The following is a 288358-nucleotide window of genomic DNA, read 5'->3' on the forward strand; positions in this document are numbered from 1 at the left end:
GGTTCTGTTGAAGAGTCATACGGACTCGAAACGTTAACTGTGTTCCTCTCCGCAGATGCTGCCAGACCTGCTGAGTTTTTCCAGGTATTTTTATTTTTGTATGGGATTCCTTGTCTGTGCTTTTTGGCTTGGTGACTGACTTTTCCATTGCACTTTGTTTTTCTGCATTTTCAAATAAAAGATCAAGTGACTGTAGTTTTCTGAGGCAAGTGCTCATTTGACCAGATAAGTCAAAATGCTTCTGTCCATTTGCTGAGTCCTGCTCCATTTTATATGTAGTCTCTTTGAGCATGCCGTTCACCTTGGTGGAGTGTGGGCTTGTGTGTGCCAATTGCTGCTGTTCTCTTTCACCCTGTGAGCTGATTTCACTCACTGGGGGACAATGGACAGATATTGAGTATTGCTGAAAAAAGATATTTTGTCAAAGCTTTTTGTCTTGCGCTCATTAAAACAATCACAAGAATACCAATGTCAGGGGAAGCAACAGCTTTGATATTGGTATTCATGCGATTGTCCTGATAGGTGCAAGGCAAAAAGCTTTGACAAAATGTATTTTTTCAGCAATTCTCAAGTTCTGTACTATTTGGACTGATATTGAATTAAATCTCATCCTTTGTTAGATAGAATCAGGTCTTTTTTTGCCTGAGGGGTGTAATTTCTTATAAATTAACTGAGATAAATAAATGATGCCTCTTACATCTCAAAAAAAAATCACAAACTGCAATCCCATAGAAATAAAAGTAAATTAACTCAAAGTTTTTTAAAATCCTGTGGTAAAACTAACCATAGGAGGCTGTTGGCTGTTAGCTACTTAGCTTGTATAAAATAATGTACAATTATATTAATATGATTTAAATGGATTCTTTGCTCCTAATTAATTCAATTAAACTGATAACAAAAACAGAGTTATGAAGCTTTTATGAGGTAAAATGTAAAAATGTGGATTTTTTGCTCATCATAATTCAACATTAATTGCTTTTAAATTAATTTGGAACTGTATTTGATATTAATAAAATGGTTAATATCTTTTCTCTAGCAAAATTGATCATTTTGGCAATAGAGCAACTAACTATTCTTTTCAAAAATATACTTTATTCATAAAATTTATATAAGTGCAGTACATGATCATTCAAAGTTGACATTAAATAAAGTGCAAAACAAATCAGCTTCATCCAGTGTTATATGTTACTCACTACATTTACAATGGCAGTCAATATTTACAATATTCGTTACATGGAAAACATATAGCCCGAGGGGCTTTTCACAGTTTCCAGCCTCTATATGTAAAATGGATGAAAAACCTTTCCCCATTGCACCTTTGTGGCAGCTGCCCCGAACTTTAGTGCGTTCCTCAGTATGTAGTCCTGAACCCTGGAATGTGCCCGCCTGCAACATTCGGTTGTGGGCAACTCCTTACACTGGAAGACCAAAAGGCTTCACGTAGCCCAAAGAGAGTCTTTCACCGAGTTGCTGGCTCTCCAGCTGCCGCTGATCTTTATCTCAGTCCATGGAAACAGCCTGTAGAGCTCAGAGTTCTATGTCATGGAGCTGCTCGGGTTGAACCCCGACAAGAATCATTGCATCTTTTTTCAGATCTGCTTTGCAAAGGCAAATTCCACATGGAGGACGATAACAGTCTCTTCCCCACCAGAACCACCTCGAGAACAAGGTGCGGAGAGACTAAGACTCTTGGTGTGCGGGAAGGATCTGATGGGGAGGGCCCTTCTCACCACCAGTCAAGCTACGTCTTGGTGCTTGTTTGAAAGTTCTGATGATTAGGCATTCTGGCAAATGACTTTGACAGTCTGTTCAGGAAACCATCTAACAGCACTATGGGTGTACCTACACTACATGGACTGCAGTGGTTCAAGAAGACAGCTCACCACCACCTTCCATCCATCTATCCATTTTCACATCGCTTCTCCTGGTGAGGGTCGCGATTGCAGTAAGCTGAGCAGGGCTGATCAGGCTTCCCTTTCCTCAGCCACAGATTCCAGCTCCTCCTGGGGGATTCCCAGGCCATCTGAGAGATGTGTCCGGCATGTCCTGGGTGGGCCTTGAGGTCTCCGCCTGGTGGGCTCTGCCCGGTACAGCTCCAGCGGGAGCCTACCAGGGGGCATCCTTATCAGATGCCCGTGCCACCTCAACTGGCTTCCCTCGATCTGGAGGAGCAGCATCTCTACTCCAAGGCTCTCCCGGATTGCCGAACTCCTCACCCTGTTCCGGAGAGTATGCCCAGCAACCCTGTGGAGAAACCTCATTTCCACCACTTGTGCCCGCAATCTTATCCTTTAGGTCATTACACACAGTTCATGACCATAGGTGAGGATGGGGACGTAGATCAGCCAGTAAACCAAGAGCTTCATCCTAAAACTCAGTTCCCACTTCACCACCATGGAGCAGTAGGCCGCCTGCAGAACTGCAGCTGCCGCACCGATTCGCTGGTCAATCTCGTGTTCCCCCTCTGCTCTCACTTGTGAACAAGATCTTGAGATATTTGAGCTCCTCCACTAAGGGAAGCTATTAATCCTTCACCTGGAGAGATCAACCCACTCTTTTCCGGGAGAGAACCATGACCTCAGATTTAGACGTGCTGATCCACATCCTCGCTGTTTCACAGTCGGCAGCAAAAAGTTTGAGTGCGCGCTGGAGATCACAGTCGGATGAGGCAAGAAGCACAACATCATCTGCAAACAGCAGAGATGCCGCCCTCAAGCCCCCAGCTTGGATACTCTCTGTACCTCGGCTGTGCCTTGATATCCTGTCCATGAAAATAACAAACCACCTTCCCAAGAGCAATTAGGGATGGTCAATAAATATTGGCCTAGCCAGCTACACCCACGTCCCATGAATGAATTGTAAAAACTCCACCATCTTCTTTTCCCACAGGTCCTCGAGGATATTACATGTGTCTAGAGATTTATACATCATGTCCCTGTGAACATTTTCAATCTCCAGACAAATTTTGATCAGCTGAATTCATTGAGTGAAATACATTTTCAAGGAAAATGAATGGTGCTAAATTGCTTTGGGAACACTAAAGTTATTGCTTGTCTTATAAAAGATGTTTTTCCTCAGGTGTAATTCCTTCAGTAACTTCACTAATTTGTTAACAGTTTAATGTTTGATCATCAGCGATCGGGAATGAAATACCTTATTATTTCTCAATCTGCCCATTTTCTTTACTAAACATGGCTGGGTTAATTAAAGCAGCAATGTGGTGTTAAGTTCTCCTATTGTCAAGCAACATAATGTTACTTCAACCTCAAAAAAGCATTTCCATTATGTCAGTGTGACATTCCCTTTCATCTCACAGCTGCTATCCCTGTGGTCTCCTGACAATGCTTATCAATAGTGATGTGGAGAGTTTGTGCTGTGGATCTTCCCACTCCTAGATATTGGCTCTACAATGTTCAAAACGGATTTCAATTAGGATCCATGCAGAGAAGGAAAACATTCTTAAGCTGCCTGGGCAGAAGTCAAGCCCAGTTTCCAGAGTGGTGGAATCACAATACACTGCCTTGCTCTGCCACCCAATCTTCCACAATTGTGCTCTTTTTGGTTGCCAATAATAATTTCTTTCAATATGAAATGAAAGAATTTGCCTTTACATTGCATCTTTGACATCCTCATGACATCCCAAAGCCTTTTATACAGAATGAGTTACTTTGAAGAGTAGTCACTGTTTGTAGGCAAGTAGGTAACAGGTGCTCTGATCTGTGGACTGTTGAAACAATAGTGGGAATGAACCACTAACAACAACGTGACGGTTCATGCTTGGATCAGGAGCTAACTGGAGCAAAACCCTTTTTCCATCATATTACAGCATATGTGGCAGCGCATTTAAATGGATTATTTACCAGTTGATATTAATGCAGTGTTCAATTCACTTGTTCGGAAAATAAGCATATGGAAATTTTAGTGTTCAACACTATTATCATTTTCATTGTTGTTGCTCAAATGTCTTTCACATTACTGAAGTTTAATGTGATTTAAGATATTATAACTCAGTGCTGCCACCTCACACTTCTTGAAAGCAGCTGCTAGGCTCAAACTGGTGCCTGCATTATAACAACACCATAATGAGCTTCAGAACGATGATTTGGTGTGTGGGAGTTGCTGCACACTGTTTCTGAGCTGCTGTTATTCCAAAGCTCGAAGAAACCATTAATGAATATCCTCTGCTGAACATGAACATTCATTTTGCTAGATGTGCTCAAAGAGAATTACATTTAAGTAAGTTAATGGGTAACACACACACTATATGAGTGATTTCATTTAGGATTTTCTATCTGAGGCAGACTTATCTTTAAAAATAATGCAATTGAATCTAAGATAAGCCTGTTAGAAAATATTGCAGATGAATTTGATGAAACTTTCGTACCCTTTCTTTCTCATGCACCCTCCACCTGCAACCCCCACTCCCTGCCCTGCCACAGAAAAGAATACTTCCTGGCTGTGAATGTGGCAAGAGCTCTCACTGTCAAAAACAATAGTGAGCCCTTAAACACCAAATTCCATAATACAGAGATGAACTTTACTTTTCTCTTGTTCAGGTTATGCTGGCAATATGTGAGGGGCTCAGCAACACCATAATGGAGTTACCAGTAAACAAATACATTTTTTTTTAAAGGAATAAAGCCTCAAGTCAGTTTTAATCAATGTTGAATTTCCATGTAATGGTTGATCAGGATTCAAAGGGAGCAGGAGCCTGGCAAGCTCTAACAGGCCTCTCCATTCCCTGCTCCCACACATTAGTATTGGCAATATGTCCCAGCCATTTGTTAGTGCTCGAACGTGAGAGAGCTTATAATTTCCCTTTGACTGCTCTCAGTTGTATTACAAGGTCTCTGGAGATCTGAAATGAGCAATTTGATTGGTTAACTGCTCCACAATGATTTATAATGTTCACTGGCTTCCTTTTATATAACATTGAAAATCTCAAAAGTCTTATTTAAGCTCGACTCTAAGGTCTTGTCACTCCTCCCATTCACAAAGCGAAAGCATTTACATTGATAATGTCACAATCTTGGTGTGTGATATGAAAAGGCACAGCTTTTTGTTTCTGCATCTAAAGTCTGCATTGAAATATTTTGTTTATAAATCTGAGATGAAAGGCTTTAAATTGCTTGCTGGTTGAAAGTCAGGTCAAGTATCGAGAGCAAATATCTGTCAAATCTGTTTCATTTCCTGATATTATTGCAAAGTTTATTTAGAAATCTAGAGAAGAATTTGGGGAGACTCAGAAAGTGAATGCAATTTTTTATATATATATATTATCTATCTACCTATCTATCTAGCTAGATATCTAGCTAGCTATCTATATCTATCTGTCGATAAACATTTATTTATATATATATTAAATGTGTGCATGTGTGTGGCTGTATATGATGTATGTGTGTATATATAACCAATCTTTTGTGGTTTTGAGGAGTCCTTGTTCCAAGATTATGTAGGTTGTGCAAAGTTGCAGCCCCTTTTTCATTATTTGAAGAGGCTGCTCCTCATTTTTTGGATGCACCTCAGCTCCGCGCTCCTGATCTTTGACCACCCAGTGCGGAGGAGTCGGGGGGCTGGGGGTGGGGCCCATGGGCAGGTCGGAGGATCTCCTTGTTAATCTGCTCCTGGGCCTGGCCAAGGTGGCTATTAACAGGTCCAGGTGGCGAGCGTTTGAAGGGGTCATTTGACCTGATTGCCTGCCCCTCTTCTGTGGTTATGTCTGCGCCTGGGTGTCCACTGGTAGGTTTGAGGCCTTCCACCGCTGTTGGGCACCACAGGGGTTGGAGTGCACCATCAGCCCCCAAAATGACATTTTAATTTCATTTGATAAGTTTCTCTTAACATTTTTGTTTTTAGTTGCAGTGCCCCTTTAAGGGATTGCTATTTAGTTAATTGCCTATTTGTTTTAGTTGGCTCAAAAAGGCATAACCAATCTCTCCATCTAATGAAGAATTTAGGTGCACTATATATGGTTGTAGCCTACCCAAAGTACAGATTGGAGTTTTCTTCCTTTGAATTCTGATCAACCATTACAGTCAAATTGAGTATTGGTTACAACTCACTCAAGTTTATGGTTATTAATCATATTTTACTGACCTGAAGCACCAGCACATTTCATTTCTGCATTTTAAATCCCATAATCATATCTTTCTCATAGGCTTTTAATGCAAACTTCATGCACAATTTATTTTGTTTCCACCTGTCTGGTGCAGCGTGATCAGGATGTAGAAAGCTGGGGGTAAGCCAGTGTGGATGTGTACCTGTTCCACGTAGCTCACATATAAATCCCCAAATTGCAGCAATTCAGCAATACTATTCACTGATGCTGGGAGACTATCGGATTGCACACTTCCTGCTCAGTTTCTGCTTGAGATGAGAATGTTGTGTAAGTTTTAAGAGTGTTACATGTTATGGGTGTCAAACCATGTATTAGGCTTGGAGATTCGTGGATGACTTGAATTTAAGGGGCTCGCCCTCCAAATTTTAGGCTTCCTGCAATGCACTTGCATTGTATTCTTCCTGACCATAGGATATGGGTTTTGTAGTTGAGTCTGGTTTCCCCTTGTCAAGATTCTGAAAGAAACTTAACAGTCTCTGAGTTTCTGACAACAGAAAATTCCCTATGGTGAGGATTGCTTTCATTGCTCTTCCAGTTTAATTAAGGAGGATAAATGTTAGCAGAGAAGCATTGCTGAAGCTGTAATAAAAGCGGAAAGTGCTGGAAAAAAACTCAGCATCAATGGAGAGAAAAACAGATTTGACATTTCAAGCCCAATATGACTCTTCTTCGGCACCAAAGCTGTACTGTCCAGGCTCATCATTATGCCACCCATTTCATCTACAAGCCCAACTACCTGGCACTGACAGAACAGCAATCCTTCCAGACACTGTAGGTTTAGAGGAAAATGGTTATAAGGTTAACTTCTCAGCTTCAAGGCAGCTGGCAGGCAGCTTTGCACATGGTGGGGTGGGGGCGGCATCACCACCTGCTGTAAAGCTAACCATCACCTCAATTTTTATGCTTTCTTACCCTCAAAGGCTAGCCTTAAGGATGTTAACAGAATTGGCCATGACCCTATCCACACATTCATTGAATAAGTGGCTGATGCTTTATTCAGGAAACCCGACAACTTTATCTCCTTTCCCGCTGACTAGCACGAGCAACATGATAGGGGTCTCCAATAAACTGGAGTGTGCTGGTTTTCCTAAAGTATTGACATGTGCAAACAGAAGGGGATTCAGCTCCATCAGTGCAAAGCTGGTCAGTGGCCACCAGCACCATTACGTAAGGCTAACGACCACTTCCCATGCCCTTTCTGTGGTGCTGTCATTTTAAAGCAATCAGCTGTGTCAGAATAGTTCCCGAGGGACCAGATGCCCTTTGCAATGAAACCCTTGCTGCAGCCACTCATCGAAGCAGAGCATAGATATAAAGTCCATGCAACCAGCAAGCTCAGTAATGAGCCTATATTTGCATCTTCATACAGCACTCTGGATGTCCAGATAGATTAATGGATTGAGTACAACATAACTTCCCTTAAAGTCGTTGTTGTCAACTGCTGAATAACATTTTTATGCCAAGAGGCTAAACAGCTGCTGCTGCAGATGTTCAGACCTGCTTAGACTCTGGCATAGCTACAGTCATTTATACAAGGATGCAAGATGGTTTGGATGTTGCATTGTCTTGAAAGAAAGCAGCCTCAGCATTCTTACTCCAACCATGCCATTACTTCTGGCCATTCCCAGATGTCCGTTGAGCTGCTAGCAGCAGCCCTCCTAACAGGAATGCCTGATTCTCTGCCTTACTCCAGTCACCCAACATTTTGAAGTGGCACAGAAAAGTCTCTTGTAATTTTGATCCCAAAAGCAGCAGTGAAGTGAGATATGTTCCAACTTGTGCTTAAAACCCAGGAAACCAAAGGATCCACTGCAAATGCCCTTTGAGTTTCCACTAGCAATGCAGACAGCCATTTATTCATAAATAAAAGTGAAATACTGCTGATGCTGGAAATATGAAATAAAAATGGGAAGTGCTGGAAATATTAAGCAGGATTAGAGTATCTCTGGAGAGAGATACAGAGGTAACATTTTGGGTCAAATATGACTCTTCTTCAGAACACGGTTCTGAATACAGTTCTGAAGAAGAGTCATATTTGACTTGAAATGTTAACTCTGTTTCCCTCTCCACAGATGCTGCCAGACATGCTGATTTTTTCCAGTCTTTTATTCATGACTGGCCCAACTGGAGATTTCCTACACTCCTCATCAGACCCCCACACAGTTCTTTGAAAGAGCTCAAGTGATTCCTGTGGGTGGTCAGCTCACTCTGTAATCTCCTTCTGGGTAGCAAATTCATGCTCATCATCTGCCAGCACCACTTGCTTCTTCTCACCTAAACACCATGTGTTGTCTTTTCATGCTCACCATTTACATCCTCCAGTGCAGTTCAGTGGGCAGTGTCTAGCTGTGCGGATGCTTGGCAAAGGTGGATAGAGACAGAGAGAGACAGAGTGCTGGCTTGTTCAGGGACTCCGGCTGTGGCATCAATCTGTTCTTTCCAACCTGTTAAAAAGAGAAAATTAACCTCTGTCAAAATGCTAGTTTCAAGAATCCATTCAACTGGCCTTTTTAATATGCAATTTCTGGTGTTTTTGAGAATCTGTGTGTCAAAGCATTAATAAGAACCCAATAGTATTTGTCATGAGCATTCCAGAGTCCTCCAACTTCATCTTACCCTATTTTATTGTCATTATGTTTGTTATGATCCCAGCTGAGATGATCCCTGGACAAACCTGATCCCAGGGTGGAAAACAGCCTGATAGATCCTAACTTTTATTTGTTTGTTTAAATACATGGAAAGTAGCTACTGAACAGATTCACAGGAGTCAGCTGATGAACTTTTTACAAAAGAATAAAACATTTATTCAACAAGAAAAGATGAACTATAGTACAATACTCCTTCACCCACAACTATACCTTTACAGATATATGCAGTTTTTGTAAACTTAACACAAGTTTACAAAAGCAATCTTATACTTTAATGTGCACAGTAAGTACCCAGTCCATGTAAATCTATGGCACCCTGTGGTCAGACACACCACACTCTGACCTCAAGTGACAGATGCCACCTCAACCAGGTGCTAAGGATCTCTTCCCAACTCCCCCCAGATGCTTGTCACACCATGAGCCAACCAGCCTCACTGAGTTCCATCTTTCACACGAGGGTTTCCAATCTCCACTCTCCAAGACCCCACCTTGGAATCTTCCCCCAAACCAACGCTTCCTCTCGGACACTATTTCAGAAGTGTTCACCTCCAGGGCTTTGAACTCTCCTTTTGATGTTCCTCTTCCCTGGGTCACCACATGCATTCAAGCTGTCTTCCATGCACTCTCTCTCACCAAGTCAGCTATTAACAGTACACCATTGGTTCACATGCCCATTGCAAAGAATTACAGATCTTCAGTTGTCTCTTTGAACCTTCTTGCTTCTTGTAAGCTATTCTCGTTTTAAATCTGAAGCTTGGAGCCTTTCTCTCTGCCACTCACTCTTAACTTCTCTTAACAGGACCTTTTCCCAGGTTCCTGTCCTTCCTTTGACTACAAGGCCTCTTTTGGACTTCCTCTCTTCCACTCTCCTGGATTTTTGGGGTTTTTCTTTGCTTGGGGCCTTTTTGTTCTTTTGGGAAATTTGCAGTTCCCTCTCCCAGCGTCCAGTCTCTCTGAGGTCCTGGCTTCAACTGAACTTAAAACTGCTGTTTCTTTAATTCTGTGTGTGTGTCTGTGGGAGGAACCTGTCTATCTGGCCCACTGTTGCTAGGCAACAGCCAGTTTTCTACTCGTGTGTTCACTTTTACTTTATAGGGGTCATAAATGTCTCATTTGGCATGCAAGCAACCTTTTAAAGTGGAACTAAAACTCCATTTGACCGCTCTTAACACACAGATACAGAAATACAAATCAAACTTAAACTTTAAAGCTAAAACTCATTCCTAACACCCACAAATACAAATGTAACTTACTTAAACTATCTCTATTTCCTAATAATGTTATTTAGGGTGGTCTGCTCAGATAAGGAGTCCTGGGCGAGCTTGAGTTCTGTTTTGCTCTGTTTTATTACAAACCATCCTTTTCTGAAAGTAGGGAAATAGCCATGGGGTTTAGCTATCAGAGACAGTGATATACGAACACCCACCCTGTCTGATACTAAATGAACATCTAAGAGGCCATTTTAACTTTGGACAATAGTGTAAAACGGTGAAATTGAATTATCACCAACTATAAACCATGCCCGATTTTCCGTCAAGTTGAAGTCAATGGAGCAGAAAATCGATGTTAGAGGTATAAAAGGTGTCTTATTCTACAGTGCAGCACTCACTCAGTATTGCACATTGGTGATGATACCACATGATTTACTCCAATACTGTACGATTAATGAGGGGGAGAAACTCCCCAAAACTTTCAAGAGGCCAGGGTTAAACCTTGAATAGTGCACTAACAACAATTTCTACACCAAGATATTCAAGCTGTTTATTATGCCTAAGGTAAGGCTATTTGTTACTGGCATTAAGTGCATTATTATTTCAGTATTAATTTTAAAAAAAACTGATGATGGTTGGCAACAATATAGGTTTTTGTTGGGTAAGGGTATGAAGAAATATGGAGCAAAGGCGGGTCAATGGAGATGTTACAGATCAGCCATCATCTAATTACATAGAGCAGCAGACTCGAGAGTCTGAATGGTCCACTCTTGCTCTTGCCTAAGGCATTAAAAGGTGCAGTGCCAACCACTACCAAGTTCTGAGAAATGTTAAATCTTGTAAGGTTCAGTGGATCCAGCATCCACAGGAGAGAGGATTCCAGATTTCTACCTTCCTACATTATTGATTTCCTGCAGCCTAGGCTTCTTGAGATGGCTTGCAGTCTGCTCTGCCTGGCAGTATGGACAGCGCACGAAATGGGTGGGCAAAGGGCCTGTTGCAGAGACAAATAGGGGGGAAAAAAAATAAAATAATTGAGGAAGAAATTGAAAACCAGCATGGAGAAAATTTTTTTTTAAATGAGAAATATAAGTGAAGGAGAAAAACAGGAAACATTACAAAATAAAAGTGGTTTGGTTAACCCGAAACATATCTATGATTGTTCATGATTTTAATGGCGTTTGACATTTTCACCATCATCAGTATATCACATTTCCCTAAAAGTTTAACATGATAATGTGACTGTAGGTAAAGAACTAATTCAAAATTTGCTTAGGTATAAAGTTCCAGGGATAGATAGACAAAGGCCCATAGTTAACCGTGTCCTATTGGAATATCATATGTCTTCCGGATTTTTTAAAAATGATTGGTTGACATCCTTTCTCCCTCACAAAATTAATTATGTGGGATATTTACTTGAAACTTATTGTTGGCACCAGCTGGAAAGCACATGCTATGGGGAAGGTTACCAAGCAGTAAGTGTAGTGAAGTGCATGGCTCACACTTGTCTCTCGCATGTTGCCAAATTGCTGCTTAGGGGAAAGAGCTATTAAACTGAAGATGTGCTTTAGGGTAGTTAAGCTGATTATTGCCAGTATAATGGGTAGTTAAATGAAACGTGCAATATATTACAAAGCTCATGCATTGCACATGCTAGCTTTCATAGGAAACTGCCATAGTTTCAGAAGCAGTAGTCTGGTGAACACTTATGTCCTATATCCCCTCCGGCATGCTCCATTCCTCCGACTCTGGCTTTCTGGCCTCTTCCTCCCCTTCCCTCACCTGGTCATTGGTAATTTAGCTCCAGTTACCTCAGCTCTCTAGAACTTTCCATGGTTAAGAGCTTCTCAAAAACCACAACTTTGACAAACTTTAGGTCACCCTCTTAATCTTACCACATCCTGCCTTGGCACTAATTTCCTTGTGTCTCTTCTGAAATGTTTTGGGACATATATTTGCATTTTAAAAGCACTATATAGTTGTAAGTTGCAGTTGATGTTGAATCTGGTGATAGTGATGTAAAATTAATGTTTGGGACATTAGCTGTAGTTTGAAATTTTCTCTTTCACTCTTATGGAAATGGAAGATAACAAAATGCTGCATCTAATACTATCTACATGACATGATTGTTTTTTGAGAAGCAAATTGTGTATTCCTATATGACAGTTACTCAGTAGCACAGCATATGTCATGAGCATTATGGTGTGAGCAATACGGTCATTGAGAACCTCTGACATTTCCATTCTCCGCACTCTCGTCATTCTCCAGGCCAACCTCATTGACTCAATGTTTTAGTTCACCACCTACACTGGACGCATCTGGCAATTTAAAGACCACTTTGTCCTGCAAACCAAAGAGGGCACAGAGATAATGAAAGGACATAGTGCAGATACAATGTCAAAAAGTTTCAGTGCCAGACTGTGTGCAAAAATTGAACATGTAGATGCATGTCAACTATTCGTACCCCTTGACGCTGGCTGGCATGCTAGCCTCAGGCTTCACAAGTCAGTATTTTTGTGTTCACTGACCTATATTGGCTTGCGGTCCAGCAACACCTGGATTTTAAGATTCTTATCCTTGTTTTCAAACCTTACCATGCCCTCCACCCCTTCAAGAACTCTGCACTCCTCCAATTCTGACCTCTTGTGCATCCACGATTTCCTTTGCACCACTACTGGCAGATGTGCCTTTATTTACTTAGATGCTAAACCCTGGAAATCCACCCCTAAACCATTCCACTGCTCTATTCTTTTTGAGGTGTTCCTTAAAACCTACTTCTTTGATCAAACTATTAATCATCTGTCCCAATATCTCATTTTGTTGCTTTGTTTTATTTTAATTCTTTCATGGAATGTGGGCATTGCTGGTTAGGCCAGCATTTATTGTGCATCCCTAATTCCCTGAGAAGATGGTGGTGAGCTGCCATCTTGAACCCACTGCAGTCCATGTGGTGTAGCTACATCCATGTGCTGTTAGGGAGAGAGTTCCAAGATTTTGACCCAGCGACAGTGAAGGAATGGCGATATAGTTTCAAGTCAGGATATTGTGTAGCTTCCAGGTGGTGGTGTTCCCATGCATATGTTGCCCTTGTCCTTCTAGATGGTAGAGGTTGCGGGTTTGGAAGGTGCTGTCGAAGGAGCCTTGGTGAGTTGTGTCAAGTTTTGACTGGGTATACTCTTGTGGAACACCTTCTCGGCGTTTTGCTGTATGAATTTGCTGTATAAAAGCAAGCTGTTGTTGTTTATCTCCTAAAATGTTTGTAATTCAAATTACGCTGGTGTGACTTGGCAAAATTTCACAACTAGGAGGTCTGGGAACATATGGCTCCTAAACTAATCTGATGGCAAACTGAGATAGAGGCTTAACTCAGTTACTTCTTTAGCTGCTACAAGTTTCACTGAGGACTCACGTCTCCCTTCAATGATCATATCAAAAGACAGAAACAAGGATGGCAAGGTTGAATGTGGTTCCCAAGCTATGATGGTGCCTTTTGACAAAGAGTCCATTAAAACTGAACTCTGAGCTTAAGAAAGTAGCAAATATTGTGAGAGAGGATATTGATTCATTGATTATAACCCAGAAGGCATCCAACCATCTAACTCTACTGAAACTAATTTTACTGTGCTTCAGTGTTTACAATCACTGGAAAAAAATGGAATTCCTGTACCTGATGTCAACTGGATGTTCAGTAAAAATTGCATAGTTTTCAAAGCACCATAATTGGGCAACTGTTCAGATTTAGGAAATATTTGGGAAATGATTTTGCTGTAAGATTGAAGAAGCAGTATTTTTCAACAAAAAAATACACATCCTCTGATGACTTTATAGAATAGCAATTATCTCTGTTTCATTTGGATTAATCCACCACCTCTGAGACTGAATTATTTCAAGCCCTTATGCTAATTTTAGAGAAGCAGTGTATTTCCACATCCGTTGTTTTTCCTTCAAGTGTTTTAGAATAAGAAACTTGGTTAGAAAATCCTCTACTAAGTGTTCTGAACCATGAGCTCTTTTGTGATGGAATGTTTCAGGTTTTAGTATGAGATGTTTCTTTAATTATGGCCTTTCACCTTTTATGTTAGAGAAATGTTCTGGAAACTGTATGTAATTGCAACATTTCAGTCTGCTGACAGTTTAGCCATCCAATTACATAGAATTTGAAATTAATATAGTTTATGAATTTAACAATCAGACTAATTATTCAGTGAACATGGGCTAGATTTTATGCTCCAGTGCCCCAGCCAGTTTGAAGGTGGGCTGTGGGGGCGGTGGGGGGGCGGTGGGGGGGGAGGTGGAGGTGGGATACAGGGAGGAGGGGGCACATAAAATCCAGTGGGTGGCTTTCCTGCCATCTACCCACCCATCTCCCCACCTGTCTGAAATTTTATGGGGTGATGCTTTGGGTGGCCCACCTGCCCTTTGTTGTAAGATGTTGTTTTGTAAGCCTGAAGAAAAGGTTCTATGTCTTGTATAGTTTAACAGTAAGTGTTTATTAACTACTTGTAACTATATACATATATACAGTATAAGCTAGGAGCTGTCTCCATTCTTGTCTCTATGCACATCTCTGTCCAGTACAAGACTGGCCTCTAGACTCAGGCCATGTGTTCCTTTACATCACAGTGTTGGCAGTATTGTACCCAAACCCACGTTAAGCCTTTTTATGCCAAACCCTTATACTACATCTCCCTCAAGTCTTTTTATCCAACATATGATGCATTCCTGTATACCCAACATATTTACATTACTTCTACTACCCCTATTTTACACCCTCAAGTTTCTGTGTTTACAGGTTCAGGCAGTCTGGAAGTTCTTAATTCTTCCAGATCTTGCCTTTACAACAATTGGAGGAGTGGTAGACTCTGTTGCACTGGGTAAGCCTTGATAAATAGGAGGTTGTTTTGGATATGGTCATTCTGGTGGTTAGTTGGTTGATCTTAATTCTCTTTCTTCGTTCTTTGAAGTTGAACTGCTCCCTCTCAGCTCCCCATTTGGTGTTATTGATGGCAATTGATTTATCCCGTTCCTTACGGGGGGGAAAAATCTCGCAACTCATCTGCAGTGTTCATTCTGGCTTTTTTCCTATGTGCAGTTTGCTGTGATGTACATTGGGATGGAAGCTGTCTCTTCCTCTTTTGTGGGTGTGGGACTTATCAATGGGTGCACATTGCCATTTAGCCTTCTGTGCAATGACGTTTTCATTGGTTTGCCTCCTTGCTTCACTGAGCTGTGCCGCAGTCAGTTGAAGGCTGTTTCTCTCTTCCAACATCGACTGGCTAACAATTGTACTGGCCGGAGGTTACAGCATCAGTGTCGTGGTGTCTTAAGGCATCTTACCAACAGATGTCAGAGTGATAGGTTAAGGCTGTTCTTGACACCTGAGGTGTCATGGTAATCATCTGAGTCTAACCAATGAGAAGCTACTGGCACCTACAAAAAAAAATGGACAAACCAGTGCTGCAAAGAGTGAAGAGAATTCAGAGTGTAGGGGAGACGGTGACTTAGGCTAGTGATCCAGATACCCAGGGTAATGTTCTGTGGACCCGGGTTCAAATACTAGCCGTGGCAGATGGTGAAATTTGAATCTTATAAAAATCTGGAATTAAAAGTCTAATGATGTTGATTGTTGTTAAAACCCACCTGGTTCACTCATGCCATTTAGGGAAGGAAATCTGCATGTGACTCCAATGTGGTTGGCTCTTAAATAGCCTAGCAAGCCACTCAGTTATATTAAACCACTAGAAAGTCTAAAATGAGACTGGATGGACCACCTGGCATTGACCTAGGCAGCAGAAATGAAAATGGCAAACTCAGCCCTGTCAACCCTGCAAAGTCCTCCTTACTAACATCTGGGGGTTAATGCCAAAATTGAGAGAGCTGCCTAGTCTAGCTATACTGATGGAATCATATCTTGCAGACAATGTTCCACATACCACCATCCCTGGGTATGTCCTGTCCCACCGGCAGGACAGACCCAGCAGAGGTGGCAGCACAGTGGTGTACAGTTGGGAGGGAGTTGCCCTGGGAGTCCTCAACATTCACTCTAGACCCCATGAAGTCTCATAGCATCAGGTCAAACATGGGCAAGGAAACCTCTTGCTGATTACAACATAGCATCCCCTACAGCTGATGAATCAGTACTCCTCCAAGTTGAACACCATTTGGAGGAAGCACTAAGGGTGGCAAGGGCACAGAATGTACCAAGAGTGACTTGGTAACACCACTACTGACTCAGCTGGCTGAGTCCTAAAGGACATAGCCGCTAGATGGCGTCTTGCACAGGTGGTGAGGGAATCAACAAGAGGGGAAAATCATATTTGACCTCATCCTCACCAACTTTCCTGCTGCAGATGCATCTGTCCATGACAGTATCGGTAGGAGTGACCACTGCACAGTTGTCGTGGAGCCAAAGTCCCATCTTCATATTGAAGATATCCTCCATCGTGTTGTGTGGCACTACCATCGTGCTAAGTGGGATAAATTTTGAACAGATCTAGCAACTCAAGGCTGGGCAACCATGAGGCGCTGTGGACCATCAGCAGCAGCAGAAATATACTCAACCACAACCTGTAACCTTATGGCCCAGCATACTCCCCCACTCTACCAGTACCATTACCACCAAGCCAGGGATCAACCCTAGTTCAATGAAGAGTGCAGGAGGGCATACCAGGAGCAGCACCAGGCAAACCTAACAATGAGGTGTCAACCTGGTGAAGTTGCAACACAGGACTGCTTGCATGCCAAACAATATAAGCAGAAACACAGAGCTAAGTGATTCCACAGTCAAATGGATCAGGTCTAAGGTCTGTGGTTTTGCCATGTCCAGTCGTGAGTGGTAGTGGACAATTAAACAACTCACTGGAGACGGAGCCTCAACAAATATCCCCATTATCAATGATGGGGGAGCCCAGCACATCAGTGCAAAAGATAAGGCTGAAGCAATGAACTTCAGCCAGAAGTGCTGAGTGGATGATCCATCTCAGCCTCCTCCAGAGGGCCCCAGCATCACAGATGCCAGTCTTCAGCCAATTCGATTCACTCCACATGATATCAAGAAATTGCTGAAGGCACTAGATACTGCACTGGCTGTGGGCCCTGACAATATGCAAACAATAGTAGACTTGTGCTCCAGAACTTGCCACACCCCTAGCCAAGCTGTTCCAGTATAGCTACAACACTGGCATCTACCCAGCAATGTGGAAAATTGCCCAGCTATGTGCTGTATACAAAAAGCAGGACAAATCCAACCTGGCCAATTACCACCCCATCATTTCTGCTCTCGATCATCAGTAAAGTGATGAAGGGGTCATTAACAGTGTTATCAAGTGGCACTTGCTTAGCAATAACCTGTACATTGATGTTCAGTTTGGGTTCTACCAGTATCACTCACTTCCTGACCGTATTACAGCCTTTGTTCAAACATGGACAAAAGAGCTGAACTCCCGAGGTGAAGTGAGAGTGATTGCCCTTGACATCAAGGCAGCATTTGACTGAGTGTGGCATCAAGGAACCCTAGCAAAACTGAAGTCAGTTCTCCATTGGTTGGAGTCATACCTAGCACAAAGGGAGATGGTTGTGGTTGTTGGAGGTCCATCATTTCAGTTTCAGGACATCACTGCTGGAGTTCCTCAGGTAGTGTCCTCAGTCCAACCATTTCAGCTGCTTCATCAATGACCTTCCTTCCATCATAAGGTCAGAAGAGGGGATGTTCACTGATGATTGCACAACGTTCAGCACCATTCACGACTCCTCAGATACTGACGCAGTCCATGTCCAAATGCAGCAAGAACTGGCCAATATCCAGGCTTGGGCTAACAAGTGGCAAGTACAATTTGCGCCTCACAAGTGCCAGGCAAAGACCATCTCCACCAAGAGAGAATCTAACCATCATCTTTTGACGTTCAATAGCATTACCATCACTGAATCCCCTACCATCAACATCCTGGGGGGTTACCATTGACCAGAAACTGAACTGGACTAGCCATACAAATATTGTGGCTATAGGAGCAGGTCAGAGGCTAGGAATCCTGTAGCACCCCATTCACAAACATTCACTCCCTCCACCACCAACACACAGTGGCAGCAGTGTGTACCATCTACAAGATGCACTGCAGGAACTCACCAAGGCTCCTTAGACAGCACCTTCCAAACCCACGATCACTACTATCAAGAAGGACAAGGGCAGCAGACACATGGGAACACCACCACTTACAAGTTCCTCTCCAAGCCACTCACCATCCTGACTTGGAAATATTTCACTGTTCCTTCACTGTCACAGGGTCAGAATCCTGGAACTCCCTTCCTAACAGCACTGTGGTTGCACCTACAGCATATGGACTGCAGCGGTTCAAGAAGGCAGTTCACCACCACTTTCTCAAGGGCAATAAAAAAAAAGCTGAAGTCCTAGTCGAGAGGATCCTTTCTTCAGTATGGCTGAGAAAAGATACATGTTGAAGCTTTTCATCTTGCACTCATCAGGACATTCGCAAGAATACCAAATGTAATGGGAACAGCAATGTATACTTCTTAAGAAGAGAATGCTGATTGGTTGGCAAGTGGACTCTGATTTGTAGCGGCGTTGTCACAGAGAATGCACCAGTTTCAATTGATAATAATTGCGACATCCATTCTCTGGTTCATTCCCAGGGTAATGTCTTGACCAATCAGAATCAACCTGCCTAGTTTGAATTTAAACAAACTTGGCAGTTAACTGTCAGTCATCAGTTAATGGTGCATTCTCCATGGCAACACCTCTAACATTCAGTTTTGATATCTGCTGTTGTTTTAAGGTTTAGTGCAACACAGGCATCTCTGCTCAGAAGAGAAACATACTGGTTACAGATGATGTACATGACGTCAAAGATTTGTTTGCTGCTATACCTTAATTGTTCCAGAATTGTGCTTATAACTAAACGTCAGATTCCTCCAGGCCCATAGAGTGGTGAATCTGTTGATTGCAGCCAGAGGTATCACATCCATGGCTCCTTGTCCAAGAGGGCCATAAGACTTGCTCCTGTGACCAATTTAAAATTTGTGAGATTACCATTAGCTGGGGTGTCCATGTTCCAGAATGAAAATCCCCGATCTTTGACCTCACACAAGAAGCATGGCTGTGTTTCCTCTTGGTGTGGCACCTCAACCTCATGAATCATCTTAGGATCATCTGTGCTGCTGATTGTGTTAACTTTGCATAGCTTTCTGAAGTGCCCTATGCAGTTGCAATTAACACACTGTGCTGAGACTGCCGAACTTTGATCACACTTGTGGGATCACTTGGCTCCAAAGCGCTGGCATGGTCAGACACCCTTTAGTGATTGGTGAGGGTAACGGTTCCCTTGGCCTGGAGTGTCCCTGATCCACTGCTATTTTGCTCGCTGGACAGTGGAGGTTGCACTGAACCATGGCTTGTTTTTGCCCCTTAAGATAGAACTGGGCCTTTTCAAGGGTTAAAATTTCCTTAGCTGGAACCATGTCTGATGTGCATTGTCTGCTGCTCCAACAACAATACTGTTCCTGATTAGCTCTGATTTCAGGTGACCATAGTCATAGGCTGGACTTTTCTGGCCCCATTGGCATCAGGCAACATGGTGGGTGGGGTGGGGGAAACAATTCAGCAGGAGGGGTAGAAATTAGCTATGCCAGCGTGAAAGCATAGTGGGATCATCTGATGGTGTCTGCCATGGCGAAACTCGAATTCCACTGGAGGCTGGAGTGAACCTGTTTTGCACCCCTCTAATAATGGATGCAAAGTAAGGCCCGACCAGAATCGTCCCCCCACGCCAGATTTTCCATTATGCCAGTGGGAAAACATGGCATGTCTGGAGAAGTATGACGCGCAGGAGTCGGAACTGACTGTTAGGACTTTGTTCAGATCACAGACATCTGAGAAGAAGATGCTGGAGCCCTACAGTTACCAGACCCTGAAGGAACATGTGCATCGCATGCTCGGTGGATTCCCATGGACATGGCTTCACCGCAAAGCAGCTCACAAAGGTGGGAGGTCTCTGTTGATGCTTCAGGTCTGCTTGGAATATCATGGTCTTGGCCATGGGCTGCTACAGATTATTGGCCAGGGAAGCGGGGAGATGAAGGTCCAGTTGTGAGTGAAAGAGGAAGGTGTACCGGGTTGGGGGGAGGTGGTGGGAGAAGAAGGTCTACGTTTGACTGGGAAAGGAAGTTGGGAGCAGGGACAAAGGTGTCGGGAGGTATGGGTTGGGAGGGAGAGCTAAGGTTTCGCGAGGGTGTTGTTGGTGTGGAAGGAGGGGTACATGGGGAAGAGGTTGTAATGGGGAAGTATGCGGCAAATGGGGAGGTGGGTGTAAGGGGGAAGGGAGATTTAAGGAAGGAAGTTCGGAGGGGAGAAGGTGTCGGGGGGATGGGGGATGGGGGGGAAGGAGGGAGTTCGGAGAGGGGAAGGTGTCAGGGGAGAGGAGGGAGTAAGGTTGGAGGAGGAAGTGTGGGGAGGGAATGTCCAGGTGAACATGCAAGCGAGGTGTCTGTGGAGTCAATGACTGACTCCTGAGGGTGGGTGTGGTAGGAGAAATGATGAGTATGAGAGGGGGCAGAGGGAGCCGGTAGGGAGGATGCATCAGTAGCAGTAGAAGGGGAGGCGAGGGTGGTTCGTGCGGACTCGGCGGCAGGCACATACCCTGGGTGGGAAGGAGGAGGTCGGAGAGGTCAGTGTGATTGGGAGTGGAAAAGTAGGAAACTTACACATTCACCTGGACATCCTGGAAAGACAAGGATTTGGGTTGGTAGATGGTGGTGGAAGGTGATGCCAGGGGGGTCGACAACGATGGGGAAAAGGACGGGGGTGACTGGGGGCAGGGGGAGCTGATGATATTGTTATGACCAATGCAGTTGGTACAGCTGAGTTATTTAAAAATCCCAGAGGGAAAGTTTAAACAATTGTCATAACCTATAATTTTAAGCGTTATGCTTGAGATGCGATTCTAAATTCAGGAATCAGGCCACTAGTTCTCGAGACTTTACATTAAACTAAATGAAACATTTTATTAATTTATACAGGTTAAAATATATATATATATACACATGGCTTCAAATTATTACTATCATAACTTTAAACAAATTCCCAAACTAATCTCCATTAAGGCAACAGCAACCCCATAGACTTAACCAAACACCAGGTGGAGTATTTTCACTTTACGAATTCAAATGAGGTTCTTTTCACTTTGGTTCCTGTGGAGCCAGTTGGAGGCTTGCAGCTGCCTTTTGATCTTACATTGCCTCTGCTCTGCACACACAAAAACTGCTAAAGTTACACCTGCCGCCACTGATTGAATGTAAATTCTCATTGTATCACCAGCCTCTTTGAACTCCACCTTTTAACAATGAAACCCCTTTCATAGTACCAATTTTATTAGTAATATAAACATATTGCTTGGTAGCTGCTAGATAAGTATCATTTTCACCCCACTTCTTGAATACTCTATTCAAAAAATACCAATGCACTCTACCTCTCTGTTTACATCTCAAAACTAGTACATGTCAAAGCACCCAGACCAGCTGGCTTTAATCCAGTTAAGACAAACCCACAGACTAAACCTCCATTTTAAAATAAAAATATTTTTCCAATAATGTTATATGGATTAATAACTTCATGACAGATATGGTGAACCAAAAGTGAGTGGAGTCTCATGCTGGATGGGCACAGGTGCTGCTTGGGAGTGCGATCAGTGTGTGGGTGGAGATGCAGGTCAGCTCAGATGAACAACTGAAAGAGAACCCCAGCAGGCAGCACAGGACAGTAAGAAGAGTGTGATGGATGAAGGCTCCGCATGTGTGGGAGAGTGCTTGCACAAGGCTTTGAAAGGCCCTACCACATGCACAGACATCTCCCTCCAGAATCACTCATGGTCCGGCTGCATGCAGCTGAACTATAAGTCGGAGGTAGGGAATGCAATGGAAGTGCTCACGAAGCCTGTCAATGAAGCCGATAGACACATTGTTCAATGAAAAATTACGAAGTGACAAAATGTGTTCATCCATGCAACTACTTGTGATCAGAATTTCTTAATTTTTTTAGACATACCACTTCTTCTAGGTGCTACCCTGACATCCACAGCAGGTGTGGAGACAGCCTGTGAAATGGTTGGCCCTGTTGCCTCTGATGATTTCAGTATGCACCCTCTGGAGAACTGAGGCCTTGAGGGCTCCAGCATGCTTTGGCTCTCCTCCTGTGGGCCAGCTGCTCCCTCTGCAGTGACAGAGGACAAGATTGAGGGGGTCACAGGCAAAGGGGACTCAAAGGGACCGGACAGCCTCTGAGATCCCTGAGTGGTTCCCAGGGCATCCAACTACCGCTCCCCCTCCCTTCGGGTGCCCGAGGGCCTCGACCTGACTCTTTGAGTGGAAGCAGCAGCTGGAGGGACGTTGAGGTGTCCCATTACCCCCTTGGGGGCATTGCCACTGCAGGAACCCACCCATGGCTTATGCAATGGAGTGCATGTCTGCACGCATCTCTGTGTTCTGCGGAACCAAGGTCTACATGGCGTCCACCATTCTTCCCATGGAGACCTCCATGCGCAAACATGTGGTCACCACTTCATCAGAGAGCAGGAGGATACACCCCTCTGACTCATGTGCCACTCTGTTGAGGGCTTCCAACAGCTCTGCATGATGTTCCCCTGCCTTCTGCTGACTCTCCATGATGAGTTGGAAGGCTGAATCCAGAGGCTCATCAACAGATTCTGACGCCACAGATGCCTCTTCCACAGTGGTCCTTCGAGTGCCAGGGAGCTTGGCTGAACCTGCCTCCTCCTGCTGCAGACACGTGTCCATGTGGTGACACAGATTGTGAACCCGAGCCTAATCTAGATCTAGGTGCCACTGAGGTGTGTGTCTCTGCACTGGTGGAGGGTGTGGATAAGCTCTGTGACGGGTCTTCCAGTCTGCTAATTTCCAGCTCTTCAATGAAGGAGGTGTCTTCTTGGCTGGAGCTGACGTAGATGGAGCTGAGGGACTGTCTGGCTGAGTGCTTTGGTCACTTGGCAGAGCTCCCTGTGAACCAAAGTAGAGATAATTAGCGCATGGCAGCAGAGTCAAAAGCAGGAGAGAGAGAACTCACAGTTGCATTGAGAGAGGGATGATGTGGTGCAGGATCCTCATGTGGGTGTTCACTGCTGAACTCACCGTCGCTGCAGGCGTGGTCCATGTCCTCACCAGTCAGTGCGATGGCATGCTTCTCAAATGGGCCTAATGTGGGTCACTCGACCCCCAGTCTGGGACCTCTCCCTGCTGATGCGAGCAGGCTTCTCCTGCATGAAAACAGATGGAGAGAGTGTGAGCAGGATGCATGGCACTGCTTGGAATGTTTGTGTGGTGAGTGGAGCCGTGGATGGGATGAGGATGCGAGTTCCAGAGGATATGAGCCTGATGGAGATGTGAGGGTGTGTGTGAGAGTTTGGTGTGTTATCCCTTGAGGTGTAAGATCCCTGTGGATGTGTGATGGGTTTGTGAGTGTGTGTGTTGAGTGTGATCAAGTGGTTGACTTACCCTGGTAGAACATATGAGAGTATTCACCCTCTTCCTGCACTGGCTGGCTGACCTCCTATTTGCTCCAGTGTTGCTAACTGCCGCTACCACTGCCTCCCAGGCTGGATTGGTGACTGATGGACCTCCTGCAGCCAGAGTTGGGGTAGAGAACATCGCGGCAGCCTTCCACGGCATCCAGCAGCTGCCCCAGAGAAGCTTCACTAAATTTGGGGGCTGCTGTCTACTTCGCTTTTGGGGCCATCTGTCACCTGGACATGAAATATGCTGCACCCTGGTGCACGTTAAATATGGTGCCCAGAGCGAGGAAGCGCTGAGATCATGGCGTGGCGGGCAAATCAGATCTCGCCCACCAGTGATCCTGAGTCTTTCCCATGAATGCATTATTAATGAGGTGGGACACACCAGGAATGGGATGATACAGAGCGAAAACCCGTCATTGTGGCCAGCAGATAAAATGCCTTTTTTCATGCTTACAACCACACTTAGTGCAAATCTGGGACAATTCCACCCATAGCCTTCAGCCATTCTGTACAGCTCATTCATGAAAAGTCAGCAGGTTCTCCTGGCTGTCGGATAGTTTGTTAAACTTTGCTTTTGCAAGGATCGTGCTACTGCTCAAATTAAAATATGTGTCAAATGATTTTCAAACAGCATCAAATTTTGCTGAGGATTCATTGATTCTTTGTCTAGTGATTATATCATTGGGCCTATAGAATAAAGTAGTGTGTTAACCTGTTCAGCTTCTGTCTTTTTGTCTCGACCCGAAGCAATCATGTATCTAAGGAATCGCTTTCTCCAATGTCCCCAATTTTGTGTCTTTTTCTCACTATGGTTGCGTCCAAACTTGTCTGGTAAGGTAGATAGTTGATCCATGGTCATTTTAAAAAGCATGTATAGCTTTAAATACTGTTAGGAAGCCGGAGGTGCCTCTGAATTCCGTGCCTTGGCAATGAGCTTTCCCACACTTGTCAGTTTCAACGGGCTTCCACAGTAATGGCGTATGCAATTTCTGTGTTTTAAAATTTTCAGCAGCGTCTCGCTGGATTGACCTTTTTTCAAGTCGTTAAGGCGTCGATTCCTGACTTCTGGGCCTGAATTTTTAGCTTCGGCAGGTGGGCCCAGAATCAGCCAGGAAATGGACTGTGATCGGCCCCCGACTGCGATTTCACGCTGGCTGGCCAATTAACAGCCAACCAGCGTGAAACGCGCGCTGAAATGCTCAGTGTTGCTGAGGTGGGGGTGGGAAGAGGGAGGGCGATGACATCTGCGCGGGTGCGGGCAAGTGTTGAGAGTAAGCTCCCTGAAGGCAGAAAGCTGCCTCAGGGAGCTGCAGACCTGAAAACAATCAATTAAAGTTTCAAAAAGCCAGAAAAAAATATCCAAGCATCAGAATCAGGCATCTGAAAATATAGATGATAAAAATGCTGCCCACACATTTTTATTTTTATTTTATTTAATAACGGAAACCTTATCCCACCCTTGGATGAGGCTTCATGAAAAATGTAAAGGCCGCCTGGTCAATTCGCCCATTGACCAACCATAAGGTTGGACGAACCACGAAAAATCGGAGTCAATTGCTCCATTAATGGGCTTAATTGCCCTCTTAATTGTCGGCGGGCGCGCTTCTGACTTTTGCGCGTTCCCACCGATCAAAATATCGCACGAGCGCGGGATGATGTTGGGACGCTCGCCTGACTTCATGTCATGTAATTTCACCTCCGATTGGGTCAGGTGTGGGCCTGCCCGATCAGCGTAAAATACTGCCCATGCTTTTTTTTCAACCAGCTGATAATTTGTTCAATTATATATATATTTTCAGTCGAGCAAGCTTGGCCACCATGTGCTCAGGCACTGGCTCTGGACTGGGGCTGTTTGTGGTGCAGTCTAAAATGACAGTTCTAACTACTGCTGAATTAAAAGCTCACTAAAACTCGTTCTAGCCAGAAATGTAAGGTTTTTTTTAGCTCGCCGCTGCTCAGTCTTCTGACTCTGCACTCTTTGGGTATTGAAGCTGGACTTCCACAAGACTCAATGGTGTCTTCTGCTGCGGTGTGGAGTTTTATTTCTGCCTTCTGCTTCCAATCCTGCTTTTCCCTTGTGATCTCCTTCTGATCTTTTTGCCGCTGGTGCTTTTTGTCAGGTCAGGATGCTGATTTTTCAATCTGCCAGGTTTTAAATTTCTTCTCCAGCTTCTGTGAGGTTCTGGGTTATTCTGATAGCTGTCACCATGTCGTTAGATGTTGTTTGTCGTCTGGTAGGTCTCACAAAAAGGTTCTGATTCTTGTATAGTTTAACAGTAAGTGTTTATTAACTACTCATAACAATATACATGTATATAGTATAAGGTCTAACGTAGGAGCTGTCTCCATGCTTGTCTTTACACACTTCTCTGTCCAGTACAAGACAGTCCCTTAGACCCGGGTCACGTTTTCCTTTACATCACAATGTGGCCAGTGCTGTACCCCGTCCCACATTGACCCTTTCTATACCAGACACTTGGGTATGTTGAGGCCCTTAAGTGGTCATTATTCATAAATGGTCAATTAATGACACCTTAAGGGCCTCATCCCACCCCTGGCAGCATTTTACCCATGGTGGGGGAAGGCCCATGCCATGCAGGAAGCCCAGCATGCACGATTTGGTGTTGGGCAAGATGGGGGCCTCCATTGTGGATCCTCTGGTCCCAATGGAGGCATGTTCCCAAGGTCATTTCTCCCACTTGAACTTTCCCCCAGCCCTGTTAAACCTGGCCTCCCCACCACCCCATCCCACCCTGCACCACACCCCACCCCCCCACCCCGCCCGCCCCCACCCCATCCCTGAGATCCTCAACCCAGACTAACCCAGGCTCCTAATTGGCATGGTGGGAATGCCTATCGCCCCAGCAGTGGCCACCACTCCTGGCTGGCACTGCTGGGAATACACAGCTGTTGGCCATCCGATTGACTGGCTGCTCTCCAAGGCAGGACTTCCTCCTGAGAAAGGGGTGGAAGGCAATCAGCGCTGTTCCAAGGATCATGGGTCATTTCTCCCCTAACTTTTTAGCTGGGGGTGGGGAGCATTGGGGGTGCAGGGATTGCAGTGCCCCATATAATCCAGCCTCATGAGTTTAACTCCCACAATGGGGAAATCTGCAAATTTGAATTTAATTTTAAAACAATTAAGAAACATCAAGCTGATAGCAATAAAAGTGACCATGGAGCTGCCAGATTGGTATAAAAACCCAACTGGTTAACTTTTGTCCTTTAAGAAAATAAACTTCCTGTCTTTAATTGGTCTGGCCCATGAGAGCCTCCCATCTTATGCCAATGTGGTTGATTCTTAACAGCCCTCTGAAATGGCCTAGCAAGCCACTCAGTTGTATCAAACTATGAGGAAGGGTCAAAGGAAGAAAATAGACTGCAGGAGATCAAGAAGAAGGCCCACCACCACCATTTCATGGGCACCTAGGGATGGGTAATAAATGCCAGTCTTGCTAGCGATGACCACATCTTGGAAGGAATTTGTAAAAATGCCTTTACCATCTTATAAACAAGTTATGAAATGGTGTCTGCCCAGCAGAAATGCTGGGGTTTACTTATTCTTGTTTCCTGGCATTGTATTGAATGGGACAGTGCTGTTAATTTTTATATTAAGTATTAAGTGTGGAAGATGAGTTAAAGTTGAACCTCTTCAAAGGGGGGAGTCTTGTTGAGGCATCGGGGGTCCTTCCTGCCGGTGGAGAGCTGGCCAGTGACCCACGCTGTCTCTTTTCAGGAAGGCCTACCAATTAGGAAAACCACTCAGGCAGTGGCGAGGCCAGCAGCAGGCCTTCTCCTGGAAGTGCAGGGATGCAGAAGTCTCACCTACCGAGAGCCGCCAGCCAATCAGAGACCAACTGCTTGTGTGCTCAACAACATCACTTGGAGGCCGTGGTTGCTGCTGGAAGGACAGGCACCAGAATCCCAGGATTGCAGAGACCCAGGTCACAGGTAAGTAATTTGGGGGGGGTTTCACGGGGGTCAGGGTCACAAGGAGAGGAGTGCAGGGAGTTGGCAGCAAGAGCGGAGGGGGGCACTCTCAGTGCCCCCGCCAACACGTCCTTCCCAATGTCCAGCCCCTCAATCAGGCACTGACTGCCTTTGTTGGAGGACCACCCACCCCTCCAGGAGTTGACAAGCTGGCCGCACGGTTTTAACTGTCCTGCATGTCACATGTTGACAGGCACACCAGCCCCGACTTGGTTAATGTCAGCAGTGGCGTGCTGAGGCCCTTAAGTGATCATTAATTGGCCACTTAAGGGCCTCACTAGACAGCTGGGTGGGACAACCATGGGCCTTGCCGCCCAGAACTTAATTCTGGTGAAGGGGGGGAGGCGGTGAGTTCCAATACGCCACCATCCCTCCTAAGTACATGTCCTTCCCACTTCCAAGCTCGCCACTAGCGAGTGCACAAGAATCCACCCAAAGTGTATTCTGTGGCTCATCTAGTAATTCTTAGACTAAGGCTACATCATAGTACATTTGAAAATGCTGAAAAATGTACCAAATGAAGGTCTCCTGTGGGCATGCACCTCAACCAAGAAAATAATCTATCAGGCCGGAATTCCTTGGATGGTGGTTATGACAGGATAATGCCTGTCAGTGTCCTTGAGTATTGAACCCACTGGTGATTGTTGGGCCTGTGAAAGGGTGCCTCTTTTGCACGGGTCCAGTGTATCTTGGGCACCCTCCTGCCCAATATAACTGGTGCCCACCAGACATTTTGGGATGAGGGTTGCCCAGATTCCCTCCATCCCACCCCCAAACCCATGCCACATCTTCCTCATACCTGAGTAAGGGGGTATGATTTTCTGTGGCCATTTCTTCATGGACCCCAACCTTTCTTCATTGGCATAGCTGCCACTGTTGGGACCCATTTTTGCCAATCTGCAAAGATGACATATATGGATGTCTACTTTGTGTGAAGCTCCTTTCAGATTTGCTATGCACACAGGTCACCTTCCACATTGGAATCCTTCGTCTCCGCATCTGTGAATGGAATTCCTACCCATGTTCCGATTCTGTCAATACTGCATCTGAGGAACACCTGTTCATGTGTAGCATCTTCCAGTGTGAAATAACTAAAATGTTATTAAAGCAGTGATGGCTTTCTTGTGTGTCTGCTGTCATGCCAGACAGTGTCGTTGGCTAAGCTTAACAGATCTCCTAAGATCTGACATTCTTAGTCATAATATCCCACTGGGTTCTGGACACAGCATTGCCTTTTCCTGCAGCATTCTCCGATTCCTGCTCCAACACCAGATGCATTTGGAAAAGGGCATGTGTGTGAGTTAATCCATTATGATCAGTTCCTTCTCCACTGCACTGTTTCCAGCACCTGGTTGGTGAATCTTGCTTTCTTCTCTCTAGAAGATACAACAGTTAGGAAAATGGCTGCTAAAACACCAGTCCTCTCAGCTCCCCTATGCCATTTCAGGAAATGTTAAATGTCTATTTGACCTGTTTAAATGCGAGTCAGTATTAATGATTCTACTGTCTCATTTAGATGCATGTTTGGCCAGTAAAACAATTTTTAGCCCACTGCCTCAAATCTGCAAGACCATGGGTCACTGAGGAAAAAGTTTAATCTGTGCTCAATTAACCCTTGTTTAGTGCAACAGCAGTAATCTCTGGGCTATTATTTTCCTTTGACTTGAAGTTGCAATTAAAGAAAATAATTAGTTTTTAATGCTACGCTTATGATTGCCAGGGAACATTTGGCACAACTAATTTAGAAGGGAAACTACAATAAAATTCACATTTCTACTTTACAACTGTTGTTTTCAGTGATAGAGAAGATGGGATCAGGAACCATGGGATACAATTTATATCTCCCCAGTAGGTTGACCTAGTGAGTAACGAATGGATTATAATCAGTGCCACAAGCCCAAGTATCCTCATTGTGGATTTCATTATACCTCATGTTGAGTAAGTAAATTACAGGTTAGACACATTTAAAATGCAAGCTATATTGATGAACAGATAGACATTGCCTCTGGCGTTGTCACCGTAAACCCACTCCCTCACATTGCTTTAATTTACTCTGAGTTGTGACATCATCTTTATCAAATATGAGAAAGAACATGATATATGCAATAAATGTATATGGTTTAGAGAAAGCTAAACACTGCATAAAGGCTCCTATATACATTGGACATTACAGTGCTAATGTAGAATGCTCTATACGTTAAACCAGTTTGTATCGTGAAAGTCTTTAAACTTTTGGTTAGCACATTGCTTCAAGGGACGAATTATCTATTAATTATCAAACATATCTATCAGTTCATAACATGTCAGTGTTAGATAAAACCTTTTGTGAAGAAACAATGTACATACTGTGTGATTACGACTTAATGGTTCATCTTCTCTGTTATCATTGTCATTGTGAACCCGCCTTAATCCTAGCCTCAAGGCTCGAGCTCCAAATGCAACATTACGCACTCTGCATGGAAATATTTTCTTTCTCTCTACTAAGTGGTATAACAATTACTTGTGGCCAGAAGCAATATAATTACAGACACAAAAAAACACCCACCTTTACTTACAGTCAAGGGGAGGAGAAGAAAAAATACCGGGAGTGAAGGTATGACAGCAGAGCACTACATTGGTTCAATACATGATTCACTAATGCTTTTCACCAAACGATGATTAATTCTACATTTAAACATCTGCATTCAGGTATCTTGAGTGATACTGTCTGCAGAGGTCCACAAGAAAAACCATTGTATGAAGTTTTATTTCTAGGTTTGGCAGCTCTGGTTGGATGTAGGCTTCATGTCATGACCTCCTGCCTCCAACCAACTCCTCTTCTCCTCCAAGTTCCACCTTGATCAGTACCAGCCCGCCCGATTTCCAATCATTTTTTTTAAAGCCCCTATGGTGTTTCTCCTGGGTTGCTTGCAGCGGCGTTTGGAGATGAATCTTTACTACTTACAGCCTCAGGACAATCCAGGAAGGCTGGCAATCAAATTCACTCCTGGTATTCCAATCAAACATTTTGGATTGATGCAAAAGTTTAGGGGCAGTATTAGTTGTCTTCCTGATGCCAACATGAAGGCTTGACTTAAGGATTTGAAATTTTGCTGCTCTGGGTTATGATCTTTCAGATAATTTACAGCTTAGCTACATCCCTATGATATTTCAGAGAATTGACTTTGCATAACTGTATCCAGGATCATCCAATGAAGTGGTCTGAATGGATGTGGATTGAACCCAAAAAGGAAAGTGGGATTTTCTCTACAGCCAAGATGTACGGCTGAATTTTCCAGGCCCAATTGGAATGGACTGAGGGGTGCGAGGTCTGACATAATGGTGGGGGAAAATACGGGAGAGGAGCCTGATGTCTTCCCATCGCTATGCTATATTGCCAGGGGTGGGCAGGTTAGCGGCTTGGCAGCCTGTTACAAGACCAACAGCTAAGGGCTCCTTCACCTCAACCTCTGCAGGCATTTTGTCCATGTCAGGGGGGCCTGCTGGTCTGTGGGGAGACTGCCAGCTGAAAGCTGGTAACCTCACAGTGAGTTCCAGGGAGGTGGCCGCCTTTTTAGGAACTCCATGGCCCACATAGGGGTCCCCCTGGTCACAATGGCTGCTCTCACGGCAACAGTGTCACCGGTGCTTGACAAGCCCAACCTCCCCTGTCTGCCTACCTGACACTGGAGACCTAACCCTACTCACCCATCTTCAAGGACATCTCGTCATTGAGGCATCCTCTCCCTGAGCTGCAGCCTGAGTGGCAACTCTTGGAGGCGGGCCATCATCCTTGTAAGGGGTCTCTAGCAGTGGCCACTTATTGCCCACCACTGGCAACATATCCGTCTTGGTCCTGTTGCTGCCCAAAATGGGGTCGGCATTACCAAAAAACTCAGCCATAATGTTTTGGAGAAGATTGCCACTCTTGACTGGGACAAGTAGGACTGGTCTATTTGAAAAATGTTACATGCCTACAAGATTTTTCAGCCAGCCGCTTTGAAACAAACCTCAGATTGGATAGGCAATAGTTACACTGGCGTAACCTGGACCTGACTACCAAGCTAAGGAGCTAGATATTCATAATTTAAAGAGAAAATAGTACCACTGGGAGTGAGTGGTTGGTGGATTACAGAAGAATCGTACTTTTAAAAAATATTTGTTTGACATGTACAAGCATAGCGATAACCAAATAGTAGGTAGCCCCCTGCTGGGATTAAGCACATTGTATCAATAACACTTCAATATCTTCTCTTGTATAACTTTGTTATTCTTCAGCAGAAGATTTCAGAGGGTCTAGAAATAAGAGCAACTAGTTACCACAGCAGATTCAGAAATTTATTGACATGATAATTTTAGTGCTGAAAATAGCGTAATTTGCTATCCACTGTTGAATTCTGTACCCATCTGCTAAAGTGATTTCAGCCACAGTCTAATTGTTTTGATGGTAGTTGTGCAAAGTGCAGTGTCATCAACAAAAATAACAATAATATTTTTGATGACCTCTAGTAGACTTTTGGTGAAGAGCAGGAAATGGATAGAGTGAATCAGTCATTTTTGCAGACCCACTTACAGATCTTTCAATAAGGCGATTAATGCTTCATAGCCAATAAAGTATTTGTGAAATATAATCCTTGTTGTAATGTGAGGAGCGAGCTTGCACATAAGGTCCTGTAAGCAGCAATGTGTTAAATGACCAGACAATCTGCATTTTGGTTGATGTTTGTTGAATGATAAATTCTATTTAGTGGAGAACTCCTCCACTCTTTGAAATATGCCATTGGGACTTTCATCTGCATGAGTGGGCAGACAAGGGATTGTTTTAATGCACAGCATTATTTGACAAAGATCGGGGGAGTTTTTCTTGTATCCTGAGCAATTTCACCCCAGAAGGAACACTTAAAATTTAGTCGCTTGTTGTAAAGCCTCGCTGTACAGAAATAGCTATATTACAGTGACTGCATTTCAGAAACAAGTTCTGCATTGTTTGTCAATTGTTTTGAGATGTCCTGAGGCTGTGAAAGGTGCTATATAAATGCAAGTTTTTCTCTTCATTCCCCTTTTCCTTCTTTCTTTCACAGAGAAAGAGAGAGCAGAACTGAAAGGTGAGAATGAGGAACAGAAGTGAAGAAAGATAGACAGACAGGCAGAAGTAATGAAGATAGATAAACAATAGTGAAGGAAACAAATGAGAGAGGTGCACATGGGTGAGCTGATAATTGGCATGATATAAGAATTTCAGGAAATGCAAACTGAATTGGATGTCATGCTTAATCAGCATTCTGCCCAGTTGAAAGCTATTTATTAAGTGTTGGCCCAATTCATTGACCTGTTGCTATGTAAGGATGTAGAAGATATTGATCCAAGGCAGGTGAATGGAGTTAAGATATTGGACAGCCATGATCTCATTGAATGGCTGAATAGGCCTGAGGGGTTGAAAGGCCTTTTCTTGTCTCTATGTTCAAATTTGATAGGTTCAATTACTTTCCACATTGCATTTTTAAAAAAAAGTACTTGGGTTAATGAAGCAAATAGATAAGATGCATGTGTATTAGAGAATACTATTTTATAAATAAATGACACATTACAGGTGTAAAATATTAGGCCATCAGGTTCCTTATTTGCCAGCTTCATAAAACAGAACTTGGTATTGTTTCCTGTTATAGAACACTGTATAACCTTGAGCTGACCCAGGCATTTTAATATGTTACCTCAGAACATTTTATGCGAACTGAATTTCTGCAAAAAACTGGGAAGTCACCAAGGTCTTGAACATGGTCACATCACATTAGAAATGAATATCTTTGAGGGATGGACCACATTGCCCTGCAGTAATTCTTCCTCCACTTGGCTTTGTACAGATCAACATTGGCACAGTAAACTGTGCCTCCTTGTCCTACCAGTCTACTCCATGACAATGTTAATCTGCATCTTGCCAAGGTGAAGGTATAATGACTGCAGGACAATACAGTCTGACTCTGACAATTTCTCCTCTCTCAAAAAGGATGTTCATTCCTGATGGTCGTTTCAAGGGGAGAGTAGTGTACGGTAATATAGCTTCTAGCTTCAGCACAGAGAAAGTATGTTCTCCAATTTATCAAGTCATCCAGTAAACCTACCTGTCCTTAACTGTCATGGTTATACAAGTAGCAGGATCAGGGATTCAGCAGAATTACTAAGGTTTCTGTAATCTGTTCATTTGGCCTTTCAACTGCAAGAAAATTGTAGTAACAGAAGGGGAAAAAAGCTTAATAAAAGGTTTGGAATAATCATGGTATTTCTCCTGCGATAGTTTGATTTTTGGTGATTCCATCAGTACTCTGGAGTTTGGTTTCAAACAACCACGTACAAACCAGCTATTCATGGACAAGCCCCTAAATATGCGAGTCACGTACAACCCTTTCAGATGTGGTAGAAAAAATAAAGCAAACATTAAATTGCCTTGCAAAGAAATAAAACAAAAATGTGAAGTATTTAGGGGAACTCCTTAATTAAATTATTCTCTAATCTTTATTGATTTCCAGATTGAATAAATTGGCTACTTGAAGCTTCATTCTATAAAACTGCATAAAGACATACTGCCATAAAACATAATCAGCCCAGGCCATGCACTGCTTATGAAAAAAAAGCTGCTTTAAAGTTAACAATGTACTTTAAAAAAATCTTCCAAATGTCTCCCTGCCAGAACCTTTAAATAAATTGATCTATTGTCTGGTGCTTATAGACATCACCAATGCACAGTTTATATAAAGATCTCCAGTTAAAGCTATTAGGAGAATAAATACATTAAATACATTAAAAGCAGTCCAACTCTGCGTTGAGTGAGAGAAGGACGGACATAATTGTTGGCTTCAGCTTTAGCAACTGACAGTTAAGAGTCCAACTCTCATGGAACAAACAGTGTACAACACCATAGCTGTCATTAATGTTTGTCAGTCAATAATGTTTGCCAGTCAACATCCACGTAAGCCAATTGCCTCCTTTCAATGAACTGCCAACATTCACAAATCACTTCAGCCACACTGAATACTCGACAGGTGTGCAAGGAATCTAAATGAATTTTTATATTTATTATACAAGAAGCTGAGCCCATTCACTACACACACAAAAGGCTTACAGACCCCAAACTGCACTAAGTCTGAGTAACCCTTATCCAGCTGTGAGCTTTCAGACACAATCCACACACTGAAGGGATTTGCCATATCTCGCATCTTTTACATTAACAATTTAAGAGCTGCTTGCTTCTAATTAGTTAGCACCCAGATCCTTTTGTCTCCCAACACTTTTCTACCTGCATAGAAGTTAAAGGTATTCTGAAATAAATTTAATTATTTATCTGTAGGTACAAATTTTGTAGTGTCACAAAGCACAATGGGGAAAGAGCTAACAGTGCAAGCATAGGTTTGCATATTAAGATTGCCAACAGCTTTGCATGGGCAGACTGATTGATTTCTTGCATGTGGACGTAAGGATTATCAGGCTGTCTGCTTTGGACACCAGGTGGTTTGGAACTGGCTATCCAGGCACATCACATCTCAACATGTGCTCCATGCCTTCATAAGAGGAATAGGCCTCATTCTTTGGAATACCTTGCCAGGTAGCTCGGGTTGTGATCTTTCTTGTGCTTGGTTATTAAACATTTTGTCTGAGCGCATTGTCATCCTGAGGTTTCCAGGGCATTTTAGTTGTTCTGGGAACTGTGCTTCCATCCAGAGAAGACAGATGCGGATGCAGGCCTCCCTGTGTCTTTTTGGCTATAAGGGTCTATGTGAAATGAGCTAGGGGAGTCTCAGCCCAGTTCCTGGTCCATATATGCCCAGCATGGGCAGTACAACAATTAATCCTAAATTAGCACTCCCTCTCAGGAATATCACAGAATAGTTGATATTGTAAGTATGACATGAGTAAGTACGTGAGGTAATGGGACATCAGAGTAGGGAGGATGAGGTCAGATGATTAAATGAGCATACTAATCACAGAGGACCCAGATTTGATCCTTGAATGGTGCAGTTATTCAATTTCAGCCAGAACAGTGGTAAGGTTACTACAATTAGCCTCAACATTAATACATTAGGAAGGGGAAAACTGATCACAGTTACTGTTCCTGATTAATCTACTATCCACTGCTGGAAGAGTGAGTATGTGGATGCTAGCTGAACTCAGATCAAGCTTAACTGTGTTTCCCCAATGCTCAAATAAGAATCACGCTGGACTTAATTTTGTCATTCACATGTGAAATCTTGCTCTCTGCACACTGTTTTAAACCCTGCTCTACTCTCCCTCATACTTATATGCCACCTTTCCTTCTGATTAAATGCCCTCCCTGCCAACAAACACACCATGAAAGAGGTAATAAATTTCCTTGTGTCCTCTTCACAATTTGCTTTCCTACCTACCTTTGCATCATCAGCCAATCTGGGTACGACACAGTCTGTCCCTTCATCCAAGTCATTAATATAGATTGTGAAGTGTTGAGGCCCAGCACTGATCCTTGTGGCACTGCACTAGTTAGGTTGCCAACCTGAAAATGAACCATTTATCCTGACTCTCGGGGCAGGATTTTCTGCACCCACCTACCGCCGCGATCTTCCAGTCCCGCCACAAGTTAATGGACTTCTGGCTGGGGCACCACCTCACCCACAGCAGGTCCTGCCCATGACAGTGCTGGAAAATCCTGGCCTCTGTTTCCTGTCAGTTAGCCAATCCGTTCTCCATGCTAATATATTATACTCTAGATAGGAGTCAACGCTCTCAATTCCGAAACCTGGAGCTCAAGCTGCTTCAACTGATGACACTTCTTGCACAATTGGTCATCCAGGACATGGGAAGCATTCTGGAGAGCCCACATAACACAGGACCTGCAGTCTAGAGGTTGGAGCAGAAATGCCTTTCATCTATCTTTTAGTTAGGAACCTTGCTACTGCTAATAAACACTTTACCAATATTAATAAACATTACTAATCTTAATAAATATTACCACTCTTAATAAACATTACTATTACTAATAAATCTTACTAATACTGATAAACATTAATAATACTTAATACATCTTAATAGTAGCAGTAAACCTTAATTTAAAAAGAAAGAAAGATAAGACTCATCAATTTATTCGCTACATACATAGGAAATAGTAACCAGCCAATCACCTACCTGCTTCCCTGTGATGGTACACCTCGATTTTTCTTTCTGAATGCAGTCTCTGAACCCACAGACTGGCTCTGGCTCTTGGTGGTGGTGGATAGCTTTGCTGTGTTCTTGTTGTGTGGCGTCATTCGCCATGTGAAGTCTTGCTCTCTGCACACTGTTTTAAGGCCTACTTCATTCTCGCTGTCTTGCGCCAATCACCAAGTCTAGCTTCAGAGGAATGAAAATCGGCAGCAATACTCATCAGTCAACCAACTTACAGCTTTCCAGTGATGTCACAGATTGATTATGTACCTCTCTCACTACAGTGATGCTGACCTACTTCACACTGCTCCCTGTCACTTCACAGTGACGCTAACCTGCTTCACACTGCTCCCTGTCACTTCACAGTGATGCTGACTTGCTTCACACTCCTCCCGGTCTCTATACAGTGACGCTGACCTGCTTCACACTGCTCCCTGCCTCTTGACAGTGATGCTGACCTGCTTCACATTCCTCCCGGTCACTTCACAGTGACGCTGACCTGCTTCACACTCCTCCCGGTCTCTACACAGTGATGCTGCCCTGCTTCACACTGCTCCCAGCCTCTTCACAGTTATGCTGACCTGCTTCACACTGCTCCTGGTCTCTACACATCGACACTGGCCTGCTTCACACTCCTCCCGGTCTCTACACAGTGATGCTGCCCTGCTTCACACTGCTCCCAGCCTCTTCACAGTTATGCTGACCTGCTTCACACTCCTCCCAGTCACTTCACAGTGACACTGACCTGCTTCACACTCCTCCCGGTCTATACACAGTGACGCTGACCTGCTTCACACTCCTCCCGGTCTCTACACAGTGATGCTGACCTGCTTCACACTCCTCCCGGTCTCTACACAGTGATGCTGACCCATCTCACACACCTCCCAGCCTGTGCACAGTGATGCTGACCTGTCTCACACTCCTCCCGGTCTCTTCACAGTGAAGCTGACCTGCTTCACATTGCTCCCAGCCTCTTCACAGTGATGCTGACCTGTCTCACACTCCTCCCGGTCTCTACACAGTGACACTGACCTGCTTCACACTGCTCCCAGTCTGTGCACAGTGATGCTGACATGCTTCACTCCCGTCCCTGCCAGGATGAGTGACCCCATTTGGAATAAGCAGAGGTACCATTTGAAAGGAGCTGCTCAGGTACAATGGAAAAGAATGGTCCACAGCAATGCCTACCAATTCCACTACACCCCACATGACAACACAGTGGTGCAGGAAGTTTGTAAACCACACAATGTCAGCAAACATTGGCCACTCATATCTTCCAAGGATGTGCAGCTCCTAGCAGGTTTGCCATTTACAACCACATTTCTTTCACCATATTGCAGTGCTTTAATAGTTTACCATCAATGTTCATATGAAGATACATGTGAACATATGAATTAGCAGCAGGAGTGTGTCACTTGACCCTTTGAGCCTGCTCCGCCATTCAATAAGATCATGGCTGATCTGACTGTAACCTCCCACCTACCTCCGATATTCTTTCACCACCTTGTTTATTAATAATCTCTCCACCTTTGCCTTAAAAATATTCAAAGACTCTGCTTCCAGTGCCTTTTGAGGAAGAAAATTCCAAAGACTCACTACCCTCTGAGTGGAAAAATTTCTATTCACTTCTGTCTTAAATGGGCGACCCCTTAATTTAAACATGACCCCTAGTTCTAGATTCTTCCACAGGAGGAAACATCGTCTCCACATCCACCAAGTTAAGACCCCTCGGTCTCTTATATGTTTCAATCAAGTCACCTCTTACTCTTCTAATCTCCAGTGGATACAAGCCTAGCCTGACCAATTCTTTCCTCATAAAACAACTCACCCATTCCTGGTATTAATTTAGTAAACCTTCTCTGAGCTGCTTCTAATGCTTTTACATCCTTCCTTAAATAAGAAGACCAATACTGTACATGGTACTCCAGATGTAGTCTCACCAGTGTCCTGTACAACTGAAGCATTACCTCCCTATTTTTTTAATCAATTCCCCTCACAATAAATGATAACGTTCTATTAGCTTTCCTAATTGCTTGCTGCACCTGCATACTAACCTTTTGTGATTCATGCACAAGGACACCCAGATTCCTCTGAATTTCAGAGTTTGCAATAACTCACCATTTAGATAATAAGTTTCTTTTTTTAATCTTCCTGCCCAAATGGACAATTTCACATTTTCCTACATTATACTGCATTTGCAAGATCTTTGCCCACTCACTCAAGCTATCTATGTCCCCTAGTAGCCTCTTTATGTCCTCTTCACAACTTACTTTCCTACCTATCTTTGTGTCATCAGCAAATTTAGCTACCATACCTTCAGTCCCTTCACCAAGTCATTTATATAAATTGTGAAAAGTTGAGACCACAGCACTGATCCCTATGACACACCACTCATTACATCTTGCCAACCAGAAAAAGACCCATTTATGGCTACCTCTGTTGCCTGTTAGCTCGCCAATCTTCTATCCATTTCGCGCATTGCACATACCTTCACATCCACCTGAAGGTTTCCTTCCTCAAAAGCTTAAATGAATAGACTTGAGAGTGAAAACCTCACAGAATATGTATTTAAAGGTTATATTTTGACCTCGTTTTTGCAGTCAGTGGTAAAGGAACTGTGCATCTTGTTCCTTAGTTTGCTGCTGCTCCCAGAGTTCCGCGTGCTCCTGAGCATGGATTTTCTGGCTGGAATTTTTTGCGGAGCCAAAGGTCCTACACCCGTGGCTGAATGTTTGGGGGTGAGCTTACCTCCACCAGGGTGGGAAGCCTTGACTGCATTTTATGGTTCTCAGGCCTGACGCCATGGTTTCTGCCACCTTCAGGGAAGATGTTCCCTTCCAAAGCTTCTGGCCAATCAGAGGACTGGCAGCACTCCAGTCCTGGCAATGCCACCAGGAGTGGTGGCCACTGCAGGGGCTGCAGCCAGTCTCCCTCAAGGAACACAAAGGTGGATGGATCCCAAGATAAATCAGGGTAGCTTCACTAGGCCATGGTCTGGAGCCCAGGCGGGTGGGGGTGGAGTGGGAGAGGGGGGGATAGGGTTGGGGAATAAGCGAGGGCCACAATTGCTATTGTGGGGGACCTATGTTGGGCAGACGGAGCCTGAATAGTAGGCCCCCCTCTGGCCACATCTGGGCCACTAGGGTTTACCTACTGACCTTGTCGTGAGGCATGGCCATCCCCTATTACTGGTAAAATATCAGCAACTGTATGAGGAAATCCTTAAGTGGCCATTAATTGACCACTTAAGTGTTTCAATTGCCCTAAGGTCAGGCAGGTTGCTCAAAACCTACCCTGCTGCAGGTAAAATACTAACAGAAGCCAGAAATTATCTGGCATGTACCCCACCACCCCCTCATCTCACCTGATTTTACACCACTAAAATCTGGGCCGATATGTAAATATGTATTATATCTAAATGTATTTTTATGTCTGATACATTTATTCTGGTCCATCTGTAGACAATGGGGCTGCTGTCATGGTAACCAAAATAGATTAATTATCTACATCCTTTGAAAGTTGAAGAGAACCCATAACCACAGAAACATTGATCACAGCCGGTGATCTCCCCATACTCCAGGTTCTGACGCATTTGAGGGACAATTATGGGAGCTGTAAGAGAGGGATGGTGTTTGGAAGTCAGAAATGCAGGTGTCTGCTGCATATTTATCATAATATCCTGCTCTAACTCCTGCTCAAACTACTGCAGCACACATAATCTATCAGCAAACTACAGCATGAATTCCTTGTGTCACTGCTTCTGCTGGAAGTCACATGTGAACTTTAATTCTCAATAATCTCTATTCAGATGCACCATACGCACAAGATAGAGAGCAGAAAGGTATTCTAGCCCCTTTGCTCGAAGCTCTGCCAACACCGCATAACATACCAAGCGCCAGGCCAGAGACAACCAACTGAGTGAGCTGGGATGAGTTGCACACAGGGCCTTAAAGGGAAGTGCTATGATGGAAAACGAGGATGCAGATGGCCTTGGTTGTACATTAGGAGATGTGTATCCTGGGCTCAGAAGCCTCAGAATTCACATTTCAGAAGTGTCAACTTTCAAAGAATTGCCTGAAGAGCATTATAATTATGCGCAGACAGCAGAGAAAGCCTCGAGGAATGTACAGCAGGTGACTGCTAAGGTGGAGGAGTTCACATATGTGGCAGTTACCATGATGGATGGATTTGCATCACTGCAGTCCATACTGACGTGTATAACACCTGAAGGCCCATCCAGGCACCTAAACTACACTTTCACAATATTACACAATAATATTGTGACTCCAGAAAAGCACAGATATCATCAGCTGTGATTGTACGGGATAGCCTTGATGTACCAGGATCTACTTAGGCATTGGTCTTTCTTCTTGAAATAGTAGCTGTATGATGGACTGGCTTAAAATTTAGACTTTGTGGCAATTTCTAAGAAAGTAAGATTTCCATGTTTAATGCAAAGAAAGTGGGCATGGGGTGAATGGCATCCGGTGCTGTCAGAGCAGATAGGATTGATGAAGGGGGTATTTATGCCCACATGAGTACAATCTGTGGCTTCTTGTACTGATAGAAAATCCTGCCACTCTGTAAAATTCAAGCACCCTGTTTTACTGGCAGAAGGTGTCTATGAGAAAGCTGACAAACTAGCCAACTCCAGCAAACAATGCATTTGTGATGTGCTTAACATGTCTGCACACAGGTGACTGAGAAATGTTGCTAATGTGTCCACAGACAGGCTTTGGAGTATAAACATACTAGGAATTGATGACGTTCAAAGCAAGTCAGCACCTGTGAAGGGGCACAGTTTCTACAAGCAGTGTTCTTGGGCCAAGAGGACTTCCGTCTGTAAATGTTGGAGTGGGGCCCTGATGATGAATGCTGGATGCTGGAGGTCAGATGTTCCTGGTGCTGTCGGAGCAGCCTGACACCTCATGCATTTTTTTTCCTACTCATTCCCCGCTTGTTTCTCCTAGATAAACAGTTAGGGATATCAAAGTGGAAATCCTAACGTGGCATCTTTAGAATGGCTGGAGGGAAAAATAGCAGCAAAAGCAAAAAGGTAAATGGTGAAACAATTGTTTGACAGTGGGAAAAACAATAGTCACAAGTCTGCTTAGAAATAAGGAAAGAAAGAAACCTGCAATTCAATGGGGGCCTTTCACACTTGCGGGACATCCTAAAGTGCTTCACAGACAAGGAGGTATTTTTTACGTGCAGTTACCATTGTGATGTGGACAAATATGGCAGCTACTTTGTGCATCCACAAATAACAGTGATGGCAATCAGAAAATCTGTTTCAGTGGTTGGGGATAAATCTGGAGCTATATCGCCGTTCCTTCACTGTCGCTTCCTAGCAGCATGGTGGGTGTACCTACAGCACATGGACTGCAGCGGTTCAAGAAGACAGCTCACCACCACCAAGGGCAATTAAGGATGGGTAATAAATGCTGGCTCAGCCAGTGAAGCCCACATCCTGTGAATGAATAAAAAAAATATTGTCCAGGGCACTCAGTTACTCTTCAAATACTATCATGGAACTTTTCATATGAACCAGAGAGGGCAGCTGATGCCTCGGTTTAATATCTCATCTAAAAACCAGTGCCTCAGCCAGTGCAGCACTCCCTCAGTACTACATTTAAGGACCATCCCAGATTATGAGCTCAAGTCTCTAGATAGGGGCTGAAATCTTTAAAAGAAATGTTTTCTACTATTGTAGCTGTGTCTACAATCAATAGTTTGGAATGCTGCCCGACCTGTGTTTGTTACTAGAGTACAGATCAATTACTTGATTCTGGAACATTCCTTGTTTTTATTCCCTTATGCTTTGATAGGTTTTGATACTTTTCATGGATTTCTTCTCTTCTTCAGTATTCTGTTTGACTTTCTTTCATCCCTCCTCTCCAGAAAATGTTGACTCTTGGTACAACAAAGTCCCATGAGATCTGGCCACTCTTCATGTCAGAGCTGGACAGCTAATGTAAGTACCAAGTGGACACCACCTGGCTGGATTTGAGGAAAGGTTGGCCTGAATCATGGCGAGAAGCAGGTCCTGAACCGGCTAGTGGGATTGGCTCAGCAACATTACCACAGGCGGCCTCCTAATAGGCCAACAGCAGACTTGCGAAAGGCCAGAGGGCACGGTCCTGGTGCTACAAGCCCTATCAAACAACTGGGACAAGTGGTTGCTGCTTAGGCAGGCAGGAGTCATTGGGTCTCCCGCAGGTAAGTTTGAAAACAAATTCAGGGGCCAAGGGTCAGAGGGGAAACCCCTTTAGGAGATCCTTGGGGCTGCAGAGGCTGCTTTCTCTGCCTGTGGCACACTGTTTGTGTCTTGCAGCCTCTGGCTCTGATGGGAACCTGGGCTGGCGCCATAAGACCATCTCCATAAAGCTGGCAGCTTCCTCATGCACTGAGGGCTACTCCACCATCGTCAAATTGCCGGCAGCACTGTAAAATAGCCCTAAATAGGACCTTTAATTATGCTATTCAGCTGCCCATCTCCTTGGAGAAGGCTACTGCTCTGTACCCAATTCTACCACTGGTAAAATGCCCTGTTGGAACCATCCCATCATGGCTCCCTGCTTTTTTATCAGCTTCCCCCAAGCCCTGTCACTGCCAGCCAGCCACCTGGTGGAGCCTGATCACCCCCACATCCATTTTTCAGATCAGTACACTTCCAAATAAGAAGCTGGCAAGTAATACCTCAAGCATCTCACTGTTTGAAGGACGCTGAGGCCAAATGCAGTGGTCCAGGTAATGAGCATCTGCAACAAGAGATAATGTAAGGGTGGAATTGCCCCAGATTTGCTCAGAGTGCGGTAGAGTTGTGCCTCATTAAAATTGCATTCATGGAAAACACGCCAGATCGCTGGTGGATGGGCTCAGATTTGCCCGCCATGCCCTGACTTCAGTGCTTCCTCACTCCGGGTGCCATGTTTAAAGCTCACCAAAGCACATGTATACAGGCCAAGACTGCCTCCAGGCGACAGATGGTCCCGAAAGCAAAGAGAACAGCAGCCCCAAAATTGAGTGACGCCTCTCTCAGGCAACTGCTGAATGCAGTGAAAGGTCGCCACGATGTCCTATGCCCCTGCTCTGGCCGCAGGAGGTCCACCAGAGTCACCAATCCAGCCTGGGAGGTAGTGGCAGCGGTGGTCACTGCCAATGGAGCACAGAGGAGGTCAGCCATCCAGTGCAGGAAGAGGATGAATGCTCTCACCCATTCCGCCAGGGCAAGCCAACCACCTCATCACTTTCAGCTTACTCAAAAACCCATCACACATCCACAGGGATCTCACACCTCAAGAGACAACACCACTATCTCACACATACACCCTCACATCTCCATCAGGCTCATACCCTCTGGAGCTCATCCTGTCCTCATCCAGTCCATGGCTCCACTCACCACATTAACATTCCATGCAGTGCCATGTGTCCTGCTCACACTCCCCCCATCTGTTTTCATGCAGGAGAAGCCTGCTTACATCAGCAGGGAGAGCTCCCAGACCGGTGGAGTGGAGTGGCCCACATTAGTCCCCTTACTCACTTTGAAGAGCGTGCCATCGCACTGACTGGTGAGGACGTGGATCGTCCCTGCGGCAACAGTGAGGTCAGTGGCGAACATACACGCCATCCTGCACTCCAACATCCCTCTCTCAATGCAACTGTGAGTGCTCTCTCTCCTGCTTTTGACTCTGCTGCCATGCACTAATTATCTCTACTTTGGTTCACAGGGAGCCCTGCAAGTGACCAATGCCCTGAGCCAGCCAGTCCCTCAGCTCCATCCATATCCTCACCTCCTCCATTAAAGATATGCACACCTCGGTGGGACCTAGATCTAGAGCAGTCTCGGGTTCACAATCTTGTGATTACTGCACAGACACGTGTCCGCAACAGGAGGAGGCAGGTTCAGCCAAACTCACTGGCACTCGGAGGACTGCTGGAAAGAGGCATCTGTGAGGTCTAAGTCAGATGATGAGCCTCTGTATTCAACCTTCTAACCCATCATGGAGAGTCAGCAGAAGGCAGGGGAACATCATACAGAACCGTTGGAAGCCCCCAACAGTGTGGCACATGAGGCAGTGGGGTGTGTCCTCCTGCTCTCTGATGAAGTGATGGCCACATGTGCGCGTATGGAGGTCTCCATGAGAAGGATGGTGGATGCCATGGAGACCCTAGTTCAGCAGAACACAGAGATGCGTGCAGACCTGCATTCCATCACGATAGCCATGGGTGAGTTCTTGCAGTGGCAACATAAGAGGGAAATGGGGCACCTTGACATCCCTCCAGGTGCTCCTTCCCTTCATGGAGTCAGACCAGGGTTCTTGGGCACCCGAAGGGAGGAGGAGTGGCAGCTGGACACCCCTGGGTCATCCACTCAGGAATCTCAGACGTTGTCTGCTTACTCTGAGTCCCCTTTGCCTGTGACCCCCTCAACCTCGTTCTCTGTCACTGTAGAGGGAGCAGCTGCCCACGGGAGGACAGCCAAAGCAAGCTGGGGCCCTCAAGGCCTCAGCTCTCCAGAGGGCACGCACCGAAGTCATCAGAGGCAAGTGGGCCAACCATTACACAGGCTGTCTCCACCCCCGCTACAGATTTCAGGGCAGCACCAAGAAGAAGTGGTAGGCCTAGGCTTCACGAATCCCACTGCATCCCCCGTACTAGCAATTCAGCTGCACACAGCCAAATTACAAGTGATTCTGGAGGGACAAGTGTCTGTGGCAGGGCCTTTCAGAGCCTCATGCCAGCACTCTCCCATACATACGGAGCCTTCATCCATCATACTCATCTTACTGTCCCAAGCATTTTCAATGCTGCCTGCTGGGGTTCTCTTTCAGTTGTCCATCTGAGCTGACCTGCATCTCCATCCACCCACTGATCACACTCCCATGCAGCACCTGTGCCTGTCCAACACGAGACTCCGCTCACTTTCAATTTTGACAACACATGGTCGTGATCAAGTATATCATCAGCTTCCCTCTCCTTTCCCCTCCCCCGGTCACCCTTATCAATTTCCCCAACCCCACTGGCATCACCTTCCACTTCCTCACCATCACCTATGAACCTGAGCCCTTGTTTTTCCCGGATGTCCAGGTGAAAGTGCACATCCCCTACCTTCCTGAGAATTTCACCCCATCCACAATGATGCCCCCAACCTCCTCCTTCCCACCCTCAGGGTCCATGTCTGCCTCCAAGACCTTACCGACCACCCTCGCTGTCCTTTCTACCGCTATTGTTGACCCTCACCCTCACCCTCCCACCCTGCTGGCTACTCTGCCTTCTCTCATCCTCACCATTCCCTCTGTTATGATATGGCAGGTGATATTTACCAGGCTGACCAAATCCACAAGGGAAACTTGGACACACTATCACAACGATTTTGCAATTTATATTTATTGTGAAAAGGTTTGTGCACTGAAGTCAGAAGCAATGAGTCCATGAACACCTTTAGAGATTTTAAGGATTAAATTAAAACATTTATTAACAAAAGAAGAAAAGACTTAAACACACACAAAATTACAGTTACACAGTTATAACAGTTCCCAAAATTTCTACTTATCCAGACCCTCAACTACACAACCCCTTTAAGGTAACAACCCAAATAGATTCCAAATTTATCAAGTCATCCAGCAATATTAACACAAGCACCAACCAATCAATGGACTTCCAAAGGCTTTTAACACAACTTTGGTTACTGGAACAGCAAACTTTTACAGAGTGGCTAGAGGCTTTTTCCCCAAGTCTGTTTCATACAATGTAGCTTTTAAGATCTCACACAGCACACCTCACATAGCCTTCCATGTTTCTTTAAATATATTTCTCCCTTTTTGATCTGTAAATTCCATTGTTTCAACTTGCCTTTGGAAGTTACTTTTACCAGAATATAAAAATCTTTCATGTTATCATAATGGCCAGCACTTTTGGGAAAAATCAACATAATAACCTTGCTTTATTTATCTTGCCAGTTTGTAAACATTTTCCCTGTCCCTTTGAAAATCAAACACTTCTCCACTTGTCTAAAAATGCAAATTTCATTCACACCGTATCTGCTGACTTCACCCTAGCTTTGCTCATTCCCATTTCAAATGCCTGTTTTACACCTAACTCCTTTGATAATTTAAACCTTGCAGTCTAATCATATCTTGTTTAATTAAATTAGCCACACACAGGACCTTACACACACCCAAACATAAGCCTGCTTTAAAGTATTCGACAGTAATATTTGGAAAAATATGATAGTTCCTTGATACCTCCTACCATGCCCACCCTCAGCTCGCTCCTTAGCAGACAGTCATTGAAATCGACAGACCTGTCGCTTGCATGTTCACCTGGACATCCCAACCTTACTCCCTCCTCCGCCCTTACTATCTCCTCCACCTTTACTCTCTCCTGCCCCGAACACCTTCCCCTTTTCACACTCCTTCCTTCCTTGAGCATCTTGCCCCCTCAGCATTCCCTCCTCCCCCGAACACCTACCCCTCTCCACACTCCCTTCCTTACACCTACCTTCCCACTTGCAGCATACTCCCCCGTTACACCTTCCTCCCCCCTCCCAACCTCACCCTCCTAACAGCTTCATCCCCCCCCAAACCTCAAAGCCCCACCAGCTTTTTTTCCCCCCCACCCCCCACCTCAACCCACCTGGTACACCTTCCTCTCCCACTCGAATCTAGACCTTCCTCTCCCCACGCCCCCTCCCCGGTACACCTTTCTGACTCATGGCTGGACCTTCCTCTTCCCCCACTCGATGATCATCTGTAGCAGCCCATGGCCAAGACCGTAATGTTCCGAAGCAGACCTGAAGCATCAACGGAGACCCCCCACCTCCCAAGAGCTGCTTCATGGCATAGCCATACCCATGCAAATCCACCCAGCGTGGGATGCATGTGTTCCTGCAGTGTCTGGTAGCTGTAGGGCTCCAGCATCTTCTGCTCCTCAGCTGTCCATGATCTGAGCAAGGCCCTAAAGGTAAGTCCCAACTTCTGCATGTCTCACTTGTCCAGACGTGAACTGGGCCGGTGTGTTTTCCCATCGACGTAACGGTAAATCAGGCATGGGGGGATGATTCCGTTTGGGTCTTACTTTGCATCCCATTACCGGGATGCAAATTGAGTTCATGCTGGCTTCTAATGGGGCTCGCGTTCCACCATGGCAGACAGCGTTGAATAAACCCGCTGTGATTTCACAGTGGCGTGAAACCGATTTCTGCCTCTCCCACCGAATTGGCCTGCCCCACCCGCCATGAGGCCCGGCCCAAACGGGACCAGGTGATTCCACCCTAACGATCTCCCTTTGATATTCAATAGTAATAACATCACTGAATCCTGCACAATAAATATCCTGGGCGGGGCTTTACCGTTGACCGGAATCAGACCTGTACCAGCCATATAAATACAGTGGCTACAAGAGCAAATCCGAAATTTAAGGAATTCTATAGTGAGTAGCTCACCTTCTGACTCCCCAAAGCTTGTTCACCATCTGCAAATTACAAATGAGGGGTGTGATGGATTACTCTCCACTTGCCTGGATGAGTCTAGTTCCAACAGCACTTAAGAAACTCAACACCATACAAGGCCAGGGAATTCGTTCCCTCCACCACCGCTGCACTGTGGCTGCATTGTGAGGCTCTTTTGACAGCATCTGCCAAACATCCGGGGAATTTTCCCAAATTTGCACTAAGTGCGGTAGCAGGTGGGTAAACCCACCGGCCCCGATGGCAGGTTTTCACACCGTATTGTCCCAAACCTCCCTTATTATTTAGCTAGGGAACATCAGGAAGGGATGAAAGCAAAATACTGTTGATGCTGGAAATCTGAAACCAAAACAAAAATGGCTGGAAAAACTCAGCAGGTCGGACAGCATCTGCGGAGAGGAACATATGACTCTTCATCAGAACTAAAGAAATATAGAAATGTGGTGAAATATAAGCTGGTTGAGGGGGCTGGGGCAGGTAGAGCTGGATAGAGGGCCAGTGATAGGTGGAGGCAAAGAAGAGATTACCAAAGATGTCATAAACAAAAGGAGAAAGGGGTGTTGACGGTGGTGATATTATCTAAGGAATGTGTTAATGGTGACATTAAGGGTAGAAAGCAGGACAAGCAAGTGATAGATGGCCCGAGTGGGGGTGGGGTGGGGGGAAGGGATTGAAATAGGCTAAAGGGTGGAGTTAAAACGATGGATCGAAATAAATTTAAAAATAGGAGGGAAAAGAAAAATATATTTTAAAAATTGTAAATTATTGCAAAAAGGGGGATCGGAAAGGGGTTGGGGATGGAGGAGAGAGTTCATGATCTGAAGATGTTGAACTCAATGTTAAGTCCGGAAGGCTGTAGATTGCCTAGTCGGAAGATGAGGTGCTGTTCCTCCAGTCAGGAAGGGATGTCCGCTGCGCTCCTCAGATTGCAAGGAACAATAGAGGAGTCTGTCTGTCTTCAGTCTGAGGTGATAGCGCCGGCATTGCAACGCACTGAGGTCAACACTGGCAGGATGGTGGCTGCCATGGAGACCTTGGTCCAGGATGTCACTCCTGCACTGCTGCACGGGCTGAAATCCATCACTGATGCCATATTTGGCCTCCAACAGTGTGTACGTGAGAGGGGTGCCGGGCAGCTCGATCTCACTAAACCTACATCTGCTCCTCAAGGATTCAACATGGGGCTCCCAGGTGCCCCTAGGGAGGAGAATTCGCGCACTCCGGGCCCCTTTCATCCAGGTGACTCTGGGGGTGTCCAGCCCATCCGACTCCACTCTTCCTGTGACCTCAGCAGCTCTAGCTCCACAGGCCGAGGAGGGTGCCACTGCCACACAGCAGGGCCCTGAAAGCAGGCCGGGGCCCTCCAGGTCTTGGCCCTCCAGAGGACGCCCACCAAAGTTATCACAGACAGGGTGGCGGAGTCAGCATGCTGCCTCCACCACTGCTTTGGATGCCCGGGGAGCAACAAGACATAGCGGCAGGGTTAGGACAGTTAAGGAGAATTAACACTTTTACTCTAACACCAAGTAAACTAAATTAATAAAACGAGGGATAAAATAAAACACAGTCCCTAAATTAGGGAACTGCAAAGCCAAGGACAAAATTTAAAGGAAACTTACAAACATTAAATCAAAATGTGATTAAGGGGGTCAATAAAGCACCCCAGTCCCCATGGTGCCCACCGGGCATGGAAGGCCTCAACCCTGCACCTGTGGGAAACCCGAGATCTGGGCAAATCCAATCGCTCTTGCATCCTGGCTGTCCAGGTCCCAGGCAAAATGCACAAAGTTGTGTGCCTTCGCAAAGATGGCATCTGTGATCTCATGGACGCATTTGTGGATGGAGGCTTGAGACATCCCACAGAGGTCACCTGTGGAGCCCTGATAGGAGCCACTGGTGTAGAACTTGAGTGCCGCAGTCACTTTCACAGAAGTGGATGCCCTCCATGTCCATGTTGCGCCAAATCCTACAGTAGATGGCAGATGTGACCAACCAGTTCCCTAGACATTTACAGTCTTAGGCGACACTGGTTCTCAGTCATCTGCAGGAATGAAAGATAGCATCTATAGACCCTGGGTGTCACTTGGCACGCACCAGCTACAGCTCGCTGTGGCTCTTATGTGTAGGAGCACCAGCCGCCCTTTCTTCCTGGGGTTGCTGCTCCTGCCTTTGCACAGCCAGGAGCCTCAGTCGCTCTCTCCTCCATCTTCTTCATGCTCTGTACGCCATCAGGCATACAGCTAGTTCACCAGGCTCCATGATCCTGATGTACTCCTCCTGCAGGATGAAAGAGACACGTGGTTAGCATGGCTGTACTAAGAACCTGTTCTGGTTAAGTGTGATGGCCCCTTAATGCTTCCCGGAGAGTGCTGGCCACCACTTGGTTGGCCAGAGATTAGTGCACTGCATGGCTGCCCTGTTAGCTTGAACCATGGAGGAGACTGGTCCAAACTAGGATGCTGACGTTGCAAGAGTTCTGTGAGCGCTGGAGGCAGTGACTGCTCCAACGACAGCTTTAGCGAGGGGATTGTACAATGGGTGCAATCCAACTGCTATCCAGTCCACTGAAATGTTCATGAATTTGCATTCTGTGCCGGGGCTGGGTGGGGAGGGGGAGGTGGGGGCACGTTGTGGTGGGTGGGGAGAGGGGTGCGGGAGATCTGCAGATCTTGGTGGCACTTTGATGCCTCTGCGTTGCTTGAGTGGGCAGATGAGCTAGGAGCTCGACCCCAATCAGATCAATGTGGCTGCACCTGAACTGTCTCAGTTGCAGAGGAATAGTCGCTTTCTACGGGTTTCCCGAATGCGTGGCCACTTTCCTTGCCCACCTTAACCCCAAGCCGAATGATTGTGCGCTATATTCAATGGCAGGGCTGCCCTTGCCCACCACCATCCCCTCCCTGCCACCAGTTACCTCAACGGCAAGGCTGCACTTGCTTCCTGATTCCGGCCCCCTCCTACCAATTGGTCACGGCGGCACTTAATCCAACCTCCCAGTGCCCCTGAAGCCTGCAAAGCAACAGCAACTCTTGTGAGCTCTGTAGAATGTTGCTGCTCACTCATGTCCAGTTCACCCAAAGTGAAGGCCGCCAAGTGCACGTTGCCTGTGTGCTGTTGTGAAACACGTTGGCGTACTTTCCCGCCAACATGGATGGACGATCCAGCAGGGTTGCAAGAGCCTGGCGGGATGGCCTGATGATAGACTGATGTATTAAAATGAGATTCCCAACAATGGATGACGGGAAACGCGGCCCGCCTCTGGCGGGTTGAAAGGACAATCGTGACCTGCCTTCATGCCATCAAGAAACTGATTGTGCCATATTATCTGCTCACGCCACCTGTTACACCCACCGCTAGCGGGCACAGAAAGTTCCGCCCTTGACCTCTACCACCTAGCAGAACGAGAGCAGCAGATGCATGGGAACACCACAACCTGCAAATCCCCCTCCAAGTTACAGATCATCCTGACTTGGAACTATATGCCGTTCCTTCACTGTCACTGGGTCAAGATCCTACAACACGCTTCCTAACAACACAGGGAGTATTTATGATAATTTAACTACAGTTGTGCAAGAAGGTGGCTTACCACCACCTTCTCAAGGACAATTAGGGATGAGTAATAAATTCTGTCCTTGCCAGTAATGCTTACATCCCATGAACAAATAAAAAATGTATTGCACTGAAAAGCCAGCCTGGATCATGTACTCCATTTTTTGGAGTGAAATTATGGCCTTCTGACTCAGTGGTGACAGAGCTAAGATGGACAACTGAAAAAATAGTAACAATTCACAATCAGCTGGTGCAATTCAGATACCTCAAGGTATTGGATTGAGAGCCACTTTTGTTTGCATGCTGTTAGCTTGGCAAATTGTGTAGCACAGGAACGCAGCTCATTATTTGAAAACAGAAGAACCCATTATTTGATGGAAAGAGGAACCAATATTTGTTTTCCCATTATCTCTGATGGAAAGAGGCTCCAATAAAATGGCAGGGAGCTTCAGTACAGTGTATTTCCAGAGATGTGTCGTAGATATGCCCCAGCATTCATTTTACAATGTATGCTCTGTGCAGATTGCTGACTTGGACCTTATTGGGTCTGAGTCAGCTCGTTAATAGAGTACAGATCCCATTTAGACAGTGGATGCTTGTAACTGGCAGCACCACACAGCTCAGTGGAAAAAGCATGCAACTTTAAAATTGTAGGTCGGAGCAGCATTCTGCTTTTGAATTTTTCCAATATATTCCTAAATCCTGTAGCTGCTTCCTGTAATTTCTGGTTTGAGGAGAATGAAGAAATCAACCATAAAAATAACCTGAAGCTATTTCAGCATTGTGACTGAAGGTTGTGACTTTGTGACATCAGTTTTTGGGGCTGCAATATTTGTGGTTCTAACAATAGCATTCATAGGCACAGAGATACTGCTTCAGCCAGGGGTAACATTAACACCATCAGAATGATCCCCATCTGCACATCTATAATTGCCAGTCTGCACACAGGAATGTTAAAAAAGCTGCTTGAGCTTTAGAACCCATTTAAAAAGAATCTTTGGAGTGAAGAAAAACTTAAAAAGGGTGGGAGCAGCGAGTCAGAGTGGATATTTAAAAAGTGAGGGAGTAGAGAATCAAATTTGAAAAGAGCAGAAACTGAAAACCAGAGCGGAGATTTAAAGGAGCAGGAGCAGAGAGTCAGAATTGAGATTTATAAAGAGTGAAAACTATGAGTCAGCGTGGAGATTTAAAAAGATTGGGAGCAGAGAGTGAGAGGAGAATGAGCTGTCCCAGGAGTGAAATAATGCCATAGGTCAGGGAGTCGTGGGGGTGATTTTCCTGGTAAACATTTAATTGAATCTAAATTAATCAACTATACAGTAAGGCTAGATTGCTTGGCTGATTAATTGGTGTAAATATGAAAAACTAAAATCAATTTGTTAAATTATCATGTAATTTAAATTGGTGTACAATCAATTAATCAAATCTAGGGGCCAAAATTAAAACAAAATAACAGGGGGCAGTAACACTAAAGGGTTCTGAATATTTCAGGAAATTAAAACCCAAGGTTTCCAAATAATAAGATTTAAATAAAAACATGTCAATTAACCTCCCTATAACATAAAGTGATGTCAACACAAGTGAAAGTGAGTAGCTGGTGAGCCTTTATTTATTTAAGTAGAAAGTTTAATAGTCTAATAAATAGAGGCATGGTATTGCAGCTCGGAACTGTGGAGTGCACATCCTGTTCCACGTGGGAACTCCAGGACACATGTTGTGCCCTGGACAATCACATGTATAGGAAGCATCATAAACTAAAGCAGCTTGAGATCCGGGTTTCAGCTGGCCTCACTAGGGAGCATCTGTGAGGTTGAGATTTTTGTAGATAGTACATTTATAGATTTGATCATGCTATAGCTTAAGGGTATGCAGGTAGAGAGGAAGTGGATTGTAGTCAAGAAGGACCAGGCAGGGAGTAAAGGAGTCCCATGAGTGAATCTCATTTTCCCACAAGGGGAGGCGTGGTAGTATTGTCATTGGACTAGTATTCTAGAGACCCAGGGTGCTACTTTGGTGGCCTGATTTCGAATCCTGCCACGGCAGATGGTGGAATTTGAATTTATTAAAAATCTGGAATTAAAAGTCTAATGATGACCATGAAACCATTGTCAATTGTTGTAAAAACCCATCTGATTCACTAATGTCCTCTGGAGAAAGAAATCTGCTGTCCTTACCTGACCTGGCCTACATGTGATTCCAGACCCATATCAATGTGGTTGACTCTAAAATGCCCTCTGAAATGGCCTAGCAAGCCACTTGGTTGTATCAAACCGCTACAAAGCTCCAAAAAAGAAATGAAACCGAACAAACCAACTGACATCGAACTAGGCACCGGAAATGACAATGGCAAAGTCAGCCCTGTCGACCCTACAAAGTCCTCCTTACTAACATCTGGGGGCTAGTGCCAAAATTGGGAGAGCTGTCTCACAGACAGTCAAGCAATAGCCTGACATAATCATCCTCATGGAATCATACCTTACAGATAATGTCCCAGACACCACCATCACCATCCCTAGGTATGTCCTGTCCCACTGGCAGGACAGACCCAGCAGAGGTGGTGACAGAGTAGTATACAGTTGGGAGGAAGTTTCCCTGTGAGTCCTCAACATCAACTCCAGACCCTATGAAGTCTCACGGCATCAGGTCAAACATGGGCAAGGAAACTTTCTGCTGATTACCACGTACAGCCCTCCCTCAGCTGATGAATCAGTGCTCTTCCATGTTGAGCACCACTTGCAGGAAGCACTGAGGGTGGGAAGGCACAGAATTGTCGCTGGGCTAGTATTCCAATATTCTAGTATTCTCTGGGTGGGGAACTTCAATGTCCATCACTAAGAAGGGCTTAGTAGCACCACCATAGACCAAGCTGGTCAAGTCCTAAATGACATAGCTGCTAGACTGGGTCTGTGGCAGGTGATGAGGGAACCAACAAGAGAGAAAAACATGCTTGACCTCATCCTCACCAAGCTGCCTGCTGCAGGTGCACCTGTCCATTATAGTATCGGTAGGAATGACCACTGCACATTTGTTGTGAAGTCCTGCCTTCACACTGAGGATACCCTCCATCGTGTTGTGTGCCACTACCACCATGCTAAATGGGATAGATTTCGAACATATCTAGCAACTCAAGACTGGGCATCCATGAGGTGCTGTGGGCCATCAGCAGCGGCAGAATTGTACTCGAACACAACCTCATGGCCCGACATATTCCCCCACTCTACCATTGCCATCAAGCCAGGGATCAACCCTGGTTTAATGAAGAGTGCTGGAGTCCATGCCAGACGCAGTGCCAGGCATACCTAAAAATGAGGTGTCAACCTGGTGAAGCTATAACACAGAACTACTTGTGTGCCAAACAACATAAGCAGCAAGTGATAAACAGAGCTAAGTGATCCCATATCCAAGGGATCAGATCTAAGCTCTGCAGTCCTGCCACATCCAGTCGTGAATGGTGGTGGACAATTAAACAACTCACTGGAGGAAAAGGCTCCACAAACCTCACCATCCTCAATGATGGGGGAGCCCAGCACACTAGTGTAAAAGATAAGGCTAAAGCATTTGCTACAATCTTCAGCCAGAAGTGCCAAGTGGATGATCCATCTCGGCCTCCTCCGGAGGTCTCCAGTATCAAGATGTCAGACTTCAACCAATTCAATTCACTCCATGTGATATCAAGAAATGGCTGAAGGCACAGGATAGTGCAAAGGCTATGGGGCCTGGCAATATGCCAGCAATAGTACTGAAGACTTGTGCTCCAGAACTTGCTGTGCCCCTAGCTAAGTTATTCCAGTATAGCTACAACACTGGCATCTATCCGGCAATGTGGAAAATTTCCCAGGTATGTCCTGTACACAAAAAGCAGGACAATCCCAACCAAGCCAAACTCTCGATCATCAGTAAAGTGATGGAAGGGGTCATCAACAGTGCTATCAAGCAGCACTTGCTTAGCAATTATCTGGTCACTGATGCCCAGTTTGGGTTACACCGGAGCCACTCAGCTCCTGACCGCAATACAGCCTTGGTTCACACATGGACAAAAGAGCTGAACTCCTGAGGTGAGAGTGACTGCCCTTAACATCAAGGCAGCATTTGACAGAGTGTGGCATCAAGGAGCCCTAGCAAAACTGGAGTCAATGCAAATTAGGGAGAAAACTCTCTGCTGGTTGGAGTCATACCTAGCAGAAAGGAAGATGGTTGTGGTTGTTGGAGGTCAGTCATCTCAGCTCCAGGATATCATTGCAGGAGTTCCTCAATGTAGTGTCCTTGGCCCAACTATCTTCAGCTGCTTCATCAATGACCTTCCTTCCATCATAAGATCAGAAGTGGGGATGTTCGCTGATGATTGCATAATGTTCAGCACTATTCATGACTCCTCAGATACTGAGGCATCTATGTCCAAATGCAGCATGTGCTGGCCAATATCCAGGCTTGGGCTGACAAGTGGTAAGCAACATTCACGCCACACAAGTGTCAGGCAATGACCATCTCCAACAAGAGAAAACCTAATCATTGCCGCTTGACGTACAATGGCATTACCAACACTGAATCCCCCAATATCAATATCCTGGGGGCTACCATTGACCAGAAACTGAACTGGACTAGCCATATAAATAATGTGGCTACAGGAGCAGGTCAGAGGCTAGGAATCCTGTGACGAGCAACTCACCTCCTGATTCCCCAAAGCTAGTCCACCAAGGCACAAGTCAGGATTGTGATGGAATATTCCCTACCTGCCTAGATGAGTGCAGCTCCCACAACACCCCAAGAAGCTTGACACCATCCAGGACAAAGCAGCCCACTTGATTGGCACCACATCCACAAACATTCACACCCTCCACCACCGACGCACAACAGGAACAGTGTGTACATCTACAAGACGCACTGCAGGAATTCGCCAAGGCTCCTTAGACAGCACCTTCCAAAACCCACGACCACTACCTTCTAGGAGGCCAAGGGCAGCAGCTGGATGGGAACACCACCACCTGGAAGTTACCCTGCAAGTCACTCACCTTCCTGACTTGGAAATATATCGCCATTCCTTCACTGTCGCTGGGTCAAAATCCTTAAACTCCCTTCCTAACAGAACTGTGGATATACCTACACCACATGGACTGCAGTGGTTCAAGAAGGCAGCTCACCACCACCTTCTCAAGGCAACTAGGGATGGGCAATGAATGCTGGCCCAGCCAGTGAAGCCCACATCCCATGAATGAATGAAAAAACAACATTCAATTCTGAATAGTGAAGCGACTGATTGTTCCTCTGCGGAGTGCAGTCAGAGCCAAGTCCATGACATCACAGCTGGCTCAGCTCTAGAAGGGCACAGGAGGAAGATTGGAAAATCAATAGTGATAGGGGATTAGATTATTGAGAGAACAGGAAGCATGTCTGTGGCCACAGACAAAATGCAGGATAATTTGCCTCTCTGGCACCAGGGTCAAAAATTTCACTGAGCAGCTGCAGAGCACTCTCAGCCGTGAGGGTGATCAGGCAGTAATTGTGGTCCTTATTGGTAATAATGACATAGGCAGAAAGAGGAATGAGGTCCTGCAGTTAGTGTTTGGGGAGCTAGGGAAGAAATCAGCAAGCAGGACTGGAAAGATAGTAATCTCCAGATTGCTCCTAGTACCATGTTCTGTTGCATATAAAAATAGATTAAAACTAATGAATACATGGCTAGAGAGATGGTGCAGGAGGGCTTTGGATGTCTGGGACATTGAGACCAATTCTGGGGACATGGAACCTGTACAGGGCAGGTGTTTTGAACCTGAACAGAGCCGGGACCAATGGCATTGCAGGGCGATTTGCCGGCGCTAGTAGGGAGGGTTTAAACTAAGTCTAAATTAAGTTTACTGTGCAAGTATGTGAATGTGGTAAGTAAGGCTGGTGAATTCCACGCACAGGTAGGAATGTGGGAATATGATGTGGGGATAATGGAGACCTGGTTCAAAAAAGGCAGGGCTCGGTACTAAATATTTCTGGGTACAACGTGTTCAGGAAAGAAGGGAAGAAAAGAAAGGAAGTGGTGCAGCCATACTGATTAAGCAGAACGTTACGGTGCTGGAGAGAGGAGATGTCCTAGAGGGGTCAAGAGTAGAATCTCTTTGCTTAGAGCTAAGAAATATTCAAAGTACCATCCCACTCCTGGGTGTATTCTATAAGCCATTGTTTAGTGGAAAGGATATCGAGAAACAAATTTGCAAGGAAATTTCAGAAATGCAAGAATTATAGACTAATTTTAATAGGGGCCTTTTATTATCCTAATATAAACTGGGATAGTAATGGTGTAAAGGGCAATGTGGTGAAAGAGCTTATGAATTATGTTCAGGAGAATTTTCTAGATCAGTATGTTTTTGGCCCAATGAGGAAGACAGCACTTCTGAATCGGGTCTGGAGAAAGCAGTGCGTCAAGTGGACCACGTGTTAGTAGGGGAACATTTAGTGAACACTGATCATAGTATCATTAGCTAGAGATAAGGACAAGGAGTGAAAATTATTAATTGTGGGATGGCCAAATTCAGTGGGGCCAGAACAGATCTGGCCAAGTAAATTGCTATCATTTATTGGGAGGGGAACTGAATACAAAAGTAGGGAGCTTATGCTTCAGTTGTACAGGGCACTAGTGAGATCACATTTGAAGTAATGTGTACAGTGTTGGTCACCTTATTTAAGGAAGGATGTAAATGCGTTGGAAGCAGTTCAGAGGTTTACCAAACTAATATCTGGAATAGGTGGGGTGTCTTATAAGGAAAGGTTAGACAGACTACGCTTGTATCCATTGGAGTTTAGAAGAGTAAGAGGTGGCTTGATTGAAACATATAAAACCCTGAGGGGTCTTGACAGGGTGGGTGTGTAACCCTAACCCTAACCCTCTTGTGTAAGAATGTAGAACTAGGGGGTCACTGTTTAAAAATAAGGGGTCACCCATTTAAAACAGAAATGAGGCAAAATCTTTTCACTTGGAGGGTTGTGAGTCTTTGGAACTCTATTCCTGAAAAGGTTGTGGAAGCAGAGTCTTTGAATATTTTTAAGGCAGAGCTGGATAGATTCTTGGTAAGCAAGGGGTTGATAGGTTATCGGCAGTAGGTGGGATGCAGATTTCAGGTTATTATCAGGTCAGCCATGATCTTATTAAATGGTGGAGCAGGCTCGAGGGGCTGAAGGGCCTACTCCTGCCCCTTGTTCGTATGTTTGTATTGAACGGTAAAACTGTAATGGAACAAACGACTGGCTTCAAAGAGCAAATGGGTTGGGTACAGTGGAGCAGGAAAGGTAGGACAAACGAATGCAGTGATAGCAAGGCAGAAAAAGCATGCATATGACAGATGGCAGGTGAATGATACAATTGAGAACTAGGTTGAATATAGGAAGTTCAGAGAAGAATTAAAAAAAGAAATAAAAGGAAAGCGAGAGCAGGAGAAGAGACAGTCAGCTAGCATGAAAGGGAATCCAAAAATTGTCTATAGACATGTAAGCAGTAAAAAGGTGGCAAAAAGGAGTGAGGCCAATTAAGGCCTAAAAAAGGATATTTACGCATAGAGGCAGGGGGCTTGGCTAAGATACCAAATAAGTACTTTACATCTGTCCTCACCAAGGAAGAAGATACTACTTGGAGTGGAAAAGAGATCAAGAAGAAATTTTCTACAGGTTTCAAAATTAGGGGTCTGGATGGAGCAGATAGGGAAAAACTCTTCCCTTTGGTAGAAAGGTGTAGAACCATACAACATTGATATAATGTGATTGGCAAAAGAAGCAACGGTGACAAGAGGAAAACTCTGGAATACTCTGCCTGAGAGCATGGTGGAGGCAGAATCAATTGAGGCCTTCAAAGGAAAACTGGATAATTATCTTGGGTTGCCAACCTTCCAGGATTAGCCTGAAGTTGAAGATCAATCTCCTGGACACAGATCTGTGTAACACTGGAGAACAATCATAGGGACATTAAAAAAGGTTTTTTTTCTGTCATTTCCTTTGAACATTTCTCTTTACCAGATATAAAAATAATGAAAATGAGGGGAAAATGGCTGTTTGGCTGACAGTCAAGCATCATCCAATTGGGCATGAGTCTTTTTGCTTTCCAATTGATGTAGGAAGGAGTGGATGTGTTTGCCGACTGATGGCAAGAACATGGGGGAAGTCATGTGGTGAAACCTCAAGGAATACATTTAATCACAGTTGACAGCCCTATAGTTATCTGAGGCAGAACAATTTGCAGGGCTATGGAGAAAAGGCAGGGGAGTGAGGCTAGGTAAGTCGTTCATTCCGAGAGCCAGGATAGATATGATGGGCTGAATGGCCTCCATGATTCTATGATTCTAAAAGGAACAATCTGGCACCTTGGCATAAAATCCTTCCTTAAAAGTAGCCTTCAACATCTATGTGTTACATTATTCCCTTTAGGAGAGCGAGTTGGCCAAATGTTTACTGTGCACATTTATATTGTATTTCTATAGTTTGATTTAATCTCAATTTGTTTTTGTGGTACAGTCAGAAGTTGTAATGCCAGAAAGCATGCACATCCATCAGTTCAAAAATATTTTAATGTACAATCAGATTAAAATTTGTCTTTCAAGAATGAATTGAACCACTAAAAAATACTGCACTGTAATAGAATGCAGGCCAGACTGTGGTGAGAGAACAGAATCCCAGCTATAATCTGCATTGGATTCAGAATGAACTGTGCATCTACTTTTGGAGCCAATTTCGTTTATTGTTTAACTCTGAAGTTATCTTTGATGGGTAGCCTGTTCTGTTTACTGCAGTGGCTGGAGCTGACAATTTGATTGAGGTGTCGCTGCTGCACTGAACTGCTTATTTACACCATCAATCATTGCTCCCTTTCGCTGTAGGCTTGACAGACAAGGAAGGGGAGCGATGTCAAGGAGACCAGCGCTAACCCACTTGGTAGCTTGATTCTGAATGGAGGAAAAACTTGGCTCCAGGAATTGCATTGCAGCCACATGGAGCTAACTGAACAGATCCAGTTTGGCACCGAGAGCCAATTGAAATTTCCATTAGGTCCACATCTCCATGGATTACTCACTTCAGCTACATACTTGATTATAACAGTCACCCCTGTGAAAAGTATATGGTGGGGGAGTGGGGGGCACATTACAATTGCAGGGTTTACAAATGGTTTAAGAAACAGAAAATGCCAGAAGCACGTATCTAATGCAACTGAGTGAGAAAGATGTGTTATCTTCCAGGCGAGACCCTTCATCAGCCAATATTGCAATTAGCACGCAATGTGCACCTACCTTGGCATGCATGCTGTTCGTTCCATAAATCCTGATTTTTGCTTTTCGATACTTGGGACTAGTTGAGTCCAACTCAAGCGGATGTAGGTGGGAAATGAATTGGGAGCTGATCCACTGGCTCCCCACTAACCTTTGTAACTTTTGGAATTTCCTGCTAGTGTTGATTAGAATTGGCATGCACAATATATCCACCTATAGGTGGGCACATTGAAATGCCAAGCAAATGGTGGAAATATATTTTCTGTTGTATCTGGGCTAAAATTAAGCAGAATGTAAGTGATGATAAAAGTAGAAAAAGGCTTAAGGTGCTTAGCAAGTCAGGCAGACTGTGGAGAAGCCGAGTTAATGGGTGGAACCTTGCGTCCTCACTGGTGGCAACTTGCAGGCGGGGAGGGTATGTAATTAGGCTGGATGGTGGCGTACCGGATCTCCGCCGCCTCTGCCAGAATTAAGTTCTGGGAGGGAAGGCCCATGGTCGACGTTCCTGCCCTGCTGCCAATTGCGACCCTTAAGTGGGCAATCAATAACTGCTTGTGGCTTGTGGTTCGATGGGCCTTCCTAAAGTAGTAGCGCGGGTCACTTGCTGGCTCTCCAGCCGGCAGGATTCCTCAAGATTCCACCCAATGTTTCAGGTTGGTGATGTTTTGTCGGATTTTGTCAGTTCTGATGAAATGTCATCAATCTGAAGCGTTAACTCTTCTCTCCCTCCAAAGATGCTGCCTGACCTGCTGAATTTTTCCAGCATTTTCTGTTTGCATTTTAAATTTCTGGCATTTGCTTTTGTCAGAATGTAAGGGGCGTCTGTTTGTCCCTAACGTACCCGTAACTCCACATGGCAAGAGGCCCTTTACAATTTAAATGTGGCAAAAGCCAATGCGATCCAATTGGGGGTTGACTGATTGCACAGGTTTAGTAGACAATTTTTAATAAAAAAAAATACAATTTGCTTTTAAAACTCAAGCAGACAGGATATAGGTTACTAGCCATGCCGTGATACAGCATGCTTCTGAGGTCTGCTTCAGCCAATCTCCATCTTTCCAAAATGCAATCACTGGTGGATGCCTGCCTGACGTATTTAAACAATTCAGAGGATGGAAAATCAATTTGGGTCAGGGACGCATTATTGAGGCAGAACAATTTTAAGGATTCAGAAGATCTGAGACATTTTCTGTTTAAAAAATACAAATGCAGGAATGGTCCTCGTAATGGACCATGCAATTTGCAATATCATAGATTCTTCCTATTTTATTTACATTCTCCTCATGGGAGGTGAGCACCTAAAGGTAACAATCCTTAGAAGAGCAACTATGTAAGTGTCCTCTCTGACATTGAAAATCAAAGGAAAGCTCACAATTTTAGGATACTATTACTCCAGCCTGAGCTGTTTCATTCCACTGGGATACTTCTATGATCAGAACAGCATTGAGGTCAGTCTGATCATCTGTACCTGTTTAGATTGTGTTTTGTGCAGTTCTCGATGATTGTGTTCAGAGCTGCTGCTGAGGGATCACCTTGCATTCATTTTTCTTACTGTTCACATCAGGGAGCTTCATTAAAAAACAGGATGGAAACTAGTGCAGACAAATTAAGAGTCAGGACAGAAAGATGGAGCAAGAACAAGAATGGGGTCAGTGCTAAAGAAAGGCAAATGCAGGCAGGAGAATAACTGAACCTCATGAACCACAAAGTGAGTAACTATTGTCTGGTATGCAAAGGAGGAAGGTTAGATCATATCTGGGTAATTAGATTTGCAGCAGAGAACTGCATGGTTCAGAAAGCATTCTGGGTAAACAATGTGTGTGGTACTTACTTCAGTGAAGCACCACTCCAGACTTAATAATGAATTGTCTAGAAAACTAGTATCTCTGTAAATCTGATTCATGATATTTAAATACTACTTCTGAGACTGGGAATGAAGAGCCTAAATACTTTATTCTTGGGTCAGAAGTGCACAAAAGATTGTCAAGATTAAATGCTTTTCAACTTGCCGCTGGCATAAAGGGTTAAAAGCCCACAGATCAACATAGAAACGGGTGAAACGATGCTGACAGTCCATCATTTGAAACATTATAATAATTTAATAAAGCTGCTTTATATTATCATAAAATATACAGAAATGTGGTTCTTATTTTACAATGAACCAATCACTGTGAAAATGTACATAACATATATGCATATACAGCATTATCTTATCATTTCACACAATCTTTGACAGATAATCTGGTAAAACAGTCCGTGCTGTAAGCTCCAATTGAGCTTTTTTTTTGGCAAATGACCAGTGTGTAGTGTTATCAGGTGCTTCTGAACGGCAACTCTGTGAACTGAGATGAGAGATTGTTATCTTTCTCTGTGCTTCAACTGTAGTAGCACATCTGTCTGCTTCTGATGATAGCTGAATGTGGTTCCATTCTGTAATTAGGTTTTTTATGTGAGAGCAATTTTGACACGTATAAATCACTGACAATAGCTTCTTTACAGAAAAAGCCTTTTTTCCCCAGTCATAAAGCAATCATCACAGAACAGATGTTAATTTGTGCAATGCCACTAAGAAAACTGAGGGTGGGGTGGGGAGGTTGTGAGGTTGGGGAGTGATACAAGTGTAACCCTCTGAGAACTGGGCTTCCTTTTATACTTTTGTAAAGCACTGACAAACTTTTGCTCCCACATCTATAACACTGAATTTAATTTAGAGGAATATAGCTATGTTCATACAGGTGAGTTACAATAACTTCACAAACACAAGAACATTTCTTTATGAACAATATTCTCTGGAAAAGCAGAATAATCTAATACTATATTTGTTTTTTTTTAAAAATTGCTCCCCCCACCACCAATGCAACATAGAGTTACCTTAGTCCTCAAAGGGTTAACCTGGAAAACAGTACTCACATCATTTATTCTTGCCCTTGAGTCCTCCCCATTTACATTGTGCCTGCCAGGATCTTTAATATAAAATAATGAATATTGCAAAAGTAGGATGTTGGCCCTTTTTTAAAATGATAGAAGTAACCCCAACTCATGAACTCATAAACAAACTGCACGTCTCTGTGCAAAAGGCCGTCGGCTGTAGAAAATAAAGGCGAAGAGGCAGGAGTTGCACATTTTGAATGAGTTAGTGTCTGTTGTACACTGCTGCAGAATGAATTACTGTACAGATGGAAATAGTGTGAACACTGGACAAAAGATTGGAGAGACGCAGGAGACCAACAGACTTGGGCTGGGTGTATATTGCACTTAAAAAAAACTACTTTAAACAATGCAGGAATTGCAATAATGAGGAGTTTTGCAAGCAGTGGGCAGGCTGTAGAACTTCTCCAATACTTAGCTGCTCCTTTCTCGGTTTTCCATGAACATCCTTTTGCAGTTGGTCACCATGATACATCATTCATAGAACCTTCAGGGCAGGGAGACCTCCCATAGTTGACTCCTCCCCTTCAACCTAGTCTCTGATGCTCTGTGATATCCCTGTTGGCAGGTGCCTGTGCGTGAGATAGATTTGCTCCACTCTGCCTGAGTTACGAGCCACCGCCACCACCATTTCATTTTGATTGGCGTTAAACCTTGTGTTTTGGAGGTGAAGTACATTTCCCACTGCAGTCAGTGCCAGGATGGTACGCTTGCTTTAAAAGGCTGAAATGGCACAGCAGTTCACCCCTCTCCAAAACGCTGTGTGAACAATTCCATTTGATTGATCTTTTGATTCCTGATGATGGTTGCTGGGAACCCAAGTGACCTCTCTCCGAACTGATCAACTTTCTTGTACACACTGGAAAGTAGATTTTTGATTGTCCGTCTCTGCTAAGTTTGGGACTACAAACATGGTGGCAGCCAGTGCAATGCTCCTGTGCTGCTCTAGTCTCTGTGGTTTATTTTGTTGTTTTCTTGCTGCAGGATTTTGAGCTCATTCCAGGTTTAGAACTGATCACAAACATGGGGATCAATCTTGCAGAACACCTTAATTAGACACATTAGCAACGAATGGCCACCCTGAAAAATGCACTCAAATTTACAAATATTAACACTATGACAGTTGAGATTTCAACAGTGGACAGTGCCAAAGGATCAAACCCCTCAAACTTGGGCTGGTTCTGAAGATTTAACAATGACCAAGGTTTGTAACAACAGGCAAACATTGAGGGGCGGCAGCTGCTAGTTCCATAGTCTTATATTTACAAATTCCCTCTTATGTGATCCCTTTTCCATCCAAAAAAATCATAACCTGTCAACTATACACCTCAGAATTTACATTAGTGATCTACTCATCACTGGATATTACAAAGTCATACAATGCAAAGGCACAACTTGCAGCTGTTGTGATCATAAGGCCTATTTTTATAATTATATGACCTGCTGACAATCGACATCCCAAATATCAGCAGGCCGATGTGGCAAAAAAGTTTGTCCTGTAAATGCCATCTTAAGTTGTCACCACAGAACTCACTGAACAATTGAACACTATCAGATGGTGGGCCTACAATATTGTGAGCTGGGCAATTGTTTAAAAATATACCAATTATTCTGGGTTTGTTTTTTTTTTGCTATTGTTGCAGCAGTACAATCATTGGCAAGCTAAAGCAATGTGTTCAAAGTGGATGAGTGATGGTAAGCAAATCAGTGGCGACTTGCTGCGTGTGGGAATGTGCCTGTTCAATGGGTGGGAATCAAGCTATTAATTCAGAAAGTAGGAAATTCACAACTAAAATGAAAAAAGGATTGGAATAAACACCCATCTCCTCTTGAACACTCTGTGTCAGAGCATTTTGGAGATGCGGGCTTTGGTTGTAGGAAACCCCACCAGCTTTATTGATGGGAATCACTTTTGCACTGAAAAGATATTGCCATTGTTGGTTGACTTGAGATTGCTAATAAATATTTTAAAGAGTTTTATGACATTTAAATAATACATGAGTCATTTTAAAGTATCAATTCCACTTCAATAACTATTCAATAGTTACCAATTTCTTCCTGCTTTAAGTTTATAAAGTAAGTTCAGCCCTGCAGTTGGTATGATGCCACAAACTTCAAGACACAAAGAAGCTCAGCAACGTGCCACATCAACAGTATATATCCGACTGCTTCACTGGAGTTGGGTACAGTTCTGCCTCTGTGAAAGAGAGTACCCATGCTAATACTCAACATTTTACAATTACAGTATTACTATATCAATATAAAAACCTTATTTATAAAGTGAGAGCACTGATATTTCTCAGCATTTTCCTTGTATCATGAACATAACTATGGCTAGCAGAGTTGGCAGATACTTATTGGACTTGTGCACCTGACTGAATGGAACACACTTTGCCATTCATATTTGGTGCAGTCAGTTCCACATATACAATACCTCACACTGCTAGTTAGAGGATTATCCCTCTATTGAGGCGAGATAGCATTCTGTTACAGAACATTAAGTCTCAGACCTTCGGGTTACATGTCAGGGTGGGGGAGGGTCAGTGTTTTTGGGTAACTGAACCAGTTCTACTGTGCTTTTACAAGGTACACAATGACTGTCACAACCCATTTTATACAGGAAGACTATAGGAGAAAAAACACTTTACGAAAATGATAAAAACACCATTAGTACAGTTCAAGCTATCGTGGGGTGATATTTTTGTGGGGCTTGGCTTGCAGTGGCTTGTCTTACAAAAGGAGAATAAGCAATAGGCGTGAATTGTAGTTGTAAAAATCTGAATTCTGATTTGCTTTCTGGATCTTTTGAACATTAGCTTGAGGTTGATCATTCTTCCCAGTGCAGCTCCCGAAGGTTTAAACCACACCTGCCATGGTTACAACCTGAAGCTGCTATGACTTAAACTGGCCTGCAGAGCCTGTCCTTAAATGCATCTGAAATGACTGCATTTGGATGACTACAAATTGACCCAAACTGATCCAGTTTGGACTAATTTGATTTTGGAATTACATGGGAGCTCACTGCTGACAGTTCCTCCTCTGCCCGCAATGCTTATGAAACAAAAAAGAATTTTGTTATCAAAAAATATAATGAAAAGAAGTACACTTAGGAAAAAGCATTTAAATGAGCCATACATCAAACTGAAGGAAAGTGATTTACAAACTGTCACGGTGTTAATATTTATCTGCATTGTGGGTGGTACCCAGTGATCACAGTACAATGTCCTGTATTCGTTTGATGCCCAGCGAGTCCTTTTCTCTGCAATCATGCAGGAGGTGGTTGATCTCTCGGTCATGTTCTGAGTCTGCTTCCCTGGCTCCTGGCTCTGATGGATGTGAGGAGGTCTGATTGACAGGCCGGTCGAGGTCACGTGTTATTGGGCAGTGCATCACAGAGTATGTGACCGCAGGCCTGCTGGACGAGGGGCTGCCCAAATGCACAGGGGTGCTGGCAGGGCTTGAAATGTCAATACCGTTGCTTGTTTCCTGGCTGCTGGAGACCGAACCATTCACTTTTGGGCTGCAGATGGGTAGATCAAATGTCCTCTTTCCTTTCAAATCTGTTTTATCGTTCTCAGCAATGCGATCCCTGGGGTCTTTGCCAAAAGTTGCAAAAGTTCTCTTTGAACTGCCATTCTCATAGGGTTCTGAGTCCACACTGGTGGTCTCTATGGACAGTGCAATAACATTTTTGCCACGGTCAGGTGATTTGGCATGGGTTGGCACTGCGACCCGTGGCATCCAACATCTGTCGGAGTGACCTAAAATGCGGCATTCTTCCATGCAGGTAAAACCTTCATTCTGATCTGGGGAGGCAGCAAGATAATGAAACAACATTATTATTTTGGAAATATTGGCACATTTATCTTCATGTTCTAAGCCCTGGCCAAACAAAGACTGGTTAATGCCCTATACCACTCTTTCCTACTTACTGCTGCTTCCAAAGACACATAGTGACCCACATATTGCCCAGCTCTGCAGTATCAATGATTGCAGATGTATGAACAGATGCGCATCTTGTTGTAAGTGATATCATTATATTCACCAAGGACCCTGATTATTTTGTTTGCCCTTGATTAAGATCAAGAATTAGCCTTTTTAGACAATCTGTTGTTTTTGGTGGGATCTGCAAGAAGGCTGAATGGTTCTGGGAATCGATGTGCAGCCAGTTGTGTGCAAGTACTTGTGTCATGATGTTGATTAGCATTAGGACAGATGTGTGGAGCTAACTGTGCATTTAGTGGGTAATTGGTGGAGACAACAGACCCGACAATTCCTGCTAAGGTGCACATGTTTGCCCTTTATATTAAAGTAATACTGACACGCAGTTTCAGTGTAAAAATGCCAAAAGGAACAGGGCCAGCTGGTCAGCAGGGCTGGCTGGAGATCACTGATTTCAGATAAAGCCACTCACCACTGGATAAATCCTCAATTTAGCCCAAGGGAATGACATCAAGCCCATCTCCCACTGACGCCACTTAATGAACTAAGTCTGGCATCTACTGCAGCCTTAAGCTGATGCAATCCCCAAACTACCCCGGCTTTGGATCACAAATCAACTAATTATATAGGTAAAGAGAATTTAAAATCTTTCTCAGGCTAGGATTTAACTCCTCCTCATGTTTAATCTTACAGATGTAACAACTCCTAATAATAAATAATGGGACTGTGTTTTATGAAGGGTTATGCTCATCATTAAGTTATGACCACCTACCTTGTTTAGTAGCAGTATAAACATAATTCCCTATTTTATCTATACAATAAATATACATAGATATATGAAATCAAGGCCAGTGATGTTTGTCACCTGTAAGGTTCAACGCTATGTTCTGGGTACAATTACAGAAATGTATAAACAGCTTTGCACCCATCTATGCATTAACCTACTATCTGATGCCTTTGAGCGTTTTTGTGTCAATATAAATTTGTCAGTTGTAAGGCTGCTATGTACTTTCGGAATGGGTTTTGATATACAAAAAGATTAAAAACTTTTATCTGAAAGCACTTCATTAAGTAAAAATGTATCCCTTTACTGCAGGTCCAAACTGTTAAAGGTTTTAGGGGAGAGGCTGCTTTAATACTTTCTGAGATGTTTTATTAAGTCTTTCTCCCCAGTGGCCAGATGAATAGGTTGACTGCACGAAACAAACTGTTTTCTGTTTGGAATGGGCCCCAGAGATTCACTGAGATGGGAGTACTGATTGACATGGCATTTCTGTCATTGATATTCAATAACAATGAAGGCCATTAAGATAATTCAGTGTTTTTTGCATCTCCCAGCATGGTACGCCGAGATGCAATAGCTGTTTTATTTAAGGGTTGAGGGAGACAATACTCAAAAATGACTTATTGTACAGCTCTCTGTGTACAGTACACATTATTGAGGTCATTTTCTGACCTTGTGTACTCGTATCAGCAGTACGTAATACACAGATTGGGGTGAGGTTGTACACTATTTTATGACCATATTTAAATTAAACCACATGTATCATGCACCTGAATTTCCAGCACACGTTCTCTGCAGGCAAGGATCCCCGCTGGGAGTGTGAGAACATAAAGTTACCCCCATAATGTAAAAAAAAGAGGCGCAGGCCAGCTATCAACCATCGAAACACAACCTTTAAATGTGCTGAAAATAACAAAACACTAAAGCGACTTTGGTGACTTCATGTGGCCATAACACAACTGTTAAGACATCAGAGGAGTTATTATGAACTCATGGAAAGAAATATTTCTATTCCAAAGTGTGGGATGACATAATGATGTATGGTTAAACTGTCACCATGTATTATAAAGGGAAGACAGTCTGAAATTGAGAATACATTGTATCGATTAATTAAAATGTGCCTCACAAGAGGCCAACATAAATGTTGCATGTGGCGTTGCTTATATGACAAGTCTCATACAACAAAATACTGAAATTTAAAATAACGACCACGTCAGCAATGCAATACCAGATGTGAGTGCATGCTTGGAAAATCAGTGTCTTTCAAGGCTGTATTTGATGTTATTGAAAATAAAAGCAAAACTTAAGGTTTTTGCATTGTCATTTAATTCACAAAAGAATGTTGCATTTGCCCCAAGTCTTGGCTCTCTAAATGCGTTTTCACTTTTCTATAAAAGATATATTTAACCGTCTTAAATTTGAGATTTATTATTTTAAAAATTGAGAAGGAAAATATGGTCTTGTCCCAAAGGGCATGCTTGCTGAAAGCAATGTTTTACTACATTACAGTAATACAATAAATACCAGATAGCCACAGGGGTCGTCCAATTTAAAAAAAATACAACTGCTTGCACTGGAAAAGCATCTTTGATGTAGGAAGGTGGTAAAAGTTTTGGCAAATGTTTCTTCTGATTCACCTGGCAGTAAGTTGAAGAACAACTGGCTAAATTATACAAACATTTTGCTTATTTAGCAGCTGTCAGGAATATACATGGAGCCATTGCTCCTGGATATAATATTAATATGCAAAAATAGTCCCTCGTGGTTACCAATTGATACTTTAAAATCCCTTGGAAAGATCTCAGAAATATATAATATTTGACAAATTACAAATACACTTCCCTGAAGCCACAATATTTCACAACTCTACTGCTAGGAAAGGATTATAAAGAGTAAAAGATTTTTATAAAAACTGAAAAAAATGCAAGTCTAATTAAAACTCTGCGAATATGTGCTTAAACTGCGTACGCGGCTCATTATGACCCTGACTTTTATACAAATTATGAGCTTCTGTATAATTTTATTTGACCATTTTTAACAGGCACTTTAGGGGAGGTCAGAGAGGGGATGGATTGGAGGGAGGACAGTGTTGGTGTGTTGGGCAGTGGGTTAAGAATTTCTTCTACATGGCTTCTTCTAGATAAAGAGATCCCTCGTCCTTTGGTTCCTCTTTTGGCCTCTAAATGACCAAACACTCTCAAAGGACTTGCTTCTCCACTACCGTTCTATTATGAGAAGAATTGCCAATCCTTTACGGGCAAGCAGAAGGTTTTAATGCTGCTGCTGCCCTTCATTCCAACCTTTGTGACACTACCAAAACCTTAAGAGGTAAGTACCTGGAGTGCCATTAAAATATGTAAATGTGTTGACCCAAGTTCATCCCAGTACAGGCAGAGCCTACATAAGATGTACAGCAGCCCTAGCGTATTCTGCATGATCAGGATATTTTGGGATGTGATTGTGCTCAACTTTATTTAGGTGTGAAACTATGTAGAACCATAGAAAAGTTACAGCACAGAAGGAGGCCATTCAGCCCAGCTTGTCCATGCCAGCCTGAGGACGCCCAGGTGCCCTTTCTAAAAAGACAGCTACCAGAGGTAGGTACCATAAGGAGGGAAAAACCTACTGACCTCTTCCTCTACCTGACCAATTTAGCACAGGTGCATCTGTCCATAACAGGGTTGGTAGGAATGGTCACCGCACATTCCTGTGGAGATGAAGTCCTGTATTCACACTGTGGACACTCTCCATTAAATTTTGTGGCACTACCACCGTGCTAATTGGGATAGATTCAGGGAGATCTAGTAGCTCAAAATTGGGAATCATGAGGTGCTGCGGGCCATCAGCAATGATGAATGGTATTCAACCAAAAACTGTAATCCCGTGATCTGGCACATCCCTCATGCTATTAAACCAGGGAACCAACCCTGGTTGAATGACGAGCGTAGGAAAGCATGTCATGAGCAGAACTAGGCATACCTAAATGTGAGATTCCAAGCTGGTGATGCTACAGCACAGGACCAAATGCAAGCTAAACAGCAGAAGCAGCGTACTATAGACAGAGCTAAATGATCCAACAATCAATGGATTAGATTAAAGCCCTAGCAGGAAGAGAAGCCAGGTCAGAGGAGGCCCAGAAAGGTTAATGGACTTTCTTGTTTCACCCTGACATCTCACTCCCACCTCATTGCCATTTCCCACCAGGTTGGGTGGGACATTGATGGAACCGAAGCAGATGAGGGTCAGGAGTTAAAATCTCCCAGGCCTCTCACTGCTGAGTTCTGGAATAATTATCCATCCACACACTCCCAGCTTAAGTTAAAATTGGAGTTTCTGCATCATTTTTGGTTAATTCGCCATTAGGCAAACAGCTGATTTAAATGTTTAAAAGAGAAAATTGCTCTAATAATCTAGTGGTGCAAATGCGCATGAATACAGGCAGGAAAATATTCTCTGAAGAAGGGTCATACAGACTAGAAATGTTAACTCTGTTTCTCTCTCCACAAATGCTGTTAGACCTGCTGAGTTTTTCCAGTATTTTCTGTTTTTATTTTGGAAAATATGCACGCTGGTCAATATGCTAATAATCAAAATTATTTATAAAAAGTAATTCACTTTTAAACGATTAACAGTAGACAGAATGGAAACCTGAAACCATTCATTCAAGTGGATTATGATGTTAAACTTATCAACATAAAACATAAAGGTACAAATTTTGATTTGCTTTTATTTTTTATACGAATAACACTTGAAGTTCAAGTGTTTAGATACTGAAAAGCCCTAGTTAAAGCACCATTTTGAATAATGATCACATGAAACACCGAAGTAGTTGTAACGCAATTAACAGAATAATTGATTTAATAATAACATCTCATTACAAATGACCCAATACCAAAGCAGACTACTGCATTTGGGCAGCAGGAATTCAGTTACTAAACCTGCTGTGACACTATCAATCAAACCATAGTATTTTTTTACAGGACAACAGTTAGGTAATTAGCCATAGTCTAAGAGAGACCATAGACATCTCTCTCTGTTGGAGAGACAATTGGTTATATGGCTTGAGGAACACCATTCCATATCAAGTGTGGGGGAAGGCAAGGAGGCAGGCTTCCATGAACTACCACAACCGGTACGGGGATTGAACCTGAGCCATTGACATCATTCTGCATCACACTCTAGCCATCTAGCCAACTGAGCTAAAGAGTAAAAATATTATTTTCTGCCGACTGTTCTACTGCGTTTGTGAACTGGCACTGTATTGGAAAGTGTAAGACACAGATGATGTGCCAATTTATAATCTCTGTGACAGCTTTTCAAAGAAGTGTTGAACAGAGGTGAGCTGCTTTCTCTCAGACAGAGGGAGAATATCTAGTAATCAACTTGAGATAACGCTCTACCAGCTGCTTACACAGTGGCACTGCCAGGACCTGTTTACAGCTCAGCTGTGTTGTTGGAGGTGGACATCAGTGACATAAGAGGATTATATGAAAATAGAAGGCACATTTTCTAAATTTGTTCTTGCACTCACCCAGCCTTGAAGTGCTGGATAGTCTTTACAGCTTTTAAAACACTTACTTTTCTGATTGTATAATAACGGGAATTATCCAAAGTAAAGGTTGAGAATGTATCGTGAATGACCTCATAAAAGTCATCTCTTGATACATTTTGGAGTAAATCTTCCATTGATCCTCCATGCATTTTATCCTGGATGCTAATAACCTTTCCGAACAGAGATCTGAATTATAGATACATTTCTTCCCAGGCAGGTAGCTTTTGTCTGTGCTGCACTGCAGACTCATTATCATCAATGTCAATTCTGTATTGCTTTTATAATAGTGAATGCACTATGGTATCAGTAGATGCCAGTAAAATGAGTAGGCTTGTAGCAACATAGGAAATAACATTTTGGGACACAGTTTATGAATAATTTGAGAAATGACATGTAGCAAACGCAGCATGCTTGAGAGGAACAGGTGACTTTGGACTATTCCAAAGCTCTCCACCACTCGGGATTTCCTTGCGTCATTACCAAGAGAGTGAGGAGTGAGGTTAGGAGATTTTTTTGCACAAGGTAGTAGAGTATGGGGTTCTATGCCACAGAGTTGTCGAGGCAGGGACCATTGCAACTTGCAAGGAAAAATTGGATATATTATTTAAGCAGAGAAAGATTCAATGTTCTGGAGAAGAACGCAGGGCAGAGGGAACCAGCTATGAATTGCTTAAAACAAAAGACATAGGTGGGCTAAATGGCCACCTTTTAAAAAATTCATTTTTGGGATGTGGGCATTTATTGCCCATCCCTAATTACCCTTGAGAAGGTGGTGGTGAGCTGCCTTCTTGAACCACTGTAGTCCATGGGGTGTGAGTTCTGGGGATTTAAGAGTCAACCACATTGCTGTGAGTCTGGAGTCACATGTGGGCCAGGTAAGGACAGATTTCCCTTCTTAAATGGGTTTTTAGAACAATCAACAATGGTTTCATGGTCACCATTAGACTTTAGTTCCAGATTTTTTTAATATATTGAATTCAAATTCCACAGTCTGCTATAGTGGGGTTTGAACCCAGGTCCTGCATCACTAGATTGCTAGTCTAATGACAAATACCATTATGTCACCACCTCCCTCTTCTGTGCTGTAAACTTCATTGGTTCAATTTTGGAGTCTGTTGTGGACTAATATATTGCTATGATTGGTCAACAGCTCCATTATTGTTGTGTCAATGTGACTTATCAGGCCGGCAGAAGGCAAACCAGGTCTTTTTTTTGTCTAGCAATTTCTATATTCTTAGTTCTGAAAATGCAACAATGCACAAACCTCAGAAAGAGATAACAGGCATACCATAGATATCGTACTCCATTTATTCCACTTGTCTCAGTGACTGAGGCAGGCAGATACTTAATTTATGTGGCAGGTCAAATTCAATTCGAGTCCATTGATCCATAGCAAATTCGATCTTTCCCAGCACTGGCATGGCACCTTGGCCCCAAAGGAGTCCATTGGTTAAGAAATATCAAACTACTGTTAAATACACGTGCTGTGCTTTGCAGTGGGACAGAAAACCAATGGGAAATCATAGCTTGATGGTTCTGCATTGTTTTGATTTGCAGAGTTTAAAAGAGTGGCACTGGGTGGCAGGCTTTTTTAAAAATTCTGTGGTGATGGTGGATTGAAAGCATCTGCCAGATTTACGCAATATACTTTTAACTCAAAATGACTAAAACTCACTGAGGAGGCACAATGGGAAGAGTAGAATATTTTATTCCAGGAGTGAGGCCAGCTATGTAATTCATGTGTGATGAATGATGAGTACTTTACAAAGGTCGCCCTCACAACTCAAATAAAATGGGTAATCAATTGTATGTGCTGCTAACACCAGAGGTAAAGAGCTAGCTGAATTGGGAGTGGCTGGTGCCGAGATTTACAACATGGTCTTTTCACTAAAGTGCTAGGTTTCAATTCAGCTCAGACTGAAAAGAGAGTTTCTCCCCATTAACAACTAAAATAAGATTCTTAAGGTGTAATGTAATGTAATCGGTTTAATCTGGTTCTAATTGAGTACAAGTCCGCACAGCGCAGAACTGCCTACAATTCAGCAATCCATTATAAATTAATAGCTTCATTCAAGAAATGCCATTGGGTAACTGGTGAAGCTAAATGAACCATACTGCTGCCCTAGGGAGTTCTGAGATGGGGTTAAGGTGCATGGCTGAGCTACAGCAGGAAGGCTTGTATTATTTGACATCTGACCTGGAAATACTTGATATGTACACAAAAAGTGGGACTTCACTCACCAGCACTGATTAACCTGAGTATAGAATTCCATCCTAAACCACAGATATTAAAAATGTAAAATGCACTAAATTAATTTAGGCAACCCCAGATATGTGCTGCATCATATTGTAAATGTCTTTTATTAACAAATTTGCATGTTTCTCAGTACTAGTGATGCTAGAGAATGAAATACTTTTCAAATTTTGGTATCCTGCGTCAAGCAGGCATAGCATGAGGTAAAATACTCTCTACTTTGCTCGAGCTACGACAAACCTCAGTCTAGGAAGGGCAATTCCTTACAGTGCGAGAGTGAACACTCCCCTTTACATTCCATATCCCAATGGTCTGAATGAATTTGCCAATTCAGTTACGTGTGAATCATCTGCTGAACCTCATCCCTTCATTTCCAGTCATAGGAACAGGTGTAATCCATTCAGCCCTCAAGCCTGTTTGGCTATTTAATTCTCATGGGCAATTAGGGATGGACAACAAATGCTGTCCTTGCCAGCGACACCCACACCCCATGAAGGGAATTAAAGAAAATCATGGCTGATCTGTATCTTAACTCAATTTACTCTCCTTGATTCCATATCTGTTAATACCCTGGTCTAAGAAAAATCTGTCAATTTAAATTTTCAATTGACCTCGCTTCAACAGCTAATTGGGGGAGATTTCCTGATTTCCACTACTGTTTGCTGAAGAATTGCTTCCTGACTTCATCACTGAATGGCCTGGCTCTTAATTTTACGGTTATGCTCCTTTGTTCTGAACTCCCCCATCAGAGGAAATAGTTCCTCTCTATCTATCCTACCAAGTCCTTTAACCATCGACAACCTTCAGGGGAAGATTCTCAGTGTGTTGAATTCCTCTCCAAGTGCAACATTTAAATGCAAAACATTTCCATAGCCATTCATTTTGTATTGCTCAGCAACGTAAGTAACCCAATGTCAAATTTCACCTAACAATGGCAATTTGCAGATTCTTGACTCAAGTGTGAAGGAATTCAGAATTCTAATCATGTTGGTGTATAAAATACACACACTTTTCCCCCTGCTATTTTCTTCAGATAGTTGAATGAGTGATTAAATGGGCTGTGGTAATAAAGATTTGCAAACTGGCTGCTTTTTTTTCTATAGTTGATAGAATTCCTCATTCAATCATAATCCAGATAAAATGCATAGTCATTTCTTACCAAGCTGTGCATTTATTGTGACACTCCAATGGAGTTAAAAACTATATGTTGTAGCAGCTAAGCACTTTTTCATTCTTTTCACCCTGTCAAAAGTTGGGCACCCATGACATCAGAATGTTTACCCTGATAGCATCAACATGCTAGAATGAGAGGGCCAAAAATTGCTAAAAAGGTGCATCTTGCATGGCTTCCAATGTTAATTGGACATTTCACCTCGTCATTCAGATTGCATTAAATGTTTGCTGTAAATTGCTGCATTTGGTTTGCACTTGAATAATGACGGGCGCCATTAATGCATCGTTATTATCCCAGCATTTCTGGCCTCTTCTCCCCTCCTAAAAAAATCGAAAATAAAAAACATGCCACAGAAACCAAACTGGCTGCTGCAGTTTAAATGGGCCATGATGCCCTGCTTCCCATCATGGTTGAGATGATTTACCGATCAGTTCTGCCAGAAGCTCAGAAAACCAATCACATGTACTGCTGGAGGCAAGTTGGACTTACAGTTGGCACTGGGAACTTGAACAAGTGGATCAAGTGCTGGAATGTTTCATGAATTAAGTATGACACTAAATCAAAATCAAAGCCTTGCCATTGCTGTAAAATACACATTGGGCAGAATTTTCACGTTGGCGTGCGGGGGCAGGACCCGCATGCCAATGCGCAAAATGACGCCCGGTGACGTTGTGCGAGCGTCCCGACGTCACTGCGCGCCATCGCGGTATTTCATTGCACGAGTGCGCGGTGATCTCCGATGCGCACCTGCCATTAATTAACAGGCCACTTACGGCCCTTAAGGTGCCAATCGACCATGATTTTCTGGCGCCTGTGCAAACTTCGGGTCAGCGCTCAGGTGCAACGGGCAGGCGGGTAGGAGACATTTATATAAGCCTTATCCACGGGCGGGTTAAGAGGACTCAGTGGGGTTGTGAGTGTGCTCTGTCAAACATTGATTTTTAAAAGTTACTGATACTTGCCTGTGTGATCTGCAATACTTCAAAACGCATACCAGCTGCTTGGACTGGACTCACAACCTTCAGGTCAGCAGTGAAGAATCTTTTTTGGGCCTGCAGCTTTCAGGAAGCCTTTCCTAAGCCTGGGAATGGGAGTTGAACTCTCCACTGGAGGCACTTCCTCTGAGGAGGGAGGGCTAGAAGGGGGAGGAGGCCAGGAGTGCACATTCAGCCTCCAGGGGAGGCACTTTTGGGAGGACAGGCGCAGGCACAAAGGGTGCAGGGCCAAGAGGTAGTCCAAGGTGGAAGGGGCCGCAGAAGACGCCACTATCCAGCTGCCAGGATATACAGGCGGTGAAGCAGCTACCTCAATATGTCTGAGGTGCAGTGCCGAAGCAGGCTCTGTCTCTCAAGGGAGGCACTCAACGTTATCTGTCAGATAATTGGGCCTGAGATCTCCGCGAACTGTGTAGGTGGACACCCCATGCCAGTGGCTCTAAAGATCACAGCTGCCCTCAGCTTCGATTCCTCGGCTCCTTCCAGGGCTCAGTGGGTGATCTTTGCGGTGTCTTCCAATCAGTTGTCCACACTTGTGTCAAGCAGGTCACAGACGCTCTGTTCAGGCATCCATTGACCGTCATCCATTACCGTTGGGACCAGGCAAGCCACACACAGCGAGCCAGAGGCTTCGCGGCCATTGCTGGCTTCCCCCGCGTCCAGGGTGCAATAGACTGTACACGTGTGGCCATCAAGGCGCCAGCAGGTGAGCCTGGTGCCTTCATCAACAGGGAGGGATTCCACTCCATGAATGTGCAGATAGTGTGTGATGCAGATTCTGCAAGTCTGTGCAAGGTACCCAGACAGCTCCCACGACGCCTACATCCTCAGGCTCTCCCAGGTGCCGGGGCTCTTCAGTGCTCCAGCTCAGCTGGATGGATGGCTGCTGGGTGACAAGGGCTATCCCCTCAGGAGGTGGCTCATGACGCCTCTCTGCCATCCAAGAACAGAAGCTGAGCATCGGTACAATAGGAGCCACGCCTCCACAAGGGCTGTGGTGGAGAGAGCAATTGGTCTTCTCAAAATGCTCTTCCAATGCCTGGACCGCTCGGGGGCGCACTCCAGTACCCCCCAGATCGTGTGTCGCTGATAGTGGTTGCATGCTGCGCTCTCCACAATCTTGCGCTGCAAAGGGGAGACACTGTGGACGAAGATGATATAGACACAGTGGCTGCAGCTGCACACGATGAGTCCAGCAGTCAGTTCGAGGATGAGCGCGCACAGGAGAATGCTGAGGGGGTAGATGCTGACCCGGGCAAACAGCAGGGAGGCAGGGACACTCAGGAGGCTTTAATTGAGTGAACCTTCAGCCAGCACACCACATACGGACCTCCAGGACAAGCCTGGGCTGCAGGCTCCATACTCGATACCTGAGTGCAAGTCTGCCTGGATAGGAACATTAACTAAGGGCCTTGTTAATAAAGCTGAATGTCCCACAAATCACTCATAACATTCTTGGTAATCATCCACCTGCAGAAGAGGCACCCTCAGCCATGGTGACATGTCTGAATTTAATATTACAACAAAAAGAACTTAAGAAAACAAAATGACAAGGTGTTAAACATCACACTGACTCATAAAGCTTCATTGTGGGTGAACACAAAAGCACCAGTGATAAACCCGTGATGTGCCGAAGGTGCCTTCTGTTTATGTTTTTGGGTGCTACGTCTACGTGCTTCCCCCTTTGCTAGGAGTGGCATCTGAGACAGCCTGCTGACTCTGCTGTCCTGTCAGCCTCAATGACCTTGGCAGCCGTCCTCTGGCCCATGGAGTCTGAGCTGGCCCCGTCTGGGGTGGGGGGGGGAGAGCTGCCTGTTCCGCGGCTGGCATCTCCCCAGTCAACGCAGTCTCATTGGATGTAATGGTCACTGGCAGAGGGGCGGAGGAGCTGCTGCCCTCATCTGGAGTGCCCTGAGAGGAGCCTGCAGAGATAACAGGCAGCTCATGCGTCAACTTGAGGTCGCTTCGGACCTCGCTGCTCACGGTGGATGGATGGGCACCGAGCTGGTAAACTTGGTGCCCAAGCCATCTCCCACAATGGCACTGACCAGCTGAGGTCAATGCCGATATGAGGGCTTGCTGGTCCGAGCGCACCCCCAGGAAATGCTGATTGGACTCCTGGAGGAGCCTCTCCACAAGAGTCACCACTCTCTCCATGGAGGACACATGGCGCTCGGCCAGGAGGCTCATTGCATCGGCGAAGTTCCGCGTAGACTCCTCCACCACGGACACCAAGCCAAGCATAGCCTCATGTATCTCCACCAGATGCTCCCGCACACCCTGCTGCATTTCTTGGATTTCCAGCATCGCGGACGACTCCAGAGGCACATCATTAACCACCGACTGAGCATGTGCCTGGTCCCCTGCAGTCCTCTGAATGCTGGTGCCATGGGCACTCTCTGTCTCTGCCAGCTCCTCCAGTAACGTGAAGTGCCCTCACCGCTGTGCCCTGGGACACCAGCCGATGTTCTAATCCGCACCGAGTTGCTAGTATCTGCGCTGGTGCCTGCCTGGCAGGGTTGGTGTGATGCTGGCGAGACCTCAGGGCCCTCAGGTGTGAGAGGGGGCCTCTGCTGCTCCTCCTCCCGGCCCTGCTCCGCAGGTGCTGAAAGGAAGAACAAGGACAGTGGATCAGTTAATGTGGAGACAATGTCAATGTGCATCCCTGTCCCCCGGATCATTATGTGCTCATCCTTCCATAAGCAATGGTCAAGCCAGATTGCAAACTTCAATCACTGAACATTCAGCACTGCCATGGCTGTTGGGAGAACAATGGTGACCTCACTGCTGGGCAAACATAGCTGCCTGTGGCACCCCAGCCTCATCGACACTGGTGGAGCTGGGCATATGGCGCCTCCCCAAATCTAGGGCCTCCTGCATGAAGCGGCTGAGAATCGCCAACTGGCCCAGCCCTCCGCCAGTCCTCACCCGCTCAGCGGCATTATGTGCATTCCTCTCCTGAAAAAAAGAGCATTGATTAGTGCTACTTGTACCTGGATTCTCTTCGCGCAGGGTCCACCCTAACCAGAGTGGGACATATTAGGGCTCCAGTGCCTCCTCACCCCGCTGCTGCTGATCACTCAGACAAAGATGACAGGCCTGTCCCCCCCCACCCCCGCCCCCCCACCCCCCCTTGGCCAAATGCTGCCTACATCACATTAGGCACATGGTCTAACCTTCCACAACAAGGAGGCACAAGCGAGTGGAGCGCAGAGGGCAGCAGATCGGTCGGTGCCACGCCACCTTGAGGCTCCCCTCCCAGCATGTCATCACCCTGACTTTGACATGTCCTGGAGTTCCAGCACTGCGCCTAGGTGCAGCTCCTCCAGGTTGCCCCAAAAACAGTCATGTGGGTCTCAGTGTACCACATACTGCGGGTGCAGAACCCATCTCTTCACCACCCTCTCAGGGTGACCTCGGCATGGGCAATTTCTGCTGGCCCACCCAACAAAGGACACATGCTGTCAATGATTCAATGCAGTCATTACACTCAGACTTGGTGGGTGGGGGAGGGAAAGCCTACCTGCTGGGTTAAGTGACCAATGCCAACATGGTACTCACCACTCCTGAGTGCAACAGGATGTTGAAGCACTTGCGACACTGGATCCAGGTGCGCCACACCACGTCGCGGGAGCTCACCACCTCCGCCACCTCCTCCCAGGCACGTTTGGTCATGTGGGGGGCGGGGCCTCCTTCTCCAGTCCCTGGGAACGAGGACCTCCCGCTGTGCTGCCACCACCTTCTCATGGAGGGCAGCAAGGCAATCGTCAGAAAAACGAGGGGCACAGTGCCCTACCCTCCTGCCTGGCCTGCTCACCAGCAGCGCTCTGGGGAGCCCTTCCACTGGCCATGGTTCGCAGTCTTTGAAAGGCTGCAGCAGCTTTTTAAAACAGGCTGCCGGGTCACCATTGGACCCAGTGGTCATTGCAGTCCCGCCGCCGCCCGCCCACTCCCCCTGTCCTCAGGAGCCGCAATTCATGCTTGGTGAGCGTTAATTGACCCGTCTGTGTAAAATGGCAGCACAGACCTGATTACTCCTGCACCACCCGCCCAACAGGCAGAAAATTCCGCCTATTATGTCACCATCTTTTTGGTTGCATCTTTGCAATGGGGGACGGAAGGTGGAGAACCTTAAGTACTTTGTTTTGATGAAGGGTTTAGCTTGTACCTTCATAAATGTAGGTTTTGAAATTATTATTAAAAATGACATAGCAAGCACTGTAGTGTTTCTCAGAAAACACATGCCAATTGTCTAGCAGACAGTGGAGAATCAAGATTACACTTGAAATGGAGCGAACTCTCGCCAACAAAGGTTATAATTTAATAGTCTCTTTACTTTGCCTTAGGAGATTCAGGAAAAATGTTAAATCTTAAAATAATTTTCAATAGCAATCTTCTGCACTTAAACTGGTATCTGGGATTCTGCCTTTTTGCCTGTTTATTATAGAGCCCAATCCTTTTCTGTCTGTGTCAGTTGTGGTTCAGTTGCGACACTCTTGTCTCAGTCAAAAGTTTGCAGGTTCAAGGGAATCGAGCAGACAACTCCAGTGCAATACTGAGGGAAAGCTGCACTGTCAGAGTTGCTACTTTTGAAATTAGGTGTTAAACCAGGATTCTGTTCAACTCTGGCAAGTTTAGCAATAGATCCCATGGTGTCTACTTTGGAGAAGAACAGAGGAGTTCCCCTCAGTATACTAACAAATATTTGTCTCTGAATGAACATCACTATAGTAGATTATCTGGTCATTATCACATTATTTGTGGAAGCTTGCTACGTGCAAACTGGCCGGTGCCTCTCCTACCTTACAATGGTGACTACCACTTTAAAAGCACTTCATTGGCTGTCAAGTGCTTTGGGATGTTCTGAAGTTGTGAAAGGTGCTATTTAATGCAAGTCTTTCTGCCTTTTTACACTAACCAGGAAAATCTGTATTGTTCAGGTTTTATCTGCATCGATGTTTGTCTACTTTTCTGATTGCAACTATTTTGTTCTTTTGGAAAATTAGGTGACAGTGGCACATAGCTGTAATCCTCCAAATACTTCACACATCAGTCATGCTAATTATATAGCGCTTGCATGTCAATCAAAAACATTCTCTTCGATACACTCACCAGCATCCATGACCCATGCCTTTGTGGCACTTGGTACTGTGATTGGACAGTATGGTCAAGGATAACTTTCCCCTTCCAGTAATCTTTCACCTTTCCAACGTAAACCATAGAATTAGAAAAAAATAGTCTTGTTCAATGGAAGCAAGGTAAAGTTCTGAACAAGATTTCCCTCAAGCCGTTTCTGCATTTCTACCTGTTTTCTTATTCATTAACTATTTTGATTGATTGTGTGAACATCAGACTGCCTGTGCTAACAGAAGACTGGATTTCCCATTTAAACAATTCCACTGTCACCATATGCACGATACTTCAACCAGTCACAGGTTAAACTTTGTTCTTTTCTCCAGCCTGTATAATTTTCTAGCATGACCTTTGTTCCCATACCTGAAATTTAGCACTCTCTCGCTCAGACACATACAGGACATACCATTCATTAACTGATCAAACACCTCTCTCTCACTCAGCATCTTCACCACACTCCCCTCTGATCAGCAATCTTCCTTTCCTTTACTAAGCTCGCCCACCCTCCCTGCCAGTATGTCATTCTGACAAAAGATAAAATCTGGCACTTCACTGTGCAGAAAACTGTGAACAATCTTTTCGCATTTTGAATCTTCTGAAAAACAAAGAGAATCAAATATTGCTTTTTATACAAACCCTGCAATGTTATTAATAGGCTACAAAAAGGTTTTACCCTCTTGAAAGCTGATATGGAGAACACAGTGTTCCTGTGCTAAAGAGGCAAGTGTCTAGTTGCCTGCGGAATCTCCTCATTAGAGATCAAAGAGACTGAGAACACTTCAGCTGTGCCCAAAATGTATCGTCAATCAGGATTACAGACGTCTGGGTTTTGTGCATTCCAAGCAGTTGAACTGACGGAAAAGTAATACAACTGGTTGGCTACCAGTCTGATCTTCAATAGTTCCCTGGAAAAGATTATTAAACTAGTGTAGCATCTTATTCAAACAAAAACAATGCTTTATGAAAATAGCAGAATTGTTTCTGCATCAAAATAATAAAATAAAATACATTCATTCTGAGATTACTGTAAAATGTAAATGCAGCAATGCCCTGTTCATTTACGCACTAAAACATATGCCAGAAAATAATCTTTCAAATGATGTTCAATGGAAGGACGTGAATAATTTGCAAATGGAAAAGTTTGTTAAGTTGATTAAAGGATTGAAGAATGAGAAACCTAAGTGCTTAAAAAATCAGCAACTGGTATACGATGTGGAGTCTTAGATTTTAGAGCAAAGGTTCTGTATTTTAAATCCACAGGACCTAATGAAATGCAGCAGCAACCAGTTTGATAGCTGGTTTTCCTGGACTAACATACAAATCGCAAAATTTTATGATGTGGTATCACAAGTAAGGATTATACTTGGAACTGGATGGGTGTCTCTGAAAATTAGCTAATGGAAGAACCACCTTGAAAAGATATCAAACGCTAAGCTAGGCAAAGCAATAATTGGTGCAAAATAAATTTCCTTGTACATATGGAGTCAGTTAATAATTGAACATTCATCTATATTGAGGGCTGCAATGGTCACATGTTATCAACCAAAAGCCGCAATCTGGAACCAGTAGGCAAGTCTTCATTCATCCCACATTTTTCCATATTGCGGGCTTTTTTGAGTTTGTGCACTCTAACCAGTGGCCCTGAATTTTATGTCAATGAAGGGAAAATGAGTGAACTTGTGAAATTTCTCAACTGAAGCTGAGGTTCTTTCTGTTAGCAAAGTCTACAGAAGAACTACTCTCAGGTTGGATAAAATATTAACGACCAAATTTGACTTTTTAGGAAAAAATATAACTAATAGATCTCTAGAGCTATGTTTACTCCCAATATCATGAATTTCTTGGACAGACCATATTTTCCAACAAAATGCACATTAAATTATAGTTAACTAGATGATACATGTAAAATTGAACAGAGTACTGATCAGGTTGCATTATTTAATCAGATACAGAGTAGGTGACAGTTTAGCTAAGGTCTATTTCAATTAGATAGTATCTACTTAACACAGTATGTACACATATGCCTAGAAATGGGTATAGATGATAATTCTGAGCATAATATTACAATATTATTCCAATTTCGTACCTGTAAATGAATATTTCAAGAAGGCATAATTTAAAGATAAATATAAGAAAATTTTGAAGGGTAAAATTTGAAATATGAACTGTATATTTTCTGCAGACATTTACGCGAAGTGGATAGTATTAACTTCTTGCTCAGTGTCTGTAGCACATTCAATACAGTCATTTTGAAGTTGGCATGACAGATACTTGATAGGTTTGCAGGGGAGGGGTGTGTGTCAAGACCAACAAATCCCTTGACTAGGTGACATATATCCTCCAGTCATGAAGGTAGGGAACTTGGAAGGCACTGGTTAACATCACAGAAAAATCACAGCGCACTGTTGAAATTTCATAGGAAATTCAAACATACAAGTATAGCAGCAGCATTTAAAAGGGGATGACAAGACTGACACTGACAATTGCATTCTCTTTAGTCTAGGATCAATTCTAAATGAATTAATGGGAGCTATTATAAGAATTAAGCTAGAGAAATACCTGAACAGCAGTAACTTAAATGGGCAACACAGACTTAGAAGGAGAAGATCCTGTTTTCTTTGAGAATGTCAAGGATAAAGCAGATACTGAAGATCCCCATGGCATAAATGTGAACATAGGAATTTATAATGGACAAATAAAGCCAGATTATATGATTTTAAAGTGGCTGAATTATGTCATCAAGCTCTGGTCTAATTATCCCCTGCTGCAACAACTGGAGAGAGCTTAGTCTCAACTTCCTGACTCCAACCAAAACCAACTACGGTTTGCCAAATTTGCTGCTAATGTTCAAACAGGTAGAACAATGGAGACAGAGGGTGCAGTAAAGGTTTGCAGAATACTTAGGCTACGCAGCCAAAATAACAAATTAATGTTAACATAGGTAGGCCAAGAAAGGGATGATTAATTTCATTTTACAGATACTGTAAATATAGCAAAACAACTTAAAAAGAACTGAGTACAACGTTAGAACATGTAGCTAGATCAAGGCTACATTGAGGTATTTAGAAATATTAGTCAGACCATACTTAGTGCACTGGATATTGCACCATAGAAAGATAGAACTTCAAAGGAGATGAGCTCTGAGGAAAGATTATAGCAATCCAATGTTTATAGTCTGGAAAGAAAAATGTCAATATGCAAGGTGGACGAGCCTGTACAATACATATTAAATGGTGCAGTTAAGGTAAAACTAAAATATTATTTCAAAGGCTAAAGAATACGATCAGAGGGCATAACTGCAAATTACCCCAAAATAAATTTAAGAACAAGCATCAGGAAGAATTTTTTGACTCAGTAATAAGTACTTGGAACAATCTATCTAGTGGAGACAATTATTGGGAGTGCTCAAAGTACTGACGGATGCTAACATGGGGCAGTCAGCAGTAATAAAGATACGAGCTTTAAAAGGCTAAAAAGCCTTTCTTGTTCCTGATTTTTTTTATATTCCTAAATTTAAAGATTCTATATCAATGCCATTTTTGTGATTTATATTGATTGCATTTTTTGGGGAAAACTAGCCGAATGAGTTTAAACTTTGAAACCATGGCTTCCATCTGAAAGTATTAGAGTAATTCAAAATTTTGGCGTCCAGTCATGGGAGCTAAACCCAATTTTTGGTAGCAAACCATAGCAGAAAGATTTATTTGGGCGGGCTCAGCGGGAGCGGTCAGGAAACCGATGCCCGCGATCGGCTCCACTCCGCGATTTCACGTGGGCAGGCCAATTAAGGCCCGCCCTGCGTGGACCGCGAGCGGCGGTGCTCAGCACTACCTGTGCGGGTGGGGGGAGGAGGGAGAGCGGGTCTGGCACGCAGTTTGTGCATGCGCGTGAAAGAGCGCTTCAATCTCCCTGAGGCACAGGGCTGAAGAGAGATTGAAGATTGAAGCGCTTTTAAAAAAAATTATTAAAGACAGTAAAAATGTAAAAAAAACATATCCCCTCATGTGACTCTGTCACATGAGCTGGGGCATGTTTTTAATTCAAAAATAAAGTTTTCAGTTAATGTTTATTTGCTTTCGGAAACCTCATCCTGCTCGTGGATGAGGTTTCCTAAAAAATGTAAAGGTCGCTTGGCCTTTTCGCCTGCCCGCCAACCGTAAGGTTCGATGGGCAGTGTTAATTTGATTTTAATGAGCTCGCTAATGGCCTTAATAAGCCTTTCAATCATTGGCGACTCCGGCACGCGCCCGCCAAATGAAATATCATGCGATGACATTGCCCGACGTCATCGCGCGTCATATTACGCTCTGGCATGTCAGGCGCATACCTGCTTGCCGAAAGTAAAATTCTGCCCTTGGTTTATTCAGAAACAGCATTGTTTCGAAATAGAAACATATCCAACGCTTTCTTGTATGAGTTTCAGTGGCAATACTCTTACAATGGAGCATCTGGGTTTAAGGGTCATTTTTAACTGGTCCCAGTGGTTGGCAGTGGGTTGGACTGTCCATTTTTCACCCTGTTTTCCCTTTCCGTTCAGTTCAATTGATTGGGGTGTAAAACGGATAGGTACCCGTGCAGGAATAGTTAAAACCAATCCCATTTGACTTGGAGACGGGGGAAGAGGAGAAAGGCAGCAACTAAAAGTTTTAGCTGCATTAATGGCCAAAACAGTGACCAAAATTACAACAGGGCCCCATACAAGCTGCTTGCATGAGTATAACTGAAACCCTCAGTTTTTCAATGAACTCTAATGGCCTGCTCTCGGTTCCCTCATCAGCTGCAATATGTTCCTCAAAATATTGACAACGTGCTTGATTGTCGGTCTCTGTAATAGAACTCATGGGCATAAAGGTGCAATAAACTGATAAAACTACCAGGACAATTCTTTTATGGAAAATATATTTTTTTCAAACGAGCAACATGCGACAAAATACTACATGCTAGGTTAATGTCAGACATCTGGCACATTTAGGCTGATGCAGTCGCAACATGCCTCTTTGAAAGTCATTACGCGTAGTCTTCAGTGGCACGCTGACAGGTAAAACTCTACCACAGACTGTACATAGTTTCCCATTAGTTATGACTGGTAATGTGTAAAAACTGGGCAACCTCAGAAATGTTTTGTTTGTTTTATTTTGTCCAACACAGCTGTATGTTCTTCCACGTTAGTGCAGTGCTAATCAGGATTGAACAAAGCAACCTTGGTGCAGATATTTGATTCAATCTGAACTCATCCCAAGGCCACTGAGGCTGAAGCCAGGCATGAACCACAAAAATCACTATCTGAATCAATCATACAAGAGGAAGCCTGACTCGGTTACAAGGTGTTCTGCTCTTTCTGAGAACTCAGATTTTTTTCCAACTCTAACCTCTTGTGCATCCTTCACTCGCTATGCCCCTTTACATTAGTGGTCATGCTTTCTGCTGATAGGCCCTAAGCTTTGGAATTCCCTCCCTAGACCTCTTTGGCTCTCTCCTCCTTTAAGGCACTCCTTAAAACTGAACTCTTTGACCAAGTTTTTGGTCACCTGTGCTCAATGTGTCCTTGATTGGTTCACTGTCAATTTTTTTTACTGATCACACGAATAATATTTTATTAGGGTATAAGTCCTATGTAATTACATGCTATTGCTGTCATTGTTTACATTTGGAGCCTTTGTGAAATGAAATATTTCTCCCTGTTATAGAAAATTCAAGCTGGAAATCATTGCAGTTTACTTGGTACTCACAAGGATTGGCCCAATTGGCCCCAATTCCCACAGCACTCAAGAAGCTTGACACCATCCAGGACAGGTAACCTGCTTGATTAGCACCATATCTGCAAACATTCACTCCCTCCACCACCAACGCACAGTGGCAGCAGTGTGTACCATCTACAAGTTGCAGAGCAGGAATTCACCAAGACTCCTTAGACAACATCTTCCAAACCCACGACCACTACCATCTAGAAGGACAAGGGCAGCAGACCCATGGGAACATCGCCTCCTGGAAGTTCCCCTCCAAGTCACTGACCAGCCTGACTTGGAAATATATAGCCGTTCCTTCACTGTTGCTGGGTCAAAATCCTGGAACTCCGTCACTAACGGCACTGTGTGTGTACCTACATCACATGGACTGCAGTGGTTCAAGAAGGTAGCTCACCACCACCTTCTCAAGGGCAACTAAGGATGGGCAATAAATGTTGGCCCAGCCAGCCAAGTCCACATCCCATGCATAAATAATGAAAATCTGACAGACCACATTTTAAATAAGCTTAAGTTTCTGGCCCGCACTATATCTCCCCTCTTTCTTGTGAAGTGCATATCATGGCCACTACCACATTTATGCCATTGGCCACAACCGATATATGGTTTTGTCACTCATGGTTTTGTCACCTGGATTTGTCCAGCTAAATCCATGGTGGAGATGCTTTATTGTATGTAGCTGTGACATTTTCTATTTCTCATAATTGTAATTTTTTTCCAGTGAGTATGTTTGCTGCCGCTCCGGAAAATCAGCTGAACTTACCATGGGAAATTCACGTTTTCGACATGGTGCTAAAGCTCTGCAAATATGATTTTTATTTCAAATTCCATTTCTGAGGACAGTGTTTATGTTCATTGCTAGCTGAGGGGTTGCTAAGAAGATAGCTGTAGATCAGCTGAAGGCGATACTAGACCACATGGGCAATCTCTTTCAGGTGTTTGCTATATAATACCTCTATTCTGAGTTATCTTGAGCTCTTCTTGAGTTCTCTGCCTGAACTCAGCTTCTTGGCAATTATTCGCCAAACCATGGTAAAGTGCCGTGATTTTCACTACTGCTAGGGCAAGGAGGCAGGCCCTATGGAACCAAAGGACAGTTATGGTGCAGAAAGAAGCCATTCAGCTCATCGTGTCTGCACCGGACTAGAGTTTACCCCAGCCAGAACAGAGACCAAACCCCATGTTGTTAGCGTTAATCTGATCCACATGCTAGCTGTCTAGCCAACTGAACTAACCGGCCTCCCTTATCTCTCATAAATAGTCCTTAATGACTAAGTTGGTAAGTATACTCAACCTTCCATATCTCTGTAATCTCTTCCAACCACACAGCCCTCTGAGATATCTATGACCCTCTAATAATAGTGTCTTGAGGGTACCCATTTTAATCACTTCACTATTGGTGACTGTGCCGTCAGCAGTCAAGGCCCTAAGCTCTGGAATTCACTTCCTAACCCTCTCTGTCTCTTTTTGACTTGTTTTTGGCATAAGCCAATGACACCAGGAGGGTCTGAGCCTGATCTACCTGTTTTCTGATATCAGTTAAGATGATTGTAACGATACCCCTGAGCTGCTCTTTATTGTGCCTTCAGAGGCAGAAGCAGGAATTTGTTTTAATTGCAATTTTCAGGTGTGGACGTTTCCAAATGGACATCTAGTATGTTGGCCTGCGGGAATTTCAATTGAGCCATTCACTGATGGCCCAATGTTTGCCACATGCTAAGATCCACTGGATCTTAAAATGGTCATTCTTCAAAGGGAAATACAACCAAAATAAGATGGAAGAATTTACTTTTTAAGTATTAGCTAGATGAGAAGAAAGTACCTTTCTTGGTATATTTTAATCACAAATTTAATTAAGTATGAAAAATAATACACAAGTAAATGGAGCTGATGTCCTGGCTGTATGCTGAGATTTTGTGGTGAACTCGAGAACCTGCAAAAAGTATTACCCAATATCAGATGTGCCTGCTTTCAATTACAGCTAGACCCAAAGGGGACCACAGGAGGCTAATGACAGTGTCAGGTTATTGATCACCAACCATATCATAAAATCTTACAGCACAAAAGGAGGCTATTTGGCCTATTGTGCCTGTCCTCTGAAAGAGTTATTCAACTGTTCCCACTCACCTGCCCTCACCCCATGGCCCTGCAAGTACATATCCTGTTCCATTTTGAAAGTTACTATTGAATCTGTTTCTAACACCTTATCGGGGTCATACCAATTCTCTGCTTAAAAATATTCTCCTCACCTCTCCTCTTGTTCTTTTTTTCATTTGACTTAAATCTGTATATTCTGGTTATTAACCAATTCATCAATAGAAACAGTTTCTCCTTAGGTACTGTATCAAGGCCCATATAATTGTGAATACCTCTATTTTAAAAATTCCACTCCCTCGCCATCGACTCCATCCCTCTCCCTGGCAACTGTCTGAGGCTGAACCAGACTGTTCGCAACAGTCATTTTTGACTCTGAGATGAACTTCTCACCACATATCTGCCCCATCATCAAGGCTGCCTATTTCCATTTCGGTAACATTGCCTAACTCTGTCCCTGTCTCAGTTCATCTGCTGCTGAACCCCTCATCCATGCTTTTGTTACTTGTAAGCCTGACTGTTCCAATACGCTCTTGGTCAGCCTTCCCTGTTCCACTCTCCATAAAGTTGAGCTCATCCATAACTCTGCTGCCTGTCAACTCAAACCTTGACTTACACTAGCTCCCAGTTAAGCAATGTCTCAATTTTAAAATTTCCAATCTTGTTTTCAAATCCCTTCACTGCCTCAACCTCCCATATGTCTGTAATCTCTTCCAACCACACAACCTTCTAATATCTATGACCCTCTAATTATAGTGTCTTGAGGGTGCCCATTTTAATCACTTCACTATTGGTGATTGTGCCTTCAGTTGACAAGGCCCTAAGCTCTGAACTTCACTTCCTAACCCTCTCTCTTTTTTCCTCCTCTAAGGTGATCCTTAAAACCTACCTCTTTGTCCAAGCTTTTGGCTATTTGCCTTAATATGTGGCTCAGTGTCAAATTTTGATTTATATACATGCCTGTGAAGTGCCTTAGGACATTGTATCATGCTACAGACACGATATAATACGAGTCATCAAACCTCCCTGAACCTTCTGTTTTTGAGAGAACAAAGCAGCTTCTCTAACGTTTCCATATTGCTGAAGTCCCTCATTCCTGGTATCATTCTAGTAATCTCCTCAACATCTTCTCCAAGGTTTTGCCATCCATCCTGATGTGTTAGATATGTACATGTCTAAAATGATACATTTGCATCTAGACTGCCAGATTTTACAGGGTACCTACTGATATTCTCATAGATAAATGGAAAGTGAACGGTGCTGCACACTTCTGGAAAGTTGCAGTTTCTTCTGTTTCTTAAAACAAATTTACAACAACCATGGGCATGTCAACTATAACACAATCCCTATCAATGGGCAGTGAGGTCTCATCCTTTCCAAAATGTTGATACAGTGATGTCAAGATCAGCTTAATTTTCTTCTTTTTTATTGAAATAATGAAGATCAATGCCTTCTTCATTTAGCTGTATTTAAGCTGCCTTTACCCCATGCATTGAATGATACTCAATCACAAACAACCCAATGGCAAGAATTTGCACCGTCTGCTTAATGTTGAGATTTAACACAAAAACGAAGAATCACAATCCATCAACCTCTTTCCTCCCAAGTAACATCCGCTTAATTTTCTGCAATACACTTTTACATCTCTGTCTCACAAAAGAAGACAGCTTATGAATTATCACTTCATATCAACAAAACTAAGGTACTCCTATAGCACCTCCCTTATCTGCGAGCTTTCGCACCAAGGGCAAAAGCAGCATGTCTTCAGGACATCAACATCTCCATGTTCCCCCTTCAAGTCACACAACATCTTGACTTGGGCATATATCGCTATTTCCTTTTTGCTGGATCAATATCTTGGATGTCCCTTTCTAACACCATGATGAAAGCACCATCTCCACAAACACTGCAGCAGCCCACGGAGAAAGTCCATTCCACTTTCTCACTGACAACGAGGGACAGGCAATAAATGCTTATCACCCATATCCCAAGAACAGATGAAAAAATAATGAAAGGCACAGCTTTTAGGGAAAAAAATATTTGCAAATGGTATTAAAATAGCCATGAGGCACTGTGACAAAATGTATATTCTGTGACAAACCCTTTGAGGGAAGAAACAAAGCCAATCACATTCTTATGAAGACTGAGCCCCTTTAAGCAATAACAAGATGAAAGTCCTATATGATTTGAAAACCATCATTTAAAAAAATCCAAATGGATTAATATGTTTTACAAGGGTTAATGTATAAATAAACTTTAGAAGATTGACAAAATGGTTTATTTGAATTTGAAGAACTTCTCACAAATTAGCCCAACAAAGTGCGCTTGCAGTCTAAGTGCAAAATTACTTAATTTGAGTTATTTGTTAATTCAAATTAAAATAGTGTAAAGGGCACCTCCTGTATTATTTAATTTGAAATAATTTTCTTCAGCAAGGAATGCCTTTGAATCAACCAGAGTAAACTCAGCGCACATCATAATTCTCGAAATGTAAAAGTACAAATGAGAAATTCATTACACCCACTAATTCTTTGCTGACATCTTGCCAACATTACTTTAATCATCTTACCTTGTTCAGGTACCTGAGACCCGGTGGAATTGAGAGTTGTATTCAACACTTCATTGATGGCTGTGTCACAATATAGGCCTCGATGCGCATCATGCTCACTGTCAGTTTGGTCACTTTCTTCATGTCCACTGTCCTTGAGACTGTTTCTTTCCAGGTCTTTGAATGTGGAACTACTGGAGTGTGAAGCAATACTGATTAATTGTCATGCCTAGCAGTACCAGATAATGCTCTCCTTATGAAAAGAAATGTATTGCAATACCTATTGCCTCACTACGAAACACATCAAAAATATACTACCAGGTATTACATTGTGTCGAAATATATCAAAACTGAGCAGTCATATTTTTCCCAATGCGTTCTCCCCCCCAACCCCATACAGGGTTGCTGTTACTAAGTAGGGCAAAGCAAATTTAGTTTATATGCTACAATCCATCGCCCTGCAAATGGTTTGTGTTAAAACTGCCACATTTCTAGTCCTAAGGCCTTTTTGTCAATTTCAGCTTACTTCTGTCTCACCGACTTGACCAATGGGTGACATCTTGTATACCTGAGCTTGTTTGAAAGAAAATCCACGGTTGTTGGATTGCTGCTGCAGGATATAATTACCTTGAAATTGGAAACGTGGCAATTTTAACAAAAATCAAATGGAGATAACTCACTTTATTTTCAGGTTAATTTGTTTGTAAATGACCCCTGAAGAGGGATATTTCCAGATTGGAAAACAATACAAGGGCACACTCTTGTGCTATATTCTTAGCAGCAGAACTGTATTTTTTAAAATAAAAATATGACAAGGTGCTTTTTACACAGGGTTTACAATGAGGGACTGATCCTGGAAACAAGTCAGTTGAGGGGAGGGGGCGGAATGTGCACAGGTGATGACCCCCTCCCCCAGCATTGATATCTTTCCCCATATGCTGGTAAATGTGATTTGCACTGAGTGTTTCAAGCTTGAGCTGATTTTCACTGTTTTTAATGTGCTGCTGTGCTCCTCCATTCCATTCCTCATTGGGATTAATCAAAATCTCACTGGGACTGTGACTATAAAGTAGGGTGAAATTTGGACTTTGACAGTGTAGGTGGAACAGACAATTCTGATAGCGGCTCAACGACTTGTTATACACCATGCTGATTTTATTTTTCAGTGACTTCAAACACCAGGAGTATTGGGTGGTGTGTGTAAAGGGCGGCTGATTTACTGCAGCTACCCTCCCCACCCACTCCCCCACCAAGATTGAAGGTTCCGCCCTATGTGAATTCTAGAGTCTGTGAGTTCGCTGCCAGATCACTGCCTACAGGTGCAAAAAACTCAATGGTGGAATCAGTCCCTCGAGTGTGCACTCCAAACAGGTGAATCACAGCCTAGCAGGCTACCAGAGGTTGGCACACAATAGCAAAGGGAAAAGGGCAGCACGTGGAGGTCAGCTTTCCAAGATGAGGGTGAAAAATATCAGGAGAAACTTTCTGTGAGGATAGCCCACTGCCAGATGGGCCGCCTGTTAGAAACCCCAGCTGACTGGAAAGGGGAAGTGGATGGGATGTGTGATGGGCAGCGATCTGATGCTGCCAGTTTCATGCCCCCTCTTCAAAATCAAAAGCCATGTCCATGGTAAAGTCCATATGCCTAAGATGCATCCAGCTAAGTGCTTAATAAGCATGCTGGAGCAATGGGAATGGGGGAAGTATCTTAATGCAGTTTGTGGTAAAGTCAAAAATTCTATTCCATTTCCTAACTGTTGTGATTGTGTGCGTGCATGCGGTGTGTGTGTGTGTGTGTGTGTGCGCGCGCGCGCGTGCGTGCGGTGTGTGTATGTGTATGTAAGTGACTAAGGGAAGCACAGAGTCAGACAGATAGTCAGAAGTTTTCTTAGTCCTATTCACCGACCCATTCTGTACAAAAGAAATTTACAACTGTCCGAGAAAGCAGAGGATTAATTATATTTGACAAGAGATTCAGAATGCATTTCAGTTGACTAGCAAAGACATCTTGCTCTCGCAGGGCTCAGGGAGGATTCTGGCATTGAAACAAATAATACGACTTATTAGACTTTTATTTTAGTTCATTCAGGAAACATTCTGAATTCATTAATGTTCTGGGGAGCTGTGTGTTTCTCCTGGTTTACAGTTCGCAACACTAAACATTTACAGTCATTCTGCAAACGATGGAGAGATTAAGCTGCATTTGAAATCGCCTTGTTCAAAAGTCCCCCCAAATATATTCAACTAAAAAGCACCTGTACCAGCATAATCCTAGGAGACAATAAATTTGCTTACATTTTAAAGAAAATAAAGCATTTTGATCCCCTGATTACCTGGGCATAAAAATTATTTTAATTATTGTTTTATTTTTATGCATTACCTAGCATGTTAAAAGCATTCTGGTCATGAAAACAGGGGCAGGTGGCAGGGTGTGTGGGGTTGGGTTGGGGTGGAACGAAGCATTTCACGCTCTTCTAATGGCTCAATGATAAATATAACCCCTACTGTGGTACTGAGCCATACATCTGCAGTAAGGAGAGATGATATCTTGGAGGGGGCATCGAATGAAGCTTTGTGGGTAGAGCTTAGGAATAAAAAAGGGGCAGCCACGTTGTTAGGTGTTTATTATAGACCCCCAGATAGTCAGCGGGAAATTGAGGAGCAAATATGTGCATAATTTGCGGAGGTGTGTAAAAACAATAACAATAGGGTAATTATATTAGGTGATTTCAACTTTCCCAACATTAATTGGGGTAGACATAGTGTTAAGGGCTTGGATGGAGTGGATTTCTTGAAATGTGTACAACTTTTTAGGTCAATATGTAGAGGGTCCAACAAGGGACGGTGCATTGCTGGACCTAATTCTGGGGAATGAAGCCGGACAGGTGGCTGAGGTGGTGGTGGGGGAGCATTTTAGTGATAGCGACCACAACATGGTGCAGTTTAAGTTTGTTATGGACAAAGAAATAGACAAGTTGCAAAAATTGTTTTGGATTGGGGGAGAGTAGATTTTAGTAAAATAAGGCAGGATCTGGCCAAGGTAGACTGGGAACAGCTACTTGTGGGGAAATCTACAGAGGAGCAGTGGGGGGCGTTCAAAAAGGAAATGGGGAGGGTACAGGCTCAACATATTGCCTCTAGGGTGATAGGAAGGAGTAACAAGCCCAGAGAACCATGGATGACTAGAGATATTCAGTTTACGATGAGAAGGAAAAGAGAGGCTTTTAGCAGGTACAAGGGAAGCAAATCAGCTGAGGCATTAGTGGAGTACAGAAAGTGCAGGGTGGAGCTTAAGAAAGCAATTAGGAGAGCAAAGAGGGGATATGAGAAAGCTCTGGCTGGTAAAAGTAAGGAAAATCCCAAGATATTCTATACGTATATCAATGGGAAGAGGATAACCAAGGAAAGAGTAGGGCCCATAAGGGACCAAGGGGGCAATCTATGGGTGGAGCCAGAGGACATCGCTAGAGTGTTGAATGAATACTTCACATCCGTCTTCACCCAAGAGAATGAGGATGAAGGTATCGAACTCGGGGAGAGAGACTGCGAGGTTCTTAAGCAAATTGATATAGGGAGTGACAGTGTATTGGAGATGTTGGCAGGCTTAAAAATGGACAAATCTCCAGGTCCAAATGATTTGTGTCTCAGACTGCTGAGGGAGGCAAGGGAGGAGATCGCAGGGGCTCTGAATCAGGACTCTCTGATTCATCTCTGGCCACGGGGGATGTGCCAGAGGACTGGAGAACAGCTAATGTGGTTCTGCTATTTAAGAAGGGTTGTAGAGATAAGCCAGGGAACTACAGGCCAGTGAGTCTCACGTCAGTGGTAGGGAAACTATTGGAGAAAATTCTGAAGGAGAGAATCTATCTCCATTTGGAGAGGCAAGGTTTGATCAGGGATAGTCAGCGTGGCTTTGCAGAGGGAGGTCATGCCTAACAAATTTGATTGAATTTTTTGAGGAGGTGACCAGGTGTGTAGATGAGGGTAGTGCAGTTGACGTATGGATTTCAGCAAAGCCTTTGACAAGGTCCCACATGGGAGACTTATAAAGAAGGCAAATGCACAGGGGATACAGGGTAATTTGATAAGGTGGATTCAAAATTGGCTTAGTTGTAGGAGACAGAGGGGGATGACAGAAGGATGCTTTAGTGACTGGAAGCTGGTGTCCAGTGGCGTACCACAGGGATCTGTGCCGGGTCCCCTATTATTTGTCATTTATATAAACGATATAGATGACTATGTGGGGGGTAGGATTAGTAAGTTTGTGGATGACACAAAGATTGGCAGGGTGGTTAACAGTGAGATTGAGTGTCTTGGGCTACAGTGAGATATAGATTGGATGGTTTTTTTTATCGTGTCCATGGACAGTCTATATATGGCTCAGCCAGAAATGGATACATTTTTGCGCCTTGTTGAATTCGGCAAGATCTGCAACAGTGCAGGGTTCCTCTAGCGATAGGCATTGCAGGAGATGTTGCATAATCTGTGGCTCAGTTCCACATTCACAAGTTGTCGGGCTGGTTGTATATCCCCATTTGCTTAGTGATACCTTTGAACGACCTACACCAGTCCTAAGTCTGTTAAGGCACTTCCAGGTTGCCCAGTTGCAATTAGCTCCTGGGGGAAGGCTTTCATCTGGTAGAATTTCCATCGCTGGGGGTTGTTCGAGACTGGCGAGCCGGTCTTTCCACAAGGCGATGCGGGCTTCAGATGGGGTTGATTGTAATGGAACAACATTGTTCTTGAAGCTCTTCCTTGACTTTAGGCGGCTGGGTGTAGGTGTATGACCATGTAGAGGGTGCCACTCATCTGATGTTTGGTGGAGTCGCTCTTTCTTGCTGGCTACCGTTCTTCTTATATCAGGTGGATCGATACCCGCCAGGATATATAGGCTGTTGGTGTTTGTTGGTTTTAAACAACCTGTGATAAGTCGGCAGCTTGCATTCAGAACGGCATCCATCTTCTTAGCATGAGTAGATCTTTCCCATGCTGGGCAGGCGTATTTGGCAGTGGAATAGCAAAGAGCAAGTGCACTGGTTCGCAATGTTTTCGAGCTTGCTCCCCATTTTGTGTTAGTGAGCTTATTCAGGATGTTGTTTCGTGCGCTCATTTTTGCCTTTGTCTTTTCGATGTCGTTCTTGAAGGTGAGGCATCTGTCAAGGGTGAGTAGATCCTAAGTAGATAGGGTGCTCGCAATGTGTCAATGTTGCTCCACACCAGGTTACTTTAAGCTGGCGTTTGGCTTCACAGTTTCTGAGGTGGAATGCACAAATTTGCGTCTTTGATGGGTTTGCGCGAAGGTGGTTTTCTTCATAGTAGGATGTTAGTCCCTCCAAGGCCTCAGAAAGCGTTTTCTCTACGGTGTTAAAATCAATGCTTTGGGCAGTGACACATAAGTCATCAGCATATATAAAACGGTGTGTGACACCGTCTATAGGTTGGTCATTCGTGTAGATGTTGTACAGCAGCGGTGCAAGCACGCTTCCCTGAGGAAGGCCATTCTTCTGAATATGCCACCTGCTGCGCTTCCCACCTAGTTCAACATAGAACTGGTGATTCTGAAGCATGCTTTCCAACAGCTCTGTTAAGTGAATATCTTTTGTCATCTCTAGGATCTTGCAGAGGAGATGTCTATGGTTCACTGTATCGTATGCTACAGACAGGTCTACAAAAACAGCACCTGACTGGATGGTCAAATGGGCAGATAAGTGGCAGATGGAATTTATCCCTGAAAAGTGTGCGGTATTACGCTATGGAAGAAGTAATTTGACAAGGAAGTATTCAATGAATGGCATGCAACTAGGAAGTTCTGAGGAACAAAGGGAACTTGGAGAGCGTGTCCATAGATCTCTGAAGGCGGGCGGGCATATTAATGGGGTGGTGAAAAAGGCATATGGGACACTTGCCTTTATCAATCGAGGCATAGATTACAAAAGTAGGGAGGTCATGTTGGAGTTGTATAGGACCTTGGTGAGGCCACAGCTGGAGTACTGTGTGCAGTTCTGGTCGCTACATTATAAGAAGGATGCGATTGCACCGGAGGGGGTGCAGAGGAGATTCACCAGGATGTTGCCTGGGATGAAACATTTAAGTTATGAAGAGAGGTTGGATAGACTAGGGTTGTTTTCATTGGAGCAGAGAAGACTGAGGGGCGACCTGATCGAGGTGTACAAGATTATGAGGGGCATGGACAGGGTGGATAGGGAGCAGCTGTTCCCCTTAGTTGAAGGGTCAGTCATAAGGGGGCATAAGTTCAAGGTGAGGGGCAGGAGGTTTAGGGGGGATGTGAGGAAAAACTTTTTTACCCAAAGGGTGGTGACGGTCTGGAATGCACTGCCTGAAAGGGTGGTGGAGGCGGGTTGCCTCACATCCTTTAAAAAGTACCTGGATGAGTACTTGGCATGTCATAACATTCAAGGCTATGGGCCAAGTGCTGGTAAATGGGATTAGATAGGTAGGTCAGGTGTTTCTCATGTGTCGGTGCAGACTCAATGTGCCGAAGGGCCTCTTCTGCACTGTGTGATTCTGTGAAACTATTAAGTCCCAGCTTGACTCCAGCTCCAATCTCAGTTGAATCAGAAAATGGGGGATTATATTAGGACTCAAAGACTATGGTGTAGCGAGGGGAAAGCTCATTCAGAATTTCCAGTTGCCCATTTCTTTCCCATGATGAGTGATATTTCAGGCGAGAATAAAATTCTGTTTGGTCGTGAGGTCACATGGTTGAACAGATCACTTCATAGATGCGTTTATTTGGAATGGCAAGATACCAAAGATCTGTCATTTCAAATAGAGCAGTAATCACTACAACAAAGAGGTGAAAGGAAGAGGAGACAATTGGAGATGGGGAGAAAAACCTTTCAAAAAGCTCTAGAGTTGTTGATTATAATCTACAATTACTGGGTAATTACATGATGCTGAGTCGCCACATGAATTTATAACCTTTAATGAAACAACTTTGCACTAATTTCCCAAAAGGATGAGAAAGCAGAGGCGAGCAGTACAGTTAATTTCTGATCCCGTATTATTTAAGATAATAATGGGACAGTTTGACTCCAAAACTTGCAGGTCCATGGAATGCAGCCCATCTCTCCTTCTCTCTACAGGTTATTATTGATGCATTTTTCTATGTACAATATATAAACACAAGAGTGAAAACATAACATCCACAGATGGTTTACCCTCTATTTTTTTCCATTTTTAATACGATTGAAGAGGATTATTATGGTCCAGCACTGTGGACATAGGATGTTTACATTAACTGGAACTATGAAAACAATTTAAAACTGAAAAGCCCTGCCATTTATCTCAGACAAGTGCCTCTAAGTGGAATGACACGAACTGACCTCTGGGCTTTCAGATCTGACCAGGTTTGCATTGCTCTGAGAAAAGACTGTCTGGGAGATGTAGTCATCTTATGACACGGCAGGACATGGATCAAGGAGCGACGTGGGTCAAGGCCGGATCTGGATCAAGGTGAGATGTGGGCAAAGATGGGACGTGGGTCAAGGTGGAGTGTGGGTAAAGGCAGGGCATAGGTCAAGGTGGAGTGTGGTTAAAGGCGGGGCATGAGTTAAGGCAGGGTGTGGGTCAAGGTAGGGTGTGGATCAAGCACAGCCATGTGCTATAAAATGGCTCAACCTGAGTTGATATCCATGATTTTCCTCACTGACTTGAGGAAATCTCGAGGCCCTCTCGGTGAAGGGGCAGTGATTCTTCCCATCAAGGAGGAACGAGAAGCCAGTGCTCTTCTGCAACCATGAATGACCAACTGCACAGCAACAGGGATTTGGTCAAGCAAGTCTGTTTAATCCATGATCAAATCAGCAGGGGTATGCCTCTTAGCAGCAAATTGAGCAAATCCATGGGCAGTAAATAGCTAAAAAAAAGATATTATTTTTTAATTCTGAGAAGATATTAGGCTGACTATTTTTAATTTAAGTCTGCATGACTCTGTAGTTGGAAGCTGTTATGGTGTCTGCCACCATCTGATTTAGTTCCCTAAGTAACCCACTTGCAATTTTCCCTGCTGCTCTCACCAGACTTTCTCCCATTAAGCCCTACTGGAGATTGGCGGGGAGGTTTCTAATAGCTTCCTCTTAGTGCACTTTACTTCATCATGCTTTTTGCTGCCGTCCCCAAAATCCCTTCCCTGACACGGTGGCCAGTGTCACCGTGATCGCCATACCAGAGTGGATCCGAGATTCTTTATCAGTGAAAACCTTTTTTATTTTGTTCGCTAACAGATGCTTCTGGAGTTGGTTAGAACTGTGAGTAAAATTCGACATTGAGGTGATTTCCTCTGCATGAAGTGAGAGTGTTGCTGGGAAAGATTGGCCAGTGTTTCAAAGCAGCATTAAAGGTGGCTTCATCATGTAAATACACTCAAACTGTTTAATACTGCATGGGGGAAGCATGACTTACCTTTTAATAAGGTGCTGTCTGCTGTTTACGTAGCTTGACTCGATGGAGTAGTTTTCTGACTAAAGGTAAAAGAAAGGGAGATGTGTGAAAATAAAGCTCATAGCATTCTGAATTCACATGCTCTGTAATCAGCAAAACAATATGGGTCATCTTCGCCATTGCCAAAAGAGTACTTCATTTTGTTTGGCTGTAAAAACCTGCACAGATAAAAGCCATCTAGAGCTTAATCACTTCAGTTCATCTTCAGTCGAAAGCCAATGAGATATCATTCTTGTAGATAAGCTCATTGAGATCTGCAGCCTTGCCATTCATTTCCACTGTAGGGAAGCAAGTTTGCAATGGAGAATAGTGTTCAGTGGTTGTGACTAGAGTTCTTTATAAAGTCGTTTGTTGTAACAACAATACACACTATACATACACAAGTGAAATGAAGCAAAAACATTTTATGGAACAAGGTTTTATAAGTAGAGAATGAAGATTAAGTTCTGGCTAAGGTCATCAATCTGAAACGTTTACTCTATTTTGTGAAATACCATACTTCAATTACTTTATTTTAAGTGCTTTAATTAAGCACATTATAATTTATAATTAAATCATTTGGCAATTTTGACAGCAAAACCCAAATATTCTACAATATGGTTAGAAACTGCAATTGAGCATAACAACGTTACAAATGTTGCCTTGAGGCTGGAAATGGACCAATGCTGGTTAAGGTGAGTGCAGGAACAATTATTTAATTTGTTCCTGGGCTGTGAGTGTCATTAGTAAGGCCAGTGTGCGGTACCCATCCATAATTGCCTTTGAAAGGTAGTAAGTAAGTTGCCTCCTTGGACTGCTGCAGAACATGTGGTGTGGGTACACGCACAGTGCTGTTAGGAAGGAATTCCCAGGTTTTTCACCCAGTGACAGTGAGGGAATGGTGTCAAAGTTCCAAGCCGGATGGTGTGTAGCTTGGAGGGAAACTTGCATGTGTTAGCGTTCCCATGTGTCTGCTACCCTTGTTCTTCTAAATGGTAGAAGTCACAGGTTTGTAAGGTGTTATTGAAGGAGGCTTGGTGAATTGCTACAGCGCATCTTGTAGTTGATGACTGGAACTGTGTGCTGGCAGTGCAGGAAGTAAAAGTTTAAGGTGGTCAGCTGGGTGCTGATCAAGTGGGTTGTTTGGTCAAGCTTCTTGCGTGTCGAACCCACGGGATTTATACGTCTGTTCCAGTTCAGTTTCTGGTCAATGATAAACCCCAGATGTTGATAATGGGGGACTCAGTGATGGCAGTGCCATTGAATGTCAAGGAGTGATGTTTAGATTCTCTTTTGTTGGAGACGGTCATTGCCTGACACTTGTGTGGCACAAACGTTACATGTCACGTATCAGCTCAAGCCTGAATGTTGGCTAGGTCTCGCTACTTGTGGACACAGGCTGCTTCAGACTGCCTGAGGTGTTGTGAATGACACTGAACATTGTGCATTCATCAGCAAACACCCCAACTTCTGACCTTACGATGGAGGGAAGGTGATTGATGAAGACATAAATACTGTGGGTGCAAGGGCAGGTCAGAGACTGGGAATCCTGCACAGTGTAGCTCACATCCTGACTTCTCAAAGCCTGTCCATCACCTGCAATGCACAAATGTCAGGAATGTGATGGAATACTCTCCACTTGCCTGGATTAGTGCAGCTCCAACAATACTCAAGAAGCTTGACAAAACAGCCTGCCTGATCAACGCCTGATCCACCACCTTATATAAAATGAAGCAGCTGAAGGGACTGAGCTGAAAGCACTATCCTGAGGAATGCCTGCAGTGATGCCCTGAGACTGAGATGATTGGCCTCCAACAACCACAACCATCTTCCTTTGTGCTAGGTATGACTCCAGTGAGTGGAAAGTTTTCCTGATTCCTATTGACTTTAATTTTGCTAGGGTTCCCTAATGGTACACTCACTCAAATGCTGCCTTGATGTCAAAGGCAGTCATCCTCACCTCACCTCTGGAATTCAACTCTTTTGTTCATGTTTGGACCAAGGCACTGGCAGAACTCAAACTGAGCATCAATGCGCAGGTTCTTGCTCAGTAAGTGCCGTTATATAGCACTGTCAACAACATTTTCCATCACTTTAACGATGATTGAGGGTAGACTAATGGAGGCAGTAATTGGCCACATATCCTTCTATTCCTTTCTCTGATATATATTTATCTAGTTTCTCCTTATGTAGATCTATGCTATTGGCCTCAAATGCTCCCTGTAGTAGCAAGTTCCACCTTCTAACCACTCTGGGTAAAAAAGTTTCCCCTGAATTCCCCATTGGATTTATGAGTGAGTATCTTATCTTTATGATCCTTAGTTTTGGACTCTGCACAGGTTTTTCTACATCTATCAAGATCTCTATCAAGCCACTTCTCATGAAAAGAGGCCAGGTCTGTTCAGTAAATGTAACTCTGTCCATATTATGAAAGTCCAGGGCAGAGGTTACAGGGATCAGGCAAATGGCATGTTGGCCTTCGTTGCAAGAGGACTTGAGTACAGGAGCAAAGATGTCTTACTGCAGCTGTACAGGGCCTTGGTGAGACCACACCTGGAGTATTGTGTGCAGTTTTGATCTCATTACTTAAGAAAGGATATACTTGCCATAGAGGGAGTGCAGCAAAAGTTCACCAGACAGATTCCTGGGATGGCAGGATTGTTGTATGAGGAGAGATTGGGCCAGCTAGGCATGTATTCACTAGAGTTTAGAAGAATGAGAGGGGATCGCATTGAAACATATCGTATTTTGAAAGGGATGGACAGACTGGATGCAAGGATGATATTTCCTCTGGCTGGCGGGGGGCGGGGTCTAGAACAAGGGGCTACAATCTCAGGATATGGGGTAGACCATTTAGGATTGAGATGAGGAGAAACCTCTTCACTCAGAGGGTGGTGAACCTATGGAACTCTCTGCCACCAAAGGCTATGGAGGCCAAGTCACTGAATATATTTAAGAAGAAAATAGTTAGATTCCTGGACTCTAAAGGCTTCATGGGGTATGGGGAGAGAGCGGGAGTACGACGTTGAGATAGAGGGTCAGCCATGATCATATTGAATGGCTGAGCAGGCTCAAAGTGCCGAATGACCTACTCCTGCTCCTATTTTCTCTGTTTTTATGTTTCTGTGAGTGAGAGGCGGCAGCTTTTCGATCTCAACGTCTCAATATATTAACTCTGTAAATGATAAATATAAGCAAAACAGCCGAAACTGCAAAAGGAAACAAAATATGCACCACCTAAGCAAAATCTACTGAGGCTGCCTTGACATGCTGAGAAAATAATGCTTTAATAATGCTTGTTACAAGTGGCCTTTATAAAAGTATGTCACATTTAGCAAAATACCATCCTCGCAAGGTACATGTTACTCTCCTACAGCCAAGGGAGTCCAACCGGTACAAAATTCTCTTCAGCTTTTATCTTCCTATTGTAATTACTATCAGAAAGCTTACACTTGAGATTCACGGCAGGTGACGGCAGTTCCTCTCTTTATAAATCCAGCATTGTGAACTGCAGCACTTAGCCTAGAAAACCATATGTGGTATTGTATTTTTTTAATATAAAAGGCCATTTTAATAGCACATATTTTAAATGCAATTATGATTTTTAAAAAAGGAAGGAAACACACAGGAATACTGTGAGCTGCTGCACACAAGGACACACTGGAGTGTTTTTAAGTAGTAAGCAATTTCTGGAGTCTATTCTCTTAAGGCTTAGAAAGTGTTGGCTAGTGTTTAAATAAGGCAGTAAGGTCTAGCAGAGTTGTTCCATTACCACCAGACCTTCTGTCTCTAATTGAACTCTCAAATGAATTGCTCTAGCAGTTCCTAAAACTCGTAAATATATATGATTGCATGATGCTTGGATCCAAAAAATTAAATGAAAGATGCAAAATAAAGAGAAGAGACTGCTGAAAATATCTAGCCATTTGATCAGTATCTTACAGGGGAGCTAGATTAATGTTTTGGTTGTAACCCATCATTAGTTTTGTGCCCCTTTGAGTTACCACCCCACCATGACATTATCTCTTAGTTAAAATCTTTATCTTGACTTTCCATAAAACACAGGAACAATTAAATGAGTACATTCTTTACACCCGTAGGAGCTGAGTGACAATGCCAGTACAAACCATACGTCTCCATAAGATGTTTTTGATCCAACATCAGAACCACCATGCGTCACTTTTCTGCATTCAATTTTTCCAACAGCAAAGGTGAAAGAACTTAATCCCTCCCAAAGGTCATGCAGATTAATGATGCAATACTCAAATAAACCTAGATATCTCAAACCATTCTTCGAAAACAATCCACCCAAATAAAAGAAACTGAGAACCTTCACCACAAACATTAAAACAAATCACTCACAACTCATTGACAAAAAATTTGTATACTTATCTATAAATTATGAAACTAATATGTTGATAATGAAAAGCAATATATGATTCAAATTTAAACAACTTCTGACCCCCCCCCGCCAACAAATTTATGCTTGGAGCAACTTTTGCTAAAATCACACTGGGCAGAATTTTTTGTCCCATGGGCGGGCACACACCCAACCCGAATGGGAGTGAAATAGTGCGCGATGACGTCGGGCGAGTGTCCCGATGTCATCGAGCACTTTCGCAATCTTTTGGTCGGCGGGCGCGCGCGAGAGGAGGCAGCGCACCCACCAACAATTAAGAGGCCTATTAATTAATTAAGTTGCGTTTTTTGTTGCCTGCTCAACTGTTCGGTTGGTGGGCGGGCGACTAGGCCAGTCGGCCTTTGCATTTTTAACGAACCTCATCCATGGGCGGGATGAGGTTTCCAACAGTTATTTTTTTAAAATTAAAAATTTTTAACATCCTTTTTTCATATGTCCCCCTTCATGTTACATGTGGGGACATGTTTATATCATATGTTAAGAGTTTATTTTTCACTCTAAGGCAGCTCTGTGCCTTTAGGGAACTGTCAGTGCATGCTTCCCTGTGCATGAGCACATTTCAGCGCTGCGCTTCTCCCGCCCCCACCCTGGCAGCGCTGAGGCTCTTAGCACACCTTTTACATTGGCTGGCCGTTAATTGGCCAGCCAACGCGAAATCGCAGTCAGAAACTGAATGCGGGTGGCAGTTGGTCTTGCGGCTGTTCACAGGCCTGCTCGCCGCGCCCGCCTGACGAGGGGACAGTCCTCCCCATTGAGTCTCACACTAAGGCACATATTGTAGCTTACATTTAAAAACAGGTATTCCCGTCAAGTACTTTCATAATGACTAACAATTTACTGTTATGCAGTCTGTGCAGACATCATTAGCAATTCCTTTCCATATCCATACTAGTACATTTAACATGTCTGATTACTACATGCACTGTTTATCTGGTAAACATTTCCAGTGTTAAAATTAACATGCAATTATGTCCAGTTTGATTAACGTCTGTTGCTGATGAAACGGATGGCATGAGATCTTTTCACAGACCGGGTAGTGTGCCGATGTCACCATAATAATAATCCTGTAGGCATAGGCTAATGACCCAGAAAATGAGTTCAAATTCTGCCACAGCTGTTGGAGGAGGTGAATTCAGTTTAAAAAAAACTTGGAAAGTATCAGTAAGAGTGAAGCTACAGAACTGTTGTAAAAAGTCTTGGTGATATTTTTCCTTTCGTAGTTGGCAGCCATATTGACCAAGAATGAAAACAAAGTGCTGCCAACTGTCAATGTGGCTGCCAACTAGGGGAAAAAAAAGTCTCACTAACACTGAACATCTCTGCTGGTTTTTACCCTTCCCCTTCCCCCACCAGGAACTACCACAATGTCGCACCCTCCCACTCGGTGCAGCTCAGGTCTAGAGCTAAGTGGAGTGGGAAACCAATGCTGTGTCACCCTGCTCCGTAGAACTACACTCAGCACAGGTTGCGCCATACCCTACATAATATAATAATTACTTATCTAAAATAAGAAATGGCTCCACTAAGATGATTTATGCTCACAATACAAAGTCTATTGACGACTGTAATTGCTGGAGTCTCTAGAGCAAGCTATTCAAGCAATTCAGCTTTTAAAACACCAATTTTCTTTATGTTTTACATTCATCAATCTGCCATTTCCCACTGTGCCAGGGCAAAGGCATCCTACGACCTGGTGACCAGTACACAGTATTTAAAATACCCTGAGGCACCATGTCATGGTTGAGATCATTTGAAACAAAATGTCTGCCAGGCCTTTAATTTCCCAGCTGGAAGTGCCTGCACTTGCAGATGATCTGAAATGTTGCTGATGCTCCTTGATTAACCTTTAGAAAACAGAAATCCTGTCAAAAGTTCAAAGCACAGTCATTTTCTGCGAGACCAACCCTGCAAAAATATACAAGAAATTGTTCATATCAAACCAATATAGCTAACAGTCTTGTTGAATGCAAATGTGTAGTTGTAATTTTTTTCCTTTATCACTGGTAAGGCCAGCATTTTTGCCAATTTCAGAGGGTGGTTAAGAGAGTCAGCCACATTCATGTGGGTCTGGGGTCACATGTAGACCAAACTGGGTAAGGATGGCAGATTTCCTTGCCTAAAGGGGATTAGTGAACCAGCTGGTTTTTACAACAATCAATGATAGTTACTGAGACTAGCTTTATATTCCATATTTTCTTAATTTAAGTTCCAACCATGATGGGATTATGAACCCATATCTCCAGAGGATCTGGGTTATTAATCCAGTGGCTTTACCACTCTGCCACCATCTCCCCCCAAATTAAATTGAGAATTAGAACTCTGTCTCCCTGTAATCTATAAAGGTTGCATTGCATGTAAGTTTACAAAAGAATCAAAAAGAATTATCAAGAAGGAAATGAATAACAGTCAAGGTTATTGATTTGTAGTAACTTTGTGAGTTTAAATTTTGGCTTTATTATAACGGATTCTGAGATTTTTAAGAGGTGTTTTGGTGATGAAAAGTTTTTTTCCTGATGAAAGGTTACCTGAACTGTTGGCTGGATTTTTTCCGAAAAGATAAGTAGTCCCACTGCCAGGACTGAAAGCAGAACCCAAGCCTGCAGTTGTGTGGCAGGACCCTGGGCAGTATTTTACTGGTGGCAGCCATTTAAGCGCCTGCTGCCGGGACTGCTGTCCAATTGAGGATGACTGTTTGCCTCTCAGAGCTGCCAACCTAATTAGGGGGCCAACAATGCCACCAACAGAGGTGGCCACCACTGGAGCCGCAGGGTTGAGAGAAGGCCTCTCAAAAGGAAAGGTAAGTTGTATTTAATTTAATGTGCCATGGTTAGGCAGGCAAGCCTTGGCGATTGGAAGGGGGTGGACCATCCAGCAGCAGAATCAGAGCCGTGGGGGCGGCCATTGCTGTCAGGAGGTCCCTCTGTTGGCCATGGTTATTAAAGAAGGCCCACCTCCCGGGAACCCACTGGAAGGCAACCAGGGTTTCCCTGGTGGTCTCCCCACTTGGAGGGCATGAGATGTGGCTCATAATTGGCCAATAAATTGATTTAATTGTCGAAACGCTTATGGTTGGCAAGCAGCCACACTGCTGACCTTCCTGCCTCTGAGAGTATCCTGTGGTAGTGAGAAGTTGTCAGGCTCCCTTCCCGATGCCGTCTGCTGACATTTTACGAGACTGCCCGCCTCCCAGCTTGTTGCCAGAGAGCTGGAAAATCCAGTCTATTAACTCTGTTTCTCTCTCCACAGTTAGTGCCAGACCTGCTGAGCATTTCCAGTTTTCTTTCTGTTTTTATTTCAGATTTCCTGCATCCACAGTTTTTGGCTTAAGCGTCCGTGATTCTTTATTTCATTCTATGAAAACCTTACTGGCCTTGATCATCACATCAGATGGATAAGGACAGAATTATTGAACCTGACAGTGTGAGGAAGCTGCTTTTAACAGGAGGACAGTCATTACCCTGACATGCCTCAATCTCATCACTTCAGCTGATGGTCAATTCACTTCCCTCACGCTGTTGGTTCAATATCTGATTCTTCCCTGGTCCCAGGTCTCCTGATGGTATCAGTTCAACTTCCACTTTGAATAAAAACAAGATTAATCATAAGTCCTTTCTGCTGCTTTTTAAAGAAGGCTCTAAACTGACGCACCACAACCCTATTTTTCTTTTCAAATAAGTAGTTTTATTTTTGTAATCCTTATTCACCCATAGGGCAGGATTTTACGCGTCGGCGAGCGGGGGCGGGGCCCGCTCGCTGACGCGTAAAATGACGCGCGGTGACATCAGACGGAACTCCCGAGGTCACCGCGGTCCATTTAAATTTTAAGGTAGGCGGGGGCGCAGCAAAATCAGCTATGCGCCCGCCGACCTGTCAATGGCCAATTGAGGCCATTGGCAGAGTCAATTAAAGTAATTAGTGGACCTCCCCGTCCAACCTTAAGGTTGGTGGGCAAGCCAGGAGCCCTGGCGCGAATTAGAAAAAGCATGAAACCTCATCCATGGGTGGGATGAGGTTTCATGTAGGTTTTAAACAATTTTAATAAAGTTTTTGTAAAAATTATGGACATGTCCCAACTCATGTGATAGTGTCACATGAGGGGACATGTTAGGGAAATTTTATTTTTCTATTTTTAGGTTTTTAAGATTTAGAGCCAATCTCCCTGAGGCTGCACTTAACCTCAGGGAGATGAGTGCGCTCTTTCGTGCGCATGCGCGAAAAAGAGCACTCTCGATTTTGGGATTCCCCCCCGCCTGCACAGGAAGCACATAGCGCTTCTGTGCGGACGTCACGCTGGGCGGGTCTTAATTGGCCCACCCACGTAAAATGGCACCGCGTCCCCGATTGGGGGCGCCGATTGGAAGCACACCTGTGTGCGCCCGCCCTTCAACTTCGCCCCCGACGGGGGGGGGAAATTCAGCCCATAGTCTCTTAAAAACTGGTGTTATTTGCATGTGCTTTACTAAAGGTGACTATTAATTCTGAGACTGTGATAAAAATCCCCTATCATCGCAAACATGGCCTGGTCTGTCCCGTAAGGTTTTCAAATTTGTTCCAGAAAATATTATGGTTGCACTAGGGTTTGTTTTAAAGTAAGCAATCATACTGACAGTACTTCAAATTAAATGCTGAGTAGCTTCTGCATTGAGAATCTAACATTTTGACTTAGTCCTCATCCATCAAAGGGATTTAAAAAAAAACGATTAATTTAACTGCTGCACAAAAACTGCACTATAAATGCCTGCAGTAAGCAGGCTTCCAAATTAAATGTTGAGGCTAGTTTCTGGAGAAAGCACCTATGTTTTGACTTGGCCTTTATTTCCCATACTTTGTTTGTCTTGGGGCTTGAGAAGCATTTATTCAAACCCGCACTTATGGATATTTAAGTATGGTCCACTGGTCATTGAAGAAGGGGTGGGAACAGTGCATTACAATGCTATTCTTAAACACACATATTTCTACCTCTGAGACTTAGGTTTGAATCCAGCCTAGAATAGGCCTGCTTTCTATGATGGCTGATAAGGGTGTTAAGTGAAATGAGTTTTGGGACTCTGAATTCAGCTGGAGATGGATTGATTGCCACAGAACATGACTGCACTGAACTGACTACGCTTAAACGCTCATTCAGCAGTCCTGCTCCAAATGTCTGCGTTACTTGAAATTAGCATTAGATTTGCAGCAAGTGCTCCAAAATCCAATTCCAATAACAGCAACATAATTATTTGAACAAGAAGGCTTGCCTAAGCAATTTTATTTACTATTTATTTATAATGACTTCTTCTTCCTGCTCTCAACTGGCAGTTTGTTTAACGCTCCTTTGCTTCCTGCAAATAATTTTTGGCTATTATTTCTGCCTTTCCCCAAGCCCCATCCTCATTCCCAAATCCCATCATCATTTTTAGTGATACCCAGAATTGTTTATAGAATCCTGCATCAGAAAGCAGATAATTAAAAATACATCTGTAAGAAAGACTTGCATTTATATAGAATCTTTCACAAGCTCAGAACATCCCAAAGGGTTTTACATCCAATTAAATACTTCGGAAGATTTGTCTATGATCAAATGTAGGGAACAACACAGCCAATTTGCACACAGCAAGGTCGCACAAACAGTAACATGATAGCAAGCACTTTCAGTGATCTCAATTGAGGGATGAACATTTGCAACAATTCCACAGCTCTCCTTTGAATAGTTCTGTGGGATCTTTTATGCCCACTTGACAGGGTGGACTTCCGTCCAAAGGATAGCACCTCTGACTCCCTCAGTGCTGCACTAGAGTGTCAGCCTAGATTATGCACCCGAGTCTCTGAAGTGGGACTTAAAGTCACAACCTTCTGACTCAGAGGCAAGACTTCTAGCCACTGAGCTAAAGCTGGCACACTCTGCAACGCTCTGCTACGCTAACTAACATCAGCCAATTTAAATGGAGGCAATTCCCTCTGCAGACAAGAAATGGCTTCTGGCGATAATAATGAATGAACACTGCTTCTATAATACTCCTCTCTCCACTGTTCTAGTGGAAACATTTTTGAAATAAATGGTTGATGTCTTCATTAAAATACTGGGCAGAAGAATGTCATACAAGTAATCATTCATCTACTGATACAACCAACATTAATTTTTAGCCTTTCATCTCTAAAGGCAAAAGTGAAAACAATGGCCATGCTGAGTACAACATGTTAATCTTCTCGGTACCATTTCAATTTTAGAATATGTGATGCCCAAGCGAGATGGTGTTTTTATAAAGCATTGTGGCTTTTTCTCACATTACTCATTAATACACCAAAAATAAAGTTTTTGAACTACATTTGAAGGACACTCATTTAAAAAATGATCAAATCCAACACTACAAGCATAAAGCAACCCGACATCAGATATGACCACTATGTGAGGTAATTAGTCTATGATTTATTAATGATGACATTAAAGAGTTAGGTCAATGGGAGTCGTTCTTCTCTCCTATACATGCATTTCTACATTAAGCTACCAGGCATAGTATGAGGAGGGGGAAGATAATGTTTACCACATAATACTTACCAGGTTTAAAAATTAAAGTTGCTGCTCTGGGACTGTAAAAATGGGAAGCGAAATTTGGTACCAGAAAATGAATGTCAACTACATCATTTGATTAAAATGATTGTCAATGCCTTTAAAAGCATGGGAGTTCAGGTGAGGATGCAATTGGTTTTCATTGTGATGCACCTTCACATAATCAAGTAGCCTATTGACACTCATTGCCAAGGTCCATTCATGTAGGTGTTCACGTGGGTGAGATGCTGGAGGATGCTGACGCTCTTGAAATCCAAGCATTTGGCAATATCTTCAAGAGAGGAGATAGTAAGAAATTATAAAATAAAATAGAACAAAATGATGGGAGCATGGCATGATCTTTGAAATTCTGCTGCTTGTTCTTAAATGTTAGGAGTTGGCAGGTATCTCTAGAGCACAGCAGAAATCCTATCTCCCTTCTCCATCCTTAAAACCTACCTCATTGGAACAACTTTAATGCGCTAGTGTGGCATTTCCAATCTCCACAACAGCTAATGTTTTGCCTCTTGGATAATTAACCACACTATTACTTTTTTCAAGTTGTGTGGAATTTTGAACAGTTTTGCATAGTGGACTTAAAACAATGGAAACAATGGGTGAAAACTGGTAAATCTCTTGTGTTCAGGAGATGTGTGGCTGGCAGAATGGAGGTGTTCCTTCTATCGAGTTGGGCTCCGTTCACTCAGGTCTCTAAATCCAGGAGATGGAGGGCTATTGGTTATCTGTTGTTAAATCACCAACACAAGTGTAAACAAGGTGCCCATGCTGCAGTCTTCCTAGCATTAACTGTTTGACAGTCCACACAGTGGCTGAATCATAGTTAAGTAACCCACTATGAAATGTGCGGCAGGCATGTGCGCACACCCAACTTGGGTGTGAACTTTACACACTTGTAAATGATCACAATACTTCCACAAATCTTACTTAACTGAAAGATTTAACACTGAGAGATTTTCATTCGGTTTTTGGAGACAGCCACAATATTTTTTGCAGGGTACATATTAAAACAATCCTTCTTATGTAATGTATAAGACCCAGGCTATGTTTCTTACCTCATGCGTTACAGGTTTTGTCCATGCACATAAGATAATAGTCTGACCAGAATTACTTCCCATGAGTCACTGGCCATTTAAAAATAAATCAAACAGCTATGTGCTCACTCTCGTCATTAGTGAGCGCACAGCTGTAACCATGGCAATACCCTCGCCAATGACTAAACATTGTGAAACATTAGCAGCACAAATGAAATCTCACTGGTGCTGCAGTTTTTTTTTATTATTCATTTATGGGATGTGAGCTTCGCTGGCTGGACCAGTATTTATTGCCCATCCCTAGTTGCCGTTAAGAAGGTGGTGGTGAGCAGCCTTCTTGCATCGCTACAGTCTATGTGGTGCAGGTATACACACAGTGCAGGGCGTTTCAGCATTTTGACCCAGTATTAGTGAAGGAACAGTGATATATTTCCAAGTCAGGGCGGTGAGTGACTTGGAGGGGAATTCCAGGTGCTGATGTTCCCATGTGCGTGCTGCCCTTATCCTTCTAGATGGTAATGGTCGTGGCTTTGGAAGGTGCTGTCTAAGGAACCTTGGTCAATTCCTGCAATGCATCTTATAGATGGTACACACTGCTGCTACTGTGCATCGGCGGTGGAGGGAGTGAATGTTTGTGGATGTGATGCCAATCAAGCGGGCTGCTTTGTCCTGGACGGTGTCAAGCTTCTTCAGTGTTGTGGGAGCTGCACTCATTCAGGCAAGCAGGGAGTATTCCATCACACTCCTGATTTGTGCCTTGTAGATGGTGGACAGGCTTTGGGGAGACGAGAGGTTAGTTACTTGTCACAAGATTCCAAGCCTCTGACATTCCTAGCCTCTGACCCGCTCTTGTAAACATAGTATTTATATGGCTAGTCCAGTTCAGTTTCTGGTCAATGGTAACCCCCCCAGGATGTTGATAGTGGGGGATTCAGTGATGGTAATGTCATTGAATGCCAAGGAGCAATGGTTAGATTCTCTTTTGTTGGAGATGGTCATTGCCTGGCACTTGTGTGGTGTGAATGCTACTTGCCACTTGTCAGCCCAAGCCTGGATATTGTCCAGGCCTTGCTGCATTTGAACGTCGACTGCTTCAGTATCAGAGGAGTCGTGAATAGTGCTGAACATTGTGCAATCATCAGTGAGCATCCCCACTTCTGGCCTTATGATGGAAGAAATGTCATTGTTGAAGCGCCTGAAGATGGTTGGGCCGAGGACATGACCCTGAGGAACTCCTGCAGTGATGTCCTGGAGCTGAGATGGCTGACCTCCAACAACAACAACCATCTTCCTTTGTGCTAGGTCTGACTCCAACCAGTGGAGAGTTTTCCCCCTGATTCCCACTGACTCCAGTTTTGCTAGGGTTCCTTGATGTTACACTCTGTCAAATGCTGCCTTGATGTCAAGGGCAGTCACTCTCACCTCACCTTGTGAGTTCAGCTCTTTTGTCCATGTTTGATCCAAGGCTGTAATGAGGTCAGGAGCTGAGTGGCCTTGGCGGAACCCAAACTGGGCATCAGCGAGGTTATTGCTAAGCAAGTGCCATTTGATAGCACTGTTGATGCTCCTTCCATTACTCTACTGGTGGTCGAGAGTAGGCTGATGGGGAGTAATTGGCTGGGTTGCATTTGTCCTGCTTGATCCATAAAATAACTTTACCAACCAAACCACTCCACCAAGGTCAAGTGCTATTAACTAGTACAACTTTGTCACTTCATCTTCTTCATCAGCCAAGATGGATATGATGCCATTGTCAATCCCATGATGATGACTATACACTAGCCCACTCTACACCACAAGACAAAAAAGAGTGTCTATATGTGACTGAAACAGCATGACATGCAAATGGGGGTGTGCAATCTTCTGCAGCATGGAGTTAGGTCCATGTGCTACAAATATGGAGAGATCCACATGTCATTAAATCACTTTGGGGTCAGACAGAACCATAGAAGAAAGCTATTCAGCTCATCATGGCTGTGCTGGCTCCATGAAACAGCTATTCACCTGCCCTCTCCTGGATCCCTTTTAATGTATCTCTTTCTTCTATGAAATTCCTTTCTGGAAGCTATTATGGAGTCTGCTCACAGCATTGTTTCTGTTGGTGCTAAGTCCATGTCCTAAACTCTCTCCTCGTTCTCAGAAGTTGTTTTTCCCCTATTGGTTGCACCCGGAGCTGGGCAAAGTTGTTTTCTGATTGGTGGGTAAAGGCTACACTCTCATTGGTTTCACTCCAACAGTTTTCCAGTCCTTCAAGCTCATTGGGTTGAAAATATTACCTCAGCAAATAGCAAATAATGAGAGTTTTGTTTTATGGCAAATCGTGACCCAAATCTGAACACAAGCTATGTCTTGGACGCATTCAAACTTTGCTACACGAGTGTCATACCATGCAGTGTACTTAATTCACTTACAGTATTTATAAGGATGTCAAATATCATCATCATTCCATTTTTGAAGGAAACCTGTGTACCTCATTCACCATGTGAGGCCCTTTGCTTGTCAAACAATAAACATTCAACACCTTCAGCTCTTACATCGCTGTCATCTTTATTATGACTCTCCATTATACCATGGTGAATGCTCACGGCAACTGCACAATGCCATGCAGAGAAATTGTTTTATTGGTAAAATGAGCACTAAAAGGATTTCTGCTGATATCGACAAATCATCTGTGATGTAGTATCAAGGTTTATGATGTTATGAGAACTATTTAATATAATTGTCTAATTGACTATTGAGCATTTAATTACATATACAATATATGCATTCTCACCTCTGATATGAAGAACCTTCCCAAGGCAATATAAGGAAACCTATGTGACTGCCTTAATTCTCTTTCCACATAATTACGGAAAACCTTTAAAAATGTTGTACTTTGTGTTTTCAATGCTGTTGCTACAGTTGCTAATATTGCAATTGAGCATTTAGCTGAGTTATATTCACCTTTCACCTGACCCTGCTTTATAGATCACTTGTAACTGACATTCAATTTTTCTGATTGAGAGGAGGCTAGAGGGAGAGGAGAGAAAGGTAGAGGGCCAGGGAAGCGCGAGGCAAGTTTGGAGGAACAGACGGGACAGTAGATGAGGGTGGAGGTACAGAGGCAGAGGGGAGCCAATTAGATATTTTTGGAAGGCCAATTAAATACCTTTGAAGTGCTATCACTGTGATAATCTAAGAAACACAGCAGTCAATTTGCACACAGCAAGCTCCCATAAAGAGCAATGTAATAATGACTAGACAACCTGAGTTTTTTTAATGATGTTTATTGAGGGAGAAATATTTGCCAGGTCATTTTGAAATTTGAATTTTGAAATCAATGTCAGCTGTGTGCTTAAATCAATAACATGGCAGTTGCTTTTGTGCAATTACCAAAAACTATGCTCTTTTTCTGAAAATAAATTGACAATTATTCCACTTACATGGAATTTATACTGGAATTTCAGTATTATTTCAAAGCAATGCGTAGTGACTTCTTTCAAGAGGTTGCCTCTCACCACTCTCCAGTGGTTTTTCTCCAGTTTAAAATAGATTAAGCTAAGGAAAGGTAAGAGTTCTAGTTTTTATTTAAAGTACATAAATAATTTAACTTTTTTTTACTGTATTTAACTTAAAGTAAGAGGTTTTTTTATCAACTAGAAGCATGGTAGAGCTGCTCAGCCTCGTGTTATGTACCGCCTGCAACATGTGGGAAGTCTTAGACGCTCTTTGCGCTCTGACCGACTACGTGTTCAAGAAGTGCCACCAGCTGCAGCTACTTGAGCTCCGAGTTTCGGAGCTTGAGCGGCAGCTGGAGGCACTGAGGTGCATCCGCGAGGCTGAGAGTTTCGTGGATAGCACATTTTTAGACGTGGTCACCCTAGAGCTTACGGAAGCGCAGACAGAGAGGGAATGGGTGACCATCAGTCAGAAGAAAGGTGTCAGGCAGGTAGTCAGGAAATCCCCAGGGTGCATCTCGCTTGAGAACCATTTTTCTATGTTGGAAAACGGTGAGAGTAACAGTTCCTCTGGGGAGTGCAGCCACGTTCATGGCACTGTGAGTGGCTCAGCTGCAGAGGGGGGAGGAAAAAGATGGGAAGAGCAATAGTAGGAGACTCGATAGTAAGGGGAACAGACAGGCATTTCTGTGGCCGTAGACATGACTCCGGGATGGTATGTTGCCTCCCTGGTGCCAGGGTCAAAGATGTCACTGAATGGTTGCAGGGCATTCTAAAGGGAGAGGGCAAACAGACAGAGATCGTGGTACATATTGGTACCAACAACATAGGTAGAAAGAGGGATGAGGTCCTGCAAGCAGAATTTAGGGGGCTAGGAAGCAGATTAAAAACAGGACCTCAAAGGTAATAATCTCTGGATTACTTCCGGTACCACGCACAAGTGAGTATAGAAATAGGAGGTTAGTCCAGATGAATGCGTGGCTGGAGAGATGGCGCAGGAGGGAAGGCTTTAGATTTCCGGGACATTGGAACCATTTCTGGGGGTGGAGGGACCTGTACAAGGCAGATGGGTTGCACCTGAACTGGAATAGGACCAACATCCTTATGGGGAAGTTTGCTAGTGCTGTTGGGGAGGATTTAAACTAACTTGGCAGGGAGGTGGGATCCTGAGAGGAGGTTCAGCAGGGGGAGATGCACAGCCAAAATTAGAAAGAGAGAGCAAGTGAGTCTAGAAGGCATATAAATTATAGGCCAGTTAAGGCACAAGGGAGTTTGGCAAGGTTGGATGGTATTTATTTTAAAGCAAGGAGTCTGACGAACAAGGTAGATGAGTTGAGGGCACAAATTAACACATGGAAGTATGATGTCATTGCTGTCACAGAGACATGGTTGAGAGAGGGGCAGGATTGGCAGCTCAATATTCCAGGGTATAGGATCTTCAGGCAAGACAGGGAAGGAGGTAAAAGCGGAGGGGGTATTGGAATATTGATCAAGAAATCAATTACAACAGTAAGGAGGGATGACATCTGAGAAGGCTCCTCAAATGAAGCCAATGGGTAGAACTGAAAAACAAAAAAGGAGCACTCACATTGCTGGGAGTGTACTATAGGCCCCCAAACAGTCAGAGAGAAATAAAAGAACAAAAATGTAGGCAAATTTCAGAGAAGTGTAAAAATAATAGGGTAGTAATAGTGGGGGATTTCAACTTCCCCAACATTAACTGGGTTAGTCATAGTGTGATAGGTTTAGAGGGAGTGGACTTCTTAAAATACATCCAGGAGAGCTTTTTAAGCCAGTACGTAGAAAGTCCTACAAGAGAAGGGGTGGTCCTGGACTTAATTTTAGGGAATGAAGCTGGGCAGAGGTTTCAGTGGGGGAACATTTTGCAGATAGTGATCATAACTCCATTAGATTCAAGGCTGTTTTGGAAAAGGACAAGGATGGGCCAGAAATCAGAGTTCTAAATTGGGGGAAGGCCAATTTTAATAAGATCAGATATGATTTGGCCAGAGTGGACTGGGATCAGCTGCTTTTAGGTAAATCTACGTTAGAGCAGTGGAACTCATTCGAGAAGGAAATAGGGAGAGTACAGGGCCATCATATTCCAGTAAAGATAAAGGGTGGGACCAACAAATCCAGAGAGCCCTGGATGTTGAGGGATATACAGGATTGGATAAAGAGAAAAAGGGAGGCTTATGACAAATACTGAGGGCTCAAAACAGCAGAAGCCCTAGAGGAGTATAGAATGTGTAGGGGGGAACTTCAAAAGGAAATTAGGAGAGCAAAAAGGGGGCATGAAAAACATTGGCAGGTAAAATAAAGGAAAATCCAAAGTTATTTTACAAGTACATTAAGAGTAAGAGGATAACTAGAGAAAGATTGGGTCTCATTAAGGATCACAGTGATAATTTGTGTGTGGAGCCGGTAGACGTAGGTAGGGTTCTAAATAAATACTTTGTGTTGGTGTTCACAAGTGAGAGGGACGACGTGGGTATGGAAATCAGGCAGAAGGACTGTGATATAATGAAAGAAATTAGCATAGAAAGGGAGGAGGTCCTAAGTGGTCTGGCAGGCTTAAAAGCAGATAAATCTCCAGGCCCGGATGAAATGTATCCCAGGCTGTTGAGTGAGGCAAGGGAGGAAATAACAGGGGCGCTGGCAATAATTTTCAATACCTCTCTGGCCACAGGAGAGGTGCCAGAGGACTGGAAGATGGCCAATGTGGTACCGTTATTCAAGAAAGGAGGAAGGGATAAACCAGGGAAATACAGGCCAGTCAGTCTAGCCTCAGTGGTGGGGAAATTATTGGAAGCAATTCTGAGAGACAGAATTAATCTACACTTGTAGAGGTAGGGATTAATCAAGGACAGTCAGCATGGTTTTTTTAAGGGGAGGTCACGTCTGACCAATTTGATTGAGTTTTTCGATGAGGTGACCAGGTGTGTAGATGAGGGCAATGCATTTGACATAATCAACGTGGACTTCAGCAAGGCTTTTGATAAGGTCCTGTATGGGAGAGTGATAACGAAGCTAAGAGCCCATGGGATCCAAGGCAATTTGGCAAATTGGACCCAGAATTGGCTGAGTGGCAGGAAGCAGAGGGTGATGGTCGAGGGGTGTTTTTGTGACTGTATGCCTGTGTCCAGTGGGGTTCCACAGGGATCGGTGTTGGGTCCCTTGCTGTCTGTGATATATATAAACGATTTAGACTTGAATGTAGGAGGCTTGATCAGTAAGTTCGCGGATGGCACGAAAATTGGTAGGATGGTAAATGGTGAGGAGGATAGCCTTAGATTACAGGAGGATATAGACGGGCTGGTGAGAAGGGCTGATCAGTGGCAAATGGAATTTAATCTGGATAAGTCTGAGGTGATGCACTTGGGCAGGACAAACAAGGCACGGGAATACATGATGAATGGTAGGACGCTGGGAAGTACCAAGGATCAAAGGGACCTTGGTGTGCATGTCCACCGGTCCCTCAAGGTAGCGGGATAGGTAGATAAGGTGGTTAAGAAGGCAAATGGGATACTTGCCTTTATTAGCCAAGGCATAGAATATAAGAGCAGGGAGGTTATGCTGGAACTGTATAAAACGCTGGTTAGGCCACAGCTAGAGTATTGTGTGCGGTTCTGGAATTCGCATTATAGGAAGGATGTGATTGCACTAGAAAGAGTGCAGAGGAGGTTTACCAGGATGTTGCCTGGGCTGGAGAGTTTTAGTTATGAGGAGAGGTTGGATGGACTGGGGTTATTTTCCTTGGATCAGAAGAGATTGAGGGGGGACATGACTGAAGTGTATAAAATTATGAGGGACATTGATAGGGTAGACAGGAAGGAACTTTTCCCCTTGGTAGAGGGACCAATAACCAGGGGGCATAGATTTAAGGTAAGGGGCAGGAGGTTTAGAGGGGATGTGAGGAAGAATTTTTTCATCCAGAGGGTGGTGGGAATCTGGAACTCACTGCCTGAAAGGGTGGTAGAGGCAGAAACCCTCATAACATTTCAGAAGTATTTGGATGTGCACTTGCGATGCCATGGCATACAAGGTTATGGGCCTAGTGCTGGAAAATGGGATTAGGTTAGTTAGGTAGTTGTTTGACTGGCGCAGACTCGATGGGCCGAAGGGCCTTTTTCTGTGCTATAGACCTCTATGACTCTGAGATTGCATTACTTCCATTGAATAGCCTGCCATTTTGTTGAATGGAAATTTCTAATGTGAGAATGAAGTGGGCATACTGGTTGCCACTCTCAGTTGTGCTGAGCTGGCACTGGCAATGTGATCTGGAAATATAGTTGACATAAGTGAGCTGAAGATGGTAGGGCACTGGTTTATGTATAGTGGATCCAGGCCGTTTCTCACAACTCAGTGAGTTCTTTTAAAGAAGCACCCAATCCCTTTTCAACACGCAAGCAAACTATTTTTTTTAAATCAATAGGTAGGTACAGTGTAAACTACCCGCTATCCCCTATCTGCTTGAATATCAGATCAATCACTCTGTCCTACTGTATTTATAAAATAACAATCATAACTATGATAGGCCTATCATTAGGGATAATAGTTGTGTCTGTCCAGATGTAAATTTACTAATCAGATGTGAATTTACAAAATAAAGCAACCATTGCCCTATTGATTGGCACAGTTCATTGGCTGCTGGGGTCCCATACCTGACAATGGGCAGAATTTTGCCCTTGGTGGGCGGTCTCGGCGAGGGCAGTCAGGAAGCTGCCCGCAATCGGCACAGCACCACAATTTCATGCTGGTGGGCCAATTAAGGCACGCCCAGCGTGAAGCGTGAGCGGCAGCGCTCAGCGCTACCTGTGCGGGTGGGGGGAGGAGGGCGAGCGGGTGTGCTGTGAACTTCGCGCATGCGTGCGAGTGAGCGCTGCATAATCTCCCTGAGGCACAGAGTTGCATCAGGGAGATGAAGAGATATAAAAAAATTAAAATGTAATAAAACATGTCCCCTCATGTGACTCTGTCACATGAGCAGGGACATGTTATTAATTCAATTGTAAAACTTTTATTTTACTTTTATTTGCTTTTGTAAACCTCATCCCGCCCGTTAGGTTGGACGGACAGCGAAAGCATGTAGCTTAATTGATTAATTAATGACCGTAACAGGCCTTTTAATTGCCAGCGGGCGCGCTGTCGACTCCGGCGTGCGCCTGCCGATTGAGCTGCCGTGCGACTGCACGTTGACGTCGGCACGTTCGGCCAACGTCAACGCGCGTCATTTCACACTCGAGCGGATCATGTGCGCGCCTGCCCACTGAGCGAAAACTTCTGCCCAATGTTACCTTATACCCACATAACAACAACAAAAAGCCCATTCACAAATTCTTAACCGAACCATTTGAACTTACCAATGTTGATCTAGATAAAATGTCCTATACAACAATGCCTGTTTGATTCTGCAGTCCAGTACTCCCAGCAGAGTGCTGCATTCATCGTCAGCATGAAAAAAAGCACTTGCATTTTATAGCACTTTTCATAAACTCAGGGTGTAACAAAGTGCTTTACAGTCAACGGTGTACTTCTGAAATGTAGTCACTGTTGTACTGTAATTTGCACCAAGGGGTATAATAAACAGCAATGAAATAAATGATCGTCTGGTTTTTAGGTGTTGGCTGAAGGAGAAATGTTGACAAGGACACTCCCGTATCCTTCTTCAATTAGTGCCATGGGCTAGTTTAACCCATGTGAGAGGGCAGCAGATTGAGACGGCTGACAGGGCAGCATGCTCTCAGAACTGCACTGAACTGTCAGCCGAGATTATCTGCGCAAGTCTCTGGAGTAAGCTTGAGCCCATAACTTTTTGAGTCACACGTAAGAGTGTTTGTACTGAAAGGTTGGAGTTCGGACTATACCACTGAAGCCCCAGTTCTCCAATTGATGCGTCTGTTGAACGTAGTGCCTCATGGGGAGTGTGGGAACATTCCTGTAATATCAAGCGGAAAAGGGGCAGTTCCCTTGATTCTGCCACAGATAGTATGTGATCTTCACTGCAACATGTCAGGCAGTAAGTCACGAAATTGTCGTTTAATAAATTTGTCACGCAAGTAAAAATTGCATTGTTGGCTGACATCTGTAGTTGCTCATCATTCATAGTTTGCTGCTCGAAGAAGAGCACAAATTGGGCCCATTCAGATCAAACTATCAGAATGCACATTCTTCATTTCCTCAAAGGTTTTAGTGGAGTCTGATTTATATAACCCTTAAGTGGTTTAATTTCACAATGATCACTTGTGAATGCTATGTTTACTTGTCATCAGTCAGTAAGTTTAGAAAACCTAAGATTGCACTTCTACTGTTGGAAAATATTGCACTGCATTTGACGAACACTGTTGCAACGTAGATCTCAAACACACTTTCCCAGGCGCTCCGACAAAGCACCAGTGCAACATTGTAAGCCTTTGTCATTTCTCTCCTGGACCACTAGATGGATCCTCCTATGTCAGGGGAAAAAAAATTGACATTCCACTTTATGGTCGAGGCAACAGTGCTTCCTTTAGTGCTTCCTTTCACCTAAATCACAGCACAACATTGGCTTTAGGCATTCAGGGGTCTTGAGGGGATTCTCTGACTATCCGGAATTTTAATGCTGACCTACCTACCTCAAAGAAGATTGCATACTAGGTACTACGTTGCACTTCAGTGGTATTTACATTAGTTTGCAAATCCTGGCACAAGCATAACACAGCAATAAATCTTTTACACCAATGAACTATAAAAAATCAATTGAGGCAATTATTGGGAGGGAAGACATGCAGCCAATTAATTTTAGTCATGCTGCAAATTTCAAATTGTTACACAGCTCACTTTATTTGAGATATAAATCACATTCAGACCAATACTAAATTTATACCAGCAGACTAAAAGAGCACGGATAGAAGAAAGCTAGCAAGGCAATGGCAACAACTGCAAAAGGGAAAACTTGCATTTATATAGCACCATTCATAATCACCAGACATCTCACAGTGATTTACACAGTCAATGAAGTACTTTTGAAGTGTAGTTACTATTGTAGTTTAGGAAACGAGGCAGCTAATCTGCACACTGAAAACTACCACAAACAGCAATGTGATAAACGACCAGATAATCTATTTTTTGTGATGTTGATTACGAGATAAATATTGACCAGGACACATGGGATAATTCCTTTGGACGTCATTGTAATAGTACCATGGGATCTCTTATGTCCTCCTGAGAAGGCAGACTGAGAAGGACTCAGTTTAACATCTCATTTAAAAGACAACACTTGACATGCAGCACTCCCTCAGTGTTGCACTGAAGTGTCAACCTAGATTGTTGTGTTCAAGTCCTGAGCACGCAGCTTTCCAATTCAGAGATGAGAGTGCTACCAGCTGAAGCACAAATGACACCAGTCAGCAGTCATCATTTGCTTAGATGAGGATTAAGGTGAAGACCATACCCGATGGAGAGGGTATTGGGCTCACATGACAAGTACAGACCTACCTCAGGAGGTCCCAACTAAAAACAAATATGATTAGTTCATGGATGTCTTTGTCACCAAGATATATTCTATCTGTTTAGTTACTTCTGCTGCCTGTCCAACAAGTCAAATGTCTCCCCAGCACCCCTCATATCCTAACCCTCTGTCTCAATCTCTCTAGTTTCTCCTGAAAGCGCCCCTCCCCCAGCATGGCCCCTCAAATACGTTCTGAGCTGGGCTGATCTGTTTTCTCAATCACATTCCTGTTAATCCTCTAACCACCAGACCTCTCTCCTTGCTCGCTGAGAGTATCAGTGGTGCTCTTTCCAAGTTACACCCCGCTGTGTTTCAAAACTGCCATCATTTGCTGCCTGCTCAAAAAAAACACATTTTCATCCCATCATCAACTTCCCTTTCCTCTCCAATATCCTTGATTGTGAAGATCACACAATATTCTTCTCACACCATTTTTCCATTGCTCCTCCCAGTGGGACCGCTCTTGTTTGATTTCACTCTTACCTCACTAATCATAGCAGAACATCTCCAAAAACTGCTCCACTTACCACCTCCATACTCTGACCTCCGAGGTGCCCTGGGGATCCATGCGTGACCTCCTCTACATGTACAATTACCAGTTCTGCTTCTTCATCATTTTTCTCAATCCTTCCACAAGTCTGTGTTGTCAGACTATTTCTCCAGAATGCAGTCTTATATGAGCCCTGATTTCATCCATCTAAACATTGGGCAGACTAAAGCCATTGGGCAGAATTTTCCCAGAATTGCACTAAGTGCGGGCGGGTAAAATGGAGTCCTACCCGCCGACGAAAATGGCGCATTTTCACACTGCATCTTCCCGAGCCCGCCTCAGTATTTATGCATCCCCGGGAAACATGCCGTTTCCATGGCGGACAGGCTCTCATTTGCCCGCTCGCCATCTCCCTGCTGTTGTATCACGCCGGCTGCCATCTTTAAAAGGCAGCCGCCAGCAAAGCGCTCATCGCCACCAGCTCAGCACCGCTGTCTGGGAGACATGGCCAGCAAAGGAAAAAAGGCTGCAGCCCTCCGCTTCAATGACTGGTCCCTCGAGCGACTATTGGATGCCGTGGAGGCCCAACGGGATTTGCTCTACCCCCGCTCTGGATGTAGGATGGGTAGCAAAGTCACCAACCCGGCTTGGGAGGTGGTGGCAGCAGTGGTCAATGCCCTTCAGAAGAGGGCAGCCACCCAGTGCCGCCAGGGTAAGTCACTCTTTTCATCACTCCCAACTCACACACTCACAAACCCATCACACACCCACAGGATCCTCACTCACTGCCAGTGCAAGGGACATCACCACTCACTCTCTCACACACACCTTCATTATTCTCATCCTGTCCATGCAACCACTTACCACACACACAGGCTGGGCATACTTATCATCTGGCCCGGCAGGAGTCCTGATACACTCTCGCCATCTCTATCCGTGCGGGACAAACTGGCTCACAACAGGAGGGAAAGGTCACAGACAGGGGGAGGGATGCCGGAAATCAAAGTTCTGACAGAATTCGAAAACAGAGCCATCCAGCTCACTGGTGATGGCCGGGACTGGTCCAGTGCTGATGGTGAGGTCGGCGCTGCTCTATCAAGTGAGGATCCAGCAGTGCAACATCCATCAGATGTTGATCCGTGCCATGAATGATGTGTCACAGGCCACTGCCATGTACTAATTTTCTCCCATTGCTTTCGCAGGCACATCTGCCAAACAGCTGAGAGAGCCCATGACCCAGGGCCTCCAATCAAGCTCCGAAAAAACCTCTGAAGAGGAATCTGAAGGCACCCTCCCTGAAGTCCCATCACAGCGCTCACCCACACCCTTCACCAGTGCAGAGACTCACACCTCAGTGGAACCTAGCTTTAAAGTAACCTCGGGATCACAATCTGGTGAGCGCATTGCACTTTCTGATCCACAGCAGGTGGAGGCAGGGACTTCCTAGGTACCCGGCACTCGGAGGACTGCTGGAGGCCAGAACATTTGCTGAGTCAGATAATGAGCCAGCATTGAAACGCACCAAGGTCAACACTGGAAGGATGGCGGCTGCCATGGAGACCTTGGTCCAGGACATCACTGTTGCATTGCTGCGCGGGCTTAACTCCATCACTGATGCCATAGTTGGCCTCCAACAGTGTGTATGCAAGAGGGGTACTAGGCAGCTCAATCTCACTCCAGCTCCCCCTTCTGTTCATGGAGTCAGCCAGGGCCCTTCAGGCACTCATAGAGAGGAGGGTCAGCAGGTGCACACTCTAGGGCCATCCACCCAGGGGCCTCTGGGAGTGACCGGCCCAACTGAATCCCCTCTTCCTGTGAACTCAGCAGATCCAGCTTCACAGGCCGAGGAGGGTGCCACTGCCACACAGCAGGAACCCGAAACCAGTCCGGGGCCCTCCAAGTCTCGGCTCTCCAGAGAATGCCTGCCAATGTCATCACAGACAGGGCGTCACAGTCAGCAGGCTGCCTCCACCTCTGCTGTATATGTCCGGGAAGCACCAAGAGTTAGGAAAGTTAGGTAAAAGTAGTTGCACAGCCTGGCCACAGACGTTGATCACTTGAACATACTGTTCACTTTTCTCATTCAACTCCTAAGAATGTCTCCCTGCCTGTGGCTCCTTGTTCTGATGAGCAGAGTTCTTGTCACTCAGATGTGAAACCTTTCTGCACAAGATAAAAGGCAGGTGCCTCAGTCCAGGGCCTCTTCCCTATGCTCTGTGCAGCCTTCAGACCACAGTGATAGTCCAGCCTCACACTCCCTGGAAACATTACTGATGCCTGCACCTCGGCGGTGCTGGTCATTGCTGCCAGAATGTAGTGGGCAGGCGCCACAGAATTCTCTCATTCTCTCTGTGTGCTCTCAGCACCTTTAAGGTAGGGGTGGCCCCCATCACTCCAGCATCTGCGACCAGTGATACTAAGCACCAGTTCCTTAAGGGCTGAGGTACTGAAGGCGGACACAGCATCAAATGTGTCTAAAGTTTCATGGCTACGTCTCAGAGATGGCCCTGATCATGGAGCGCAAGCAAGCTTCTCTCGGTCAAACAGGAGTCAAACATTCTCAGAAGCCATGTGAAGGTCAATGGAGTGTCCTCGCTGCGTGTCATCGTCATCGTCTGCGATGGAGCAACTATTAGAGCCTCCCCTGCATCTCCATGACAGGAACATTCTCACAGAGGGTACTGGCGCTGCCATAAGCCATACTGGAGTCAAACGTTCACAACTGCGATGTGAGAATCTATGGGGAAACCTCACTGCATGTTGTCAACATCCTCCACAAATCTGGCAGCTATGAGGGCCCCCCGAGGGCGCCTGACTCATCTAGCCAGTGGGAGAGCCTCATCCCCATTGCCGTCACTGCTGAGGACCCTGTCACCCTCACCGGAGGAGACATGCAGTTCCTCCAATTCCTCCTCAGCCAGCTTCTCACCCTGTTGCAGTGCCAGGTTGTAAAGGGCACAGCAGATCACAATGATGTGTGACCCCCTTTGCCGACTGTATTGCAGCGCCCCACCAGACTGGTCCAGGCACTGGAACCACATCTTCAGCTTTCCGATGGTCTGCTCCACCAAGTTGTGAGCTGCTGTATGAGCCTCATTGTACCATTACTCTGCTGCAGTCTGAGCCCTTGTTCCCAAACAGCCAATCCTGCAGCCACTGTGCACCATGGAAGACTGCAGGGATCTGTGAATGACTCAGGATGTAGGCATCGTGCACACTTCCTGGAAACCGTGCGTATACCTGCAGGATGCGTTTCTGGTGGTTGCATACCAGCTGCACGTTCAGTGAGTAGAAGCCCTTGCGGTTGAAGTCCACCGAGTGTAGCGATGGAGACCTGAGCGCCACATGAGTGCAGTCAATCGCACCCTGCACCTGTGGTAATCCTGAGATCAGGGTGAAGCCAATGGCCCTTGCATCCTGGCTGTCCCGGTCCCGGGCGAAATGCATAAGGTTGTGTGCCATGGAGAAGATGGCATCCGTGACCTCACAGATGCATTTGTGGGTGGCGGATTGTGAAATCGCATAGAGGTCACCTGTGGAACCCTGAAAGGAGCCACTGGCATAGAAATTGAGCGCCACTGGCAGTGGATGATCTCCATGCCCCCTCAGCGCCAAGTCCTGCAGTAAGTGGCAGGTGTGAGCCACCAGGTCCCTAGACATGCACAGTTGTCAGCAGCACTGGTTTTCAGTCATCTGCAGGAATGGCAGGCGGCGTCTGTAGACCCTGGGTGTCGCTAGGCGCTGACCTGTCGCTCCTGGGCAGTGTGTGTGGGAGCCCCTGCTGCCCCTTCTTCATGAGGTTGCTGCTCCTGCCTTTGCGTGGACAGGTGCCTCAGTCACTCTCTCCTCCGTCTTCTACGGTCTCTGTAGGCCATCAGGTATACAGCTAGGTCACCAGGATCCATGATCCTGACATGGTCCTCCTGCAGCATGAAAGAGAGAGAGACCTGGTTATCATGGCTGTACTTAGCACCTTTCCTGGCCCTGTGTGACCGTCCCTTAATGCTTTCCGGAGAGTGCTGGTCACCCCTTGGATGGCGAGAGACGAGTGCACTGCATGGCTGCCCTGTCCAACCTGCAACATGGGGGACACTGGTCCAAACCAGGATGCTGAGATTGCACGGGGCTGTGAGCACCTCCAGCAGTGACTGTTACATGGCCAGGAGATTGTACAGCGTGTGCAGTCCAACTGCTCCACGGTTCAATAAAGTGGTGGCGGACTCTAAGTCTGTGCTGGAGGGGTAGTAGGGGGGTGGGGGGGGCGTGGGGCAGGATGGGGCGTAAGGTATGGAGCGCTTGATAGCCCTCTGGTGCCTCTGTGTTGCTTGCATGGGCAGGCAGGCTAGGGACCTGACCCCAGTCATATCACTGTGGCTGTGCCTGATTTGTCTCAGTTGCAGAGGCATGGTCAGTTTATACAGGTGTCCCTAATGCGTGGACATTTCCCTCGCTTACCCTGCCCCCCACCTCAATTGCTTGTGTGCGGAATGCAGAGCCAGGGCAGCAACTGAATCGTATCCCCCCCCCTCAGCAATTGCCTCCAAGGCTGGCCAGCGCCTGCCCCTGACACCATCCCTCCCCCTCCTCAGCAGTCACCCCCCCGGGACCAGGCATCAGTTGCCTCCGCCCATTGGCGTCCCTGAGGCCTGTAGACAATGGGTGAGCTGTGGAGAACACTGCTGCTCACTCACCTCAGTTCCTCCAAAGTGAAGGCTGCCAAGTGCATGTTGCCTGCGTGCTGCTGTGACGATACGATGGGGTTCCAAGAGCCTGGCGGGATGGCCTTTTAATTATATACTAATATATTACAATTAGCTCCCCGTCGACCGATGGCGGGAAACGCAGCCCACTGCTGGCGGGCTGAGCGGACGATCGCGACCTGCCTTCATGCCGTTGTGAAGCAGGTCATGCCTCATTTTCCACGTGCGCCACCTATCATGCCCGCTGCCAGCGGGCTCGGAACATTCCACCCATTGTCTTTGGTTCTCTGCCCACATTCTGCACCCTCACCAACTTCATGTATAGTAACACGACACTGTCACAGGCTGATGAACCAACCTCAGCCCCTGTCTGAATCCAACCAAGTGTCCAAACTCACATTCTCTCCATCACAAAGAAAGGCAACATCCACATCTGTAACACTGTCTGCTTCTACCCCTACCTGTGATGTGGAAACCTTCATTATTGCCCTTTTTACCTCCAGGCTCAATTTCTCAATTCTCTCCTGACTGGCCTCCCATGTTCCACTCTCTGTACACTTCACCAACACACCCAAAACTCTGCTGCCCCATGTCACATCATGTCTTGCCTGCCTGTCACACCTATTCTCCATGACCTCTTTCAGGTCTTCATTGAATATTCTCTTCAATGCTGTAGTGTCAGTCACTCCTGCAAGTCATCTGAGCATCTTAAATTCAGAAGTCTACCTGTAGTACACAAAATGCAACCTGATGATAACGTCACCATGGGCATACCCGTTACGATCTGAACTGATATTGTGTTTTTCACACATGCCGTTACATATGATTTTCCAAACTTTCTGAAGGTGAACTGAAACACAAATCTAGGTACAAATTATGCTATTTTACTTCATAGGTAGCCAGTGAACATATAGAGTAGAAGGTACAATCATGTACAGAACCGTCCTCAACAACAGGAAAATATGAAATTAATAAATATAAAAGCTAAGTGGATTAACATTTAATTTATGCATGGTGAATGTGATCTCCGAGACTGGCTTTGATCACCTGAAAGGGATCAAAGAAGATCTTATTTTTCTCTTATTTGCCCTGGTGTTTTTCTTTTGTCATTCACATAAGATTATATGACTGTTGGGTTAGGAAGTGTTTGGTCACGAATCTCTAGGCATCAATACTGTGTGTAGAGCAGGCTAGATGGACCAAACTGGTCTTTTCCTGTCCATCATGTTCTTGTCAGCGGATGTGTTTAATGGCTATTGGTCAGCCATCTGGTCCTGGTTCTGGGCTTGAGACAAGCAAGTCGCCCCTCACTAAACCAGGTTCTCCTCGCCAGGCCTGGCAGGCTAGCTGACTGTCCATGTGCCCCTTTGTTTCTCTTTGCCAATGGGAGGGTAGTTCCTCTGACCTCTTCTCCCAGTAGTAATTTGTAAGTTGACTTCTAAATATAACTGTCTACATCTTCTCCCTCCTTGGGGGAGGTGGAGTGGGTGGGGGGCGATGGTGGCAGAATGGTTGGACTGAGTTAGAGAAAATACCTGCTATTCTCAGAATGAATAGAGGCTGATCTGGTGTGATAAACATGGAATAAGGCAATTGGCCGTTACTGCCTCAGACTGAAGTAGACAGGAAGCCACAGCATTCCACAAACTGGCCCATGTGATGAAATACTCTTCACTTGCCTGGATAAGTGCAGCTCCAAGAAGCTCGACACCATCGAGGACAAAGCAGTCCACTTGACTGGCACCCTATCCGCAAACATTCACTTCTTCCACCACCGACGCACAGAAGCAGCAGTGTGTACTATTTACACGATGCACTGCAAGAACTCACCAAGGCTCCTTACACTGCACCTTCCAAACCCACGACCACTAGCATCTAGAAGGACAAGGGCAGCAGATAGATGGGAACACCACCACCTGCAAGTTCCCCTCCAAGACACTCACCATCCTGACTTGGAAATATATCGCCGTTCCTTCACTGTCGCTGGGTTAAAATCCTGGAACTCCCTCCCTAACAGCAATGTGGGTGTACCTACACCACATGAACTGCAGCGATTCAAGAAGGCAGCTCACCACCACCTTCTCAAGGCAATTAGGGATGGGCAATAAATGCTGGCCTAACCAGCGATGCTCACATCCTGTGAATGAGTAAAAAATGTGTAGAAATAAATCTCTTACCATCCTCCTCACTGATAACTACATTCCTGACTTTTGTGGAATTTGCAATTGAAATTATGTCCTGCATGCTCAAGTTCACATCACTAATATACATCAAAAAGGGCAGTGGTCCCAATACTGACCTCTGGAATGCATGACTGCCACTTCCCTCCAATCCGAAAAACAATCATTCTTCACTACTCTCTGCTTCTGTCCCTTAGCAAAATTTGTAATCAGGCAGCCAGTCCCTCTTTAATCCCATGGTTTTATTTTCGCTAACAGCCCATTTTGTGGTACCATAGATGCATGGGTGAAGGTTTCAGCAGAAGTTTGGAGTTAGGCTAAGAGGTGGAATTTGTTGTAGAGGTGGAAGCTGATGGTCTTCTCAGTGGAGAGATAATGCGGTTAGAAGCTCGGCTCTGGTAGAACAGCATACTGAGGTTAGAAAGAAATTGACAGAGAGAAGGGAGGAGAATGGAATCAATGATAAGAGTATGGATTTTGCAGTGGAAGACAAAGGCTTTGGTTCTCATTGTTATGCTGGAGGAACTTATGGTTCACCCAAGACTGGGTATCAGGTAAAGAGTCTGACAGCACAGAGCCACTGGAGGAGCTGGGAGCACTTGTGCAGAAGTAGGGCTGGTCAGTAATGTGGATGCTGAAGCTGACCCAATGTTTGTGAATAGCAAGAGGCAGTATGTAGAAAAGAGGAGAAGGCCACAGTTGGATCCTTGGGGAACTTTGGAGGTGATGGTGTGGTGTGGGCAGAGTATCTATTGATAGAGATGCTCTGGATTAGATAAGTAAAATGGAACCAAACAACAGTAGTCTCAGAGAACCGGACAATGGAGGATAGAGAATGGGAAGGGGTCATATAATCAACTGTGAATGCAAGCTGCAGAAAGCTCAAGGAACATGTTGGCAAATAATGTATTATAGTCGAACGTCATTTTGATATTGTTTAGGGTCATTTCAGGATTCGGTACATAGTGGTCTCAGGTGCTAACAGTGCAGATCAGCAGTTGAGCTGAACCTGCAATGGAATGTGGAGGAGTATGGAAAGAAGCCCAGAGTCCACAAACTACAAAGGTTATGGAGCCAATGTAGGTGAAAGGCAAATCCAAGGCATCAGGAAGAGTGGGGAGATGTTTTCAAAGTGGAGAGCAGGAACCCAATGATCATTCCCTCCTAGGTTTACAAAGGTGGTGGAAAGGTTCTGAAGGCTAGATGGGGCAAAGCATAGTCAGTGGCAATGGGAAGCAAGCACACAGCAGAAGAGGACAGATCATTCTGCAACAGGAGAGCAGCATCCAGAGGAGTCAACAGGAGTGGATCAGAGCCAACCGACTCTGTTTCCTTACTTAGCAGCTGAAGGAAATCTCCTCCTGATTGCTTTCATCTCACTGCTGAACGTCTCCCAGATCACCTGCCATGCTCCTGCATTTGTTGAGAATGCATTCAACTGTTGTACAATCCAAATTCCAGTCTTTCCTCTGGTGCACAGGTTCAGAATCAGTTCCAAAAATTGCTCCCCTTCAGTCCTTGGCCTAATTCACAGTGAGGGACACCCCCTGCTCAGTGAACCAAACTTCTCTGCTTTTCCGAGGCATAGTGAATTATTTTTTGATCAGCACTGTCAGTGTAATTCCTGACCAGTCAATTATAGGATCATGTGCTCATATGTTGCTTATTTGGGTGCTTAGCTATGATTACTGCGGCTTTGTGCAAATTGGGTCTCAACTATGTGCCATCAATAAATTAAGCTCTGTGGACTGCAATTTGCAATGTTTCCAATTTATCGACTGCCCACTATTCAACATGCCTTTATATTCCCAGCTTGCCCACCCAGCTGTTATAGAATGCGTGTAGTTGGGCAGCAGTGGGTTAACAGGAAATTCTGGGTGAGGGGGTAAGCTAGAGGGATTTTAAAATTACAATAGAAAGATTCCAACATTTTCTCAATTACCAAATTCAAAATGAGCTCTGATGTTGCAGTAAACAAAAAAGATGATTGTCAGATTTAATTGCTTTGTTATTGTTTCTAGTTCACTGTCAAATCCACCCACTCCTTTTCAAATATAACTTGGAATGTTAGATTTTACTTGACAAAATATTAATTAATATATTTTGCACTCAGTTCATCTGTAAAGCAGTGCTGAGTTTGGTAGTAGTGATGCATCCTGCTGTGTAGCTCATCCTATCACAACATGATACACACCGGCTTTGATGCATGCCATGGGCTTTCACTTTTATTCTACCTTCAAATTGTGAGAATTATTTTTATAATGTATATCACAACACATTTACAGCGATAACAGTATTAAAAAGGCATGCCTCTTTTATTTTGACATCCTGTCACTTTGTGTCACCAGATTTTGTGATGTGTGACATTCAGAAAGGTCATGTTGCTCGTTACAATTGTCTGCATACTTGTGAGAAAATTGGCAGACCTGTAAGATCCCTGTCTGTCCCGTCCCCTCATTACTTGCATATTGTTTCTTAGTGAACACGTAATTTAGGAACATTAGCACAGATTCCACTAAATGGAGCCACCCTGTCAGACACAGCCTAACTGCGAAACTGCAGTTTAATAAGGTTATAAAAAAGAGCAGCTCTCCAATCGAGAGAGCAAAATACTAGACAAAAACAAATACCTAAACCTGCTTGCCAAATGAGGAGGGAAAACAACTATATCCTTAGAAGCTCTTCTCCCTTTGTATAAATTTTCTTTCAAAATAATTAAATAAAATGTCTCCTGCTGGCTTCATTGACTTAGATTCTCTTTCTTAATCTAGTGTTTGAAAATGAGCTCACATTGGTGCTTTTCAATACTGCTGCTCTGGGCTGCATATGGCTTTTCCAGCATCTGCACGGCAATAGATAACAGCTTGAGCACAAACTGCACTTAAAAAAATGAAGCTGGAAATTGACACAAGTTTGATTGAATATTGTAAATTATATATGCCTTCCCAAAAAACATGCGAGGTTGTTTTAACCCTTAGAGAATCAACCCAACCGCAGCTTCTTAAAGTTACATTGCGTTCGTCGTATTGAGGATAAAGCCAGCTTAAATTACAAGGGGATGAGTAATGCATGTGACTTCAAGAGAGGACAGGGTAAAAATTCTCGTCATCATCACCATAAATCTATTTTTGTGAATTAAACCATACTCCTGTGTGCTGACATATTTGGGAATAAAATGAGACTCAAAATGCTGAGGTAAAAAAGCTCCACTATATCCATCAAATGTTGAGATCCTAGAAAGATAGTTGCATTGTATTGTATTTTGAAGTTGGAATTAAGTTGTCATTGTGCACACAAATCTTCACAGTCTGCCCACAATAGGTCATCAATTGTACAAGAATTCACGATTCCAATGTCACTTCACATATATGGCTGAGTGATTGCTATCTTGGTGGTTCAACCTCCACAATTGACAGCCAACATCACAGAGTTAATGGAAGCAGAGAAACAGGAAATGTCTCCACTTTAAACCAAACTTTGCCTGAACTTGATTTTAAAATTCAAAACAACTTGGAATACTGTAATGTTCTTTATCTCTCCAAGAGTCCCATTATTTTTGAGTTTATTGTTTACTTCACAATTGAAATTATGCACGATTTTTCCTTATTTCATTGCTGATGTCAAACAGGTACAGCATGGGCTAAATTTCTCCATTTGGTATTGCTTTATTTGAATGTCAAAGTACAGAACCACAATCTATCCTGCACAGATCGACAACAAAAAAATTAACACTTATCAGTCTCTCTGTCAGGCTGCGGAAAGAGAAGACGAAAGTAACATTACCTGATTTTGACTCCCTCCATGCTCTGTAGTTATGTTTATTTAGAATTGAGCAGCCTGACGGCCCTTATATTGCAGAACACAGTTTGAGAAATATTTTGTTATATTGTTTCTGCCACAAGTGAAAAAAAAAACCTTTTTATTGTAGAACAAAAATATTGAGGTTAAAAGGGTACTTTCTGAATGCAGCCAAACAGCACTAAATCTGATTGCAACATCAACAGGTCTATTATATAGGTCTCGTATCATTAACTATTATCTGATGACCCTTGTTAAGTTGTTGATCTACCAATAAGTTCAGCAACTTATTCAGGGCAGTTGGTAGGTCATACTATTCAAGAACTCCAGCAGCCACTATAGTCAGAGCTGGACATTATGGTCAGCAATATTAGCAGGTGAACAGAAAATGCACTTTCATTACAACTATATTCCTTCACCTATTTTGGAGGTACTAACTCGTTTATTTTTAACAGCTCCAAAAATGTCAGCGGAACGTGAAAAGCATTCCACTGGCAATATCATTAACAGCAATCTCTAGCCTTTCACATTTCCTCGACTTGTGCAAGCATACTAGGAAACATTAAATCACAGGGCTGTTAAGCCATGGATCCATTTGCCTGTTTGAATAATCACTAAGGTTCCACAGCATTATTCAAACGAGAAGCAGGCAGTGTTTTCTGTCACCAGCATCCTCCTGAAGCACTGCCAAAAATAAATTCACATAGTGATTGCTCACTCATCTGGATACCGTTTGTGGGATCTTGCCATGTTCAAAACTAGTGGTTTTTGTTTATATATCTAAAGTAACAGTGCTTCAAAACAATTCAATGTGAACCCCCTTTGAGACTCTTCTGATAGACAGGATAGGGAGTGTTTAAATGCAAAATTATCTTTCATTATAACTATTTAATAGATTGAACAGGTCCGGGTCTCTTGATCCTTTAATGACTTTATCAACAGGGTTGGTTCCTGCATCTTTTCACACAAATACGGAACGAGGTTGGTAAAACAGTCCCATTGCAGCATTGTTCGAACCGCTACTCATGACACACCTATGCCCAAATGAACTGTCCTTTCACATTAAGGTAAGTTGAGTTAATTTAAATATCATTGCTTTTTTCCAGTATATGTCAAGCTTTTAAAATGATATAAAGGCACCAATCACTCATAAGGGATTGTGTAAACACATGTGGGCTCATTTATTTAAACTGGGGAATTGAGGACATTTATACATGGATTGAAAGCTTGAGGACATCAGCAATAGAGTTGTGTGTGCCATGGACTCTGGTCACAGGCCGAAGTGTAACTGAGACTGGATCACATGACACACTTCCCTTCCAATGATAGCATGCTGCTATCCTTTAAAGGCATATTACAACATCTCCCTTTCTTTCTAAAGGTACTTTTCCCCCTTCTAAAGAAGTATAACTATTTACAATACGTGTTGGTGTTTAGTTACCATGACATAAGTGTATAGGACTGGTGAATCTATGATTCACTAAAGCATAAGGTAATCTGCCCAGATCTTGTAATGGTAACCTTGCCTGCAGGTTTCTTTAATTGCTCACAGTGATCTGTGGGGTAGTCATTCTTGGATGTTGTTCCTAGTTGCAATTAGGATCTTGGGCAGAATTTAGTCCTTGGCTGGCGTGCGGGCCCCACCAGCTCAGCGGTGGGTGGGCAGCCGAACCCTGCCGCCAAAACGGGGCCCACCGCCATTTTGAGTGGGCGGGCCAATTAAGGCCTGCCCAGTGGTCTGCCCGACGGGAAGTGCTATGCGCTTCCTGTTCTGGGGGTGGGGGGGAGGGAATCCCCAACTGTCAAAGTGCGCTCTTGCGCGCATGTGCACGAAAGAGCACACTGCTCCCTGAGGCAAAGTCTTGTCTCAGGCAGTGTAGTGAAAGGTAAGTAAAGTCAAAAAATAGAGACATTTTAAAATTATTAACATGTCCCCCTCATGTGACAATGTCACACGAGATGGGACATGTTGATAACAAACTCATAAAATTTATTAAATTTTTACAAAACGGTAATGAAACTTCATCCCGCCAGTCGATGAAGTTTCATTAATAATCTACAGGCCGCTGGGGCTTCTGGCCTGCACGCGAGCCTTAAGGTTGGACGGGCAGGGCATTTAACTATCTTAAGGAGCCTGTCAATGGCCTTAATTGGCCATTGACAGGTCGGCCGGTGGACAGCTGATTTCGCTGTCCACCCGCCTTCCTTAAGATTTAAATGGCCTGGGATGATGTCGGGGATTCCTCCTGACATCATCCCACATCATTTTCCCCTCGGCGAGCGAGCCCTGCCCCCAAATCGCCAAGGGGAAAATCCTGGCCCTTGTCCTCAATGCAATAGGACTGTAATATCGGTTCAGGAGCTACAATGGATCTGATTTTTCCTCGGTTACGTCTCATCCTTGCACCTCTGTGTGTTATGACCTCATAGGACCTTAGTTCCAAACAAACCCTTGTCACCTTGGCTGGATGCCATATACCTTCTGTGGGATCCTGGATGCAAACTTGTCCCAACTGTAAACTTGGCAATTCTGCACCTGCATTTTTATGTGCACGTTGGTCACCTTCTCTTGCAGTTTTAAGAGGTGCTAGCTAGTTTCTGAGAGAGTAGAATGGGGAAGAGTAGGTAAATTCGTACGAACATGAACTCAGCTAGTGATGGAATAGTTGAACTTTTAAAGGTGTCGCTTTCAGATATAACATTGCAATTTGTAGATCTTGCTTGGCTTGAAAATGAGTGATTTCACCGTGCGAATCATTCGTTCAGCTAGGCTGTTAGATTTAGGGTAATGAGGAGAAGAGGTAGTGTGATCGATATTCCACTTCTCACACATATCCTAAAATGGCTTACCAATAAATTCCGGACTGTTATCTGTAGTAATCTCTCTAGGCACACCAAATAAACTGAAAATAGCACCCAGAGTGTGCGCAACAGTTGTGCTTGATGTATTGTGCAATTGTCAAAAGTTGGGGTTCTTAGTAGTTGACAATGACGCTGAAGTCAGTGCCATGGACATGAAAGAGTTTGGATTCAATTTTGGATCAAGGATGGGTAGGAACTTCATGTGGAATCAATGATTCTTTGTACTGACTTGGCATGCGCTCTTGACATGCCTCGCACTTCTTGATAACGACTTCAATGTCATTGTTCATACCCAGCCAATAAACTATCCCTCTTGTGATTCTTGTGTCTGATCTACATCCATGTGTAAATGATGAAGTTGTTGAAGAATATCAGGTCGCAAAGATTCCGGTATCATGATCTGTCTGCCTTTAAAATTTACTCTCCTGGAGACGCCTAGCTTACCTCAGTAAGGCCAAAATGATCTCACATGTTCATGGACATGCTGGATTGAATCAGGCCATCCTTCGATGATGGTTTTCCACAGCTTCAGTAATATAGAATCTTACACCTTTTCTTCTTGTAGCTGCAGATATTTGTTTTGTACAAAATGTACCAGGTCAATTGAGGGACATGCATTCTCCTGAAAGCTTAAGATTGCAGCTACCTTGAAACTGCCAATTTTCTCGAAATATTCTGGATATTTTGATGTTAGCCTGTGAAATGAGGTGGCTGGAGTAGTTTCTGAGCTTTATTTGCTGTGTAATGTCTGACTGATTCCATGGATTGCGACTAGAGTGTGGTCACAGCATGCTGGTAGACCTATTATTGCTGGGCCTTTAGTGTCCACAATGTAGAACATCTGTGACACCAGCTGGATTGATTGTGCTTGCACTCCAGGTCTATGGATCCTGCACATGGAATTAGCGAACCGTGGTACGCTGAAAGTTTCACAGTAGTAGATTTTGCAATGGCCTTCCATGTCTGTGGATACATGTCTTTTAGAATTCGCAGTGGTAGTATGTTAGCACTTGCCCCTGTGTCAATCTTGGCAAATAGTGAGCATTTACCAACTTTCTTAGGGCAGATAAGTGGGATTAAGGCAAACACCTAAGAGAGTGTGACAGCATCTATGTTTTTCATGATATTGACGGTGTGAAACGTGTTCACTGTTCTTTGTCTCGTCATGCACATCATTGTCATTTTCTGCTTTGTCAGTCACCTCATGTATATGTTCCTGACAGGGTACCGGATGGTCAGTCTTATTGCTTGAAGATACCCGTTGTGTATGGTCTGTTTGGATAAGTGCACGGCTCTTTGTAGCTTCATCAGCCTTTGCTCCAGTACATTGCTGCTGCCAATGGCTCTTTCTGCCACATGCCTTGCAGAATTGCTGGGAAACTGGGTATTTCCTTGGTGCATGCAGAAGGTCACGCCTTCCACATGGCGTGCTAGGTTTGGGTGTGCTAGGAAGTATATCAACCATCGTGGCTATGCTTAGGATCTGTAAGCTTTGTTGACCTGCGAGGGTCACTTTGTACTTATATCCATCCTTGAGCATTTCTTCGATGCTATACGTTTTGGGCTTGTCCAGCAGATCTCGCTGGAACGCTTCTGTGGGAGTAGATGCAGTCACCAATTCCACAATTCTGTCTGCTAGCTTTGTGTCTGAAAAATCACAATACGTACCCTTTCCTTGCATCTGCTGATGATGTGGTCTATGGATTCTGTCGGCTGTTATTGAAATGACATGAACTCTAGTCAACGAATCTGCAAGTTTAACCTGATTCAGAACCAGTCCGTATCTTTTGGGGATCCTTTAGCTCTTCTGCTGTTAACCTTGACGTGTTCACCCTGTGTAGACATTCATTTCCAATTGCTGGGCAAATTTTTATGGCTTGCTTGTCTGGTTCAGACACACCTGAATCAGGAAATCATTGCTCTGTACGCTGTTTAAAAATTTTGGATTCTGATAGTAGGTCAGCTGCCTCCCAATTCCAACTGGGAAATTTTGTAGACATTTTGATAATATCCCTTTGAACTTCCTCCCTTGTTTTATTCAGTTTATTGTTCAACAACTCCAAAGCCAGCTGTTATAATTGCAACCTTCTTTGGCCGATTTTAATGATTGCCTTGTTTGTTTTTTTTACTCTCCCTCACTTGCTATCGACCCGGCCCACGCCCTGGTCACTTGTCTTTCCTGGCTGAGCTAACTGGGTGCTGGTCTACTCGACGCACTGTCCCACTCACAGAATGTTGGCTATACGCTGCAATCTCACCACAAGGAATCCATCTGTTTACCAGCTCTTTATTGGAGCAATATCCTGGCCTGCATCTTCAAAGTTTTTCTGTGCAGCCAACACACTGTGATTTCAACACTCTTTGACTCCGCAAACTCATTATGGTCTGATAAAAACATTGATGGTTGTCTCATGCCATAAAGGCTGTTCACCATATAATACCTGTACTTAATCTTGCTGCCATGCTGCTTGACCACCGCTGAATACCATGATGTGTTCTTATAATGATATAAAGGCACCAATCACTCATAACGGATTGTGTAAATACATTGTGGGTTCATTTATTTAAACTAGGCACATGAGAACAAATATACATAAATAGAAAGCTTGAAAACATCAGCAGCAGGGTACATGTGCCATGTACTCTGCTCATAGGCCAAAGTGAAACTGGGACTGGATTACATGACACATTCCCTTCTAGTGATGGCATGCTGCTATCCCTTACAGGAATATTATAACAGTATATAGGAACATAGGAATACGAGTAGACTATTCAGCCCTCGAGCCTATTCTGCCATCAATAGATCATGGATAATCTCTATTTTAACTCCATTGACCCATCTTGGTTTCATGCATCTTGTTGACCTCGCCTAACAAAAATCTATCAATCTCAGTTTTGAAAATTTCAATTGGCCTTGGCTTGCCTGTTTTCTAGGGGGGAGAACATCAAATTTCCAAGAAGAGTTCCTGATTTTACCACTAGTTCTAATTTTATGGTAATGTCCCCTTAATCTGGACTCCCCCACCAGAGGAAATCATTTCTATCTACCCTCTCGAATCTTTTAAATCATTTTAAACACTTCAATTTTATTAGCCATTAATCTTCTATACTCAAAGGAATACAAGTTTTGCCTGTGCAACCTATTCTAATGACTTAACTCTTTTAGCCCCAGTATCATTCTGGTAAATCTGCCTGGCAACCAATCCTATCAGGCATGATACACCTCCTGGGCCAGCAGATCAAGAGGCAGCAGCAAGTGAAGGGTTGTTGGCTGCCCCCTTCCTACAATATCATTTTCCTTCTCAAATCTATTTGGGGATGTCAAATCACTTTCAATAATTGGCTACCAGTGGTCATAAATGGTGCTTGGCCTTTATACAACCAGGAAAACAATTTAAATTTTACCATTGTCCGTTTTACATCCATTGTGAACAGACAGGGCTTTTGCAGTGCTGTTCAGAAGCTCCAGCTGCATTATGGTAATGACTGCTAATTTAAATAGAGCTCATGGCTTAATGAGCCTTGCGCACATTCAGCATGAAGGCTCCTAGTGTTAAGTATTTTATGCCTGCAATTGGAGAGAATTGAGTATGTGGGCATAAGCCCGCCTCAGGCCTCCATGGCCAATAATACGGAGCCCTCGTGCCAGGAGCACTGCAGCAATTGCATTAGTGGACCTAATGTTTAATAAAATGGTTCTCATCATAATGAAATGGTGCAAGTCACTTCTTCTCTGTAAATCATTTTATGAAGCTGGCTGATGGCCAGAGATCTGGGATACACGCTTTAAAGTTATATCATTCTGAAACTTTCTCCAAGGTGCTACTCAGTGGATCTATCAAGGAAGGTGCCAAGAAGAAATTAATGATCTCAAAGACACATTTTCTTTCATCCCAAAGGTGTTTCTAAATTTATGCAGTTAAGACTGGCATTTAGCAGAAAATGTAATCATCTAGAAATTGCTATCAGCACTTGACCTTATTGGCAGGATTTTCACTGAGTTGGGGTGACTTGGAAGCTCTTTAAAAATGGCAGCCGGAACCTGGTTCCCGGATTCCCAACCCTATTTCCGGGGTTTCCGATTTTCAGGAGCGCCTTTTAAGAGTGTGGGCTGGTTCGGGTCGGGATTCCGCAACCGGCATTCCCGACCTGGCCAGCTCCATTGTGGAGATAGGCATGTCCAACTCCTCTGCAATCTTCATGGAATTGGGCCAGGTTTTCAATGACTCGTGGTTCACGGCACCTCAGAGGTATTGTGAGCCATGGGCTGCATGAGGGAACCTTTAAAAAGGTAAGTTTATAAGGTCTTTCTCATGCTCTCTCTGCCAAGTTGTGCCCACCCCCCCCACCCACCCCCCCACCGAACGCCCCCATGGCCACTCATGCCCCCCATGCCAAGAAATGTCCCCCAAGCAACCCCTTTGGCTCACATGCCCCGTATGCTGAACTATAGCCCTTCACCCATGCCCCCTTGGCCTGCTTGCCCTCCATGTCAAGCTATGTCCCTCCACCCACCCCCATGGCCCTTGAGACCCCCATGCCAAACTGTTGCTCTTCCACGCCCATTTACCCACTATACACTGCAGAGAACCAATGAACCCTATATTGACAACAGATGTGTAAAAAAAGCTTTTTAAAAAGTAATTCACAATTTTCCACTATGTTAAAAAAGTCCTTTTACTACAGGGCAATAAAAGTGTCAATCATCCAGACTCTTTTAAGTTTCAATAGCTGAAATTTCAAGCTTTTGAAATTTCTTAACCTTATGTAAATAAACATTGTGAAATTAATAGCAGAGATCAGAGAGCCAGAGTTGTCAATCAAGCAATGTTTTCTCTGGGGTGCAGCTATTTCAACAGGCTAATGGATGTCTGGGCTCTTGAGAGGGCTTGTTCTCGGTTATTTGGTACAGTACAGAATGATACTGGGTAAATGGGCATAGAAGTGTCATAGGTTGGCATGGGGGGTATGGAGTGTGTGTGTGTGTGCGGGGTGGGGGGGAGTGGTGAGGGGCTGTGAGGAGTGAGGATTAGAGAACTGTTTTTTGTTTTACTTTGATTATTACAACTGGGATGAAGTCCCAGAGCAGTGAGTCAGCCTTCTAACCAACCTTGTGGATGCCTCCAAACTCTTTCCAGGGATGTCTATGCTTGGCTCCAGTTATCGCCCGTTCTCCCAACACCCCCCGACTACACCCCGCGAATGAAAATCCCACCTTTGCAGGCACTTTCTTCCAAGATGGGTGCACCAAGCTGGGATATTTCCCAACTCCCACTACCTGCCTCTCGGATGAAAGTCAAGCCCGTTAACTCTGCTTCTCTCTTCCCGGTTGCTGCCAGGCCTGTTGAGTATTTCCAGCATTCTCTGGTTTTATTTAAGTTTTCCAGCTTTGTAATATATTTTATATTTGCTTTACAAATCTTTGGTTAGGGCTCAGCTGGAGTATTGTGTACAATTCGGGGCAACACACTTTCAGAAGGATGGCAAAGACCTGAAAAGGGGAAAGAATGGGAATGGATGATACCAGGGATGAGAGACTTCAGTTATGTGGAGAAATTGGGGAAACTGAGATTTTTCTTCTCAGTGCAGACAGGAAAGGACCCAGTTGACAGATTCAAAATTACAAGGTGGTTTGAGGGAGCAAGTAGGGAGAAACTGCTTCCTCTCGCACATGGATCAGTAACGCGAGATCATAAACTTGGAGAGATTTCTTCACACAGAGGGTTATTAAGGTCTGGATTGCATTACCTGAAAGGGTGGTGAAGTCAGATCCTATATGAACTTTCATAAGTCCACTAGACATGAACTTGAAGAGAGCAAATTTGCAGGCTTATGGGGAAAAAGCTGGGGTGAGGAACTAAAGTGGACAGCTGGTTCAAAGGGCCAACGCAGATGAGATGGGCTGAATGGCCTCCTTCTTTGCTGTAAAGTTCAATGATTCTGAGAAACAGGTCACCATAACCTAATCTATAGAATAACATGATTGCAGCGTTAGCTCAGTGGAGAGTACTCTCGCTGCACAGTCAGAAAGTTATGGGTTCAAACCCCACTCCAGAGACTTGGGCATATAAACTAGGCTGGCAATTCTGTGCAGTACTAAGTGTTGCTGCACCATCAGGAATACTGATTTTCAGATGAGGCATTAGATTAAGGTCCCATCTGTCCTCTCTGGTGAATGTAAAATATCTCAAGACATATTCGAAGCAGAACAGAGAGTTTCTCTTCATGTCCTGGTCGATGCTTGTACCTCAAGCAACATCTGAAACAGATTGTCTGCTCAATTATTCCCATTTATGTTTGTGGGAGCTTGCTGTGTGTAAGCACATTTCCCACATTACTGCAGTGACTACACTTCAAAACTACTTAATTGAACGAAAAGCTTTGGGATGCCCTGGGATCTACGCTAAAAACAAAAAAACTGTGGATGGTGTAAATCTGAAATAAAAACAAAAAATTCTGGAAATACTCAGTGGTTCTGGGTAGCATCTGTGAACTCAGAAATGTTCAGAATGTAATGGGCTTTTAGAAAGTGAAAGGTGGGAAGGTAGAACAAAGGACAAAAGGGAAGGTGTGTGATAGGGTGGAAGGCAGGAGAGGTTAAATGACTAAAGATTTCATGGTGCAAAGCATTGGCCTTGGAACATGTAAAGAAACAAAAGATATGACTGGAGGGTGGGAACAAGGTAAAGAATTAAAATGACAAGTGACAGGAGACTCAGGGTCATGCGTGCAAACTGAGCGGAGGTTTCCCACAAGGCCATCACCTAGTCTGCATTTGATCTCCCAATGTAGAGGAGACCTCACTTTGAGCAATGAATACAGTAAACTAAATTGAAAGAAGTACAAAATCGCTTTTCCACTTGGAACACCTGCTTTTTTGCCTTCTCTTTTCTCACCATCCAAGGCCCAAAACACTCTTTCTGAGTGAAATAATGCCAACTCCCTCTAAGCCTTCTACCAATTACGTTAAACCTATGCCCCTGGTTATTGGCCTCTCTGATAAGGGATATAGGTATATCCTAACCACTCTGACTATGCCCTTTGTAATTTTATACACCTGAATTAAACCATTCCTCAGCTTCCTCTGTTCCAAAGAAAACAACCATAGCCTATCCAACCTTTCTTCATGGCTAAAATTCTCAATTTCTGGCAACATTTTCGTAAATCTCTTCTGGGTGCTCTCTAGTGTAATCATACCCTTCCTGTAATACAGTGACAAGACCTGCATGCAATACTCTAGCTGTGATCTAACTAGTGTTTTATACAGGTCCAGCATAACCTCCCTGCTCTTACACTCTAGGCCTTAGCAATAAAGGAAAGTATTCTGTATGCCTTCTTGACCATGTTGTCTACTTGTCCTGCTACCTTCAGAGACCTGTAGACATACACCCCAGGGTGCCTCTGTTCCTCCACATTTGTTGTCTATTCCCTTGCCTTGTTTGTCGTCCCCAAGTGCATTACCTTGCACTTCTCCAGATTGAATTCAATTTGTCTTTTCTTCCCACCTGACCAGTACCTTGATATCTTCCTGCAGTCTACGGCTTTCTTCCTCACTGTCAACCACACAGCCAATTTCCCTATCACCTGCAAACTTCTCAATCATGTTCCTATATATATATATATATATATATATATATATATACCATGAACAGGTAGGAACCCAGAACTGAGCACTGCAGGACTCCACTGCTTTTGAGTCGCAAAAACATCATTGACCATAACCTTTTACTTCCGGCCACTGAGCCAATTTCAGATTCAACTTATCCCTTTCCCTTGGATCCTATGAACTTTCAATTTTCTGACAAGTTGGCCATGTGGGACCTTGTCAAAAGCCTAGCTAAAATCTATGCAGACTACATCAAACGCATATCCTTATCAACCCTCCTTGTTACCTTCTCCAAAAATTCAGTCATATTAGTCAGACACAACCCTCCCTTAATAAATCTACGCTGATTAATGTGTGCCCCTATAAATGATGATTTATACTGTCCCTCAGACTTTTCTCTAATAATTTTTCCAGCACTGAGGTTAGGCTGACTGGCCTGCAATTGCTCGGGCTATCCATTTCATCCTTTTTAAATAATAGTACAATGGCATTTAGATATGACTTTTTTTGGTTGAAACATCAGCAAAGCCTTGAGGTACAATGTGACAAGATGTTAGAATAGAAAAAGATGTACCTTCTTCATTTAAAAAAAAGGGCAGATCATGAGATTTCATATCATTCAGGTCAGCTCGCTGAACATTTGAGTTATACAATATTTGCATTGCTGATGGCAGCATCGGGGCAAAAAGCAGGAAAAGTAAAAGTTATCCTTGTCAACGTGTGCTATGCAAAGAGACAGACTATTAATGCTCACTGTAGCCCAAGGTTGGAAATATTTGGACTAGTCAAAAAAGAGCATCAGGAAGTTTGTATCAATGAAGTGTGACAAACAGAAAAGGGCAACTCACCCTTTCAATTGCCTTTTTAGTATCAAGGGAGAGTATCAAGGCTTCCAGACAAGCTTCAAAGGCAGAGAGTGCATGATATTCAAAAGATGTCTCTTATCTACCAAATGTCAGTCTTAAAGATTGTCTAGGCTGACTGAACTAATTTGGGCCAGCAGATTCTTGACCCTCCGAATCATTAGATTGGATCACTAATAATTTATTATTATCATGAACTAGAACATTTTTCATGAATATTTCTTAAATAATGTAGCATACTGACATATTCATAAAAGATGAAAAGACCATTAGTGTGAATAGAATGCCACATTAGGCATGGATAGATTGTATCAATAACTGGAAGATAACATCTGACCCATATGAATCAAGACCACAGAATCCTCCTCTGCATCTCCATCATCCCCTTTTCTCTCACACACAAATTATTTTGACCTCTTCTTCTTGCTCATACACAGCCACATAGAATACAGATGGAGAGGAGTACTGTAACCCATCAGGAGATTAGATATTTAATAACCCTTGTCATGGGTGTTACCATTTCTACAGCAAAGATTTGATATGTCAATTACTGCTGTGAAAGGGTTTCCAATGATAGTTCACATTTCCGAAGATGGTGTGTAATTGACAAAAAACGGGCTGGATGCCATTTTCACGTTCACCTAGAATCTCTGCAATTATTCTTCCTGCTCAATCTATTAAACTATCTACATGGCATCAAGATCACTGATCCCTACCTATTTGACATGAGCAATACTCTCTTCCCACTCTCCAAATCTGAGACTAACAACCCTATGCAGGACTTTTATATACCAAGCCAGGTGGGATACAATGTCATCATTATGTCTGACAGGGAGCTCTGTAGTTGGAATAGCTATGTGGCTGGAATAGGCTACTCTCTGGAAATCACAGCAGCAACACAAAAGTTCAAAACTGAAATGCTCTTTCATCAAGTTTTCTCCTTGTCAGAATGAATTCCCTTTGTTAACTTCAAACACAATCTTGCACCCCTGCTGAAGAATCTATTTTTTTCTCCTCAGTTTCCCTATGACAGCACTGATGAAGTCTCCTAGGTTGAGATGTTGAAGCAGGCATGAGAGGGTGAAATTTCCTAGTCTTGCAAGAGAATATGTATTGGGTTCATGTGACTGAGTACTTGGCACATAATATCTCAGAAGTGGTAACATCGATGAGTTATGTAGGATAACAGCAAAATTTCTGGCTTGTAGTCAAGTGCCCTCAAAAATCACAAGTTCATGAAATCACAAAATGGTTACAAGAGGAGGCCATTCAGTTCCATCATGCCTTTACTGGCTCTTTTCAAGAGCAACTCAGCTCATTTCACATCGCTGCCAACCAATCTGGGCTGTAGACACTTAAAGCTAGCTCTAAGGATTGCAATTTGGGCAGTTTCAACCTTTTAGAAAATTCGTTTGAAGCATTTGTTGCCCATCCCAAACTGCCCTTGAGAAGGTCATGGTGAGCTCCCTTCTTCAGCTACTGCAGTCCATATGGTGGAGGTACATCTACGAAGCTGTTGTTTCTGTAGTGGTTTTGGTGTAACTGAGTGGCTTGCTAGGCCATTTCAGAGGGCAATTGAGAGTTAACCACATTGTTGTGGGTCTGGAGTGAGATGTAGGCCAGGCAGAGTAAGGCTGGTGATTCCCTTCCCTAGAGGACATTAGTGAACCAGGTTTTTAGTACAATCTGGCAGTTTCATGGTCATCATTACTGAGATTAGCTTTTTGTTTCAGATTTATTAATGAATTGAATTTAAATTCCACCAGCTGCAGTGGTGGGATTTGGAAACATGTCTCCAAAGCATGAGTCCAAGCCTTTGGATTCTAGCCCAGTAGCATTACTGCTATGCCACCATCTAGCAAATATGCAGTCACAACACAAGACCACCCCTCCCAATTCAACATAACTTGGTGCTAAAACCAGCAAGATCACCCAGAGGTCAGGAGATGTCTACCGAGGGACATGGGAACATGTCCCTCAGTGAATTCACACTGTTCCAATAGGCAGTATTCTTTCAAGGGTGGAGCTTAGGCATATTATTAGGGTGGAAAGCAGATGGAGTTTTCCTCTGCACTTACCATACACAGTGTGAGCTGGGACTGCCTGTTGTTAGTAGCTCAAAATTGAGAAAATGTTCTGCATACCACCAATGACAGCACCAATTACCTAATGAGTAAAACAGAGGGATAAAAAGACTAACTTCGCTCTCTGGGCGCTTCAATGTACAAATGTACAGTGGCATTAAAGGGCAGGAGGAGATGTTTCATTTCACAGATTTCTTACAAACTCACACAGGGGAAGAAATGGAAGATAATTGTTTGGTAGGGGAGTAGGAAGTGAGGGGTCTACCATAGGGAAGAACAATACAACGTGACGGTGCAAAAACCTCATTACTTTTGCACATCTTTTCAGAGGTTGGGATGATGTGTAGGGAGGGAGAATTTTACAAAAATAAGTGGTCCACATAAACTTAGAACAAAATCTGAGGGTAGGAATTTCCATAGGGTGTCCCCAATCTTTGGCGGGAGATGGATGGAAACCAGCCATTTCTCCAACATTATGGCAGTAGATTACGGGAGGAATTTTCCCGTCGGTATGCGGGGACGGGCCCCGCATGCATGCGCGTAAAATGATCCGTGCCATCGCGATATTTCGTTTGTGTTTGTGTGCGCGAGTGTGCATGTGCATGAGTGTGTGCGTGTGCATGTTTCTGTGTGTGTGTGTGGGAGTTTCTGTTGGGTTTGTGTATATATGTATGTTTGTGTGACTATGTGGGCACGCGATGCTCTCCGATGCGCGCCTGCCATTAATTAACAGGCCATTTAAAGCCCTTGAGGCGTCAATCGACCGTGATTTTTCGGCGCCCGTGTAACCTTCAAGTTGGCACACGGGCAGGCAGGTAGGACACATTTGTACAAACCTCATCCATGTGCGGGATAAGAGGGCTCAGTGGGGTCACGAGTGTACTGTACTGTGTCAAATATTGATTTTTTAAAAGCTACTGATACTTGCCTGTGTGATCTGCAATACTTCAAAACACATACCAGCTGCTTGGACTGGACTCACAACCTTCAGGTCAGCACTCTGCAGTAAAGAATCTTTTTTGGGCCTGCAGCTTTCAGGGAGCCTTCCCTTAGCCTGGGAATGGGAGTTGTGCTCTCCACTGGAGGCACCTCCTCTGAGGAGGAAGGGAGGGCTAGAAGTGGGAGGAGGCCAGGAGTCCACATTCAGCCTCCAGGGGAGCCACCTTTGGGAGGTCAGGCACAGGCACAAGGGGTGCAGGGCCAAGAGGTAGTCCAAGGCGAAAGGGGCTGCAGAAGACGCCACAATCCTGCTGCCTGGGTTTACAGGCGGTGAAGCAGCTACCTCAATATGTCTGAGGTGCAGTGCCGAAGGAGGCTTCGTCTGTCAAGGGAAACAGTCAACTATATCTGTCAGATGATTGGGCCTGAGGTCTCTCCTAACTGTGTGGGTGGACACCCTATGCCTGTGGCTCTAAAGGTCACAGCTGCCCTCAACTTCTATGCCTCTGGCTCCTTCCAGGGGTCGGTAGGTGATCTTTGCGGTGTCTCCCAATCAGCTGTCCACACTTGTGTCAAGCAGGTTATAGACGCTCTGTTCAGGCATGCATTGACCTTCATCCTCTATCATTGGGATCAGGCAAGCCAAACACAGCGAGCCAGGGGCTTCGCGGCCATTGCTGGTTTCCCCTATGTCCAGGGTGCTATAGACTGCACACATGTGGCCATCAAGGCGCCAGCAGGTGAGCCTGGTGCCTTCATCAACAGGAAGGGCTTCCACTCCATGAATGTGCAGATAGTGTGTGATCACAGGATGCAGATTCTGCAAGTTTGTGCAAGGTATCCAGGCAGCTCCCACGACGCCTACATCCTCAGACACTCCCAGGTGCCGGGGCTCTTCAGTGCTCCAGCCCGGCTGGATGGATGGCTGCTGGGTGACAAGGGCTATGCCCTCAGGAGGTGGCTCATGGCGCCTCACCGCCATCCAAGAACAGAAGTTGAGTCACGGTACAATAGGAGCCATGCCTCCACTAGGGCTATGATGGAGAGCCATTGGTCTTCTCAAGATGTGCTTCCAATGCCTGGACCGATCAGGGGACGTACTCCAGTACCCCCCAGATCGTGTGTCGCTGGTAGTAGTTGCATGCTGCTCTCTCCACAATCTTGGAAGGGGGGACGCTGTGGACGATGAAAACGTAGACGCATTGGCTGTGCTAAAGTCCAGCAGTGAGTCCAAGGATGAGCACGCACAGGGAAATGCTGAGGGGGTAGACGCTGACCTGGGACTACTCCAGGGAGGTAGGGATGCCCAGGAGGCTTTAATCCAATGAACCTTCAGCTAGCACACCACATATGGACCTCCAGGACAAGCCTGGGCTGTATGCTCCATATTCGAGACCTAATCTGCCTGGTTACGAACATTAACTAAGGGTCTTGTTAACAAAGCTGAATGTCCCACAAAGCACACATTACATTATTGGAAACCATCCACCTGCAGAGCAAAAGAGGCAACCTCAGCCATGGTGACATGTCTGAATTTATTATTGCAACCAAAGAAACTTAATGAAACAAAATGAAAAAAACGTTAAAAATCACACCAACTCATAAAAACCTCATTGCGGGCCAACACAAAAGCACCAGTGATAAACCCGTGGTGTGCCTAAGGTGCCTCATGTTTACGTTTTCGGGTGCTATGTCTTGGTACTGCCCCCTCGCTGGGAGTGGCATCTGAGTCAGCCTGCTGACTGTGCTATCCTGTTGGCCTCGATGACCTTGGCGGTCGTCCTCTGGCCCGTGAAGCCTGTGCTGGCCTCGCCTGGGAGGGAGCTGCCAGTTCCACAGCTGGCATCTCCCCAGTCGTCGCAGCCTCACTGGATGCAATGGTCACTGGCAAGAGGGGCGGAGGAGCTGCCGCCCTCATCCGGAGCGCCCTGAGAGGAGCCCACAGAGGCGACAGGCAGCTGCGCCGACATGAGGTCGCTTCGGATCTCCCTGCTCACCATGATGGATGGGCACTGAGCTGGGAAACTTGGTGCCCAGACCATCTCCCACCCTGGCACTGACCAGTTGAGTTCGATGCTTATGTGAGGGCTTGCTGGTCCATGCGCATCCTCAGGAAACCCTGATGGGTCTCCTGGGAGAGCCTTTCCACGAGAGTCGACACTCTCTCCATGGAGGACACATGGCGCTTGGACATGAAGCTCATTGCTTCAGTGATAGTCCGCACAGACTCCTCCACCACGGACACCAAGCCAAGCATAGCCTCATGTATCTCCCCCAGATGCTCCCGCATACCCGGCCACATTTCCTGCGTTTGCTGCGTCATGGACGACTCCAGAGGCACATCATCAGCCACCGATTAAGCATGTGCCTGGTCCCCTGCAGTCCTCCGACTGCTGGCACCATGGCCATTCTCTGTCTTTGCCAGCTCCTCCAGCAACTGTGAAGTGCCCTCACTGCTGTGCCCCGGGACACTAGCCAATGTTCTAATTCCCACCGAGGTGCTAGTATCTGCGCTGGTGCCTGCCTGGCAGAGATGGTGTGATGCTGATGAGACCTCAGGGCCTCAGGTGTGAGAGGAGGCCTCTGCTGCTCCTCCTCCCAGCCCTGCTCCGCTGATGCTGAAAGGGAGAACAAGGAGATTGGATCAGCTAAAGTGGAGACAATGTCAATGTGCATCCCTGTCCCCCGGATCATTATGTGCTCATCCTTCCATAAGCAATGGTCAAGCCAGATTGCAAACTTCAATCACTGAACATTCAGCACTGCCATGACTGCTGGGAGAACAATGGTGCCCTCACTGCTGGGCAAACATACCTGCCCGTGGCACCCCAGCCTCACCGACACCGGTGGACCTGGGCGCATGGCACCTCCCCAAATCTAGGGCCTCCTGCTCCAAGTGGCTGTGAATCGCCAACTGGGCTGTCCCTCCGCCAGTCCTCACCCGCTCAGTGGCATTATGTGCATTCTTCTCCTGAAAAGGAAAGAAGAGCATTGATTAGCGCTACTTGTACCTGGACTCTCTTCGCGGACGGCCCACCCCAACCAGAGTGGGACATTGCAGGGCTCCAGTGTCTCCTCACCCCGCTGCTGCCTAATACTCATACGAAGATGCTAGGCCTGTCCCCAACACCCCCCCCATCCCCTTGGCCAAGTGCTGCCAACATCACGTCAGGCACCACACGGTCTAACCTTCCATAGCAAGGAGGCGCAAGCATGTGGAGCGCAGAGGGCAGCAGATCGATTAGTGCCAATGCCACCTTGAAGCTCCCTTCCCAGGGTGTCATCACCCTGACTTTGACATGTCCTGGAGTTCCAGCACTGTGCCTAGGTGCAGCTCCTCCAGGTTGCACCCAATACAGTAATGTGGGTCTCAGTGTACCACATGCTGCAAGTGCAGAACCCATCTCTTCACCCAGGGTGACCTCGGCATGGGCAATTTCTGCTGGCCCCCCTGCGAAGGACACATGTCATCAATGATTCAATGCAGTCACTACACTCAGACTTGGGGAGGGGCACCAGGGGGGAAAGCCTACCTGCTGGGTTCAGTGCCCAATGACAACATGGTCCTCACCATTCCCAAGCGCAACAGATCATTGAAGCCTTTGCGTCACTGGACCCAGGTGCGCTGCACCACATCGCGGGAGCTCACCACCTCCTCCCAGGCACGTTTGGTCATGTGTGGGGGCCACCTCCTCCAGTCCTGGAGTACCAGGACCCCCCGCCGTGCTGCCGCCTCCTTGAGGAGGGTAGCAAGGCAATCACCTGAATAATGAGGGGCACACTGGTCCCCCTCCCCTACCCTCCTGCCTGGCCTGCTCACCAGCAGCGCCCTGGGAAGCCCTTCCACTGGCCATGATTTGCAGCCTTGGAAAGGCTGCAGCTACTTTTTAAAACAGGCCGCGGGGTCACCATTGGGCCCAGCGCTCATTGCAGTCCAGTTGCTGTCCACCCACTCCCGCTGTCCTCGGGGGCTGCGATTCACGCTGGGCGGGCCTTAATTGGCCTGCCTGTGTAAAATGGCGGCGTGGTCCTGATCTGCGCCCGCTTCCCCCGCCAGCCAGAAAATTCAGCCCTATGAGAACTTCCACTAGAGCCACTGATTCTCATCTTCCGCATTCATTAGAAACTACTGTGGAATGCATCAGAATCTAAACATAAATTTGCATATTGTGCCTTTCCAGCCCTATATTAGCATGCCATGGTGCGGTGCACATCATTGAGGGACTTGCATAAATTTAGGCAGTGCCACATTTGCCAGGAACTATGTTTAACAACACATTAAGAGTCAGTAAGAAGTACATCATTTACACAGCTAACTCATCCCTCTGGAAAACAGTGGGCTGCCTGAATGTTCTCTGGTGGTGATGCTTGCCTCTCCCAGCTTATAGGAGTCATTAATAAAAATGGGCCTGAACATTAGTTACCTAGGTGATTCATGATGACATCTGGATTTCCATGATGTCACTTTCACTGACAAATTTTGGATCAACAATTATCAAATACATTACGATGTTCAGAATACAAAAATTAATTTCGACTGACATGAGAAAAAAAATACAGGTTTTGGCTCAGTGACAAAACTTGCTAAGTACTTTCAATCTGCAGTGTTCGTAATACGGAGTTATTACAAGGCACTCAGTTTCAAATCGCCAAAATGCTACACTGCAGGTCTCTCAATTTAAAAAAAGGCTCCCCTTGTGTTAGTGAAACTGTCAAATCAATAATCTTACGGAAGTAATTCAGATGTCACAGCTGGTGGTATATAATCCAAAACCATTATAGGGTTTATTGCATCGTATAGGAACTGGCCTAACAGATAAGGTTCTCTCGGTTGCCTGATGCTGTGCAAAACGTAATCCTACGCTTAGAAAAGGATCTTATAGAAACAGAGCCATTCACCTTTTATTGTCAATGATAAGACGCATTCCGTATTTGTCAGTTTTCTTTAACCCTCGATGTTTTAGAAAGAGTATTTGGTGCGCTTTGCATTTTAGCAAAGAGCATATGGTAGCATGACTCTTGAATGGTTGCCACCCTTTCAAATTACTTCTGAGCAATGTTTGACTTACACCAGCTGTTTAAAATCAGAATAGAAAGATGGAGAGAAAGTTTATCGTCCTGGTAGGTGCCAACTCAAGCCTAGTCTTAATTTGCAGTGTGCCTTCCCTGAATGTTTTCCACTTCCCTGGGGTCATGGGCTGCACACAGTCAGAGAATTGGGAAGGCAAATTGTCCACATGTTGACAAAAAACAAGTGAACACATAATAAGCATCTGACAGAAAAAGGAGGGGAGAAAGACAAAGGATGGGAAAAGATTGACGGTGAAAGGATGAAAAGGTATTTTATGAAAGTGGAGGCAAATCAAACAATGTTACAGTAACTCAATAGGATAACTGCCATAAAACTGATAGCATCCAAACTCTAAACATATTACTGGATCACTGAACTGTGGAGTATTGGGTAAGTATTGGCTCTTATTCTGAAACACGTTTTTTATGGAGACAAGATTCCCTTTTTGACATACTTTGGGAACGATTTTCCTGCTCCAACAGGGATGGTAACAATGCGCCTACAGTGTGTTGTCTCTGAATTTCCTGTCATGACCCATCAGTATAGGTCCCATACGTGACAAGACCTAGTGCCAGAAATTAAGCATAATAAAATGAACAGCCATAGGCTTTGGGGTGGGAGCTGTGTGGCTGCTTCTCTCCTGACTTTACTCCCAACTGCCCCAGTGAAAACTCCTAGGCTGAGGGTACTGCCCATACTGATGAAACTGTGAGGAGGAATGCAGTTTGTGGGAGATAGTGATAACAATCCTGTGACTTGTTATGCATCCTGGTATAGCAAACTAGCACTCCAAGCAATGCCATCAAGGAGACCACTTTAAACAATGGAATAAATGCAGGACAAATAAATCTTCCTGTTGCCAAGTTGACCACAACTTCGCAAGTCCTGTTGCACATTATTCCTTTTGAATTAATTTCTATTTGCCCTTCCACTGTATTTTAAACGTACATTCATAAGTTGGCTAACCATTAGGGAGAAGTTTGAACTGTCACAAAACATCACTAAAAAACCAGTTGAGACAAAAATGCAAAAGAAATTGGATTGTAGATTCAAATTCCTGGCATTAGTTACAGCAAAAGCCCTGTCCAGCTGGGAGAGATGTGACTTCTTTAAGCGACACATTGTTGTATAATCTTTAATGATATCCGGACCAGGCAGTTCTTTAAATAAGGGGAAGTATGTCATACGAGCATATTATGCGGTTACACAGTATGCCATTCATCCATTTCTTTCCCTTATTGCTGTGCAAAATCACTTGTACCATTAAGACAAGATTGAATTGCCCATGAAACACCCTGTGAAAAGGGCAAAAGACAAGCATTAATTACATTAATTACCCTAATTCTGCCTGACAGTTTCATATTGCTGTAAGACCTGCTTCTTTGACTGAACTGTCAGGCACAGCATAATTGTCCATTTAAATACATCCTTGGGAAATGCATGGCAGTTTTTTTTGAACATTGTTTCTTTGAAAGAAATTAGTTTTGTTGTACATTGGGTCACAACAAATGTTTCCAAATTATGTTTCTTGTATGCTAATCTGTTGGAAATTTCACAGTTGATTTGGTATAACCCACAATGTCCCCAGATCACTTGTCTACCATTACCGAATGAACTCATTGATTTTACAGAAATGCAATGTTGATTGCCTGCTGTCTCCAATCCAATAATATATTATAAATAATATATATACATATATTATATATAATTTTGATTAGAACAAGGCAAATGCCTAACTGCATAGAATATTTAATTTTCAAAATTTCCTACAAAAATATTGTGCAACTTTAAGTGAAGAGATGTTGGCATTCCCTGGCTAAGTGGCCCACAGCAATGACCATTCACCTCAGGGACTTCAGTCTGAATCAAGCCCAGACCAACAGGAGAATGGTCTCTTCTCTCTTTCTGGGCTGTTATGCGAAATAGACCAGGCCAGTCTCTTTACCATTCCCTGGTCAGTGCAAGCTCACAGTGTAATGCCACACATTTCTTCAGAAATTGGCATTGGATTATCCATTTGCTTGAGAAATAGGGGTTGGAATGTCACACTGGTACAATGGAGATTAAGGGATATTAATAAGACAGAAGAAGAAGAGATTTATCCAGCATCTGATGTTGGAATTGACCTTAAATTGCTCTTTTCTTTTCCAGTTGATGTATTTCATTCTCACAACTAAGGATTATTGGTGATTTGATCAAGCAGGGATTTTCAGTTTAAACTATAGTATGCAAACTGAGATTCAGGGTTATTAAAAGTTAATCCACAAAGTTCCAGTGCCCATACTATTACCGGGAATGACTGGTGCCACTGAGACAAGGAAAGGATTGATGCGTTTTTAAGCTCCCCTAAGCTCACTGTTTTCCGAAACTATCTGGACCAATGTGAGGCTCATTCTCTCAATTCAGTTGCTTCCAGTAAGCTTTCATGACAAGGTTGGAGGAACAGGGTGGGAACGTGTAGTAGAAATCTACTCTTGGGTAGGTGGCAGTTGGCCAAATTCTGCACAGGAAGTGGGTCAGAGGTTGGTAGAAATCACCATGATGACTGACAAGGATAAAGTACTTCAGGAAAATTGGAGGAGGATAAGTTGGCTTGTTATGTTCGCCTGTCTGTACACCACTTTACTGAAATGCAAAATTGGATCTCCATGGAGTGAGATGACAATTTCAGATTGTGTTATATTAAGGTACAATACTTTACTTTGGATGTGAAAAATCAAGACTACATTGACAAGCTTTCATTAGCAACAGATTCAGAATGATATCACCAAAGGTTGCTTTTCTTGCCCCATGATTCACAAAATGGTGGTGATGGGAAAAGGAGGAACTGAGTGCAGGACTTAAATAGGGAAAGGAAATCATTTTTAGAAGAGAAAATATTAATATTATTCGTGTGTGTCCAACATGTACATAATATGCACCAAAATGTGTACACTATCAAATACTCTCAGATCAGTTACTCCAAATACATTTTCAGAGTGACTGGGACATGTGTTTGATACTTGCTTTTCCTTGAAAACTGAATAAATTCAATTCAATGGCTTCTTTTTAAAAGCAAGAAGAGGATCTACTGTAGTTCAGTGTTATTCCACCACTAGGCTCATGCTATAGTTGCTCAGTTGTAGAAGAGGGCACGATTAGCACTGCTTCCAAATTACTGTTTAAAAAGGACTGCTATGAAAACCAGGGCTGCATTTTATGCTCCCCTGCCAGCGATTTGAAGGTTGGGGGGTTGGGGGCGGGGGCATGCAAAATCTAGCTGATGGCCTTTCTGCCCACTCCCCGTCCTGTCTGAAATTTTACGGTTGTGGGGAAGGGGGGGTGGTTGGTGGAGAAGGCAGCAAGTGCCCCATCTTAGGGCCTACTGAAGCCCTTGAGTGACCAATAATTTACCACTTAAAGGCCTCATCTAATCACTGGTGACATTTTACCCATGGCGGGAGAGGCCTACGTCATGAGGGAAGCCCGGTAACTTTAGGTGCATGGGCTAGTGTCAGGAAAGGAGTGGGGAACCTCCTTTGTGGCTTACCTGGGCCTTTGGAGGCACCCCTCCCAAGGTCATTATCCCCCTTTAACCCTCCCCCTGGCCTCTTGAACTTGGCCTCCCAACGAAGACTTACCTGGGCTCCTCGACGTGGTGGGACAGTCTGTAGTTATGGCCATCATTCCCGGTTGGCACTGCTGGGATTACAGAGCTGCCGGCCATCTGATTGTCTGGCGTCTCTAAGGTGGAACTTCCTCCCGAGTTAGGGGCGGAAATCTCACCTTCCCAGCATTAAATTGCTGCAGGAAAGTCGTTGGAATTGTCGACGAGCTGCCCACCAAGTTTATATCTTGTGAGGGGACGTAGTGGGGACCATATCCCCCATGGATAAAATCCAGCCCCAGGGGACAGTTTTGGCTTCTATGAATAAATGATCTTGGTTTGTGGGAATCAAACTAGCGCAGAACATTTGGATTTGTTGTTAATAGGATTTCAATAAACAGTATGGTTGGAGTGTGAAATTTTCATACAGCACTACATTCATTTGCTGTTAACATACACAGCAATACAATTATAGACTCAGTGCTTTCCAATCTGGGTTGAAAGAATATTCTAAGCTACCTGACACAAGGATGAAGTAATGGTGGCTACATAGGTTTGTTGCTGATTACACACAAGAAGCATTGAAGCGTATTGACTTAAGTCTAATTTTGCTCATTGGATACTCAAACTAATAGACAAAATAAAATCAATGACAAAACCAATGGCTCCATAGTGCTGTTTTCTCCCTCCTTTTTATCAAACTTAAAATGCAGCACTATTATTGCAGGGAGTTATTCAGTGTTGGTGTAACTATACTTTGATTTATCTGTTGAATCATATTACGAATAACTGATTCCAGCAGTCAGTTATAACAAAATTTTTTTTTTAGAGGACACAAATTACTGGATTAGTCTTGAGGGATTCTCTTACTGCACAGAGATTCTGTATGAACAAAAGCTAAGCAGGCTTTGTCTGCAGTTGAACTCAAAATTTTCTAAATACTCTATTGTATTACTCTGCCTGATATGACAGCTAATTTTTTCATATGCTACTTTTGAATCAGATTAATTTACTTTTTAATATGACTTTACTGACTAGTACTCGAGAGGCTACTGATACAATTCCATTTGGTGTAATTTTTTTTTGGACAAGACAGTTGCTGTGTTAATGGGTTAAACAGCGTGCTTTACTGCTGATATTTTGGGCCGTTACTTTGCTGGGTTGAACAAACAGCTGAGTAGAATTCCCTCACACTATAAGTTCTTTTCTTCGTGAAGCTGTAAAGTTGGGTACCTGTCACATAAAATAATGCAGCCCAGGAGGCCATTCAGCCCATCTTGCCTATGCCAGCTCTTTGAAAGGGCTATCCAATTAGCACCCCCCCCCACCGCCGTCTTTGTCCCATAGTGCTACAAATGGTTCATTTTTAACTAAAGGTAATCTGATTACCTTTTGGAAGCCACTGCTTCCACCACCTTTTCAGATCACAACAATTCACTGCATAAAAAAGACTCACCTCATCCCTTGATTCTTTTGCCAATTATCTTAAATCTGAGTCCTCTGGGTGCAAGCCCTCCTGCTGTTGGAAATAGTTTCTCCCTACTGTTATGAAACTGTAGCTTAACCTTTTCCCTCCAGTTTGATTAAGAGTGCTTTTCAGTTGCTTTGGAGTTATTTGGGAAGGTTTAGTGCAAGGTTTGTAATGGTCTTGTGTGGTGTGATGACAGATTACCGAAAACAGAGCTAATAGGCGCTCTTTTGTTATTGTTGTTCAGGACATACTTCCAACTAAAAAAGAAATATGTTTTACAAGGGAGGAATTCTTGTCCTTAAAGGACAAAAATCTTTAAAAAGCAACTGTCATGAAGGTGACTCAGCTTTACCTTTCTTGTAGCTAATCACTCTGCCCTGAGTGCAACTGAGCACAGCTAACTACATTATCTAATCATCTGCGTCATTAATGAAGGGAGCAGCAATGGGTCTAATAGTGCAATTATTCCTGGAGTACTTCTGCAGTACCGGCTCTTGGTCCCAGTGCTGTAGGCACCAATTTATGCTGCGGAGTAGTTACGACAGAAGCTACCACCGCACAGGAACTTGAACACAATATCCATGCTGACACTCTGCTGAAGCACTGATTGAGTGATGCATTGTTGGAGATGTTGTATTTTGAACGAGATGTTAAACTGAGGCCCCATCTGTCCTCTTATATGGTTGCAAAATTTCTTATGGCACTATTTTGATGGAACGCAGGATAGTTCTCAACTGTGTCCTGGCCAATATTTCTCCCTCAACCAATATCACTTACACATATTAGCTGGGCATTATCACATTGCTTTTTGTGTCACCTTGCTGCTGGCAAATTGGTTCCTATGTTATAATAGTGACTAAATTTTTAAAAGTATCTCACTGGCTGTAAAGTGATTTGGAGGGCAGGATTTTGAGTTCAGGGTGCAGGCGTGGTCGGTGGGCCCGGGAGCGATCGGGAAACGGGCTGCCACCCATTTAATGGCCCCTGACCGCGATTTCACACTGGCTGACCAAGTAATGGCTGGCCAGCGTGAAAGGAACGCTGAAATGCTCAGCGCTGCCAGAGTGTGGCGGGAGGAGGGCGAGTGCTGAAGTCAGCATGGGTGCGGGGAAGTGCTCACAGAAAGCAGCCTCAGGGTGCTAAAGAATTGAAATCCAATAAAAACAGATTATAAAATGCAGAAAAAATGCCCACACATCAGAAACAGTCACCTGAACACATACAAATTGAAAATTCTGTGCAAACATTTTTTTTTTAAATTAATATCGGAAACCTCATCCTGCCTTTGGGTGAGGTTTCCTCAAAAAGGCAATGGCCACCTGGCCAATCCGCTTGCCCACCAACCGTAACGTTGGACAGGTAGTGAAATATCACGGTTGATGAATACATTAATGGCCTCTTAATTGTCAGCGGGCGCGCTGCCAACTCTCATGTGTGCCTGCCGTCTGAAATATCGACCAAAACATCGGGATGCTCGCCGATGTCATCACGTGCTATTTCACACTCGAGAGTGTCGGGTGCGCACCCGCATGACAAGTGAAAAATTCTGCCCGGGAAGTCCTCAAGTTGTGAGAGGTGCCATACGAAAGCAAGTCTTGTTTTTACAGATTTAAAAGCTTGGACTTGCATGATTGTGCACTTCGTTGATTTTTTTTTTTAACCCCCTTCCCTCAGTGAGTAATGCTGTTGTCAAGGGCATTAACCATTTTCCTCCAGCAACTTCAGGTGCGTGTCTAAATCGTGAGTAGCGGACAGGATATTGAGTGTGGTGGCATTATCCAATATTTTCATGCAAGTATTTGCTAGCAGGGGTTGCTGATTAGATCCAGTATAGGAAGCCTATACATTTCTTCTCCCTTAACCCAAGGATGGTGAGTCTAATTGTGAAGTTCCTGATTCAGCACAGGCAAGGGATTGAACCATGGGTCACCCTGGTCAGTACGGTTTAGCAACAGGAACAACCTGGGTCTTTAATGTAGATCTTCCAAGAAACTTTACAGGGAAGAACAAAGAAAATAGAGATAAGTAAAGGGGAAGACATTAAGCAATGGAAAGAGATTAGGAAAGATGATTGAATGCTTTGGCAAAAAGGTGTGTTTATAGAAGATCTGTAAAGGTGCAGGGAGAAGAGTGGTTTCCAGACCGAATACCGAGAGAGCGGAGTGGTTGAAAGCTTTGCTCCCAATGGTGGGGTGAAGAGGATGGGGATGCACAAAAGGCCAAGCTAAATAATTAGCAGTTGCAGGAAGGATAAAAGGCTTGAGGGGAATGCAAAGATAGGGTGGGATGAGACCACGGAACAATTTCAGGACAAGCACTTTAAATTTTGCAAGGAGCGTTAGTGTAGGCAGATGAATTTTAGACTACTAGTAGCTTATGAACAATGGAAAACTGTAGAAAACATTTGAGAAATTGGAGTGGATTTTGAATCTGTTCAATAGAGTAAAATGGTTGATGGTGAATCTGCAACCTGTCAGACATTTCTCTCAATTTTTATTTCCATTATTGGCTGAAGATTTGCTATCACTCATTTGACACTATTGCACAATTTCAAAATCTATGCCATTGAGTCCCAGGGTGACTGGAAGTGTTGATGAGGGTTTCAGTAGAGACAGGGATAGAGTTGGGAGCAAAAACAGGCATTGTATACAATAGAAAATAAGGAGCCTTGATAATGAATAGGATGTGGACTTTTAAGTTCATCTCAGGATCACACAAAACATTGAGGCTTTGCAGGGTCTGCTTCAGCCTAAGCTATTGGCCAGAGGGGGAAATGTTAATGGTGGGAGCTGAAAACATTGATTTCTCTCTTCCTAAAATTCAGTTGGAGAAGGCTGCCAGCACTGGCCTCAGTTCCCACTCCTGGCTGCTATCCAGTGATTCCTACTGGAAGAGTTCACATGCAGACATCAGTGAGGACAGGAGTGAGCTTAACTCTGGTATCCTCAAGTTTATACTTCTTGTCTCAGTTCACATGTCAACCATTGCCACATGAGAAGGGTAGTAGATGATATTCAGAACCACTGAGACCATACTCCAAGAACCATCAAGTGAGGAGAGAGGGCAGAATATCGGTGAGCAAATAAAAACCAACCAGCTAAATGGTAAGAAATTCAGAATTCAGAATTTACGGGCTGTTTAAGGGCTGAATTTTTCCAAAAGCCACGGTGTCCCGCCCGCAGGACTGAAAGCAAGTCTCAAGCCATGTGGATAGGTGGCAGAATCCCAGTTGGAATTTTACAAAGGCAGCCAATTAAAAGGCCACCATCAGGACTGCTGTCCAATTGAGGGCAATGGCTCTCCCTTCGGACCTGCTGGCCCAATCAGAGGGCTGGCAACCAGGGATGTCCAGCAGCATAATTGATGGAGGTGGCGCTGAAAAGCTGCAGTGAGAGCAAGCCAAGTTGAGATGCCCTCGAAGGCCAGGAAAGATGTTTTGATGATGCTGGGGTCAGGCAGGTAGTCCCTGGCTATCGGAGGGATCAACCCTCCAGCGGCAGCATTGGAGCTATAGGGGCAGTCATTGCCACTTGGGGACCTCTCCACAGGCCAGGCCACAGCCAACAAGGAAAGGCACCCTCCCGGGAACCCATTGGCCACAGAATATTTGGCGGTCTCTCCGTGTGGCATGGGCTTATCGTGGCACCAGTAAAATGCCAGTGGGGGCAGGAGAAAGTCCTTAACTGTCCAGTTAACTGGTTTAATTGTCACCTGCCTCTGGTGGGCAGCCAGACATGCCACATCGTTTCCATTCCTACTGTTGACAATATCCATGGTGGTGGGACAGCAATAAGATTCCAGGTTCTCCCCCCACCCGCCGATATCTTCAGCCCCATTTCACGAGGCTTCCCACCACCTAGCCCATCGCCAGAAAGCTGGTAAAATTCAATCCTAAGATTCAAACACCTTTTAACTTACTTGTATGTTAAATATAGTTTAAAGTAAGCTGACCAACTTGACAAAATATTTCAGCCACTTTGAGGCTTTTAATAAAAATCATCTTTATTGGAATGTTGTAATTGGTGCCAGGTTCCATGTGATCTTAGGCCAGGAATTAGTGTTGGTGTCATTAGGCAAACACTTCAAATAAATGTGTTGATGCCTCAGATGGAATAGTGGAGCAAGGAATTTGATATAAATAGATTGAAAGTTTGTACGATAACTTCAAGCGTTTAATATCTACTTTCCTAATGCTTCAGTTAGGCCAGATGACTTAATTTTGCTTGATACAGGATTCTGGAATTGTTTAAGAAAGTACATCCCTGGTATCAAGCACTTGCTTCAAACTCGCCCTTTGAATGAAAATGTTATCCAGCAGATCCAACTGTTTCATTTAAGAATGCCTCTAGGAAATGGGCTTCCCATTATTCACTGAAGTCACTGAGCTTGGATTGAGTCAGATTTTGGTTTTAATTAACCAACAGTGGTGTTTGAAAGTTTGAGTGGCTGGTATCTATTGTCATTTCTGCCTTCCATCAGTGCTGTAACTGTGCAGGATATTTTTCTGAATAGTCATGGCTGTTCAATGGTAAAAAGGGTTAAAGCCAGCGGATTTGATTTCCACTGTTTTGTAATCTTTTCACATAGAAATGTCCAGCCTAAAAAAAAACCTCATAAATCCAAAAACAAATCCAAAGTCTTATATGAAATTAGATTACTGGAAGATGCATTAGAATGCAAAAATTAAAATCTGAGATTGAAACAATAGATTGAAATACATACGAAAAGGGAGTTAACATAGCGTACAAAATGGCAGACTTATAATAATAAAACCCACGACACAAGTTAGAATGCAAACCTCTGTGAAGCATGTTCCCAGAAATTGAGTCTGACATGATAAAATTAAACAACAGCATTTGAGTAGATAAGTATTACATTACTATTTTTATTCATTCATTTTGGTGACCAAAATGTACAGTGATTCAAAGTATAATACTTTCTGCCTCATATCAGTACAAAGCTGCTTTGATCAGGTATGATGCAAATCAGCAGCTCTTAGCTCTGCCCTGACAATGCAACCAAGTCCGACCCTAATCCCTCATGAACAATCCCCACTGCACATGATGACATTTCAGATATACTGAGGTAGCAGATGATGTACAATTGATGACATACTAGATTATTACATTCTTGCCCGTTATACGAAGGCTGAATCAAGCGCAGTTCACAATCAAGGATTTAACTCTTAAAAATTCAGACATGGGACAGTCTGCAAAGAGTCTACCTCAGAAACATCAACTCTATCACGGCATTGCATCCCATCGCACATTCAAATATGCATGTTAAGTAAAATTACAGAAGCGTTTTTCATTTTAATAATCTCCATTCTTCTTCTAAAGGTGCTGGCTCTCATTGGTTCTCAGTTTCGTAGTCACTCCACAACCTTCTACAAGTAGCTAGTCTTTATCCATAATTGACAATGAGAGGTGGCAAGCTGTTGAAAGCCTGGGGTAAGTGGTGAGGGGGTGTGAGGGAGGTGGTTGGTGGTGGTGGGGGGGTGGAATCACAGCTGAGCCTAATCCACACATGCACACTTTCCAATTGAAGTTACTGCAGTAGTTCTGTTAACCTATTCTGCTTAGTTATGCTGAAATCATTCTTTAAGCATTGTGCAGTTTTCTTTTCACCTATTTGGACTTACATACCTCCAGCAAGCCTACAATTACAAGTCTGGAGTACAATCTTTACATGAAATACTGAAAGATCATGACACTGTAGCATAGCAGTGTGCTGCCTTCGTACTTCAGTAATTACAAGGCTGAGAATATCTGTACAGCACATCACTTAGCAATAAGATCCTTACCACAGATATGGAATTCGCCATTCTTGGTTTAATGATAGAATTTCCTAGACACTGGTACTGCCCTGACCTTTTCACATCCACCCATCCAATATCCTGTCTATCTATATCACCTATTATTGCTGCAGTTCCCTCACCATTGACCATTCTTGTATTCAGTGGATGCTGTGAGTTTCTATTATCTTGGTTGGACTGCGCGCTCAGTATGATCAAGTACACAACCTACACCAGCTCTGCAGCGTAACTCTGCCAGTGCTGCAAAAATAAGGTTTGACACCAGTCACAAGGCTATTTGGAAGGGGTGGGCTTGTACCACTAGTTATGAAGGTTGCCAACATTCCAGGGTTGCCCTGGAGCCTCCATTAATTAAATGCTTGTCCCCTGGGCACTACTGCAAGCACCATGGGTGGAAAATCATAAGACCATTTGAAAAATGGTGCTTTCTTTCCATTTCCTTTGAACACTTTTGACCATTAGTTATAGAAATATTGGAGGTTGAGAAAAGGGGCAATTTATCTTGGGTGGGGGGGAAGGGCAACTATTGGATGTGGGAGGTCATGTGATGAAATCCCCAGGAATATTTCAGCCTGAGTTGGCAACCGTATTAGTGTGACATTTCTATCGAGCACCTGAGGTTGCAGAATACCTGCAAACTCCAAACAAAGAGAAAGAGGGCAATGGTTAGCTATGGAAGTACTTGGGGTTGGGAAAAACAAAACATATGGTTGAAGGGTCAAGCTTTTAAGAGGCTCTTGAAATACCAAGAGCAGTGGTAGAGTGGAAGGTTTAGATGGAGATTTCCAAAAGGAAGGTGTATATTAAGTGAACCCCATCAGCAGTGGATTGAAAGCAGCAGAGGCGATAAGCCTGCGTCGAAGCAGCAGAGTGTGCAATCGGAGGACATTAACTGGGTGGATTTAAGGCAAGACCATGGAGGGGTTTGAAAATGGTGGGTCGGACATTGAAACTGATATGCTGAGGGTGAGGGAGCCACTGGACTTTGGCAAGAGCAAGGAGAATGGAAGTGGACCATCTAGTACAAGAAGTTAAAGGTTTTAAGAGTTTCAGATTAGGTGGCATTTGTGAGGAATGGAGATGCAGACACTGGTGAGGAAAACATTCAGGACATTAATATGCAATGTGACGAAGGTATAAGTTAGGATTACAGTGGCGGAGGATGACAGAAAAGACTTAAGTATAGTCTTTACAATGAACTGGATGTAATGAAGAATTCGGCCTACAGTTTCTATTTTGTAAACTGCACTCTTTTCAAAACTTAACATCGACTCTCGGGTGATTGCTTTGCAACATTCAATTTCTATTGACAGATGAAAAAAAGCTGACTGTCCTATGAGCCTCTTTCAATCATTATGAATTTCATCAGTGATCACAGGCTGGTAAGCAGCCATCTGTGCGACCAAACAGATCCCTGCCTTCTTTTACTTAACGTTCAGCAGGGGTGTAAGTGGTTCAACAAAACTTTGACTCTTTGCTTGTATCACTTTTCAAAACATGGTTGTTGCTGCACCATTTGGCACTGTATAATTAGCAAATTAAATTTCTTCTCATTGACGATAGTGATATTACTGCCAAAGGCAAAATTATTTTCCACTTAGAATATAATAATGAAAATGCTGCTACCCCTGGAATTGGGGGAAGGGACTGGCTGCTAGAAGAAAGAACTGCATTTGTGTCACCAACTATATTCCTTGTTTTGTTATCTTCTGTCACTGGCAGAAAGTCAAATAGTCACATCCCTGCCAGAGACGAAAACAAATTCTCGATCCCTTGGGTTCAATTCCAGCCTCCTGATTTTAATCACTCCACCACGGGTGGCTTTGACTTCAGCTGCTGAGACCCTATCCTCTAGGATTCCCTCACCGACTCCCTACACAGCTCTCCCTTTACAATGCTCCTTATGGATCGCTCTGGGTCCGCAACATGACAGGATGTGGAGAGGGGAAAGCTCCAAATAGAGAGAGGAGGAGGAGGAGGAGGAGCATCTCCTCAAAAGTCCCAACCCACGAACAGTTTCCAGGGAGTGCTTTTTCACCCTCCACTGTAGCAAGGAGCAATGCTGGAAGCACTTGCAATTCAAAAAGGATGTGGTCACAGGATGGTGCCACCTCCTTCAACAGGGCCTGTAGACTCAAGAGTAGGGCAAAGAGTAGGGCACTGCCGGTGGCCTTCAAGGTCACCACCACTCCCAGCTTCTACACAACTAGAGCCTTCGAGGCAGGAGCAAGTGATGTTACCAACATTTCCCAGTTTGCTGTCTATTGCTGCATCCAAGAAGTGCTGGAGGCTCTGTACACAAGGACAGGCAAGTTTCCTCTGTAACCAGAGAGAAGCAGGATGATTAGGCACATGACTTTTCCAGAGTAGCAGGATTCCCAATGGTGCAGGGTGTAATTCAATGCATGCATGTGGCTCTGTGGGTCCCACATGTTGGTGTTTGACCATCCCACACCGTCATGTTGGTGAATGCCCGTTATCCTGGCAACAGCCATGATGCCTTCATCCTGAGGCAGTGTACTATTCCCACTATCTTCAGGCCACCACGAATAGATCTGAGGGTGGCTGCTCAGGGATAATGCATATTCCCTGTATACACCGCTGATGACACTCTCTTCCATCTGACCACTCCAAGACAAAGGGTGTAGAAAGAAAGCCATGCTTCCACCAAAAATATCACAGAGAAGATCATCAGTATTCTTGAGCAATGGTTCCTTGTCTGGACCACCTGGCAGAAACCCTACAATGTTCGCCCGAGTGTGTCTCCAAGTTCTTGGTTGTCTGCTACGTCTCCCACAACCACCGGGCATATGAAGGCCAGCTCGAAAGCAAGCAAAAATGAAGATGAAGAAGAGGGAGAGGCAGGGGTGGAGGCCGGCATCCAAGATCCCTTTACTCTGGACTGTCCGTGAGCACCTACTTAGACTCTGATTCCCTTAGAATGTCATCCCTTCACCACCAGAGCTCCACAATTACCCCTCTTCCCATCCATCTGCAATGTCCCATCGCAGTGTTCCCTTGGCCAAAATCTGGCAACAAAAGCTACCCAAACAAACCTTTCCATAACAACCTTATCCAATAACACATCTAACTATACTAAAAAACCTGAACTGTTCCCTTTGTGTGCACCCTTAATGTCAATACCTGGGATAGTTCTCAGTGGTTGCAACATGGCTGGTAGGAGGCTGCTGAGTTGCACTGGGGAAGACTGCTGGGTGCAGGGTGCCCGCGAGCAACTCTAGGCCTTGAGGGCCCAATTTCTGACTGCACCACCTCGGCATGAGCTTGTTCAGAGGCAATGGCAAGGGCAGCAGTGGAGTAATGGTAATGGGTGCATGAACGCTGCCATCCTGAGAGAGAGCAGCATGTTTGTGCTCCGCAGAGCCACTAATATTCCCCTGGTGCAGCCTCTCAGCAATTCTAGTAATCTGTTGCATTGCTAGACTGTTTTGTAAGACCCTTTGAGCACTGAGATCCACAAACATGATGGCAATAGACTGGGCTTGTATGGCACCAAGTATGGATCTCATGCCCTCGTCTGACTTTCTCTGCAGCACTGCAACATTGGGCTTCTATCTGTGTTACAATACAAGCTGAAACAGTGACCACCAGATGAATGTATCACGGTTGGCGGACAAGTGCTGTCATCAGGCTGGTCACCACTTCTACATTGGAAAGAATGGTCTCGAATCATTGCATGATGCCCTGTACTACAATGGAGCCAGATTCCTCCAAGCTCCTTGACAGGCCTGTTTGGTAGGCATGTCAATGCACTAAACATCTCGGTGTGCATGCTCATTAGTGTTCTTGTGTAGGCCGCCGCTTTGGAGTCTGAGTTCCTTGTAACAGAACTCATCTGTGACCTCACCCTCCAGGGAGCTGATGTGCGAGCTGCCCAGCTGAATGCTACAATCATTCTATAGAGGAGGCAGCACGGGGTTTGCATTTTACTTCACTCAATGGAATTTGGCCCAGGCTAATCACGAATCACAAGCCCCGCCCATGAGAGCAGATGCAAATCAATTTTTAGCCCTATGTCTTTTGACCAACTTGATCAGCTATCCTAGTAGCTCCTTATGAAGCTTGGTGTCAAGTATTGTTTCATAACTCTCCCACAAAGCACATTGGAACATTTTACGTTGTTAAAGGCACAGCATAAAAGCAAGCTGCTGTTGTTGGTTCTTGCAGCAGGAATGTGCCTCAGTGGGGTTGGACTCCAGCCAGGCATGTTAGAGTTAAATGGTCCATTTGTCACATTGGTGGAATTATCTCCCAGCTTCTTCTGAGTTTTTTGTCCTCAGCCAGACTTGAAAGGGAGAGAATGGAAAGTTGCCTCAGGAGACATTTCCATATTTCACTTGTTGCTCCAGCTGTAGTTAAGGATAACATTTGAATCTTTGTCGAGAGAACTCTTGCCAGTAGCTTTTGCTTTCTCGTTGCAAATCTAGCAAAGGGAAAATTGTGCCCTGCAGAAGGAACCTATGAGCTTACCTATCTCTGCTTACCTGCTCTGCTGTGTACCTGCCATTCTTTGTTGCTCTTGTGTTATGGCTGCTCGTATGAGCCAGAGAATGTGGATGTAAATGTGGAAATCTCATGGTTATTTATTTCTGCCGGGAGGAATGGGGCGGTGCTGAGGGGACGGGGGTCATATTTCTGTCACCGCACAACTGCACTTCGGCATGTCTAGAAGTCTTTGACACACAGGGCTGAATTATGAGGCGCCATGTTCCCCACCCTACCCCCACAGCTAAAAAGTCATGGGGGATCCCATCCATGTGAAAAGCAGCTGCCCTGCAGCCTTTTTTGAATTAATTAATTGCCCACTTAAGGGTCTCAATTAGCCCACTGGCAGATGAACTGCTCAACACCACTCCAGATGCTGGTAAAATTGCGGTGGAGGCAGAAGCGGATGGGTAGGCGGCAGGAAGGCCACTCACTGCATTTAACCACCTTCAAACCCACCAGCAGGGGATCATTAAAAACAGCCCATGGAGCACATCCATCAGTGTTCAGCTCAATGTGGATTTGAACTTATTAATTATCTCTTGTGAAGGAAGAAAACTAGAGAGCCTCCAGCATACTTTGACGAGTGGCAGTGTAAAGTCAAATATGAATTTAAAATTGCTCTATATGATTTTATTAAGAAAAAACTATGGAATATACTTTTTTAAACAAATTCAAGGTATGTTGGAATGAATTATCTAAGGCATGCAACCTTTCTGATGTATCTGCATTATGAGGTTTCAGCGAAGGCTTTCAGATAAGCTATTTAAACCTTCTAAAAAACTGAAAGATTTATAGTTTGTAAAAGGCACTTTACAAAGGCCTTAAGAATTTCTCATATGTGGGTGATACAGACATGTCTGTTGAAAGTGGGGAAAGCAATTACTTACAAGTTTTATAAATCCAAATGGTAAGGAAACTGAGGATTATTCCCACCTGTAATATTAGATAATTATCATGAGCCAATTAACTCCTCAGTTCACACAGAGGAATGTTGGACAAACTTATGAAACCTTCATCTGCTCATAGTCATCTACGGGCTCTCTACGGGGGAGTTTCTATGCGATGCTTTTTTAATAGGTCACTTATTTTTAACATTTATTTACTACAATATGACACTGACTGCATTTCAAACATACTTAATTGCCTGTAAAATGCTTTAGGACATCCTGAACTTGTGAAAGGGGCTATATAAATGTATGCTCTATGTTAAATGTGTGGAACTGTACCAAGGCTGGGTGGGAGTGTGGATGGGATGAGGGGTGGTTCTCTTTCACTTCCAATGAATGTTTCTCAGGTTTTATGCCTTTGCCCCTGCTGTTTGCCTCTGCAGAACATTTGTCTCTGCTTTTGTAATGATTAAAATTGATAATAAAGACTTAAAAGGGCTTTCTGTTCATGGTAGTCAAACCCATTTCTTTCAGAGAAGGGAAAAAGCGAAGAGAGGCCATGTTGGCAAAGTTTCCTCATGACGACTTCACCTGCAAGCAGCGGGTGTTTGATGTCAAACAAAGAAGAAAAAAGTTGAGGCGACAGCTTTTCAGAATGACGTGACCACTTCAAACAAAATGGAGGCATCAGGAATGCAAACCTGTTTCACCATAAGTTTTTGTTCTTCATTTTCAGAAAAGGAGATCATTAGGCCACAGTGCCTGCTGACTACAATTGGGAAATCAATATGTGCAATAATCAACCATTTGTATGCTCAATGAAAGAAAACCGTTGTCTCCAAGCAGCTTATGCCTCAGCTGTCCTATCCTAACCAGCGCAGTCCTGAATGCAGTTACAATGCTGATGTGAATGGGAGCCATGGTTATACTGACCCGTTGTCTTGTGTGTGGCAAAAGCAGAGGTCCCCACATTATAACAGAATCTCAGAGACACAGGTGCATCTGATTACTGGCATACAGTTGCCAGTGAGATTTCTAATGATTGACAAGATATGTCAGTTCTTTTCATTAGTGCACAATGGTACAGTATGTCAAACCTTAGAAGAGTTGACTGTTTGCCAGCTGTGACGCATAACACAAAGAGTTGCATAGGATTACATCGAAATCACAATGCAGAAATAGGTTGCTCAACCCAACCAGTCCAAGTTAGTGTTTAACCTTCACACAATCAGTAGTCCTGTTACCATGCCCCTGCTCTATTCCCTTTATCTTGCATCTCCTCTTACCTTCATCATCTATCTACATATTCTTAAATGCTGGTTTGCTCTCTGCTTCAGTCACAACCTCATAAACCCCCCGTGTAAAAAGATTTCTCTTATTCTCTGTGCTAAATCCCTTATATTTAATTGTTTATTTATTTCCCCATAATTATTGGAAACAGCCTGTTCCTAACTACACTGTCTCACCTGCCATTTGAAATCACCCTTACTATTTTAGGCAAGTCGTTAACCTGTTCAAAATAAATGGGTTAATGTCTGAACTAGCAGGGAGAGGAATTTCACGTGAATGCACGTTAAGTGTTTGTATCCATTGTCACAAGAGTAAAATTTTATTTTTTTTAAAAGGCTCTCCACGTTGATATTTCTAGTTTCAACCAAGGATACAGCACCATCACTTGGTAACAATGGGCACTCAGCTCCTGTCTATTGATTTAACAGGATGAGTTTTCTGTGTGCTTTGTTGAAAGACGAAAAAGCACCATTTTGAAAACAGCAATGCAGAGTGACATGGCCATCCTACGATAAGAAGACTGTTCAGTTATTTTCCTAATGGAGTGGTTAATTGCTGCAACTTGCTAAGTAGAAAACATATCCTTTGCTGGGTAGATAAAATGATTAAAAAAATGAATTACTGCTAGGAACTAGAGACTGGATACATTGGATATAACAATCCAACAGTCACTTTAACCTCTCCTGACTGAAGTAGCTCAAATCACTAATGTACAGACCAAAGGGAATGCGAATATCCCAGAGTTCTTAATGGAATTAGAATTTGATGCCAATCAACTTGTAATAGCCTGTGGGCTTTCAAGTCAGGTGAAGGTAAAAAATACAGACAGACTGGTGAAGATTATCTCTGATCCAGGGCTTTACTTCATAACATCAATGTTTTAAATGATTCATTTCCTAATTTTATTGTTATTGCTTTTTCATCCCTCTGATCGACCTCATCTTTCACAAAACCATGTTGAACTAGTCAGTTCCATATTGAAAATGATAAAACAAAATAAAAACAGAATTACCTGGAAAAACTCAGCAAGTCTGGCAGCATCGGCGGAGAAGAAATCAGTCAACGTTTCGAGCCCTCATGGCCCTTCGGCAGAATAGTTTGGCATCTAGATTGACACAAAAATCAAGCCTGACGCTCCAGTGCAGTACTGAGAGAGTGCTGCACTTTTGGAGGTGCCATCTTTCAGATGAGACATTAAAACCGAGGACCCATCTGCCTGCTTGGATAAATGTAAAAGATCCCACGGCACTACTTCGACGAAGAGCCGGGGAATTATCTCTGGTGCCCTCGCCAATATTTATCCTCCAATCAACATTACAAAGATCAGATTATCTGGTCATTATCACATTGCTGTTTGTGGAGGTTTGCTGTGCACAAATTGGCTGCTATGTTTCCTACATTACATTAATTACATTACACCTCAAATTGGCTTTGAGATATCTGGTGGTCATGAAAAGTGCTATAAAAGTGTAAGTCTCTTTTTTTTCTTTCTAATTTAGATGTCCACTTGTAGCAAAAATAGTGTAATACAACCCTTGAAATGGTATAATAAAAATCTTGGCTACCTGCTCCATAGACACTGATTTTTATTCCAACATGAAGCAAAGACCCTTTACAGTTCCAGAATGAATCAGGTTGAGCACAAGCCTTTTATTACTTTGCTAGAATTATGAGTTTCTTACTTCCAAACAAATATGCTTGAATCTCAATTTGTACAGGAAATTAAAAACAAACAGGCCAAAGCGCTAGAACGTGTCAAAGCCTGCCCAATTAATGTCTATTGAACCATTCCCTCCCAAATATTGGCAGAGATATATATGTGACAATTAGTACATTTTGGAATTTGAAAACCAATTAGGGACATTTTGGCAGATGCCATTGTAAACTAATTCTTCCCTGGGCAAAAGATTGATTTGAAGTGCTTCCTTGAAAAGCTAAGATCCACCAACTCATAATTCCCAATGCTGCTGTCAGTTTGCGCTGCATCAGATGCAATAACTGCTGTAACTTCACCTTTATGAGCTGCTTTTTATATTTTTGTCCCAAGTCTTTATTAACTCCAAGATAACAAACAAATCCACGGCTCTAGGTCCAAGGAGTGACACCGCTGACTCTACTCTTTGCTTTGATGCATATTGTTTATTGTGTTCCAAGTGAATCTATTGAACAGCATTGTCCCATTATCTAATCCACTTTTCTTAAACAAAGCTTCCTCTTTCAGGGCAGCAGTCTCTCCCACTTCCACATTTGGGAACCTTGCCTTAGGCTACACTGAGTCCAGAGGCACCCTGAGAACAAAGCGCCTGTGACCGGTTCCTCAAGTTTCTCATTACTGAAACTGACTGCTTTAGCCCACCTGCAGGATCAGATGGCCACATTCTCCCGGTTGGTTTCTGGAACCCGTGTCTGTTTACCTTACGTAGAGAGGCCAATGGAGGGAATTAAACATCTGCCCTCAACTGCACTGCGCAGTAAAAACATCGTAAAAAAACACAACTCCACAAAACCTGACGAAAACCTGAAACTCAATTGATAAGTAGTGTAGTACTAAACACTATAATGGCTAATTTGTATTCTTGTGAATTACACTGACACAACTGTAATGCAGAGCAGATTAATGTGGTTCCATACATAGTGCATTTGAGATGGGGCTTATTCTTATTGCACTGTCTGGTTCAACCTTGTTAAAGTTTTAAAGCTGACATAACAGTATTTACAAAAGATGGTAGAGTCCTCTCCAGAAAGCATATTAATTTTATTAAATATCCATTTGTGGTTATTTTCACCTTGCCGCAACAGCAGAATTTCAGTGCCATGGAAACCATATTGTGTGTTTCTGTAGCGGACACTCGCTAGATACCACTGACCACCCCCATCCCCAACACTGTTAGTGTAGAATCAGGCTATTAAGACATCCCAAATCTTTGGCTCAACCTGTATGAAACTTTAAATTTTCCAAATTGGCAGGAATCTGTAATGGTGCGAAGCATGCATGATCTTTCCAAAGCTTCATCTTTTATGATCTTTTTAACACCCTCTTGTTGCTTGTGCTCTTCGCCTCACACTTCAAAACATTTTAGAAAATGAGAAGTCCCCTATACTTTCACATTTTAAAACAGAAATTCCTGTATAAATACAAGATTTCTCCAGTAGCAATGGTCTACTGAGTGCCTATGACACGGGGACAAAGACTTTTCTCATTCACTTCATGCCTCTACTGCAGATGGATAATGCGGCACGTAAAAAGAGCCCAGTAGTATAATAACACCGTACACTGATAAAGAGCCTTTAACACAATAAAAGCGCTTCACAAGGGGTAATCAGACAGAAGTTGTCACTGACATTAGGAGAAGTGACCAGAAGTTTGGTCATGCAAGAAGATAGATTTTAAGCAGCAGCACATCGTTACTTGCAAAAGATCCCCATCTATTTAAGAGCTAGAGAAGCAGTTGTTGACCCAGTGTATCCCTCATCTACATGACCACATCGATGGCCTAGGTCAAATAACTTCTGTATCCATCAGTGAATACTGTATCTGGGTTGAAATGTCAACTACCTGGTTCCATGTTTTTGAAAAGGCAGATTATCTCCATGCTATTTCACTTGATGCAGCTACCCGGAAAATCAGGTCAAGCCATTTTGAAGACTAGCTATTAAATACATCACGTGCCTCTCCTTTCAAAGAAAAAGGATCTTAATGCAGCTGCCCTGATAGTTGTAGCATAATCGTCATAAAAAGGTTAATCTAAGTGAGTCATTATTGTCAGGCTAATAGGTTTGCCCTAGATACATGCAGTACACAACAGAAAAAGTTCTTCAGATAAACATATTAGAAGCAATCAGTATTTTCAGATGAGATCCTATAATTATCATTCACACAGACAGGTGAAGTGAGATATACAACAGATCTACAATTTTACCACACATCTCTTTATGATCGATGTGTAATGCAGTATTGCCTGTTCTGCAACATCCTGTTATTATTAAATTAATAAAAAGTTTAAGTTCAACATTTACTGTATTATGTGCATCACAAGGACTTGTTTTCTTCATTGGCTAAAATATATTCTATTTATCCATTTAGAAATTATCCTTTCCTTTGTCGATATTCATAAAAAAAACAATTGCATGGTGTAAAATGTGGGAATACTTCACACTTAGCGACTTAAAGAGTAATGAGGTTTAAGAGAGTCTTTATTACAAATATCACCACCTTCAACACCTCTTTGATCCTTTTGTCTGTGACATCTTTTGATTATCTGCTCCTATCACGGCTTGCTTATCTCCACAATCACCACACCCTCAACTTCTCTCTTCCCCCCACCGCCCCTCCCACCCACCTTAAACCAGTTTATATTTCTCCTTTCTCCTAACTATGCTTCAGTTCTGCCGAAGGGCCATGAAGGCTTGAATCGTTAACTGATTTCTTCTCCGCCGATGCTGCCAGACCTGCTGAGTTTTTCCAGGTAATTCTGTTTTTGTTTTTTTTTATTACCTCTGTTCAGAACAGGAATTGAGACCTATTCGCCTGTAGTTATTGTGTACCAGCATGATGGATGGGTTCAATCTAATTTACGTCTCAATGATAAAGACTGAAGACCCCCCTCTAAAACCCTTGTTTTCACTTTGTACCTTGATGGTGTCTGCCTTTGCTTTCATACATCGCCTCACTGTGTGCCAGTTGCTCTTTAGACAGCACCTTCCAAACCCATGACCATTACCACCTAGAAGGACAAGGGCAGCAGATAGATGGGAACACCACCACCTGGAGGTTCTCTTCCAAGTAACTCACCATCCTGACTTGGAAATATATCGCTGTTCCTTCACTGTTGCTGGGTCAAAATCTTGGAACTTCCTTCCTAACAGCACTGTGGTTGTACCTACACCACATGGATTGCAGCAGTTTTAGAAGGCAGCTCACTATCACCTTCTCAACGGCAACCAGGGATGGGCAATAAAAGTGCTGGCCCAGCCAGCAAAGCCCACATCCCGTGAATGAATAAATTTTTAAAAAGAAAAAAATGTTTAATATTGCTCGGACTATCCTGAAGTCACCAAAGAACTTGCATCTGTGAGTTATCTGATGCTTTAAATTACCATTCTTTTTTCAAGGAAGAACAGACTTAGGTGTGCCATGCCCCCTTCAGAGTACCATGTCAGCTATGCGTATCATGTTCCCTTCAGGCTGTCATGCTGCCTTCAGTATACCACTCTTACATATGTACCATTGAGCTCCAACCCCAATAGCCATGTTCAGTGCCACTGTGTAAATATTTGGGACAAGAGCCAGAATCTGATGGCAGTTTATACCGATGAGTGCAGCCCACAGAGAGAGAGGATTGTCAATTATTGGCTGCACACTTGCCATGTGATAGCAGTACTCGATAAAAGGAGCATTTTGTTCCAGTGCAACAGCAAAATAGCACAGCGACTGGAAACCTGACATAAAGAATGAAAAATGTTGGAATATTCAGCAGGTCAGGCAGCATCTGTGGAGGGGGAAACAGAATTAGCATTTCAGGTCGAAAAAGTTACAGATGCAACAGGTTTTAAGCAAGCATAGAGCCGGAGAAAGTGGTGGTGGAAGAATGAAAGCGATGGTCTGTAGTAGGGTGCAAGGGAGGAGGGATTAAATTACAAAAGGGATGATAGTGCAAGACAAAAGGAGATGGTAATGGGACAAGCAATGAAACAAAAAATGAGTCTAGAAGCAGTGCAAGTGGCAACAACAGAATCATTATCAGCAGTTGCCTTCCAAAAAAATGAGGCGGAGGTTAAGATCTCAAATTATTGAACTCAATGTTGAGCCTGGAAAGCTATAAAGTGCCAAATGGAAAGATGAAGTGCTGTTCATCAAGCTTATGTTGAGCTTCACTGGAAAGTGTAGGAGGCCAAGCACAGAGCTCAGAGTGGGAGTGGGACTCGGAATTAAAATGACAGATGACTGGACCGCATTTGAGGAAGGATGTGAAGAGAGAGTGCAGAAGAGGTGTACGAGAATGGTTCCAGAGATCAGTTACGAAGATAGACTGGAGAAGTTGGGACTCTTTTCCTTGGAGGAAAAAAGGCTGAGAGGAGATTTGACAGAAGTATTCAAAACCACGAGGAGCCTGGACAGGGTAGATGTTTCCATCATCTGTTTCCATTGGCAGAAGGATCGAGAACGAGAAGGTGCAGATTCAAAGTAATTGGTAAAAGAAGCAAAAGCAATATGAGAAAAAACTTTTTTCATGCAGCGAGTGGTTAGGGTCTGGGATAGAACAATGTGCAGGGTTATGGGGAGAAGGCAGGAGAATGGCACTAGGGGAAATGCTCATTCAGAATGCCATTGCAGACATGACGGGCCAAATGGCCTCCTTCTGCACTGTAACAATTCTGTAATTCTGGAAGCTCGAAGTTACACTTGCAATTGAAAGGAGATATTCCGCAAAACAAGTCACCAAATTTGTGTTTGGTATTCCCTAATATGGAGGAGACTTTAACTTGGAGAGAAAATACAGTGTACTAAAATTGAAAGCTGTACAAATAGATCACTGTTTTGCCTAGATGATGTGTTTGGGTTCCTGGATGGTGGGAAGGGAGAAAATTAAAGGAGAGGTTTTGCATCTGCTGTGCTTGCATGGGAAGGTGAGAAGGGGAGGCAGAGTATACTAGGGTGTTGCAGGAGGAATGGTCCCTTTGAAATGCTAAAAGTCGAGGGGAGAAGATGTTATTGGTGGTGCCCATGCTGATGGTGCAAATAGTAGAGGATGATCTATTGGATGTAGAGTCTGGTGTATTGAAAGGTGAGGTCAAGGGGAACCTGATCCTGAGGGGGAGGGGAAGGGGTGAGAGCAGAAGCACAGGAAATGGAACTGATATGGTCATGGGCCCTGTCAACCATGGTGGAAGGGAAACTAAGGCTGAGGGAAAAACTGGTGTGAAAGATGACATCATCAAAGCAGATACAACAGAGTGACAGAAATTAAGAGATTGGAATAGAGTTCTTATAGGAAGAATGATGTGAGGAAATGGAGTCCAGGTAGCTGGAGGGATCAGTGGTCTTAAAGCGGATATTGGTCAATAATCTATGCCCAGAATGGGACAAAGATGGTAAGGAGGGAACGGACGAGTCAGAGATAGACCATGTGAAGGTATGTAAAAGGAAGAGTGGATTTTGGAAGCAAAGATGATGAGATTTTCCAGTATGGGGCAAATGCAGGAAATAGCACCAATACTGCATCATTCCAAGAGCTCCTTTTGCAATGCCCTGGTTCTCTCCTCAATCACTTCCAACATCCCCACCCCTTTCTACAATACCTTCCCATGCAAGAGCAGGAATGTAATACCTGCCTCATTACCTGCCCCCTTCCCACCATCCAAGGTCCCAAACAGTCTTTCTAGGTGAAACAGCAATTTATTTGTACTTTTTCCAGGTTAGTGTACCATATTCACTGTTCACAACATGGTCTCCTCTACATTGGAGAGACTAAACCAGTTGGGTGGCCACTTTGGGGAGCAGTTACATTCAGTCAATAAAGGGTGACCCCAAGCTTCCGGTCACCTGCCATTTAATTCAGTGCCTTGCTCTCATGCTGATCTCTCTGTCCTCAGCCTCGTACAATATTCCAATGAAGCTCAACGTAAGCTCAAGGACCAGCACCTGATCTTTCGATTAGACAGTTTACACCTTCCAGATTCAGTATTGAGCTCAATAATTTCAGGTCAAAACCTCTGTCCTACATTTTTAAAAGGGAGTTGTTGGTGATGTGTTTTTTCTCATTTACAGCTCATCTAGATCCAACTTTTGTTCCTCTTGTTGTTCCATTACCATCTCCTTTTACCTTACATCATCATCCCTTCTGTCCTGTCTTAATCTTTCCTGCCTTCAACCCTATCACAGATTTGCCCCTTTGTCCTTCGCCATGCCCCCTCCCCCTTTCTGTGCTCTGTACTTGCCTAAACTTTGTTACAATCTCTAACTTTTTCCAGTTCTCACAAGAGGTGATCGTCCTGAAACATTAACTCTGCTTCCCTCTCCACAGAAACTGAGTACTTCCAATATTTTCGGTCTTTGTTCTGTTCCAGATTTCTGTTCTGTCAAGGAGCTTGAAGCTGCTGGTCATCTACAGTTTAACAGTGATTTCTGCATCACGCACCACCTCTTCCCATTGTCCCACATAAACGAAGTTAAACATTTTCAACCATGCATAGCTGGACCTCTTTTGACTAAAAGCAGCTTAAATGGGACATAACATACATCCGTTCGAAAGGAGACAGCTAGGGGTAATATTCAGGCTATTGTTAAACAATGCGATTCAACCTCACCCATTAGTGTGAAATTCCTAACTGCTGATATTAATATGTAAAAGTTACAAACTTCTGTTTGCCATCAATGCCAATCTAACACTTCAGTGCACCAAACATGATGCAAATCCACTGCTGTTGCAGTTATATTTTTACAAAAGCAGAGTCTTAAGATTGGGTTTTATTGCAGGCTCTATTCTCCAATCATTTCACACCTTATTGTGTGCTAAAGACTAATAAAAGACACACAGGCTTTGCAGTGGCTAGACTTTACAATGCAGGGCATCAGTAAAATGAAAGCTTTTGAATTGTTTCCTCCTTCTACAGACTTAACTCACATCAATTACTGAAATCATGTTACTTCTTGCCTTTTAAAAACTGTTTAATTCGTGGCCAACAATACAAGCAATTCATTAACCTTTCACGTACACAGTTAGAGTTCCAATGAGTTCAATAACTTCACAGGCCAGACTCGATTGCTCTGCTTAAAGGCATTTTTTACATCTCTGAATCAGCATGTGTGGGCTGCATGGAGCTCGATGGATCGGCCAAATGTAAATTAACTGCCCTCTATTCAGGCCTCAGCAATGCTCCCTCATCTGTACTCAGGCCTTTGAATCTGCATCCTGTTTTGTCACCTGCAACAATAGGCCAGGAAGTGCGGTGGGCCAGGCAGTGCATCTGAGCGCTAGCATCCTGACACAGAAGTTACATCACATTTCTATGGTGCAGGACCAGCCCAATTGCAGTTCTCAGCTCGCACTCCTGTTGTACTTTTTAAAAGAAAGAAAGCATTTCCATAGCGCCTATCATCAGGGCATCCCAAAGTGCTTCACAGCCAAGAACTGCTTGTTGAATTGTAGTCACTGATGTAATGTGGGAAACGCAGCAGCCAATTTACTCACAGCAAGGCCCCGCCAAAAATGACCAGGTAATCTTTCTTTTAGTAATCTAGGTTGAGGGATAAATATCAACCAGGGCACATTGTTGATCAGTTAGAATACCGCAGCCTCACTTACACTGGAGTGAACAGCTGCATCTCACGCCTTTGGAGGCTTGATTTGAAATCAAGAAACCATTCTTTTAACAGCAATTTAACAGCAAGATATTAAAAAGGGCAGTCTGCCAAGGAAAAAAACAACTTGCATTCATATAGCGCCTTTAACATAGTAAACTGTCCCAAAGCACTTCACAGGAGCATTGTCAAACAAATTTTGATACTGAGCTACATAAAGAGATATTAGGGAAGATGATTAAAATATTGGTCAAAGAGGTAGGTTTTAAGGAGCACCTAATGGGAGGTAGGACCAAGACTCATGAATTGAACTCCCTTCCCGACCTCCACCTTGCCTTAAGTTACTGAGATCCACAGTGCCAAGAATAACCAGCCGCTTCCTGGCAGAGGAGACAAAATAGAATCCAAAAGAAAGCATCCCCCAGGCAGTTCACATGCACCTCCTAGTGGTTGATCCTGAGCAACACAAATGGAGGCCTGAGAACAGGTTGCCCTGTCACCCTCAGTTCTTCACCTGAAGGGAAGATATGCGGAGCTCCACCCACATAAAGTAAACCTGACCTCGCGAGTGATAGAATTAAACTGCTGCTCAAGCGTAAATTATATTGGAGTAAGATTACACGGGTCAGTTCAAAACATTAAATTGTGCATGTATTCTATTGATTGCTGCCTTAGATGTGTGTTTCTGCAACCCCCTCTCGAGCTGCATGTTCAGAAGAAGCTGCTTTTCTGTAGCTTTTGGCAGCACATACCAAATACCTCCCTTGTTACTGAGTCCAGAGCTTTCAATGACTGTACAGTATTACTCAGTAGGATCAACCCCTCCTTCCTTTTCCATAGATCCCCACCGGAAAGTATTCTCGTCCTATGATCACTTAACGTATCTGAGTCAGTTAACAGGCAAAGTTTGAAAAACCTGTTGCCACTTCATGTTGCACTTCTATTTTTAAGCACTGCAGTATCACGAATGTCCTGGTCTGCTCTTGTTTTGGCAGATCTGCTTTTTTTTCTCTCCCTATGTTGTATTTAGGATGTCTGAAAAGGTCAAGTTAACTGATTAGCAGATGATGCATTTAGAGACATTACCAACTGTGACAATCTCAGTAAGATGCTGCACTTGGCGCAATGAGCTATGGAACGCATCTGGACTATTATTTATATATGAAAAAACAGAATAGAAGTAAATTCTATTTCACACGAGGTTTCTGATTCACCCCTCCCACTGGGCTGTGCTTTGACAGAGCGGACATGCGACCTGTGCCGTGGCCCTTCCAAACTCAGCTTTGAGCTGGCTGCTGTGGCACTGGTTTTCCAAGGACAATGCTACTCTCATATTCCAGCACCACTGCTCTGTAACTGGCCTGTATAAGGCAATTGGTCCTTCAATTTTACCTCCCACCTTTTAGAGAAGCCTCCTGTCCTTCCCTGCCTCCATAACCCACTACCTCCCGGTGTCCCCCACCCCACCACCCATATACCCAGGCAAAGTTGGCACCAAGAACTCAGCCATCTCCACCTTCTAACACATCCCAGCGCACCATGTTGAGGTCCCAATGATTTCCTAAGCACTTTCTTTACATAAAAGTTTAATGGAAATCGGAGTATGTGATAAGAGAGCTGCCAGGGTAATCCCAACTGTAAAATAAAATGCAGCATCTTTCAGCATACTATCACATGGAAATGTGTCATAAAGTAAAAATTATTTTTACCAGGAAGAAAATCAATTAAGCACAAGAGGATTTTTTTTAAATTTAGCCAATAGCTAATTTAAAAGAAAGTTTACCATGTGAACCAGTGATAACCAGAGGCAGAAAACAGGCAAAGCAGCTAAGTCTCTGTGTATTTGGCCAACAAATTTTACATATACCTAAATCACATTGCCAATTCTGTCCTGCAATCTTTTCAGCATACAGCAGCAACAGGTAATTTAACCCCTGTACCTATCAAGAGAATCTTTAGCTGCTTTGTTGGTTGTTTTAGTTCTTGACTGGCTATTGTGAGCTATTTGACTCTCTTCCCATTAACATTTGGATCAGGCACTGGTCTCTGTTGGCATGTGAGGCTCTGGGGTATAACGCAAGGATGACTGCAAACATCTGGGACTGGATTTCACCATTTAATGTCCCAGAATAGGCAGGCCTCCTTTCAACAGCAGACTCACAGTCCTTCCATTGATTTTGCCCCAAGTCCCACGCTGTTTATAGGTAGCGATGTAACCGGCACCAGAGAATAGACTTCTGCACTGTTGTAATGTAAAACTCTGAGCGCTGGTCTTCGTTTATTCCCTTTTTAATGGTAAAAAGATGATAGCAATACTAAGTGCTTTGTCCAGAAGCTCAGTTTTGATGAGAACTTGCCCTCTGCATGACATTAAAAGGGATGCCATTGTTATGGAAAAAGTCAGGCCTGATCCAAGCTTTTATGTAGATCACACAAACACCCAAGGTGGCCATTCAAACGACAATGGAGACAAAAGTAAAGAATGCACATTCTTTCCAAGGGTGTTCCATACATTAGTGAACTTCACAGGCCTTTTTGTAACCTTTCCAATGCTTTTGGAATGCGTCCGTACTAGGGTATTTCACACAATAGATTCAATGATAGCTGTTCATGGGTCAATAACCTGCATTGCAACCCATTCCTGTGAGAGCCTGGCCTTTACCTTATCTTGATGAATGGTAATTGGAACATGCCTGCAGCACCTTCCTTTAACAAAACAGTTGAAATCTAATCTCGGCAGTAAATCTTCAGATTGAACGGTTCAGATTACTGTGCCAGACAGCTAAAAAGTGCATTAAGGAGCCTGAACTAATGCTTCGTCATTTGCATAAAAGGTCATAATTCACACAATACACCTATCAGAAAAATACAAAAGTTCCCACAAATAATGACTTTGTATTGTCTAATCTCAAACTGTTTATTTAGTTGGGTATTTCAGTAATTAATTCCCTTGCCTGTTTGATGGCACAAATCTGCATTACATCAATATGGCCATTAATTTGTTCAGCATTATTCTGTGACTAGGATGAAAGTTAAAGAAAGACTTGCATTTAAATAGAATCTGTAGCTTCTATAAATAGAATTTAAATACAATAACTCTGAAAAAGTCATACTGGCTTGAAACTTTAACTCTGTTTCTCTCTCCAGATGCGGTAAGACCTATTGAGTTTTTCCAACATTTTCTGTTATTTCAAATTTCCAGCATCTGCAGTATTTTGCCTTTATTATTGTATTTAAATAACATCTTTTATCACTTTGGGATGTCCCAAAGCATCTACAGACAATGAAATACCTTTTGGAATGTTAACTCTTGTTACTCTCGCCATGGATGCTGCCAGGCCTGATGAGTATTTCCAGCATTTTCTGTTTTTATTTCAGATTTACAGCATCTGCAGTATTTTGCTTTTACTTGTTTAAATGTAGTCATTGTTGTAAAGTAGAATCTGTGAATCTGCATTCAGCAAGCTTGTACAAACAGCAACTTAATAATGACCAGGTAATCTGTTCATTAATTGATTCTTTATTTAGTCGTTTGGTAGTACAGAACTTAAGTATTGTTGAAAAAAAACATTTTTGTCAAAGCTTTTCAGCTTGCACTCATCAGGACGATTCACAAGAAAATGCCAACGTCGGGGAAACCACACATTTATATTACATGAGAAGAGATGGCTGACTGGTTGGCAAGTGAACTCTGATTGGTAAAAGTGTTGCCATGGAGAATGCACCAGTTGGTTGTGACTGACAGTTAACTACCAAGCATTGTTTGAAATTGATCGGGGGAATGAACCAGTGAATGGCTGCCAATTATTTTGTTTAGCTGAAACAGGCACAATGTGTTGTATATGTTCTTTCTATCTGCAAAGAAAAGGGCCCTGTGTATTAATATATGTAGCTTCCAGTACACATAAATGCACCACACTGTGAGCCTGACTAGCAATCTTAAATTGGTTGTCAGCAAATTCTTAGCGCACTGAGGATTATTTAGCAAATGTTGCCCAATCATAAAATCATATCTAATGTTGGACACTGTGGTTGGAGTTTTGCAATCACAGCTTGGTTGGGTATGTCTGTACCTTGCCCATTGCCAACAGTGGAAGGGACATGCTATTTGATATGATCCACCAGTCTTTGGGATGTACAGCCTACATGCCTAGCATCATACTGGCACTGAAATTCATATACCACATTACTCATTTGTGTGAGAGGCAGAATGTCTTTTTGGCTTGATGGCAGCATCCTGTTAGTGGTGAATACCATTCATGTTACTACTGCACAGTAGCAGAGTGAAACAGCTAGCTTCACCTGTTGCTCAAATTTTTGAGCTACCTTACCCTTCCAGGGTAATCTGAGGTAGACTGGGCACTTTTTGTTGTTTCCCCTGACATCAGTATTTTCTTGCGAATTGTCCTGACAAGATGGAAAGCTTCGACAGAAAATGTCTCTTTTTTTCTCAACACTCATTCTTCATTCGAATGTGGTGTTTAATTCAGTAACGTTAGAAACTTCATAATATCTATCATTTGGTATTTATCAGATCCTAAGACTGTTAAAATCTTAAATTATTGAAACTAACTTTATTTTTAAATTTATTTGAAGGCTGTATCCTCTTAAAAGGGTAAATGCCTTGCACACCTCCACCCTCACCTAATTTGTTCTCTTTGCTTTCCCCCTTTTATCTCACATATACACTTTTCTAGTAATGGCATGTGTCCTCAATTCCCAGCCAACAATGTTCATGGCTGGATACCCAGGAGTGCATAAGGGGAACTTGGTCAAGGTTTCACTTCACCCTCTCCTACACCAACCCCGCCGCCACCCCCACCCCACCTATTCAATATTCCTTCTCTTTCCACCAGGAGTTTCCCGATCTTTGCTCAGTGCTCGCAACAAGTTTAAAAGGTCAGCAGAAGTATGGCATCAAGTCAAATCACACCAACCTGTGATGTGATAGCCCTCCATCATACCACCACTATATTTTTGAAAGCTTAAGCAAGCATGCTTCACTTACAGAAACTATACTGCCTGTAAGGGAAGATCACTGTTTAGTGATAAAACTATCTCTCTTTTCTGAGGGAGAAGAAATCTGTCAATTTCAAATTTAGATGAACTAAACAAGTGTGACATATTGCATGTCATAATAAATAAAAATTCAAATCACTTTAACTCCTGTGCAATTCTTGAAAATGTTCTTAAGAGAGTTACGTAGAAAACTAAATGCTATTAACTCTCCTCATCAAGCAGTTAAAGAGCGAGCTTGTGGAAAGTGTGTGGCCCAGGCAATAGGGGTCGCACAACGTCACAGGATGTAAAATCAATGCTGCCTTCTTTTTGGCTATTGTGATTACTGTGATCATGGCAGATCAAGAGAAAATGGGCTAAGTAGCTCGCAGCAAAGCAGCTGCTAGGGCCAAACAAGGCTGAGTCTCGTTGACTCTGCTGCTACAGTCCTACGTACGCTGGTGTTTTGTTGATGTCAAGTATAAGCACAGAATCTCTGATGGTAATTCAAACATTGCTTTTAGTGGGGGTAGGTTGGTGGAGGGAGAATGGTCGCTGGTGTGTATGGGAACATTCAACCCAATCATGACGACTGATATCTTACAAGAATTAGCATTGTGTCAGGAACTCACATTGTCGCACTCTTTTTTTGCTGAATCTAAATTCCTGGTTGTGCAGGATAATCTTTTGAGAATGACTGTAGCTCAATTATTCCCATTCATTTAATTGCAGAATACATCAATTAACAGTATTTTACAGATCAATGAATTTGTTTAATTTTCTTTTCTAATATTCAGCATTAGAATTTTATTTTTGATTCTTTTTTAAATTAAGCTGTTGATACTCAGAAGAGGTAAATCTTTCCTTTTCACAGATCATATTCATTACATTCAGCAAGTCTTTTTTCTGCCCACTGAATAATTTGACTTTCAATCAATTATTTAACTGGCACACACAACTGACATGCTGTCTGCATGTTCAGAGTAAAAGAGGACAATTAGACCAAGTTAGAATGAAGGTCCAATTTGGGGCATGTTTTGGGAAGGGAAAAACCAACCACTGCCTCTAAACGCCACCAACATTCACCCTCTATTTCACAAACTTCCTCATGCAATCCAGCTGCAGAACTGGATTACAACCAGCATTTTTGCAGGTTGTAATCAGGCTTTCAGCAATTTATGTAGCACTGGGAATGAAGTGCAACCATTTAGATTGTCAGTATGCACTAGTTTGTCCCTTGGAGGGACAGTGGCAAATATACCCTCTTTTTTGGATGCTGTTCCACCATTGTCACTACTGTAAGGAGTTGTCTATTATTTCAACAGAAGTTGAAACTATTTTGTAATGCCATCACTCCAGGAAAAATGTTGTTGACAATAACTTTCAGTGAGTTAAATGAGTCAGTGCCAATAAGAAACAGAACTTCCCTGTTGCAAATACAGGGAAGAAACATTGCTTCCTTTTTTCCACAAAATGTCTGATTTATTTTGCCAATTTATTTATAATGTTTGTTATTAACATTCATCTTCATTTTTGTTCAATGTCATATTTGTTTTATGTTCTATTTCTACTTATAGTTATTGTCTACTTACTTTATTTCTGCTTTCATGCTCCTGGATTTTCCTTGCTTTTTCAATTTAACTTTTTGAAAGGTCATAACAACTTTTCAAAAAGCTCATTCTTGCTTTCTGCTTTCCCTTTGAAAATGGAGATAAGAAACATCAATCTGTCCTCCCAGTTTTCAGTAACTTTCAGTGCCCTCTCATTGTCATATTAAAAAATGCTTTCCCTCATCTGAACTCCTTTCTTTCCTATAGCTGTTGTATTTCCCATTTTTTCAGCTCCTGAGGTTCATTTGTACTTAATGAATTTACTTTCTCATTACACTGAACCCATGTTAGCCTCCTCCTTGCAATATTTATGATTCATTTTCAGGTACTTATTCACATCTCGCCTCCAATTTCACATCCAACCATTACTCAATATGCACTGGCAACAACAAATACTTGTAGAATACTCCTGAGTTCAAACCAGTGAATTGAAACATCTCAAAGTGCCCCAAGGGTTCTTCCCCAAGCACGGCTCCTCAACCCCACCCAGGTCCATTTATTCACCCTCACCTTATGACTAGAGGCAGAATAATTGCTTCTTAGATATGGAGTGCCACGTTAATTAAAGTTGTGTAAAGTCAACCACTTATGTACATTGTTTCATTGACTTCTTGAATCATTAAATACAGCATGTAAACCCATTTTCATACCCACAACAAAAACAAATTGATAGCTGCACAGTGTTACAATACAGCTGATCATCTTTGCCTGCAATGCTTTCTGAGATGGAACTGCAGTGAAATTAAGTGAAATGGAATGTAACTATTTACTCGTCCAACACCCAGAATGATGCAGAACAGAAGAAGGGCCATTCATGCATGTACCAGCTCTCTAGTACGGTGCTCCACTTAACCCAACTCCTCTGCTCTTCCCTCATTGCCCTGCAGCTTGTTTCGTTTGCTCTTTTGAATGTTACTATTGAATCTGCTTCCACCACCCTCTCAGATAGTGTATTCAGTGTATTCCACATCACTGAATTAAAACAAGTTTGCTGTATCAGATTGGCCAGCAGTCTTTTGCTGCTTGGTTGTGCTGTTAGTAACTTTGCAAAATGCCAAGTTGTTTTAAAAGAGTCTCAACTGACATTTTATTGTGAATCTATATTTCTCACCAACTCTGAGCTCTTAATCAATATCAGGTGGTAATAGATGGGGTGAAACTGCTCACACCACTGCACTGGTCATGTACTAGCCTCTAAAATGCCAGATTAGTCAAGGCACTCACCTCTGGAAGGGGCATACCATTGATGATAAGGTCTGGCTGCTGTTGGGAGCTCTGGCTGCTGGTGAAGGTGTGATACACATGGTTTCCAGTCGAGTTCCTCGAATTCTGATTCTCCACGTTTAAAAAGGTGGCCTCTGACCTCCGACATCCTAAGGGCAAAGTCTGCTGGTGGTAGTCAAAGTAGTTCAGGGAGGAGGTGAGAGAAGAGCAGCTGACCACATTCATTTTGTCTGTCTCCTCCATGTCTCTGGGCACCAGCCGAATGTCACTCTTGCTGATCTTACTCTTTTTCTTGGGTTTCTTCTGTTGCCCATAGGAATACTCTGCTACCCTGCAGTTGTAGGTCCTGATCTCCTTGTTATCTCGCTTGCACTTGACGGCCACAAAGATCATGGTTACAAAGAGGATGGCAGCAATGGATCCCAGGGCAATGATAAAAATGATAGATAGATTCAGGGACCCTGTGGATTCCTGAGCATCTAAAGCAGGGGAGAGGTACACCACAATCAGAGCGGTGGAAGATAGGGCGGGCTTCCCGTGATCCTGGGCCACCACAATCAGTTCATAGCTGGCCTCAGCTTCCTCCCCAAAGCTCCTGCTGGTTCGGATCTCCCCATTCGTCTGGTCCATCTCGAAAAAACCTCGGGCGCCATCGGCGATCTCGTAGGTCAAGCGGCCGTTGTCACCCTCGTCGTAGTCATCGGCTTTGACCACAGTGACTAAATAACCCGAGGCCACGTTCCTGGGTATGTAGACATCAGTGGTCCCATTAACCAAAGGCGGGGCGGTTATAACCGGCACATTATCATTGACATCTAGCACAATGACTCTCACCGTGCTGTTACTCTCCAGGGCAGGACTCCCCCCGTCTTTGGCCATGACCTTGAACTCGAAGGAGCGGGTCTGCTCGTGGTTGAACGACCTGAGGGCGTACACATCCCCCGAGGTGGGGTTAATGGACACATAGGTGAAGACGGGCATGTCTTTGACCTGAGAGGGGACAATCTGGTAGGAGACGCTGCCGTTCAAGCCCAGGTCGAGGTCTCGGGCGGACACCGAGAGGAGGTGCGAGCCCGGGGTGTTGTTCTCCTGGACGATGACTTGGTAGAAAGGTTTGGAGAAGAGAGGGGGGTTGTCGTTCTCATCCGTGATCCTGACCGTGAAGGATTTGGTGGACTGCAGCGAGGGGGAGCCGCCGTCTTTGGCCAGGATGGTGAGGTTGTAGAGGTCTCTCTGCTCCCGGTCTAGCCTCCCGTCCACCAGGATGGTGTAAAAACTCTCATACTCCTGCAGTTTGAAAGGCACGTCCCCGAGCAGTTTGCACTGGACCCTCCCGTTCGCCCCGGAGTCGCGGTCGGAGACCCGGACCAGACCGATCACATAACCTGGAGGGGCGGCTTCACTCACCTCCACCGTCTCACTGGTCACTGAGAACAAGGTGATGACCGGCACGTTGTCATTCACATCCACCACATTGACCGTCACCTTACAGTGAGCCGGGATCGAATTGGGACCCAGGTCTTTCGCCTGGACATCGATCTCATAAACGCTGCCCTCCTCATAGTCAACGTTACCCTTCACCGTGATGGCTCCTGTCCTGGGATCCAGTTTGAAAAGTTCCCTAGTCTTATCCGACACATAACTGTTGAAGGAGTACACGATCTCGCCGTTCGTCCCCTCGTCCGGGTCCGACGCCTTCAGGTCGACGACCAGCGAGTTGACCGGCGCATTCTCCAGCACATTCACCGTGTAGGTGCTCTGCTCAAACACCGGGTAGTTGTCGTTGGAGTCGATGATTTTGATGTTGAGCTGGGCCGTGCCGAAGTTGGGGGGTTCGCCCCCATCCAGGGCGGTGATCAGCAGGCTGTAGTGAGACTGCATCTCCCTGTCCAGGGGCTTCTCCACCACCAGCTCAGCGAAACGGGAGCCGTCCCCTCGGCTCTTGATCTCCAGCCCGAACAGGTCGTTGGGGGTGATCTGGTAGCTCTGCACCCCGAAATCTCCTGCGTCCGGGTCGTAAGCGCTCTCCAGGGGGATCCTGGTGCCCGGGCTGGCCGTCTCCGAGATCTCCAGGTCGATCTGCTCGGTCGGGAAGCTGGGCGAGTTATCATTCAGATCCAGGATCTCCACTTTGATCACATAGATCTCCATGGAGTTGACCATCTCCTCCAGGGAGATCAGGCATTTGGGGCTCTGCCGGCACAGCAGATCTCGGTCGATCTTCTGCTTCGTCACCAGTAATCCGGTCAGCGGGTTGATTTCCACCAGATGCGGCGCCGAGTTGGATAAAACGCGGAAAAGGGGCACCGTCTGTTCCCAAGTTGAGAAGCCGGCGTCTTTCGCTATGTTCCCGATCACCGTCCCAGCTCTCTCCTCTTCCACGATCGAGTATTTCAGATTAATCACGGCGGCTGCCCGAGCCCACAGGAGCAGGGCAAGCAGCAACAGCAAATCCATCCCGGCTCGGTACCTGTTGATTTTTCGATTCATTGCAAACCATTCCTAGAGACTGGCATGATGGAAACGAACGAGGCTCAAAATCCTCACTGTCCTATTGCAAAGTAAAACAAAAAAATAAATAAACACGCACTCAGTTCACCTCCAGAATATCCCCAGATGAAGTCTTTAAGAGAATGAAGCCGGGTTGTAAGATTTCACGTTGTAAGCTGCAGTGCACTGCCTGGTGTACACCGAAACCTCTGCTATTCGGGCTGCACTTACTTCAGCACTCAACCATGTCGAGATCTGCAGATCATCCAAAGAGATTGTATGTTGCGGCAGGAGGGTTAATTTGGATTCAGATCCCAGTCTGCGATCTTTTCCTTCCGATCGAAGTTTATTTTGGAAACACACACTCGTGTATCCTGATGGTGTGGACCAGGAGGTGGAACACGGTGCAGCTCCGCTCTCACAATGCTGCCATTGCAAAGTGCAACTGAGCAGTGGCGACTCTGCTTGGCGCGCCTGAGTCCCGGGACCAGCTTTCGCCGCAGCCAATGAGAGCCAAGTGCAAGGATTGATCGACAGCTGCAAATTGACAAGTTCTTTTGAACAATTTCAGGAGCTATGGGGATGAGCCACCACTCCTGTGATCCCAGCATGGGAGGTGGAGCTTGTAAAATGTGTGTGTGAGAGGAGTGTTGGAGTGTGTATGTGAGTGTCTGTGTGGGAGTTTGTGTATGTAATTTTGTGAAGAGTGTTGGAGTGTGTGTGAATGTGAGAGTGTCTGTGTGATTGTGTGTGAGGAGTGTTGAAGTGTGTGTATGAGTGTCTGTGTGTGTAATTTTGTGTGTGAGAAGTGTTGGACTGTGTATTTGAGAGTGCCTGTGTGGGAGTTTGTGTGTGTAATTTTGTGTGTGAAGAGTGTTGGAGTGTGTGTATGTGAGTGTGTGATTGTGTGTGAGGTGTGTTGGAGTGTGTGTATGCGAGAGCTTCAGTGTGGGTGTGTGTGTGTGTGTGAGGATTGTTGGAGTGTGAGTGTGTGATTGTGTGTGAGGAGTGTTGGAGTGTATGTGTGAGAGTGTGTGTGATTGTGTGTGCGTCTGTGTCGGGGGGTATGTGTGTGTAATTTTGTGTGTGTGGAGTGTTGGAGTGTGCGTGAGGATGCCTGCGTGGGAGTTTGTGTTTGTGAGTGTGAGCATGTGTAAAATAAATCAAGTTGTAAATAGCTTGTAAATTGAGCACAATTGTTTTGTTTATTTTCCAAACGGCGATTTAAAAAGCTATCCCTTTTTACTGTTTGACAAGAAAGCAAATGGAATCCCTGCTCGGCTTTCTTGAAAATACTTTTGCAGTCTCATTAAAAGCTAGGAAGTGGGAGATTAACATGGATGTAATTTGAAGAATCAATCTGTGTGTACCAGCATAATTGTTATTGTGTTTAAATACCGTAATTATAACAGAGCAGAGGCGGTATCTATTTGCGTCGTATAATCACCTCCTGTGCTGCAAAAATTCCATTTCATTGGACATCACAGAGATTTAAGGTAGAGATCTCTAACTTAAAACCACATTAAACGAGAGCAGGTTTTCTGTTTTATTAACAAAGCCTATTTTTGGGGGGCGGAGGTGGGGGTGGGGGGAGGTTGTGGTATGAGCTGGATGTATTTAGGCATTGCCCCCACTCACATTCGAGAAAAGAAATCAATCAGCTTGCTGCTTTTCCTGAAAGAGATCCGCTCTCTGCAGACAGCGCTTTGTTTTAAAGTCACCGGAGAGCTGCATTTAGGGTCTGCCGACAGAAATGACAAGATTCCATTTCAATAAAATCCCAACCAATGGGTTGACTTGTACCCGCTAGTCGGGTTACAACCGAAATGAGTCAGCGAGATGTTTTGTTTTTGTTGTTTCCATTATTTTGCGCGAAGACCAGTGAGTTTATTTGAATTGCTAACACATACGTGGAGTTCTTTGCTGGTATGTTGTGGTCGACTCTGTCGGAACTGGGTGATCAATACAACTGAAGTGGCGCCTGTAATATTTGATTGAGTACTAGAATGCAGCCTGAATGGGATTCCGTGCCCATTAAAACTCCCCCCAGGTGAATTGAAATGGAGGGACGGTTCAGGTAAAATTATTACCGTTGTAATGGGTCCTCATATTAAATCATTCAACGATAGACAAGACAACAGCGCGTCAGCCGAATCGTGTTACCCCGAGGGAAACTAAATAGGATGTCTATGTTTCGCTGTCTTTCGCAGCTAAATAATAGCAGATTCAGATCCAAGCCCGATTTCATTACTTCTGTTACTGTAAAACCGCTGGGTGGATCGAAGCAAGGACCATTTTATTAAAAGGGTAAGATCCCTCCTACGTGCCAACCCCTCAGATACTTTTGATGGTCCGCCAGCCTTCCTGAGGAAAACTATAACCCTTCAAGCGCCGCAGTGAGGTTTGTTACTGCCCCCTTGCCACCCCCCCCACCCCCCTCCCCAAACACACACACTCTTTCAGTACACATCGGTGTTAGTAAATTTAGTGGGATTGCAGCGAAAGTATCCCGAATGCAATGTGAAAATGCCATCTAGTTAGTCGAGCAAGAAACAAATGCACAATTGTAAAGGGAGAGAGTCACCCTAGGCTATCAGACAGCAAAGTGCATTGTGATCAGGGGACAGTGTGGGAGGGCTGCTGGCATTTTAACAGTTTGTTGACTAAGCCGCCAGTCGCCATGCAGTATTCATTACAGCGGGTGTGTTGTGATTAAGTCAATAGGACATAGGACTGGACAAATAAACGCGCACCTTCTTCCACTCATTGTACAGTGACACCTCGAGGCACTCACTCGGGCTGTGCTGTGTGATCGATGTGAAAAGTGAGGAAGCAACTGTTCCCTACTTTCAACAGTAAGATTTGGGGGAAAGGAGCGTCTACTTGGATTTAACTCTTCAGACGCATGTCTGTGCAATCAGTTTCGTTTAATCTTTATTTTTGACTACCGTGTCAACTCGTGCGAAAATGAAGAGCACATTTAATTGGTCTGCATATTCCGTGTAATCAATAAGTTAAAAAAAAACTCCTTTATTGGTTCACCGACGTTTTAAGCACTTGGGAAGAACTGGGGAAATGAACCTCACTAGCGCCACACAGTGGGCAAATTAAATGGAATATCTGGACCCGATTGAGGGTACAAATAGCAGATGAACCCAAAATAATCCAGCTGCCCATTGAGGAACTTCGAGTGGATGGCTTCTCAGACTTTCTGATAAACATTTGTCAAGTGTCACGGAACTGTATTAGCTTTACTTCTACGTACACGGTCGCTGTACGTTCGCAGTTGCATAGACTCACAGTATTGTTAGATGTTATGGTGTTTGAGCGCATCCCTAGTTTTGTTTTACACTGCAGTGAAATTAAAGGCACAGTATGTGGTACTATGATAATGGTATGCCTCATATGCCAATGTAATCATTGTTTTCACTTGCAATTAAGGTGCTTGGTGGGGCCTAACAATGAGCTTAATTGTCAGATATCCTCATTTAAATACTGCATTTGTTCTGAATGATATTCTCCGGTATGGGTATGCAATGTATTTGTTGATGAATTGTGAGGCTAAGTGGTTTTTTAACTAAGTTATTTAAGAATGTGAAATCATATCCCTGTCATTCTGCCTGATTTTGGAAGGCTGACTGGATATGAAGTGCTAGGAAAAATAAAGGTTGATATGTGTGTTAAGTTAGCAAGAGTGCTGTGTAAGGACTTGACTTCATGCTCACTGAAGCACACATTTACATGGTATACTCTGATGGAGAGCACTGACTGACTCTTACCTCTGTATTTATGCCTGGGCAGAGATTTGGCAAAAAAAAACATATTTAGAAAACAAAATAAAAGCTAAATACTGCAGATGCTGGAAATCTGAAACAAAAACAGAAAATGCTGGAAAAACTCAGCAGGTCTAACAGCATCTGTGGAGAGAAAAACAGAGTTAACGTTTCGAGTCCGTATGACTTCTACGAAGAAGAGTCATACGGACTCGAAACGTTAACTCTGTTTTTCTCCCCACAGATGCTGTTAGACCTGCTGAGTTTTCCAGCATTTTCTGTTTTTGTTTCATATTTAGAAAACATCTTGATGACATTAAAGAAATACTAGAGATTCCAGTGAGACACTGCGGTGCCAATGACTTGTAAGATTAAGAAGAATTAGGAAAAATCTTCTGTTCTGTTCTGAAGAAGTCATATTGGATTTGAATCATTAACTCTGTTTCTCTCTCCACACTTGCTGCCAGACCAACTGAGTTTTTCCAGCCCTTTCTATTTTTATATTGGAAAAAGTCTGGCTTTGGGTAAGGTTTTGGGCTCCCAACTGATTAAACCGACATATGAAGGCTGCAGTATCCATACACAGAGCAATCTTAAAATTGTTTAAAATGCAGTGCACAAAAAACAGTCTTGGATTTCTTTACAGTATGGCAGGCAGTTAGATGACAGTTTTAGTTCTGTATGCGATAATAACATTTACAAAACATGAATATTTGCCTGCTTTTATTTTCATGAGTCATGAAAAATGTATGCAAGCCTAATTTATACTAATGGGCTTTCAGTGAACATGCAATTTTTTCTGAGAAGAGCTTAACTTAATCCTGGGTGTAGCCTCATAAATCGGCTATTGCAGCTTGAAACAGACATTACCTGTAGTTGTTTTTGCAACAGTTGAAATAAATTACTTTACATGTAATTATGAAAATGATTTGCCATGTTCTTCTGTGTTAAAATGTTTGAATAAGCAGTGCTATCGCTTGCATGAGAGACCACCAGTGTTTCAGTACTGATTTACCCAACTGTAGGTTAACTCTGCTCTTCTATTGTAATATATTGTCTTTATTTTATTGCGGTATGGGTGCCATTCCCTTTTGTGTTGTGTTGGTGCTAATATCGCATATATATCGTCCTTTTTCTTCTTAGTCTACTTGATATGCATCTATCAGGTTCTTGTACTTATTTCTAGAGAAAAATGCATGTCAACTCTCTCTCCAAGAGAGAGAGTTGCATGGTTATTTAATGTACAACATCATAATGAGTGCTGGTGCCATGAAAGTGAGGTTAAAATAAGCAACAGTTTCAATTGAACTTCTAGCTGACCTGGAGATTGACCTTCACTGTTTCCAATTTCATTTTTCCCAAATCTGGTAAGGCCATTTCCATGTCCTCAAAATGTAAAAACAGGACTGTCCTGGCAGATTCATTGTTTTAACAAATCCTGCTTTGTATTCTTTTGCCCCTTTTTGCATTCTCTACCTTCCTACATCCATCACCCTCTCTGCCCCTTTGATCATTTTAAATTTTTTGCCCAAATCATTCACCTTGTGTCTACAATCCCTTTACACCTTTATCTCCCCAAGCTTCTTTCTGAAACAATAGCCCTACCAGTCTCTTCTACCACTCCCCTCTAATTGGATAAATTTGGTCTCAGCCTGAACAAAGATCTTTTAATTCTACTCATTGTCTACAAGTAGAACATGTTGTTACAGAGGCCTGCATGGTTCCAGCTGTCCCTGTCCTTTTGTACAGTCTGTGGAACACATTTTGTCCCAATCATATTCACTTACCCCTCCCCCTTGTTTTGTTGATGACTTTGTTGAAGCTGTTTCCTGCTCTTATTCCAACTTGGAAAATGTTTTTTTTGGAAGATTGCTCTTCCAATTTCCACTAATCCTTCATTTCCAGCTCTTCCCTCTGTTTCCTGGACTTGTCTCATTCTTCATTTCTGTCAAAAGGCTTTCCACGGATTTTTATTACAAGTGCACTTATTTTCAAGCTTACCTAGCATATGCTTCATCCCAGAACACTTCCTCTAAAGCCGTCATCCTTTCCCTACTTTTAACTTTGTCACATGTTTGCTCTAATGATTCCACTTTCCATACCAAAATCTTTGAACTGTCCTTTCTTCTTGGCTGAGGTATTGCTTCAGTTGTGGTCATCTGGGCACTTGTTTGTATCAATCATTTTTTTCTGTGCTTCCTCTCATCCCATCCCACTCCTTTTACGATCAAGAAAGCAACTTCCCTCTTTCATTAACCTCTATCCTACCGTCCTTCTTAATTCTTACTTTGCATGCTATCAGCTTTTCCATTTGCTGGATCATCTTCTACAATATCCACAACCCACAATATGATGCAACTGGTAAACATATTCCACTCCAACAACACACACACCCCCTCCTTCAACAAACCCCCCTCCCCCCAACCATCGTGTTTTCTGGAAGGACAATTCTTTCTGGAGTACTATTGTTCATTTTGAATTTTACATGTGGGTTTGATAGGTTTTTGTTATCCAAATGTGAGAAGAGATGTGGGCAAATGCAAGCATATGGTGTTAGGTCACAGATCAGACATTGAATGGCAGGACAGGCTCGAAGCACTTAATGGCCTATCCCCATTTTAATGTTCCTATGTTCATTCCTTCATTACCAAGGCCTCTAGATTCTCTTTCTTTAGTCTTTTTTTCCAATGCAGCTGTACCATATGCAACATTTGTTCATTCATCCTTGTCAAAGGTCCCAAGGATTCCTTCCATATAAGACAGCCATTCATATGTACATCTCTCAATCTCTACTACCATATTTGTTACTTATATGTGTCTATGCTGCTCTAGCCAAGCTCAGCCCTTGACTCAAGAAAGATTGCAAAATAATAACATCTGGTTAAAGTGGCCCATGGTACCAACTCATCTGTGGCAAAAGTGAAGAGCTCAGGCTGCACCCAAATGTTTAGATCTGAATCTATTCCCTTAACTTACATAAAGTGTTAGAAAATCTGGTCACTTAGCAAATGTTGCTGAATCTGCGGAGGTGAAAGCTCTTATAGGGCTGCAGTTCATCATTAAAGGAGAAGTTGTGGTGGTTGCAAAATGGTGACGAATTCTTCACAGTGAGTTATGGTAACCTAATTACTTTTGGATTGTTTCTAATGGTGGGTGAGATGATAACCATTTATCACAAATTCAAAAAAGAATCAAATGGGAAATTACAAATAGTGTCCATGTTGAGAAGATAATTAGGACAAGTTTCTTTGCCACAAACCATTGTTGAAATAGATGAAATAGATATATTTTATAAACTATTGAAATGGTTGCTTGAGGACTAAAAATGTTAAATAGTGTGGAGAGCGAGAGGAGAGTGGGATTACAATAGGTGGCTTGTGGAGATAAGAACTGCACAAGCTTGATGGTCTAAATGGATTCTTCATGTTCCATAAGATGTTGTGGTTTTACGTAGCATCACCTTTTAAAAGTTAGACTTCCTAGTAATGGATGTACAATAAAGCATTGGTGGCCACATTTGGAGATAAGAAGTGTGCTGGTATCAGGAGGACGGTGAAGATAGGCATGTTTCTCACTTTTGTGTCTATTTCCTTAGGAAAGTAATGAAAGTGCTGCCTCTACAAAGATGGTGTTTATCACATGCTGTTATATGTGTGCAGTGCAAGCTGTTTGATATGAAAGTGTTCTTTGTAGCAGCTTAGAAGGATCCACCTTGATAGCTTCATGATATGGTCAACTTCACTTTGACAGAAGCAGCCATGTTTCTCCTTTCCCCCTAAATCTCTCCCTCCATGTAAACACTCCTACTCATATTCATGACCAGCCTCTTGACCTTGTTGTCCCATGCTGTTTCACTTCCCCCTATCATAACTATCACTAATAAGGCAATCACTGATCATTCTTTTACATCACTCTCTACCCAGATTCTCCTTCCCTCCCCTAACCCAATTTCTTTCTGTGCCCACCCCAGAAAAAGCTCTCTCTTAAGCCTCTTCCCGCTGCACGTTCAAATTCTCAACTATGGTTCTTAATGACATTTCTGCAGCTTCTGATTTGCTAAATCACACCCTCTCCACTATCTTTGGTGTCCTTGTCACCACTAAAAATGTTACACTCTTTCCCCCTAGTTGTTCTCCCCGGTATGGCCCTATCTCAGGCCTGAGGATTGCAGCTTTGAATGTTTTAGGTGGACAATTGGTGTAACCATCCATCGTGAAATCTGACTAAATCACAAAGCATTATCGTAAATCAAAACAGGAAATGCTAGAAATACTCAGCAGGACAGGCAGCATCTGTGGAGAAAGAAACAGAATTAATGGGCCAGTTTGCATGGTGCCCACTGGAGTGGCAAGATGGTAGGTGGACATGGAAATTGCACAGGAGACCACATGTCAGACTCCCAATGGAAGGAAAACTGTAAGTGATTAAGTCAGTGGTAGGAAGGTAACAAAACAGAAAACATTGCCTGTTAATAGCAGGAAACTCATTGACATTCTTAATTGCCCACTTGCATATAATTTAAATGCAATTTGATGCAATTTAATTCTGCCTCCCCAATTTAGTGAAATTCATCCGTGTCTCTCATGCCTTCAGTAAACCACCCAGTGAAAGTTGGCAACCAATATGTGGCTTCCTTAATTTACTGTGAGAGCCCTTTGGACTTCAAGAAATTCCATTTTGCTGGCACAACTTCATAAAATTGAAGCTAGCTTCTCCTCTTTCTCCGGGTTGCCTGGCTCTTCTGATCTGAGTATTGGTTTCAGAAATTTCAGACAATAGCTATCCTCTGCATTTCCTTTTCCATCCCGCCCAGCCTTTGTCCCCACTTCATTTGTCCCCTTCTTGGAGCTTATGTGGATGCGTTTGTATATTTTCCATGTCTTTTGACAGCCTTACTTAGCTAGTGTGTGGAGATGAACTTTGGTTACCCAGCATTTTCCATTTCCTGCCAGTTTTCAAAATGAAAACTCCAATGCATCCATTAACCGTCTCTCTGAGCCAAGAGTCATATTTCTCCACAATTAAATTCTATCCATTTCTCTTCCATCCATCCTCACCCTTGCTTATCTTCCAGTTTTCCATTCTGATGAAGACTTTATACCAGACATGTTGCCCTGTCAGACAGACCTAACACGTAATGTATTTCTGGCATTGTTCTGTTTTTCTAGCAGTTAACAATGTTGCTTTGCTTGCATTTGTCACTTTACATTTGCCCATTATTATGTTACCCTTCTAGATACGATGCCCACACATGTGCAGTGGCATTCAGAGCTACTCAGAGCTTCAATGTGTGTTGCTGCGTATATTGAAAACCATTACTTACATAGGTTCACCGGCCTGGGTAGATGGGGCAAGGGGAGGGGTGTCAGATTTGTCCTGGCATGTTTACCAGGCCCATACGTTGTGGAGCTTGCTTAGAAGTGCTGTAATAGCATTGATTTTCAAAGTACCAAATTCTGCATAAATTAGGCACCCATTTGTTGTCTAACAAATGTCTTGGATTCACATACCTGCATGGTTTTCTGAGTGATGTTTATTCTATCTCATGTTCTCATGTACATCAAGATACCTATTTTGACCTGTTTAGTCTGTTCACTAAAGCCAGAAAACCCACGTGATTATAACCTACTTTATTTACAAGGTCCTACCAGAGTGTTCATAAGAGGCTAGAGATTATTCTATTTAGAACAGAGAAGGTTATGGGTAAATTTAATGGTGACGTTTAAAATGATGAGAAGCTTTAATAGGTAGGGAGATCAAAAGCAAAATGTTGCAGATGTTGGGAATCTAAAATAAAAACAGGAAATGCTGGAAACACTCAGCGGGTCAGGCAGCATCTGTGGAGAGAGAAACAATTGAAAAACAGAGAGAAATTGTTCTTCCTGTCAGGAGGGTTGGCAACCAGAGACACGTATTTAAGATAACTGGCAAGAAGTCCAGGAGTGAAATTAGAATAATTTTCTTATTCTCTGGAATGCACTGCCTGAAAGGTGGTGGAAGCAGATTCAATAGTAACTCTCAAAGGGGAATTGGATAAGTGCTAAAGGGAGAAAAAAAACCTAGGGCTATGAAGAAAAGAGCAGGCCAGTGGGATGAATTAATATCTGTCTCAAAGGGCTAGCACAGGCATGATGGACTGAATGGCCTCCTGTGCAGCATGATTATTTGATTTGTAGCATTATTCAGACAGCTCGAGCAATCTCGGTGCAATGAAGAGCCACCTGGAGGATTGGCGTTGTGTCAATAGCGGACTTGAGGCTCTCCCACTCTGGCTAAACTCCTCTGTTCATCATTTTTATACTGTGTCGTACTCTGCTTTTATAATTACCAACATGCAGATATAAATTAAGGGGAAAAAAAATCTAATTAGCATTCTCCAAATCTCTGGCAGAGACTAAGGCACAAAGTGTGGTTTTCTTTTCATGAGCATGTGACTATAGCACGTGTGCACAACAGTACCATTATAGTCGTGCCGATAAAGGTGCTTCAAAAGCCAAAAGGACAACATGACACAAAAGTAACATCGCAAGATAATGAATTCTGAAAACATCTTTTAATCGCACAGTTCCACAATATCTGCCATTTTCTGCATCTGCGTTCCTGCCTCCAAATGTTATTTTTATCCTTTACAGTGCCCTCCCCCCTCGGAGTCCCAGCTCCCGTCATTCACCATTTAAGTTTGTTATGCATGTCACACCCAGAGAGTGAGTGTAAATTTCTGAAACTGCATGTTGTGTGTGCGAGCACCTGAAGGCTTCATATTGTAATGGAAATGTGGAATCCTTAGCTCGTGTTGTTTGCTGCACGGTATCACTGATGTGTTAGTTTGCCGGTTATCATGAGGCATTAGAATCTGCTGGCTGGGAAAAGAGTAGAACATTAGAAATCTGGCAACCGTGCTGTAAAAATCATGACTGAAATAAAGTGTGGGAAGACCTGCAATGATCAGTAACATGCCACCACTGCAAATAAATCACACTGGGGAGCTGAGATGCAGGGACAAGACCTTATTGAGGCCACGTCCCTTTTGTTTCTCCACTGTTTTAACCATATTGTGAAAAATTGAAAGTCTCTCATGCATTTTATTTTTGTTTCCAGAACCTCCTTTGGTCAGTGGCAGCAAAATATTGATCGGGCCCACAGGGAGACCTTTGAGCACCATTCCCTCAATTTATTATTGTAATCTGAGGCTCTTGTCTATGTCGTTCTGCTTCTTTCAGACCATTTTCATGGAGTATAAATCCAAAATAGCTCTATCAGATATCATTCCCTGCGATCCAACAACATTGTGCTGCAGCTCATTTGAAGTGATATTATTACCATCCTTTGTATTGACCTGCACATTAATAGGGATGTTGTTTTGGCTCACTGATTCACATTGCAGTCTTTTTCCAGCTAAAGAGCTGAATTCTGGGGGTGAGATGAGGGCGTTCCTCAGGGTTGGGTTCTAGGTGCAAACATCTTCAGCTGCTTCATCAATGGCTTTCCTGCCATCATAAGGCCAGAAATTGAGATGTTCGCTGACAATTGCACAGTGTACAGTTCCATACGCAACTCTGCAGATAATGAAGCAGTCCTTACCCGCACGCTGCAAGGACTGGACAACATTCAGGGTTGGGCTATTAAGCGGTGAGTAACATTCAAGCCATACAAGTGCCAGCCAATGGAAGTCTCCAACAAGAGTCTAATAGCCTCTTTTTGACATTTGACGGCATTACCATCACTGAATTCCCACCATTAATATCCTGGGTTTCAGCATTAACCAGAAACTCCATTGAATTGGTCACATTAATACTGTGGCTAAAAGAGCAGATCAGAGGTTGGAAATTCTGCAGTAAATCACTCCGTTCCTGACTCCCCAAAGCCTTTCCACCATCAACAAGGCAAAGGCAGGAAAGTGATGGAATACTCTCCACTTGCATGGATGAGCGCAGCTCAAACACACAAGAAGCTCAACATCATCCTGGACAAAGCAGCGCACTTAATTGGCATCCTATCCAGTACGTTAAATTTTCACCCCATCCACCACTGACGCACAGTAGCAGCAGTGTGTACCATCCACAAGATGGCACTGCAAAAACTCACCAGCGCTCCTTTGACAGCACCTCGCAAACCCATGATCTCTACCATCGAGAAGGACAAGGGCAGCAGGTGCTTGGGAATACCAATACCTGCAAGTTCCCCACAAGTCACACACCAACCTGATACCGGAACTATGCCCCTGCTTCTTTACTGTCACAGGGTCAAAATCCTGGATCCCCCTTCCTAACAGAAATGTGGGTGTACCTACCCCACACGGACAGCAGCGGCTCAAAAATGCAGTTCACTACCACCTTCTCATATCCGCATACCTTAAATGAATATCAGAAATATTAAAGTTATCCCTTAAAACACTTTAAACCTTGCATGAGCTAATCTGTATAAGATGCATTTCTGATGCATTTAGACATATTTGTATGAGTCTATGCAGCCACATTAGGTGGAAATTTATTTGCAGCTTGAACCATGTTGCGGTCAACACGTGGCTTTACCCATTTTAACATGATGACATAATTAGATGGTTTTGTGGATCACCATTCATTAGGCAACAACACAGTAGGATGTCTTTGAAATTCAAGAAAATGGAGCAAAACATCTTTCAAGCCAACTGAAATAAAACCAAATAAAAGCTGGCAGAATTTTAAGGGTCCAAAATTTTCTTATGCCTCCGAAGTTATAAATAATGTAAAAGAAAATTGTCTATTTATATCAAAGTCACAGGGGACTGCTCTACCCTGCTTAACAGGTCAGCACAGGAAGTATTCATTCCAATGACAGGTCACAAGACCATGCAAGTGTAGATCTGCAATTCCACAGATTCTTGGATATCGCCTTCTCTATAAGTGCAGTTGCTAGCAGGTGGATTCTTGAAGAGACAATGTCTTTACATCAAGGTATCACTATATTGTGTGCACACGTATAGCTAATGCGTTAGACTGCATTTAATGTAAAACAAATAAAAAGAACATATTATGGTGGCTTACCAAAAAAGTCATCGCTGTCCCATTTATATTGTGGAACAGAAGTTGGTCTTTAAGATATTATGGTTGTCTATGTTATAAATTTGCCCTGTGGGATGATTTGGGATCAATGACAGCAATGCTATGTCCATAATCAGTGTGGTTTTGTTTGGAAAGAAGATGTGTGTTTCTTGGCCACCCAACCCTTCCCTCCCTTCCTCTTTGTGCGTGGTCAATTAAAAAATAACCAGCAGCAGACTTTTGTGGATTTAATCAAAGAAGATTATTTATTTACACACTCACCCCAAAAATCTAAATGCTACATCATTTACACACTCTCAAGAAAGATATAAAATAGTGCACTTTTACAAGTTGCAAACAAAAGAATAATTCATGGTCTTTGTGTTTGGCTTGTCTGGGAAGGTCACTGTCCTTGTGAGCCCAGTAAAGAAAGGTGTCTTTTCTGCTCCTGAATTGTAGTTTAGCTGGATTCAAATAGCTGGTGTTGACTATCAGGATTATTGCAGGATTCCCTCGAAGGAATGGCTTTTGCAGCAGATCATGAAGTTGGTTACCTAAGGATTCTGTACCACAAGGTCCTGTTACTGGTGGACATTTGAAAGAAAGGAATCGGGCTGGGAGGCTTTTAAGATTTTGCAGCCTCCTATTCTTAAAGGCAACGGCAACACTTGCTTTTACTGCTGTTGTTCTGCAACTTATGGTGTTCTGTGCAGACTGCCCCAGTCTTTCTGGGTCTTCAGATAAGGAGTCATTATCTCCAGCTGGTTTTGGTCACATGACCAATACTGGTATTGTTAGAGCATAATGGTTTGGGAGTCTAAAGCCATTATTACACAATAGGAGATAGATGGTGGTCTTTCACACTTACTTGTGAATAACTGGTCTTTTCAGTTCTCCTTTGTTAAACATTAACTTGGAGACAGGAAGTATGGAAGTCCATTGGCTTTAGGTTTTTGGTAAATTCCACAGATAGGTTCTATCAGGGTATGTCCATTCAAGGGGCAGGCACCAACCCATAATTATTCACTCAGGAAATTCATGGAGATTTGAGGCAGAAATTGCAAAGGTTACCTGACCTTGGCAGCCATCTAACTTGTCCCCCGTCCCACAACTCTTTCTCTGGTACATCGATGATTACTTCGGTGCTGCTTCATGCTCTCGTCTGGACCTGGAAAAATTTATTAATTTTGCTTCCAATTTCCACGGCTCCATCATTTTCACATGGTCCATCTCTGACACTTCCCTTCCCTTCCTTGACCTCTCTGTCTCAATTTCTGGTGATAGACTGTCCACTAATATCCTTTACAAGCCTACCGACTCCCACAGCTACCTCGACTACAGCTCCTCAAACCCCGCTTCCTGTAAGGATTCCAGCCCATTCTCTCAGTACCTTCGCCTCCGTCACATCTGTTCTGATGATGCCACTTTCAAAAACAGTTCCTCTGATATGTCTTCCTTCTTCCTTAACCGAGGTTTTCCTCCCACGATGGTTGACAGGGCTCTCAACCGTGTCCGGCCCATCTCCCGCGCATCTGCCCTCACACCTTCCTCTCCCTCCCAGAAATATGATAGGGTCTCCCTTGTCCTCGCTTATCACCCCACCAGCCTCCTCATTCAAAGGATCATCCTCCGCCATTTCCGCATACTCCAGCATGATGCCACCACCAAGCTCATCTTCCCTTCACCCCCCCCGGCGGCATTCCACAGGGATCGTTCCCTCCGGGACACCCTGGTCCACTCCTCCAACACCCGCTACACCTCAACCCCCTCCCACGGCAACTTCCCATGCAACCGCAGAAGGTGCAACACCTGCCCCTTTACTTCCGCTCTCCTCACCATCCAAGGGCCCAAACACTCCTTTCAAGTGAAGCAGCATTTCACTTGCACTTCCCTCAATTTAGTCTACTGCATTCGTTGCTCCCAATGCGGTTTCCTCTAAATTGGAGAGACCAAACGCAAACTGGGTGACCGCTTTGCAGAACACCTTTGGTCTGTCTGCAAGCATTACCCAGACCTCCCTGTCACTTGCCATTTCAACACTCCACCCTGCTCTCATTCCCACATGTCCGTCCTTGGCCTGCTGCTTTGTTCCAGTGAAGCTCAGCACAAACTGGAGGAACAGCACCTCATCTTCCAACTAGGCACTTTACAGCCTTCCGGACTGAATATTGAGTTCAACAATTTTAGATCATGAACTCTCTCCTCCATCTCCACCCCCTCTCCGGTCCCCCCCTTTTTACCCAATAATTTATATAGATTTTTCTTTTCCCACTTATGTCCATTATTTTTAAATGTATTTCCATCCATTGTTTTACCTCTACCTTTTAGCCTTTTTTGATTCCTTCCCCCCACCCCACCCCCACAAGGGCTATCTGTACCTTGCTTGCCCTGCTTTCTACCCCTAATTAGCACATTCCTTAGATAATATCACCACCTTCAACACCTCTTTGTTTTTTTGTCTGTGACATCTTTTGGTTATCTCCACCTATTACTGGCCCTCTATCCAGCTCTACTTGTCCCACCCCCCCTTAAACCAGCTTATATTTCACCCCTCTTCTATTTTTCCTTAGTTCTGTTGAAGGGTCATTCAGACTCGAAATGTTAACTGTGTTCCTCTCCGCAGATGTTGCCAGACCTGCTGAGTTTTTCCAGGTATTTTTGTTTTTGTTTTGGATTTCCAGCATCCGCAGTTTTTTGCTTTTAATTTGTCAGTGCTCAATTTATAACTGAAAGGTAGCTAAGCAATATTATACATGAACACAGTCCATGTTTAAAGTGATGGCTAAGACATGCCTTTACTGGGCATGACAGCTCCAACAACTGAACATGCATATGAGTAACTACTCAATAGTTATGAATGTTATGTTTTCACTTCAGGGCATGGACTTCCTGTGATGTTAAGGGAATGCCGATACAAGCCAGGCATGCCCCCCTAGAGGTAGTAATATAAATTGGTCACAATTAAGAATGGCTGCATAATTCACAAAAGACAGGTACGTTATGCAGATCCACTAGTTCTTCTGCAAAGAAAGAAGCCCATTCTATACCTTATTGACATCACATGCTATTAAGTTTATTTTCTTTGTAATGAGGACAAATGCTTCTATACTGATGCTAGTATCGTTTAGGTTCTGGGAGACAAATGTCTGTGAACTGGCTTCCCAAATTTGGGAAATACATTCCCTGATCCCTACACCAGAAGCATAGAGTCACCATAATATGGAGGCTGGAATCAGTGCTGTAAACATGCAGGGACCAGCCTCCCAGAATTTGAGTGGACCAAGGTCTATTGTAAGCAATAAGTAGTGGCTTATTATGGTAGAAAGAGAAAGAAGGAAGTAGGAAGAATGAGGGGAGGCAACATAAAATAAAGGATACAATTTTAATGGTTGTGTAGGAGCAGAGGGACCTGGAGGTACATCTGCACAAATCATTGCAGGTGGCAGGGCAGGTTGAGAGAGTAGTTAAGAAAGTGTACAGGATCCTAGGCTTTAGAAATAGAGTACAAAAGCAAGGAAGTTTTGGTCAACAGTGGTTTGGCCTTAACTGGAGTATTGTGTTCAATTCTGGGCACCACACTTAGGCAGAATGTGCAGGCATTGGAGAGGGTGCAAAAAAAAAAATTATGAGTATGGTTTCAGGGATGAGCAACTTCAGTTGCATGGATAGATTGGAGAAGTTAAGACTGTTTCCGTTAGAGAAGAGAAGGTCGAGAGGTGATTTGAGTTATAGAGCAGTTCAAAGTCAAGGGGCACCTGGGCAGAGTAAATCAGGAGAAACTGTTCCTATTTGCAGAAGGGTTGAGAACAAGAGGGCACTGAATAAAGGTGATTGTTAAAAGAACCAGGGACGAGATTTTATAAGCAGTGAGTGGTTATGTTGCTGAATGCACTTCCTGGGAGTGTGGTGAAGGCAGACTTGAACACGGTGTTCAAAGGGTATTGGAGATTTACCTGAAGAGAAAAGATTCACAGGACAACAGGGCAAAGGTGGGGGCGTGAGACTTGCTGAGTTGCTTTTGCAGAGAGCTGGCACAGGCATGATTGCCTGAACTGCCTGTGCTGTAACCATTCAATGATTCTATAAGGAGTCACTGAGTCCCAGTGCTGGGCTTGGTGGACTTTTCCCTGGTCACATCTCAACTGATAGGTGTGATCTTTGGTATATGATTATTGCGTGAGTGTGAAAACAGAGCAGTAACACACCGGCTATGAGAAATAGAAATAGAAGTAATTTTTAAGCTATATATGTAACCTTGATAAAAAGAAAACAAAGAACATTGACCTTGAGTGATAGTGTGAAATGGATGAGAGCAATTTGGCATATTATTTAGAACACTGCCTGACTTTTTTTTCCAATAAGGTCGAAAGAAAGGAATTAGGGTGGGTGTAAAACAGAGGGCCACTTCACTGTCATCCATTTGGCATGCCGCCCAAGGCCAATTTCCCTCTCTGTAACTGTTGTAAGGTACTTGCTGGGAGAGAGATCAATTCAAAATGTTGCTTTAGTGAAAGTGTGCCTTGTGGGTGACAATGCATGGTCTTAAAGTCAAGAAGAATATAAGCAGCTCCCATGCAGAATTCAAGGTAGACAGCTGGGAAGTGTAGATTGAATGATGTAGACAACAAAGTAGTGGAAATGATCACCAACATAATGGGTATAACCTCCAAAGCAGTGGAACTAGACTCTCAGGACAAGCCCTGTAAGCAAAAGCTTTTTGCTTGGGCAAGGAAGCAGGTTTGAGAACTCAGTATTCAAAAGATTTCTTGTCTGAAGCTTGTTCAGCCTTCTCAAATTCTGTGCTGTGCCCTCCCATTGATTTCCATGGTGAGTTCCATGAAGCCCAGGAACCCCATGCATGCACTGTTAAAGTCAGAAATCAATGTTAAAGAAGTTCATAATGAGCACTTAATATATTTAAATTGCCAGCCCACCTTGCCTACACACCGCAGATCATGCTGACATTAATAGCAAAAGCCAATGGATTGCAGCTGGCTTCCTGACATGCTGGCAATTCCAGCCCTTTTTAACCGGTCACCTGCTTGCACGCTCACCCAACTTGTCAGGTTAAAATTTGTCCCTACACCTTGAGTTACATGATACTCAAGCAGCTGGCCCATTGAGCCTGTCTCACGGCCATGATGCCTGGAGCATCATGACTAGAATCTTCTTTCTCCTCCAGCAGCCTTAAGAGAGGAAAATAAAAGAACTGAAGAAAACTCAATACCAATAAGGGAATATCTGGATAATTGCTCTCAAATGTCCACCCCACCACCACCACACCACCTCCCCAATCCCCACAACCTTGGGCAATCAAAATTGGTCCAAAAGACCGTGACCATATTAAATGGTGGAGCAGGCTCCAGGGGCTGAATGGCCTACTCCTGCTCCTTGTTCGTACGTTCATATGGACCAGGCATATGTTATCTGTGAGACCACTTAGCTTTTATATGATGCAAAAGAACTAACAACTTGATACGTAAAAAAACCTTTTCTTTACCACTTGTTTCCTTTTACCCCATCAGCTTTCTTTTGTGCATATTAAATGCTATCCACACAGTTAGAAAGATATTGATTTCCAGTTCCTATACATTGTTTCCACACATTAAAAATACTCAAGGTTTTACTGCTATAAATTGTAAATGATTTTTACATTTAATGATGATCATTTGGCCCTTTACAACTTTTCGGTTGAGGATCTTAAAACCAATGAAAGTTGGATGGCAGAGTTGAGAGATTTGCAAGTGAATTTTCACAACCGTGAGACTAGTCCCAGCAGCTTAGGGCTTAAGGAGGGCAAATGTTGAGAAAAGTTCAATAAAGCTATTGTTGGAAGCACTGCTACTGAGATCAGAATCTGAGTTGAAGTCAATAACTTCTGCACATTTAATAACATAAACTCGATTGGCCTATTGCTTGAATTAAATGCCCAAGTTCTCTTTTTCCTTTAAAAGGTTCACACATTATAGGGTTTTGCTACAGTGTTTCTAATTTAACGCCATTGCCATTATCTCTTTTCAGTGTTAATGTCTAACCAGAGTGCACTGCATACATTGTCCTTTGGGAACTGCAGACTTCATTCAGACTGGGGTGAGCTCTGGGTTTTGGAATTCAATCTATATAGTTTAGTTTAATTTTACCAGAATTTGGGGGGGAAAAAGGGCCAATTTGATCATGACGCCTGGCCTTAGGTCTCAGGTCCTGTAGCTGCAACCTCTTCTGTAGCAGCAGTAGTTATTTTTTATGGATGCATTCTAAATTCTTATTAGACTGGTATGCAAGGTGACAAAGCTTCCAAAAGGCAGATTTATTAGCTGTAGCTAACAGATTCAATGTTTGTTTGTTTTTATTGGTTTGGATATAGCCATGAAGATGTACGTATTTCACAGAATCATATGTCTTCACAAAGGCAGATTGTGATGATAATCCTGACAGAAGGTTATTCTGACTCATTTAAAATTATTGTCATGACTTATTTGAATAATTCCATCAGGCAGCGGATCATGATGCCAATGGCTATCTGCATGGTAATCTTGATGCAGAACAATACACAGATCTTTGAGATGAAACAAATGAGCAGCAAGCATCGTAACAAGTCAGTCCCCTGATATTTCAGTTGTAAGTGTCGGCTCATCAGGATAGAATTGAGGTGTGCAGATCAGAAATACCCTAAGCACGATACTTAATCTGTGCTGAATTGTCAATGCAGCAAACATGGTGCCACATTCAGCTTTATCTCCCCAGAGCAACACCCCCAAGGCCTCTCTATTCTGGCACCCGCTTTAAAATTGTACTGCTTAGTTTACACTGCCTCTCCTCATTCTTCCTACTAAAGTGTATCACTTCACCGTGTCGATGTCCTCCTGAAGTCTGTTCCTATCCTCCTCTTTGTTTACTACATTTCCGAGTTTTGTGTCCTCTGTAAAGTTTGAAATCATGTCAGGTCATGTGTAGGAAATACTGATCCTTGCAGAACACCTCTGTTTACTTCCCTCCAGCCTGAGTTAATAATTTTGGGAGAGAAGGAAAGAACATTGGGGAAAGAGGCAAGAAAAAGTGTTGTAACTGTAGTATAAAAGGTCAACAGCTATTATGTTAATAGCTAATATACATCAGCAGTGATGTCAGATCACAAGTCCCCAAAACTCAGAGAGAGAAGCCTCTGGAAGGAGCCCCATGCTTATCTATCTCTGTACATAGTTGTATAAAGTTAATAAATATTTGGAAGTTCTTGGATGCCTTGCTTCCAGTAGCCTTTGTTAACACACCCTGGGACTGCTCCTGATGATACTTCAATAACAACAACCAAACCATGAGAATCTGGGGTTCTCTCCCCTCATAACATATAAGGATGGCATTTTACATCTTTGTAGATTTCCAGACCAAACACTGTATTAGAAAATGTTATCTGCCAAGCAAGGTTCATCGGTGCCTTTTGGGACTCGAGTTATAGTGGGAATTTAGCTCCTTGCAAACCACTCCTTTAATTGTAATGCCATTAATCTTGTATCCTTTTAGTTGAGATCATTAGAGACCATAACTATTATTTTTCTCCTCAGATCCAATAGTAGGATAGTTTCTTAGTTATAACTTATGTGCAGGTATATACTGGAATACATCCAAAATATTTAGATGATGTTCCACCATTACACAGGCTTGTGTAAGGTGGTACATACAAGGCTTTGTGACCTAACATCTTCAGCTGTCTAAATATACAGGTACCATATCCAGGAAGATCAGGACCAGACATGTAATGGATACAGGAATTTTCCGGACTTTGGGTCCTGGGATGGGGGGGGGGCGGGGGGGTGGGGGGGGGGGGGGGGGGGGTGGGGGGGTCGGGGGGGGGCGGGGTGGTCGGGGGGGTAACTTAAAGCCTGGCTGATTTCTCTGCCAAACTGGACCCAACTGGGACGGGGAAAGGAAGGGATGAGGGGCGGATGAGGCCAGCTTCTGCTGTTAATCCCGGACCCAAACAGTAAGGGTTCAGCGTGCCGTGACTTGGATATGAAGGACAGCAATGCCTGATGGGGACTATAGTTTCCAGGGCAGGACCCGGTTTTTGGATCCTTCCATATTTTGGGACACCGGACAAGGGGTCCAGTACCTGTACAATGTCAGGTGAATGTTGCACATGTAAGAGTCAAACAGAAAGAGAACTGTAACTGAAATAATAGGAAAATAAGTTGGCTAAAAGTCTAGTCGCTATAAGCCTGTTGTATGGCTCAAATTTAGATATTATCTGCATCCAATTTACAAAAATTTGGAGGCCTGAATATTCGAAACCTAAAAAAAAACCAGCACGCAATGCTGAAATCAAAAAATAAGGCATGATACCTGTAACAAGGACTTGAAACTGAGGTTTTTGATTATTGAAACCATGTGAGATAAACAAAACTTTCACCATTCAACATGAACAGCGAGGAGTGGAGAGAATGAAGACAGAGGAACAGAGCAATTGGAATAAGGAATGGCAGAATGGAACAAAACAGATCAGGCTAGAAATAAACTCAAAAAAGAGAATAATAAATAAAAGTAGATTCTGCTTGATCATAAACTCCTCAAAAAAGGTTCTTTTTTAGATCCACAAGATGGGTGGCTTAAAGCTAGTCTAAAGGAGATGTTACAAGGTGATGGTATAAAAAGAGATGCCAAGTTCTGAAGCAGGAAATGAAAAATTTAATAACAAGAGGTGTGGGCTACACAATTCATAAATACTACAGGTACAAGTGTGCCCTAGTCGTGTTTCCTGTAACTTCATTTGATTCTTATGTTCTATCAATACAACACGTTTTGAGGAATTAGTTTTTCAAGCACTAAGTTTGTTTCCGCCCCCACCCCTCACCACCTCCTGCTTTTCCTTGATTTAACTGCTCTGTTTTGTTTTAAGTGTCCCAGGTTTCACAGAAAAAGGATGCCAGTGGATACATGTGTTTAGGACTTTGACTGTGCTTATGAATCAGGCATGTTGACATCAGGAATTTTGCAATAGAGAAACTAGGAAGGCAAGCAGTAGAGAGTGGAGACAACAAACAAAGGAGACAGGATAAAATCAGTTAGAAGAGAGATAGACAACATCAAGACTGAAAGAGTAATTTAATTGAGTGCGTTGTGTAAATGCCAATCTAGGGAACTCACAAAAGCTGACAGGCTGTTTCAAAAAAGCTGACAGAGCCCTGAAAAAGCAGGTAACTCAAATAACAACCAGCAGCTCAAAGGCAGCCCAATGTATAGGCTTTTCACTAGAGTCACAAGGCAACCAAGGTTACTTGTATACAGTAAATCAGACAATCTTTTATTATATGGGATTTCATGATTTAGTGTTTTCAGATCACTTTCACAAATCTCTCCCTCTTTCTGTGTAGAGTCCTGCAAGTACCCCGAATTTACTCCCTCTCCACAATTGCACATTTGCTCATCGAGACTGCAAGCTTAACTGTCTACAAGTCAACTCCATCCACCACTGGACTTTAGACGTTAATTTTGGGTTCTGTATTATTGTCTTCCCCATTCCTCTGCTTATAACCAGAACAAAATGGTGGACAACCCCGAATGACTTAAATCACTATACAGAATAGTGGGTGGCCTTGTTGTCTATTAAACTTATTAGCAGCAGGCATCACTTTGCAGTTTTCGGTTTTCACTGGTCAACAAAGATTGCTTACTCACTAAACCTAAAGGAAAAAAGACCTGAGAGTCCAAGGATCTGAGCTGTCACAAGAGTCATAATGCTGCACCATTAATAGGGAGAAGCTAGAGGGAAGTCAAGCCTTGGAACCCATCACACTCTGCCAAGCCAGTCCGTGGCATCAGTGTAATACTGATATATTATGTCAGTTTTATATTGGCACAAGTGGACCTGTGGCAATGCTTAAAAAAATGCAAAAATGAAACAATGGGAGCTATAAGGTGAACAACGTGGTGGTGCTGTATGGACAACCCATTGTAATTTTTCAACCCTTTTCACTTCAAGTTCACCTTTGAGTGAATCAAAGATCAGTCTGAGGATTTGAAATGGAAAATCATTTACCTGGGTTCAAATAAAAGTGAAGAATATGACCAAGCTCTGTACTTGTGGAACCTGTTCCTGCTGGACGATACATGTTTGATTAACAGGCTGAAGTAGCTTATCCCAGATGTGGATGCGATTGGGGTAGCTGCCATTTTAGTAACTTGCACTTACGCCATTCAAGAATTAGTCAGGGCTGCATACTATGTGAATAATACAGCAATCCAAAACTGTGTGAAAATGAAAATCTAGTGATACTCGAGGTAGAGTGGAAACTTTGATCACGTGCGGCTTCCTTCAGGCTCAGGTGATGCCAGGAGCCTGTGTCTGTCGAGGAGGCAGGGCTGGGTTGAGTCCAGCTGTCATTGGCTCTGACCACTTCTCCACCCGCTGCACATTTCCTGCTTGGCACCGTCCATCTGTCAGCCCGCTCCTCACTGCACTGAAAACTGAAGCCAGATTTCGCAAAGCTGTAGTCAAACATTTTGGCATCAAACCAACAAGTTACAGGGTTCCATATCAACTGGGATAATGTAGTGAAAAAATAGACGATTTTGAATACACAAATTCTAATATGCAATCCATTGTTCCCACAATAAGTGTCATCAAGAAAAAAATAGAAACACAATAGAGCTAAAAACACTATATCTGAATGAAAACATACCTGAATATGTCTGAATAAATTACATGAATGAGCAAAGCATTTGCAATAAAATAGCTGAAGTAATAGCACAGGTAGAAATTAATGATTTTGATTTCCATTATGGGCACGTGGTTGCAGAGTGTATAAGTTGGGAACTAAATATTCCAGGATATTATCTTTTAGAAGAGATAAACAAATGAAAAAGGAGGAGGGGTATCCCTGATAATAAAGATTGGAATTGAGAAAAAAGGGTGTTATCCTGAAAAAATCAAGATGTGGAATCAATTCGCGTGGAGCTAAGAAACAACGAGGATGCAGAAAACAATGGTGAGTGTAGTTTGTATAGTTTATAACCCCCTAATAACAGTTATACTGTTGGGCAGAGTATAATTCAGGAAATTAGTGGCTCAAGTAACAAATTAATAGAGTAATTGTGAGGTTTTAATTCTCATATGGACTTGCATAAATCAAATTTTCAGTGATAGCGCAGAGGAGGGGTCGAAAAGCTTCGGCATGTATCAAAGCGAGATAATTTTGAGTGGCACTCACATTGCTAGTTCAATTAACGACACAAAAAGTCCTAAATCTAATACTCATTTACTTATCCTGAGACGGTATGTTACATTGATGAAAGATGTATAGATTTTAAATAGTAAACGCTTGCGCGTTATTCATTACTGGGATATTTTTAAGCCCTGAATTGCTGTTTACATCACCATCAAGTAATGTGGAAAAGTGCACTCCATTTGACACTGTCGTGATTTTTTTCGCTGTAAATTGAGAGGCACATTTGACAAAGTTTCAGCTCCTAAGAAAGCAAAATTAGACGTCTGTTCCTTTCAGCCTTCTTGGACAGACGAATTTGGATTTATTCAAAACAAGGGCTGTGCTGTTTTTGCTTTGTGTTGTGAAAGTGTTGTTTGTCACTCATCAAATGTTCAACATTTTCAAATGAAGCACGAGCAAACCTTTCTTGACAAAACGGAATTGTGGGCATCAAAGTTAGACATCTGCGGAGTGCACTTGAAGCTGCCGAGAGAGATCCTGAGTCTCTATTCTGACCTGCTGGACGTGCCCGCCTGGAAATTTAACTGTTGCAAGAAAATTGCATTTGCACTGCTTTCAGCATTTGGATCCATATACCTGTGTGAACAGGTATTTTAACATGTCCCCCTCGGAGCCAATTAACAACTGATTACTCAAAAACACGTGTGCAGCTTAAAGGATCCTAATACGTGCCAGACATTGGAAAACGCAGCAAGAAAAGCAAAGGCAAGGATAACAGTAAAGTGGTAAGATCTGGATTTTAATTTAATTTTAAATGAAGTTTCTTAAGCATTTTAATAACCTTATTTACTTTACATACAGCAATAGTTTAATGAGATATAGAGACCTTATAAATGTTAAAGTGTACTACTGGCATGCAAAACCTTAAATTAGAGCAAATAATTAGAGCACACCACTTCTGAAAGCTTGCCAACCCTTGGTGTCAAGGATGAGTTCATGGCATGTATAGAAGATAGTTTGCTAGATCAGTCAAAGCCGAGAAACCGACATGAGTTTAGATCAAGTATTGTGAAATGCGAAAAGATTAATCAATAACCTTGCATTGAAGGAGCCTCTAGGGAACAGTGAGCATAATATGATTGAATTTTATATTGAGTTTGAGAATGGTTTACTTAAGCCCAAAAGTAAATTCTTAAACCTGAATAAAACAGCCTATGTAGGGATAAGGGGTGAGTTGTCTAAGATAGTTCAGGAAACTGGATTTAAAGATATGATGGTAGGTAAGCAATGGCAACATTTAAAGAGGTAATTCATTGGGCATGAGCTGCGAAGCCAGCGGTGGACCTGTAAAATAGGGTGATGTGCCATCAGACATGTACCCGCCACCTGCCCTCACTTTACGAGTGGCAGGGTAAGCGTTGGCTGGGCTGCCCACTTCTCCTGATGGATGTCCTGCCCTAAGTCCCCAATTTGCTGAGGAGCCTGACTGAATGCTGCTAATTGGCTGACATTCCTATCATTCGCCAGCCGACACTTGATTCGGATTGATGTAACAGAGACGGGACCGAGGGACTGTGCATTTCCCCTTCAACCTCATTCCAGCATCCGCAGTAGCTTTTAGCTTTTTGTTTTTATCTCTGTGTTTAATTGACTGCCACCACTCTTCAAGAAATGCCCTCCCTGAAGAAGTACTGCTCTGTTCTCCGACAGGATTTCCGCCTGTCTCTTCTGCCCTGTTCACCTTCATTGCTTTCCATTTCTCTCCTGGTGTTTGACAAGGTGTTTACTAAAACCCGCTTTCACAGCCATATTTCCTTTCTCAGTGACTGTCTCCGTCTCCGACTCATCCCACGTGGATTTCAACTGAAATTCCATCCCTCTTGTTTCGAACCCACCCAGGATTACAGGTATCTCCGGGACATAAAACGTTTCTCGGACTGCTGTTCCCGTCGCATTCTGAGATCCACACTCAGTGCCATGCGCCGCCATATGAACACACTCGACCTCTCCCTCCAGCAGCACCGCCGCACCCTTTTTCAAAGCTGCGCGTGCCCCCAGTTTCATTTTATTCTTCGCCTCATCCGTCGCCTCAACAAGAAACTTTTTCTCTTTCTCTCAAGTGCTAAGGAACGCAAGCTCCAACAACTCATCGACACCAACACCCATCTGGGACACTCCACCCTTGCTTGTCCCTCCATCCCCACCCCATCTTCCAATCCCAGCCCCAGCCGCGTATTAACTATACCCCCTGACCTTCCCCTCTCCGATGCTGAACGTTCAGTGCTCAGCAAAGGACTTAGTTTCATACCCTTACGCCCTCATCTCAATGAATTTCGGGCTCGGCATGATGCTGAACTCTTCTTCCGCCGTCTTCGTCTCCGTGCTCACTTCTTTGGGCAGGAGTCCTCTCCCCGTTCAACGGATCCTTTTACCCACCTCCAATATTCTCCCTCCACCTGGACCCCTCCCTCTGGATTCTTACCTTCTCTTGATCTTTTCATTGAGAACTGTCGGCGTGACATTAGCTGTCTCAATTTCTCTGCTCCTGTTACCCATTCTAATCTGTCTCTCTCTGAACTTACTGCACTCCGTTCTCTCAGGTCCAACCCCAACATTGTCATCAAACCCGCTGACAAGGGTGGTGCTGTTGTTGTCTGGCGCACTGACCTCTACCTCGCGGAGGCTGAGCGTCAACTCGCAGACACTTCCTCCCAGCTCTCCCTGGGCCATGACCCCACCACAGAACATCAAGCCATTGTTTCCAGGACTGTCACTGACCTCATCTCCTCTGGAGATCTTCCTCCCACAGCGTCCAACCTGATAGTCGCCCAACCTCGGACGGCCTGCTTCTACCTCCTACCCAAAATCCACAAACGGAACTGTCCTGGCAGACCGATTGTGTCAGCCTGTTCCTGCCCCACGGAACTCATTTCTCGTTATCTTGACTCCCTTCTCTCTCCCCTTGTCCAGTCCCTTCCCACCTACATCCGTGATTCCTCTGACACCTTACGTCACATCAACAATTTCCAGTTCCCTGGCCCCAACCGCTTCCTCTTCACCATGGATGTCCAATCCCTCTACACCTCCATCCCCCATCAGGATGGTCTGAGGGCCCTTAACTTCTTCCTTGAACAGAGGCCCGAACAATCCCCATCCACCACTACTGTCCTCCGTCTGGCTGAACTTGTTCTCACACTGAACAATTTCTCCTTAAACTCCTCTCACTTCCTCCAAATAAAAGGTGTGGCTATGGGTACCCGCATGGGCCCCAGCTATGCCTGTCTCTTTATGGGGTATGTGGAACATTCCTTGTTCCAGTCCTACTCCGGCCCCCTACCACAACTCTTTCTCCGGTACATCGATGATTACTTCGGTGCTGCTTCATGCTCTCGTCGGGACCTGGAAAAATTTATTAATTTTGCTTCCAATCTCCACCCCTCCATCATTTTCACATGGTCCATCTCTGACACTTCCCTTCCATTCCTTGACCTCTCTGTCTCAATTTCTGGTGATAGACTGTCCACCAATACCCATTACAAGCCTACCGACTCCCACAGCTACCTCGACTACAGCTCCTCACACCCCGCTTCCTGTAAGGACTCCATCCCATTCTCTCAGTTCCTTCGCCTTCGTCGCATCTGTCCTGATGACGCTACCTTCAAAAACAGCTCCTCTGACATGTCCTCCTTCTTCCTTAACCGAGGTTTTCCACCCACGGTCGTTGACAGGGCCCTCAACCGTGTCCGGCCCATATCCTGCGCATCCGCCCTCACGCCTTCTCCTCCCTCCCAGAAACATGATAGGGTCCTCCTTGTCCTCATTTATCACCCCACCAGCCTCCGCATTCAAAGGATCATCCTCCGCCATTTCCGCCAACTCCAGCATGATGCCACCACCAAACACATCTTCCCTTCACCCCCCTGGCGGCATTCCGTAGGGATCGTTCCCTCCGGGACACCCTGGTCCACTCCTCCATCACCCCCTACTCCTCAACCCCCACCTATGGCACCTCCCCATGCCCACGCAGAAGATGTAACACCTGCCGCTTCACTTCCTCTCTCCTCACCGTCCAAGGGCCCAAACACTCCTTTCAAGTGAAGCAGCATTTCACTGGCATTTCCCCTAACTTAGTCTACTGCATTCGTTGCTCCCAATGCGGTCTCCTCTACATTGGAGAGACCAAACGCAAACTGGGTGACTGCTTTGCAGAACACCTGCGGTCTGTCCGCAAGAAAGACCCAAACCTCCCTGTTGGTTGCCATTTTAACACTCCACCCTGTTCTCTTGCCCACATGTCTGCCCTTGGCTTGCTGCATTGTTCCAGTGAAGCCCAACGCAAACTGGAGGAACAGCACCTCATCTGCCGACTAGGCACTTTACAGCCTTCCGGGCTGAATATTGAATTCAACAACTCTAGATCTTAAACTCCCCCTATCCCCACCCAGTTTCTTCCCCCTCCCCCCCTTTTTTTTTTCCAATAATTTATATAGATTCTTCTTTTCCCATCTATTTCCATTATTTTTAAATCTAAAACTAAAACTTTGTTAGTCTTTCCACCCCACCCCCACTAGAGCTGTACCTTGAGTATCCTGCCATCCATTCTTAATTAGCACTTTTCTTAGATAATATCACCACCTTCAACACCTCTTTGATCCTTTTGTCTGTGACATGTTTTGATTATCTGCTCCTATCACTGCTTGCTTATCCCTACAATCACCCCACCCTCAACTTCTCTCTCCCCCCACCCTCCCACCTTAGACCAGCTTATATTTCACCCCTCTCCTAACTATACTTCAGTTCTGCTGAAGGGTCATGAGGACTCGAAACGTCAACTGTTTTCTTCTCCACCGATGCTGCCAGACCTCCTGAGTTTTTCCAGGTAATTCTGTTTTTGTTTTGGATTTCCAGCATCCGTAGTAGCTTTTAGCTTTATGTTTTTAAGACTTAAATCCAGCCGATAATGTGGGGAAGTGTGAAGATATCCACTTTAGATGGAAAAATGGAAAAGCAGGGTCATTTTTTTTAAATGGCGAGGGAGTAGAAATGTTGGTAACCAGCTCAGGAACTCTTCCTGCTTCCTTTTGCAATCTCACTGGCCGATCAAGGTTAATTTGCCTCAAACAATTGTGACCTAGCAGGCTTGGTCCTTCACCACCTACTACTATCACCAGGAGTTGTGCTGTTTGGTGCTTATAATAAACAGGTACAGTGGTAATACCCTTCACTTGGATAGCTTCGCCAGTATAAGTTTTCAATTTGGCTGAAGTCTGCTCCAAATTCAATTGTTCAGTATTCTTGTTTACATACTTGAAGGTGTGTTCTCCCACTACAGTGGTTGAAGCACCAGTGTCCACTTCCATCATTAAAGGTTTTCCATTTACCTGCAGAGTAACAGTGTTTGGTTCTGTTTCCATACTTTTACACTAAATAGGGAGTAAATATCAGAATTGGTGGTTTCTGGTTCGTCCACATTATGTACTTCGATTAACTTAGTTTACTGCCTGGGAGTCTGTCTCCATCTTGTTTTACACTGCTTCAATGTGTGCCATCTTTTATGACAATAATGGCACTCCATCTTTTTAAAACGGCCAGTTTCAGGAGTATGATTGCTTCCACATCAGTAACAGTTCATTTTCAGATTTGCTGCTGAGCTTTATCCTTTATTTATTTTAAATTTTTGGGTAGCAGGAACTGTCTCCCGCTTTGCGGCTGTGTCCCAGCTTTTTGCCCCACACCTGGCTGTCCATCCTGCCCCAGCCAGAAAACGGTGCCATTTTGTGCACCTTGTTTAGCCTTTGCATCCCATTCAGCGCTTTCCATCACGGGCACTATTTCCAATGCTTTTTTTAAAATAGAGGTTTACTTCAGCTAATGACTGTTGTTGAATGGCATCATCTTGCACTTCGCAGACCAAACAATCCCTGAGCTTATCGCGTAGGGTCTCTCTGAAACCACAGTGTTCAGTCAGTTGTTTCAATTTCGCCACATAATGGTCTGCCCCAGGGCTCTAACCCTCGAAATAAACCTGAACCTCTGCATGGTGACTGGGTATTGGGTTGAAAGTGCCCCTTAACAAGGTCTACCAATTCACCAAAGGTCTTCAAATTGGGGGCGTTCGGGGTCATCAAGCTTTGGATTAAATTGTAGGTTTTACTCCCACAAATGCTTAGGAGAATTGTTCTTCTCTTCCCCCACCCCGTTATTTCGTTTGCCTGGAAATAGAGCTAGAGGCATTCTACTTATTGGTACCAATCCTCTGTGAATGGTTCAAAGGGGTAAACCCTGCAAAGATGTGGCATATCTGGTGAGCATATCTTCCTTTTCTTCTGTTTAAGCAAGATACTCACAGTCACTGGGCGAGGGACAATGCTGTTCCCGATTTATCCTCTTCGCCAGTTTGTTATGGACTTGATTTTCCAGACAGGTTTCTCATTAGAAACATTGAACTTTATTTACAGGTTGCCAGAGCAGTTACAGGCTTCCATCAAGCTCCACAACTGGAAGAACTCCCACTTCCCCGCGCTTAGAGCTGATTTCTTCACACAGCCACGTGATACTATATAACACAGTAAGTCTTAAAGCTACAGCCACTACATTCCTTAAAGCTACAATTACTACAAAGGTCAAAGTAACAAGAGATGCAAAAATGGAACGTAAAAGATTGCAAGGAATATATAAGTTAACAGCAAAACAAATTATGAACACTTTAAGAGAAACAGTGGTGAGAGGGAAATGTTGATCACGAAAAACATTTTTGGGTGAAACATAAATGGACAGTAAGAAAATGGCAGATCTGTTAAATTAATACTTTGTGTCCATTTTCATAATATCAAAAGTTGACAAAATATCCATGATCCAAGGGGAACTAAAATGAATAATGGGTGAGGAACATATTTGATTTAATGTCAATTAGGATAAATAATAATGGAGAGAATAATCGGACCTGAGGTTGGCAAGTCTCCAAGACCTGATGGTTTTCACCCCATGGTATTAAAATAAAGAGCTGAGGAAACTGTAGATGCATTAATCATTACCATGATTGCTGGATGGCTGTGAGAACTTGCATGTCCCTTCAAGCACTGATATCTGCCACGAAGATGCAGAGTGGGGGGAGGGGTGGGTTTGGCGGTGTTAGGATGAGGGATGGGGCTGTTGGGTGGAAAATAAGAGGTCCACAGTTACACCATTTGCACTTCATGTCAGATAGCAAGATGAGGGTGAAGTGGGATCTAAGAAGGCTCAGAAGGTGGGAACATACCATCATCCTGAATGCTCTCGTTCTGGGCTTGCATGGATCTCCTGACCTCACTCTGTGCTTCCGCTGCATTGTTAAGATGTTGGATGACTTGCACCCACCCTGCAATGGAAGCTGAGACATTGAATACCAGACGCTGCATCATGGGTGTGTCCACAAGTCATGTCATGTAGTTGTTCACCATTTCCACACTTTGAAAGAAGCCCTTTGCCAAGTTGGAGCTGGACCCCTCCATGCTCTTTGACAGTGGCAACAGGCTTTTGGGCAGTCTATCAATGCACCCAGCATCTGTGTGCCTGTCCATCAGCATCCCCCTGTGCACCAGTCCATCAAAGTCCTCATCCATGTCCCCTGCAGCAGAACTTGCCGATGATCTTGCTCTCTAGTGAACACAAGCTATCATTTCCCCTCTGGTTCAACTGCAGCCCACTTATGCCCGGTAACTCACTGTGTGCTAATCCACATTATTTATTATCTTCTAAGGTATGTGCAGTGTCAGTATCAGAGCTGGTGCAGGAGGCAATTCCATGGTATCTGAAAGCATAAATGCAGAAGAGGCAGATTGGGGTGAAGTACGGTAGGGTTGGGTTGAAAGCAAAAGATCCATGGTTACAGTGTGGCTGCAAGAGCAGGTCAGAAGCAGGGAATCCTGTGGTGAGTAACTCGCCTCTTGACTCTCCAAAGTCTGTCACATGTCAGGAGTGTGATGGAATACTCTCCACTTGCCTGGGTGAGTGGGGCTCAACAACACTCTAAAAGCTCAGCGCCATCCAAGACAAAACAGCCTGCTTAATTGGCACCACATCCACTACCTTCATCATTCACTCCCTCCACCACTGATGCACAGTGGCAGCAGTGTGTCCCATCTACAAGATGCACTGCAGCAACTTGCCAAAGGTCCTTTGACAGCACCTTCCAAACCCGCCATCTCTACCACCTATAAGGGCAAGGGCAGCAGATTCATAGAAATATCACATCCTGTATGTTCCCCTCCAAACCACACACCATTCTGACTTGGAACTATATCGCCTCTACTGTCTCTGGATCAAAATCCTGGGACTCCCTCCCTAACAGCACTGTGCACCTACACCACATGGAGTGCAGTGGTTCAAGAAGGCAGCTCACCACCAACTTCTCAAGGGCAATTAGGGATGTGCAATAAATTCTGGCCTAGCCAGTGATGCCACATGCTGTGAAAGGGTAAAAACAATCACCATTTGTAGCTTGTGTTTCATGCCAGATATTTCAGCAAGATAAGAGTGAGGTGGAATCTGAGAAGTGGCAGAAGACAGGAAACTACCATCATCCTGAATGTTCTCTGCAATGCTGGATGCAACTACCCCATGATACAGAACACCATCTATTCCTGAGGGCTGAGATGATGTAGACATGCCTGTTTTCAGCTCAATCTGTGCTGATCTCTGTAGCTATCTACTATCTTGTCCTGCAATAGAGAAGGGAGGATGTCATTGAGCATGTTACATTGTGTTTTGATATTGTGCCTGCCACAACATTTTTTTTATTTGCTCATGGGATGTGGGTGTCATTGGCTATGCCAACATTTATTGCCCATCCCTCATTGCCCTTGTTCAGAGAGCAGTTAAGAATCAGCCACGTTGTTTGGGTCTGGAATCACACGTAGGCCAGACCAGGTAAGGATGGCAGAATTCTTTCCCGAAAGGACATTAACTGAATAGCTAGAGGCACAGGGAAACAGCAAGATGTGAGTGTGAGGCTAGCAGTGCGGGTGGCTTGGAGTGCCTGAATTTTAGGCATGAGTCCTGATTGCTTGGGTTGCAGATGGGTGGGTGAAGAGGGGTGTGGTGCTTTGAGCAGTGTGAGAGGTGGCAGAGGAGCAGAGGAGCAGTTGGAGGGAAATATCATGTGAAGAGGCATTCACTGACCTTGACTACCCATGTGAGGTCATTGAACTTCTTTCAAAACTGCACCAGGTCCTCGGGCCGAGACCTTGAGAATTGATCATCCTGACCAGTGACCACCTGCTCCCATTCCCTTCTCAGGTTGTACCTTGAGGGCTTCCTTGCCCCCTGCAGATACATTGGACGGGATTTTCTGAACCCGCCTACCGCCGCGATCTTCCAGTCTCGCCGCAAGTCAATGGGCTTCTGGCTGGGGCACCGTCTCACCCATGGCGGGTCCCGCCCATGACGGGGCCGGAAAATCCCAGCCATTGTGTCATCCCTCCTTTCTAATGAACTAATACTCTGGTATTATAGCCGGTGGACTCAAACCCACTAAAATGTGGTCTGACGTTGCCTAAACTCCTTTTCAATTATGAGCATTGAAACTAGCACAGAGAGAAATCATGTTTATCCCATTAATCTGAGCAGATTTAGAATTGAAGTCTCCAAGCTGAGAAGACAGTGTTAGAACCAGTCTCTGCCCGGTCTCCTTCACTCCAGGCCTTGCGGTCATTCCAAAATGGATTGCGTCTTTATTATCCTTCACTAACAGAGTAGTAAGAGCATTCTATTTCACTGCGGGGTTTTTCTTGTCATAGAATGTGACAGAACTGGGAACTTTAATCATAACTGGGGTTGTAGTTTCTTGTCCTGTATGTGACTCCAGTTCTTTCTTACATCTCTGTTGGACTTCACAGCATGGAAATCTCCATCTATTGTAAATGACAGAAGAATATAAGCATAAAATAATCATTGGCCTGGAATGAGTTATGTTCCGTGGCACAATGTCATGGTCTTGATGACTTGAATCAACTGTGTGATATTTGGTCTTGAGCAATATAGTGCCATCAGCACCTTATAATTGTGTTACTGTCCTTTAACAATTGCCTTGTAATATATTTCAAGCCAATTGCAATCTATAGTCGTATATTTTGAGACAGTGTATCACAGATATCAAAATAAATTGTACAGCATTAAGAATAGATATTTTTGTGCATTTAAAAGAAATTTGATATGGAAGCAATTTAGATTTTCAACGAAACATCACATAACATCACAGAATCTAGAAATGTAACTAAATTTCCACATTACGGACTTCCTCTAGGGAGAAAGTGGGAATAAAAGCAAGACGAGGCTTGATTTTGTTTTGCTTTCTTTCCCACTTGGGAAATTTCTACTTTCTGGGATGCTGTGTACTGTTCAGTTTTAAATCTACCTTTATTATCAACACCTAGGGTTTTCTTTTTGTTAACCATTTAGGAACTTAAGCATCATGGTTTCCAAATATTATGCAGTAAAACCATTTTCTTCTCTTGACTATTATAAATTAATCCAAGCCTTTGTATTTCATTCCAACTGTATGTCTGTTCCATTCATTTCACTTAGATGAAAGCAAAATACTGCGGATGCTGGAAATCTGAAACAAAAACAGAAAATGCTGGAAAGACTCAGCAGGCCTGACAGCATCTGTGGAGAATAAAACAGAGTTAACGTTTTGAGTCCGTATGACTCTTCTTCAGAACTAAAGAGAAGTAAAAATGAGATGACATTTATACAGAAACTTAAACAGTATAAATTCATCACATTTTTACTTCTCTTTAGCTCTGAAGAAGAGTCATACAGACCCAGAACATTAACTCTGTTTTTCTCTCCACAGATGCTGTTAGACCCGTTGAGTTTTTCCAGCATTTTCTGTTTTTGTTCCATTCATTTCATGATTCAGTCAACCAAGCTTGCCAATCTGTAGCACTTATAGAGGATAGTAAGGCATGGGTCTTAAAGGCCTTGTGCACCCTCAACCCAAAACATGAATGAGAAAATATAAGGTTGGATTGTGTTTGACCCTGAGAATGACTCGTATATTGAGCATTTAGACCTTGCAGAGAATTAAGCAACCTTTACAAAGCACTCAGCAATGTCATAAAAATCTGCAGGAATTCTGTAAGGAGATGAAATTAGAGGATGAGATATATAAAAGGAATCTTTAAGAATGTTTGTTAATTTATGTATTTGGAGTTAAATGTGTATTGTATAAATGGCAACTTACTACTTAGATTGAAATTAGCTTGGGAATGTGAAGTTGAAGATAGTAAAAACACAATGAGATTCGACCTGCTCCCGTTGCTTTTCATTATACAGAAGAAATATGGGGTTAACTCTCTGAGCCCAGAAACCACCCATTACTTGGCATCCTACACAATCCCAAACTCAATTTCCTCCTTCACATCTGCTCTGACACAAGCGATTTTCATTTAACTTTCAACTTTGGTTATTTCTACCTCACCTCTCCAAGAAATCTTAGTCATTGAGTTTGTCAACTAGGAGAGCATAACTTCATTAATGCTCTCCGAGACATCTCCAGCTTCCATAAGTAGCCAAATATGTAAAGTTTTACAGCTCACATCCTCATCTTCAGGAAATTTCATAAGCCTGTCACCTCCCATCTTTGCCAAATGCCATTAGCTTCCTATGTCATATTCTATTGACTTCAATGTTGTTGACCTTAATTTCAAATGCTTCTATGGCCAAGCCCTACCCTACTCAACTGATCTCCTCCAAGCCATGGAGCAGTAACATAAATGTTATAACCTATGTACTAGAGCAAGAACACAAGAACACAAGAGATAGGAGCAGAGTAGACCAAACAGCACATCAAGCCTGCTCTGCCATTCAATATGATCATGGCTGATCTTGGGCTTCAACTTCACTTTCCTGCCCACTCCCCATATCCCTTGATTCCCTGAGAGACTAAAATTTGTCTATCTCAGCCTTAAATATAGTCAAAAATGGAGCATCCACAACCCTCTGGGGCAGAGAATACCAACCATTTGACTGTAGAAATTTCTCCTCACCTCAGCCCTAAATAATTGACCCCTTACCCTGAGACTGTGCCCCAGTGTTCTGGATTCCCCAGCCAGTGGAAACAACCTCTCAGTGTCTACGTTGTCAAGCCCATTCAGAATCTTTTATGTTTCAATGAAATCATCTCTCATTCTTCTAAACTCCAGAGAATATAGGCCCAATTTACTCAGCCTTTCATCATAGGACAACCCTCTCATCTCAGGGACCAGTTTAGTGAACCTTCACCCTACTGCCTCCAATGTAAGCATATCCTTCCTTTAATATGGAAACTGAAATAACACACAGTATTCCAGGTGTGGTCTCACCAAAGCCCTGTACAGTTGTAGCAAAAGTTCCTTCTTACACTCCAGTCTCCTTACAATAAAAAAAAACATTCCATTTGCCTTTCTAATTGTTTGTTGTACCCACATGCTAACTTTCTGAGCTACTTATACAAGTGCACCCAAATCTCCCTGAACATCAACATTTACAAGTTTCACACCTTTTAAAAAATATTCTGCTTTTCTATTCTTACGACCAAAGTGAATAACCTCACACTTCCCCATGTTATACTCCATCTGCCATCATGTTGCCCACTCACTTAACTTTTTACCAAGCTTTGTATCACCAACAAACTTAGCTATATTACTCTCTGTCTCTGCCTAAGTCAGAGGTTGGCAATCTATGGCACGCATGCCAAAGATGGCACGCGAAATGATTTTGAGTGGCACTCACACTGCTAGTCCAATTAACAACACAATAAGTTCTAAATCTAATATTTTGCCATTTACTTATCTTGAGAATGTATGTTACATTGACAAAAGATGTATAGAATTTAAAAAGTAAAGGTTTGTGTTTCATTCATTACTGGGATATTTCTCAGCCCTGATTTACTGTTAATATCAGCAACGCGTAATGTGGAACAACGCACTCCATTTGACGCTGTCATGATTTTTTTCACTGTAAATTGAGGGGTACATTTGACAAAATGTCAACTCCTAAGCAAGCATAGTTAGATGTCCATTCATTTCAGCCTTCTTGAACAGACAAATTTGGATTTATTCAAAAGAAGGACTGTGCTGTTTTTGCTTTGAGTTGTGCAAGTGTTGTTTATTGCACATCAAGTGTTCAAGGAAATTTTCAAACGAAGCATGAGAAACAAAACGGAATTATGGGCATCAGAGTTTAGAGATCTACAGAGTGCACTTGAAGTTACCAAGAGAGATCATGGGGCCTCTATTCTGATTTGCTGAATGTCCCTGCCAGTGAAATTTAACTGTTTGAAGAAAATTGTGTTTGCAATGCTTTCCGCATTGAACAGGTATTTTTGCACATAAAATCAGCCCTCTGTCCATCTTGGAACCAGTTAACAACTAATCACTCAGAAGCCTATGTGCAGCTTAAAGGATCCAGATATGTGCTGGATATTGGAAAAATCAGCAAGAAAAACAAGGGCAAGGATCACAGTAAACCAGTAAGATCTGCATTTTAATTTAATGTAAATTGAAGCTTCTTAAGCGTTTTAAAACCCATATTTGATTTACATACAAAAATAGTTTAATTATGTAAAAATACATTAAAATGTATTACTGAAATGAGAAACCTTAAACTAGAGTGAATAAATGAAGACTTAGCACACCACTTCTGAAAGGTTGCCGACCCCTGGCCTAGGTTATTAATATGGATTGTAAATAGCTGAGGCCCCAGCATTGATTCTTATGGCACTCTACTAGTCAGAGCCTGCCAACTTGAGAATGCTCCATTTATGCCTATTCTTTGCCTCTTATCCATTAACCCAACTGCTGGAAAATGGGATTAGAATAGATAGGTGCTTGCTGGCTGGCACAGACATGATGGGCTGAGGGCCTGTTTCTGTGTTGTATAACTCTATGACTGTAATCAATCATAATATATTACAACTCCATGGGTCCTTATCTTGCCTATTAACCTTTTGTGAGGCACCTTATTGATTGCCTTTTGAAATCTATGCATACTATTTTACTGTCCCTCCCATTAGTTACATCCTCAAAAAAACTCTAATAAATTTGTCAAACTTAATTTCCTTTTCGTAAAACCATATTGAATTTGTCTGATTATACTGTAATTTTCAAAGTGAATTGTTAAAACTTGCTTAATAATATATTGTAGTACTTTCCTGATGACTAACGTAAGGTTAACTGGCCTGCAGTAAAGTAGATTATAATCCTAACCCCTTTGTGGGACTATTACGAATGAGGCATACACCTCGGATGATCATCCTCATTTAAGGTTGAGAAAGACAAGCTGCACAGATGCATAGGGTGGAATTTTATAGCCCTGTCACTGTGGGGCAGGGCTGCACAATACAGTGAGCCGTTCAAAAGACTTCGGTGGGACCGTAAAATCCGACCAGCATAAAATTCCGTCCATAATGGGCCTGAAGAACTGATCTAACTCTTTTTGAAGGAAAAAAACCACCAGAGAATATTACCGCCTTTTTACCATGTTTCAGCTGAATTATAACAACCCGGATGTTATAAGGGTCCAGCATCTCTCCTCAATAATGCACCTCTTGTTAGGAACAATGTATAATCATTAAGTTGAATATGTATATATATATATTTTTGTGTTAAGATAAGTAAAATGGTTTCAGTTTCATTTGTGGTCGTTTATGGGCCTTGGTGCACAGAAGCCCGGGTGGACCTTTGGCTGAAAGGTCATATATCCATTTTTAATGAGGCTTTACAACCCCTGAAGTTAAAGAGATGGTTAAGAAGTGGTTAGAAGTTTAGTGATTTAAAAAAAAACACAAAGTAGAAAAAACTGGGCTGCTGCCTAGTGACAGTGGTCAATGGACACAAAGATACAGAGAAAGACTGGAGAGTTCAGTGTGTGTCAGAGAGTGAAGACAAGGATTTTCAGCTCTTTGAAATTTAAAAAAAATCTATAAGGCTACTGGAACACTGAGTTTACTAACCAAGTAAATTAATTGATGGCCTACATTGAAGTAAATAAATATGATCTGAAAGCAATTACGGAGATGTAGCTGAAGGACGACAAAGATTAGGTCCTTAAAATTGAGGGGTACATGACATTCAAGAAGAATAGGGAGCTAGGTAATGGTGGAAGGGTAGCACTGTTAATCAAAGGGGGCATTAGTGCAATAGTTAGAGATGACCTTGGTTCAGCAGATCAGGATGTAGAATCGGTTTGGGTGGATATGAGGAATAGTTGGGGAAAAAAGTCATTAGTGGGAGTAGTCTACAGTAACAGAAGCCACAGTGTAGGTCAAAGTATTCAAGAGAAAACATTCCGTGCTTGTGATAAAGGGACGGCAATAATCCTGGCTGATTTTAAGCTATGCATAAATTGGAAAAATCAGATTGACAGTAGTAGCCTGGATGAGGAGTTCTTAGAATGCTTTCGAGATAGCTTCTTGGAGCAGCATGTTCTGGAACCAACCAGGGAGCAGGTTATATTAGACTTGGTATTGTGTAACATGACAGGATTGGTTAATGACCTCTGAGTAAAGACATCACTAGGTAGCAGCGACCACAATATGATTGAATTTTGCATCCAGTTTGAAAGGGAGAAGAGTGGGTCGAAGACTAGTATGTTAAACTTAAATAAGGGCAACTATGTGGGGATGAAAGCTGAGCTAGCTGAAGTGAATTGGGAAACTAGGCTAGAGGATAGATCAATAGAGAAGCAGTGGCACACATTTAAGGGGATATTTCAGAGTAATCAGAATAAGTACAGTCCGAGCATAAAGAAAAATTCTAAAAAGCAAGGCCCACCATCCGTGGTTAACTAAAGAAGTTAAGGAAAGCATCAAACTTAAGGATAAAACATACAACTTCGCAAAGATGAGTGGCAGGACAGATGATTGGACAGAATATAAAGAACGGCAGAGAATTGCTAAAAGGCTAATCAGGAGAAAAAAATGGATAGCAAGAGTTTCTACAGGTACTTAAAAAGGAAAAAAGTAAGCCAAGTGATTGTTGGTCCTCTGGAGAGTGACAGTGGAAAGTTAATAGTAGATAATAAGGAAATGGCAGAAGAAATGAACAAATATTTTGCTTCTGCGTTCATTATAGAGGATACAAAAATCATTCCAGTAATAGCTGCAAATCAGGAGGTGAACTGGAAAAAGGAACTTGGTGAAATTGAAATCACTAGGGAAATGGTACTGAGCAAATTTTTGAAGCTGCAGGCTGGCAAGTCTCCAGGTCCTGATGGACTACATCCTAAGGTCTTAAAAGAAGTGGCTAATGAGGTCGTCGACACGCTGGTGTTAATTTTCCAAAGTTCGCTAGATTCTGGAATGGTTCCATCAGTTTGGAAAGTAGCAAATATAACCTCTCTATTCAAGAAGGGAGGGAGGCAGAAAACAGGAAACTATAGGCCAGTTAGCATGATGTCTGTCATGGGGAAATTGTTAGAATCGATCATTAAGGAGGCTATAGCTGTGCGCTTAGAAGAGCTCAAGGTAATCGGGAAGAGTCAGCACGGTTTTTTGAAAGGAAAATCATGTTTAACCAATTTATTGGAGTGTTTTGAAGGAGTAACATGCACAGTGGATAAAGGGGAGCCTGTAGACATACTGTACTTGGATTTCCAGAAGGCATTTGATAAAGTGCCATATCAAAAATTATTATGGAAAATACAAGTGCATGGTGTGGTGGGTAACACATTAGCATGGATAAAAGATTGGCTGGCTGGCAGAAAGCAGAGAGTATGCATAAATTGGTCTTTTTCTGATTGGCAGGATGTGATGAGTGGAGTCCCACAGGGGTCTGTGCTGGGGCCTCAACTTTTTACAATTTACATCAGTGACTTAGATGAAGGGAGTGAAGACATGGTAGCTAAATTTGCAGATGGCATAAAGATAGATAGGAAAGCATGTTGTGAAGAGGACATGAGGAGGTTGCAGATGGATATAGATCGGTTGAGTGAGTGGGCAAAGACCTGACAAATGCAGTTTAATGTGGGAAAATGTGAAGTAGTTCACTTTGGCAGGGAGAACAAAAAAGCAGATTATTACTTAAACGGAGAACTGCTACATAATTCTGAGGCACAAAGGGATCTAGGTGTTCTAGTACGAGTCACAAAAAGTTATTATGCAGGTACAACAAGTAATTAAGAAGGCTAATGGAATGCTATTCTTTATTACAAGAGGGATTGAACATAAAATAAGGAAATTATGCTTCATTTAAATAGGGCATTGGGAGACTGCACCTCGAATACCGTGTGCAGTTTTGGTCTCCTTATTGAAGGAAGGATGTAAATGCATTGGAGACAGTTCAAAGGAGGTTTACTAGATTGATACCTGGAATGAGTGGGTTGTTTTATGAAGAAAGGTTGGACAGACTGGGTTTGTTTCCACTGAAGTTTAGAAGAGTGAAGAGTGATTTGATTGAAGTATACAAGATCCTGAATGGCCTTGACAAGGTAGATGTCGAAAGAATGTTTCCTCTTGTGGGTGAGTCCAGAACTAGGGGGCACTGTTTTAAAATTAGGGGTCACTCTTTTAGGACAGAGATGAGGAAAATTTTTTTCTCTCAGAGGGTTGTGCAACTTTGGAACTCTCTGCCTCAGAAGGTGGTGGAGACAGGGTCATTGAATATTTTTAAAGCAGCGGTAGATAGATCCTTGTTAGGCAAGGGAGTCAAAGGTTATTGGGGTTAGATAAGAATGTGGAAATTGAAACACAAGAAGATCTTATTAAACGGCGGAGCAGGCTCGAGGGGCTGAATGGTCTACTCCTGTTCCTATTTCTTATATTCTTATGTGTTTGCTCTGCAGTTGGAGCAATAGTCAGTTTTGAGGTTTTTTGGTGTCTTTTTGGGATGAGGAGCATCAAGTGAATGCTCAAGAATTCACTGGAAGGAAACCGTTTACACGTGTGTCAGTCCCAAGCAAGAAGCCTTTGTGTCAAGCTAGCGATAACTCTTCACTGGTTTATGTGTCTGTAAAGATTTTGCAGGGTAAGGAATATTGGGTAATTGAATCAGCTTCTTGTCTTTGTATTGAGATCTTTCCAACCTTTTAGCCTGGTGTAATATAGTCCATTTTTCTTGTTTTAATGTATATTTTATTCTTTGTGTTAAAAGTTCCTCAGCAGACCTCTGTGAATTTGTTCAATAATGTGCCTCCACAATTTCTGAAAACAAATAGTTTAGGGTATATCAAGCCAGGTTTCACTTAAGGATCTGCCTTGTCCAGTATTAATATCAGCTGGGATCATAACAGTCTCCAGTGAAGAGTGTACGGAGGTGCATTTTCAAGTTTGGATACAGAAGGTTGCGTGAGACAATATATTTTCTAAATTATATAAAATCTTATTAAAGAACTGAACATGCAATTTACTTTTGATGGTAATTGCAACATTGATAGTTCTAGGGAAGGTAGATATAATCTTATTCTACGAGAGAATCCAAGTGTTACTGTTGTTACCGAGAGATTTTTAAGATATCCATCAATATTTAAAGTTGTATTTACCTTAAATCCTCAAGAGTCTGGCTGGATACCTCCATTCTAATTATGGAGAGAACTATCATTGCTAAAATACAAGAGCTATACCTTCACCTTGAGAGATGTTGGAGTGAATCCCACAAATCTAAAAATCCTAATGTGTGGTTCCAATATCTATAGGGAGCAGAAATACCAGGAAGCTTGTTGAACATACAAGCAGGACAACATCCTGTGTTTTACTCTACCTCCTTCAATTTAGTCAACATCCTCCAAACAAACAGGACACTGAGAGGTGCAAATGGTGGTCACTTGGCTCAGTTTCCAGGATTCAGTTGGCAAATTATTTAGGTGCATCCTTAAAGTTATCCATTGTTAGATTGTGGCATCTTAAAATTTATCAGTGCCTTGCTGAGGTGAGGTGAAGGCCAGTTCCTGTTTCTTCGGGAACTGCCTTGATTTAGAGGATATCCTATATCCTATATCACAGGATATTGGTGTCCTTGAGCATACAATTATGCCCAAGCATGTTTATAGACTTCTAAACCATCCAGCAGATGAATTCTGCTTTTAATTTTTAATACACACTTCATAGGAGAATCACTCTTTTTATCCTTATAACTCCATATTTATAGCTGGGTTATCTTATAACTTTGTATTTATAGCTGCATTCCTTCACAGTTATTTCCTGTTTACTCACTCCCTCCTTTCTTGAATAGCAGTGTCATATTTGCTAACCTCCAACCTGTTGGGGATATTCTGGAATCTAGAGAATTTTGGAAAATCATAGCCAGATCATCCACCACTGCAACTATCTCTTTTAGAGCCATAGGATGTAGGCCATCAGATCCTGGTGATATGTTGGATTCTAGCTACTTAAGTTTCTCCAGTACTTTTACTCTGTTGGCATCAATTTTCTTAATTTCCCCACTCTTTTTAGCACCTAGGTTACCCTATAATTCTGCTATGTAACTCGTGTATTTTACTGGAAAGACAGGCAAAAAATAGTTGTTCAATGCCTCTGTCATTTCCTCATTCTTCACAACAAATTCTCTATCTCTGTTTCTATAGGAACAATGTTTACTTTAGCTACTCTCTTCCTTTTTATATATTTGTAAAAGCTCTCACAGTCTGTTTTTATATTCCTGGCTCATTTGCTCTCATTCTATTTTTGTCTACTTTAATCAGCTTTTTGGTGGCCTTCTGCTGGTTTCTAAAACATTCCCAATCCTCAGAATTTGTTACTATTCCTTGTAACCTTATGAGCCTTGTCTTTTAATCTAATACTATCTTTAACTTCCTGAGTAAGCCACAGATGAGTCTTTTGCTGAGTTTTTGTTATTAAATGAAATGTATTTTGGTTGAATACTTTGAATTGGTTCTTTAAATGTTTCCCATTGCTTATCTATGGGCATACTGTTTAGTCTATTTACCCAGTCAACCTCAGCCAGTTGTCCCCTCATATTTTTTTAAAGTTTAAAATTCTTGCTCGTGATTGGAGTATGTCGCTTTTAAACTTAACATGAATTCAATTGTGTTATGACCATGAGCTCCCATTGGATCTTTTACTCTGAGATTAAAATTAACTCTGCCTCATTATACAATATTAGATCTAACATAGCTTTACCCCTAGTTAGCTCCACAACATATTGCTCCAGGAAACTGTCACAAAAATGCTCTACAAATTCATCTGCTAGATCACCCAAGCCAATTTGATTGATCCAGCCTTTATGAAGGTTAAAATCCCGCACATTACATTGTCTTTGTTGCACTATACAATAACTTCTTGTTTAATGTTCTGTGCAACAGTACACCTACTGTTAGGGGGCCTATATCTTACATCCACTGGCTATTTCTAATCTCCACTTGTGTGAGTGCATCTTCCTGACTTTCCAAAACCTCGTCACCTACAACACATAAATCAGGAGTGTTGTGGGATACTCTCCACTTGTTGGAAAATGTGCAGCCTCACCCAATTCAAGGAGCTTAATCGACATCCCATCCGCCACGTTAAACATCCACACCCTTCACCACTGATACACTGTGGCTGTTTTGTGTGCTATATACACAGGATACTCTGCAGCAATTTGCCAAAGTTTCTTCAACAGCACTTCCCAAACCCGTAACCTCCATTACCTAAAATGCCAACACTTCCAAGTTCCTCTTCAAATCACATACCATCCTGATTGGGAAATATATCAGCATTCCTTCATCATCACAGGGCCAAAATCCTTGAAGTTTGCAACAGCAGAACTGTGGGACTATCTTCATGACATGGACTGAAGCGATTTGAATAGAACACCCATCAACAACTTCTGAAGGGCAACAATATGGGCATTAAATGCTGAACCATGCCAGCAGCATTGATATCTCAAGAATTAGTATTAAAAAAAGGACCCTGAATGCTGCTGATCTGTAGTCACAGGGGCACTCTCTTGTATACAATCTGACTCATCCAACTTCTGACCTTTTTAGACAAAGTTGCTGGAGGCTGCTAAAGTTATGACAGCCTAACCATGCCTTCAAGACACAAGTCTATGCATACTTAGCCTATTACTGGAAGGGCAAGATCCCCTTACTATTCATAGGTTCACACAGATCTTACTTTTGCCACTAAGAATATGTAACTCACTGATATGTTGCAGTTCAACATTACTACGACAAACATGTGCTCTCAGCACTTTGTCAGTCAGAGTCAGTAACATAGCCGCTCTGAATGGAAGTGGAGAAACACCACAAATTAGTGTGTTCCTTTCCCTTGGATCAGCCTGTTATCCATTTCAAACCCACTTAAGTGAACCAGCCCCAGGGCAGCCTGCTGAAGAGACCATCCCCATTATCTTGCATAACAGTGTTTAGGCATTGCTGTGGTCATGTTGTTCCGTATAATGGAGAACCTCGCTATTTTTCTCTACAAGCCTTTCTTAACCAAGAATGGCACTGGCTTTGTTACTGACCATCCCTCACCCTAATTAACAGTATAATAATTCATGAAACTGCATTTATCTGTAAGTATTATGAAATGTGTACTGCAAGTACTCATGAAACAAGGTCCTGAAGGCACATTCCCACTTCTTGTATTACATTTAATTTTATATATGTATATCACCATCATGTTGCCAAGTATTCAGTAAATGAGATTGGTAGAATTCACAGGCATCTAGATAAATGAAATGGATGATCTAAGGAGTGGTGATAAAAAATTAATGTAGGAAATTATATGGTGCTGCACATTGGTACAGGAGAAATTAGAAGTATATTGCCAAGTGCTAAATGTCCAGTGTCAAAGATGACAAACATTTGGGCGAGGTTCATTTGCTAAAAGTACCCTCTCTGTTGTCAACAATACTGAAATGTACCTTGAGGTTATATAATTTCAACTGTAATAGGTCACTCATAACTCTACAGTTATCATCAAAAACTGTAAAAGCTTCTAACCAATTAATTCATTGGTGGTTTGCAATGCAAAATGAAGAACTTAGTGCATGAATGCATCATACGCAGGGTCAACATATTAGTGTTTCTTCTCTGGCTGGAGTATTTGAATGTGATGACTGATGACATGGCTGACTGCTTGGAGATTCAGGTCTCAGCTTGAAAATAGGCCCCCTGACCAGCTTGAATAAAGCACATTCTCTAACAGAACACAGATACCAGCAGGCACACAAGACAGTACACACTATTATTGAAAAAAACAATTTGTGACTTTAATCAGCAACCATCATCCCTAAACTATTGAAAGGGTTGTGGCATAAGACAGTCATATCAATGGTGCACTGCATTTTTCTTAATATCACCAGAGAGAGTTATACCCATCAGGAATAATTTAACAGATTAGAGTTCTTTGCGCTAGAAAAGAGATAACAAAGGTAGGGTGGTGGGGTGGGGTGGGGGGGGGGGGGTGGGGAGTGGGGGGTGGGGTGGTGGTGGGGGGTTGTGGGGGGGAGTGAAGATCAGTGGGTGGTACGGTAGGGTGTGTGTATGGGAGGGTTTGAAAGGGTTGGCATAGAGAAGATGTTAGGTGGGAATGTGTGTTGTGAGGAAGATGTAAAGCGGCTACAGGGGGAATTGGACAGACTTAGTGTGTGGGAAAGAACATGGCAGATGGAATATAATGTGGAAAAATGTGAGGTTATCCACTTTGTTAGAAGGAACAGATGCACAGAGTATTTCCTAAATGGTACGAGATTAGAAAGTATAGATGTACAAAAGGACCTAGGTGTCCTTGTCTATAAGTCACTGAAAGCTAGCATGCAGGTGCAGCAGGCAATTAGGAAGGCTAATGGAATGTTAACCTTTATCACAAGAGGATTTGAGTGCAGCAGTAATGAAGTCTTGCTTCAACTGTATAGAAGCGTGGTAGGCCACACCTGGAGTACTGTGTGCAGTTTTAGTCTCCTTACCTCAGAAAGGATATTATTGCCATAGAGGGAGTGCAATGAAGGTTCACCAGGCTTGCTCCAGGGATGTTGGGACTGTCCTATGAAAAGAGATTAGGGAAACTGGGCCTTTATTCTCTAAAGTTTTGAAGAATGAGAGGTGATCTCATTGAAACCTACAAAATACTTAAAGGAATAGACAGGGCAGATGCAGGTAAGATGTTTCTCTTGGTTGGGCAGCCTAGAACCATGGGACACAATTTCAAGATAAGGGGGAAGTCACTTAGGACCAAGATGAGGAGAAACTTCTTTACTCAGAGGGTTGTGAATCTTTGGAATTCTCAACCCCAGAGGGTTGTGGAAACTCAGTCATTGAGTATGTTAAGATAGAGATTGATAGATTTCAGATTAATAACAACATAAAAGGTTATGGGGATAGTGTGGGTAGAAGGCATTGAAGTGTTCAATCAGCCATGGTTGTATTGAATGGTGGAGCAGGTTTGATGGGCTGAATGGCCTTCTCCTGTTCCTATGTTTCCACTTTCTGGTGAGACCCAGAACTAGGGGCCATAACTACACGATAGCTACTAATAAACCCACTAGGCAATTCAGGAGCAATATCTTTATCCAGGGATTGATAGAATGTCGAACTCACTACTATGTAGAGTAGTTGAGGTGAACATCATCGACACTTTCAAGGGGAAGGTAGATAAGCAGATGAGGGATAAAGGAATAGAAATATATGTTGATGGAGTTAAATGAGGGAGGAGGCTCATAGGGAGCATAACCAATGGCAAGGACCTGCTTGGCTGAGTGGCCTGGTTCTGACCTGTAAATATTTTGAAAGACTACAGGGAAGGAGCTTCATTTTGAAACAAATGAGTAAAAGTCAAAAGCAACAACTACCACAGATTGCTTGGAGGAAACTTACAGTAGTCACTTTACGCACACAGTTCTTCTGTTAAAGGTCCTAATGACTAACATGTAGAAAATAGCTCCCAAAGATTCCACTCTGTTGAGACCACAGGAATGTCATCTCTGAAATTGGAACTAATTGGACTGTATAACATTTTTGCATTATTGGAGCTATCTTGGATTTTTGTTTGATTACATTAGGCAGTCAAGAAGAAATTTCATTGAGAGACATTCTGAATGTCTCTTAAGACTTGATCTTTCTTGTCTCTAGTGTTATGCTTGATTATTTACCTCCTTCACTTAATTAAGTCAGAGATATTTTGCATGTGTGATACATGTGAAACAGCAGTGTTGTTGCTCGCTATAACCTCTTGTTTATTTGGTCTGATGAACTCAGTCTGCCCATGGAAAGCAATAGTTCCCCTTTAATCGTGGCAATTGTATGATTTCAGAATATTTGTCTCCAGCGTCCTATTCAGAAGATCGCCCCTGGTATTAATCAATCTTTAGAAGTGCTTCTGGACAGCAGTCTTGAATTTGTATTTTTTACTACTTTGTATTTCTGTCCATTTGTCTTGTCGTTAAGTTTTTACTTGAAATAGTGCTTTCTTTATTTTTGAGAGTGTTTACATTGCACCAAAACATTTCTTCATCTTGCCTGGAGCCTCTTCCCGCATCACCATGAAAGTGTACAGCTTACTATTAAACCTTTCAAGGTGCCTTCCTTTTCTTTATTTATTTGTTTAAGGGACAAGGCCATTATTTATTGTGTGTCACTAATTGCCCTTGAGCAGGCCTAGTGAGCCACCTTCTTCAAGCACTGCAATCCATGTGGTGTAAGTACACTCAAGTGCTGTTAGGAAGGGAGTTCCAAGATTTTGGCCCAGTGACACTGAAGGAATGGTAAAATAGTTCCATGTCAGGATAGTGAGTGACTTGGAGGCAAAATTACAGGTACAGAATACATGTATTCTCATGCATTTGCTGCCCTTGCCCTTCTAGTAGTAAAAGGTGTTGGTTTGGAAGATGCTGTCAAAGGAGCCTTGGCAAGTTGCTGGAGTACATCATATAGCTAGTAATATGCTGCTGTCGTGTGCTAGTGGTGGAGGGAATGAAGGTTTAAGGTGGTGTATGGGGTGTCGGTCAAGTGGGTAGCCTTGTTCTGGATGATGTTGAGTTTCTTGAGTGTTGTTGGAGCTGCAAACATCCGGGCAATCAGGGAATGTTCCATCACACTCTTGACTTGTGCTTTGTAGATGGTGGAGACTTTTGGGTGCAAGAAGTTGAGTTGCTTGTTACAGAATTCTCACCTGCTTTTGTAGCCACAGTATTTATATGGCTGGTCCAGTTCAATTTCTGGTCAATGGTAAGCCCCAGATTTTGATGTTGGGGTTTCAGCGATGGTAAAACCATTGAACATCCAGGGAGATAGTTAGACTCCCTCTTGCTGGAAATGGTCACTGCCTGGTACTTGTGTGGTGCATATATTATTTTCCACATATCACCACAAGTCTGAAAGTTGCCTAGGTCTTGTTTCGTGCAGGCACGGACTGCTTCCGTATCCTAGGAGTTGCAAATGGAATTAAACACTGCACAGTCATCAGTGACCATCCCATTTCTGACCTTGTTATGCAGGCAAGGACATTACTGAAGCAGCTGAGGATGGGTGGGCCTAGGGCACTACCCTTAGAAAGTCCTGCAATGATGTCCTGTGCCTGAGATGATTGGCCTCCAACAACCACAACCATCTTCCTTTGTGTTAGGTATGATTCTAACTGGTGGAGAGTTTCCCTTGATTTGCATTGACTTCAATTTTTCTAGGGCTCATTGGTGCCATACGTGGTTAAATGCTGTCTTGATATCAAGGGATGTCATTTTCACCTCATCTCTGGAAATCAGCTGTTTTGCTCATGTTTGCATCAAGGCTGTAATGATGTCTGGAGCTGAGTGGCCCTGAGCATCATTTGTTGTTGAGTAAGTACTGCTTAATAGCATTGTTAACGACACCTTCTATCAGTTTGATGGTGACCGAGGGTAGACTGATGGCTGGTAATTGGTCGGATTTGACTTGTCCACCTTTTTGTAGACAAGTCATACCTGGGTAATTTTCCACATTGTCGTGTAGATGCCAGCATCGTAACTGTACTGAAACAGCTTGGCTAAGGGTGCGGCTTGTTCTGCAGCAAACATCTTCAGTACCACAGTTGGGATTTTGTCAGGGTCCATAGCCTTTGCTGTAATCAATGCATTCAGCCATTTCTTGATATAACATGGACTGAACTTGAAACGTTAACTGTGTTCCTCTCCACAGATGCTGCCAGACCTGCTGAGTTTTTCCAGGTATTTTTATTTTTATTTTTGTTATGGACTGAACAGTATTGGCAGCATTTGTGATGCTGGGGTCCTCAGGAGGAGGCCAAGATGGATCATCCACCAACATCTCAGGCTGAAAATTGTTTCAAATGCTTTAGCCTTGCCTTTTGCACTGATGTGCTGGGCTTCCCCTTCATTGAAGATGGAGATGTCTGTGGCAATTTCTCCTTTGGTTAGCTGTATAATTTTCCACCACCAATAAAAACTGGATATGGCAGGACTGCAGAGCTTTGATCATTCTATTGTTTGTGGGATCACTTAGCTCTGTCTATAATATGTTTCTTCTGTTGTTTAGCCTTGTTACAATTATGTTTATATTATTATACGTTGGGACTGTATCTCTAAATTTAGCGTAAATATGACCTATTCTGATACCTGCCTGACAGTAAGCCTGATTGTTAGAGATCAAAGCAACGTTTAGATTGTTTTACTGAGAAAGAGGTGCAAGGTAATTTCACTTAGAGGCAAAGGTGTTGTAGGTATCCAGTTGTAAATACTTGTACTGTAAACTGTCCATTTACTTCTAAAATGAGAGGGAGTTGGGATCAAGAAGTTAATCAGCACTTCTATCTAAATACAAGTTTAATGTGTTTCATGTTTCAATGGGGAAGAGGGCAAAGGAAGCTATTTTTGAGATCAGGCTATAAGTCAGTGAACATCACAGATAGACAGCAGTTTTATACGGTCATCATAGAGAAAAGGCTGCTTGACTTTGCAAGCTACCACAGACATGGAAGGAAGACAGTCTCTGGTCAAAGAGACAGATCTACCAGCCTTCTAAAGATTCTGGAAGATTTGGCCTGGCATGGCCGGGGGAAGAAGAATCATCAGAACAGGATTTAATGCTGATGGTGGATTAAAGAAACTCCCTGAAAACTGAAAAAACACCTGGGGGTGGTCACTATTTGGTGCAACCGGGATATGGGAAACCATTGGAAGCTGGCAGCAAATTTGGACTGTTTGCTATAACGACTGTAATTTCATGGAGAATGTGATGTGTGATAAATATAAAAGGGACGTGTTCTTCTCTGCAGTTTAAAGTATAAGTTGTCTACAAAAAATAAAATAGTGTCAGTTACTCCTGCTTTTCGTCATTTGTTACAGTAAAAGTTTTAAAATGTGAAATCCAGTTGAGTCAATTTTTTTCAGCTTGTAACTGAAAGTTCAAATCTCTTCTTAAAAGTTGTTGGTCTCTACAGAGATCGTGACAACATGCATGTAGTGCTATGTTGTAACTTCACCAGGTTGGCACCTCATTTTTAAGTTTGCCTACTGCTGCTCCTGGCATGCTCTCCTGCACTCCTCACTGAACCAGTGTTGTTCCCCTGGCTAGATGGTAATGGCAGAGTGGATTTATGCTGGGCTATGAGGTTAAAGGTTGTGGTTGAATCTAGTTCTGCTGTTGCTTAAGGCCCACAGCCCCTTATAGATGTACGTTTTGACCTTTTAGATCTGCTCTGAATCGATCTTATTTAGCACAGTGGTAGTGCCACATAACACGATGGAGTGTGTCCTCAGTATGAAGACTGGACTTTGCATCCAAAGGAGTGTGCTGTGGGCACTCCTGCTAATACTGTTGTGAACAGCTGCACCTCCAAAAGGTAGATTGGTGAGGATGAGGTGAAGCAAGATTTTCCCTCTTGTTTGTTTGCTCGCCACCTGCCGCAGCTCCAATTTGGCAGACATGTCCTTCAGGACTCAACCAGCATGGTCAGTAGTTGTGCTATCAAACCACTCTTGGTGATGGACATAGAAGTACCTCACCCAGAGTACAAACTACACCCTTGCCACCCTCAGTGGTTCTTTCCAAGTGGTGTTCAACATGGAGGAACACTGATATGCCAATTGAGGGAGGGCAATAGGTGCTAATCAGCAGGAGGCTTTCTTGCCCAAATTCAACCTGATGCCAGAGACTTCTTGGAGTCTGGAGTCAATGTTAAGGAGCCCCAGGCTATTCCCTCCCAACCATATACCACTGTGCTGCCAGATCTGGTGAGTGTGACCTACTGATGGAACAGGACATGCCCAGGGATGGTGCTGGAGGAGTCTGTGATATTGGCTGCAAGATTTGGATCAGTAAATATGACTATGTCAGACTGTTGCTTGACTCATCCATGGGACACTTTTCCCAGTTTTGGGGCAAGTCCCCAGACATTCGTGAGATGGACTTTGCAGGACTAACTGGCAGGGTGTGGCCAGGTTGATGCAGGTGATCCATCTGGTTTTATTCTTATTGACTTTTCTGCAGTGGTTTGATACTACAGAGCGGCTTGCTAGGCCATTTCAGAGGGTGTTAAGAGTCAACCACAATGCTGTGAGTCTAGAGTCACATGTAAGCCAGATAGGATAGGTGGCAGATTTCCTTCCCTGAAGAACATTATTGAACCAGATGGGATTTCATGACAATCTGGTGGTTTCATGGTTATCATTACTGGGACTAGCTTTTTATCCCATACTTATTCATTAATTGAATTTAAATCCCCCAGCTGTCACGGTAGGATTTGAACTCACATCGCTGGAGCATTAACCTGAATGTCTAGATTACTGGCCCAGTAGCACTACCACTATTCTCCCATCCTTCCTTGGCCTGCTACCAGGATGCATGAGATATTGAGCCAGTAACAACATCCCTGCTGATTTTCTCTTCCTGCTTCAAAGAGAGGCTGTGCTCTCTATCCTGTTTGTCCCCACTGACTGTAGATTAGATAGGGAAAGATTGTTAAACAATAAAAACAATATGCATTTCTATCACACCTTTAATGTAGTAAAAGTCCCAAGGGGCTGTACAGGGGTGACGTTAGATAAAATTTGATAGTGAGACACTTAAAAATATATTAGGACAGGTGGCCAAAGGTTTGGTCAAAGAGATAGGTTTTAAGGAGTGACCTGAATCCTCCCACTCCGTGGCACAGGAGTCAATGTTCCGCTGCAGAGCATTATTGCATATCCTTTATTCCATAATTATTTTAAAAATGTTCTTTTAGCACTAATTTTATTCTGGAATATTTATTATTCTATTGTTTTCTGAATCTAACATTAAATGAAAGTGTTTTGGCAGCTGGCATGCATCTAAAATAACAAATAAATACTTTCAACATGAAAGGATTATTTTTCTAACTTGCCTATAAGTAATTGATTTTGAAAGATCGACAATTAAATGATAGGAAAAGATTATGGGCAGGGTTTATTTTGACAAAGTGAAATGCTGCTTACTTACAAATCCCAAATTTGCTTTTCAAGTTTTGCACTTTTGTAGAAACTTCCAGTGGACACAGATTTAAGATAAATGGCAAAAGATGCTATGATGATATGAGGAAAAACTTTTTCACGCAACAAGTGGTTAGGATCTGGAGTGAACTGCCTGAGAGTGTGATGGAGGCAGGTTCAATTGAGGCAGCCAAAAGGGAATTAGATTGTTATCTGGAAAGGAAGAATGTGCAGGTTTATGGGGAGAAGTGTGTGGGTTAGGGAGGGAGTGGTGGAGGTGGCAGGCAGTGGAAGGCACTAGGTGAATTACTCATTCGAAGAGCCAATGAAGAACATGACAGGCGTGCTGTAACAGTTCTATGATTCTATGATATCTGCTGTATTCCATAAAAAAAATTGTTCTCTCACACACAAAATACTGATAGAGCTGTTTGGATTAATTTGATTGCAGATTGTGACCAATGATTAAAATAAAGGACCAAATAAGAAATAATTGATTACATTCTAAACTAGACAAAGAATTATCCTTTGGTCATAGATGGCTATAACTAATATGTACATTATGTTTAACTAACTGTTATACATAACACTTTGGACTAAACAGAGTTTTATCTCAGCATAGTTTCTTTTTAACAAGTTTTTTTTCCCAAATTCATTCATTGGAAACATATACCCCTCTCCCACAAGTACATACTTCCTCCCAACAACTTAATCTCTGACACACCAAGGTTAATGCACCAGGAGATCAGTTTGCATCTATCTGAAATATTTTTCAAAATCATTTGTTGTGCACAGATTCATCGCACTTATCATTCTTACACATAACCAAATTGAACAGATATGAAAAGTAAGCATCGGGGAGTTTCAATGCAATAGCGATCACAATGTAATAATGTTTAAGGTAAAGAATGAGAAGGATATAAGTAAGGCAAAGACAAAAGTAATAAATTGGAAGAAAACATGGGCAGAATTTCCCACCCACCTGTTGGGGGGGGGGAAGTTAAGGAGCAGGTGCATGGAGGCGTACCTCCGATCGGTGCCCCCAATTGCCATTTTACGTGGGTGGGCCAATTAAGGCCCGCTCAGCATGACATCCGCAAGGAAGTGCTATGTGCTCCCTGTGCGGGGGGGGGGGGGGGGGGAGGGGGGGAGGGGGTGGGGCGGGGTGGTGGGGGGTGGATTCCCTGAGCTGAGAGTGCACACTTTTGCGCATATGCACGAAAGAGCGCACTCATCTCCCTGAGGCAAAGTGCTGCCTCAAGAAAATTGGCTCCACATTAAAAAATGTTAAAAACAGAAAAAAAAAAATCCATGACATGTCCCCTCATGTGACACTGTCACATGAGTTGGGACATGTCCATCATTTTTAGTTTAACTTTTATTAAATATTTAAAAATCTATATGAAACCTCATCCCACCCGTGGATGAGGTTTCATGCTTTTTCCAATGCCCGCCAGGTCTCCCGGCCTGTCCACCAACCTTAAGGTTAGATGGGCAGGTCCACTAATTACGTTAATTACTTTGTCAATGGCCTCAACAGGCCATTGACAGGTCGGTGGACGCACAGCTGATTCGGCTGAGCCTCCGCCGACCTGAAAATTGAAATAAGATGGGGTGACATCGGGAATTCCGCCCGATGTCATCCCGCGTCATTTTACGCATTGGCAAGCGGGCCCCGCCTCCTGCTCACCGACTGGGAAATCCTGGCCCATGTTTTAAGGGGATGAGAATGCAACCAAGTAAAATAAACCTGAAAAAAAAATACTAAGAAAGAAATAGAACATCAGTGGAAACATTTAAAACCCATAATTAATAGAGTGCATGAGAAATACATTCCACTAAAAAGCAAAAAAAAAGCCAGTAATGAGATACCATGGGTGAATAAGGGTTAAACTCGAAACTAAAGAGAAAGGCATTATCCAAGTATAAAGACAACAATGGAAAGCATGGACAATCGGGAATATGCAAACATTAGAAAATAATTCAAAAAACAATTAGAAAGGCAAAGAGAAGTTATAAAATCAAACTATCAAGTAATATAAAAATAAACAGTAAAGTATTCTACAGATGCATAATAACAAAAGAAAAATCAGGATAGGGATCAGGCCACTAAGTGCTGCATGTGATAAATACACAGGAAATAATGGTGAAATAGCAGAAATATTATTAATTATTTTGCCTCAGTATTTACCAGGGAGATCAACATGGTGGATCTGACATTAGAAATGAGATGTGAAAAAAGGCATTCAAGTGAGAGGGAAGATAACTGAAAAACTAATTAAACTTAGGGACAATTAAAGCCCTGGTCCAGATGGATTGCATCAATACACGTTAAAATGTATGAAATATAAATAAAATTTCATTGTAAAAGAGCATACTGCCAGAGGACTGGTGGATAGCTAATGTGATTTCTATATTTAAAAAGGGAGGTAGAACAAGTACAAATACAGACCAATTAGAACAATTAGCTTAACATTAGTTGTTGGAAAATAATGGAGCCCTTATTCAAAGATGCAATAGAAAAACAGCTAGAAACTGAAAATATAATAAACAATAGTCAGCTCAGATTTCAAAAGGGAAGATCATGCTTGACCAACTTTATTGGATTCTTTAAAATACAGCGAGGGAAGACATGGGTAATATGGCATGTTACGGACAGGAGAGAGAGAAACTGAATTTCTTTATCCTCTCCTCGTCTGTCCATAACTAGAGGTGTTTTTGAATTATTTTTAAAGTAGGCGGTGACGTGTTTCCTCAAACCCTCAGTGTATGTGATCCAATTTAGTAATAATTCGCAGCTAACTCATGTTATAATTATAATCAGGTTAGTTTATTCATATTTGACCCACAGTTTGGTTGGTTGGGGGATATGTGTCCACAGCCTCTCGTTCACACACACACACACACAAACACACACAGTTATACAGTAAAGGGGATAGAAAAGAAGAACATTTTACAACAGTGGGCAACAACAGTGATAGAGCCACCGAAATAAATATTAGTTCATGGAATTTCCAGAATCCGAGAAGTCAAAGTCCAGAGAGTGCTTCCTTCGTGGCAGAGTTCAGTCCAGATGAGTTTCTGTGAGAAATAAGAAATTTACAAATGGATATGGACAGGTTAGGTGAATGGGCCAAAAAAAATGGCAGATGGAGTTTAACGTGGATAAGTGTGAGGTTATCCATTTTGGTCAGAAGAATAAAAAGACGACTTATTATTTAAATGGAGAGAAACTTCAGAATGCTTCAGTGCAGAGGGATCTGGGCGTCATCGTGCATGAATCGCTGAAAGCTAGTATGCAGGTACAGCAGGTAAGAAGGAAGGAAAATGGAATTTTGGCATTTATTGCTAAAGGAATAGAGTATAAAAATAGGGAAGTGTTGTTGCAAATGTACAAGGCATTGGTGAGAACGCACCTGGAGTACTGTGCACAATTTTGGTCCCCTTACTTGAGGAAGGATGTAGTTGCATTGGAGGCGGTTCAGAGGAGGTTCACTAGATTGATTCCAGAGATGCGGGGCTTATCTTATGAGGAGAGATTGAGCAGTTTAGGCCTATACTTGCTAGAGTTTAGAAGGATGAGAGGAGATCTAATTGAGGTATATCAGATGCTAAAGGGGATAAACAATGTAGACGTGGAGTGGATGTTTCCCCTTCTGGGGCATTCTAGAACAAGAGACCATAGTTTTAGGCTAAGGGGTGGTAGATTTAAATCAGAGATGAGGAGGAATTACTTTTCTCAAAGGGATGTGAGTCTGTGGAACTCACTACCCCAGAGTGCAGTGGATGCGAGGACACTGAATAAATTTAAGGAAGAGATAGACAGATTTTTAATTAGTAATGGGTTTAAAGATTATGGGGAGAGGGGGGGGAAACTGGAGTTGAGGCCGAAATGAGATCAGCCATGATCGTATTGAATGGCGGGGCAGGTTCGAGGGGCTGAATTGCCTACTCCTGCTCCTAGTTCTTATGTTCTTATGGTTGGAAACAGCAACACGAAATTCCTTGAAATGAATGATGCTGCAACCCAATGGTGTTCCAGTGCTTAGACAGCTTGGCAGGTGATGATCAGTGACTGTTAAAATCAAACAAGCTTTGAGGAGTTGAGGGATGGTTGCCAGTTGCTTGCTTACCTGGGAGCTGCTGGAATTCTTTTCAGTTGGTGTTAAAGCAGCCTTCTGAGCTGTGAGGCTAGAAATATTAAAATGATCCAAAAGGCTAGAAGCATTGGGTCATGTGCAGTGGCCCATTAATGAGTTAATTGCAGCCTCGCAAACAGTTTCTGTGCTTCAGGCTAAAATCCATTGTTTCCCTTAGGAGCAAATGGTGGCTGTTAACACTTCTTCAGGTATAATGAGTTTCAATGTCTCTGTTTTTGTTATCGTTCTGGTGGGGGTAGTCAGTTCATTTGTTAGTCATCTAGTTTTGTGATTATAATGTGGTCTTACAAGGAGGTGTGAGATTCCACAAGAATGGGAGTGGAACTCTTTTGTTCTTGTAGCCTCTGTTGGAACTTTTCACAACAGATGGCCAATGTTGTGAGTCATGTGACCTGTAGCAGCCATTTTGTGGTTTATCAGAAAGTCCATTTTATAAATAACAAAAACGAGTTTTGATATTTATACAGTTTTCAGTTTCTTTTCATGTCTTATTGACCTAACAGGTAGATGTAATATATTTGGATTTTCAAAGGTCTCCTATAAGCTACTGTCTAGTAGACTCATGACTAAGATCAGGGCATTTGGTGCCAGCAGACAGGTGGCAGAATGGATAACAAATTTGCTAAAAAACAGAAATTATATTGTAGTGGTTAAAGGTAGCTGCTCAAAGTTGGATAATGCTGATTCACAATGATTAGTGCTTGGACCTCTTCAACCAGAAATGATTTTAACTGAGGAATCAAAAGTATAATTTCTAAATTTGTGGATGTCACCAATTTGGGGAGTATAGTTAATACAGCAGAGGGACTGTGACAAGATACAGGAAGCCATTAATAAATTTGCAGGCTGGGAATGTAATTGGCAAGTAAACCTCAATATAGGTAAATATGCAGCGCTAAAATAAGGAGGCCACGCACTCCTTGGAAAATAATTTCCTAAATGTGGCAGAGGAGCAGGGGAACCTGGGGTAGAAGTGCATAAATCATTAAAAGTGATGATGCAGCATAATAATGTAATTAAAAAAAGCAATCAAAGCACTGGGGTTCATTTCTTGAGGGATAGAACTAGAAAGCAGACACGTTATGTTAAACTTGTATAGGACCTTGGCTAGAACAGACTTGAAGGGTGGGATTTTCTGGTCTTGTCAGTGGCAGGTTTTGTGTTGGGCGGGAGCAGAAAATTTGGAGTGAGGCTCAAAGCCTGAATTCGGCTGGTGGGAAAACAAATCGGAATTTTCCCTCCAGCACTTGCATGGCAGGCTGATCGCGGACTGACTTTCCCGCTGACCCATGTCGGGAACTTCATTTGCATGCATTAGCATGTTATGAATATTCATTAAATATGCAATTCACAATCAATTTCCTCCTCCCAATTCCGTGCCACGTCAGCAGGAAATTAGACCAGTCTGAATCACAACTGGATACAAGTGGCGTACAGCTGCCCACCTTCACTTCGCTCATGACTTCGACGTGAGTGCAGCATTCAAAGTCTACCTGCAGTAGCACTGCTCTGGGTGGTCAGCAATGCCAGAGCTGCTGTGAAAGGCGAGACTGGTGGGGGTGTCTAATGAGGCTGCTCACAGTGGGTGCCTTGGGTGTCTAGCTGGGCTGCTCACGGTGGGTGCCTTGCGTGTCTAGCGGGGCTGCTCACAGTGGGTGCAGCGCTTCTCTGGGAGGGCTGCAAGCAGTGTGTGCTGCGGGTCTCAGGCAGTGCTGCACTTTATCAACAGAAACTAGCCTGGGGATCGGTGGGGGTGGTGGTGGGGCAGGTGTGGGTGGTGGGGCGGTGGGGCAGTTGCGGTGGTGGATGGTTAATGGAGATATGCAGAGACATGAGGGTGAAGGGAACAGGGGAAGGTTGGTGAGGGGGATAGATAGTAGGCAGAAGGATGATTGGGGGTGGAGGAGCTGGAGCCAGACGTAGAAGGGTTGAATGTAGAGATGGCAGGGGATGGGTGGGCTTCGCATGGTGTGAGTGGGAGCAAACTCTAGAGTTGGGAAGGGGGAGTTAGTGTAACACAGGAGGGAAGGGGAAGTTAGTGTAAAACATGAGCGAAGGGGGAGTTAGTGTAATGCACGAGGGAAGGGGGAGTTAGTGTAACACACAAGGGAAGGGGAGTTAGTATAATGCAAGAGGGAAGGGCGAGTTAGTGTAAGGCACAAGGGAAGGGGAGTTAGTGTAACGCACGAGGGAAGGGGAGTTAGTGTAACACACGAGGGAAGGGGGAGTTAGTGTAACACATGAGGGAAGGGGGAGTTAGTGTAAGGCATGAGGGAAGGGGGAGTTAGTGTAACACACGAGGGAAGGGGGAGTTAGTGTAACACACAAGGGAAGGGGGAGTTAGTGTAACACACGAGGGAAGGGGGAGTTAGTGTAAGGCACGAGGGAAGGGGGATTAGTGTAACACACGAGGGAAGGGGGAGTTAGTGTAACACACGAGGGAAGGGGGAGTTAGTGTAAGGCATGAGGGAAGGGGGAGTTAGTGTAACACACGAGGGAAGGGGGAGTTAGTGTAACACACGAGGGAAGGGGGAGTTAGTGTAACACACGAGGGAAGGGGGAGTTAGTGTAACACACGAGGGAAGGGGGAGTTAGTGTAAGGCATGAGGGAAGGGGGAGTTAGTGTAACACACGAGGGAAGGGGGAGTTAGTGTAACACACGAGGGAAGGGGGAGTTAGTGTAACACACGAGGGAAGGGGGAGTTAGTGTAACACACGAGGGAAGGGGGAGTTAGTGTAAGGCACGAGGGAAGGGGGAGTTAGTGTAACACACGAGGGAAGGGGGAGTTAGTGTAACACACGAGGGAAGGGGTGTTAGTGTAACACACGAGGGAAGGGGGAGTTAGTGTAAGGCACGAGGGAAGGGGGAGTTAGTGTAACACACGAGGGAAGGGGGAGTTAGTGTAACACACGAGGGAAGGGGGAGTTAGTGTAACACACGAGGGAAGGGGAGTCACTGTAACTATCCTATCCTCCTCCCTATTTAATCCCAAACTTGACCTAAATTCTGCCAATGATGTTCTGTCATGCACTAAGTTCCATTCATCTGTCGCCTCCATCTTATTGATCCTGATTGGCTCCACATCCTCAGTGTATTGTATTTAGAATCCTCATGTGTGTTGATAAATATTCCCACATTCTCTTAATTCAGCAACTTCTTTCAGATCTAAAATTCCTTCAAAACCCAGCATTCCTCTGATTCTGTGATTCTGGACTGCTATTTTGCCTTCCTCCCTTCACCCCATCATTAGAAGTCACCTCACCCATGATCTCTGGAATCCTCACCTTGAGCCTATCCGCTTCTATGCTTATCTATCTCTGTCTCTCTCTCCGCCTTTAAAAACTTTCTCAAAATCCATTATTTCAGACAAGCTGTTTGGTGTATCTTTTAAATTCTCTTTTGCTGGCTCGAGTCCCATTTTCACTTAGAATGTCTATCTCCAAAACATCTTGAGATATTGTTTGATAAAGGTACTATATAAGTTGAATGTCCTAATGGTGGTATACAAATTTATTAATTGATGTTCACTCTTCTTTTACAATGGAGAGAACTAGTTAAATGAATGAATGAATGAAATCACTCAAAAGTATTTTGAAATACTTGAAAATTGCCATTTTCCTAAGTAGCTGAAATTTCTTATGTCTAGAATAAGGTTTAAAAAAATAATTAAAACATGAAAAACATTTCAAAAATTTGACAATACCAACAACTTGAGGTAAGGTTGTAGTGAAGTGATGTTATGGAGGTGGAAATAGGTGATCTTCGTGATAATGCAGATGCGTGGTAGGATACACTTTTTTTGTCCAAGTGTTATTTTTATGAAACCACATTACCTATTAGAAGACTCGAGTATAGTTTCCTGTGAAAGAGCTGCCTATTATTTTTGATATCCTGTCTCTTCTGGCGAACATGTGCAATTTCTGCCTACCAACCCTAACATCCACCCCTCCCACTCCCACACCCAGCATTGCATGAATGCACCTCCCTGTCAAGTTTGTTTGTTACAAATTTAGTCTGCCTATTGAGTTCTCAATCCAAATCAGGACATTACTCCTGCCTCACGGGAAATATGCATGTTTGCCTGTCACACACCAGAAACCACATTTACTTACAGATGCAAAAAAAACTATTTTATGCATATGATTTCAAATCTATGAAATTTATGAAATCTACAATAATTTTCCAATCTCTACACTTCTCTCACTTAAACTTTGATTGATAGCTGTGTTGCATGAAACAATTAATTAGTTATGCATTTCAGCTGACAACTGTTTGTGGAACTTTGCTGTATGCAAATTGGCTGCTGTGTTTGCATCCAAGGTCGCAATGACTACACTTGAAAAGTAATTCATCATCTGTGAAGCATTTTTGGGATGATCTGAGGATGTGAATAAAAATATATAATTACAAATACTTTCTTTTCTTACATCCCATGTGCTTTGTCAGTCATTCATTTCGGGTGCTACACTTCAAGGAGGTAACAACACATAAATTAGTCAAATAATGATCATGCAATTGCTCTTGGAATTATTTTGTTGAACATGAGCTGTTGAAGGGGGTCAAGCTGTATTGAGGTGACACACTGGCATACAAAGGTGCAGTGCCATGGAATAATTGTGATGTCAGCCCTTGTAATTGCGCACACAGTTGAATGGAGTTGCTGATCTCAGCTCAACTGTTTGAATATAAGCACTTGCCCAAAGAAATGGAAGGAAATTAGAGCATGAGTCAATCAGGATTATGCACATCCAAGCATTCTGACACAGAATAAGTACAGCACAACCCTAAATTAGAAACAGCAAATAGAATTGGAAAATAAAATAAATGGAAGTGGAGCTGGCAATCAGGCAGTGGGGAGTTTGGTGGGGTGGGGTGGGGGGGGGGGGGCGGTTGGTGGGTTTGTGGAGGGGGCCGTAGTTTGTAAAAATGAATAAAAGCAGAAAATGTTGGTGATATTCAGCAGGCCTTGAGTCTCTGTTTTTATGTTTTTTTCTATTCCTTCACATTTTTAGTTCAACCACTTTCCCTTCTCTTCAACACATTTTTGTTTGAAGATTTTATGCAATTCCTGATATCTCTGTTGATCTATTTGCTTTACCTTTCTTCTGTGCTCCATCAGGTCCAATATTTCATCTGTCATCCGTTTTTGCTCCTTTCTCTTTTCTTTAATCGGAATGCTGCTTTTTGATGATTCTAAGACAGATGCTTTGAACATTTCCCATTTGAATGGTTTGCTTTGTCTTCAAGCTGTTCAAAATGGTTTTGAACTTCCACTTTAAATTTTTCTTTAATTGAGTTGTCTGTATTGAGTGTTTCATTGACCTTGATGGCAAAGATCTTAGAATGATAAGAAATCTCTACTGGGAACAAACTGCTGCCGTAAAAGTTGAGAGCAGTCTAAGCGATTTTGTGAAGATTATAAGAGGGGTCAATGTGTTTTCTCCCCAGATTTATTCAGTTTGTATAGTGAAAATATTCTTAGAGAGATTGAAGACCTTCCTGGATTATTAGTTGGAAGTTACAACTTTGATAATATAAGATACACTGATGACACCATTATTATTGACAACTCTGAAGAGAAACTGCAGAAGATTTTGGATAGAGTCATGAGTGAAAGTGAGAAGAAAGGGCTGAGCGTAAATTGTAAGAAAACAAAATGTCCAGTAGTGTCCAGAAAGAAAATCATATCAGAATGAAAGATCACGGTGAAGAATTAAAAGATCAAATATCTAGACAAATTTTGTTATCTGGGAAGTATGTTAACATCGGATGGAAAGTGCCACCAAGAAATAAGATGAAAGATTGGAATGGCCAAAGATGCATTTAAAAAAATGAAAATGATTGTGACCAACTCAAAATTAGCCATAAAAATGAAGCTGAGAATCCTGGAATGCTACATCACACCAATTTTGACATACAGAAGCGCGTGTTGGATAATTAATGCTCAATGTGGAGAAGGATTGAGGCTGCAGAGTTGTTGTTTTTGAGGTGAATAATGAAGATACCTTGGACAAGTCACACTACCAATCAAGAGATGCTAGTAAAATGTGAGACAGAAGAACACTGCTGACCAAGATCAGGAAGAGACAGTTGGAATTTCTTGGGCACGTAATAAGAAATCGTGGTTTAGAAAGTCTGATGCTGATGGGAAAGATCGATGGGGGTGAATTGGCCTTGAACTGGCATAATTAAGATCGAGGTAGACAAAGAATGATCCTTTAAAGAGACTTACAAACTGGATGAATGCACCAGATGATCCACATCTCCAGGGCAAAATTAACATGGAGATCCATTGTCATCAATGCCTTCTTAGGGCATGGTACCTGAAGAGAGAAGATTCAGCAGGTCAGCCATTCACCTGTGAATATTTCCAACATTTCATGTTTTTATTTCAGGTTTCCAGCATTCTTGGTATTTTGACTTTGTATTAGCCTTTAAAAGGGCTTTGGGTAAATATTACCGATAAGACTACATTTTAGCTGCACAACCAATAAATTATATTGATCACCCTTATTTTTTTTAAATAACAAATGTTAAGAGTGGTTTCTCATAAGGAATTTGTATATTTATTCTTGAATAAATTTCTTTACTCTTGCATAAACATTTTTAAAAGCATTTACAATCGGGGATGGGAAAAATCCTAGATTTATTTAGCCTGTACAATATTTTACTTAGTGCTACATTATGAAGTGCAGGGGTTAGTTCAATACTCCCAATAGACAGCCCCTCAGTATGTGTAGGCATTAAAGGCATAAGTGTGAGTTCTCTGAACCCCAAATTTCTGTTTGATCATAGCTCCCAACATGAACCACAGCAGCTTACTGATGTATGTGGACTGAGCCATGGCTAATACCTAACATGAAAATCTCCTTTCTTTGTTACCTGATATTATAAAATGAATTCAGTTTAGATAAATTCATTTCTTAATGGGTGTGAATCAATAACACAAACCTACTTTGAATCTGGGGGTGAATTAGTCTTGAAATGGCATTTTCAGTTAAAGAGGGTATAAGGATGTTTGGGTAGGGAATAGAAATATCACACTGTTGTATTAAGGTTTGATATCACATTGGTACATTAAACGTTGTTGTTCTGAGATTGACTCGTTACTCTAAACCCTAACCGGGCTACACCAGAGATGAGAGGACTCAATAAAGTGAAAGACTGTTTCATTCACTAGTGCACACATACTTCAACATGAGGAACACAAAATTTACTTTCCCCACATAACAACCAACCCAGATTTCATTTGATTATTAGAATATTTCAGCCTCAGCTCAGTGGTAACATCATCACTTGAGTCAGAGGTTGTGGATTCAAGCTGTATTTCAGAAACTTGAGCATATAATTTAGGCTGTCAATTCATTGTAATACTGAGGGAATGCTCCATGGATGAGATGCCTTCTTTCTGATGAGATGTTAAACTAAGGCCCCCATCTGTCCTAACTAGTTAAAGTAGAAAATCCCATGACAATTTTTGAAGAAGAACTGGGGAGTTTTTCTGGAGTCTTGGCCATTCATGCCTCAACTAAAGTAACTAAAATGAATTAGAAACAGAAAATGCTGGAAAAACTCAGCAGGTCAAGACTTAGTGAGTTTTTCTAGGATTTTCTGTTTCTATTTCAGATTTACAGCATCAGCAGTATTTTGCTTTTATCACTAAAATAAATTGTTTGGCAATACAAATCAAAATACTGCAGAAGCTGGAAATTTGACATAAAAACAGGGGGTCATACTCAACTGGTCATTTAGCATCAGTGAAGGGAGAAACTGAGTTAACACTTCAGGTCAATGACCTTTCACCAGAACTCTAAAAAGTACAGAGAAAGGGGAGAGGAAGAAATAATGAAAGAGAAGATCAGTGATAAGGTGGAAGGCAGAAATGATTAACTTAGAAAATGGATGATGGTGCAAGGCAAACGGTTTGCTTGTGGGACAAGTAAAGAAACAAAAGGTGGGTCTAGAGAAGATGTAAATGGGAATAGTAGAATTGTTATCAACATCTACCATCCAAAGGAAAAATGGGGACATTGGTTATGACATGAAATTGTTGAACTAAATGTTGAGTCAGGAAAGCTGTAATTAAGATATGGTGGTATTTCCCAAGCTTATGTTGAGTTTCATTGGAACAGTCGGAGGCTGAGGACAGAGAGGTTATAGTTGGAATAGGGCAGGAGATTAAAATGACCAGCGACTGGATGCTCAGAGTCATGCTTGCACACTGAATAGAGCTGTTCCACAATGTAGAAGAGAAGCGAATGCAGTATATAAAATTGAAAAAGAAATCACTGCTTCACCTGGACAGGGTTTTTTTTTCATTCGTTCATGGATGATGCTGGCTGGGTCAGCATTTATTGCCCATCCCTAATTGCCCTAGAGAACTGAATGGCTTGCTAGGCCATTTCAAGGTTAACCACATTGTTGTCAGTCTGGAGTCACGTGTAGGCCAGACCAGATAAGGACGGCAGATTTTCTTCCCTAACGGACATTAATGAACCAGATCAGTTTTTGCAACAATCAACAATGGTTTCATGCTCATCATTAGACTTTTAATTCCAGATTTTTTATTGAATTCAAATTTCACCATCTGCTGTGGTGGTACTCAAGCCCAGGTCCCCAGAGCATTACCCTGGGCACCTGGAGTACTAGTCCAGTGACAATACCACCATGTCACCACCTCCCCAGTGTTCTGGATAGTGGGAAGTGAAGATGTAAAAGGACACAGGATGGTGTCATGAGAATGGGAGGATGCGTTTGGGATGATAGAGGAGTGGACTAGATTGTTGAGGAAGGAACAGTCCCTCTGAAAAGTTGAAAGGGGAGGGCTGGGGAAGATAAGTTTTGTGGCAACATCACACTGGAGGTGGAGATGTGGCAGAGACTGAAGGAGTTAAAGGTGCAAAAAGGGGAACCTCCCTGAGAGGGAAGGGAAAGGGTGAGAGCAGAAGTGTGGAATGTGTGATGTACAGAGTTGAGGGCCCTGTCAGCCATAGTGGAGTGGAATCCTCGGTTGAGGAAAAGGGAAGACACATCGGAAGCACTGTCCCCTACCTGAAAGATCTGACATTGATTCATTGTTTTATATAGCTAAAACCAATTAATACCCCATCTGACATCAAATGCTGTAATTCAGAGTGAGTATTGATCATAGATCATTGAAGCACTCGACAAAAGCCAAATTACAGCTTGTTAAATTTGTGGAAGTGATGATTTGTGTTCAGAAGTGATCATTAGGCAGTAAGTGTGATCATTAGACATCAAAGCAATACAGGGTGATATCAATGCAGCTTCCTACATTTTATGATGGAAAAAAATAAACAAATCTTACTGCTTATTTTTGAAATTTTTCCCAAGAACTCCCCTCACCTGTTCCATTTCAGCTGGCATGTTACCCCTTCTTTCTGATCATTCTCTGGTGCCTCTGCTGTGTAGATTACACCAGGGTGACCAACTCTGGGGAAAAACAAGGGACACTTCACACCTCCAAATCCACAACCTCCACCAGCTAGAATGACAAGGTCAGCAGATGCATCGAAACACACCACTTGCAAGTTCCCCTCCAAGCCATGCACCACCCTGAGTTGCAACTATATTGCCGTTCCTTCACTGTTGCTGGTTCAAAATCCTGGAACTCCCTCCATATCAACCCCTGTCTACTTGGCTGCTGTTCTTGAGTACCTGATCGCCAAGATCCAGGAGCTGGCAGGCAATGTGGCCCAGGACAACAAGAAGACCAGCATCGTCCTCCACCATCTGCAGCTTGTCATCAGCAATGAAGAGGAGCTCAACAAGCTGTCGGGTGGAGTCGCCATAGCCCATGGTGGGGTCCTTCCCAGCATCCATGAAAACTGGACATTCCAGCAAGGTTGGAAAGAAGGGGAAAGATCGGAAAAAAGTAAAAACATATTGTGAATAAAAAAATTTTAAAAGATAAAATATACTGCCCAATGCATGGCCAAAAACAACATTCTTGCATTCAGCCCTCCCACTTCAGATCCTCCCTGATCTCACTTCCCACACTGTAAGTCGGCAACACCCAGCATCCAACTCTCAGGCTGGCCCGGAGCCTCCCCCTCCCCCTCAGGCCTGCTGGAAATGTACCCACATAGGGCTGTGTGCCAATTCCCACCCAGGTCTCAGGGCCAACCCCCGAAACCCTCCTAAGCCTCGTGCCTACATGGCCCACACTCAAGCCTCGGGTCTCTTCCCTCCCCTCCTCAAGCCCATTCCCCCACCACTCCCCTCCAATCTTGCTCTTCCCACTCTCCCTAGCCTCTGTCTCCCTCCCCCTCCACAAACACCCCCTCTCACTCCCTGTCTCTCACTCCCTATCCCCCTCCCCCAGCCCCCTCTCCTTTCTTCAACCAGCACCTGCCTCTCTCTCCCAAAAGCCCCCCTGTCTCACTCCCCCAGCCCCCTCCCTGACTCTCCCCAAGCTCTCCTCTTTCACCCCCCCCAGCCTCCTCTTTCACCTTCCCAGCCCTCTCCCTCCCTCTGTCTACCCCCAGCCCCCCTCCTTCTCTCCTCTCTCTCCCCACCAGCTCCCCTCCCTCTCAACCTCTCCCCAGCCTCCCCCCTCCCACCCAGCCATCCTCCCTCTCCCAAATCCGTGCCTCTCCCAGCCCACTGTCTCTCTGTCTGTCTCTGTGCCTATAATAACGATGTACTGGACAGGTTTCTACTTGAAACAGATAACTTAATTACAGAGAGCTTTTCAGAAGCTAAATGCTTGAACCAGGTCCTTGACTAGAAAGCCATGGCTCCCCGGGCTACCTGCACTTGGGGCTCATTCATCAGAGTCTACAAGAACAATCACGTGACCCCAGATAGGCAATAGGGAAAGCTATACCTTCAATCACTACATGTCTTCCCCCTTTAGTTTTTTACATTTCCTATTTGCAAAGAACACTTTAATCCACAACATTCACATATATACAGGTCAGGTGATTAAAGATTAAGGTGGCTGAGGTGGTTTTCTTATTCAGTTAGAGCGACGTAGCTCTACCACTTGAGGTTCTCCCACTGGATCGACATGATGAGGAAATGCAGCACCAGGTACATCATTAGAAAGTAGCAGTTCAGGGTTTGGCAGCTCTACAGAGACATTGGGTATGTCAATTCTAGGTCGATCTGTCACCTCAGGGATTAATGGTTCGACGTTAATCACAGGTGTAATATCTGGTTGCTGGAATGTCTCTCTACTCCTAAGATGATCCACATGTTTTCAAACAATTAGGTCTTCCACTTCCACCTGGAAGGACAAGAGACCAGTTTCTGAGATAATTGTGCCAGGAACTTAACAAGGTCCACTTCCAAAATTTCGCATGAAAACTGTAAACCTACAGTGAATCTTCAAGCTTTGTTATGAATATCATGGTTCAATTTTTGATTACTCTGATTCTTCTCTACCTTCCCCTCCACATTTGGAAACATCAGACTTAACCTTGTACATAGGCCATGTTTCCTCAATAATTCAGATGATGCTGAACCCACAGCTGAATGAAGCGTCGGACGATAAGTGAGAAGAAAGCAGGAAAATCGAGTTTCTAGATTACCTTCGGGTAACCACTTCATTCCAGATTTGAAAGTTGCACATCTCTTTCAGCTAACAGCTAACTCACTTGATGAGGGGTGATACGGTGCTGATTTAATATGTTTGATTCCATTTAAACTCATGAATCTCTGAAACTTTGTCCTGGTAAAGACTGCACCATTATCCAAAATGGTGACTTCTGGTAGGCCATGTATACTAAAACCTTGACACAGCTTTTCAATAGTTGCAATCGATGTTCGTGGCCTGACTTCATACACATCCGTCCATTTAGAATGCGCATCTATGATCAATAAAAACATGGGACCTAAGAATGGCTCACCATAATCTATATGTTGTCTCACCCAGGGTCGACTAGGCCATTCCCACAGATGCAGGGGAGCTCAAACAGGCAACTTCTGTTGTTGCTGACACTAGAGACAATGCTTGACTATGCTTTCAATGTCACTGTCTTTGCCTGGCCACTAAACATAGCTTTGCGCAGGCATTTTCATCTTCGATATGCATGGATGCACACTGTGAAGCTTTGTCAAGAGTGGTTCTCTTCCTTGCAAAGGGACGACGACTCTTGATCCCCACAACAAGATTCCATCTTGACAACCTCATTCTGTTTCTCGGGTATAGAATGGCCTAATCTCTTCAGGCACTGGTGATTTTGGCCACCCTTGTAATACAAGGTCTCTGACTTTTGACTAAATTGGATCTCTGTCCAATTCCTTATTTGTTTCGCACACACAGGTGAAGAATCCAAGAAATTCAGTACAAGTGCAACCTCTTGTACCACTGGAGCATGTATAATGCTATTTGGTAACAGGAGATGACTGGGTGCATCCGCATTCACAATATGCAAGCAAGGACAGTGCATAAAGGTATACTCATATGCATATCAAAGCCCAATGTTAAGTTATTGTTGGGGCTATTGGCAGAATAGTTTTATCCTCACTGAATAAACCCATTAATGGTTTATGGTCCAACACTATGGTGAAATGTCATCCATGCAAATGCTGGTGGAATTTCTTCACTCCGAATATTACTGATAAACTTTCCTTTTCTTGTCCTGAGTAACCCTTTTCGACTGCAGAGTGGGTTCTGCAGACATAGTCGATTGTCCTTTCTGATCTGATTTCTGTCCTTTCTTTTTCTGTTTGCCGCAGAGTTTTGTCTTGCCCTTCATTTTGATTTCACAGTCGGCCAAATTTTTCTCTGTTGAAATCTTAACTTGGTTCAGTTTGGTAGTTGAGCTACCCATGGCTTCATTATCCACTCCATCTTGGAAAGTTCCATGACTTTTCCTTCTAATGCCTCTTTTGTTTAATTCAGCTGATTCTTCAACTCTTCAGTCTCTTTCTTGTATCGCTTGGCTCCCTTTTGGAACATTGAACATTGTTGAGTCTTCTCTGCCAACTGCCCCTTCAGTTTGTTCAGAGTGGCACTAATTTCATTTTGTTTCTCTTTATGATTTTCCAGAGGAACGAACTCTGACCTGAGGGATCCTTGCACCATGTGAAGGTCCTTCAATTCTCCTAACTCATTCCGAAATACACGGTCATATCCCCTTAGCAGCTCAGGAACTCCTCCTGTTCTCAAGTGAAATACTTCAGACCAGTTGAGCTTAATTTTTTGTAACCAGTCACAGCCCAGGAGTCTAGGTCCTTTACCTGTCACTATGATCACTGGAAGCTCAGCTGTCTGTTGCCTATAGGACACAGGTGCTGTGGTGATGCCCTTTACTTGTATGGATTCTTCAGTGTATGTCTTCAATTGAGCTGTTGTTCACTCCAGATTCAGTGGCTGGACACCTTCATTTTGACATTTAAATGTGTGGTATCCCACCACTGTTGTTGAGGCTCCCTTGTCCATTATCAGTATTATGACACAGCTGATGGCAAAGGCTGAGTTGTTCAAATCCCAGAGGGAAACTTAAAACAACTGGCATAACCATTTTTGCAATTTGTATGTTTCGACATGGAGGCTTTGAATTCAGTAATAATAAGGCCACTGAGTCTCAAGAGGTTTCTTTATAAAATTAAATTAAACATTTATTAACACAATAAAACATATGTCTACAAAATTACTAATATAATAACTACAAAAATCCCCTAATTAATCTCTCAGTTACACCCCCGTTAAGGCAACAGTAAATCTCATAGATTTAAAGAGACACCTGGCAGAGGACAACCTGGACAGTCGCATTCAAAATGCGTTTCTTTCAGCTCTGGGTCCTTGCAGACAGCAGCTTGAGGCTTCTCACACTTGTTGGATCTTAACATTCCTCTCCCTTACACACAATCTCCTTTCTACTTTTTACATATCTTTCTCTTTGAATGTAAACTTTCCATTGTATCACTAGACTTTTAATTTTACCTCTTCTAATAATAACATCCTTTGATTTCACCAATTTTATTAGTAAGCTAAAAAAAAATAAACACATTGCTTGGTGTCTTCTAGCTGGGTGCAAGATTTCACCCATTCTTTTAAATGGTTTATTTAAAATGCAAATTGCCCCCTTGACATCTATATTTGTAAACATCCCCATGTTTATCTAATTACCATTTCAAAACAATTCTTTCTATACATCTAAACCTCTGGACCACCTTTAATCCTTTGGCTTTAATCCAAATAAGACACATGCACATAGACACAGATACCACTAAACACTATTTTAAAAGTAATTACCAATAACATTATAGATATTAATATCCCTTCATGACATTAGTGGTTTCCCATTCACTTGAATTGTGACAGTTATAGGTTCAGTTTTTACTGTTTTGACATTATACAGGAAATAGATATCGGTATCGGCAGCTTCAGGTTCTGTTATATTATTTACTTCAATCATTTTGGTCTGCTGCCTTATGAGCTGTTTAAATTTCACCCTGAATTGATTTATTACATGACATTTTTTATGGCACTAATGCCTCCTTGAATCTGCAGATGTCCGGCACATGGTCAACCCCACACCTATAACAGATTCATTTTGGAGTTGCTGCTGAAATGCTTCCACTAGCAGCTGGGGGAGGGGGTGGAAGGTTGGGGGTGGGGGTAGAGGTTGGGGGTGGGAGTGGGGGTGGGGGGTGTAGAGGGAATGGGAGGTAGGGAGGGGTTGGGGTGTAGGAGGGAGGTGGGGTGAGTGGTAGAGTGAGGTGTGGGATGTCAGGTGGTCAATGGGGATTAGTAGGGGAGGGTGGGGGTATGCCAATGGTTTGGTGGGTACATTTTCATGACACCAGAAATTGGAGGCGGACGTGTAGAGGCCAGCCTATAATAATTCCTAGTACCTGCACTTAAACCACACTGCAGGGACTTAGTTAAATTTCCAACATCTGCAGGGACTTATATATTTCTATCTGTGGGCGCTTAAACAGCCCTAAGGTACTTGCTGTGAGCTAGTTGAAGCTAGCTGAGAGCTAATTCTCCATCATTCCATGTCATTTGAATGATGTCAGCTGAACACCTGCAGGCAAATAAATGTTTGCAATTGATGTAGTTTGACTGCTGTATGAATTCATTTCAGGTCAGTGACTTCATTCGATCACTTTCAGATGTCTAATGGTGACTGAAAGATTGTTTCGGAATGCAGAGTATCACACCTGAGAACAAGTTAACACTGTTGCACACTGGATTCTGTCAAAGTTTTTAGGTAGCATTGTCAGAACAGTTGTGACAGAGATGGAGAAATGGAAAGAATAGAGTCATTACAGGAAGCCTGTGCACAAAAATGTAGTCAAGGTAACTGTGAGAGTTAGTGGGTTCATTGTGGTTCTTGGTCGATAACCTATTCTCAGAAAATTATTTAATAACCTTTTCATTGCTGTTTTGGGGACCTTGCTGTATACAAATTGTCCTGCATTCTACATTGACTTTGGGACCTCCTGAGGTCATAAAAGAAGTTGCAAAAATACAAGTTTTTTTTAAAATGCCAGCACAATTTATATCTTGCCATACAAATGAGCATTTTGCTCTTCAGTGTAAAATGTGTTTGCACCGCACTGTGACTGACATTTGGAATACATAATTTTGCTCTTTGGACAGCAAATTCTTCCCTTTACATGGTGAGAGCATCTGCCTTTCTGCTGCAACACATATGTATCTGCTGTGGAAGAGGCGTTGTATTGTGACTGGAGGTTCATTTTTTTATTCCATTGACTTTCAGCATTATCCATATCATTATTCCCACTCTTGGAATCAAACTATTAAGAACATATCATTACTATGTGCTTTCCTATGGCACATTGTTACGGAGAAATTAATGTAAAATAACTTTGAAATGGATAAAAAAGTCTTCAAAATATATTTATCTTCATGCTCAGTTTTAAAAAAAATTCATTCACAGGACATGGGCTTCGCTGGCTGGGCCAGCATTTATTGCCCATCCCTATTTGCCCTTGAGAAGAAAACCTAGGCAAAGAAAACCTCATCTTTATCAATTGACCTTTAAACAAGTTTATTAGTGACCTATATTTCCAGTTCCCCTGGCAATGCGACAACTCCGTATGGAAGTTTTGCAGTCTCTTACATTAGCATGTTGAATTACTTATCCACACATCTCCCAATTTACCAATATCTGGTAATCTGGGGATCTTCAGTTTTTGACAGATTCTTAATGTCAACTCCCCAGAACATGTTCTAAAAATTTATTTTCTGTGATCCAGGGAATTTTTGATGATGACAAAAGCATTGTTTTCACTGGTGCAACTTTATGCAGGATTTCTTGGAAAAATCAGGATTTGGCTGAAGCATTTCTTGGCTAAATTTAAGTTTGAATACAGTCCTTGAAATTACAGTGTGAGATTGTTATCATATGCTCTTTAATGCAGTCACATGGAATTTTTTTATCTGTTATTATAACAGAGGAGTTAACCTATTTTAAAAAAAAAAATATGGATGCATACTTCCATTTCAAATGAATACATTAAACATTCATACTGATGCTAATGCCCCTAAAGTGTCACTTCAAAGCCATGGAGTTTTCAAAGTGAAATAGGGCTGACTTGCAATGCAGATCTTATGATAGTATCACACATTATCTTGTATTATTTTATCAACTAAATCTCTAACTCAACAACATACTTTTTCATTTCTAACAGTTAATGTGTTCAATGAAATTTTGTAAAACTTAGGCTGCTGAATGTAAAATAACATTGACACTGTTTTTCTTCTGTTACTGTGCAAATTGTAACCACTGGATGATGTTATTAGCTGGACAGGCAATGTGAGCAGCATGCAATAATACTCAACTCAAGACACGTCGAACAATCCCCGGGGAACTAGTGAAGCAAAATAGACTGAAAAGTAAAACCAGAGCTATCTGCTCCAATGTTAAACCGCTGAATACTGTGAGCTGGATTTACCTTACACTGATGACCCATTTTTAGGTGGGTTCTAGATTCCAGATCGGTCAGCTACCATAGAAGTTGACTGACACTCATTCATACCCATGCCTCCATTTATACAGTGTAAGGGGTCCTGTTCCCTTCCTCCTTACAGTGATTCTTGGACCCCAGAATTACAAGAACAAACTGTCAAGTCAAGCAGGTTTTAGCTCAACAATAAACTCATTAGTTTATTAAACCAGCAAAACCTCCATACAAACCCCTTTATGAGTTGACTGAAACTTACAATCACCCACACAACTAGTCGTTACCAATGCTGATTATAAACCTGGATCTGGAGGTGACCAGTCCCCATCCCTCAGAAAATGCTGGAAAAACTCAGCAGGTCTAACAGCATCTGTGGAGAGAAAAACAGAGTTAACATTTTGAGTTTGTATGACTCTTCTTCAGAGCTTAAGAGAAGTAAAAATGTGATGAAGTTTATACTGTTTAAGGGGGGTGGAGCAGGTGAAGCTGGATAGAAAGTCAGCGATAGATGGAGACAAAGGAGAGATTGACAAAGATGTAATGAACAAAAGGACAAAGGGGAGTGTTAATGGTAGTGGTAAGGGCTAAAAAAGATGCTGATAGTGGCAATAAGATGAGAAAGCAGGATGTGATAATAGCAGGACAAGGGTAAGTACTATGAAAAGAACAACATGAACAAGTGACAGATGGCCCTTGTGGGGGTGAGGGTGGGGCGATGGGACGGTGGTGGGGAAAGAAGATCGAAAATAGGATAAAAGGTGGGGATAAACCAATGAATGAATGAATAAAAATGAAATGCTGGATTACCTGGTCTTTCATCTTGGTCTTTCAATCTCCTGAGCTATGCAAAATGGAAAAGTCAATTCCTTATCTCTTCCCCTGCTCTTCGCACAACAGAAGATAAGGTGATTTCCCTCACAACGATGGGCACTTAGATCATTGCATTATCCTGATGTCAATGCTTCTTCCATTGTTGCCAGGAACTGATGATGATTCATAATTACAGTTAACTTATGGAATTATCCAGCTGTTAATGCTCTCCAAACTGATCATGAGTTAGGGTTTCAGTTAACTCATTCTTTCTGTGCATCGAGGTCAACTGTTTCATGTCCTTCAACAGACATAAGCAGTTATATCTGAAACTCAGCCAGTAGCAATATTTAAGAAGACTGTGCTTACCTTGTGTTTGTGCTTTCTTGTTGGTCCTGGATCAGGCGTCCATCTCTGCTCTAGGTGCCACAGTGCCAGCTTCAATAAAACTCGTGGTGGCACCTAATATCTATGCCACTGGCTCCTTTCAGGAGGAACAGGGGGAACTTTATAAAATCAAACATGTAACTGATGCATTGCTTTTTCTAGTTCATAACCTTGAGCATCAATGAAAGGGCTGTTGAGTCACAGAGCTTCTCATGTACAAGGTGCAGTCAACTGTGCATACACATCCCATTCCACAATGGAATTAACTACCTCAACAGTTTCACTTTTGAATGCACATGTGATCAGCTGTCACAGTTCTTTTAGACAATCCACCACGTCACCTCAGTGACAAGCAGGAGTCTGGTTGGCTGATTGGGAGATCAGGACTACTCCTGTAATAGTGGACGATGATTCTGCTGAGGATCCCTAAGACCTCTGATAGCAATGGGTATATGAGATTCATGGTGGGACAATACTGCAGACCATTGATATTCTGAAGACATGCTTCAGGTGCCTTTGATAGGTTTGAGCAATGGAAGCTCAGCAATATAGATCAGCCAGAATATCTCAAATCATTATTGTTTGCTGAATGTTGCATAAATCTGTGATTCATAAAGGACTGGTTGTGATCCTTTGGAGAAGGAAGCCAAAGTCAGCAAGCTAATCAGACAACTAAGGCCCTGCTTGATGACGTTGGTGTATAATAGAATCCTCTGCCAAATATATTATAAAGGGTTAACAGATAGGATATGCTAATGTATAATGTAGATGATGATGTACCACTGACATCAGTCAGTCATGTTTTAGACACTGTCTCCCAAGAGAGGCTGGAATCATGCCTAGGAGCAACATGTCTATTCTGGAACCTGTTTAGAGATAGTACTAATAATCAAGTGTTAAGCAGATATCAGAGTATGTCTACAGTCTGTCTACTAACCAAAGCCCACACCTAGAGACCAAGATAGAAGGACACATCTCAGAACATGGTGGCAACAGTGGAGACACTGATGTAAAAAACACATTGGTGCTATCAAAGGAACCACAGAGTGAAGAAACCTTTGAAAGCAACTCATAAAAAATCAGCAGAAGAAGGAGGCGCACTGGAGAGAAGTAACAATGTCCGGGTGAGCAGTCCTTGCCTCTTGCCCTGCCTGTTTGACTGCCTCAAGAGCCCGCAGAGAGGCCAGCAGTAGAGTTATGGAAACATCATTTTCTCCAGCGCCGAGCAGCATTAGGTCTTCATGATAAGGAGCCAAAGCTTCAAGTTAGTTCCTTTCTTTATGTAGTAGGTTCAGTAGCAGATAACGTTCTCCTCAGGTAGGGGGTGCAGGAGTGCACTGCAGACGTTGAGTCCATTCTTAAAGCTTTTGACGCTTATTTTAGCCCAAATCAAAACTTAGTAATTGAATGAGCACATTTTAATCAGTGATCGTAACTACCTGGGGAATCAAATGAATTATTTCTAACCGATCTATATCGCCTAGCTGGTTCTTGCGGACACAGGGTGCTGAAGGATGAGCTAATCCATAATCACATAGTTGTGGGTGCCCTGGATGAAAAACTGTCCAACTTTCTGCAGACCAAAGATGACCTTACTTTGGATCAAGGTCCTAGTATGTGAGGCAGTCCGAGCTTAGGGTATTTAATCGAGCAATAATTTGGGATGACTCCGACGCACCACATGACTCTGTGGATTGAGTAGGCCAACAGATAGTGAGCCCTTGCATGCAAAAGCCTGCATAACCAAGCAAAAGGGTGGGAATCATGACACCGGCAGCCATTTTGAGATGCTTAAACTCATGTGGCGCAAAAACTCAGCATAGATGACAGCACTACCCAGAAAGGCGTGCAGAATGATTCCAGTGTGGCAAAATGGGACATTCAAAGCATTTCTGCAAATCTAGCAATTTTAGTCAAAGTCAAAGACAAGAAAGTATTTATGAAACACATTCCATCCAAGATATGGAAAGTACTGAGTGATCTTTTGGAGGTCGAGGTCCTGGAGGTTGATTTGTCTTTCCATTTGATGCAGTCTTTGCTGTGTTTTTAGAAGAGTCAGCTGTGTTTTTAGCAGCTAAGCAGCATTCAGATCTTAGTTCCACTGAATTTATTGATGTATTGCTTAGCCCATCTCCTGTTGTCCACACAGAATCTTCCCCAGAGGATGCCTTGCCTGAGTCCGTGTCAAAGTCCATTAGAGGATCACATTTCAAAAGAGCTGAGGCCTTCCAAGGGTGAAAGTCCTTTGACAGTCATTCTTCAGTCCCAGCTGAAAATCTTCTTCCCTCCAGAGCTGGAGGTCAGCACAGAAGCTGCAGCAGAATCTTTAGCACTTCTGAAGCTGCAGAAAGCTGTACAGCAATCTTGTCCCAGAGTTGATTGTCTACAAGAAATTAATCTCATTACACAAAACGAGATTGTCTTGTCTCCATATTTTCAGCAATTCGTCCGATTGCCCACAGTGGAGCAAGCACACACGGAGAGAAGTGTGGCTCTCTTACCACTGCCTACACATAGTACACAGCCCTCCTGCAATATCATTGGGAAATAATCTCTTATTTTTCTGACTCTCACGGGAATGTGGTTGTTTTCTTCCCTTTGTTGTCTAAGTTCATTGAAATCTCAGATCTTCAATGCCTTTTCAGTGAGCTATACAGCAGTGGATGATACAGCTGTAATAGTCTTCCCTGAAGTTGAAGATCATTCCCCTTGTGAAGATCTTTTCCTGGGTGCTGAAAAGTTTTCGTTGCCCTTACAGTTCTATCATCCTGCAACCGACACATTGCTTCCCAGCAATGCTAACAGCAGTGTTGCTTAACTGTTGTCCAACTCTGCAGATAATGATGTCCAACCAGATGCAAAAAAAAGCCCTCATGTCTTCAAGACATCTTCCCCAAGGGCCAAGAATACTGCAGGAGGTTGAATTCCACCTGCATTGTGACTGCGGGAGGGGGAAGAGTAGGAGTTGGAGTTGGCTGGAATCTATAGTTGTGAAAGGGAAGTTACAGAAATGCAATGTTAGTAGTTAAAGATATAAGGTCGTAACTCCCGAGCTCTCCAGCATCAGATTTGGGGGGTACTCTAAAGCTGCGCTGGGGAATTCCTCTCGGAAGTTCCCAGGTAAGGGTTTCCGTGGCAATTGCCCAGAAGTGCACACTTTCTCTGGACAATTACGCTATGCTGGGAACCATCTGAAAATGCGATTTAAATCGCCAACTTTGGATTGTTCCACCAGGGTTACAATTACTCTGAAAAAGTTAGAAGAACTAAAACCTCTTCTAACATTTGGTTACTTATTATAAAGACGCAGACCAACCCCAGGGGACTCCCACCATACCCCCGAACTCCTCCTCATGGGACTCCCACCACTCCCCAACCACGAAACCGCCCAATCCCCCTCCTTGACACCCCCAACCTCCCACCTCCGATCCCCCACCACCCGAACCTCTGATCCTCCACCCCCGTGACTTCCAATTCCCCACTCCCCTGACCACTGATAATGCCACCCCTGACCTCAAACCCACCGCCACCGCTCAGCCGGACCTTGGACCCTCCCCAAGACCTCGGTTGCCCACCCAGGCTTGGGAACCCCCCTGGACCTTGAATTCCCCCACTACCCCCCGGACCCCATCCCACACACTCCCCGGACATCAGACCCATGCTTCCCCTATCCCCAGACCTCCAAACCACACTCCTCCCCCGAGCCTCCAACCCCCCCCTTCCTCCCCACCCCAGACCTGGACCTCCCCTGGACCTCGAATGTCCCCGACCCCCATCCCCAGATTCCCCCCGCCATGTTCCCCTACACCTTGTTCCCCCCCCAGACCTCTGACCCCACTCCTAGACTTCTGACCCTCCGCCCCCTCCAGGCCTCTGACCTCCCCCAACCCTACCCCCCGAAATCCCTCCAACTCCCCACGGACTTCCAACCACCCTCCCCCCCCACACCCCATGGATCTATGACCCCAACCCCCACCAGATCTCTGGCCAACACAACCTCTCCACATCCCCACCCCCACCTCCCAGACCGCCCTAGACACCCCAGACCACACCCCCCCTTACCCCCCAAATTCTATCCACTTACCTTATACACTCCCTGGCCTGTCAATTTTCCTGGCCCTTTAAACTTACTTGTTTTAAGGCAGCAAGTGCCGTAAAAAAAGGGGCGTGGCCTCCTTGAATCTGCCGAGGCTACATTTCACTGAGGCCTGCGAGGAGTCTTTCGATGCAGGCCCCAAACAGCACCGGCAAACAGAAGGGTCGGCGTAATTTTCAAGACCAGGTTAGCGCACATTTATTTCTTCTAATCCCTGTGGGCCAGCTCTTTCCAAAGCTGGTTGGAAGTTACGACCCATTGTCTAATGTCATTGTTGAAAGCAGGATAGTGTACTTAGGGGGAGGTGTAACATAAAGGGTTAACAGATGGGATATGCTAGTGTAAGACGTAGATGAAGATGTACTACTGACATCAGTCAATCATGTGTTAGATTCTCTCTAGAGAGAGAGAGATTGAGATCATGCCTAGGAGCAACATGCCTATGCTATAACCTGGACATCAGAGCATGTCTACAGTCTGTCCACTAACCAAGTCCCACACCTAGGCTGGTATTTTCCAGCCCTCCCTCACCAACTCCCTGCGGCAGGCTCCCCACGGTGGGCTGGCGAGCCACTGAAATCTCCACTCACATTGGCAGGGCCAAAAGATCCCTCCAGCATAAGGAGCTGGAAAATTCCAGCCCCAGAATCCAAGATAGAAGAACACATCTCAGAACACCAATTGCATAGTATCTCCACAAACATTAATAAGGGGCACCTTTGTATGACTACCACCTGTGGCCACTACATAAGCTATTCTGTCACCAGGCTCCCACTTTTTGACAAACATTAAAACAAACCTACACAGACACTTGGTTCTTATCCATAAGTACCGTGGCTCTTACCCTGCACTTCTGAAAGCATTCCTCCACCTTGCCAAAAATCAATCTGCACATATAATGTCAGTGCTGACAGTTAATTGATCTACAGAAAAATATTTGTGTTGCTAATGTTTCCAACTACCTAGCCTGCAATTACATGCCCTTTCAAATCATCCTCCTACTTGTCCTCTATGCACCCTCTATGACAGGACATAGTGAGGAGGCTAGCTGGCAGCTTTTGTCAAAACCAGACTGACATCTGGTCCTAAGACACCTTAGCTGAGGGTTGGGTATTTCCTGATCGGTGGACCATTAATGATGCCGCCTCATCTCCCAGTTCCAGGTTACTTGGCCTCTCTGTAAAGCACCTGTCCACTACTCTCCAACTCACTAACAACTCCCCACCAGAGAGGGGACAGTGACATGCACCTGAAAGCAGCCAGGTCCCTCTTCTCAGCCCTCCCTCTGCTCGTTGCAGAGGGGACAAAAAGAGGAAGAACGAGTGGATAAACAGCACAATCATTGCAAATCTTTCAGAATGAGATATGAGTTTTAACATTCACAATGTGTTTGTGATAACAGATAATATGGTAATAGGTACAGGAATAAATCAACGATATATCATGAGAGTCTTGTGGAGCACTTCTGGTTAGGCTGTGAGTGAATCAACATTTGTAGGGGAAGGAAGAGGGTGTGTCTCAATTATTTTTGGTCAGTAGTACATTAGTAGTAGTAGACATTAATAGTAGTGGTCATTAACACAGTTGCAGCCCAATATAGAAATTATGCCGTTTCAAACCATTCAAGGCCATGTGATGTTGAAACATTAAGTGAGTTATTAGTTTGCCAGTGAGGCCATTAGAATAAAAGGATTCATTCATTCATGTGTGCTCTGTCCGAAGGTGGGTCCTTGGTTCATTGTCTGTTGATGCTTCATCCTGAGCCATTTTCTTGGCAGCTTTTGTCAGTGGTAGTTTGCCAATGCCTTCCACTCTCAGGGACAAGGCAAGGAGGCAGGTCCCAAGTCTAGCTCAGCCAAATCAGGTATCAAACCTACACTGTTGACATTATCCTGAACCACTTGCTAGCCATCTAGCCAACTGAGCTAACTGGTCCCCAGCAAGAGGATATAAATTCAAATTAGGGAATAGTAAATTTATAACAAACCTGAGAGAAAACGTGGTTACATTTTGCTATGAGTTATTGGGTAAGTGGAATCAGATGCTAATGGAGTTCAAGGAGCAGGTGGATGCTGGCTGAGTGAATTGAAATAAGAGATGAGCTTAATAGAGTTACAGAGTTTTCTTGACCTTGCTATTTTCTCATGTTCTTAATTGCACACAGCTTTCTTCCACCAGGCAGAGGAATGGTAACAAGTGGTAAGTATGTGTATGTAGTTATTGGTTGAAGACAGGATTGAGCTTATATGTTATGTTTCCACAGTAGAATAGCCTGTTGATATTGATTATCTAGGCTTACAGAATATCTGAGGTACTGGATAGTTGCCAGTGCTAGTGGAGCGTATCAGGCATGACTTCTTCTGGAGAGGAGACAGTATTAGAAAACAGAAAGAGTAGCACCTTTCATTAACTCAGGATTTCCTAAAGCACAACACAACCAATGAAATATTTTTGAAGGTTGTAGTATAGAAAACATTGAAGCCTATCTACGCACAATAAGGTCCACAAACAGTAATGAGATAAATGACCAGTTAATCCTTTTTTTAAATTAATTTTGGATAATGGATGAATATTGGTCAAGGAGAGCTCCCTTGCTGTTCTTTAAATTAGTTCCATGGATCTTCTATGCCCACCAGGGAAAAATAGACTATCTACTTTAGGCTAGTATTTATTTAAAAGAGTTAAATAAATACTCTTGAAAAGCAATGGGAAATTCCAGCTGTGAATTGTCTGGTGCTATCCCCTGTCATTGTTTACACATTGGGGAGAATTTTCGGTTCGGTGAGAGGAGGCAGGGCCTGCTCGCCGAGGTGTAAAATGGCACGGGATGATGTCGGGCGTGCGTCCCGACGTCACCGCGCATTATTTAGATTTTCAGTTTGGCGGGCGCACAGCCAACTCGGCTGCACACCCGCCAAACTATCAAAGGCCTGTTAAGGCCATCAGTTAACTAATTAAACCTATTGAGAAAGCTACCCGCCCAACCTTAAGGTTGGCGGGCAAGTGAAGAGCCCAGGCGGCCTTCACAGTTTTCATGGAACCTCATCCACGAGCGGGATGAGGTTTCATGAAGGGTTTATAAATTAAATGAAGTTTTTCATTAAAGTTCATTGACATGTTCCAGCTCTTGTGACACTGTCACATGAGGGGACATGTCTGAATTTTTTTTTTCTTTATTACAATTTTTCAAACTTAAAACCTATCTCCCTGAGGCACCTCTGTGCTTCAGGGAGATTTCTGTGCTCTTTCGCGCGCATGCTCTCCCGACTCAGGGACCCACCCACACAGGGAGCGCATAGCGCTTCCGGGTGCGTGTCACGCTGGGCGGGCCTTAATTGGCCCGCCCACTTAAAATAGCAGTGCGGACCCGATTGGGTCCATGCCCGCCCCTGCAAAACCCCCTAACAGGGGGAAAATTCTCCCCATTGATCCGACCTGTTCTGGACAAACACAGCTTGGAGCATGGAAGTGTTTTACACAAGGATGACTGGGTTCCATCTGTTTCCTGTATTATCCACTGGGAAAATGTGTCTCAGTTACAGACTGGTTTCCCAGAATACAGTTGCAGACATTCCAGCCTGATTACAACTTTAAGAGGGTGCAGATTCCAGATTCTGCCAGGTGCTGAAGTGGCATTTAGGTTCAACTAATTTAATTTGCTTCAGATCAGAGGCTGCTATAGGAGGAGGGAAGCTTTGAACAACCACTTTGTTTGTCTGCTTGACGCAAATACATCATAGAGTAAACGGGCACGCAGTGAAGATGGTGCCTTTGACCAAGAGTCTTCTTTCCCTGCCCGGTTGGAACACTCATCAAATTGTAACAAAACAAGCCCTGCCTTTCATGACAAGTATGAAAATGCTATCCTTTTGGGAAAATTAGCATCCTGTGTTACACGCTGGAGTTATGTTGCGACACAGACTGGGTTGTGTCTCCTAGTGGCAAGTTCACCCTTCAAAATTGGAGGAAAAACTAAAAGAATGGGTCAAATGTTTACAAGAAATTGAGTACAGCTGGGCTGGATTGCAAATTTGCCTCTTGGCTCATGGCTTCTGCTGTATTGGTTACCTCTGTATATTGGGTCTCTTAGTAAATTATATAAATTATAGAAACTTTAAAAATAAATAAACTGGTAAGATCCTTGGGCAGAATTTAATACTAGCACCCAGCCCCACCCCCCAACAGGAGTGGGTTGGGAGGTGGGGAAGTGGGTGTGGGCCAAATTCCACCCAATGATCTTACCAATTTACTGGACAAAATTTAAAAAGAAGAGGTCTTTTAAAATGGGGATGAGGATAATTTTTTTTTCTCTGACGGTCGTTAGGCTGTGGAATTCTGTTTCCCAGAAAGCAGTAGAAGTTGGGTCATTGAATTTATTTTTGATGGACAAGGGAGTCAAGGGTTATTGGGGGAAAGAGAGGAAGATGAAGTTGAGGCCACAATCGAATCAGTCATGATCTTGTTGAATGACGGAGCAAGCTCAAAGGGCTGAATGGCCTACTCCTACTCCTATGTTCCTATGAAGATGTGGGTTCTCTGGCTGGCACCTGGGGTACATTTCAGGATGGTTCAGGGACTGAAAGAGAGGACCCACAGGTTCTCAGACACAGCACTGGAGTTCCTAGCTGAGGCAATCCAGAGGAGGAAAGATGTCATAAGAACATAAGAATTAGGAATAGGAGTAGACTATTTGGCCCCTCAAGCCTGCTCCACCATTTAATAAGATTATGACTGATCTTCTCGTCTTTCAGTTTCCATGTTCCCATCTAACCCCGATAACCTTTGATTCCCTTGCCTAACAAGAATCTATCTACCTCTGCCTTAAAAATATTCAAAGACCCCACCTCCACCACCTTCTGAGGCAGAGAATTCCAAAAATACAACTTTGAAAGAAAAAAAATTCTCCTCATCTCTGTCCTAAAAGGGAAACCCTTAATTTTAAAACAGTGCCCCCTAGTTCTGGACTCACCCACAAGAGGAAACATCCTTTCGATGCCCACCTTGTCAAGGCCATTCAGGATCTTGTATCCTTCAAACAAATCACCCCTCACTCTTCTAAACTCCAGTGGAATCAAGCCCAGTCTGTTCATTCTTTCCTCATAAGACAACCCACTCATTCCAGGTATCAATCTAGTAAACCTCCTCTGAACAGCCTCCAATGCATTTACATCCTTCCTTAAATAAGAAGACCAAAACTGCACACGGTATTTGAGGTGCGGTCTCACCAATGCTCTGTATAACTGAAGCATAACATCCTTACTTTTATGTTCAATCCCTCTCATAATAATGTCCTGTAATCGCTAGGGAAAGGAAGCCTCTGCGGAATCTGCTGCTGCTCTGCTTGGCCTCATGACCTCCTTCCATTCCTCACCCAGACCAAGGAGGGCCCTAGCAAGAAACCTACGACCACGCACTCCCTTTCTCCTGGTGACCCCTAAATGGTCTCCAAAAAGGTGGAGTTGCACAACACTTACTCATTTTATGTGAAATCCTCAGAAATATTGCATAATAAATGTGGCTTGAGTGTTGGTGAAATCCTGACAAGGAAAACCACAGAAAGTCTCCTGATACATTTGTGGTCTTTTTCACAGCTCCAGCAGGAATGACCATGAAATGATGAGTAGTGCTTTAAGTAGCTCTCACTCGTAAACAACTGGTCACTGTTGTGAGAGGGCATTAGGGCAAAGGATCTCCAACAAAATGCTGTGCAGCCTCTTTAATGAGTGCTAACAGGCACACCATGCATAGAATGCCATGCAAATGTGTTAAATGGTTGCCTGCTAACATCAGCAAAGATAATTTCTAGCCTTATTTTGCTTGACTCTAGTAATAAGCTTGCGTCCAATCAATTATGGAATGGGGGCTCAATTAAGTTTTAAAGCATCATAAAATCCATTTCAAAAAGGGCATAACCATGCTGGGAAAATATGAACTTGTCTCTTGGAAGCAGAACAACTGGGCTGTTCATGTCAGATCAGAACTGCGCTACTCTTTATTGTTTTATGATCTTGGAGGTTTGTGATGTTACAATTGGAATTGTTTTTTTATCGTGAAGCTATACACTGGGGGTGGTGCTGGGAATTGAATGGCTTTGCGTATGCAATCTTGACCTTGTGGAAGGTGAATGTCTTAGGGAACTTTTAATACAGCAAGACTCTGAATAAAACTCATTCATTTTTCTGACTGCTCACACTGGGTAATTGTAGCGGTGCATTTGTATAAAAATAGTTTTTACAGCCATCCTAACATGTTGCCCTGAAGATGTTCTCAAAATCAGAAACCTCTGAGACCTCATTTACTACAAGGGCTCTGATGTAGAAAATGTGTCAGATTTTCCCACTGAATATATGTACTATATACAGTTTGAAAGATTAGATCTCCACATTGATTCAATTATCTGCACAGCAACAGAGAAAGGAAATATCAAGTGAAAAATGGCTGTTGTCTCTATTAGCAGATGAACATTTAACATGATTTTATGACACCCCTATGTCTGCTGTCGTAAGAGGCATTAACCTATTTGCTTTAAATGTGTAAGTTACGCCATTCAAATACTAGACAAAGACAGATTCAATCATGGCTTTCAAAAAGGAATTGGATAAGTATCTAAAGGGAAAAGATTTGCAAGGCTATTGGAGTGGGATCAGCTAAATTACTGTTGCAGAGAGCTGCCACAGACTCGATGGGCTGAATGGTCTCCGCCTGTGCTCTAACTATTCCATGATTTTACAAATTTATTATGGGATTATCCATTAATATTGCCAGCAGGAATTTGTAACCTGTATGGGCTGCTTCAGCACGCACGCATTGAGGGACCGTGCTTCATTGGATTCTGGTTCTGTATTCAATGACAGAGACATTTAGCAATCTGTTGGAGGCTTCACAACGATCAACAAAAAACTTGCATTTGTATCATGCCTTTAACATAGGCTGGATTTTCCGGCCCTGTCATGGCAGAACAAGCAGCAGGAGATTCGGCGCCCCAGCGAAAAGTCCTTGGACTTTTGGTGAGACCGGATGGAAAATCCCGCCCATAGTTAAATGTCCCAAGCAGCTTCACAGGAGTGCATCAAACAAAATTTGATGCCAAGCCACATAAGGAGCTATTGGGACAGATGAGCAAAAGGTTTGTCAAACAGGTAGATTTACTGTTGGTAACAGCAACAACTTTTACTTATTGAGTAGCATCTTAAAGAAAAGGGGCAAGTTAGAGAGAAGGGGAGGTTTATAAAAGGGATTCAAGAGCCAAAGATCTAGGCAGCTAAAGACACAGCCATCGAGGATGGAGCAATGAAAATCATGGATGAGCCAGGGGCCAGAATTAGAGAAGTGCAGATACCTCAGAAGGATGTATGGCTGGAGGAGGTTACAGAAACAGGAGGAACAAGGCCATGGAGAGATTTCAAAGCAAGGATGAGAATTTTAAATCGAGGTTGAATTGAGGTTGAGTCTCATTAGACTTTTGAATTTCATTGATTCTTATGTAAATTGGTCACATGCCAGGATCACAATTCCTTTTAACTGCCTCTTACATTAGCCCAGCTTGCATAAAACGGCATTGCTGGAATATATTGTTCAGGCTCTTTGGAGTTCCTTCCCTCAAGGTGTGTCCTGACTATAGTATCTATTATTGAAGCTAACCTTCTAGTTCTTCTTGATTTTAGAATATCTGTATTTGCACAGACTTTGTTACATAGTTTTTATGCTGCCGTTTGCTGTCTTTTTATGCATTGCAAAACTATATTTCCTAATTCCTACTCCCACAACAGTCTTGCTGACAGCTGTTTTGTTTTGGCATATCCCTGTTAATCCTAGATTGGGAGGAGGAAGAGCATTTCCTGTGTAGGAAGAAAAGGAATGTTCTCTTGGATCTGAGACATTGGACAATGGGCGCCATGTGTCTGAGAAACTGGACCTCATCATCTATGCTTCTTGAACCAGTTCATCGCTTACTTTCTTTAACACAAACTTAAGACATATTCAGTCAAAGGCACAGGTCTGTCTGTGAAGATGACCACAATATTTAACATCCATGCTATTTGGTTCTTTCAAGCCTCCACTGATGACTTTATAGTTATGTATCTGCACCAATAATGGGTGGAATTTTCTGTGCCCGCTGGCGGCGGGCATGATAGGAGGCCTGAGCGGACAATATGGCGCGATCAGTTTCACGGCGCCAGGAAAGCAGGTTGCGATTGTCCACTCAGCCCTCCGATGGCAGGCTGTGTTTCCTGCCATCGGTTGTTGAGAACCTTATCGTAATATGTTAGCATATCATTATCAGGCCATCCCGCCAGGCTCTTGAACACCCGCTGGATCATCGTTCCAAGTCAGCGGGAAAACCTGCCAATGTGTATCACAACAGCACAGGCAACGTGCACTTGGCCACCTGCAGTTTGGGGAAACTGGAGGTGAGTGCACAACTATGATCTGCAGAGCTCACCAGGGTCGTCTGTTACTTTGCCGGCTTCAGGGCGCCGGGTGGTCGGAGTTAAGTGCCGCCCTGCCTCAGAGGCGACTTTTGAGGGTGAGGGGGAGCGGGGAGTGGTGGCAAGTGCAGCCCTGCCTCTGAGGTGACTTGTGAGGGTGATGGGGAGCGGGGGAAAAGTGCAGCCTTGCTGCTGAGGCGACTGGTGGCGGAGGGTGGGGGACGGGGCAAGGGCAGCCCTGGCTGTTGAATATACCGCAAAAGCATTCAGGGTGCGGGGGGGTAGGGTGGGTGAGGGAAGTGGCCATGCATTCGGGAAACCTGTCGAAAGTGACCATTCCTCTGCAACTGAGACAGTTCAGGCGCAGCCACATTGATATAATTGGGGTCGGGCTCCTAGTTTATCTGCCCACTCACGCAACGCAGAGGCACCAAAGTGCCACCAAGTTCTCCAGAGCTCCCCCTCACCGCACCCCCTCCACCGCCCAATGCCCCCCGCACGTCGCTCCCCCCAGCACACACTGCAAATTCATGAGCACTTTAGTGGACTGCAGAGCAGTTGGACTGCACATGTTGTACAATCTCCTTGCTAAAGCTGGTCATGGAGCAGCCACTGCTGGAGGTGTTCACAGCCCCTTGCAATGTCAGCATTCTGGTTTGGACCAGTCTCCCCCATGGTTCAAGCTAACAGGGCAGCCATGCAGAGCACTAATCTCTGGCCATCCAAGTGGCACCAGTACTCTCCGCGAAGCAATAAGGGGCTGTCACACTTAACCAGCACAGGTTCTTAGTACACCCATACTAACCACGTGTCTCTCTCTTTCATCCTGCAGGAGGAGTACATCAGGATCATGGAGCCTGGTGAACCAGCTGTATGCTTGATGACCTACAGCGCGTGAAGAAGACAGAGGAGAGAGCAACTGAGGCTCCTGGCTGTGCAGAGGCAGGAGCAGCAACCTCACACACCACCCAACAGCCACAGCGAGCCATCGCAGGCCTGTGCCTAGTGGCACACAGGGTCTCTATATGCCACCTTTCATTCCTGCAGATGACCGAGAACCAGTGTTGCCAAAGACTGCAAATGTCTAGGGAGCTGGTCGCTCACATCTGCCAGTTACTGCAGGATTTAGTGCCACGGGGACGTGGAGGGCGCCCACTGCCAGTGGCTGTGAAAATAACCATTGTGCTCAAATTCTACACCAGTGTCTCCTTTCAGGGCTCCACAGGTGACCTCTGAGGGATTTCACAATCCAACACCCACAAATGCATCCATGAGGTCATGGATGACATCTTTGTGAGGGCGCTCAACTTTGTGCATTTCGCCCAGAACCAGGACAGCCAGGATGCAAAAGCGATTGGATTTGCCCAGATCTCGGGATTCCCACAAGTGCAGGGTATGATCGACTGCACTATTGTGGCGCTCACATCAACGTCATACACACAGTAAACTAGTTCAACCACAAGGGATTCCATTTGCTGAACGTGCAGCTGGTATGCGACTACCAGAAATGCATCCTGCAGGTGTGTGCACGGTTTCCAGGGAGTGTGCACGACGCCTACATCCTCAGTTGCTCGCAGAGCCCTGCAGTCTCCCTGCAGCCTGTGCAGACCACACAGGTTGCAGGGGTGGCTCCTCGGGGACAAGGGCTACCCACAGAGGCTGTGGCTGATGACACCCATGCGGCAGCCTCAGGCTGCAGCAGAGCGATGATAAAAACGAGGCTCATGCTGCAACTCGCAACTTGGTGGAGCAGACCATCAGGATGCTGAAGATGAGGTTTCGGTGCCTGGCCTGGTCTGGTGGAGCCCTGCAATACATCTGCAGATGGTGTCACGCATCGTCATCATCTGCTGCGCCCTTTACAACCTGGCGCTCCAAAGGGGAGTCAAGCTGGCTGAGGAGGAGATGGAGGAGCTGAATGTCTCCTCCAATGAGGAGGACACCGACGGGGATGAGGGTGAGGAGGTCCATGGAGGCACCAATGATGGTGGTGAGGCCCTCACACCGGCCAGATGAGGCAGGCACGCTTGGGAAGCCCTCATAGCTGCTAGATTTGTGCAGGATAATGACGACATGCAGTGAGGTGACCCCATAGTTCCTCACATCACATCTCTGAAAGTTTGATTCCAGTCTGGTTTATGACACCACGAATACCCTCTGTGAGAATGCTCCTGTCATGGAGAGGCGGTGGAGGCCCTGATAGTAACTTGATTGCAGGAGGATGAAGACAACATACATTGAGGACATTTTATAAATATTCACAAAGCCTCTGAGAATGTCTGAGTCCTGTCTGGCTGAGGGCAGCTCACTTGCGCTCCGTGATCAGGGTCATATCATAGAGACGCAGCCATGAAACTTTAGAAGCACCTGATGCTTTGTAGGCCTTCAGCACCTGAGCCCTTCAGGAGTGCAGCATTGATGGTCACAGGTGTTGAAGAGATGGGGGCCAGCCCCAACTTAAAGGTGCTGAGAGCACACTGAGAGAATGAGAGACCTCTGTGGCACCTGACCAGTACATTCTGGCAGCAATGACCAGCACTGCCAAGGTGCAGGCATCAGTAATGTGTCCAGGGACTGTGAGGCTGGACCATCACTGTGGTCTGAAGGCTGCACAGAGCACAGGGAAGAGGTCTTGGACTGAGACACCTGCCTTGATCTTGTGCAGAAAGCTTTCACATCTGAGTGACAAGAACACTGCTCATCAGAACAAGGAGCCATAGGCAGGGTGACATTCTTGGGAATTTATTGACAATAGTGAAGAGTATGTACAAATGATTAACAACTATGCCCAGGCTGTGCAACTAAGTCTCCTTAACTTCCCTAACCCTGCCGCTACGTCCTGGTGCTCCCCGGACATCCACAGCGGAGTTGGAGGCGGCCTGCTGACTGCTACACCCTGTCTGTGATGACCTTGGTGGGTGTCCTCTGGTGGGCCAAGGCTTGGAGGGCCAGATGATAAATGTGCCTAGCCTGTGCGGGTGGTGAGCGGTCCCATGGACCTGAACTGGAAGTGAGTGAGGGCGCTGCGGACTTGTGCTGGGTTTGTGAGCGTGTGTGTGTTGTGAGTGATGGAAAGTGTGACTTACCCTGGTGGAACGGAAGAGATCATTCATCCTCTTGCAGCACTGGATGGCTGTCCTCCTCTGCGGGGCATTGACGCTGACCACCGCTGCCACCACCTCCCAAGCCAGGTTAGTCATGTTGCTGCCCATCCTGTACCCAGAGCAGGGGTACAGACCTCTTGGCAGATCTCCACAGCATCCAGCAGTCACTCGAGGTACCCGTCATTAAACCGGGTTGGGGGGGGGGGGGGGTGGCGGGGTTGTGAGGGCTGTAGTCTTATTGCCTTTGAGGGCCATGTCTCCCAGGCAGCAGTGGTGAGCGCTGTACTTGCTGCTGGCTTTTAAACATGGTGCCCAGTGTGATGCAACGTCGGGGTGATGGCTTACAGGTGAATGAGGAGCCCACCCTCCATAGAAACACAAGTTTCCTGGGAGTGCATAAATAATGAGGCGGGCTCAGTACGATACAGCGTGAAAACCTGCCATCGCCATTGGTGATGCAAATTTGTGAAAATTCCACCCAATATATCAGATATGTTACAGTGGCATTGTTTGGTGGGAAAATGCCTCCAGTATGCTCCTATGAAAAGGAAGCAGCCCCAAGGGAAGATACAGCACTTTGATCAAATAGTAGCTTTCTCAAGTGCAGGGCCCTGTTGAAGGCACATATATCTATTCAAGCTATTACAAACATGGATAATATGAATAGGAAAGGCTTCTACTTACAGTTTCTGATAAAAACCTAAGTTACACAAATGAGTGTGTGATACCTGAACAGCCACGCTGGCTTCATTTTGCAGGAGTCTACAATAGTAGCATTATCTGAGGGAGCAAGCAGACTGGAGAAGTGGCTGCTAGGAGAGCAAAAATACTCACCTTAGGCCTGGCTACTGGCTCGCTTGAGATACTCATGAACGTAATGCCACAATGAATTTCATAATTTCACTCAAATCCTAGTGGAATATTGCACAGGCAAACCAAAACCCCAGTTCTGTTGTTTGGACAGACTGAGGAATTGGAACGGGGGTGGGGTGGTCGAGAGGATGGGGGAGGGGCAGGGCATCCCTGTATCTCCGACAAGGCATCCAAAATCAGCTACCATCCGTACTGCACAACTGTACTAATGTCAGCCTGTTCCTGCCCCACGGAACTCATTTCTCGTTATCTTGACTCCCTTCTCTCTCCCCTTGTCCAGTCCCTTCCCACCTACATCCGTGATTCCTCTGACACCTTACGTCACATCAACAATTTCCCGTTCCCTGGCCCCAACCGCTTCCTCTTCACCATGGACGTCCAATCCCTCTACACCTCCATCCCCCACCAGGATGGTCTGAGGGCCCTTAGCTTCTTCCTTGAACAGAGGCCCGAACAATCCCCATCCACCACTACTCTCCTCCATCTGGCTGAACTTGTTCTCACACTGAACAATTTCTCCTTTAACTCCTCTCACTTCCTCCCAATAAAAGGTGTGGCTATGGGTACCCGCATGGGCCCCAGCTATGCCTATCTCTTTATGGGGTATGTGGAACATTCCTTGTTCCAGTCCTACTCCGGCCCCCTCCCATAACTCTTTCTCCGGTACATCGATGATTACTTTGGTGCTGCTTCATGCTCTCGTCGGGACCTGGAAAAATTTATTAATTTTGCTTCCAATCTCCACCCCTCCATCATTTTCACATGGCCCATCTCTGACACTTCCCTTCCCTTCCTTGACCTCTCTGTCTCAATTTCTGGTGAAAGACTGTCCACCAATATCCATCACAAGCCTACCGACTCCCACAGCTACCTCGACTACAGCTCCTCACACCCCGCTTCCTGTAAGGACTCCATCCCATTCTCTCAGTTCCTTCGCCTCCGTTGCATCTGTTCTGATGATGCTACCTTCAAAAACAGTTCCTCTGACATGTCCTCCTTCTTCCTTAACCAAGGTTTTCCACCCACGGTCGTTGACAGGACCCTCAACCGTGTCCGGCTCATCTCCCGCGCATCTGCCCTCACGCCTTCTCCTCCCTCCCAGAAACATGATAGGGTCCCCCTTGTCCTCACTTATCACCCTACCAGCCTCCGCATTCAAAGGATCATCCTCCGCCATTTCCGCCAACTCCAGCATGATGCCACCACTAAACACATCTTCCCTTCACCCCCCCGACGGCATTCCGTAGGGATCGTTCCCTCCGGGACACCCTGGTCCACTCCTCCATCACCCCCTACTCCTCAACTCCCACCTATGGCACCTCCCCATGCCCACGCAGAAGATGCAACACCTGCCCCTTCACTTCCTCTCTCCTCACCGTCCAAGGGCCCAAACACTCCTTTCAAGTGAAGCAGCATTTCACTTGCATTTCCCCTAACTTAGTCTACTGCATTCGTTGCTCCCAATGCGGTCTCCTCTACATTGGAGAGACCAAACGCAAACTGGGCGACCGCTTTGCAGAACACCTGCGGTCGGTCCGCAAGAAAGACCCAAACCTCCCTGTTGGTTGCCATTTTAACACTCCACCCTGTTCTCTTGCCCACATGTCTGTCCTTGGCTTGCTGCATTGTTCCAGTGAAGCCCAACGCAAACTGGAGGAACAGCACCTCATCTTCCGACTAGGCACTTTACAGCCTTCCGGACTGAATATTGAATTCAACAACTTTAGATCTTAAACTCCACCCCCCACCCCCCCCCATCCCCACCCCGTTTCTTCCCCCTCCCTTTAATTTTTTTCAATAATTTATATAGATTTTTCTTTTCCCACCTATTTCCATTATTTTAAAATCTACAACTAATACCTTGTCAGTCTTTCCACCCCATCCCCACTAGAGCTGTACCTTGAGTGTCCTGCCATCCATTCTTAATTAGCACATTTTCTTAGATAATATCACCACCTTCAACACCTCTTTGTTCCTTTTGTCTGTGACATCTTTTGATTATCTGCTCCTATCACTGCTTGCTTGTCCCTACAACCACCCCACCCCCCTTCAACTTCTCTCTCCACCCGCCCACCTTAAACCAGCTTATATTTCACCCCTCTCCTAACTATACTCAGTTCTGTTGAAGGGTCGTGAGGACTCGAAATGTCGACTCTTTTCTTCTCCACTGATGCTGCCAGACCTGCTGAGTTTTTCCAGGTAATTCTGTTTTTGTTTTGAATTTCCAGAATCCGCAGTAGTTTTTGTTTTTATCTATGTACTAATGTCATGCCTCATGGGGTTACCTTACGGGCTGGGAAATTCAACTTTGTAACACACCAGGTGCTGGTGCTACAGAAGCTTGAAACTCCCTTTGTCGGTTGGACTGTTTCCATGGGCCGTGCATAATCGTAAGGGCGCCAGCGCAGCCATACCATGTGTGTGCCAGAATCATGCAGGGTGGCCAGATCATGACGCCAAGTGGGCCTAACGTTTGATTTGATTTGATTTGAGGCACAAACTTCTTTCTTGGACCTTGCAGGTCCTGTTAGTATCCTTTCTTAATTCCTCCCAGCTCAGCATATGTTCAACAGCATGAGGGACCCCCCCACTTACTAGCACTATTTAGGGAGATCATCATGGGACTTCCAGATGAGGTGCTTTGCTGCTGTGGAGCGAGGGAAATACTGTGATAAAAGCAAAAAACTGCGGATGCTGGAAATCCAAAACAAAAATAAAAATACCTGGAAAAACTCAGCAGGTCTGACAGCATCTGTGGAGAGGAATACAGTTAACATTTCGAGTCTGTATGACTCTTCAACAGAACAGGGAAAGAGTTAGCAATATTAGTAAAGGAGGAAATCAATGCAATAATGAGGAAGGATAGTGGCTCAGAAAATCATGACGTGGAATCTGTTTGGGTGGAGATAAGAAACACCAAGGGGCAGAAAACGATAGTGGGGGTTGTCTACAGGCCCCCAACCAATAATTGAGATGTAAGGGAAGGCATTAAGCAGGAAATTAGAGATGCATGCAATAAGGGTACGACTGTAATCATGGGTGACTTCAATCTGCATGTAGATGGGACAAACCAAACTAGCAATAATACTGTGGAGGAGCATTTCCTGGAATGTATATGTGATTTTTTTTTTTAGGCCAATAAGTTGAGAAACTAACTAGAGAGCAGGATATCCTTGACTGGGTATTGTGCAATGAGAAAGGATTAATTAACAATCTTGTTGTGCAATCTTGGGAAAGAGCGACCATAAAATGATAGAATCATTCATTAGGATGGAGAGTGAAGAAGTTGAATCTGAAACTAGGGTCCTGAATCTAAATAAAGGGAACTATGAGGATATTGAGGCATAAGTTGGCAATGATGGATTGGGGAACCTTACTAAAAAGATTGATAGTGGATAGGCAATTGCTAATATTTGAGGAACATATGCATCAATTACAGCAATTATTCATTCTTGCCTGGAGCAAAAATAAAACAGGAAAGGTGGCTCAACCATAGCTTACAAAAGAAATTATGGATAGTATTAGATCCAAAGAGGAGACATAGAAAATTGCCAGAAAAAGCAGCAAGCCTAAGGATTGGGAGAAGTTTAGAATTCAGCAAAAGTGGACAAAAAGATTGATCAAGAAGGGGAAAATGGAGTATGAGAATAAACTAGCAAGTGACATAAAAACTGATTGTAAAAGCTTCTAAAAATGTATGAAGAGGAAAAGATTAGCGAAGACAAACCTAGATCCCTTACAGTCAGGAACGGGGGGAGATTATAAGGGGAAACAAAGAAATGGCAGAAGAATTGAACACATATTTTGGTCCTGTCTTCACTAAAGAGGACACAAATAATTTCCCAGAAATGTTAGGGAACCAAGGATCTAGTGAGAAGGAGGAATTGAAGAATATCAGTATTAATAAAAAAATGATGCTAGAGAAATTAATGGGGTTAAAGGCTGAAAATTCCCCAGGGCCTGATAATCTATATCCCAGAGCACTAAAGGAAGTGGCCCTGGAAATATTGGATGCATTGGTGGTTACCTTCCAAAATTCTGTAGACTCTGGAGCAGTTCCTACAGATTGGAGGGTGGCAAATGTAACGCCACTATTTTAAA

The 288358-nt window shown here is 43.6% G+C and overlaps 1 protein-coding gene and 1 pseudogene across 1 annotated transcript; one reads left to right on the plus strand and one right to left on the minus strand.

Annotated features, from left to right (window-relative positions):
• Window positions 1–62838: 62838 nt before the first annotated feature.
• pcdh19 (protocadherin 19) lies at window positions 62839–192790 on the minus strand. The gene is made up of 5 exons (XM_078547242.1): window positions 192424–192790; window positions 189703–192253; window positions 101477–101535; window positions 93074–93246; window positions 62839–67638 (listed from the first exon to the last, which is right to left on the minus strand). Exons 2-5 carry the CDS (start codon window positions 192190–192192, stop codon window positions 67043–67045), a joined length of 3318 nt encoding a protein of 1105 aa, XP_078403368.1. The 5' UTR covers window positions 192193–192253; window positions 192424–192790; the 3' UTR covers window positions 62839–67042.
• A 20215-nt stretch (window positions 192791–213005) lies between these two features.
• LOC144683207 (histone chaperone ASF1A pseudogene) lies at window positions 213006–215625 on the plus strand (annotated as a pseudogene).
• The last annotated feature ends 72733 nt before the right edge of the window (window positions 215626–288358 follow it).

The sequence above is a fragment of the Cetorhinus maximus genome, chromosome 8, assembly GCF_964194155.1.
Source record: "Cetorhinus maximus chromosome 8, sCetMax3.hap1.1, whole genome shotgun sequence".
NCBI classification, from domain to species: domain Eukaryota; kingdom Metazoa; phylum Chordata; class Chondrichthyes; order Lamniformes; family Cetorhinidae; genus Cetorhinus; species Cetorhinus maximus.

What these genes read in the sequence shown, in the direction of transcription:
- pcdh19 (XM_078547242.1), bottom strand. Translation starts at nt 192,192, where the DNA reads ATGAATCGAAAAATCAACAGGTACCGAGCCGGGATGGATTTGCTGTTG. An exon ending in ATGGTATGCCCCTTCCAGAG is followed by an intron (nt 101,536 to 189,702) that starts GTGAGTGCCTTG and finishes TTTTACCTTTAG; the next exon opens with TCAGAAAACTACTCCATCGA. An exon ending in AGACAGCACCTTATTAAAAG is followed by an intron (nt 93,247 to 101,476) that starts GTAAGTCATGCT and finishes TTCACACTCCAG; the next exon opens with TAGTTCCACATTCAAAGACC.